Below are 288,358 nucleotides of genomic sequence, written 5' to 3'. Positions count from 1 at the left end.
GACATACAGTAAGTCACCTTTAGAGCGGTATTGATAAACAGGGAAGATGGTTTTTATGGGCAATACAGGCCTGGTAATTGCCATTGCTCCCTCTCAGGTATTTGTTCCTGAAGTCTGTTCTGTGTGGTGCCTGCATGTTCTCCTCATGTTCATACGAGTTCTCTGTTCTGTGGTAGTTTCCTTCCACTTCCCATAAGACATGTTGGCCAGGTCAACTGGTGCCGCTAAAATGTCCCTGTGTGTTTGTGTTTGAGTGTGACCTGCCAGGCGTTCCTGTCCAGGGTGCAGGCCAATCCTGCGCTTCTCAAACGGGCATTCAACAGCTCTTATTAAGCACGAGCAGATACCTGATGATGGAGTGATTGATGTAATTGATGGATGGGTATTCTCCGGCATCTGCGGTTATGAATTCCCCCAACATTAATCTGACTGAGAACAAATGAATATAAGGAACATCTTTCAGAGTTAAACAATTTCCAAACCCCACAGATTCCTTGCAAATCCCAGTCACTGGCACAGGGTGTAATCGGAAAGCCCCCTGCGCCACAGACGCAAAAAGGAAATGGTTGTCCGCTAGGACAAAGCGAGAAGGTTCTTGAATGGATCCCTGATTAAAAAAGTGAAGCGCTAATTACGCGTGGGTGCAATGAAAGCTAATCTTCTCCTTGCCTGTACCGACTGAGGGCTCTTCCTAAGAGTCATAATTTGACAATGAATTTGAATTTCATCAAAAAAAAATAAGAGTAGAGAGCTTCAATGAAGAGGCTACAGCTGTCTGTCTGAATGGAGGTCTCACCCTAGCTCAGTGTCTGGAGAGAAGGGGAATAAATAATATTCATTAAAAAAAGGTCGGATTGAAAAAGGCTCTCCCTTTGAAACACTGTGCACAACCAGGAGCAAATGATTCAAAGGGTCTGTGGTTCCAGCCTACAGCAATTACTTTTCTATCTGCTCAGCTATGTAATATGATTGTGAGAGGAGACAAAATATTGTACCAGCAGGCTGTGTGTGATCCTTGACGTGTTTGGTCTTAGGGGATCTCGTTGAAAAAGGATACTGGGCCTCACTGTCATGATTGTAGCCCCTCCCCCTTAAGGGCGCTCCGGCTCTTTCACATTTGAGTTGATTTTACGCACCTGCTCCCGGTTCCTGCCTCCCTACTTAAGCCAGACGCTCACTCTGTTCCGGGCTCTGCATTGGTTTCCAGTACCAGTGAGTGCGGGACCTGGAGCGCCAGGTCCTGTTCCCCCTTTTTCCCCCCGACCCTCCGCCGGATCCCGCTCCGGTTTTTAACTCCGTTTGTCTTCATCTTGGATGGACTACCCGGCTCTGGACATTTGCCTCATCAAGGATTTCCCTATGGACACTCTTTGGACTGTTTGCCTTGGACTCACCCCAAAAGTAGTAGAAATTAAAGTTAGAGTAGATTACACATCAAGGTGGGCCAGTGAAGTAGACTAATTTAGTATTCTTTTGATCTTTTCAGGCCTGCTATCCAGGTTACAGGTTTAGATCCAGATGAGCTGACAACTGTCATTAGCAAGCTTGTAAAAGATAAGTAGCCTAAATGTTTTTGTTCAATGGTAATGGATAAGGAAGTGTATTATTGCAGTAAATCTGCTTCTTGATACAATAGTAAAAGTATGAAACCAAAACAATTTGTAGACAAATAGACAGATACCCCAACACAGTGTGCATATAACGTTTTCATGTGTTTATATAACACAAACGAAACTATCAGTCCTCATTTGATGAAACTCTTTCTCATTCCTCCCTGGTTCAGCAATTGTGTGAGACATGATCTTTCCCTGCCTGCCACCCGGACGAGGCATAAACACAGGGCTCAGGGGCACACAAGACCTTTTAAAGGTGTTATGATGTGTATCATTATTATTATTAGCAAACTCAGTTTTGATGAAAGAAGCTCTCTAGAGCAACTTGTTTGACTTGTAGTGAGATTGTTACTTAAGGACAGTATGGCAAAAATGTTATATTATTTAGTTGTGAACCAGCCTTGAAGCATTGTAGACAGATGAAGGATAAAATGTCAGTTCAAACACTCTGGTTTTAATTTAAAGTTGGAAAGAGACGAGGACTCAGACACAATTAGGCAGAGAACTCCATAAATAAGGAGCACAGAACCTGCCTCCAGCTCTTCAATAGCCCCCCACAGAACTGTATTCAATGGCCTAAAATGATAAGAATGCAGACTGTAGCTAAAAGCTCCACTTATAATAATAATGACAATAATAATAATAATAATAATAATAATAATAATAATAATAGGTCTTTAAAAATGTAGGCAATCAGACATAGACCTTGATAAAAAGGAATGTTTTGAGCTTGGATCTGAAGAGAGTTAAAGAAGTTGTCTCTCGTAGAGTCTGAGGAAGGTCATTCCATAACTCCAAAGCAGCGACAGAGAAGGCGCCGTCACCAACAGACTGTGATTTAGTCCTGGGTACAGTGAGCAGAGGACCAGCCTCAGCTGAGCAGAGCCTACAGGAGGGAGTGGAAACATGGAGGAGATTGGAGATGTAGGATGGAGCCAGATTGTTTGGATCCTTGAAAGTCGGTAACAAGATCTTATATTGAATATGTGACTTTACAGGCAACTAGGTAAGAAAGAGCTCTGCTTTGTTAACTGGAGTAAGTATCAGTTATGGTATCTGAAGAGAACAGAAACATCATCGACTTTCCCTCCACCAACCCAATACCTACACAACTCCAGGATCAGCTCTGCCCAATTTAAACCACAAAAGACTTGCAAATCCAAAGTGGTCTTGTACGACAGCCTCCGAGCAGGCCAACAAAAAATAGGAGAAAAGCATTAAGGTGAGCTGATGTGGTGCTGGCCAGCTGGCCCTGGTTCAGCCTGTGTAGTGGCAGACTCCTGGGAGAGCCGAAGAGCAAGCTCCTGCTGCTGTTGATGGGCCACTTTCTGAAACAGCGTGGAGTGCCGCTCTATTGATTGACAATCGCTGAGGCGCTGTGTGCTGCACATCAGTACAGCTGAGAAATGATGCTGGAAAGACATCTGTCCTCCGCACCCACAGAAAATAAGAGAGGACAAGCAGGCAAAAAGAGTGGCTAGCATCGCTGCCTCACAGTGGTGATAGCCTGGGTTCAATTCCAGACCTGGGGTGCTGTCTGTGTGGAGTGTGTAAGTGGGTTTCCTCTGGGTGCTCTGGTTTCGACTTGCAGTCCAAAAAACATACTGGTAGGTTACTGGGCTTCTGGCAAAATGGACCCTGGTGTGAGTGTGTGTGTTTTTATCTGTGTCTGTCCTGCAATGGGCAGCTGACCTGTCTATGAAATATATTTTTCTTTGGCTCATTAGCTTAATGGGAACTAAATATGTTTTCATAAACTCTCATGTATAATTTCATTTGTGGCATCATGCATTAGAGCTTTCAAGGATAAAACACTAAATCTCTAAATCTAAGACTGCAGTCTTGCTTGTGGAATGTGTCTGGTATAGCCATTTTTTTAATGATGCACAACCAAGTGTTGGAACCAAGAGCATGCTGTTACAGAGCTCTCTCAAAGTGGTCTTGGATTGGCTTTCCTGGGGTTTTATTCAGTTATTTTTATTTTTCTGTGCTTTATCATGCTTGTTTGTACTCCAGTTTCTTTAAATGCTTAAATGTTTTTGGGCCTTAGTAGTTTCTATCAACTTGCTACCTGAGGATTATAGAACAAAACATAGAATATTGCTGCTTAGCCTTAAGTCCTTTCTTTAATGCTTTTTTTCCTGACTTCATCAGCAAACTTACGTTTCCAACTGTACACTGTCTGCATACTTTAGATTCTGGTCTATTTCTGTTCCCAAAACTAGGCTCCAAACTGGAAGATTATGTCTGCTGGTTTGTGGCTACAAATCTGTGTAATGATCTCCCAGAACATACAATGTTAGATCTTACAATTCTGTCATTTCTTTTAAATTCTGCTTTGGAACTATTTTATTCACCAGCTTTTAATCCCCTTTAATGTATTGCATTACATTTTGTATATCAATTAGTACCTAATGTGTTTGCTTGTTTTTAGTGTAAAGCACTTTCAGTTGCTGTCATGAAAAGCTTTTAGTAACAAAATTAATTACAGTAGATATTTTTTCCCATTTTGTTTAAATAATCTAAACATTTCTCATGTGAGAAGGATTTTATCATCAAGCCACTGAAAGCAAAATACATCTTTCGAACTTAATTTAATGCTTTTTTAACAAAATAGAATGTATGCAATCAATAAAATGAACAGAAATTTAATCTCTGAACTTCTTTTGATGCTTTATATAACATCACATCAAAATATTTTCATTAAAAAAGCATTTTATATATATTTACTATATATATGCAGATTGCATATGTGCATTAAGTGTTCAATGCACAGTGACACAGTGGTTAGTATTGCTGCCTCTGAGTGCTGGGGCTCCGGATTCAATCCCGTACCTGGGGTGGTATCTGCATGGAGTTTCCTCCAGGTGCTCTGGTTCCCTCCCACAGTCCAAAGACAGACTGGTGGGTTAATAGGCTTCAGGGAAAATTGGCCCTGGTGTGAGTGGGTCTCTATCTGCCCTACGATGGACTGCTGTTCCATCCAGGGTGTATTCAGCCTTGCGCCCATTGCTTGCCAGGATAGGCTACTCAGTGGCCCTGAACTTCAGGAAGCAGTTAGAATATGGATGGATTACTATGTATGTAGATAATTTAAGAGCTCACTACATGGAGTTTGTAGGCTCTCCCCATGTTCCTCCTGATCCTCCAGTTTCCTCCCGCTGTCCAAAGCCATGCTGGCAGGCTAATTGGCCTCTGGGAAGACTGGCCCTGGTGTGGTTGTGTCTGCCCTGCGATGGGCTATGGGCTGGAGCCCTGTCCAGGTTGGACCTTGCCTTGCACCCATTCCTTGCTGAGATAGTTCCCCTGTGACCCTGTATTGGACAAAGTGGTAAGAAAATGGATGGACAAGTCGATGAACACATTCACTACATAAAATGCCGCTTATCTTCTTTATCCTTATCTCTCCTGCACCTACAAAGAACCCTGAGTGAAGTTCTACAATCTGTAAGCCCGAAGGTAAAGCAGGGCCCACTGTAGTGCCATCTGTGCCTTTAAATTGGTATGAAGAATTGTTTTCCTCCTGTCCTCACTGTTCATTCATTGGGGCTTGTGTGTGAGGGTGAGAGGTCGGAATTTCCCAGAGGAATAAGAACAGTGAGTCATCAGAAGAAAGCAGTCAGTCGTACAGAGAGCAAATCCGAGCTTTTACGGCAGGATTCTAGATAAATAAGTTGGATGACAGTGCATTTATGAGAGGGAAATTCTAACTAACAAACGGGAAATGTTGCTTGGTTTATTTAAATAAAATGACCATAGAAGCAGGATTTCAGATTACCTAAGGCATTGTGTGTCTTCATTACCCCATAAGGATTTTCACATGATGTTCAAATCAAGAAAATTAGAAAAGCTTATTACTTTAATCACCCTTTGTGCCAAACTGTTACAAAACTGTTTTGCTGGGTTCAGGTTGCTGTCACTGCAGGATACCTGCATAACATTAATTTGCTTTACTGGTGATAATGGAACCACCACAAACATAAATCCATCCAACTGTACATGTACATTTTATGATTGTGGTGTAGTGAGAGCTGGCTTTGTGAGGGAGGCACGAATTAATTGGAAAAGCCCGCAGAATGAGGCCAAGCTGGTCTACTGGGGTTAGCACACAGAGGGAGCAAGATTCCACATGAGGGAAAGGAGCTGAAGGGATAGGGGCTACATGGAATTAGTCACGCCTCTGGGCTCATGTAGAGGCTTATAAGAACCGCCAGGAAGGAAAGGGCTTCCGTCTGTCTAGGTTTCGTCCTGGAAGGAGGGATTGCGAATGATTGTGTATGCTGGAGAACGAATGGTTTAGGCTGTACTAAAGGGTGGCACAGGTTCTGGACATGCTGTATGGGCTGTGTGATTGTTTGCAGGTTAGCCAGCTGCTCTTACCCAATCATACAGTATCTGTAACTTACTATGAAGACCTGGATGACATGGAGTTAACTGGGTTGAATACTCTGACATGGGCAATAAACACACATAGTGGGAACTATGGGAGACTAGGATGGGGAAACATAAGAGAACCACACAAGTATACTCACATAACATGTCACCCCCCCGAGTCCCAGGAGTTAACAATGTCCCTGGTGATTCCCAACTATTCCAGACAAGTATGCATTTATCCCAGCATGCTCTCCTGGGGCTGACATCACCAGCCCTGTTGCTTGTCTGCTTGGTGCCCCATCACTGCCTGATGAGGGCGCTACAATACTAGTCTAGTGCCTAGTGCATTTTAATTACGTTAATTTAGTGAATTTTAACATGGTAGGTAGTGCGTTCACTGGAGCAATCCGAATGAAATATGCTCAAACAGAATCCCACTCAGCCCATTATGTACAGGTTATACAGCATTGTTTAACAAGAGGAGCAAGAGAAGCAGCCTTTTACTGGCTGGCTGTAAAAACAGAAGTGTATCTGGGTCTACACAAGCATGCTGATGCCGACTACTGTCTGCAGTGCTGTGCACTTTCAGAAGTCTATTTGACCTTTTGTCGTCTTTATCCAATGAAATTGAGTTTTATTATATTCCTACACTATGTGGGTGTAGTGAAGTGTCTATATGGAAAAGGAAGTTCGCTTAACACTACAGAAACCAGGATAAGCTCTCTCAATGAGTTGATGTGGCTCTGGTCTGGACTTTACGTTTTTAAACATGAGTTTTAATCATAATTATGTTTTCCATCGTGAACTTCCTTCAAAAACAAATTACCTGTGTGCTTTAACCATCAATGATGGTCAATGATTTCCTACTGTTTTTTTTAACCTTTGACACCAACCTATAAAATATTAAAAATGACAGTATCATGATAAAAAGAGATGCATTGAGCACTGAGAATGGCTTTCAGAGACAGGAGAGTAATGAGAATCCACCCACACTAGGCTCGGAGTGGTGAGAAGGTGGGCAGACATTAGCTCACTGGGAGACGTCTGACACTAGTGCCATGAACTGCAGCTCCAACAGGAAGCCCGTTGACACCACAGAGGGGAGGAGGCAAGTTTCAAGAAGAGAAATGTAAACTGAGTGGCACCTGTCCTAGACCTGCAGTGGCACAATGAAACTTACTGCTTGTTGAAGCATTCACAAAAGAAGAAGTTCACAGTTTGAGGAAATAAACTCTTCTCCTGTACTTTGCCAGCTTTTGTATACATTATCATTCATCCATTTTCTAATGGCTTCATCGGGGTTGTGGGGGAGCCGGAGTCTAACCCGGCAAGCAATGGACGCAAGGCAGGGAACACTCTGGATTGGACATCACTACATCACAGGGCACACAGAGACCCAGACATCAACACAAACATGCAAACCGGGGCCGATTTCCTAGAACACCTGGAGGAAACTCCCACGAACACCTGGAGAACCTGCTCACTCCATGCAGATAGCAACCCAGGTCTGGAATTGAACTCAGGGCCCCAGCACTGTGATGTAGCCATGCAGACAACTACACCACTGTGCTGCCTGTGTATATTAGCAGTTACAGAATAATAATTTAGGATTTGGAGGTGAACCAAGCCCTGAATTTGGACTTTTTGACCCACAAAAACATCCTGAAGTTTATTAATCTAAGTTCATGTACACAAGGACAAAAAGATGGATTTTTATCACAGATGAATTTTAACACAGCTTTTCAGCAATGTCAAGTACACTCAAGCTTCATTTTATGAATGTAATTTGTTCCTTGGAAACTGTTCATAATGTGAAAATTCATACGTTGAAAATAAAAGTATCATTACTTTAAATATGAAATATTCCTGTTTCGAAACCTATTTATAGGTTTAGAAAATCACCCAGCACTTTTTGTGTTTACCCTGACAGAGTCCTGAATCTGTCAAATTAAGAACACTGTTGCTTGGTTAAGATACTAACCTTATTTACCGCTATACCGTGATGAAGATAAAATGTGTAAAAACTCTTAAAAATACAGACACATTGACCTACAGTATGTTATGGAAGGAGATGCTATGAGGATGGCATCTTCCATTTGAGTATGAAAGGTGCACCTCTGTTGTAGCACAAATCTCCTCATAACTATGAAAAGCAGGTATGAAAATGCATGTTTTGTTAGAGAGAAAAATCTGTTAACACCCCATTGACAGGGTCGATTTAAATTCCAAAATTGCCATTTGGGGCATTTTTTTAAATAAACCCATGTTTTTCTTGGGCTCCACTTGAATCATAAAATAAACAAAAAAATAAAAAAATAAAAAGTCTTCCACATTCATTTTTTTTCCTTCAAACATTGGCATTTTCCATTTCTGTTACGTCGTTTTTTCCGTTAATGGGCAATAGGTAAAGAATGTCTTGACAGTCGGCACTGATCGAGATTCTGAAAGAGCTAGTAGGATCAACAGGCAAACACATGTACTCCACTATACCACTGTATACTCTGTACTATACAGCACACTGTGCTGGAGTGACTCTATGTCTCAGACTGTGCATCCAGAGAGATGATCTCTCCTGTTTTTGCCTCCAGGTCTTCGGTTGTCAGGGATCATGACCCAGAACTCAATGACAGGCCCGCCTGCCCAAGCTGACGCACAACAGGAGGAGCGGGGTAGAGTGGCCCAGCCCCCCCACAGCTCCCCGCAGGACCCCCAGGGCCCGTGGTGGGAGAAGCTATGGAGGGCCGTGGTGACCGCTGGCTGCACCGTCTGCATTTGTGTCTTCTCCCAAATAGCGGTAGGAGCTGAACATAGTGCTCTAAGTTCTACTTGGCACAAAGCTTCATTTTGTTCCGCACGAGGGGGAAAGAAATCACAATCACACCCGAAAACTCCACTGCAGCACAGATATAAACCAGACCTTAGAAGTTCAAGTGGGGAGCTGCGTCAGCATGCTTAGGCTGCAAAGGAGCAAGTAATAGGTTTATTCCGTGCTGACAAGAGAAGAAAGAAAACACAACGTTTCAGCTGTGGAGCCTTCTTCGGGTGTGTCTAAACCAGTCTAAACCAGCCTTTATTCGCACCTTGCTCCATAAACACAGAATAAGTCTAGCCAAATCCTTCTCTCCAGCCACCCCCTCAGTGGCTGGTGTCACACTTCCCTGTGTAAATTAAACTTGTGGAAATCCTCTCAATCCATTCAGAAACAACTATATACACTAGTAAGAATTTTAATGCTTGAGGCCATTTGACTAAAGTCCCTTAGTCTTTGCAGTCCTTTCATGGGGTACAATTCCACATATATTTATTCAGTTGTTCCCCATTTTTCCTTTAATGGGGTTGTAAAAAAAGCTCAGGAGGGGGTCAAAGTGTAGTCTCATCACATCTGCCCGTCTATGTATAATCACCATGCTTCTCGCATGTTCACTCGCAAGTTTCATTTTCGCATTTGGCATTTGCTCTCGTCAGAGTCAGACCTTACCATGCTGCTCTCTTCCTCCTGTTTGAAAGAATCTAAACTGCAGTGCTTCAGGCTCCAGTTGGAGAACCAAATCCAAAAGCACTGTTTTCTCCCAGATGTCCTAGGGGTCAGTCCCACCATGCCGATATCCATCTATCCCTGCCCAACGGCGACAGTCCCCTCACAACTTTCCCAACAGTGTTGAGTGTCTTCTCCAAGTTCATCTTTTTCCATGCAAGCCTAGCCAGTCTGACCTGCTCAATGAGTCAATGGACTCAAACCTTCTTCCCCAACTCGCTGAATACCTTCTTCTATGCAGATCTTTGCCTTATCACGCACCTTTTCCCCACAGTTCACAGGAGTCAGTCTGACCACTGATGGCACATTTTCCCCATTTTTCCATTATGCCCTTTGCTCAAGTCGGAATTAGCTCTCTTACTATACAAACCACATGCATTGTGGTTGAATGCACCTCACCATCTCAACTTCATAAACACCACCATTCTCTGCTTCATAAATTCCCTGCTGCTGCCATTAGTAGACCTATTCCCTTTAATCCACCTTTCCTCTGTGCTACACAATCATTGAAATCACTTTACCTGATCAAAGCAATAGAACAAAATACATAATGCATGTTAGCCATCATCACTAATGCCTTTGTATTTATGCCTATCAATCCTAAACAACAAGCACTTCATGGGGTGTGTTGGCAAGAAAGGTATGATTTCACAGCCCAACTCAATTTCAAGTGCTGCACCAGCCCAGTCCTCTGTTGGCTCGTCCCTCATTTAGCTAGACATCTTTCTGTCTAGATTTTTTTAAGATGTCTGAGTTCCCTTCAGCACATTCTTTACCACAGAAATGATTCTCCTCCTTTGGAGCTCTAGGGATGGTGTTCAGATCTTAACCTTTCTCACATCCTTGCCACAAGCCGTGCCTGTGCTAACATGATTCTTCTCGCTTCCTTTGGCTTTTATTCAATGCAAGCACTTTTATACCTACTCAGTCACTGAAACAAAGCTGCTTGCATCTCTGTCACTTATCTTCCTGACCTTGATTCTGCTGTAAAACCTCAGCAGCACTGTGTTAACCAGGACTTCTACTGATGGTGGACTGAAGACTGAGATCCTGTCTCTGAAGCGATGGCATGCGTCACTTTTGTTTAATGACTGCTTTCTGCCACTTGAAGATCTCCAACACACCCCTGGCGCCACACTGCCCACACTTCGAGTCTTACAGTAGAAAAGAATGTGATTGTAATGTTGGGGCAGACAGGACCCACAAAAGAGATCAAATTTGTTTTGGCGGAAGTGGAATTAGCTTTGGATCTCCTCCTGAATTTGTGTTTCAAAACAACATTTATTAAGTTTCAGGACATCTTAGTTCCACAGGAGGAAGCAGTGTACTGTGAAAATAAAAATCAACAGTAGTACTTTGGGAGACATATCTGTTTGCTCTTATGTGCAGGGTGTTTGGATCTTGTACATGTGCAATGGGTATGAAGCCTTCCCTGCAGCTCACAAAGTGTTGGATCTGATGCAGTACCTGCTGTCACCACTAGGAGCATACAATTCAGTGGAGGAGGTGGGTATGATACAGACTCAATCCAGATTGCTGTATAAATTCTCTGCAACAGTTATTTTTGCCTTTGAGAAGTCTAGCAGTCTACCTTTCAATTATTATGAAAAGTCACAGGACTCAAATATAAATGAAGCATCTTCAAATTGCATTTAAAATTTATCATTAAATTGCCCCACAAGGTTTTCTCTCATTCTTCTTTAGTGATCCCTTATGCATTATTGCATTAAATGACTATGCAAATATTTCTTTTTTTCATTATTTAAAACACAGAGTAAAACAAAAGCAGCCACAGTTTTCAAAATTCCCAAAATGATCACACTCTCTCAAGACACTAATTTCGGATGCTTGCAAGGATCATAGAAATTTGAAACAGCTACAGCTTCTACCTTCAAATTCAAATCCAAGGACAGTCATTTTCTTGGGGGATTAGTTCACTAGCCTATTTTCTGAGACATTTGTTCCCCACAGGACACAGCGTAGAGGAGTCATCTCCACAACACTTCTTCACTTACTTGGAAGCCATGAATGGTTTCTCATTTATTTTGACCCTGGTGCAGCTACATTCTTTGAGCACACAATGTGACACACAAATTCTCATCTGCTTTGAAAAATATCAGAACCTAGCACAGAACCCAGCAACCCAGCAAATTTACTACAGAATATTGCCCTTAAGAACATAAGAATGGTTACAAATGTGAGGCTCTTCTGTCCATCTAGCCTGTTGGAGCGTTAGACGTTCAGGGATCTCTTCCAACCATTTCTTGAAAGAAGCCAGAGTATCATCTTTTATTGATAGTTTGAGGTCTAAACTCTAGAGCATCATGGATTCATAAAATTTGCAAACATCTGGGATTTTGCAAGTATAGGATATTGTACACACAGAGTTCTGAAGCTGCAAGCTTTGTAAAAGTACTTTAATGTGATGGAAAGATTTCAGAATAACCCCATCTGGTTAACATTATTATAACATTATCTTCCCCTAGAATAATACATCATTTATACAATGGCAGGTTTCCTCAAAAACTATTGGTAGTTTCTAATCACAACCACAGGAAAACCTGTGGTGAAAACTATAAACAGTACAGTTGAGCTTTGTTTAACATGCTAATTATGAGAGGAAAACCAGATGAAACATGAGGAAGAGCTTTTTCTGAATAACTAATTACCTCAGACTTGTTGATGCATATAACTGAAAAAGAAAAGTCATCATTTTATCAGTAGTATAAATATAATTACCACCTCAGATAGGTATAGGTATATTTTGGCTTGGTGTGTCTTAAACCCAGAAAAGGGCAGATAATCTATAGATTTAATTTAGTATAATATATGACTAGTCTTCTCAATTCGCTTTTTTACCCTCTTTTGTATAATCCTCAGACATCCCCATCCTTACAGAAAGAGCTGTGGAGAATGGAAAGCTTGTGCCCCCTGCTGGCTACAGTGTTCCTTGGCATAGTTATCCTTGGGATAGGGGTAGGTGTGGACCTTGATGCTAATCCCACTGTCATTTATCCTATCCTGCTATTTCGTCTGGCAGATGGGCTGGATTTCACATTCCAAGAAGATTCTGACCCTAAGAAACGACATATTGAGTGCTTAGTTTTGAATGAATTTCTTGCAAGAGTACAGAAAATGGAAATTTTGCTTATTCAGTATGCATGCAAAACACAACATTTATAAATCTTACTGTACTCTATTCCCTTTGCTCTCTCCAATAATTGTCATTAACATCTTAATGGGACCCAAATCCAAAGGATATTACTGAAGCACCAGCAGCTTTAGTGCTTAGTGCTTCATGTCGTACCAGAAGCCTTTTCTGGTTGCCACAGTTGCTTGCCCCCTCTCCAGATACTCTACTGTCTGAGGACGATCGCTCCCGGGATCCCTGCTTTTCCTGATGACCGCCGCCAGTCCATGAGCCGCCAGCCATCCTTCACCTACTCCGAGTGGACAGATGGCAAGCAGGAGGACTTCTTTGACCTGAACCCTGTGCCCGAGACTCCTGTGTTTGACTGCTTTATGGACATGAAGCCCGAGGCCGATCCAGCCACACTGACCGTCAAGCCTGTCGGCCTGCAGGAGAGGTCAGTTCCCTGGAGCTCATTGCCCCTAGAAACCCTTCAGTGGATGCTGGTTTTGCAATGGGATTGTATTCTCAAAGTCAGAAATGGTCCCACCAAATAGCATACAGTACTTCCTGTTAAGTTGTGAGTTAAAGGTTTTTCTTTTGCTAATGTACTTTGTCCATATGATACAATTACAGAAACATAAAACAGAGATTAAAACCTTTCTTGTTTCCCTGACATATAGTAGAGTATGTTTTTCTTACTCGGTTATGCATCCATAAATTTGGAATTGGTAACAACATCTTTGACATTTTAGGCACAGTCCTGCAGAATGCAATGCTTTTAATTGTCTTGGGAAACTGATGCAGTCAGAAATGTGCTGCTATCTTTCTTCTCTTCATCGTATTATAAAAAATATTATCATTGATACACATTAAAGAAAACAATTCAAACCTCCCAACGTTACCTGTAAACCTCACCTTCACGACCGGGAGCTGGGGTTACTTCACCCTGAAACTGTGCTTTATCTCTTGCTCTGCTGTGTTCGTTCTGTTTCTCTCTGCCTCGTGGGAAGGAGGGGGTCCAACGTGTCCCTGACCCTGGACATGTGCACCCCTGGCTCCACGGAGCCCTATGGGTGCATGCTGTCCCCTCGGGAGCAGTCGGCGCGCGAGTACCTGCAGAGAGCCACCAACGTGCTGACAGCGGCAGAGCTGCACGAGAGGGCGATGGACTCCTTCACGCTGCAGGCCGAGTTCTTCGTGAGTAGCTCTCACTCTCAAAAAATTCCTGCAACTCTTCTGCTGGCAGTCACCTCGGCCTGCTTCATCTCAAGACCCAGGAGGTCCTTTATGTGCATTGCAGATAGCTCCTGTGTAGCTTCCAGTTTTTTACAGAATGCGTAGGAATTCTAGTGTAGACAGGGCTTGACCCCACACCAGCAAGTGGAAGTGCACTGTGTCACTGAGGAGTGACGCAAGAGGTGCAAAACATGCAAAAAATTCAGGTGCAAAAAATCGCTGCTGCATCGTAATCCTACTGTCACACCTTCCCGTTATTATCAGAAAGCTGTTTTTTGCTGGGACGTGTTCATCACAGAACACACACACACACACACACACACACACACACACACACACACATATGTTTGCTGTACAGGACATCTAAATTGCTGTGTGGAAGCCTTACACAACTCAGACACCATCAGGAGTTAACACACATATTGTATATATAATAAACATCAGCAAGTAATTCAAAGCCTCCACTAGTATTTTCTATAAGGTGCAGTATAAGAACTTTGACTGTTATAAATACAGTTTCGGTAAGAGGAAACCAAGCTTGCCATTTCATAATTATTCATTTGCATTGGTCAGTATCTTCTTGATGACAAAAGCTGGACTGTACATCAGCAATATGAAATGCTGAAGGAAGTGATACATGACATTTGCCAATCAAATCTGATTAGCTCATTGTCACATTGTCTGTGTCATTGACATCATGTGTTTCCCTCTACACATCCATTAAGCAAAAAGGCTATTTTTGTACTACAAAATACAGTTTTATCAGGATTACCTCCATCCATTTTCAGTCTGCTTCTGCTAGTGAGGGTCAGAGCTCAAGATTAACTGCTGTCACAACAAAATGACCAAAGATTCAGCAGAAGCTCACCATAGGATTATGTTTCTACAAAAAAACACATCAACATTCTCTGACATGGGTAGAACACTGTAAACTGTTTGAGATTTCAGCCTAGCAGTGAATTAATCCCTTAGTTAATGCAATAAACAGTAAGCAATCATGTTAACACTTTCATGTTTCCAATATCTGGCAACTGCCAGTCAGATATCAAACAGCAGCTGCTACGGTTTAATTTATTTTCAGACTCTTGTTTTCTGTGTAAAATCCAGTATTTCCTATTTTAATATTTGTGAAAAGTATTCAATAAAACATTTTAGGAATCTAACCAATGACATAGATTGAAAAAGCTTTATATATCTTTATATATCTCTTGTCCAACGGCTTGACACCCATTTAAATAAAGCTTCGGGAATGTCTGCTTTGTGATAAATTTATTATTCAGAACCCTTTTGTGGACCTCGGTCCAAGATTTTAGAAGCTAAAAACTGTAAACTGTGAACACTGAGCTGTTCCTCGTGCTTGCAAGTGAGAAGTCAGAGCATTTTGTATCCTAATTTGGCAAGGACATGCTGTGCCACCAGACATTGCTTCTGTTTCCCATTGACTTTTCCTATGCCAGCAGTGGGGGGCACTGCCTACCCACTCAGGTGCTGGGGGATCATAAGAAAAATCCGAAATAATCCATTCTTTATATTTGTGTACATCATTACTTAATATTCATGACCTTCATTATTCAAGCACTTTCTCGTAGCTTTCCCAGGCCAGAATTCTTTAGACAGTTCTGCTTCACAAGAACTATCCCAGAAGCTGCAATAGCTAGGAAAGCAGAGAGACTTGTGAAGCGGAGGCCTACAGAGCAAAGCTGTGGAGAATATTAACCGCACACATAAGAGAAAACAGCACTGTAACAGCTTGAACAAAAACTAGAAGAAGACAACAGATTTGAAATTTCACCGGGAATAACACCACCCAGTACATTTATTGAGACATCAGACATGAGAAGCTTTGGCTTAACTCTCTGGGCAGAGGGCCAGCTGTCTGGTTAAAGGGCAAGGAAGATAGTGCTCTCACACAGAGAGAGGAGCTATCGAAAGGGATGTGGAGGGGTGGGGGTGAGGTGGAGGCTTACTGTGGTAAGTGACCTCATGGATAATTACGAGTTAAAGAATCAGAGGTGAGGAAGACCTTGGCAGTTGTCATCCCCCCCTAAGTTTCATTTAAAATGTAGTTAAAATGCAACAGCAACATGCAAAAAGAAATACAAAATATGAGTACTTCTATGCACAAAAAAGAAAAAAAAAGAAACCTGAACAGTCTTCCAGATAAGAAAAGGCATCTAGCAAACGGTAGCGTTACTTTTTTCAGTGTTACCTTTTTCAATAGGAACAGCATCTGGGAATGAATACAGCCAAATGCCTTCTGTGGATATCTAAGTATGTTTCAACAAAAATTTTTGAGGTGCAGTTAGATCTGTCAGTAAAAGCCATCATACATGAAGATTCATAGTTACTGGGGAGCTGTCATCACAAAGGAATACAAACTTTATTTTTCTTATTTTGGACAGGAGACACCTATGAACTTTGTGGACCCTAAGGAATATAACATCCCTGGTGTTGTTCGGAAGAATCGATACAAAACTATTCTTCCCAGTGAGTAGTTCCTAGTGCATTTCTGTTTTCTTTGTGTTAAGAGATGCTGAACATCATTTGTTTAAGAATGGTAAAAAAGCATATTCGCTATTTTTGTGTTTGTTCCTTTTTCTAGTGTTTTTGTTGTTGGCTTTCTATTAATTTGGATCTCCTGTCACAACTTATTAAACTGACAAAACAAAATATGTCATGACAGGCAGCTCACAACAGGGGTTTATCATGAGCATTGCTAATAGCTCTGTGTGAATGTGATCAGATTGTACAAAATCACTATCATTGAGGGCCTCCTCTAAAAAAAACAACAGTTCACAAACCTATTTTTGCATCTTTGTCTTCCTGAAGCATGAAGATCAAAAATGTTTCAGGAGTTCTTTCTATTTTCTGTCTTTATAGCTATAGTATACTTACAACACAACCCTAATGATGTTTTCTTGGCTGGAGGATAGAGTACATTTCCTTTAAATAAATATTCAATGAAGAAGACAAAGTCGTTAAGCAGACCAAGAAATAAAATGTGCTTGTTATTTAGCTGACAATTATCCACTTAGTACTTGTGATGCATTGTGGTTACACATGGAATGCACCTGGGATGCCAACGAACCCTTCCACGGATGACAACACGCAATGCATGGTGATCTATTTCAGTTTTCATGAGTATACAGTAGACTATCGAAAACCACCAACTTCTCATACAGATTATGCATTTTCAGAACATCTGCAGACAAAGATACATGGAGCCAACAATATTTCAAAAGAATTTGCTTCTCTGGTCCATCAACAGTTTTCTAACTTGGCCTGAGGCCAGCCAGTGGGTCCTGTTTTCCCTGCTGGTGGTTGTCCCTCTTACGGCCCATGTTATAGTGATGCTTAGTCTCTCTAGAGCTCTGTCTCCCTGGCTCTGGCCAAGCCGCTTCTAGAAGACAAGTGATTGAAATTGGGGCCGTGGTTCTCCTGGTGTCTCGGTCAGAGTAGTCATAACACTGTCTCTATGTCCTGTAGGACACACTGGTGCAACCATTGCTTTATTGCACACACTTTAACTCTGGCCACCCAAAACAACTCTGGTCTTTACCTATTAGAGTTGACCCCTAGTTTGGATTTGAAAGAGTAACTTTTAGGAAAAGTATGTTAATGAGCTTCCCTGTCAGCCAAGGTCTTGTACAAGATTGGGAGAAGAGCTTGGGGATTTCATAGGGCTTGATTTAATAGCCTTGCTCAGTGTAGGTACAAAACCTTGTCCAATAGGGCAAGAGCATGAGGACATTTGTTTTCAGGGACAGAGGGTAAATAACCTGGTAATTTCCTCACACACTTGAAAAAAGCAAAATCATTCTGCTCACATCTGGGCCAGAGCTACAACCGCAGATTAGTACGGTGCTCCTTCAGGAAAACAAAAATGGAGCCTGCAGGGAAGAGAATTGTTTCAGTTGTAACCAGGATTCATACATGATAACGAAGGTTAATACAATACTGTGTTTTTCAGATACTCATAGCAGAGTCTGCCTTAAAGCAACTGATGAAGATGATTTTCTTAGTACATACATCAATGCTAACTATATAAGGGTAAGATTTGGTTTATTTTTCCAGAGCTTCATTGTAAAATGTTAAACATTCTTCTCTAGTGTGTACTGTATAAGGTCACGTGAAAGCAATGGTACATTGCTTACAGTTAATGGGTTACCAAACCTGTAGTTTTATACGAACAATTCTGCGGGAAGAGGAATATGTCCCAGCCAGTGGTTGTCCAGTTGTACTTACCCTTCATCAAAGCCTTCCAGGCCCCTCTCACTGGCCACTTCACTTACAATCTCTTCGTTGTCTGCAGGGCTATGGGGGACAGGAAAAAGTCTATATTGCAACTCAGGGGCCCACAGTTAACACTGTCAGCGACTTCTGGAGAATGGTATGGCAGGAGAAGTCTCCTATCATCGTCATGATAACCAACATCGAGGAGAAAAATGAGGTGCGGCCTTGCTGTGTTTGGTTTGAAAAGAGTTACAGATGGTTATTTGAACTGCCTTTCAGCTGCTGTTCATTTCTTTATTTTATTCCACAAGTGTGCTGATTGGGCCAAATTAAAAAAAACCAAAACAAAAACTTTGTCATCTCTTTCAAACCGCTTTGTACGTTCTGTGACAGTGTGTGGTGGGAGGCGCCGCAGCCAGCACCGGTAAAAAGTCAACGCCCCAGGTGAGGGGGACGGAAACACCGGTGTGAGGTTAGCGGGCATCCAAAATAATACAAAAAGAGTGAAAAAAAAACAAAAAAGCCAAAAGGAAGTGTACCGCTGTGCCTCATGACCTCCAGGCTGGGCTTACCCTGTTTTACGGCGGCCAGCCTGGGGAAAAAGAACCGCTTGCACAGCGGCACCCAGACTGGACTGACCCTGTTTAGCAGGGTCCAGTCTGGTGAGCAGGGTGTGTAAGGCAAAAACAAAACAAGAACTAAGTGCGTCAAAAAGTGTGTGTTTGCCTGCCCCTGTGAAGGTGCATGATGGGACAGGCGAAAAGAAAAGAAAAAGAACACCTTACGTAGGAGCAACCCCCTGCGGGACTGTCGGTGTAAACTCTCCCCTTCCGGGGGTGTCCCTGCTCCTGCCAACAGGGGGTGTCCATTATAGGACCCGCCCAGCTGTGGCTCATCATCTAGAAGCCGGGACAGCCGGGACTAAAGCCCCCTGCGTAAATCCACACACTGTGCTATAGCATCCATTCAAAAGCTCTTTGGTTAGTGTGGACAGTTATCCCTCAAGGTCCAGCCTCTGCCACATTCTTCTAGTGTCAAAGGAAAATTAAGTTGTCCATAGCTGGGAGGATTATAAGAAAAGGCAGCTATAAATCAGAGGATGTAATTTGTCCCATCTGACTTGTTTGGCTGCGGGTGGCTAATTGATCCAAAGATCTCATCCAGTCATTTCTTGAATGTCTTCAGGTTCATGTTTCGCTGTCAGGTCTAAAGAGGTCCGTTGAGTTGACTTTGCCTTTCAGGATGTGTTCTCTGACCAAGCCTACATTAAAAATCCATTTCTTTTAGCCTTTGAGAGTAGGCCTTTAAGCCTGAGAATGTGTCTGGTTGCTTTTTAGTTGGGCTGATTCTCAAGCAGTAACATTGTGGAATGTGGTGAACAGAATTCTATACAATATACTAAATTAATCCATTGTACAATTCTAACACAACTTTCAGTTAGACTTGTTCTACACTTTAAGATGCTATGTATATCCAAATATTCTATTTGCCTTTTTCCCATATTTTTAAATCACAAGACTTGTCAACATTGACAGAATTGTTTTTCAGAGGAAGCATCTCCAGGCTTGGCTAATTCCATATTATATCTGTAGTTTATGTTTCTGCTACCCACACATAACACTGAGAGTCATCTTCCAGGAGTACGCCCAAACTGCTTGTGGTTTGTTTTCAAAGAAATATTTGTGTACCTTTATGACTGCACCTGCTATATATAAGTAGTAACATACTACGGAGTATTGTCAAGATTTGTGTTGTATTGGAAAGAAATTAAAATAAAAACCTTTTAACTCTTTGTAGAAATGTACTGAATACTGGCCAGAAGACAGTGTGACCTATGAAGGAATTGAAATGACTGTAAACCAGGTGATACAGGCAGATGACTATAGCCTGAGACTTATAACTCTAAAGGTGAGTAGAGGCTGACAAAAGCAAATAATCTGTCTTTTGTTATTAAACCAGGCAATGGGAGCCCCAAGGAACCCAATTTTCCCTGTGGGCAAACTGCGCAAATTGCTGATCAGATTTATTTGCTACATGGTGGACAATATACCCAGAGTTTGCCAACAGGGGAAATTTAAGGAAATTATATGTCTTATGTAGGCTGTCACACCTGCTGTGTGGACAGCTTACAAACTAGAGCGCAAGCCTATTTTCCCTTATTGTCTGTATATATATATCTTAAATACTAGCTCTCTCTTGCACTTTGGAAGTACTGTTGTCATAGCAACCAACACATAAAATGGCTACAGACATAAAGAATTTGATTTGTGAAATATTCACCAGCCTGCGTCCAGGTACAGATTATTTAATGTTCTGCGTAAGTGAGCTGAATTTCTGTTTTAATTATTTTTTCATTGGTTGTGTGTTATTGCTGAACATGGCTTTCAGTCATACTTGGAAATGGGCTTTTAAGTTAGTAATTAAACCAAAAAATAAGCCTAAATAAAGTTTAAAAGTGTAAAAGGCCACCCAGCAGTGGTTCTTTGACATATGAAGAACCCAGGAAACAAGATTTCTCTTTCACATCTCAATATTATTCCTTTCCCTTGTGACATTTCAGGCCAAAGCATGCATTCTACTATATAACCCTTTTTCTCTTACCTTTACTCTCACCGTGATACTGTAGAAATGTTTTATAGAGACCAGATCTCACACAAAACCTTGCATTCCAATACAGTTTACCTTTTAAATCATGATATACTGGTGAATAATTTGCTCACGTTCCACCTGGGGACCTATTGTAATTGTACTTCTCAGTGGGTAGCCTGCCATGAGATGTAGTGATATTAATAGTGCTAACTAGGCCATTAGTATGGAATAGTGATTAGGGGTCAGGACTTATAACTAGAAGGTTATGAGTTCATATCCCAGGTGAAACACTGCTCTTCTAACCTTGAGCAAGGTACTTCAACCAAAATTGTTCCACTAAAATATCCAGCTGTAGAAATGGGTGTAAATCTAAGCTGTTTTGGATAAAAGTGTTAGACACATATTATGGAACTGTGGTGTCTCTTCATTTTACAATTATATTTTATAGTTTTTCATGGTACAGTCATAAGTGTTTAACAACTCTACTTGAGCTGTGGGTTTGAATCGCCAATTAATTTTATTTTTCTGCCCTACCAATTTAGAACCACCAGTTGCTTAACAATTCGACTCATCACATTGATCTTTTTAGCTGTATTTTCCTTAGAAAAATTAACTCTGGCACTGGCATCTTACAAAAGAGCTAGCATTGAGTCGAAGGCTGATGTGGCTCTCAAAACCAAACTGGGAAGCTTCCTGATGTCAAGATCACAAGGCAAACCTGGCAAACACTGGGCAGGATTCTGAACTTGCATCCTTAAACGCATACTCGAGAGACCTTTCTCAGTGCACTTTGGACAATCTGTTAGGAATCCCCATGGCTGTGCAGCAGGATCTGAAATTTAAGACACCTTGGAAACCTAGGAAACTCTTTTAAACTGGTTTGCAAAGGCTGCAGTCCTGAGCTGAACCGTGTGCCCGTATCCCTCTTTGCATGTGAGACAGAGCGAGGGAGAGGAGCGGGGTCTCAGACACTACTGGTACACATCCTGGCCAGATCAGAAGACCCCTGACAAGGCCCCCCCGCTACTGGAGCTGGTCCAGGAGGTGGAGGAGGCCCAGGAGCAGGCCCCTCCGGGGAGCGGTCCGGTCATCGTCCACTGCAGGTATGTCGTCCACCACCGCACTGAGAGACATGCTGCTGTGCACCACTGTACGCTGCTGCATACTGTACTCGGTATGCATTTGGGTCAGAGAAAGATACTTTTATATTAGAGAATGGGATGTTCCGTGGGAGTGATACATGATATCTACAGTAATGAGGATGGTCAGGGATATAGTGTATCCCTAGTGATTAGCAGTATAAAGCAGTAGCAGACAAGGCACAAGTGCAGGCATATTCAAAGTTAAGAACGGGGCTTAGACCTATCCATCCATTCATTTTCTAATTGCTTTATCCAGTAAAGGTTTGCAGCTCAGTTGTAGCCTATCTTGGCATGCAAGGGCACCCTGTGAATGTGACACCAGTTCCATCACAGAGCACACAGACACAGACTCACACCAGGGCCAATTTTTCCAGAAGCCATTTAAATTACAAGTATGTCTTTGGACTGTGGGTGGAAACGGCAGCACCAGGAGGAAGCCCAAGCGAACATGGGGAGAACTTACAACCGCTATGCAGATGGTACCCCAGGTCTAGAATTGAACCCAGGGACCCAGCGCTGAGAGCCAGCAATGCAAACCACTGCGCCACTGTCCCACTGACTTAGAATTATTCAAATGAACATTGTTGTGGTGGTTCTAATCACTTAAGTTGGTATGTCAAGAATCCTGCTCATTAAAGCCCAAAAGCTCCCTACTACACACACTCTCTCTCCACAAAGATATCAGAGCTCAACAATAACAAATCAACTGGAGCCAGTTCATGAATAACTCAGCAGACCAGACTAACTTATAGCCTTAGGCCAAGAAGAAGATTTGTTGTAAGTGGAATAAATTTGAATAGATAGGCAACGTGTAGCCTGGAGCGCCACCAGTGAATCATTTCACTGTGGTACCAATGTGGTAACCCTACATGAGAAAGCTGTCAAATTGCATCTCTGCACAAGAGCCTCCACCTCTTACCCCAGAATCGTTTTCTCCCATTCTGGTTCCTGTTTGTTTCATTTGTTTTTGACATGCTGGGCTTCACTGGAGGTGCAGCACTGGGGCAGAAAGTTCACTTCTCAGCTGTCTCCTGTGGAAGCAAGATGGTACATGTTGGATCTTTCTGGTTGCCTGAGCTCAGCAAGCAGAGCTTCTTCCCCGGACAGGTTGGCCGCCCCTGAGCAGAACAATCAGATTAGTTGCCACCATGACCACTGGTTACCAAAAGCCCAGGTTACCAAAAGGTTTTATGAATGACCTCTTCAATGTGGTTTCCACCATATTTAGAGTTTGTTCCTTTCTTGGTACTTGGTATGTTGGGTCCAGCCCTTTGGTTGGGCAATAAGTAGCAGCAGCCTTATCCAAGCTGACAATTTAATGTCTCTCTGCCCATTCTGGTTGGTGCTCTCAGTGCAGGGATTGGCCGGACTGGCTGCTTTATCGCCACCACCATTGGCTGCAAACAACTGAAGAACGAGGGGGTTGTAGACATTCTGAAGACCACCTGCCAGCTGCGTCTGGACCGGTAAGGCCTTGGCACTTGACCATTACCACGGGCATTCGCAGGGGAGGAGATCTGCATGAAACGATGACCTGCCAGGGGCTCTTCTCCAGGTGGCAACATGGATGAAGAGACTCTAACCTGTGGTTCAAACAAATGTGGGCGAGATTTGGATATTATTCCAAGAAGAGCCACATAAAAGTAATTCTAGTGCTCTGATCCGCTAGAAGCTGTTGTTAATGTAGGTTAATTTTAGGCAAATGTGATCTTAATGGCCATCTTTGAGGGTTGCCTGGAATTTACTCCACTCGAGTTCTTTTCTGTCAGATGGTGAATCTGTTGCTCCTCGCTGTGGTCTGCATCACTGCACTTGCAGGGCTTTATTCCCTGATTTTATGTTCACTATAAAATATCCCATATGAAGGCTCCCCTAGAAACAGGTGTAAAGAGGACTGGCATAGATGCCGATCAATCAGTAGAGCTTGCGTTGAATGTGAACGAAAAAGTTTGAAATAATCTCAATGTCTTCCAGAGGAGGAATGATTCAGACGTCGGAACAGTACCAGTTTGTTCACCATGTCCTCAGCCTGTACGAGAAACAGCTTTCTCACCCCACAGAAGAATAACTCTCACCCTCTTGCCATCTGCCCTGAGAACCTGGGGCATCTCGGATTCCAGCATACAGCCATCTCCTGCCTATCAAGTTTGGGTAACCCTGGAGACCCTGTGAGAACCCCCCGGCCGGACCCTGCTCCACTTCTCTTCTCTGCATCGCGCACATTTCTTCACATTTACTCATTAGTACTAATGAAGTGTGGAGGCGTTTATCTGCTCCTTCGTTGCTGGAGGGCTTTTCTGTAAGGTAAGGTGTCTCAAATGAGCACAGCACTGTGGTATTCCAGCCCTCAGCCACAAGACTGGGTGAGAACATAAAACGGGATCTATTGTTGAACTGTTTTGAAGAGAGTGCACACAACCTGAAATCTCTTTCCTGTGGTCACTGAAGCATACTGGCAAGTTTCAGGTTAAGATATACGTTTTGAATGTATTCTGGCAACTATTCACTCAGCAAAGAGGACATAAAGAATTCTAGCTCAAATGCATCCACCTTAAGGTTTCTTAACTCTTTGTTGCTGTTGTTGTTCAGAAAATGGAACTGATCTAATGCATTCAGCTTCAAATTTAAATGAGCACTAAGGAAAAAAATACGCCTATATAAGCAAATGTGTTCAGATAAGATGAACTAGACCAGCTCAGCTTCTGTTCAGCAGTTTTTAACCTACATACAGAGTGACTTGATCCATCACTCTGAAGAAGAAAATCCACCATCATCATCAATTTTTCCTCGGTGCCAATGGCATGGATGGATTTCAACATCGGGATTTGTGAGATTCATTCACTGTACACCCGGACACAAACAATGAGGCCAACAAATGACTATAAAGTATAAAGCACATCCCAGTACTAAAACTCACCAAGGGAAGTCACAGACTTATACTGAATTCAACCTAACTGTATGTGTTTCAACTGCAGACAATACTTCACATGCGTGATTCTGTCTGAGGAATTGATGATGAGTTCTTTCTGTTTCCCATGTGTGCTTGAAACACTGTGCGAGCTGAAGGAGTTGCATGGGCAGGATCCCCGTATCAGCAGTCTCTCTCTCTCTCTCTCTCTCTCTCTCTGTGTTCTACATTCTAGCTGGGGGTTCTGCAATCAGCAACATTCTATCAGATGCCTGAAATCTCATGTCTCATCAGCAGTTTCTGGTTTGGTACAGTACCTTGTGTTGTTAATGGGTTGCAACTTTTCAGTCTTGAAGCTTGTACCTGGTAGGCCTCAAGAGACAGGTTAATCTAGCACATGTATTTTCTACACAATGGCCTTACTCTATGTCTGTCCGTCTCTATCCCTGTTCTATTTTAAGTGGCAGTAGCTGTCTTGAGTGTCCATGCTGCCTACAATGATTGAGGGAAACCTTTCTGCTTGTTAGCTGAAGCTCTTGAAAGCTAAAGCCTGGATATTAACAAAATTACAGCACCCCTATAGCTGACCTCCATTATATTGAGACAAGTCTAGTGATGAATTCTTGGACAAAACAGGTGCTGTAATTCTGACCTGGAGGTGAAATGTTTGTCATTCGTGTGCCACAGGAGGCTTGAATAAGCAAGATGAATTAATTTTTTAATGATCAAAATGCCGATATACTGTATTTCAAAATACCATTTTTAATAGATATCATTTCCCTGTTTCAGGTGATGACATCAATTATAGCTAGAAGAAATCACACCTGTATACCTTTAGCTCTCTTTAGATTTCTGAAAGAATCCCCATTTGTGTTGTACTAGGGAGGGATTATGTAAAAAGCTGAACTGTGATCTTGTTTTCAGATAATTTTTTTCAATAAGCAAGAAATTCTTATCAGCACTTTTTCTATTAAGCAAGTGAAATGCAGTTTTTCTTTTACATTTACTTGATAAGCATCGATATAGAGATCATTAAAGCTATAAAGCAACACTAAGCACAAGACAGAGCAGACAATAACACATCAAGCTCTGATAGCTCAGCTTTGTGCATCATGCAGGTCCTGTTTCACAGAGCAGTGTAGGGGAGTTATTAATCATACAAGTGGTGTGAGAATAGCAAACATTTCCAGTGTGGGGTTGTGGGGAAGAGGATTAGTCATGTCAGTACAGTGGAAATCTACAGTTATCTCTCGCTCCACTGTCCAGGAAATGCAGTCTGTGATCTAAAGTAGAACAGCTAGCACAGCAGGACAATTATTCAGTCATGTCTAAATCATGAAAAATCAGCTGATTTAGGACCCAGTTATCTTTCTATGTCAAGAGGTATGCTGTATATATACCCAATGTACTGTTTACACATTCAGTTGTCATGCATGGTGAAACATGATAAACTAGTTACTGCTCTGTAGCGGTAAAGGTAGAGGATATGGTTAGTCCCTTTTGTAACGTGATATAAAAAAGTGTTTTCAGAAGTTACAAAATGCAACAGTGTTGTACGGTAGAGATGGTAATAGGATGCTATGGTAACAAGATACTACTTAATGTTTCCCGTCCGTCAGGGAGCTGAGCCAGAGTGACTAACTCGTTTATAAATCCACCTTTGCCACTTGTATCCCCAGCCATTCTTTCTTCGTTGTTTCTCTGCTGTCAGTACAGGCATGTGAACTGGAACGGACCCAGAAGTGTCCATCTGCTTAATCCATCTGTGCTCTGTGCAGCCGAATAGAAATTTAGTGCTGCGGTTGCTTTGCTTTTAATTTAATTTTTTAACGCCTCTGCATAACCTTTGGATGCATCTTGGGTGCAAAACGGAGGGTCATCCAAAAAGTTGTTTTCTTCTTAAACGTCTCCAGATTAACAAGAAACTGCACAATTCTTCTTTGTTTTCACTACAGTACGTCTTCTCAGGCAGTCTGAGAAGTCTGGCAGTCTGAATGCTTTACTAGTCCCAAAGCATAGAGGAGATAGATGTAAGATGCGCAAGTCAATGGATTTCCAGATTAAACTGTAAAAACACACTGCTTAACTTGGAGATGTTGTGGCATCTGTGTGTACTTGGTCTTCAAATACCCACCCGGGATTGCTGCATAAAATGTTGAGGAATCTTAGCGACATTTGTAATGAAATTCTGGCAAAGTAGCAAGATAAAGGAAAACAATTGATACTGAATGTTAAACCCCACACAGCATTTCATATTCCAGCACATTAGCCTACCTCAGACAGAAGTAATAATGTGGAGGTCACAGAAAAAGCAAGAAACACACATAGTTTTCTTCTACAGTTCATTCTGTCATGGCTATCTTCTTCAACCAACTCCAGTGAGATCACTTGGCTTTTCACTCAAACGTTATTCTGTTTCTTTTGAAGGGTGAAATCATTGTTTCAACCATTTGAAGGGAGTGCTTGAACATGACCAGCTCCCCAAACCCTCCCCCCAAAAACAGGAGATAACTAATTTGGGCTTTAGACTTGCAGGTGCAGGTTTTATAATTGCACCTGTAAATGCAATTGAAGCATGTCTGATATGCAGTCATATCATAATAATGGGACCAACTGATAGGCATTTTGGTTAAAAGCATGAAATGAAACTGTAACATGATAAAATTTAGTGTGTGGGATTATATGGGAAGGTGTTCAGGTTTTCTCAGAGTCCTGGAACAGATCAGAAAAGGGGTACCATGCTTTGCTAAAGGACTGTGATCATGAAACAGAGCCCATGAAAAAAAAGTCTCATGTTAGAGATACAGTGTATATAATAGATTTTTATTCTGATGGAAATGTTGGACCGGCCATTATATTATCAGATCTGGAGGACATATTCTACGTACATGTGAGCTATAGTAACACTTACACAGGCAAAGAAACAAGCTTTAATTATGAAGCATATTCCAAACTGTTCTGATACAAAGCTGTTTGGTCTTAATCTTTCAAACTTCACTTTGTGACTGAAATGATTGTATTGCACTTAATTTATCCAGAACAAGGCAAGGGATCATCCATCCTGATTTTTGTATATGGACCCTCATGCTCTCTATCTTAATGATTTTAATTTTAAATTAATTCGTCTAAAGGCATTTGGCATATGTTTTTATATTGTGTCAGAAAGCAGACGCCTCACTGTTATTTTTAATCCAGAAATAGAAAATAGGTATAGATTAAATTGTTATGTGCTGTTTGTATTTACTGTTATCAACTGGTTACCCCTTTGTAATCTTTTTCTAGCAAGAGTCTTTCAACATATTGCCAAAATTGACAGGTGATTTTATCTCTTCATTGTAGAGAACACTGATCTACTGAAGAATAACAAATGTTTGTCAGCTGACTGGTTTCTAGTAGTGGCAGTACATGTGCTTGTTGAAGGGGATAATCTTCTCTTATACTGACTAGTCTGTATGGTTCAGTGACTAAGGCTGCAGCGATAATGATAAGCCTGCACTTCCTATTTCTATGGTCTGCATGATTTCTCTGTGAACTTACAAAATGCAGGAATCACAGATATTACTCAGTGAGTCTGAACACATTGGGAAACCACAGCAATAGAGGTACAATCTTGCAGCAGCACAGTGTGATGCAAATTACGTGTTGTAATCACAGAGCATGAAAACAGTGGAAAGCTTTGTAAGAACAGGTCATGGAGAATACTGGACATGCTAGAATTGAATGTGGTATAACCTGCCAGCTCATTTTTCACACTGCTAGGTCAGACATTTTGTTTTATCGTTACAGAATATCAGCAAACCAAATTACACTCCTCTCTCAATTTCACTGCACTTAGTTGTTAATATAAGTGCAGAATAATTAATGCACAAAGAAGTGACACTGTGAAATTTAAATTCATTCATCTGATGAAAAAGGAGATTTTCACAAAAAAGCTGTACATTGTTTTGTGAATAAATCTCCCAAATATCTGCATCTGTGAATGTTTTAGAATTCCAGAGATGTTATTAGGCTAAAGAAAAAATGACATAAATTAAGAGTAGTCGTTTCTACCATGTATTGATAACATTTTTAGAGGTGTACTACATACTGAATTATCTGTTGCATGTTTTTGAGCCATTTATGGTCCTTATCTTGTGCGGGGGGGATAGAGAAAGAACCATTTTGTAAATAAAAGCAAATAATTAACAAAGTGCATACTGCTGTAAATAAATTACTGTTTCCACATTTATAACAGCAGGAGGGTACTGATATTCTCAAGTATAAAGAGAGCAAGATGAAAATATACATGTGAGGAAAAAGGATTTATCAGAAAACATAATATTAATTGTTTTCCAGAACTTTTATTTATTAATTGCATTGTTATCCTAAGATGAGAAGTTGCGTTTCTTTTAGATAGAAACTTAACCAGCCTCAGTTTTGAAAACTTTTGTATTATTGTCTAGTTTGGGGATATACGTTTTAGAAAATCTAGATAAAGCTAGGAGGCGTCAGTGGCTTCTACACACAATGAAGAGGCCTGGTGTACGCAGTACACAGTACAGTATATTCTGCTATCAGCCGAAACCTGAATTCGCTGCATCAAATGGGAATGTTTTAATATTTCAGAACCTACCAAAACAATGAGATTATTTTTGTACCTTGTCGGCAGTTGAGTAAAAAAAAAAAGATTTATTGTTTTTCTGTTCTGTGAAGTGCTTGGAATATCTTTCTTTTCTCACTTTTTTCTTACTGTGTTTCAGAATGTTTTGTTGCTAGAAGTGTGTTGTGAATTCACAGCCATATTAAATTAACTGCTCTGTGCACATAGGTTGTTGTGACAGGCCCTCGATGTGGATGTTGTTCAAATTATGGCTACATTCACTTCCAGTACACCATAGTCTTGAGACTGCCTCATGCTACTCAGAATTATTGTGACTTTCACCTCACAAGTTAAAAGATATTCTTCTGCAAAAACAGCTGCACCCATTACTAGAAAGAGACAACTGATAAACGAATTCAGTTTAGGATAGTTTGGTAGTTCTATACTTGGAAACTTAGTAAGATATTAGAATACATATGTAAGAAAATAATTTTCATTGTTTAATAATGGGAACATCCAGAATTGTGGGAATTATTTTTCAGTCTTGAATTTTTATTTGGCTTGAGCTGAATACCAGTATACTTGCCTGCAGAACAATTATTAAAAATCACAACAGCCTGGGATGTTTTGATTATCCTTTGAAGACAGAACAATATCACATTTTTTTTGTTTTGTAACATTAATATTAATCAAAACAGTGTTTCCCAATGAGAAGTAAACTCCTGTTTCCATGTCCAAAGGCAGCTATGTAAACTATGAACACTGTATGGTTTAATATTTATATATTTATTAATTTTTAATGACTTTTGCATTCTTGTTTTTAAGTGTATATTTTCTATTAGTTATTTCTATAAGATATCCTAGTTCCTGATTGCTGTAGGAGGAAGTAGAATGTTAATTTAATATGGCTTTATCAATGTGTTTTGTTTATCCTAAGTAAATGATAACATTGTTACAGGTGATAATATAGAAGTGTCATGCATTTTATGATCAACCCAGCCAACGAAAACATTTACAGCAAGCATTTTTATAGATACATGCCAATGTTACTGTAAGGATGCTTTTAATGTCTTTTTTTTAATTCAATGTGAGATTACGTGTTTTGCATCATAATAAAAGCAGACTTCAGTTTGTGTTTGTTCTTAATTTTATCCTACAGAAGTGAATAGCTTGACAGTACTCGGCAGGGAGAAAGAGAAGACAGAAAGAATTTCCTATTTGTACCCCTCAACTCACCTGAGAGGAACATGGCCAGCAGGTCAACACATTATTTCAATATCTTCAACTTGTACAGACATGCCTTTCCTATTTTAACCGTCATTTTCTTCTTTTTTTTTGTTGCCAAAATGAACAAATGTGACATTTTTCCTTCTTGGACATTTTAGAGACAGCCAGCTCTTGCACTCTTTACTTTTCTCTCTTCGAAGACGGCACACGCGGTCTGCAGCGGACTGTTCGGTTAATAACCTCGAGGCTACAGTTCGAGGTGCAGGTCCGCAATAGGCACCTGAGAGAAAGGTGGGGGCTGAAACGTCTTTAAATATTAATTTACTCGCGTGTAGCTCCACAAAGTAGAATGAAAAGCTACTGACGGCTAATCTCGGTAGATTTAAGTTTGAGCACGACTAAAAACATCATCTGAACTTCTTCATAAACACTAAAAACCAAAATGACCTCTTACCCTCTATAAATCAATCCAGTAGAAGACGTAATCAAGATGAACAAAAAAAGATCCTTTATTTTCTTTAACGTGATAATAGTTATTAACTGCTGATTGTTTCTTCAGCAATTGTCAGCAGAGCTAGAAGACTGCCTTGCCTGTCGAGCAGAACTGAATCTATCCAGGCCGAATATCAACCAAAGGTATTTCAGTCACAGGAGAAGCTGAAGCTTTCCCTGCCGTGCGAGTGGAGTTTGATGCACCTCTGACGGTTCCAGTAGGTTGCAATCCATGGTCAGCTCTCTGACTGGAATGTGGAGCCTCATGGGTCTGTCCAGTAGTTTCAAAACCGGATGGCACTCCAGTATTCAGAAAGTTTTTAAAACTGAAACATGACACACCAGCTCTCAATGAGAGGTTCTCTCTATGGTCCTACAGATACATGTAAAACTGTACATAATACACATAATTACACAGGAAACAACCCAAGTTTACTTTGGAAATAATATTTTTGTACTTTAGAGCTTTCCCACATAAGCCTTTCTTGTGGTGCTTTTCTAGTGTTTTTTTTGTTTTTTCTTTAAAATAACAGTATAATAACATCATAATTAAACCACATCTTGTTGAATCAATTTAAGTAAATTATTGTACACATTACACAGCTACAGAGGAATCAAAGCACAGTCTTATGTTACCCAAACTCTAAACCACCCATCTGAACTCTCATTAATTCTTTTCAAATCTCAAGCCTGTTAGGGCTGTAGTCCCATGCATTTATTTTAAGGGTGTCCTATTTGCAGTTCCTTAGCTATACAAGATATGGGAGAGAGATTAAATAAGTGAAATAAGATGAAATAAAAAATCAGAAATATGCAATTAATTTGTAACAAAGCAACAGATAGCTTGAAAAGATGGGAAACCCTAAACAATGACTGGAGAGTAATGTCTTGTCCTTGTAAAAAGAAATAGCCAGGGAGGATTTGTACAAGCCTGAAAACTTCTGTTCTGTAATTACAGTACCTGGTTTTGACAGAGTCCAGGCGAGACAACATAGTTTGTCCAGGCAGACTGGCAGAAAAAGAAAACAAAACCTGGTAAAACAACCAACTGCAACTCTTAAGTGGGCCTAGAGTTTTGAGAAGGTCTTCAAAGCTACTGAGTTGCACTGTTTATGAAGGTATAAACAGAAAAAGGCCAGAAAGAGTCTTATTGTACCATCTACTATACATGTCATTGATCTCCCTTCCTAATGACACAATTAGCCAGATCTGGCTCTTGCATAACAAACAACAATCCTTCACAGCATGAGGTAGGTGATAATTCTTTGCCTAGGAAGATCCCAAAGACAAGTATCACAACCACAGTAAACCCGTATAGTATCCCAAGATCCTGATGTTGATATACAATACTTTTGAATATTTACATTTATGCAATAAAATATTTAACACATTAAATACCACAGCAAAGTTTTCTACTTTAACTACTACTTCTACTTGAACTAGATTAAGAAACAGATTGATAGCAATAACAAAATTAGACTTCTGATCTGTAGAATTAGCAGCAGAATAGAAGTGCACAATGCACATACAGCAGAGATCTCAAATTCAGTTCCTGGAGAGCTTGATGTCTTCTGTACTCCCTACATTCTTGGTTACATAATTGGTCTAATTATTTAATAGGCTTTATAACTGTAATAATTAAAACCATTATCCTAGATGATTAACAGGTAAAAGGCAGCCTTTAATTAAATGAATGTTGTGTGTTACTAGCTGTAGATGACCTTAAGAAAAATCTTTTGTATGTCTAATTTTGAAAATAATTACGTTATTTAATTGGCTACTCAGGTTGGAACACCAGAACACAGAAGGCCACACAGGAAGTCAGTTTGAGACCCCTGACTTAGAGAGTTTTCTGAAGGTGCAGGTACGCTGTCAATGTTTCAGTCAGGAAACATGAAAACACCTGTCCCCAGCTTGTACCTGTTTCTCACACTGCTCAGGGTCTGTCTAGCTTTTGCGGCAGGGGAGAAGGAGCTCCTGCACGGACACCAACAGAATAGACAGCACTTCAATAAAAATACACATTTCTATAGGGAACAACACAGCAAGCAAACCTCTGCAATGACAAAAAAAGATGGATAATGTTTCCATATAAACTTTTAAAAAGAGAGTTGAAACTTCCTGAACTTTCATGCATAAGGTGCTCCACACAACGGGTATGGAGCGGTCAGATGGCAGACCTTGGTGGTAAAGCATTAGTCACTGGTCATTAGAGGATGAGTCATACCCGACTAACTCATCAGATTAAAACCTGGTGACTGGAAATGGGAAAAACGACTCATTCTGACACTGTGCAGTCTTGCAGGCCCCTGGAAAGATTCTAAAAGATGCATGTGCTATGACTGGTTTTCAGTATAGAGGATCTAGGTTATTTGTGTAAATAGTTAATGACAACAGCTGTCATCAGTATTGACTCGCAATTAATTTTCAAGATTATTTCCTGATCCCCATTCAGTTTAGTGTTGACTGTGCCCATGTTTGATAATGACATGGTAATATGGAGTATTTGGCCTCAGCTGGACTTTGATTGCAATTTAATGACAATTAAATGTCTTTTAAGTGGCAAAGGATGTATGTTCATGGGCTGTTAAACATGGCCTTCAATCATTTCCCTAATCACAAAGAAGAGGACTTTAAAATTCAAGTTCAAGTTTTTATTATGCTTACTGCATGTTTTAAAATTATGCTTACTGTAGATCAAAAACCTCTTCCATTCTCACTAACAACGTGGAGTTCTGCTTACTTTGCTTTATTTGACAATTCTGTAGCAATCTGCCCAAAAGTAGGCAGTTATTACTAGCAATAGTAACTATTACTGTTAGTACTATTGAAAGTAATAACTGCCTACTATAAACCCACACTGGACACAGGGGGCCGACTTTCCAAAAGGAATAGTATACTGGTTTTAACACTGGTTCATCACCTTTCAGTTCGCCTTTTCTTGGTTGTATTTTTTCTAAATACTAATGTAAATATAAAGGTTTCAAACTAAATTATGGCTGAACCACTCAGCAATGTTTTTTTACTTAAGAAGCAAATTAGTTATTTCCTTAAGTAATAAGTAAAATAAGTAAGAATATAAGTGAGAATAATTGGGAATAAAAATAACTTTAATTTTACCTCCACTGCAAAGAAGCCCTGAGTATGTTCCTGTCAAAAAATCCCTACCAAAGAATGCAAAAAAAGAAAATAATTCAGAGATTTAAAGTAGCACATTAGGACATGCTGCAATATGTTCTATACAGAAACAAATACAAATGTGTATTTAAATGAAGGATAAAAATTGTAAACTGATCTGATCTTTGATCTATTTATTCAGACCAAAAACACTGATATGTGGTTTTGATATGCTTTAAAAGCCCAAATACAAGATTTACAGCACATTTAATTTAATCACATCAGGCTAAAAGTAAAGTGTCAAAAGTTTTGATCATCTTCATTTGTTTCACACTCATCTGCTTGCCCTACACAGAAAAACAGTGTGGAGTGTGCTTTATTGACTGTTGTATAGTACAGTTCAATTAAATCTAGCAAAGAGATAAATGCTCAAAATATCAGACTTTCATTGACTTTATAGATACATACAGAATGATTACCCTAGGTAGTGACAAAAGAAGGTAATGAAAAAAGATTTTAATGAAGGTCTAGTTTTTAGGTTATAAAATGAAAGTGAGAAAGATCTTCAACAGCAAAAATATGAAACACAGCTTTCCGTTTCTGGGTGTAAGAGGAGGAGCCCATTATGTGTGAAGGAAGACTGGGATGATGCAGTCCAGCCCTGCTTTAACTACAGCGCAGAGCCACACTGCAGCCATACCTGAGTTAAAGTGTCGGAAATGGATGTTCCTGGAGAGAAGGAAGGTCCAGCTGCAACAGCAGCTTGTGCTCTTGGTTCCTAGGGAGTCACAACAGAGACCTTCCTCTAGAAAACTGTACCACTCTTTTCGGACATAGGATACTGGTTCTGCGGTCTGTGTCACTTGCTTTAGAACTTTGAGAGCAACACAGAAACTGGTGTGCTCCATAATGCTTTGTCCATCCATGTACTTTTTAAACCACTTCTTCCAATTCAGGGTTGCGGGGAGCCGGAGCCTGTCCCGGCAAGCAAAGGGGACAAGGCAGGGTACACCCTGGACAGGACGCCAGCCCATCATAAGACACACACAGACAGGGAGGAAAGCAGAGCACCTGGAGGAAACCCACATGGACACGGGCAGAACATACAAATTCCACGCAGGTGAAAGGCTGAACCCAAGGCCTCCGTACCACCCTAATGCTTTTCTCTTTATTTCGAATTCAAGCACATACTGTAAATAATCCGAGTGGATCTATGCATTGAGATGTGCAATTGTCATGTGTCGTAGATTAATATTGGAGAAGTCCTTGAAGACCTCATTTGAACAATAACTCCTGATTGTATGACCTATCCAGGGTGAATGTTTTAAATTAAATGTCAGGATGTAAAGAGGGACTGTATAGTTGAGGTGTATGAAGTGGAGCTATCGATGTAGCACCACAGTAACATTTGTTCCTGCAGTTTGTATCAATGCATGTTCATGTTGGTTTTTCATACTACACGCCATGTAGATAGCAGTTTGAATTGGGGAAGAAAGCAGAGCTGTGTTCTCTGCGCTACAGTTCTGCCTATTGCAGGCTACTGTATACCACTCCAAGACTTGCTTGGGTGTTGGGTGGAGCTAAATCACAGTGAGGCAGCTGAGCCTAACTCAATAGCAATCGTCAACAACAGGTGGTTATTCCATACTAGTGGGGAACAAAGAGGACAGCAGAAAAATAATGTTGTTAGACATAAAACAGAGATGAGCGGATGGTACAAAATCCTACACAAACTCATACCGTTAGAGTATTGGCTTCCTGTGGGGATTCCAGCATGATTTTGCCAGTGTTGCCAGTTCCCTTAACATTCTCTCTCTTTGTCTGTCAAAACAATACCTCATTTTATTAAACAAATGGATGAAAACCGCCTGCTGCTACATTAGTGTAACTACTGTAATAACAGGCAAATTTAGAAAGAATATAAAGGTTAGAGATGCAGGACAACAGGATAAACAGAAACATTTCAGCTTCAATGGCCTTTTCCTTCACTTTTAATCATTTCACAAAGGTGTCTGCACTCTTAAGATGAAGCCTTGTTGATTTGCGTCATATTAACTGTTTTTAAGGAAAGACAAACTGCAGTCTCATCAGAATATATAAAGTTATGAGCCTGCTTGAAACAGGCTATACCTAGAAGAGTGTACAATAAAATAAGCACTCTGAGTTGAGTGTTCCTTATTTAAGTACCAGGCCAAGAAATGAGTTGCCTCAATTAGTTCAATCCATAATTGGAAAAGCATCCTGAAATATTACAGTTTAAAGTAAAGCGATGTAGATAATCACACTTCCAGAGCTGACAGATAATGTAGAAGGTTTTTAAAACACAGGCTCACAAGTACCTCAATAGCATTTCCAGCAGTGTTCAACTTAGTGTCCTTCTGCTGGTTACTCTTCTTTGCCTGAAAGATTTAAACAGGAATTTGCAAATTTTATTGCACTTGCTCATAATTAGTGTCATTACACACATTTTGAAAGAACATACCCATTCATCCATCATCAGAAAGCTGCATATATCCTGTGTGCCTATTCCTATCTGTGGTGTGCTTATTGCTACAGTATCCCTGACGTTGACATGTCGAGCCTGTAAGCACACAGAACAAGCTGGGACTACACCAACAGAACGCCAGCCCACCACAGGACACATGCAAGTACACGGGACCTATATTCAGCATGTTTTCAGGAAGTGGGAGGTGAACAAAGCACCTAAAGCAAACCCACATGAACATGAAGAGAACAAACTGCACACAGAAGAAGCTCGAACCCGGGACCCAAGTGCTCTGAAGCTGTTGTGCTAACTGCAATGCTAGTCCCACCCCATGTTGCAATGTACAGTAATTAATGCAGAGTGCTTTTAACAATAACGGAAAATACACAATCGTAATAATAAATTCTGTACTAATATTATTATAATTTCAACAACTGCAGAACTGCAAGTAGAATTTTGTGCTGAAAATATTTCATAAAATAATTTCAGACTGAAATTATTTTTAACCCTTATAATAACTTTTTATTATATTATGTGCAATATAATGGCATTCTAATCTGGATTAAATGCACTGAAATTAGAGACACTTAACAAGAACTAAATGTCTTATAGTGTAGTACTGATTGAGTTATAAATGAATTGGGAGATGTGGTTCAGATTATGTAAATAAATTGTATATATCCATTTGCAAATAACATTTTATCAGCACTAATAACCATTTAAGAACAATTAATGGTATTGACTTGTTCACTGGTTTAAGAAAATAAACGATCTTAAGAAAAGCTGTTGGTGTCTGGACTTCATGTGGAATCCCTCCTCTACAGTATGTAAAGCACTTTTGAATTCTTCGATATGAACAACTGTTATTCTAAAGACAGACAAAGAGTCAAAAGTGCAAAAATAGACATGCTTACCTCATGGGCTGCCAGCTTCTGTTTCTCAGAGATTGCAGTCTTTTGCCTGTCATCCCTTTTTGTCTGCACAGACTGAAATAAAGGGTCATTTTTTCGGAAATGATGCTGTGGCATACAGATTATACCAGCTGATAATCACACCTAACGAGCAGCCTGCTGGCGCTGTTTGTTTCCATTGAACATTCTGAGTTTGCTAAACTTTAATTTCAGCTCGGCTGCGAGTAAAGGATACGTATTACAGGAATAAACACAATAAACGGAATCTGGATTACGGGAAGAGGAAAGAGCAGGACAGGTATATGCTGAAGTCTACAAACACAGGCAGAGAACGACCGCACAGCACATACCTCAGCGCAGCCTGCTCCGGCCCCTTCACTGCTTTTGTCTACATTTCCAGTTTTAGGAACAGTGTCGTTTTTTCCATGTTTCTATCAGAAACAAATTGTTCATTACTTAACACATACAGACATCAAGTACTACTTTACTGTACAGAACTTCCATTTACCCCTGAATAAAAGGCGCTTATTATGAAACATTTAAAGTAAACAAGCCAAACCTAAGATTAAAAAAAAACTCTTAATAGTCATGGTTTACATGAAAATATTGTTATGATAGGCTTGATAAGGGAGTTTAAAATATTCAGAAAATAGAGGCAGAAATGAGAAATATTGTTGTAAGAAAATTTGGGAAAAAAAGGAACTAAAATAAGACTTCTTTTGATCATCTTTGTTTATTGTTCGAAATTACTTCCACTGTACTGCCTTGTATTTATATAACTTCACGTGAACTCAACAAAACCTGCTTCCATAGTTAGATTTATTTATTTTGGTTTCTTTTTTAAACTGTACTGGAATCACTAAGAATTGCTTTTTTGTTTACATCCAAGGAAATGATGTTATTTGTTTATTTTCAAGAAAGCGGTCTTTAAACAATGTGTACACTTTCTGGCTTCGGCATAATCAAGAGACTTCCCTTCCAGGTTGTTTGAAAGCCAAATACGCTGTTATCAGTCACCTTCAAGGGCTTTGAAATCCCCAGCTCGTTCTCCTGTCCTGTCACACAAGCCTTTTTGTTTTTGTGAAAGACATTGTTTCCCCAGAAACAAGCACCCAGATTTTGATTTATTTACAGCTTGTTCCGACTGCACCTCCATGGCCATGTTGTAGAGCAGTCATCATTTCTTTCATGAGCTTCTATGTTTCAGTTTATTATCATAACACAGCAACGCCCCATTCTTGCACTGAACAATATCAAACAGAGGGATATTGGCCTTTTGGTGTTTTGTAAGGGTGGGAGAAAGGAATGAGATCTCAGGTCAGCAATCCTGATGAGAATATATGCTGTGCATATCTAGCAGTTACTTTAGACTTATTGATGGTTTAAGCAAGAACGTTTCCTGCTGAAAGGGTGCTCTCCAAAGTCTATTACCTGCACTCCAGGTTCGAGTCTGAGGTAGGAATGATACACTGCCAGTGCCTCTCCTACAGCAGACTGGAAAATATTCACTTTGATTTAGCACATATACAATACAAATATGGTTAATCAACAAAACAACTCAAATGTTTGTTACTCTGGCATTTAGAATATACTGTACTTAAAATGTACCCACCAGGGGGTGTATTACTGTATCTGTATTACTGCTTATGTAGAACTAAGTGATAAACAATTCTATTTTTCAATTTTATAATTATATAAATATAAATATATTTTTTTTATTTAACCTGCCAAATCTAAACAGTAGATGGGAGCCTTTTTTCACAGCAGTCTAAAAACAATCTTTTAATTTTTTTTACAGCAAATTGCCACAGTTTTACATGACTATTTCATGTAATGTAACTTTTCTGAGATACTTCATGTTTAATATTTGCAAAGTTATATTATTTTCTTTTAATTCGGATGTAGGGTTGGATTTAAAAAGCATGCATATTTGGATATTTCGAACGTTAGTGCATATCCCTCATGATCTATTGACACATGTCTGTGTCATTATGACTTATTTTGCATGACATTGCAATGTTATCCTTTAAAGTATTATAAAGCAGTTTCTGCAGTAAAATAAACTATGATTCAGCCTTGAGAGAGCTGGGTATGTCCATACCAAAAGCAAACAGAATCAATACTGTTTTCATAGCATTCTTTTGTAATACAAATACTGTGAGGCTCTCAGGATGTATGTCTTGTATGTCTCCCTCACAGCTGGTGGCTGTGTGGGAGAGGACACGGTACCTTAGAGGGGGTGTCTGATCCAGTAGCGCCATGGGATATCTCAGTTCTAGTACTGGAAGAAGGTCCAGCAGACTGGGGAGACTGCTTCCACAATCAAATGCAAAGAGTTTGAAAATAGAAGTATGTCCCATGTGAAATCATTTAACTCTTTTAAGAAATCATGTGCATTTTCTGGCACATTAAAAATGACCTTTTGCTTCTTTATCCTTTTTTTTATCTGTTTGTATGACTGTTTGATTGTTTTGCCTTTATAGACAAGTATGAGGCCTGTATTTCTCCAGAAGATCATTTGGAAAATGGAGATTTGACATTACGTAAGAACATACACATTTAACACAGGCAACAATGGCATATACAGTAAAACAGACATTCTCTCAGCTTCCATAAGATAGCCTCTGGATAGCTATCCAATTTAAAAAAGTTGCTTATTCTACATAAGGATGAGGCCAGCTCCAGCCTGTCCCAGAAGGATAAGCTGAACGGAATGCCAGCCCCTTGCAGGACACTCACACAAGCAGATTTAATCTGGAGACCCCAGTTATGGCAGCAAGTCTGTGTTGAGGAAACCACAGTAGGCTGCTGTCTTCTCTGAATCTGAGGAGAAAATATAATCTCCGCACCACAAAGAAGGCACCCTAGCCTGGATTCAAACCCACAACCCAAGACCCGTGAGGCAGCCACACTAATCGCAAAACCACACTACTTACAAGACAGCCTTGTAAATCGATATGTTAACACCTGCTGCTGGTTGTGTGAAGGAGGGTAGGGTACCTTAGAAGGAGTATCTGATCCGTTAGCATCATGGGATGTCCGAGTTCTGCTGGAGGGAGGTCCAGGAGCCTGTAAGAGGAGACGCTTTTCAATAACAGTAATAGTTATTACATCATTATTATTTTTATTAACGATAATTTCAATTAGAACCACTGTGAAACTTTTGCCTCACTTATATACTGAGTGTTCACATATTTTAATTATACTTCCTCCAAAATCAATCCCAAATTTCCTGAATACATGATATGCATAGACTAGAAATAATGTGCATGTTTTGCCACTTTCTGTTTCAATTCTATAACAGCTTCAGTTCAATGTATTTTTATAAACCACCTTTCACAACAAGGTTGCCCCAGGGCGCTTAAAAGTACTGTCCTTTCAGTTGATAACAGGACGAGAAATTTATATTAAATAAAAATGTGAACAAATTAAAAAGCCCATGTAATGCAAGAAAGGTTTGTGAAACGTCAGGTTATAATTTAATCACAATTTGTAATCTGATTTTAAAGTTTAATACCGGCAGTGGTAACCTAATAAAATACCATTTTATTTACAAATGCTTTTCAACAAAGTCTAAAGAAAAACTGAAGAAAAGCATTAAGCTCCAGACAATGCTTGTTGACACTGTCGAGATGTGTTGTGGTGTACCCTTTACAAAAAGTATTTTACTGGAAATTTACCTCAGAGGAAAAGTTGAGTCCATTGCTTTTTTTTCGAGCGGTGTCTTCACATTGCACAGAGCGAAGACTGTTTTCAGAGGATAGCTCTTTCTCCTAAAAACATACCAGGAAATGGAGTTTATTAGTATAACACTATTAAAACTATACACACATACTACTAATAATATTTTTATGATTTGTGTTTGTTTGGAGGAAAAAGACACCCTTGTAAGCAGATATGTGCTACGGAAAATGAACTCTTTTACCTAAACAAAGCCCAGTTCATTACGTACTTCAAATTATATTTATAGGTTTCAGTTTTTCCTTTTACTGACTCTGCCTTCCTAAAAGAGTTAAAATAAAGTTAGCGCAGGTAGATACTTCATTGCTTCAACAAAAACTACTGAAAATTACTAAAACTAAACCCTGCAGCCTGTGTGACAGTGAAGTGATTTGAAAGCTTTAGGTTTATTCAAGACCTTTATGTTGGTTTACAAAGCTTTGAATGGCTTTGGTCCTGGTTTGAATAAATGCCTTCTTCTCTGTTTCCACTGAGTTCACATTTGCACTGACAACATGGAGAGCACCCATTCACACACCAAGGCATTCACCATAATAGCGCTTTGCGTGCTCCAGTGTACAACAGCTGTGCCTCCTCTCGGGATCTGAACCTGCAAACCCCTGGTTCAAAGCCTCTGTTCCCTACCCCATCCGGCCCAAGGTCCACGCTGCACACTGAAACTGAGGAAATGTTTTCTGCCAAGACTAGAGTGCTCCATCTTCAAAAGCCATGACTTTAGAATAATACAGGATTTAGGCTTTAAAGATATTGTGGATTTACTTCTAAATTCAGATTTTAGCAGACTGCATAGGTCGGCAAGTTCTGAAAGAAGTAGAAGGAGAGGAGTTTATGGCTATATGTAAATGTATATTGGAATTCTAAATAGCATTTTTATTTATTTGCGCCATTCTCTCAGGACGTGCACAGTAGTAATAATACTAATTGCTTACATTTATATAGTGCTTTTCTGGACACTCCACTCAAAGCGCTTTACAGGTAATGGGGACTCTCCTCCACCACCACCAATGTGCAGCTCCACCTGGATGATGCGACGGCAGCCATAGTGCGCCAGACACTCACCACACACCAGCTCTCAGTGGGGAGGAGAGCAGAGTGATGAAGCCAGTTCAGAGATGGGGTTTATTAGAAGGCCATGACTGGTAAAGGCCAATGGGAAATTTGGCCAGGAAGCTGGGGTGACACCCCTACTCTTTTCGAGAAACGCCCTGGGATTTTTAATGACCACAGAGAGTCAGGACCTCGGTTTTACGTCTCATCTGAAGGACAGTACAACAGAAGACGTGGTAGTAAAGTTTGGGTTTTTTTTTTGCAGGTCTGGGCTGTAAAACAGTGTGCTGGTCATCCTAGGCAGCAGAGCTTGTGATCCAGTGATCCAGTTCTGTGGAGAACACATCTTACCTTTTTATTCAAGGAGATCAGTGCGTCCTCCACATCCGCAACATCAAACAGGTCGTCTTCCTGAAGATCCCAGCACAAAAAAGACAACCATGAAATACAAATCTTAGTAGACAATAAATATATCGTTTGTCCAAAACAGCTTTTACTATAACAAATCAATGCAGTATTACCACATACAGTATATGATACAAACTCACAGAGCTTAAACAAATTTAGTCTTTTGCCCAGATTAAATTTGTTTTAAACTACTTTCAAATGTCTCTTTTAAAAACAATATTTTTATTTATATAGCATCTTTCCAAACCCTAGGACCCTTAATGAAGAAAAAGACAAAAAAAAGTACAATAAAAAGTAAACAAAAAAATGAAAAAGAGCATACATTTTTTTTTACAGATGTATGCAATCAGGCAATTTCCTTCCCGATACATCATCATTATTATAGCAAACTATGAAACCTGTGGAATATTTTACTGCCGTGCTCAAGCGAGACATGATCAAGGGTTACGGGGACGAGAATAACAGGACTGCAAATGAGATTTGCAAACTCCTGAATTGACATTTTCACGCAGCTAAATGTAATTCCCCATTAGACCAGCAGATGGCAATGTCTACAAAAGAGTTACAGCGGACTGTTAATGGGGAAATAAATAAAGAGCGTCATTTTCGGTCATTATCATTGCTAGCGATAAACAGTAGAAGTGGTGACAACAGCATTAACAATAATAATAATAGAAAGCATAGATATTTTCCAAGATGGTCCCCTTATTGTTTAGATTTAGCGTTCAGCTCTGAGTTACAAAATATAATCTTATACGGGCCTAGACGTTATATTGGTTATTACTACTACTACTAACAACAACAACAACAACAACTTACAAGAGGGGATGACTGTAAAAGTGATCCCACAGTCTGACCACATATAAACACGAGCCAGCCGAGGACAATCATCGTCCCTTCCAGCTCGGTGTCCTGTGATGAGGAAGCCCCCGCAGCGCCGGGGGACACTGAAGAGCGCGGCCACGTCACAGGAGGGGTCGCCCAGCGACGCGGGGGGGACAGGGCAGGTCCACTGTGACCTCCGCCACACGCGGGGCCCCGGCGGGACACACGTCGCCCGGCCGTCAGTCGCTATCTCGACGCACCCAGCTGCGCAACTTGGCGAGCGGTCGTGATTAATGCCAAAAGGCATCATTTACTTTTTAAGATATTTCACCGATTTCGGTTTTACAACTTACATCCCAGGAATACAAGCAAATGACCATTAAAAGCAATATATTTGATGACACCGGGCTAGAAGCCGGTAGCTGCCATACATATTTAGATTTGAAGAAATAAAATGAATAAACCAGGGGCGGTTTAGTATTGCTGGGGCCCTGGGTTAAAAAAACCCGGCGAGTTTGTTTTTTTTCTCCCCATGTTTGTGGGGGTTTTCTTCCACCTTCCAAAGACACACATTTAGGTTCATTACGCTTCTGGGGAAACCGGCCCTAGGTGTGAGCGTGTGTCTGTGTCTGGTGTCCCACCCGGGGTGTACCCTGCCTTTCGCCCGTTGCTTCCCGGGACGCGACCCTGAATTGGAAAAAGAGGAATTAGGAAATGGAGGACTGGCTGATGGGACGGGCTGTATTGTTCACAATTTTTAAGGATCAAGGTGTGGATTCAGCCTCAGCAGGCTGTGTTGCTGCTGATCGCGAGCCCTTGACCTGGCACTCTTCCGTTTTTAAAAAAAAAACCCTCAATGGTTCTGCTCTCTAACGCTCAAAACGCACAGAAATATCCAATTGCCAATACTCGGGCCTCCTCCCCGGTGTTGTCGCGTTGGTTTCCGGATCACATGCCGATTTTCCCAGTCCTGGGGCATCATTGGTTGAAAAATGACTCCTTAATAAAAGCTCGCTTCATCGATCAGGAGGAGGGGGCATAAAAATAACACCGTCCCGCCCGGCGACAATGTCGCCCCCTCCTGGTGTCCAGGTGACGTCATTCCTCCCCCCCCGCCCTGCTGCCTTTTCCGTGATGGGAAAACCCGGCCGCCGAGCATCACACTGTAGGCTCGTACCTATCCAGGGTTTAAAAAATCTGCGGTGAACAATTTTTATTATAGCTTTGTCCCTTTATGCACGGTAGATGTGCTGCTTGTGTGTTTTGTCTGCGCGGCGTGTCGCGGGGAGAACCGACACACACCCGTGCCGATGAATAAAGCTGAAATGACAGGCGGTGTGTAGCGGAGCTCACAGTCCCCTCTTCAGCAGGACCTAGACCTTGCTCGACTCGTGTTGGACAGGTGCGGGCTTGACTCGGGGGCTGGAGTCCAGCCCTGTTTGCACACCCGGGTGTGACTGGAATAGATCTCATGTTGTTGTGTCAGAGAAACCAGGTCACCCAAGAGGGGGAGAGGAAAGGCTGTCATACCGGCCTCAGACACCCGGTACAGGAAACCCGCTTGTCCTCGGACCCCAGACACACAACGCAGTTCACCGGCTGCTCTCTGAACTGTTAGCTCCCCATCCCGGGACAGGACCGGCCCACCAGCGGGCCGGTTCCCCCCCCCGGGCGAGCCTCTCCGCCGGTTCTCTGGGCTCGGCGCGAACACTGCAATGTACCTTTCCCGTGGGGGGGGGGGGGGGGGGTTAAAGAAAAGACTCTTTCATTCAGGTCAAACGAAGACATCGTGGAAAATACGGTTTTGAGTTCATGTGCCCGACAACCGGCACAACCACGGCGTGAATCACGGGAAATTCCTCGAAATCAGCCGCCGCCACCCGGTTCACATCGTTAATAACACCCGAAGAGGCTCCGTTGTGCCTCACGTTGTGTGAAGGCAAACAATCGGTGGAAAGGAAACAATGCAATTCAATCGTTTTCATTGTAATTGGGTTGTTGGTTTTTTTCCCCCCGAAAAAACACAAAGTTGAATTTATTGGTACCGTGAATACCCCTGTTAAGGATGAATATTACAGTACTGGGAAGTCATCACAGAACCGTGAAGCTGGCCGGGATCGTGTCGTGCGCCGCAAGCGTGGGCACGCCGTGTCCGGCCAGCATCTGCGGGGACGGGTCTCCTGAAACCCTCCACGGACACGCACGGCGCTGTTATAGCGGGGACGCCTCGTCTCCTGCCTATTGCATTACATGGCGGAAACACGGGAGTATAGTATTATCCCCATTCACATGTTTGTCTTCGACCTCTACGCTTCTGGAGAGCACAGGGGCTCCCCCCCCCCCCCCCGTCCCAGATGTTGGAGTATGATTTCCCGTGCTTAAGTTTTAATGACAGAGTTTTATGACCCTACTCTGCAATCTAAGCATTGCCGATGTGTGACGGGGGAGGGGGTAACGCGGGGCAGCGAGTACAGTTTGGTCCGCACACCGCTCTGACACACATTTCCATGTGTCCCCTTTAAATCGCAGAGCTCCCGGCAGCGGCCTCGTCTCCTTTAATCTGGAGGATCAGAAGGGTGACGTCAGCCTGCCCCTGAGCCGCCAGCTCCGATTGGCTGGAGGTGACGTCAGCCTGTGTTTTTTTTTCTCTGAAGCATGACCTCATCCTTAGTTCATTTTTAGGTTCTAAAGTGCACCTTCTGTTTTTTTTTTTCCTGAATCGCTAATACCCTGTAAATGCAGATTGCTTATCTCTCCAATCTCGACCACACTCTTGTCTCCCAAACACAGGGAACATTAATTGCTACAATTAAGCGTTTCCTTTCTGTAGTGCATGGTTACCATATCCCCAATAAGCGCAGTGCAGCCTACTGCTGTGGCCGTCGCCCCTACCCCTCTGCCCCCCTCGCTCTCGTAGCCCCGATTTGTAAACATTAATATTAACAGGCAGTGTAGCTAATGCGGAGGTGCTTTATGGTCTATGGAAATTAGAGTACCGGCAATCAAGGCTTTGTGGCGGAGGAGGTGAGTTTCTATTTTTTTTTCTAATCTGAAGATTTTAAAAAGCACTTTTTTTTTGCGGCGTGTTTAAATCTCTCTTTGCTATGTCATTTCCACCCCTTCTGCCGGTAGGTACCGGTACAAGTGTTTCACATGGGCATGGGGCAGTAGCGGGAGGTGAACCCCAACGGGTATCAATATCGTGTTCTGCGACGCATCATGCTGATGGTAATGTAAATGGTTGCGAGTCCCTTTCGTTTTGTCTCGAATTTCCCCACGGCTTGTGAAATGTGTGGTGACCAAGGTAGGTTAGTGCCCTCTCCTCCTTTTAACTTGTCAGTGTGATCGACCAGATGAGTTCGTCTTCATGGTTCTTCTGTGCACAATATTGTGCGGCAATAACACAGCTTTCGATCGTATTCTCGGCGGACCTTTGTTAAATTGATTGGTGTTTTACCAAATCGCGTTCTAGCATCCCGACGATTATGAGTTTCTCTTGTGGATCTGCGATTCCAAAATTAAACCAGTCCGATTAATGTCATTATAAAGGCGACGTATGAAATTTACGTTATTTATCTGATAGGATTCAGTAAAATTCTAAAATTCCATTAATGATAATTGTAGTAATAGCGTCACGGGCGACGGCATAATCTAAAGACAAATTCATTAAAAGGACGACCATTTCTGTTCGTATTGGGACAACTCTGTTTTGTTTTGAATTATGTTTTTGTACTGCTGCGTTTTCAACAAAATAACAGCGTTGCTTTTTGTACCACGCGGTGAAAATGGGTGGTTCGTCGTATTTCGAATTGATGTGCTTATGAACATGTCAGTTTCCTCGGACATATGATGATCTCTGTGCAAGGCAATGTGTATTTTGTGAATGTATTGTTTTACAACTTGGAGACTTGTTATTTATTTTTGGGAAACCTGTTAAACCATTCTAAGTATTGTGTACAAGTAATCTAGTAATTAATTTTAAACTGAGTAATTAATCCTGATGGTAGGTCATCTTTTCTTTATTATATAATGTTAATATTCACTAAGTACTTTACATAAGGTGATTTTTTTTTCTGAAGGCTTTTACAGTCCGGATAAGCATTAATCATTGAAGGATAATAATGTTTTCGCCTCCGCACGTATAAAGCACAATTTTCCTTTCATTGTACTGTACTCGTTTAAGAGAGAATAATGAATTTGTTTTTTTAAAAAATGTGTGAAATATGTATGCAGGTTTTATATTTCAAATAAAAGACCACTCTGTAGTTTCTTAAAAATAGGAGTTTTGTTGGAGGAGAGTTCAACATCTGAGGAGCTGGACGATGTTTCACCTGCTGGTCTAGATTTCGAGCTGTTTATCGTGTTATAGCGTATTTTGTGATATGACTGAAACAGAAGTATGGATTTAATAAATTGGTAACAGTATAGTCTGTTTTGTGCTCTGAGGTTTTCTTAGATATTTGCTTAGATACTTAAATTTAAATTCTTAAATTTGCTTAGATACTGCTTGCAAACGGTATGTACCAAGGTGTCCATTCATCCTGTTTGATAATCATAGCTATTCATTAAGAATATCCAGCTGTTCTCGCATTGTGAAGGCATGAGACAGGGGTCTGAGAGACTGGGGCTGTGTCCACAAGTCATTGCAGTGCAGGCTGAGACACTGTCCACAGTTTCTCACAGTTTGCCAGACTTCTTCCTCCTTGTCTCACTGTGTGAAAAACTGTGGCACTGCCGATAGGTTCTCAAAGAGCAGTCTGAGACAGTGTCCACGTGTTCTTGCAAACCTGGGACAGAGTGAGACAGTGTCCGCCAGGAATGTCCTGCCCTGTTCATGGAGGGCTGTTGTGCCTGCAAATTTACATTCCAGCTGGGCTCTTAACTAGCTAAACCAGCTGGTTACTGGCTTAACTAGATCAGTTGAACAGTTTCTCCAAGCTCTTCAGATGTGGCTGTCTTAAAGAGAGCTGGGAAACCTGCAGACACACTAACTGGCCTCCAGGACTGGGTGCCACTGGTGTGCACGGAATTAAAGGAATGAGCCCTGTGTGTTTTATATGTCCACATTTCCATTTCCACAAAGATGGTCCTGAGTGATAATTATAGTTTTTAATATAATTTTAAACCCCTGCTTCTTCAAACCCGAAATTAAAATGTGGGGTGTTAGAATGAAGCACAGTGGAAAACACAGTATAGCCAATGCAAGCAAGCCCTTCCAATAGGCATGTGACTGAGATCCATTTAACTGTAGCCACCTATCTTCTGGAGAATTATTCCGAATTATGAGCAGCGCTGAAGAGACAGCTTATTTGTCAAGGCTTGGGTTTTGAAGGAGGTTAGGTTTTTTGTCTCTTGGACATACTTGGTGCTCAATGGTTCAGAAAAAGCTGACAGAATGACAGCAGTTGCACAGTGTTAACACACATTTCAAATGAGCTGCATGTGCAGATAAAAGTGGTTACAGATGTGGATTTAGTGTCTTGAGACAAAGAGTGACCTTATTTTGCTGTTTTATTGTCATGTGCGTCCCTAATTGTTAACCTACACCTGGTTGTGTGGCGCTGGCATCAGGGTGACCCAGTGCTCAGCCACAAGCATGCAGAATGCTTCTGTCTTGCCTGACTTCTCTTGTCCAGTTCATCTCAGGCTCTGCTACAACGCAGCTTTATTTGCTGTTTGTTGAGGCTAAGCCCTTTTGTAATGTTTGTTTCTCCCCAATCGTTTTCTGCATATATTCCTTTACCCTCTTGGTGGTGTTATTTGGCATGGGGAATATTGATACACATGTATTCGGTGTTGTAGGTATATGGGCTCTGCGTGATTTGAGAAAAGCCCTGTTCACGGATATGAAGCTTGCACAGTTAACGGCTGTGAAAGGATGGTAAAAACAAAGGGTGCAGCTCATTGTCTTGCATATGAATCCCATTGCTCTGATGTCCTTATACTACATGTGCTACAATTTGCATGGTTCAGGACAATGTTTCCACAGAGGTGACTGTTTTATTTTCCCACCTGGCTGTGTTTACATTCCTACCTGCAACAGGTTAAATCAGTTTTCTCTGCTGTGGATTTCCGAAAGGGGTGGCTTCCTGAAAAATGTTCTTTGTTTTTAAAAAAATAACTCCTCTGTTTATAAACCCCTAGTTCAGCCCCTGCCTGGGTTTCCTTCTGTGCTTTTAACACTATTAAATATTGGAGCACATTAAACAAGATCTGCAGACTGCAGTACAAGCAGAACGGCATGCCCACTGGTGGAGTGAATAGGAGCCTGCCGATTAATGAAGTCATCTCCTTTGAAAATACCTGTAAGGCTGACCAGGCAAACCGCGCTAATCCACAGGGCATTGTTTCTCCAGGGCTCACACTACTTGGTGACTGATTGAACTCGTAAAGAAAAAATGCTGGTCTGATGGAATAGGCAATAAAATGCTACAAAATCAAAATAATAAACGAAAGGACTCTGTGCTGATGCTGCACACATTAAATAACTGCTGAGCTGAAAAAGCTCCCAAACAAACACAGTCGCAGTTACAAAGAAGTGCTGCTAAAGTTTAAAACACGAACGGTTAATGAGTAACCAGGCTGTATTACTAGAACTGGGTTTGCTTACCGCTGTTTGCTTTAATGTTTGATCTGCCTCCCTGCCTCACGGAGCGCAGATTATTCCCTCAGTGCAAAGAAAAGCAGCTTGTTCCTTGTGTGGATGAGCTGATGCTGATTTGTCAGTGGGGTGATTCTGAAGGGGTTTCCTCCATTGTCTTGGATACTGTTTCATCAGTCTGTAATCTGATGACTTCACCTTACACCAGGCAGTTCCAAAGAAAGAAGGACTCAAAAGCCACACGAAGGTCAACACCTTTGCTATACGCTTAGTTTGATGTTCTCCAGGCGTTTTAATCTGTTCTTTATTAAAGGGTAAATACAGTATCAGAAAAAAATACTTTTTTTCCAGCCCAAGACTGCAGCAGACATTTCTTCTTTAAATTATACAAATTTGCATTTTTGTAACACTTTTTGTCTCAAATGATCAGAAACACTGTACATATACAGTAAGAGATTACCGCAGTGTAAGAGATGTAGTCAGTCACCTCTGCTTCATTAAGAAGGTAGATGCTCTGCTGTCTGAATCTCTGTCCAATTTTGTCATTGCAAGTGGGAACGTATTCTCAGTTGACTCATATGGAAGAATAAAAATGACTTTGCCAGTTAAATAATGAGGAATCTTTAGGCAGGTCATATTTTTCACCTGTACTGGCCTTTTACCATGGGATCTTGAATAATCAGGTAGTCAAGGCTTCACTTTACCATCTTATTTGAGGGATGGAACCTCAGCACAGTCTCTCCAGTTAGCGTACTGGGTTGTTGGTTTAGAAATTCACAAAGGTTTTCCTCTGGAAATTTCTGGAGGAAAGATCGCCACCTACTGGTCTGTTAGTGCCATTTTAAGCCACAACCTGTTTTTCTTTGCTGGGATCCTATACTATTACTGAGCTGACCCAGCCATGCTTAGCATCTGAGATCAGCTGACAGGATCAGGCTGAAAATGTGTAGTGCTGTTGTAATATATTGTATAAGGTTCCACAGGTTTGTGTTTTTTGCTTTCCAGTTGTGTTTATCAGTCTACTTCTCTGTATTTCAGTAGGATGTTCTCAGTTGCTCCCAAATTCAGTTGCTGAATAATTCATTATCTCTGGATTTGGAAACCTTTTTTAGAAGTGATAAAAATCACTGTATAAATTCATGTCTTGACTGGGTTTTTTTTTTTCAAATTCCTTTGCACTCTAAATTTATAGAAGATTACATGGGGGTAGGGAACTTGACAAATGGGTATATATTCAATTCGGCATCAGCAGTTCATTTTTGGTGCATATATAACATGCTATACTATCATAGTTACTCCCTTGTCTGGTCAGGAGACATGGAGACACATGGCCCTGTGCCCTTGGCTTTTCTGATATGTCCACCTGCTGAGTCTTTCACCTGTCATGGTCTCTCGCTGACATCACTGCAGGCCTGCAGGCTTGTAAGGCAAGCAAGCGCCTGGGCTAGTTTCAGGAGTATGTGTTTGCCTGAAGGTCACAGACGCCCTGTCTGATGATTCCCAGTCCTTTACCAATCCCAGTATAATCCCAGTCATGGTCGACTAGGGTCATGACCCGGGCTCGATCCCGCAATGTCAACCTGTGCTTCAGGGGAATGGCTGGGAAGCCTTTCATAATTAAGTGTTTAATCTAGACTTGAATAACTCAACACAACAAAACCTATGTGAAAGGCCGATAGTGGATCTATTTTGACCATTTCTGCTAAATCTCGCAGTTTTTTAAGCATGGATTTGATATCCTTAGAAGTTGGATCCTGAACTGAAAATATAAAAGAAACTTTAACATGAGTGAGCTAGTAAACAAGATCTGGTGTGGCTTAAGAGCAAAAGAGTGAGATGGTGCTTAGTCAGTTCAGTTCTGCAGAGCCCACTGCTGACCCACACTAGATCACGAATAAGATCATGAGTGGAGAGTCACACACTGTAGTGTTGATTTACCAAGAAGGGTAAAAAACCTGAAGGGTAAAGTCTCATAATTCAGTGCCGTACTCAGAGAGTAATGATTTAATGTGCTGCTTTTGGCATTACTCTCTTGCATGCATGCATAGTTGATTTGTAACAGAATGGACAATGGCTGCTTTCAGTTTTAGTTCGAACGTGAGGAAGAAATATATTATTGTAGCTATCAGGTTGCTCTTAGTCATAGTTACTACTGACTTCATGCTATCCCAGGCAGACTCTGGTCTTTTGCCTGTTCCCACAACTGGCAGTTGCTCTGGAGATAGTCTGGCATCTTGTCTGTTAAACTGATCACCATTTACCATTGTTTGTTTTCCACTGATTTTCACATTTACCATATTTTTAAACTATACAAAATATTTGCTTCACTCCTTTAGAGCATTCTTTAAGTTATTTTAAAACCATTGCCCTTTAATCCCCCCAACACTTGGTGTATCTTAAAGAAGTATGAGACCAGGATTCAGAAAATCTTTAACTCTTCCGGACAGACACGTGGCTCAGTAAGTTCAGGTCTGTTTGATCTCATATTTTGTTGAGATACAGTATAGAGACATCGGCTAGTGTTTACCTCTTTTGAAGTGTTGCTACTAAGCCTTTGTCGGTTTCTTCTTTAATCCTCTGTTGCTATTCCTATCTGTTTGACTGCAGAGGACTAAGTCATATCATAAGGTTGATTTATTGTTTTCAGTTGAAGCTGATTGGTAAGAGATTTGGTCCTTACACTTACTGTTTGCTGAAGAGATAAAAGACTTATGTTAGAATTGCATGCAGATGATACTGTAAGTTTTATTTATGTAACACAAATGCACTGCTGCTATTCAGAGAGAATGGGTTTTTATAGGTTGTACACTTTGAAGAGAGGACAGTAGGGTAACAGAGGAGGAGGGCGTTATAAAATTGTGACGCTGCATTATTAATTAGGTTCTGCAGTTGTATTTGACGCTTAATTTAGAATGATTTTTTCACAATTGTGAAGTTCTATATGTGTTATGTTTACGGGAGAAACATAATAGAAATCATCCAACATTTGTTGTTAGAGCTGCAGATTAAAATACTCTTAATTTATTGTACTGTCCACTTCAGGTTGGGAGTTTGCCATGCAGCAATTTAGAAACAAATGTTTTATTCCCCTAATGTAAGGCTTCATTTTTCAATTATTTAAGACTGAAAATGAGAGAAGGCAAAACAAAAGCCAACATTAAACAATACCACTTCCTTGGTCATTTTTATAGTATTCTGGTTCATGCAATTCACCCGCAAAGCAAAAAAGAGATTCTCTGTGTTAAATTTTAGGACCTCTGTATTTTAATTCTCCAGGGTTTGGCATTTTAAATGAGGGGCATTACTTAAATTGAATACCGAGGCTTGTGATTCGTGAAGCACAGGATTGATAACGTTGTCATTCTACTTTAAACTATACATTGTACCCCTGTATGTTTCAGAAAAGTTGAGTTAAAAAATATACAAATACAGCTGCTTTAAATCTCCTTGAAGAGGCATAATAACTGGAACTATAACTATAATAACTGTTCTAAAACAGCATCCCCAGTTCCTAATGCTTCAGTTCTTAGGTTCCCATGCCAACCAGATCATTCCAGCCAATCGTATTCACTCAGTGCCTTTGCCTTTAGTGCCTCAGCTGGTGCTGATGGGAGAAAAACGGAAGCAGCGAAAGAAGTCAAGAGCCGGCTGTTTTGTAAAGCAGTGTAGAAAAGCTTCGGAAAGTGTGGTTGCCAGCTCCGCGTAATAGGGCTAATCTGGTTAGGACTGCAGTGACGAGAGGGAGGTAATGATCCTTGCCTTTTCCCCCATTAATGTGTGCGAAACAGTGCTCCGGGAGGCACGCTGTCACGCTGAGCTGCAGTCCTCTGCGCTCGCACTGCGTCGCTAAGTCCCGTTCCCTGACTCGGGTGCCACAAGAAACCGGCCGCACCTCTGCTGTGCTCGTCAGGGGAGCCTGTCCCCTGTCCTGTCCTGCTCGTGAGCGCTGGGCACCCTTGCCTGTCGAATGCGCGGGACAGTGCTGGAGAGCCATTGTGAGGGTAAGGCAGCCTTCTCTTTTGTAATGCCAAATCGCGCTGACTCTTGGCTTTTATTTATCCTGGAGAGCAGAGGGGGGGGGGGGGGGGGGGGTTCGTGCTGCCTTGGCACCCTCATCCTTTGTAGAAGAGGGATGAACTGAGGAGCCCGCTGAGAAAGGGGTTTAGTCGGTTTTTATTGTGGTTGCGCGTGGCTCCATTAACAAAAACCTCCACTATTATATCGCTGAACAAATTAATGGCTCAGTTAGTGTGCCATGTTTTGAGGTGGTCATTATCTTGCAGACCTGGAAAGGCAATATGACAGCTGTAAGAACACTGTAGATGGAGGAAGTGTTTTCAGTTTGTCTTTGAAAAGCCAAAAGCACTTAAAAGCCTTGATGTATATTATTTATACTATTTAATTGAATTGGATAGGTTCAGATATACAGGGTATTTGTTCATTGACAGTGATCAATTTCTATAATTGTGGAATAGTCTTAAGAATACTGTATGAAATTCAGATGAATGATCTGTTCAGTGTCTTAATCTTGTGCATTAATGATAGAGTTCATTTTTTTTTACTCCCAAGTACAGATGAGCATACTTAGGACATAAAAAGTCCTTGTGTAGAAAAATAATGTCAAGGATTTTTAGTCATCAAAAGTAATTGGAACTTAAAACAACCTTGGACTGAGATTTAGCCGGTGTGTCCTTCATCTAAAAATATTAATCAGATTCGTTTTGTTGTTTTGAAAATGTCATTCTTTCCATGATGTAGATAATATATCTTGAATTTAACAGAGTCATATACCCTGTCACGAAACACTGGCACATATATGTTATCGGGAAAGATAAAATGCAGTGCCACATGGGACAAGATCTGGCTTCGTGCACTGTGAATACAGCTAGCCCCGATCACGGTGGATCCGTCTGGAGTGGGTATAAGGCACAGATGAGAACCTGGGTATGAACGCGCTGTTCAAAACTCCTTGTGCTTCTTGCTTTCTTCACCAGAGAGCCTGCTGGGTTTCTGAGCTGCAGTTGCTAGGGCAAATTCCTCTTGGAATTACATCATCTCCCACACAGGAGCCTGGCTGCTGCCGAGCTTCCAGAGGGAACAATGTGAAAGGTCAGTGCAGGTTTGTTGGCAGAGCAGGCCGAGTTTCAAACTGCTGCTGACCTGAGCACGTTCTTCTGAAATACATGTGTTTTTGTAACCAAAGCCCCCCCCCCCCCTTCTCCCCCCATTTCTCACAGTGCCTCCAGACAGACCTCCGCCCAGCCCTGAACAACCTTCCATTCACATTGCCCTCTCGCCGCTCGAGAGCCCAGCGCCCTTATTGTTTTTCAAAGCGTTCAGACTTGTCACTGAGCACGGCGCATGCCAAAGTCAGATGACGGGTTGCTTTCAGTGGAGAAGTCACGCATCCCGTTCCTTAGCTCCTGGTTTTTACACGTATTACTTGTGGAGGTGTCAAGTCAGTAGTGTGTTTGCTTAAATCATTCCTTGAAGACAAAAGGCAAAGAGTCTGGCTCTTTCCTTTCCCAGCTGGAGCTCAGTCTCCCAAGGCCCTGCTTACAGGATGTGCACCAGTTCTGCACAAGAGGTTGCCTGGTTTTTAGGGAGTTTGTAAGCGGTGTTTTTTATGCATAGGCTCACATGTAAGACTGTTCTGTCTAGAAATGGCTTCTGTACGTGAATGATCTAAAAATATCTCACAGTTACCACTCATTAATTCTCAACAATGTAGAACACAGGTAAATCTTTCAAATTGAGCGGAGCCAAAGGACCCTCTCTGTGCTATCAGTTTGTCCAGTATTTTAAGCAGGACTTTAATGAGAATGTTCCTTGTCTTGAGACTCCTGTTTAAGTCCTTTGAGCCTAGATTGCCTCCATCATGCCCATTTCACTGGATGAGTTATAACACTATCTGCAAAATAGAGGCCGCTGGAAGACAGAAGGTCTCATCTGAGAATTCGTTTTGTGATTAGTATGAGCATTAAAATACATTATGAGCAACAATTGCCAGACTCAAAGAAAATATCAATTGTTAACAATGATCAGGTCTAGAATCCAATAAAAGTCAATAAGGAACAATAATAACAATGTTAAGCTCCCATCTCAGGCACACGTTTGCAGATGTTCGCTAATGAACTTCAAAAAGTCACTGATGTCAAACAGTTTCAGTTTACTTTTGCCCCTAAAATGAGTATGAGTACAATGATGTACATGTAGTACACCTAGTTTGAGTGTGTGGGAGTCTGTGTCTGTGTGTCTTCCCTTGATGCAGTGGTGTCCTGTCCAGGGTGTACCCCGACTGTGTCCATTGCTGCCAGCATAGCCTCCGGCTCCCCTGCGACCCTGAATTGGAAGAAACGGTTAGAAAAAGGGTGGATGAATGGATTCGATATTTTCAAACACTTTTCTCATCTGAAACTGGAAAAAAGCCTAAGACTGCATTAAAATAACCTCTCGACTAGACTTGTCTCTCCCTCATTCTGGTTGTCGGGCCAGGAGGTCCTGTAGGTCTGCTGAGGTTTGTGGGGAGAAGTCTCATTTTAAATTCACAAGCTTAATGCATGAGCAGGTTGCGAGAAAAAATGTCACCTCTTTTGATGTGGCAGGTTCTCTCTGTGGGTTTTTTTATTTGGTTCGGTTCGCCCTGTCACTGTCACCTTGGCTGTCCCTGGTAAGGTGGCTGCAGAAGTGAGTCATCATTTCATGACACAACAGTAGGTGTCTGTACCAACCAGAGCGTGTGCAGGAGAGCCCCTCGAAACCAAGCAGCAGCTGCTGTAAGCAGACGCAGAGAGAGGGGAAGTGTTTTGTGATGGATTTAACCAGAGACCGAGGTTTTATTGGGGATTATCTAAAGCCGACGTCTTAAAACACAAACGTGACAAGAAATGAATACACACCGCCTAAACAGGCAGCTTGTGAGACAGTAAAATTTCCAAGAAAATATCTTCTGAGTGAAGAGCTGCACCATTTTCTCTGGTCTGCAGCTCGAGACAAGCTTTTGTTCCGGGTCTCGAATGCTTTTCTGCTGCAAAAAAAAAACGAGAGGCAAACTTTTTTTTCTTCCTTGAAGATTCAGCCTGGGTGTGGTGTTTACAGCAATGCTGCATTTCAGAGCATGTGCACTAAATTATCTTGTGTCAGGAAAAGAGCTGCATTGCTTTGCTTTTGGTTTTGACGCAGTTGAGGGAAGGAGAGAGAGTGGGAGCATGCATTTTGCATGACCTGTGAACTAATATTTTGTTGAAAAAATACTTCTTTGTAGCCATTGAGTGTTCTGATTTCTTAATGACATTCCCAGACAGTTGGCTGTCTTCTGCGGAAGAAGAGATAAGGACAGAACATGGATAGTGTTTCCCTATTGTTTCATTCAAGGATCTATCAGCTTCTAGCCCTGCCTGTCAGGCAGCATCGTTATTGTCACTACGGGATCATCTGTCGAGTTTTGTTTTTATTTCTCTTTATTGGCGACTGTTACATAAATTAGTGACCATTGTTCGTAGCATATCTCATGCTCGGAGGGTGAAGTAGCTGTGTGAATGTGTCATCCATTACTGTCAGCGCATGTAATTAATGAGCTTGTATGGAAAATAAATGAATGACTCAACAGCAGTTGATTAGCGGTGGCTTATCTTTTAATGGGTGATATTGCTGAAAGAACACAAGGTTGTGTTAGCGTACTCATCTGCGGCTTCACTCTGGACCAACTTCCAAATTGCCAAAACTGAAATGTCATAACATGCATTATGAGGTTTCTGGGTTATGGAGTGCGAACCGAGAGGATTCAAGAGAGTTCAGTAGCAACACTGCGTAACTCGGCAACCCTTACTTCCCGTTGAAACTTGAAATTGTTGTCTGGGGGTGTTCAGACTCCCCCACGCCTCCCCTCACACAAACAGATTGTTAGAATGAGACATATGGAAATGAAATAAAAAAAAATTTGGTGCTTGTAGGAAGCAAGACAAGGTCTGTAGCATTGCTTCTGTCTGTCCTCTGCTGGCATTAGTGTTAGCTGTGCTTGAAAAATAATCCTGTACAGTACTGCAGCTGTGGAAGGAAACGCACCATAGACGGCTTCCTTCTGCAGCTTCTCTCCAGATTTATCAGCATTTAACCAGCATTTAACAGGACTGGAAGCAAGGCTGCGTTTGCATATCACTGTCACCCTGTATAAGGTTTTACATTGTGGGTTGTGGCCATTCTAGTAACGAAACGAAGAACTCATATCTCAGCATTTTACCTTCTGTATCTGCATTTTTAAGATTTTTAACTGCATATGTCATATTCGTCTGTTCAAATTCAATCATAACATGTTACAGGCATAAGATACTATCTAGCACCTGGAGCTCGCTTCCACACCAGAAGCTGCCAGTTTGAAAACAAACCTGAAATGCCACAGCCCGCTGCAAGACGTGGGTCTTATTTTCTATCCCTCGCTAACTTGAGCTGACAGAAGGGCGGGGAGCTGAGATCTCCTGGTTGAGCTGTCCAGCCGGGACAGGTAGGCATGTGTTTCATTAGGCAGCTGGCTGCACCACAAGCAGTGGGATAAGGAAAGGATCTCAGCAATTAGCAGCTACTGCAGAGATTGGCGTGTGATCACATGGGTCTCCCAAGCTTGGCCAGACCCGGCGATGTGCTCCCTGCGTTTGACACACTGTGCAGTTAGAGGGGGGCGGTCTCATGCCCCAGAGGTAACCGCCATGTATGAGATATCCATATAAATATCCTTGCATAATCCGCTGGCATCTGCTAAGGGCATATAGGGGCTGCCAAGATTCTCCAGCACCGCACGGCATGCTGATGGAAGTCTTCTGGAATTCGACAAGGAGTCCTGAGCTTCTTGACTTGGCTGAACTCCCTTGTTCTCCGAGGCCTGCTTTGGTGGGAAATTGATTAAAGCTGGAGGATAGTTTGTTTCCAGAACTGGGTCTCTGATGGGGTTGGGAAAAATCTGTCTGCAGTTATGGAGGTCTTGCAGAGTATCTCCCCACTCTTGTCCCTCGTGGGGTGCAGGTTAAGACGAGTCTGGGGGACAGACTCCCTCGTCCCAGCACACAAGCTACAAGGGTGCCAGTGTCAGTAGTGTGGAACAGACATGTCTGTGGTCTGTTCACAATTACTCTGCTGTAGCTGGCAGAAGGTCTGTGTCTTCAGTATCTCCCCTCTTTGAGAGTTTTAGGAGTTGTGCTGAAAATAACAATTGCAATGAATTTAAAACATTTTGTATTATTTAATGGACTCCTTTCATCAGAGCCTCCCAGAGGTGTCTGTCTAGTTTAAACTTAAATGAGAAGAAATTAACCTCTTATTAATAGTTCCTAGGGAGGTTCTTGGAGGAAAGTGGAAAGAAAGGATTATTCCCTAGAATCTTCTCATTGGCATTAATTAGTTCATTTTCCTGCCTCCCTTAAGTATTCTGTAATTCTTTCATATTCTGCCTTCAGGATGATTGACTTCTCAGCATAGTCTTGCAAAGTATGTGGCTCTGATAAAAAAAAAGGCCCATGACACACTGTGTATTTACAATAGAGAACCTGCAGTTTGCGCAAATTCTGGATTAATGAGCTAATGTTAGTCCTTAGCATTTTACTGGTCTGTAATATTTCTGGCAGTTTAACAATGTGATCCTTCATTTAAAGTTTAGCTGTTTAATCAGAAAGCACTCCAGCGTTTTGTGGAATTTTCCAGCCCCAGTTGTTTTTGTGTTTCACCGCTGCCTGTTGAACAGCTATTTTCACCGTCCTAAAAGTGACAAAATGAAGCATCGCATTTTCAGGTTTTTGCAGTGGGAAAAATATACCCAACGAAAAATCTGGTGAAAGGCACACATGTTGGTTTTTTTTTTAAAGTATTCAATTAATTTTCATCCACTAACGCCATAAAATAATTCAGTCAATCATAACTCATTAAGGGAAAGAAAGAGGGCCCAGGTGGCTCATTATATGGATGACAGTTCGTTGCTCTCAAACATACTTCTGGTTTTATTCAGCGGAGTCCAAGTCTGTGCTCCGTGTGATTCCAGTCTATAGATTCTGAATCCCAGTTTCAAGATGTAATAGAATGATCTTTTCATAGGTTTGTTGAGCGTACGTTCATTTCCGAAGCTGTGCGCTCATATTTCTGTGTATGATTCAGTGTGCCATGAATAACCGTGAAAAATTGAATTGAGAACATTTTTTACAACAGGATAAGGAGGTGTTGAGGCTATAGAAACAGTAAAATATTTTTAAAATTGGCTTACTGTTATGCCTGTATTGCTGTATTAAGATTACCAACTATGAACATAGTGAGTATTTGGAGATTCTATTTTATGAATTAGATAGCATGGCACTGCAGTGGTTAGCATTACAGTCTCTCAGTACTGAGGGCCTGGGTTCAATTCTGGACCTGGGAAGCCATCTGTGTGGCATTTGTATTTTTTCAACCCTTCTATTTGCCTGGATATCTTCTGGGAGTTCCGGTTTCCTCCCACAGTCCGAAGACATGCTGGTATGTTAAATGGTATCTGGGAAAATTGGCCCAGGTGGGCGTGTGGGCATGTCTGTGTGTCTGCCTTGCAATGGACTGGGTGTATCTTGCCTTAATGCCCATTGATTACTGAGATAGACTCCATGGCTCTCCCGTGACTTTGTATTGGAAGACGTGGTTAGAAAATGGATGGATTTTATGAATTCCCAAAACTTATATTGGAAATCTAGCATTACTATATAAGGTGAAGCAGGGTTCTAGAGATTGCTGTAAAAGACCATCAGAGATGGTTTTCTGTCTGTCTCCATCGGTGGCCAGATGGGTTTGCATATGCAATATGAAACCTACAAAAGTAATCATTTTTTTCTCATGTGTTACAAGCTCACAGCAAAAGCTTTAAAAACACTGAATGCATTTCTTGTCTCATCGCCATTCTTCAATAATTGTGTGCTCGAGGTGTTAGCAGTACTGCCATACAGTATGTATTGCCACAGATGGGCAGTTGGATCCAGCCCAGATGTGTTTTTATGTCATTGAACAATAGTGGGACCAGCTGGTATATTATATCAGACTAATCGACGAGCCTCATCATGAGAAGAATCTCTGTGTGAATGTGTCGTTGCTTTTATTCCTGTGGAAACTGGATAAAAAGGAAAAACTGTACAGAGCAGCTTTTGAGCAGCCCCAGATCCTATTGATTGGAAAGTTAACTAAGAAAGCATTTGCCCAGATGCAGTAAAATGCAAATGCATATTGGTGCTGTGCTGACTACACAGAACTACTAAAAGGGTCAATAGTGGCTCCATTTGGCTACACCAATGTTTTAGAAGGTGGGCTTCGAATTGCGCAAGGTGCACTGTCTGTGCAAAGACAGAAAGGTGCAGTCCATCAGAAGACTAGCCAGGCTGTCGCCTCTTCATATTGATCAAGAATCACCAGGGCTGTTTGAGATGAAGTTAGTCAGAGTGTCCTTAGATTGTCACGTGACTGCGACCCCTTGGGAGTTGCCTGTGCTGTGCAAGTTTGCAGTCATTTCTGCTAGAGTCACTTTTTTCCTCTAGTTGACCCTGACTTTTAGGTGAAGCACTGTGGGATTTGTAGTAGTAACAATTGGTGAAGGCCTGAATAAGAAAGTGTGCACAGTCCCGATCTTACCTTCACTGTGTCCCTGTGTGTTTTATTTTCCAGGGTTTGGAATCTGGGATTTTTGAAAAATGTCCAGACTATTTTCAAGAGAAATGTCTGTCATTTACTTTCACATTTCTCACAAAATGTGCTGCACTAAACTATGAATCCAATATTATTTTCTCTGCTTCTCTTCCAGAACAACAAAACTAATGGAGTTTGCACATTAAGACTGGTTTTAAATACACAGTAGTAATTTAATGGGCTAGAGTAGAGGGCTCCATCAGCCTGCAAGATGCAGTGGAACAAGTTAAAACCGGAATCCCAAAAAATCCCTCAGTGCTTGAAAATAGTTTTTGAAAGAAATATTCACTTCAAGAGCTGCTGATGTGATGAAAATGGAAACAAGTTAAAATTACTGAGGGAAAGGAAAATATTGAACTCAATAATCAATTCCAGAGAGAGGCAAATAGGGCTTAGGGAGATGTCATGGAAAAAACGATGTGATCACATGGAAAATATGGAGAGATATGGAAGATTAGATCTTTGATGTGAGAAAGATAAAGGACAGACAGGAAAGAGAAAAAACAGTAGCAATTAATGGGCAAAGACGGAGAGGTCTTGACAGAGCCAGGGGAGGATTAGAACAGATGGAAGAAGTCCATATGAAGAGTAACACAGAAAAGAAAAGCAAAGTATTGAGATGGAAGGTGAAGATCAGTTCCTAGTGTTTCAAAACCCGAAGTCAAGGAGACACCAAAGTCAAGGAGAAGCATGGGAGATTTATGTAATACTGGCTGAGCTATCTTTGAGAAGGATCTTTTGTGGGGCAAAATAAAAGGAACAAAATCATTTGGGGTGTAAAATGTGTTTTTTGAAGTTGTCAGGAGGGGTTGAGCATGAGTGTTTTTAACATTCCTTTTATCAAAGGTTTTACAAACGACATACCTTTAGGCCTAAAAAATGAAGAGTCATGAAAAATAACTCAAATTCCCCTTGAATTATACAAATGACTTTGAGCAGGTCATTTTGCAATTACCTTGTTAACGTGTTTACATGTTTCATGTATCTATATTTTCTTAGTAACTCTAGTTCAGTTACATGCAAAATGCTGAATCAGTGAACTAGGGTTTGTGACATCTCTCACTGGGTCTGAGATTTTCAGTGACCTGCTACTTCCCCTATTTTAACGTTTCCATGTCTGTTTTCTAAAAGTGTTACTGAGACGCTTTGTTAAATGAGGAATTTCAGTCTAGGGAGATTATTACAGTTTTTGGGTTAATGTCCTCGTGACCCTGAATTAGATGATGCAGATTAGAAAATGGATGAATGGGGATAATGTCAATTAATAGAGCAAAGCTCACATGTACAAATCAGTATACATGGTATACAAACTTGTTGATATGTGTGTATGCAGATTTGGACAGCCAGATGGTTGTCCTCCATGCTCTGTTGTGATGAGCTTCAGTATCAGCACAGGCAGGAACCCTGACCTGCCCAGGGAATGCTGTTATTCAGGTGCCAGGGCACAGAATGAGCCATTAGAAGGAGTTGGAGCTCAGGTGTTAGTGGTACTGCAACAGAAAATGCAGTGCATTGAATGAAAAAGGTTCTCTGCTGCTTACATGCAAAACTCAGCATAGACAGATCTCCCATACTATAGTATCCCTCCATCCATTTTCTAACAGCTTCTTTCATTTCCTCGTCCCGGGGGAGCCGGAGCCTATCCCAACAAGCAGTGGGCACAAGGCAGGGCACACCTTGGATGGGACACCATAACATGCACAAATTCACACCAGGGCTAAGCCATTTAACTTGCCAGCGTGTCTTTGGACTGTGGGAGGAAACCGGAGCACCTGGAGGAAACACAAATACAGCGAAAACTCACAAACTCCATGCGGGTAGCTCTTCAGGAATTGATCCCAGGATCCCAGTGCTGTGAGGCAATAATTCTAACCACTACGCCACCATGCCACCCCTCTTGCATAGCAGTGATCTGTATATAACACATTTAACTGAGTGAGGGGTCGTAGTTTTATTATATCCTTGCACTCATCGCACTTAATATTTAGACTCCTGCAGTGCCTCCATCTAAGTAACTCACAAATATTCCATCTGCTGTGGCATAGCTGGCCTGAGGCTGTGGAGTGGGGCTTGTTATTGAATGTCTCTCCTGCTGGAGTTGCTCGGTGCAGAGCCAAAAGTATGTCAGCCGTCCTCTCCAAGCAAATGCATCCTGTTTTCCAATTAGAGGTGTGTTTGTTTTATTTTTCTGAAATTGTCTTAGATTGATTTAAAGTATCGCGTCGGTGAAATTCCTTGTGTACACGTACGTGTTTCCACCTGATCTTGTCAGGAGGGAGAGGCTGAGCGGGGCTTGACCTGAGTTCTGAAATGCAGGATCTCAGAACAAAGCCAGGCTGCTGCTCGTGGCCCAGTAGACAAGTAGAACCCTTCCCTCTGTCCAGGAGTTCCAAGTCCAGTGCTCCAGGGTAGACACAGGAGACACTGCTGCAGGAGGGGCCATGGATTGGATGAGGTGTTAAATTGAGGTCCTGACTGCTTAGGCCATTAACGATCCAGCGGCAGGGTTCGAAAGACAAGAGCAGTTAACCCTGGTATCCTGGCTAACCTCCATTTTGATGCTGTACAATCTGGGGGAAATGCCTTAATTTCTCCCTTAATTCAGTTGGTTATTTTTGAGATCCCTGGGGATGCCAAGTGCTGTATAAATGCATTTCATTTTGATTGTTCTAAATAAAACCTATAATATTACTTAGTTTCCTGCTTACTTTTGCTCCCATTCTTGTTTGATAAAAACAGATGTTTTGTTTTTTTTACAGTCAGTGCAGAATGTACATTTTTATTTATACTGTATCTAAGGCAAATCCTGAATTAGTTAGTTGCTTTAGAACTAAGGGACCTGGTAAGTAATGAAACGTGTTTGAATGATGCTATAGTTCCAAAGAGAAGCCACATCACCTAGCTACCTTTTAAATCAAGATGCAGTAACAGTGAATATCTCCTTTTGTACCAATGTGTAGAAAAGTCTGATATCCTTGTCTCAATTGTTAAATGGCAATGCACTGATTTTATTCTTCAGCCAAAGCTTTCGACCATCTTTTGGACCCTACTGTTCACAATTTTGTAACAGCTGAAGGGGCGGATTTATCCGATATAAACTTACGAAGTGTTTGAAGTTGCATATATTTGTTTTTCCTCTGATATACAAACTGCTTTTACATTTTTTGCCGCTTGCCTTTTGTAATTTAATGGATGTTCCCTCCTGCCTGTCTCAAGCCTTCTGCATTGGCATTGTATGTGTTGAAAAGTGAACCCTGCACAATTCTGGGGTGACCCAAGCAAAGCTAGACCCCATTTTTACAGCTGGGGGGGGCTGGAACAACTGGGGTAAAGAACTCGGCTCATGGTACAGCAGCAGTTTCTCCAGCAGGAAATTGAAACCACAACGATTTTGAGATTTAAAACCGATTTAAAAATAAATACACCTATAGCATATTTACAGCACCATAGATGAGATAGATGATAGATAGATACTTTATTGATCCCGTGAGGGAAATTGCAGTGCAACAGCAGCTTAACACACACAACACAGCCACAGTGTAACGAATTATATAATAATAGTACAATACATACAATACAATACAAGAGTTACTCACAGTCCGGACGCACAAGAACAAACTAGAACAGAACAGTACACAGAAAATCGTATCACACTCATATCACACATATGAATATAAATATAGATGTAACTATAGATATAAATATAAATAAAAAAGATATAAGATTCGTAGAATCTTCTAATTCTAATCTTCTAATTCCATAGAAGATTCGTCTAGGTGCACTTTGTAACTGTACCTAACAAAAACATGTCAAACTCTCAGTCCTTTTAAAATCCACGATTGTAATAAAATACTGTGAAGCCACAATTCTTTAATGTATAAAAGATTTCTCTATGAAGAGAGCTTTTCTGATATTATGTGTAAGCTTTCATATTAAACCCATTTTTGGATTCAGATTATCTTGTGATAAACAAGGTGGGAGAGAGTGCTTAGGGTGTAATATTGTTTAATTATTTACCAATTAGCATTGAATTTTTGGGGGAATTAAATTACCTGTTGTGTACTGAGAAATGTTTTATTGTGACTGCTACCTAATGAAAGCTGCATGCTGTTAATCACTGCATGTGTACTTGTGTACAAAGCTCCTTGCAGTGTAAAAGCTCTATACTGAAGTCATCTCTTCATGTATTCTGTAAGTGTTTTACAATTCCAAATGAAAATCTGAAATGAAGTATATTTGCCTTGGGATTTCCTTTTGAGTTTCCTTTGTTGCACAAAGACCTCGTGTGAGGCCCCCCCATCAAAAGCAAAACAGATTTAGTTTTCCAAGGCTTTTTCCATTATTTTTTTACAAATATTTTCTTTAAAGGTTATGGAACTTCTTAGGAGCCATGGTACTGATAATGTTCTCTTGTGCTCTCTTCTGTGCCCAGAGATGAGGAAATGGATGGTATGAGCCCACTGCCCATGGCACTCCTGTGATCCTGCCTGCCCGGTGCCCGCTCTCCGCCTGCTCTGCTCGGATCTCCCCCTGCCTGCCAAGACTCCCTCCCGCCAGCCAGCCAGCCCGAGCCATGGCCGAGGAGAAAGTCCACCGCGACCTGATGGACACGCGGCGCCTGGCCAGCCTCCTGCAGCGCGGCGTGGAGCGCCCCCTGGTGATCGACAGCCGCACCTTCTCCGAGTACAACACCTCCCACGTCCTGAGCTCCGTCAATGTCTGCTGCTCCAAGCTGGTGAAGAGGAGGCTGCTGCAGGACAAGGTGTCCATCACTGAGCTCCTGCAGCCCAGCAGCAAGGTCAAGGTACGTACAGCTTGGATCGCCTCTGACCCCGTCTTCCTCGCTGCTGTCCCGTGGTCATTCCCAGTTTCACAAGCCGCACGCTCTTGTCCGTCCACTGACCGTATCCTTCTCCTGACCTCCTGTAAACCCCCAGTGACAGACTGTAATAAGGCCGGAACAGATACAGTCTGTTTGCTTTGTCTGATTTATTGAGAAATCGTCGACTAGAATTGAAACGTATATAGAAACAGACCACACTTTTGCTGGTGAGCTCAGGCCTTGAACGCTTGGCAGTCCTTCCCTGCTGATTGACATGCGTGGAAATTTGGAGTGTAAAGAAACCAGTTACGTGTTGGTGTTTCTATTTTTTTTTGTTCAGTGGCGCTAAATTTAAGAGGAGTATTTTGTGTTTCCCCTTCATTAATTAAATGTTAATAAAATCTTTCCTGCCTGTGTCTCAGTTACATATCAGCCTGTTCCCTCTGTGCTCCCTTTCAATGAAAAGAATAAGGGGGCAGGGAGGTCTCCTGGAGCTGTTGACCTAGAACTACACAGCATTTCGTAGCTTTATGTGAGAAAAGTAGATGCCTTCATGCAGATTGATTGAATGCCAGGAATGCAGCTAGTGAAAGAGTGTTGTTTAAATGATTACTTGTGCTTTGCTTTATCAGGTTTCTTTCTACACATAGCATGAAAGGGATATTTGTGTGTTTAGTGAGTAAGAATCTTGTGTAACTCTTGGTCAAACAATCCACCAGATAAAGCCTCCCAAAAGGCAGCTCAAAAGGGAGCCCTCCAGCTCAATGCCTTTGCTGTGCGTGAATGAAAAGGAACCTGAAGCAGGTGACCCAGCTCTAGCCTTCACCCCATCTGAATGAAGGGAGTACCAAGAAAGGTTAGGTCGGAAGGCTGTGGTCCCTTTAAGAATCCCCTGAGTCCTCTTTCACTGTGCCGGCCTCTACAGCTGGCCGCCTTTCATGATCTCCCTGTTTCCCCGTAAAGAGGATAATGCCAGCGATTAATGAAAGGCTGGATCAGGCTGGAGCTGTCCAAAGGGGGCTCTTTGTGATTGGTTCAGCATGACATCATCCCCTTTGTGTAGCCCGCTGGCAGGCTGGTGGCAGGGCACGTGCAGGGAGGCTGCTGGGAGCTGGCACAGAGTCCGCCGATGCCCTCACCCCCCACCTCGCCTGGGTGAAGGGATGCTTTCGCTCCAGGAGAGAACCCATGAATAGAGGACGTGGCTAATTTTAATGAGCCGCTCTCTGTTCATGTTAACAGTCCACACCCCAGTCAGTCATTAACTTATAGTTATAGCTAATTTAATCTGCTGTTAACAGTTACTTAATGGGTTGTAGGTCATGTATTATCTAAGATCACTTAATTGTCCACATACAATTTTTTTGTATTAGGAATTTGTCTTTTCGCATACCCCAACCTGCTCTCCATGAGACACACAGACAGGGAGAGAAGCTGGGGGTCAGAGCGCAGGGTCAGCCATTTATACGGCGCCCCTGGAGCAGCTGGAGTTAAGGGCCCTATTCCTCTGCCGACCGCAGGATACGAACCGGCAACCTTCCAGCCACAGGCGCAGATCCTGAGCCCCAGAGCCACCACTCCGCCCGTTATTTCACTGCTCTCTCAGGGTTGTGAGCCTGTGATTTATGCCTCTGTTGTTTCAAACGGGCATTAAATGGGGAAAGCCGTGATGTCAGGGCTCTGGCACTGTCACTCTAGCGGAGTGTCGTTCATCACCAGGGGGACACTCAAGTCCTGTTTCTTAACTGTGCAGGTCTCCATCACCCACTCCCTCAACCTTTCAGTTGTTTAAGATATTCCCCAAATATCTCTCACGGTCTGGTAGGATAGTTTAATATCATTGTTGTAACACCCCCCTGATGTGTAGACAACCATCTAATGCTGGGTAGAGTTTACTTTGGTACTGTATGACCCAGTGCTTGAACTGGGTCTGCTACAAACTCTTGTTGTGATTTTGATTAGAGTCGTGTCAGAAACTGGTAAAAAAGCCGAGTAAGCAGTAAGCAGTAGTGTTGTATTTGGAGATGGTACTGTATTATTTGGTTTAATAATAGTTGTCATTGTTATAGTGGCCTTATGTAACTTTTCAAATTCCGATTTACTATGCTGAAGTGAACTTTTTACAAAACACATCTCATTTGTGGTATCTCGCATTTGCAGACTTTCAAAATGCATTTCTCTGATTCCTTCTGTGATACGGCATGCAAGCAGTCGTGACATCTTCACGTGACTTTAAATAGACTTCTGTGTCAGCCTTGGGTCTCCTCTAGCAGAGAGTGGTGAAAATGATCAGATTTAGTTAATAACCTGACCATATTTAAAAATGCTCACATAAGCTCTGCTAATTACATCCATTTAGCTAGTTACCCTATTTTTTCTCCTGTTCATCCCCATATCTCTCAGATTCCCCTTCAATGAAATTGTAACTGTGAACGGTTGTGACTCTGGCAGGAGTGCCTGGGCTAATTTCATCAGGTGGTAAAGGCGAACGTGAATTTGAGTTAGCTTGCATCATCCTGGTTTGGAATTAGAGGCTATTTTTCACCAGTGCTCTGCCGGTGAGCTTATTTTCACAGCGAAGTGCTAGCCAGTCCTGGCTCTGTGCTGATCCTCAGTGCTGAATGTACTAATGAGCCAAGATGACAGATGGCATATATCGATCCACAGGGAAACGAATGCTGCCGACATTGAGAGCTGGCAGTGTAGTGCAGCACCATGGGACCCTGCCTGCTGCAGCTATCTGGTGCAGAAAAGCAGGTTTGCTTTGTTTTTAGCAGTGAAGCAGCTCAGCCTCATATCTGCAGAGGCATCGCCCAGGATTGTGAGTCCAAGCCTGCAGGTGTTCTAAGATTAAAGTTGTGAAGCTGGCTCCTACGCTAAAGGGGTTTCATGCTTTGACAGGTGCTGAGCATTAAGGGATTCCACTCCGGCCACATTCCTTTAAGCCAGGACAGAAAAGCAAAGTGAAACTCCCGAAGCTTAGTAGTTTGATCCAATTCAGTCTTGAGAACCTACTGCATGTGCAGTCTCATGTACACACTGCACTGAAAAAGAAGAGAGGAAATCTATCTGTTCAGTTCCCACAATGACTGATCTGTGGTACAAATCCTCTCAAATTATTTTTAAACTTTCAATAAATATTATAAAGAAACTGCTAATTAATCAGGCAAATCTTGAGGTCTTCGTAATCAGCATTCTGGGAATGATTCCCTGGCTGTTGCTGGGGGTTTCTCTTACTCATTTCATCAGTGCATGCCGACTCTTTGTTAGACAGACGTTTTTGCTCTCACGGTGCTTGGGGCAGGAAACTACTAAGCATTACTCTTCACAGTAAAGTTTACTCCATGAGAAGTGATAGTTCCTGGTGCTATAGACCTTGGGATTTGTAATATCATAGTTGTGTACAGAAAGACATCATTGTTTAGTCACGTCTAATCTTTTAAGTGTATAATCAGAAGCAGTTTTGTTAACATGTCCAGGCATGTCCACCATAAATTGTAGTAACACTGAGTACTGTGTACTGCCTCTCCTAATATTGGAATCATGGCTAGTTAATTTTTCTTAATCTGTGTATGTTTCCACTTTACTTGAAGTATAAGGGATAAAGTATGTAGGCAGACAATCCTGGATGCTTGAGATAAAACAACAAAACAAGCAATTCTGTTATCCAAGCTTTGACGACAAAAAGCTCTTGTAGCCTGTGCTAGTATGTATCCTTTTGTTCAGTGCTCTCTTGGAAACTTGACAAGCAGAAAAAAGTTTTTATTATTTTCATTTCCCTTACTGGCAGTGTGCAAAATTAAACCTGGAACAAGGTGACATGTGACCCTGAATGTAGTGACCTGGCTGTGAATATATCCAGCTTTGAACAGGCTGGTGCAGCCATGGTCCAGGAAGGCCTGCTGTTCAAGGTTTTGTGGGTCTCTTTAAAACTTTGACGCTTCGGACACTGGGAAAAGCTGTTTAATTGATACAGTTAGTCTAGGTATTAGGGGAATTGCACAGTTAAGAACCAGCCTTGAATCAAAATTGGCAACAAAAACATCCCCTGTGTCAAGCAATAAGCAGTACCGGAATTTGCAAAGTGGGGTCCTTCAGTCTGGAAAATGAAGCCCACAACACCTACCCCGAGACATTACTGATAGTCTGCATGCATGTCCAGTTACGTAATATAGTTACGCCATGCAAACGGAAGCATTAAAACCCTAACAGGATTAAAATCACTTGAGGCCCAGCATTGAATGAACAGTTCACTAGTCCCATCACAGACAGTGCTGCCACTGTGAGCCCCACCGCAGTGTGGAGAAAGGGAAAATGCATTAGAAAACCCCTTCTGTGATGTTTGTAACAGTGTGGATATACAGTAGTAAAGGTGTCATTCAATATCAACATGATGTCAGTTGGATAGACATCATACAAATGTGTGGGTGCTTTAATACCTTCTTAAGTATTGTGCACTTTCATAATCATTTTTGATTATTAAACATGATTTCATTACAAATAAAAAAAAAGATTATGTTGTTTATTTTCTAGAGTTGAATGTTGCACCTCTTGATGCTTAAATTGCCGCCCTGAGGATGAAAAAAGTATTTTCAATTGAGTTGAATTCAAAGGTGTAGAAAGTCACCGATCAGTCTGAACGTGGAAGAGCCTAAAATGCTTACGGCAGATGGGAGCTTCACAGAGATATAAAACATCTAAAAGGCATATCTATATATCAAAGAAGAGGTGGGGGGACATAATCATATCCTTTTGGTTAAGACCCTCCAGAAGGAATTGCATTTGAGGAAGAGCAGGTGAAGAGAAGTGTCTGCAGCAGTCCTGGAAGCCGAGAGCTGGCGCGGAGCTGGAACATGCTGCTGCTGAGCCACACTGGTTTGACAGCCATCGGTGGGCTCCGCACAAGCCCCCTCCGAGGGGACAGGGTCCCAGGTCCGACATTTCCAGAAGGCAGAGATCGTCCTCTCCTCGTCTGTGCACGGCTCACCTGCCTGCTACCCAATGGTGGCCGAGATCGTTTGTGCCCTTTCCCACCCACCGAAATGATGTCTGTCCTTGTTAACGCCGTGAAACATACAGTTCACAGCCCTGCGGCTCCCTTGGTTGGTTGGTTGCTACGGCAAACATATTGGTCAGCGCTGCAAGATGCAGTGAGGAAAGATGGGTGATTTTGCAGATGTTGAACTACGTCAATCCTGGCATTTCAGCTATTCATTTCCTTTAAAGGGAGATCAAAGTCATTTCAAGCGTTGTTGCGTGGATAAAAGTATTCTGGAAATACTGGGCTGAAATAGGAGCTTTTGGTAGAGATTTGTATGCCCAAAAGAGGCACTGTACTGCAATCCAAGTCTTGATGCAGTCAGTCCCTGTATCACCGGACTCTTAAGATGAGTGTTATGTTTAGTCCTGAAGAAGTATGTCCTCTCCAAAGAACTTTCAAGGAGCCAATATTATGATTCATACCTCATACTTATTCTAAATTTAAGCAAGGGTAGACATCCATCTGCTAGGTTCAAGGATGAAGAGTGGTTTAAAGGGATTCCTGAGTGGCTCAACGATGAGAGTGTAGAGGAGACCGTCTTGTCCATCATCCAGTTCTGACTCTGCTGTTAAAGCTGCAGAGTTTTCTCACAGCTGTGTAATAAAAGGTGTTTCATAATATATGCATGTTATCCTTGTATCATTGATTTTGGGGTAGGGTTGAAGTGACAGACCAATCTGCCACCCCCAAATTATTTATTATTGGTAGTAGTATTTGCTTAGAAGACATCTTTATCTGAGATGACTTGCAAGGTGTGCTACAATTCACCAGGCATGACAATTCCATAACGACAAGTCCAGTAGGTATGTCGGTATGCTGTGTAATGCAACTGTCACGAACAAAAAAATAAGAAATTAGACTGTCTGAGCTGAAGCAATAGAAAGCAAAAGAAATGCACCACCTATTTGAAAGCGGTTGCTGAAAGTTGAGAAAGTGATGACATGCCTTCCAATCTGGGCCACTCTCAGGGGGGTGTGGCTGCACCCCCACCAGGACTGTGACACAGCCGGCCAGTTGCTGCAGCTTGTCAATCAGGTCATCACTGTACTATGAAGTCACTCAACAAATGTACCTCCTCAAGTTGTCCAGCTTCTCTGATAGTGTGAGCCGTGTTCTCCATTACACACTCTCATTACCTCATACCATCCACATGGGATAAAACATCAGTGATTATTGTTTATTAAGCTTGAGAAAGGACACACCCTGCAAAGATGAGATGTGGACCATTTCCATTTTCTTGGCTCTTTTGAAGAAATCTTTCCTGATGAGTTGTAATTGGGGGGGGCAGTGGTTAATGCTATCTGTGTGGAGTTTGTATGCTCTTCCTGTGTTTGCATACTTCTGTGTTTCTGCCACCAGTGTTCAGAAACACGCTAGTAGATCACTTGGCTTTCGGGAAAATTGTCCCTAGGTCTGAGTGTGTGTGTGTTGTAGTGTGTGCCCTGCGATGGACTGAGCTCAAGGCTGTATCCTGCCTTGCGCCCGTTGCTTGCTGGTATAGGATCCGACTCCCCACTGCTCCTGAATTGGAAGAAGCTGTAAGAACATGGATGGATGTAATCAGGGGTCTCTTGCAGCGATGTTTCCTGTACAACAACCTTTCGTGTTCCTCAGGGTCTTGCAGAGGCTGGGATTTTGTCCTCCATGGTTATTTAGCTGGGTAAAGCTTGCTGATGAAGTGCGCAACTGGGAAGGTTGTTTCAGGTCTCACAGGTAAGAGAGTAGTTTACCTGTGTCACCTTTCAACACCCGTTTAACTGAGCGCATCCAAAAGTTAAACAGCTGTTGAAAGAGTAGCAGTGAATATTGACTTAATAATTTGTATGCTCTCTGTATGCAATAGAATGTTTGCTTTAAGGTGTTACCATATCACATGTTCTTGTTCCGTGGAATTGTGGTTGATCTGTGCGCTATCAACACCACTTCCTTATAAAAGCCAAGTGCTGTTTTCAACCCTAAACATTTTGGGCTTTGAAGGGCAAGGCCATTAAACTGACCTTAAAGCACCTCTGTAAAGCACAGGCAAATAAAGAACTTTTTTGGAAGAACTGAATGTCATCAATCAGCTTTGGGCTGTGTCTGCAACTATGAATTTGAGGCTGGCTTTCAGAAGAATGTGCAAAATACACTCATGAGTCTGCTGTGGAAGGGAGTGTCTCTGAAAAAGCAATGACCTCATTCTCTGAATATCATTGTCCTTTTTTTCTGCTGTGCCCCTCTCTAATCATCTAGTTCTGACTGATGTTGTACCCATTACACTTTTCTAACTTGTTTCGGTTGTGGCAAGAATGGAGTCATTTATTTTTTTAAAGACTTTTGCCTTTTATATGCAGTTGGGAAATGTAAACGTGTACTCAAGTCTGTTAAATAGGGGTTCTGGTTTACCACTGAAGGTAAATTAAATGCAAGCACTGCTTTTATAGTTTTAAAGTAATCCTGATTTCTGCTGACAAAAAATTCTGGAAGCTGGCATTAGGTTAGCACTCTGCTGTGTGAGTATGCACAAGATTATCTTCTGTAAAAAGAGCTTATGATTTCAAACAGCATCACACAGATTGAAGAGCTACTAAATATAAAGAATTAATACCAAAAATCTACAAACTAAATAAGCATTTATTTGAAGCTCTTCAAACCTTGATGTACTAAAGTGACAAAAGACTGCACCGTAACACATTTTTGTAATTTGTCTTTTTAAATTCCAATCTTGCTTGGCACAAACTCTATTAGCCAGTTGTGAGCACTTAGTGTATGAGGAAGGATCTGTTCCACCTTCCAGCAATGCAGCGAAAGTCAAAATCTCGCTGCAGGATCATAGCTGCTGGCATATAACTCGAAGTGTTTCGGAATGTGCATTCCGTGTTTTAGCTCCAAGCCTCCCTGTTTTGCATTCTGACAGAAAACTCGAGCTGAAAGTACAGGAGTTTCCTCAATGAAGTGCTAACACTGCGGTTGCTGGTTGGAGAGGCAGTGCGTCTGAGTGCGGGCAATCACCTCATTCAGCTGCATTTTTAACCCTTTCATTCATTCCAGTCTGAGGTTTTCCCATACTCTGAGGTGTATGCTGCTTCCTGTACTGCGCAGCTGAGGTTCAGATAATTTAGCAAAAGCTGGGGCCCTGCAACTCTTACTGCAGTTGATGTTTTTTTAACCCTGTGGTTCAAAATATTATTTTAGAAAAAACGTAATTATTAATGCACATCTTATAGAATTTGATTCAGGGAAACACCTTTTCTCTGTCTGTGCAAAGTATTGAGCTTGCAAAGCTTAAGATGAAGATGAGCTACACTCATCTGACATCTCTTATTTTGAGTTTGATAAAACCTTATTATATTGTGGTTTTGTTAATTTGTTCTCCAATAGGTGTTTTATCATACTGTTAAAAAACACGAATCTACGAAAGTGTGAAGTGTTGTTCCATTTATATCATGATCTTTGTTTTATGGTATTCCATTCCCTTTAAAGAACTGAAGTGTTTTAACTGCCTTCTTAAAATATTATTGAGTCATTTTGTAAATTGAGTGCCAACTTGTTTTTTTTCTTTTTCATCGAGATGAATTTCTGTATGTGCGTGTGTGCACCAAAGTGAAAGGGTTTCGAGTTTGTGAATGAGCACGATAGTACCTTTTTTGGACTGTGGTCCAAGCTGTTGTTTACATTCTAAATCTACAACTTGGTTTGTGAAACAGAAGACAACAGTCCCTCCAGAACTCCTCAGAAAACATGTAGATAAAACATGTAGATGTTTATCAAAGCTAAGATATCGATGTAGTGAGAAACTGTGGTTTGCGTGTTATCAAGGCAGAACAGGCAGTAATGTTAACTACCTCCCAGTTTCCTGCATATTGGTAGTCAGGGTGTGAAATATCAGAGACCCAGGAAAATTTAGCCATTTGATTAAAATGCGCTTGGCACCTCTGTTACTTGACCACACGCCAGAGTGAAGATGATCTCCCAGTGATGTCATTGCCAGGTTTAGCCCTAATCCAATTAAGGTAGAACACCTCGTGCAGTTCGTCCTCTCAGCTGGGGGCTCCTGGGAGATAATAAGGTTGGAGATTAAACTGAGGAGAGGTCTTGGGATTCTGGCAAGCCAGTATTGTGCTCACAGCTGAGCCCTTCCTGTCAGAAACTGATAAAATAAATTATCTGTCACCGTCACCAGTATGACCACTCCCACTCTCATTTTGTTTCTCAGTGCTAACCCAGATCTATCTAATTGATAGATTCAGTTCATGAATGTTGAATTTTGTGGACCATTTTTGAAAAGAATAAAAGTGTGGTATCTTTTCAACTATACCAGTACTAGCTAATCACTCACATGTCGTATCAGACTACTCGAGTTACCGTAGACACGGGGTTTCAGAATGTTTTGCCACGCTAGTCATCTTTTAGTCTGTAACCAATGGGACATTTTAAATTTGAGGGAGAGCTGAGTAATTTTTTAAAACAAGCTCTACTTTCAAATAAATGTGTTCTAAGTGCCTATTATGGATTCAGCAATAGCAATTATCAAAATATTCTGTTCCGTGTTTCGTTCCAAATAGAAGGCAGCAATACTACAGAACTAGTACTGTTGTACATTTCTGGGTGAGGTATATGTGACTCCTGCAAGATGGAATCTGAATGTCTCATTGTGCATGGCATGTCGTGCCATGACAGGGCATGTACACAAGGAAAATCTAATTCATAAAACATTAGCCAAAATGTTCAGGAAGAAAGAAAAAACAAAGATGGTAAACCCAGCAGGTTATGCCAGTTTTTGCACTGAAGTGAAAGTTGAGGTCTTGCCCTGCTCAGACCCAGAGTGCTGGTGCCTTCATGAAGATATCACCTGCTGGTGCCCTCAGGGTGATGTCACCTGCTGGCTCTTGTCCAGGCTGTGTTACATTGTCTCAAAACTTGGGGCTTGTTTTCCACTTCACCATTCTGTACATATCAAACTGTCCAAAGAGAAGGTAAAAGGGAGAGAGTAATGTGTTATTTTTCAAGTATGTGAACAATATTAGAATATAAAATAATAATATTAACATAATAAAAATAACAATTGAAAGTTGGCCTTTTACCTGAAGGCAAACAAAAGATTTTAGTGGATAGTATCATTGTTATACCAGAGGTGAATTGGGAGCACAGAAAGGTGTTTTGTAAGACAGGAAAGAAGAGAAGTGTCACCTTTGTGTGTCTCTGTCTGAAAGTGGTGAGGGGAACATGAACTGAAACTAATAGCAAAATCACTACACCTAGCACAGTTTATACTGTCCTGAAAAAGAAACTCTTTGAAAATACGGACAAAGGCCTGGATTTGCGATTGCACATGTATGTTTTGCACAAAATCAGGCAAAGTGAATCGAAAGGAAAAGGCAGAAATGTATCAGAGTTGATTAAATTGTGTTAATTGTCTTATTTTATTCATAAAATAATATTTCTTATTAATTTCCTTACTATAAAACACGGATTGTGAGCATTCTGTATTGTATATTTGGTAATCATGCCTTTTATAGTCCTGAAACGATACAATACAATTAATTAGAATGTGCAAGACATCTAACAAATGAGCACACTAGTTCGTGGGGTGAGTAATTCTTGTAAGTGCTGTTATAGTGCCTGGCCATCCACATTGTCTGAGTGGTAATTAAATCAAGATGAATGAAAGTGAGAGTCATTGAAGAAGCACAAGAGGAACCAAAGTTAAACCAAACTCTCCTGGACGTACAGTATTGCACCCTAGCGGATAAAGTAGTCTCAAGTGTTGTGTTGTTTGCTGTTGACGTCCTGGTCTCTCAGTCTGGTTCGCAGTGCATTTTATCTCCTTGTCCGTTCAGAATCGTCGGGTTTGTTCAGGAGCCTTGGCAACAGTAGCAAACAAGCATGAAATGCACTAGCTCAAAATTCAATTCAAAGTCATTCATGTCAGTTGTGAAATAACTATGAATTTGAGATAATGACATAAGCCAAAGAAGAAATTCTTGACGTTCAAAGCAAAGTATGAATCGCTTCTTCATGGCCTACGGCCCTTTCACAGAGCACAATCACCACTAGCTCCTTTTGGACACAATGTCCATTTCAGCATGTATACAAAGTTGTTTTTACTAACTGCCTTGATTGAATGAAGCACTATGGCTGGGTGGAATGGTTTGCTTTGAGCGCCTATAACAAATCTGATAGCAGGTTGGCTTGCAAAATATCGAGCTTCCTGAAGAAGGGTTTTCGAGGCCATGTTATAAATAGCATCACTGTAGTCAAAACTGGCGAGCAGATACTCGGGGACAAAGAAATGGTTTGTGATGAGAAATTTCTGTGGATAGAGTGTGCAGAATCCCTGAGGGAATGCAGCCACTGCCATACTAACCTTACATAAAAAAATGATTGTGTAACAATTCACCAAGCCAAAGACAAACATTGCACAGAGATATCAAAAGATATGACCTACAGTTTATTTTTAAATGTAAAGGTTTGGGAAATGGGTTACTGAGGAATGTGTTTTTCTCTTTTTCTCGGGCTCTTGCCAGACAAGCATGTTCAGTTCTGATACATGTTGCTTGGGCCTTTTTCTGGGGTTATCATGGCTGTGACTCACTGCTGCAGAAGTACCAGGGTGCGTCTTGTATGATCTGGGCTGCAAGCTGATGCCGTGACACAACTGATGATCGCACATCTCACACATGACTCTGGCACTGTTCTCGAGGAAATGCCTGGGTTAGATGTGTATGAGTTTGTTAAAAGTACATGATTTTCAATCTGTTGAATTAAAAACACAGGTCATCAGTGCGTTCTTGCAAATAAAAACAGGGGAGATATTTGGGCCTGAAAACCCCATTTACCTGGATATCTAGTGTGCACATATTGTATGCATTTAAGAAAGTTACGAAAGCAAAGCATTGCTCTGAAGGCAGCGTATGTCCGCTCTTACTCTTGCCTCGGCCAGGCTGTCAAAAGAGTGAGCAGAAATGAAATAAGGACAGCTAGGGTTTGTCTCCATGAGACATGCACAAAAAAAGAAGTGAGGAGCGATGAGTGAGGTTTAGTGTAGGTGCAAAAAAAGAAACGTCTCTCAAAAACTGGAGGTTGACGAAAAATTCCAGCTTCTGTAATTACCTTATTTAGAGCAAAATGATGTCACCCATTCTCTTTCTGTTATCTCCTATCTTGTTTGTCAGGTTTGCCTAGCAAAGAATTCTGCTGACAGGCTGCCTCCTCTGCAAGCTTGGTCCAGCCTGCATCAAAAAGTGCTGTCATGAAAATGAAAAAAGTTCAGGATGGTTTGGGAATTTTATCTTCCCCTGCTTCTTTGCTTTAGTTTGTCTACCACTGGAAATAAAGGAAGCACTTGAGCCCAGCTGTCTGTGGGAATTAATTTGAGTTTAAGGCCTTAAAAAATGTATTTATGATCAGTTTATCACTGTTGATAAATGTGTAACAAGTTCCCTTCTTGATGGGTATTCAAAGCGGGCATTGTCCTTCACTTTAAATGTTAAATCATTATTAATTAAATTAAATTATTTAAATCATTCCCAAATGTTTGAGTGATCTGGGACTAGAAATTAATTACAAAATTCAGCCCTAGAATTTGAGCACAGCATTATTTCTTAACAAAAGATCTGAACAGAAAAAAAGTAGTAATAGAGCAATATGAGAAAAAAAATAGTTATTGGGTAGTTTGAATGCAATAACCTATTGTTTTGTTGCACCAAATACACATACGAATGTAAGAAATGTAACGAGTGAGAGGAGGGCCTTTGTGTTCTTGGGCTCATTTGCTTGTGAGCTGCTTACAAGACCAAAGGCCTCATCCGTTCGTTTCTTGTTGGATCCTAGAAAATCAGCTTGAGAAACTTGACTGAGCAGATTGCTCTAGTCACCTTCAACACCTTCTGATTTCAGTCTCCAATCCACACCCACGAAGTTTCCACTTGTTTTCCCCTTGTTTCCCCATCAGTTCTTGCCTGTCGGGATCCTACGTCCTCGCGTCCCCTCACAGTGTCCGCGGTGAGGCGGTAGACCTGAGCTGGAGCTGTCACTGAGCCTGCGTGTTTGTCCCTCGCCCGCAGGTGGACCTCAGCAGGAAGCAGGAAGTGGTGGTGTACGACCAGAGCACGAAGGACGCCAGCCTGCTGTCCTCGGACAGCTTCGTGCGCATCCTCCTGGGCAAGCTGGAGGGCAGCTTCCAGCGTGTGTCTCTGCTCACAGGTAGGCCAGCCAGTGCTTGGCGGGTAAATAGCGCCCTCCGGTTTTCCCCCCTTTGTTGTGTGTGTGGGAGAAGGGGGTTCCTTTTGCTGCTTGCTTTATTTTCCTGTCCGTTTTTCCAAGAGCGTGGTGTCACGCCACTTGTAGCGGTGGTTCAGCGCACACTGCCAGTTTCTGTCTGCAGCAGAGCTTCTGCTAAAGGCAAACTCCCCCTTTTCCTTGATCCTTGATGAAATAAAGTATTAAAATTATGAAGGGGCTGGGGGATCTCACCATGTGTTCCAGCCATGGGTAAAGGTTTTGCATGAACAACAGTGATCTACACTATTATAACTCCTAAGCGAGTGACCATGGCTTTTGTTCTTCAGTAAAGTGGGTTTGAAAGACCTGGCAAGCATTGAGGAACACTCACAACAAAGCCGCTACTTTTGTGGGAGCATTTAGACCTGTCTGCTTCATATGCATTATATCAATGTGACACATTTATTGCTCTTCTTGTTGTACAGTGTAGCTGAATGAAATTGCTGTTGTACTCGCTGCTTAAAAAAGCTCCTGGTTTGAAAAAGGCAAATGAAAAACAATAGCTTTGTGTGGTCTTAAAGAGAAAATGAATAGTCACATGCATGCCAATGGAATGCCAAGAGGTAGTTTGGTGATGTAAGCTGTGCAGCAGGAATCAGAATCCAGCAATTATCCCATCCAGAATAGCAAAAGGCTCATACTGCAGAAATGAACAGCCGCAGACGCTGTGAGGAAGATATAAGAATAAATAAACCTTTGTGGAAGGTCTGAAGGCTCTGTTCCAAGTCCGAACATTTCACGTCTCTGACTTAACCCTGTCTGCTCTACCAGAAAGTAAACCGTTATTCTTCTGTCTTGTCTGTATTTGCAGTAGTAGAGCATAACATTGTTTTAGGTTTGTTTTGCAGTCACATTTGCTCTTTGTAGTGAATTTGCTTTATTTTCTGACATTCCTTCTGTGAGTAACTGCTAAGGTTGAAAGGAGGGACTGTAATCGCAAATGTTAGCACATTTTCCCATCAGGCCCAAAATAATAGCATAACTGTTAAAATATCAGGCAAAGCTTTTGTCAGATATTACTCCTAATAATTTTACAACCTAACCTACAACTGTAAAAGGATGAGTGGCTGAGCGCTGACACATTGTAATCATTGCTTCAGAATGTGATGATTATAGACTGTCTGTAGTAATGCCTTTATTCCTTGTATAAACAGTGTGTAATGGGGCTGCCTATACAACAGACTGCTTGAATTATGCTGTGTGTGTGCAGGAGGGTGTGTGTCTGTCAGCACAGAACAGGACCTGGAGGGGGGTCTGATAGAGCACATTGAGTAACCAAGAGCTGTGTGCTCACTGGAATGAGGATAATCAGTCATGCTGGGATGAAATCATTGAATTCCTCTGCAGAAGGGAAGAGAGGGAGCAGCACGTGAGGCCAGCAGTGTGCTGTGTGCTGCCAGACAGCACAGGTGATAGACAATGTCCTGACGGTCAGGCTGGTGAAAGTCACAAGTTATGAAGCACCCCGTCATGGCCCGGGAAAATGAGCCGCTCAGATGTGGAACCCCTGTAGTTTTCACGTTGGCAAAATATTTTTCCTTTACCTGACAATTATTTCTATTGCATTTTATGCCAACAAAAATACTTGTTGCATAATGTACATATGAAGATATATTAATATATCATTAATATATATTCAAATATGTCACAGAACATGTAAATTGTTTGTACACTGTTTAAAGTGACAGCAATTTATGAAAAGAAAAATACAAAACTTTCCCGTCCTGCAATTCCTTTACCTGTATTTTTTTTATTCCTATCATATTAGCAGCTTTGACCCCCTGAAAGGATTAGCCTCTAGCCTTTGCCAGGAAAAGTATTGCCTGCGTAGAGGCTGCAAGAACTTTAAATTCTGTCTTCGAGATGTGCTGTTCGATCTCTTCCACGAAAGTGACAAAGAGAGGAAATAACTAGAGTACAAAACATCAAAAGAGGTGTTCTGGCGTCTGTAGGTCACCTTGGGACATTACAGTTGTCAGATAATAGTGTGTTATCATTTCATGTCTCACACAATAAAAATACTGGCTTCCAAGTGTCAGTAACTAGGTGGTAAACTGGCATATTGCTGTTTACAATTAGTAGAGCTTAGAGGTGATTTCTTGACAGCGTATGGATCCTTTGCTCCTCTTTTTAGCAGACTAGTGAAACAGCGTGCAGGAAGTAAAGAAATCATGAGTCATTGTGCAGTGCAGCCAAGGACAGGACAAGGTTATCTCCCTGGTGTTTGCCCAATAGTGAACTTTGTCTGCCTCTTTCTGAATCTCTTTGCTGCTTCTGCAGTGTTTGCTGATTCTCCTGTAAAAACATAATGGCTGCAAACCCAGAGGAGCCATTCGGCCCATCAGTCTGTCGGATTGTTAGTAGTTAACTGTTCCAAGGATCTGTCCAGACATTTCTTGACGAAGGCAGGAGATCCACTTCAACGACACGGCTGGGTAGCTTTGCTCATTCTCCCCACAACCCTCTGTATGATGAAGTGCCTCTTTTTCCAGGTTTTAAAAGTCCTTCCATGTAGTTTCCACTTGTGTCCTATGGTTCAACTGCATTCTTAGAATGAATTCTTTTGACCTTGTTAGATAATGGCATGATTTAAAAGAAATGCCATTGCAGAGCCACAAAGATCATGCGGTTCTGAATTTTCCAAACAAACAAAGAATTAATTTCTCTTTAATTCTAAGGGCTTGTTCAAAAACAAATATGTGTAGTAGCAAGATAGTCCTGTTTAGTCACATCCCAAAACAGGCATGCATTTCAGCACACTCATTACAGTAGAGACAGCAATCGCTAAAAAAGGCAAGGAATGAATAATTACCCTCTAGACATTGTATATGTTCTTTCTGTGTCCTTTCATACTGTAGTTCAGCCTGTGCAACATGATTCATTTGTCTGGCAGTTATGCAGCCATCTCAGGGGACAAACACCCAGGATTCATAATGCCTACTGTACCTTAGCATGGTCCCAGAAAACTGAACACATTACACTTTCAAAAGAGAACTTCACCGGTAAATTATTTTTTTCTGGTTCGACTAAGTGCGAGGTTCCCTTGAGAGTGAATAACAGGGAGAAGGCTTCAATCCGTTTCACATTTTTCAATGAAAATAACAAATGCCCACCCTACATTAACCCTGTTAACTTAACAGCACGACAGGACATGTTTTCCCAGATAACTGAACAGAAGGAAATGTATAAACATGAACGAGTGTGCCTGGAATACTTGCCCCCCCACTCCTCAATTTCGCCCCTCTTGTTCTGTGTCTGTGTCCCCCTCACTCCACAACCAGGCCAGCGGAAGACTTGCAGCCGTTAAGCCTCCAGGACAGCAAGGTCAGTGACATGGAGACCAGCTGCTCGCCTGCCAGGCCTCGCTCTCCTCCCCATCACAGAAGAAGGGAGCTTTCTCTGGAGAGGCACGATTTGAAACCGTTGGGAAGATTTTGAAAAGGACAGCAAAATCACCCTTGCATACAAAAAGAATATTTTACGCATTTCTGTAGTTTCGCAATAAAAGTTTTGTGAGTTGTGTTTCCAGGGAGGTCAGATTAATAAAGCAATCCTTGCTACGTTCTGGGTAGTTTCATGTTTGCTTAATGGATTGGAAGCCGTTTTGTTTAAAAAATGCTGTTTTTAAGCCATAGAATTATTTTTAGAATCTTAACAGTGTTTCGAGAAACAGAGAGAGAGAGAGAATTGGGTCCTATTTTTCATTCTGGAACAGAGAGATGGAACTAACAGGTATTTTTCTCTTCAAAAGAACAACATTTCCACTTTCTTTTTTAACAGAACAGGTCTTTCATTTATTTTAGAGCTGTGACATGAAAAATCTCTTGGAAACCAGGTGAGGCTGATTATGAGCCCTTTCCTTGCAGTCTAATAACCGAAACCGGTAAAAGAGTTAGCTTAAAAAACTGCAGAAGTAACTCTGGTGCAGAGGCTGGTAGTGTACCAATTTGTACCTGTCAGCCTGAAGAGCAGTGAATGGACAGTACTCTATACTTCTGTGTTTTGGTCCGTTAGGCAGACGAAAAGAACCGACTCCTGAAATCAAATTTAAATTGAGAAGCCATCACTGATCAGCCACCCCTGTAATTAAAAAGAAAGGCTTTGTATCGTTATCTTGCTTCGGAGCTAATTGGTAGTTGAACCCCTCGGTGAAAATTAGCACACTAGACAGTTCACATTGTTCCCAGCAGAATAAGATGTTTAATCTCTGGCCTCACACATGAATCCCAGTATTTGGACTGCCAAAAGTACACATGGGTCCTGATTTCTGTGGTAATTACATCACTAATTGCTAATGGGATTGACAAACTGTTGGCATTATTAGTCAGGCATGTGCTTCCGGGGGAACTGTACAGGGTGATAGTTAACATTATTGCCACCATTGACATACAGTTTATTTCCCTGTGCCCATTATGTGCTCAAAAAGGTAAAAAGGTTCTGTTTTTAATTGGTAAGAGTCAAGCTGGGCCACTGTTATCAGCACTATTATTACCCGTAAGGCCGTAATTGAAAAACAGGGCTAAACGAAGCATAGTTCCAAGACAATATTTCCTTGTCTCGGCTGATACCCTGGCTTCTTTCAAGAAATGGCTTGGTGAGATCCTCAGATCTATTAGCTACTAATAGTTATATACAGACTGGATGGGACAAATGGCCTCCTCTCATTAGTAACCTTTCTTATGTTCCTAACACTGTTTAATCTCACAGACCACAGCACACTCTTCAACAACAAAGTGCTTTTTTAAGTGTGCTTTGCTTTCTGGCCTTTTTTTAAGCTCAGACGTTGCAGACAGTGCCCTATCTATAGTTTGGGGCTTTTACCGTTTTATTATTTGAAGTTGTTCTGCCCATATGCATTTTCCCTTAATTTGCCTGTGTCCCGGGCTGTGAACAGTGATCTTTTTCCTAGTGCTTATTTTAATAAGGCTGGCCCAGTTGGTCAAACAGCCTTGGTTCAGTAATGAAACTGGCACAGCCCTTCTCGGTTGTTCTGGTAAAACTTGGCATTAATTTCACAAACTTGTAAGACCCATCAGCTGTGTAACTCATTGTTGGATACTCTAACCTCCAGCTCAAGCCTGCACCCAAACCGACCATTTTGAGTGCCAGCTTTCGTCCACCGTGTGCTGATCGAGCCAGATTCCTAAAGTATGGAGTTTAAGAAAGACATCCTGGACCAAACCTTTTTTAATCAAACTGTTCACTTGCTCACAGTTTGGAGATCTTCAGCCATGAATCCTTTGTTATTCTTTACTGTCCCTCTATTTGAGTTTGTTCTAAGCTGAATTTGTGTATTTTCACAAAGCTGATGTGCTGGTATCTGCACATGGTAGCTGCTTACATAAAGCTGACAAGAATAACACACTTATTGATTAAATAGGTTTTTAGACTCAAAAGTGCCCTGAGTCAGATCTCTGTGTGCTTCAGCTACACCATTGTTTGACCAGAAAGGTGGTCTTGAAATTGAATGGGTTGGCAGTACGTGTGCTGATAAGTGGAGTGAAGTAAGAAGTGTTTTGGCATGTGTTGAGCTGTGATTCGTCTCACTCAACACCAGTTATAACCATTTAGACCCGGTTTGGAAAGAGTAAAACATGTCTCCACAGAATTGGTTACACATTCTGTCACCTGGTGGGAAACCACCTCCTCCAAGCATTCTTTGTCTTGTTTTGTTGAAAGAAGATAGGAAAAAACACACTTTTCCTGATAAGTAAATCCATCACTCTTCATAAGGTGATTGTTTTTTACTGCTGTATTTCACCTCTAGCGAAAAGGACTAAGAACTTGAGTGCAGATTGAGACTGAAGCTGAGAACTGTTAATGATACTGACTGTGATGTTAATGACAATGGCTGTGAAGATCCTTGTTGCACAGAAAAAGGTAAAGCTTGCGTAAACTCGTATATATGTTTTCTGATGTATGTCATTTTACTACATTACTCCTACAAGGAGCAACAGGAAAAGACAAATTTGCTAGATATGGAAACATCTGGACACTTTATTTCAGATTCATTTTGCTGTTCAGGATTGATTAGTCTTAGTTGGGATCGAAACAGTGACATTTTTATGGCTTGTGCCTTATCATTCAACAGTTTATTTTTTTCTGTGTTTTTGCAATGGAAAATGGAGCTCCAGACATGTGGCTAATTCTAGACAGGCTTTGCAGAGATTTTTTTAATGCTATTATTTTACAGCATTATGTTCAGTATGAGGCGGTAGCTCCTGCAGTGAATTGCAGTAGGCAAGCAAAATTTTATAAGCTTATATTTTAACATGATATGTTTTTTTTAATATAGCAAGTGCAATTTATTGAATTATGGGCTCCTCTGAAACCATAATAATAATAGTAATATTAAAGCAAAGACTAAACCAGAATCTACAGTATAATGGTGGGTGTAAGCTCAATAGGTCAAAACAGTACAGTTTTTCCTCTACTAATAGTCTGTATTAGCAATACTGCAATCTGGCTTAATGAAAACCCTTCCTCTTTTATATCACATCCGTAAAGTCAGTTCATTAGATTTGCTGGGGTTGGTGAGGCATTGATAATTTAAGAAGAATAAGAAGAAAGCAGTTTTTAAAATGCTCAGGCATTCACATCTGTAACAACCTTAATCTATTTAAGGAAGCATCATGCTCCAAATATGTTAAGCTCAAAATGTTTTTTTTTATCAGTGTTACAGAAATGCAGTTTCTAGGAATCTCTGATTACATTTTCCATCAGCATCCCTGGGCTTTGAAATTAAGCCTCTTAGATTTGTCACCTGTGTCACATCAACTCTGAGATAGAAGTTCCAGAGCACTGCGTCTCACTGCCCAACCACGGCACCGCTTGAGGAATTCACTGGGCTCCAAACTGCTGCTGTTACCTAGGCCCTGTGACACTTTTCATTTTCAGAAAAAGAAACTTTTATTGGTGCTTTTAGTGACTTATCAACTGTCTATATCTATCAAGTATAATTGCTTAATTAATTGCTTACACTTATATAGCGCTTTTCTGGACAGCTCCACTCAAAGCGCTTTACAGATAATGAGGACTCCCCTCCGCCACCACCAGTGTGCAGCATCCACCTGGATCACACACTAAGTATTTTTCAACACCCTTCTGAGAAGCATCAGTATTTGTGCTCATATTTCAAACTGAAAATGCACGTGTGCAGCTGTCCCATTACAGAAGTAAACACAAAGCACACACTGTCTTGAAGAGATCATATGAAAATCTGTTTTGATAGCTCTATGTCATCTCTTGTCTGGCCATTCTTGTCATGAAATTGGCTTTTGATGTTTCTTGATAACTGAAGCTTTTTTGATACTCTATGATTGTCACTGAAGTAGAATTAAACAATTCCCCAGTAGTAGTGCAGGGTGAAGAAGGGTGTCATTCGTGTAGGATACATTTCTGATATAGTCTTTCTGAGTTCAGTTATTGAGGTGAGGACGGAACTCAGAGCAGCTTGATCTTTTAAAGCTCAGTGAGGGACTGCTTTGTAATGAACCCTGCATGACGCCAATAAATGTTCCCACCTTCCCGCTCCTCCATTTTCCTTGGGCTGACACTCAGCCTTGAGAGAATACTTTTTTTTGGCTTGAATAATCACTCAACAGCAAATAGGAGCCAACGTACAAGTGGAGATCAACTAAGAACCTACATGCTGAAGGATAAGAATTGACGCAGTTTTGTCTCTTTTTAAGAACAAAATTGAGTCTTGTACAAATCTGCACTACCTCTTCATGCAGTAAACTACAGTGTACATTAGAGGGAGCCAATAGCTTACTGAGCCGAGATTATAATCAAAGGATCAGCTTTCAGCAGTGTGGTGCACTTACTCATATCATGTTGTGTAGTGACAATGACTCAGTGTTTTTTTTTTCAGTATTCACAATTTCTCAGGACTGGGGGAATGTGAAAACAAACTACCCAGTCTTGCTGTGATGCCGAGACCCTGGCAGTTTTCAGGAAACATACAGATAATCTCCCCGGCTTGATTAACTCCTAATTACCAGCGAGATGTACTGAATGGCCTCTGCTCGACAGTTATAGTTACTTTATTTTCTGTGGAGTTCATCTTGAAGGTCATTTGTATCATTTGAGGAAACCGACAAGCCCCTGTTAGCAGTCTTCCCTACAATGGACCTGTGAGCAATGGGATTGCTTTGGGATTCTTATTCCGTTTCAGTGAGCAGGCTGGAAATTAGGTCTGTTTCTAGTTTGCAGGGAGAAAAATTGAAATTAGAGACCTTTTCCTTTCTATTGTAAAAGAATATAATCAAAGGGCAAATTATTTAAATGAGTGTGCCATTCGTACATGAATGCACTTTCCAGCTTTAAGTATGTGTCCCTCTGACTTCTTTTTTTTAAATTGATTTGTGAAAAGTGGCTGACATTTCTACCTGGAACACATATCTTTTGGTGTCTGGTTTGGGGTAATGATGAAAACCATGCTGTTCGTTGCCAGGTTGCATCTGATAACTTTGACCGCAAAAATTCCCACAATAGCTAAGTAATGAGTTTAAATGAATCTAGATGCAATATACTATTATTGACAGTTGTTCTGCTTTTGACTTAACATTTTGCATGTTCAAAATATGGTCAGTTTCTTAAATTTAAAAGCCCGTTGATCATTTTTTTTCAGATCATATTACAATGATCTAGCACAGGACGTTTCAACCATTTTGGCTCAATGGGGCCTTCTTCTCCATGAGTTCTTCCACTTTCAAAGCAAAATCAATCCAACGTTTAATATGCTCAGAAATAATAGTACAGCTAAATTAAAAGCTGACCAGCAGGTCAAGAGCTCCTGTCAGGAGGATTCAAATTCAAGTCAAGGGATTAACAATTTTTTGGGTTTCCCAGAAAAGCCTCTCAGGAACTCTTAGTGTTTGTGATATACTGTAAGACCAGTTTGCTGTAGCGTTCATAAAATTTCTTTTTATGAACTGATGTGACACTGTGATCCTAAAGTACTGTGTCCAGCAGTATCCAGATCTCTGTCAGTGGCTTCAGATGCTTGTCAAGGTGCAGTAAGCCTTTTCCATCCGCGATTCTAAACTGTCATTCTCCAGTGATGAACCATGGGTAATCTGCAGCCCTCAACGCTCAACGCTGTTAACCTGGATCAACCCAGTCGGGCTGTCAGGCCGTGAAGCCCATCACTGTTTCAGAGAGCTGCTTACAGTATTTCTCCCAGCTTTTGTGGTCAACAGTAGACACCAGGCTGGCAGATGTTATCAAACGGGGGGCGGGCAGTCGCCACAGCGCCATTAACAATCCTTCATACAAAACAGCAGGAGCCAGTCACTTTGATTTATGGGCATAGGATGCCAACTATCTGACGTCGGCCTAATTAGTTCTTCTTTTGTTGTTCTTGTTTTTCTGTTTGAGTGTTAGTGTGTTGCGCAGTCAGCCTCTGCACCCAATTTCCTCATGGGATGATTCATGTTGCCTTGCAGACCACTTGGATTTCTAATTCCTATTTTAATTTTTTTTTAATCGTTTTCTTCTCCCTTCCTTCTCCAGCAAAGGGCATTTCGTTGCTGTAGGCGAGCCTTGAGAACTTTGTTGTGCAAAGCATCAGTTTTGCCCTCCAACCCTTTTCAAATCCATCCATCTGGCAAACAGCCCCTCTCTGCTGCCTGTGTGGCAGTACAACATCCTGCCCCCAGAGGTCTCTCAGACATTAATTCCAGTTGCACAGTATGTGCAGCGTGTTAAGTGTGCAGCAGAACTGCACAGCAGAACCTTCAGGCTTTCTCTTCATCTCTCTATGATGTAGGGATAAAAGTTGGAATTTATCAGAGCTTTTGAGAAATTCCACGTAGATTAATGAAACTGGAGACTATGCATTTAGGCTTGAAAGTGTGCTTTCAGGAAACTCCAGTTGTTTTGTGGCAGGGCAAATCCTTGAGAAGATATGAGATTACACTCCTCTGCTTCCTTGTCTTGAAAACAATTAGGTTCTCAGCTGGTGGGGTTTTGCTTTTGCGAATGTCCTATTACAGGACGTTGCCCCCAGGAGAAGATTGTTTTGTTACGCCTTTCATTTGAATGAAAGGCAGTTTGGAGCAGACAGGTTTCTCCCTGCCCTTTTCAGACAAACCCCAGACCAAGAGCAGATTGTGTGCCCTCCTGCTGAGAACAGAATAAGGTGACACAAATAAACAGATCAGTGTGGCAATAGCTTTATTACACAAGAGTAGAAAGATGCTTTGCTGCAAGAAATGTGTATCACAAGAGTGGCCCAGTTAGTGAGGGGAAGGTCTTAATGATCAAAGGAATGGAACATGAAGTTATAGGAAATATGTCTGGAAGGGCCAGTTTCAGAGAACTCCTGTAGGACATTCAAGCTTCTAGCTTTTAATGTTCTTAGAAGACTATTGAACTTGGCAGCTGTGTAGAGGAGTGGTTAAGGCCCTGGGCTTGTAATTAGAAGGTTGTGGGTGCAACTCCCGGGCTGATCAAGGCACTTCACTGTTCAAGGCAAAATATCCAGCTGTTTAAATGGGGACACACACAAGTCACTTTGGAAACACACAAGTCACAAGTAAAGCTAGTGGATTTTGTATGGTTAGAAGTTGGTGTAACTGTTCAAAATGGGTGAAAAAAGAAAGGATTTGTTTTCTGTGGATGTAGCAGGCTGTCACCTAGAGGCGCTGTGGGTGATGAGCCTTGGATTCTCACTTGCCAGGGGATTGCCAAATTGCCAAGGATAGCCTGCAGAGAATTCTGAAGCCTTGATTCTGTAGGCGAGTGGGCTTCTATCTGCAATTAGGAATCAGGATTTTCTTGCAAGGAAGAAAGGAGATGAAAATGGAATGTCAAGTGTAATTTTCTTTAATTTCTTAATGCCCCGGGGACTGTGGATATGCCGTGAACAAATTGTGAGTTTAACCTCAGTTGAACTGTAGCGTTTCAGTGGGAGTCATTATTACTCCGCCTTGTCTGTGCACAACAACTCACCACAGATGCACACTTGCCTGGCTCTGCGTCGTTTGCCTTGCCTCTTGCTGTTTCGAGAAGTCTGATTATCAGATTAATCATCCTCAGAACGCTAGGAACCCGTGACACAATCTACCAACTTCATATCCAACTTGATTTACGAGTTCATTAAGAGCGGCGATGACTTCATATCTGGGCTATGTTTCCATGTGGGCTTTTCCTCTTACATTTTTCCAATTAAATTAGTGCCGGCTCCTCTCTCACACGCACAGTGCAGTAAATGAAACAAAAAAGAACAGAAAAGCCATAGCAGGGCACTGACTATTAACAACGCTACAAACCGTGCATAGTTAATCACATTGTCACGATAAATAAGACAGCAGCAGCATTTTCTTACTTAACCTTTAAACTCTTTACGGCAGTCCTTTTCTGGAACACGTTTAGTAAACTTAACTTTACAGTTGTTTTTAATTTGTGTTTTTAGATTTTTCTCTTTTTTTATTCCAGCTGAATAAAGACTACAGAGCATCCTCTTCTGTTCGTTTGTACCAAACCAATAGAAAGGAGTCAGGTGAAGTCCAGCTAAGTTAAAGATGTCGGCGAACTTAACCAAGGGCCACGTTCACGTGCTGGAGTGTGGTACAGTGTTCTCATTCTTATGGACAGCAAGTGCAAAACCAAGACAGCGATGCAGATGGTTTGTGAATGTGTCCGGTTTGGGTTTGATATTTCTCTCAGGACAGGCCTGAATAGCTGGGTTAGGTTTTTATTCAGTTCTCTGCTAGAGGCCCTTATAGTCTAAACCTTGTCGTGCTCAACAATTATAGTGCACATTACACTGGCTTTGCATTTTCAATGTTTTTGTGAGAGTAAAAAATATGTGCATTTTCTTAAGCATAAATGAAAGCAGCTATACATGACCATGACCAGTGTATAAATGAACATTTCTGAGTTATAAAAGCCCAGTGATTGCAGTGGATTGCCCAAGGTGATCTTCCCAAAGCATAATGGGGTCCGCATAATGGAAGCAGTGGTAAACACAGAAGCCTTTCACTGTCTGTCCCGTTTGCAGATCAGAATGTGATAGGGGATGATGCAGTGTGTGTTCCTAGACACAGCACACTCTTTTTCACTCAGTTGCAAACAACCAGTACATTCACTCTGCAACACATAAGACAGATCGCAGAGGTGCAGCTGTGCCACTTTTTAAATCACAGCTGAAATAGACCTGGTATTAAGGAAAGAGAGGTTTATATCCTAGCTCTATAATCCATATTTTGTAAATTGTTATAGAAAATGTTGTCCCAAATGTTGAGCTCAGCAGGGATAACCTACACAGAAAATGAAAAAGATGTGTCCCCTGTGATAAGAGTGGATGATTTTCTTGGAGAGACTAGGAAGCTCCCAGACCTTATTTTTAGGTCACAGAAAAAATAAGGCCAAGACTTCACCATGTAAAGAGCTGTTTCAGGGGGACTTTCACAAACCAGTGTAATTCAACCTGACATCTGTTTCCATTCTGCAAGGTGAAAACAGATTTACTTTGCTCTGTTGGTATGGTGTGTCTCGGCAGCCAGGGTACAAACTATGATGCTGTTTGCTCAGCAGTATGAATGCCAACCTAGTTATTTTCTATTTTCTATTAATTGCGATGAAGAGCTGCAATAGTGGTTCAGCGTGTCCATATGGAATGACTTCCTATAGACAAGGAGGGACACCTTCTGCTCTGGCCAATTGATCAATCAATCATCATGTTTACATTCCCATAATTCACAGCCACTGCATGATGCTAAAAGATACCATATCCCTGAGATATCCCTGCACCTGGTATACTGTACATCTATCTGTTTGAACATCTGTGTGCACTGTATTCGTATGAATCATTGAAACGGCAAATGAGCCGCTGTACAATGTGTGGGATGTAATGTGGGTCAGTGCGGCACCTATTGACTGCATATACACATCCAGGAAAGGAAAGAGGAACAATATGATCCAGCAATGAATGGGTTGCCCAAAAGCACTTTGTATTTCCAGGAGCAGTTCTGTAGCTTGTCGTGCCATTATCATATTTATTTCTTGCTCTGCGCTATTGAAACAACTTTAATCCTTTCAGAAAATAGGCCGTGGCTGGGTAATTTCTTCTCTGTTATTTCTATCTGGGTGTCTACACGGTGATTCACTGGGAATCACTGGGAAAACAGGAACTTTCTAACCCAGTGTTTGAAAACCAGGAGGAAAGCAGGAACAGATCACTGTACATGTCCTGTCTGGCTTTATCAATGTCTCCAAGCACAGGCTGCAGGCCATCTGTTGCTGTTTTTTCCAGGATTACTGAAGCAGGCAGGCTCACTGGAGCATCCTGCGATTAAAAGGGACCGCAGTCTTCTCCCTTCCCTGCAGTGATGCCAGAATTAACGCCACAGAGCCTGTGCCACATTTTGACCCATAATCCCTAATCTCATTTCCTCTGGAACCTCTTCTGAACCCATTCTATAAGACACGTTACACTTTGTGAAGATTAATTTGGAAAACAAAACACAAAATTGAAAGTTTAATCACAGATTTGGAGCAGAGATTGAACTTTGATGAAGGGCAGGCATGGTGACAATGCAGGCTCTGGTTCTGAAACTGTTTCCTTGCTCAGGAGTGCATTCACAGAGCTTTTGCCACAGCTACTTTTTAGCCTTGGGTTTTACTCAAAAGACAGCAAAATGGATTCCATTCTGAGGAATCGTGCTTGACTGTTTCTTCTTATACAGTATCTTGTTCTTGGTATTCAAAATCATGTTGCAAGCCTAGTGTAAGGTCAACCTGAAAGATGCATGTATTGTTTTGTAATTTCTGATCAGGTTAATTCACAAAAGTATTGTACTGGCAGTGTGCATGAGTTCATAAAAGTTCACCCAATTCCTGTGCAGCTTCATTCCTCTGTGGGGTTATATAACTGGTCATGCCCAGTATGACAATATAATTACATATAATTATCTCGGATTCTGTGGGGTTGCACTATTAGGGCTGCCTTGTGGAGGTCAGGGCAATGGAACTTGGAGAAGTAGACAGTGTTATTGCTTCCATAATAATAATTTTTGTTTAGCGAATGCTTTTATTCAGAGCACCTTAAAAGTACTGATGAGCTGTGTGTATCATTGTTTATTGGCATTTGCCCTAGAACAGAAAGTAGCGTCACCGCCATGGAATCGAGATAGCAGTGAATTCTCGGGTAGCACACCTTATCTTTTGGCATGGCGGACCACACCATGATGTGGCTCCGTGGCTGCAGTGCTGGTGAGCAGCCTTGACCGAATCCTGCTGCAGCAGTCTCATCAGCCAAAGGCAGGAAACTTTTCTCCTGCCCCGAAGCTTGTCTGCAGGGAATCGTCTGATGTTCATTGCATCTGTTCTGAGAGTGTATGGTTCACTTGGAAAGCTAAAGGCTTATGACAAGCTGCTGAAGGAGACAGCATCAGTAATTAGAAGAACCCTCATTATGGGTTCTGCAGATGTCTGTAGTTTCTACCCGTGCTTCTGAGCAGAACAGTGAAATTGTGTGCAAATGGCACATAGGCATCTAAGAAGCATTAGGACAGAGTTTTGTCTCTCTCTGTTCATACTAAACATCCAAAGAGACTTCACTTATAACTGTCAAAAAAAAACTCAGTTGTGAAGAGGAAAATGACACATTGCTCTTCTGTAGCTGGTGTACTGATATTTTGTTGAATGGACATGGCATAGGAAAGTTCGTCCTGCTGATTAACACAAGGCTTTATTGTGAAATTCACAGGCTGGCAGCCTGTGTGGCCTCTTGTGGAGACAATACAAGGAGCACCTGCTTTGCACCAGGTTACAGATGCTGTCTTGTGGGAGTCCGTCCTATTCCTCTCATACCACCCACATGCTTGTTCACTGGTCTCTGAGACCTAGGTGCCTCGTGTCATCCCAGATCATCCAAGTGTTCGATGGGCTTATCTTCCAGGAACGCTGCTGTTGCATAAGTAGCATGAAAACATGCTTTTTACTGCTGAAAATGTTGTTTTGCAGGATGAGCCCACATGTGGGGCTGCAAAAGAGGTCTCAGAACTTGATCAGTGTGGTGATCTGTTGTTTCTGATGCAGCAGAAGTGACAGAGTGAAAGTGATCACAAAGAAGGAGCACGCTGATATGTCCATCTTGACCAGGTGTTGTGACTGGTGACCTTCCAGATCTTGGTCTGTCATTACTGGGCTGAGTTTGACTGTAATATCAGCTAAGAGTAATATTAATATCACAACAGTGCCCTGGTTTAGTCCAGCCTTGAACATACTGATGTCGCAAAGGCATTGCTCTTTTGTTAAGCGGGGCCATATCAGTTCTTCTCTGTTTTTCATGATGGATTTTTAAAAGATGTGATATTCAACATCCTAAACCACCTCAACAGCTGTGAATAATCACCTCTCTTTCTAATGAGGTGGTTTAATGCCTATGTCAACAGTCAAAATCACTTGAGTGTATCGTACCCTGTCATGATCAATGAAAATAATGCTAACAATCAATCTACAGTCAATGTGTAATTCTGTCACTCTAAAAACATTCATTAATAATGTGATGTTACTTCACGTAATTAGTACATGTCAGTGTCAGTACAGTTCCATAGATAATACACCCTGTATAGAGGAGTTTGATTAGGTTTCAAGGTCTCTTATAAATTATACAGCAGGAGCACAAGAAAGTAAAATGTAATGTTCTTTTGAATTTGCATATCCATCTGGGAAGATTTCTTACCATTGCATTCTGTGGTAGAAATCTTGAAATATCCAGCTTCCCATGAGATGATATCTCATCACCTCAGTTTGGAAAACCTGTAGTGGATAAAAGTGCTATGCAATGGGCAGTTGTATTTGCTATCTGGGATTAAAACAATTTGGCTAATACGTTTTCATGATCTATTCAAGAATCATTAACTCCAAAAAGCTGCAGAGAGAATATCAAGGAAATAGCTTTCAAACATGCTGTTGTAAACTAAAGCGTGCGCACAACTTTGCTTTTCTTGGCTTTCAAAAAACTAGCAACACTGCATCTTGAAACGCTGTGTGAAATAATAAGCTTGGCAAGTGCGTTTATTTTAGTGAATGAGACAAACGAAACAGTGGGCATTTAGGAGTTGTCAAAAAGAAAGAAAAAAGCATCGCGTCCAGCTTAAGTAAATGGTTTGTGGATTAGGTCAATCGTACATTCTCCGTGGTATCTGCACTATTGCTTTTTTACCTTGATATGTATTAACTCAGCAGCAGCTGGGGTCCAGCATGCAGGAGAGGTGTGGCGCTGCGGATCAGAGATGCCACATCTGAGAGACAGCACGCCTCCTGCAGCGTGGCGCTCCTTGTGACGCTGCACTGTGACATCACCGCCCGCATGACCTCAGCGGTTTTGCACACTAGGTGCCACGGTGTGAGCGGACATGGTTTTTTTACCCTGAAAGACTGATGCAATTGTAATGTGCTCAGAAAGCTGCGGTTAGACCCTCAGCCACCCCCTCATTCACCACCACCTCTCTGTCCTGAGATCCATTACGGCCAGGGAAAAACAGGAGATCAATAATCTCATTGAGAAGACGTGAGGTAACTACCCAAGAGACCCCTGCTACCATTATTGTGAATCGAGCCCTTCTGGAGGCAGAATTGATAATGGGGCTATTTATAGGCATGTTCTACAGTCCCTGGATAAACAAGCCATCTTATCTTGCTTGTAATTGCTCATCTTCTTCTTGTTTCCCATTTTGATGATGCAGAGTGAGGAGGTCAGATGTCTTGACTCATCTGTGTTGTCTGGCTAAAACATTAAAACCTGTCTTTCAGTGATCCTTAACGTGACTGGAACAGAAAGGATGATTTCTGTTTTTTTTACGTGTAATTATTACAGATGCCGCTGTAACACTATGTGATTGCTTGAGCTTAAAAACAGTTTTTTTTAAGTCAATGCTTTGAATCTCTGCTTCTCAAACATGTCTTCTGCCCAGTGATTCCACTTATTACTTTTTTTATGCACTAAAAGACCATAGTTATGTTTGCAATGATTCCTAAATTGGAACACTTAATTGTATTTTAGCTATTGAGATCTGAATCTTATTTTTGAAGAATGTAAAGAATTGAGCACCTGTATGTTTTTGTTATTTAAAAATAAAACTACTGTAGCCTTAACCTAAGGATATTCAGAATATCTATCCAATGATCTGAAACATTTTAGAATGAATTTTAGTTTTCACGGCTGTAAACAAGGCAATCCAAAATACTTTTCCCTCTAGTGGTCAGAGGTGGAATATTCATGCTTCGTGGTGCCACTCAACTGTTTCGACAGAAGATCACAGAAGCATTTCATGCCATGCTGCTGTTTTAATTCAAGCATGGAACAACAAACAAAAAGTGTCAGTCTAGAAAAGAGCTGAAAGTGTACTTTGATTTGCATGCACTTAGGTGTTTGACTTTTTGTGCAAAGGTTGCGTTCTTCCTAAAAGATGGTGCTGGTAGAATGAGGCAGACTTTTTTGTCTGGCTTTCCTGCCGCAAATATTTGTTCACTGTAGATCACTCACAATTGATCGTAGATAAACTCTGCCCTGCTACTTCATGGTACAGGCAGTGAGGGGTAGCGGTTTGGGCTCTGGACTCCTGACAAGAGCACCCTGGTGCAGTCAGAGGCCATGGGTTCAAATCTCAGAATGGAAGGTTCCTGCTGTTGCCCAGAGTTTTCCAGCAAACCCAGCTGTGTACATTGGAACCAGGATTTGTCGTTCGTAGTAATCTCTGTAAAGCACCCTGAATAAAAATTCCAGACAAGTGGTATAATCTCCTTATTAATGGTGACAATAAAAATGTGCTTTGGAATTAGTGCTTGCTCTCCTGCTCCAGTAGGTGGTCCTAAATTTCCTGAAAGCTTCCATTCGGTTAACATTAACATGAAAATGATGCACAGTGTGAACGCAAATGATTCAAGCTGTGTGTCCGGCAAAAGAGACTGGGAGAGAATAGCTTAGGTCCGTGTGCTTTACACAGCATCACTGTCAGAAAAAGTGGTCTTCCCGTCTGTCCACAGCTGAGACAACAATTCTGAAACCAGGAATACAGTCAGAGGCCTCAGCCCATTGATTCTTTTGCCCATCACTGCCAGCTGTTCCTCACTTTCTCCTTTTTTACAGGATTTGTGAAAGTTTCATGGTGCCATCAGGAAGGGGCTATTTGGAGAAATTAATAATTTTTTGCACTTACAAACAGCATGCGAAAATCAAGCTGAGGGTGGCTTTGAGTTAGAAAATGCAGTGCCAATGTAGAAGAAAATAAAATTATACATTTGACCTGAAGGAGGTTTAGGAAAAAGAGGGTATGCCGCTGTATGACAAAGGACATTTTTGCATGTGGAGTATAATTAGATAGGCTCCAGTACTGATCTCATCGGCCCAACATAACCCCCCTACAGTAAAATACATCAGCCTGTTTTTTGATCCAGCCCGTGTACTGCATGCTCCAACAGCAGTACTGTATGTATGTGTATACAGGTCCCTAATTCTAGCCATTCTTTGTAAAGGTCTTGGGACTGAGAGAGAAGATAGGATGCAGGTGAGAGTTGGAGCTTTGTCTCATCTTCTTGTGCTGATCCTTTCCATCTTTGCAGTTGGGGGGTGTTGTTCCCCAGCTGCCAAGATATCAATCTCTCATTTTTCTTTTTTTATCATCCTCTGATCTGAGAGCAAGAGAATTTACAAGCCCAAGCTGGAGTCCACTTGGACTGCTGCTGATTCAAGCTTGATACGGGACGTGTGAGCGATCTGCGAGTTGCTCTGTTCGTCCCTGCTTGTTATAAATGTGTCTCCAAGCCAGGAACACTCCAGCATCAACCCTCCTTCATACCAGGTCCCATCGCAACGCCTGCAGTTTCCATCTTCTTCTTTCTATTTTAAAGCTAGTAACCACAATTACAGTTTTATGTCATGTAGCTAAAACCTCTTCTTACCTCTTGCTTACAGTAATTCTGTGGAGAGTAAGACGGAAAGAAAGTGTCATTTCTGAGCTGTTTATTTAAGCATCTTTATCACTGAATTGGACTTGAAACGGAAACAAACCTCAGTTAGACTTAAAGTGCTCCAGTTTTCACCCCCACTGTAGTGCAAATATCTGGACCAATAGCCAAACAGCAACCAATCAATTAAGATGGAGAGAACACAAATTCTGTGAATTGAAGTTGCAGGAAAATTTTCTCTAACTTTCTAAAGCCATGTTTTTGGGTAAAAGAATGTTATACCACCAGTCAAATAAAGAACAGATTTCTAAACACATCTTCTCTCCAATACAAGAACCATGATAAACAAGAACTGAGACGAAGAACCATGAATTATAGTTACGGTATTTTAGCTTAGTTACCTGTGAACTTTAAATCATCAATGTATTGACAAAAATCATACCTTATGGTTAAGTGTATAATTGCTTGTTTGTATTAGACAGTTTAAAAACCAAATGTCCTGCGATACTATGTTAAGTAGATAAGCTGCAAGAATCCAGAGTTGCAGGGTTGAAATATTTTGAAGAATATAAAAAAATAAGAGTGAAAGAATGAGTTAATGAGAAGAATTAGATCATTGAACACCGGGGACGATTATAGATGGCAAAATTAATGACAATACCAAACTTTACTTTGTTGTGCAAACAGTGAAAGTATGACACAGTGAACTCCAGTTTCACCTTTCTGGACTTCAGGAATCAAGAAGAGGAAGACAGAGCTGACTATCTGCGCCTGGGGCACATACAGAGTTGTCATGCATGATCCCAGCAGCGGTGATGTGTCTGTCTTACAGGGTGACCTGGGTTTTGCTTCTGCCTGCCCCTGGCAGCAAAAAACACTGCAGTTCATAGGCCTGTATCTTGTTTTTAGGCCTCTCCTCATGTGTTTTTTTTTAAGGCGATGAAAATAAGCTTGTGAGGGCTGACAGTGCCAAATGACTCTGGCATGACGTTATCCTCCAGCATTCTTTCTGCTCTCTCTGGAAGAGAGCTGACTGTTCTCTAACCTCTGCTGTCTTAAAGGGGCCTCGTGGCCGAGATAAACCAGGACTGACAGCTGTGGACTGGCCAGGCATCTCGTTTGTCAGTGCTGCTGTTTTGTTCAGCCAGACAGGTTCGGGAGGCGGTTTGCTTGTAACCCACTTCCCCGCCTGCTTTCTTGCAGTCTTTGCAGCTTGTTTTAATGTTCCTTCTCTCTGCTTTCCCCCCAAGACTAAGGAGAAATCGTAAATGGTTTTTCTGCTTTGGCATGAGCATATGTACAGAAGAACTCAATTTGTTAGCAGAGCTACTTCAGTGAAGGCAGGGGGCTCGATTAACTGGCCTCTGCGCCAAACTGAACAATTAGTGAGAAAAGGTCTTTTCAGTCATTTCTTCTAATACATAGTCCACTGTAGTAGGTATTTACACAGCACATTATGTTGCATTCCACTGCTGTGCTTTGGTATGGTCAGGGCATTCCTTTGGGTTGCAGGTGTTTGGTCTCCTAGCCTGATGCGGTCAGAAGTGAAAAGACTGCCTGGGCAGGAGTGGTCAGCTGCGAGTGAGCAGGTTTGGTCTGAAGAGCCCTGGTGATGATCTTTTAATCAGCCACTTTGGAAATGGCTCTGCAGCTCATGGTGGTCCAGTGTGACTTGAGAAGGGGGCAGTCGTGCAGTGTTCTAGACATCTGATATCCTCCTTGCTGGAAAAGCAGAATTCTACCCTGGTGATATTTTAAGTACGTTTATTGTCATGATTAGTCTTTGGCTAGTGTTTGTTCTCCTAAACCATGATTACACAAGGTGATGTGCTCACATATGTGTTCATGTTTATTCATTAGGAGCTGGGAAGTGGTAGAACTTCCTAAAGTAGACTGGTGTGGTCCGAAATACCTTTGTGTTTGGTTCTATTTACAGGGTTTTTTAGCTTTAGATGAATGTGTTGCACTGACTCACTCAGACTTGTGCATTAAGCAGTCTTGAGATACAATTTTTTAAATTGAACCTTTCAGACATGTGCTATGCTAACTGCTGCAAATCAAATACCGATTAAACTAGATACTTTGAATGCTATGTTGTGCCTTCCTCAGCTCTGTAACACAAAGATTCCCTCACATGTGTTTCAGAACTCAAATAGCCTTCATAAGTGCCTGCAGGATGGCTGCCCACATTGATTTGTACTTGTCAGGACATTTCATGTTTCCTTGCGAAGAGGTTTCATGTGTGCAGTAATGTTGCACCCAAATCATAATCATGTATTATATGTTAAAAATTACAATCCATAATGCTGCCAAACCTGTCTGTTTCACCCTTTATTGTTTCCCAAGACTGTTCTTTTTCTGTGTTTTCGAGAGCACCTAGCTAAAAAAAAGTAACTTCGTTTTCTGTGAGCAGGAAGTGGCAGGTAAGATCTCGCCAAAGAAAATAAGCTAATTATAGCGACTGTGACTTCTGGGATTTCTGCTCTTCTTTAAGTTTCTGGGCTGCAAGCTGAACAGGTCCTGCATTGATGGGCTGTGTGTCTAATTGAGCTTGAAAATAAATGACTTTATCCTTGTAAACGCTTTCCTAATAAGCCTGACAGGAGAGGAAAATGAGACAGTGCATCTCATCTCAGCCATCCCTGGAGCTGGAATGACTTCAAGAGAACAAAAAAGAAAACTGTCCCGGAGCCAGAACTTGAAAGGCAATATTCTGATTTCTCGCTGCTAACTGAAATAGAACTGCGTCTCTGGGATTTAACAGTGCATGTGTGGCATTCTTGCACGATGTTGAGTGCTCCTTCTGGTCCGGTTACTGCGGTAACACAACACAATTATCATGCCATCTCAAAATGGAGCAGAGAATCTCCCTGACAGCTGCACTCTGGGAGTTAGCAACCAGAAGACCCTGATTACCATCTCTCCCTCTCCACGTTCTCCTCTTTCCCTCTAACAAGATAACAAGAATAAACAAAATTGCTGGCATGTATCATGCATGCCCTGTCTAGCACGACAGTAGCAAAATTAAGCAAAAGCATTTCTAACACCTTGGTTATTTCATGGCTTTGCTTTCATAATTTTTTTTTTGTTTTTTTCAGTTTGCATTTGACACAGATTTTGGATTTTATTTTAGTATTTTTCCTCAGTGGAAATTGCTGGCTACAGTTTGCCAGTGGCAGAGTGGTGTTATCTTTGAAAGCAGTACTGAAACACACCTTTTCCATCAGGACATGCTTTTATGCATTCAGTCCAAAAAAGTTTGTTGAATGCTGTTTTTAAAAAGTCATTAATCCCAGCCTCCTCATCAGTCTCATTTGTCTGTCTGTAATATGAAGAGCAAATCTTTTTTGCCTCACAGAGTACAGAGCACAGGGTGCAAGGTGCAACCATGCCCACAGGACACATAGGGACATTCACTAATACATGAATACCAGGAGTTCATTTAGGGACACTCATTAACCTGGACAGTATGTGTCACTATGATCAAACTACCAGATATAAAGAACCTTAGGATGTCCATCATTGCAAACACCAGTTGGCTGTTTTCTGAATTGGAGGACAGAGAGTCACACTGAAATGAACATTCCTGTGGGCAACAGTCCATTTACAGAACAGTATATTTTGTGCAGTGCTCTTTAACGGAGATGTCACCTGATTTCTAATGTCTAATTCGTAGTTTAATGTGCAAGAATGAGTATCGTAATGTAATACTGTACTCTATTGTGGGGTGAGATTTCTTTGTGCACATTCCCCATTATCATTTAAAAACATAAACAGGATATCATGGCCTTTGGACTATACCTCTGAAAAAATAACGTTATGATGGAGTTAAGCATTGGTTTGTTGGTTTTTAATGTAAGGAAAGAGCTGCCTTTTTCCAGCTCTGTGCAGCAGAATGACCAGTCTGCAGTGATGCTCAAAACCTCCCAAAGAGGTGCTAGTGCTTTGCAGGCTTTCTAGAGCAGCACTGCTGGAAGAGTTGTGCTCTCCCTCCGCAGGAATCTTCCCAGCTCTCCTCGCTGGCGTTGCCCGTGACGCAACCCAGCACTCATTTCCTGATAAAGAGCTGAAAGTTTCCATCCCGATGCTGCTAAATTTGGATTGCCAGTACAGTCCAGGGCCTGTGTAAGAATGCAGACTTTGTCACAATTTCAAATAATCAACAATTCCCGTTAGCTCATCCTCACCCCCCCACCCCCCAACACTCACATACACACTCCCCACGACCACCTCCCTTCCTGATCCACTGAGCTCTTGCATTCCTGCTGGACTTGGAGCACAGTGTATAAATAAACCTTCGAATGCTTTCCCCTAAAATTGCCTGAGTCCCCTCTCTCACAGAGCAGCGGTGTTTGTCGCCTTGTATTGTAGATGGTCATCTGAACATTTGCCCATCCTCAGTAATGAGGGAAGCAGGTATAGGGGGGGAAATGGCTCTTTCTGAGGAATACAAATACCCCTTGTTCACCTCACCTTGTATGGTTAGGTGGTTCTTTTTATCCTTCTGTAAACGATCAGGCTGAAGGAAGGTGTGGTTTCCTGAGGTGTTCAGAAAAAAAACCCTGACATCCTTGAAATTCAGGAATGCTGGACAAATGTTCAGCATTAACCATCATACTCTTTAGTGTAAAACTGAAGTTTTCTTTTTTCTTGCTTCATCTGAATCTTCTACGGCATTTGAGAACATGCGAAACAGGCATCACCACACTGTGCTCCCTCACCTCTGTGAGGAATTCTTTGATCCCACAGCCTTCGTTAGAGTCTTTATAATTTTCCAGCATGCGCACATTGGCTTTTGTGAAGGATGCTCAGCACCATTGTCTCTCTAATGGCTTGAGGGCCTGTACAGAGATTGCTCAGGGCCATTGCTAGGTCTTGACAAAAGAAAATGTTATCTTGACAGAAGCTTCAATTTAGTATCTTACATAATTGGCGACTAAATCACTTTTTAACTAGGTGTAGCCATTGTATTCCCTGCAGTTAAATCCCTCTCTTCACACATATAGATCACTGTTGGAGACAACAAAGCTATGTTATTGTTTGTTTCCTTCAAAGCTATGCTTCCAGAAAGCCTCGTTACAAACATTGTCTTGCAGAATGGCTCTCAAACAGACCTTTTTTCCCTTAAAAATACCCTACTGGTCTGACAGCATTGTCATCATGTAATTTCTGGAATTGAAAGTTCATTGCCTGAGCAAAGCAGTGGTTAAAAAAGAGAATTGATCTTTTGTGGCAGTTTTTTTCATTTTCTGAGTAAGGAGCAAATGTTTACTGAATCATTGTGCTTCCTCTTTGGCGACAGCAGTAGTGTGCTCACTGGACTGAAATGCGCACAGGATGAGCATGATTCAAGCAGAATTATAAACAACACTGGCCAGGTTCGGCAGCTATTTCCTTAGCGCAGGGACTTGACTACACCCTCACTAAAAATGGTGAAATAAGGTTTGTTAAGAATGAGAAAACTAGAAGTGGTTGGTCAAAGCTGATCACTTTCTACTAGCTTGTGCCTGATCCCCCGAACTGTGAAGAATATGGTCTCCTCACATTTTGAGATGATCACAGTCCTATTCCCCGAGGTTCTGTAATGGACTGTTTTGGGGTTTTTTGGTGACATATATCCTGTTATTCTCTGCAGGTTTTTGAGAGTTAAAACATTATCAGTGCTCTTTCAAGCGCAAGAACATACTGGCAGTTAACAGGCAGTTAGAATGAAATGTGCACGAACGCAAGTGTTTTCTTCAATCCGTCCGACACAAGTCTTTGGTTTCTCTCCCCAGATTGCTCGATGTAATGATATTTTTCAAAAAATAAAAATAAAAATTACCCCGTACAGCAACTCTTACCGGAAAGTCCAAATTCTCATACTTTTTTAGAATGCGAAAAACAAAATACCAATAGATAGGCATTGTTACAATTGTCCCAAATGAAAACATCATGCACAAATGCAGCAAATCCTCTACAGCACGTGTCTTTAATTTAAATGCTTCCTGACAATACAACAAAATGGAACTGCCTGCTGCTTGAATCTGCTGTTACATAACAGTGGGATTTTCCTCTTTTCAAGGGGAGAGTAGTATTGTGAAACCCTTGGAGTTGCCCTGCTTGAATCATACGGGAGCCTGGCATCAATTAAGAACACTGGAAAACTGGCACAGATGTTTGTTTAAAAAAATTACTGCTAAAACAATTTCAGCTCTTGCCATACTATTTTAAGGACACAGATAAGCAGTTCATTTAGAGGTTTTTCATGCAGGCGTCAAAACTGCAGAGTGAACTAATTAGTCCTCAGCCCCACAGAAGATACCTACAACCCATGTTCCTCTCACCTACCTGGGCATTCCTGCTTTCCTCGTGTCCCACCCTTAACCTACTCTTCCGTACCACAGATTCTGCGTCTGCAAGAAAGGACTAATTTAATTTTGTATATAACCTGTATTGGCAAAACATAAGAACACTCTCACCTAGTGCTCATTGAGCTGTTTCACCTGAAAGGTGGCATGGGAAGACCATCGTTCGGTCATCAGACAGCAGCTTTCCAGTGCCAATCCCAGAAGCACTGGGCTCAAGACAGGCCTTGGAGGACATTATGAGACGCCATTCCTGCTGAGGGTGTGGAGAAAGACGATTCAGCCAAGCAAGTCATTGTGTGATGGAAGGACTCCACCCACATGGTGCTTCAGCCTGGACTCGAACAGGGTCCAAGATCTTTGAAGCAGCAGAGCTGACCCTTACTCAGCTAAGCTGCCCAGCCGTGTGAAGATAAGGAATAAAAGAACTTGATCTTTCCTGAAGACCTTAGTATTCTTGCAAGTTACTATTTTATCAGCCTTGGCAAGTATCAGGCATCATCACTAAGCTGGGAAATTTGTTCTTTGAGACAGTAATTCATAGGTGAATGCGTTTTGTGATTGTGTTTGGAGAAAGTAAGTCAGTCATTTCCGTAACTCAGTTTTTTTTTATTATTTTGTATTCGTGTTTAAAAACAAAAATGATTAAATACATTTTAAATAATTATATACGATCTCTTTCTGACCTGTAGTTTTTTCTGATCCAGCAGTAGTAAAACCTGCACTGATTCTGTAAATAAACCTTTAGACTTCTGTGTTTCTTAGGGAATCAGAACTGGAACAAATTTATAAAATACATTAGATGTGTGGTCAGTATTGGCATCTTCTATTTTACTAGAGTTTGGTTCATCACTTTTTAACAAAATGTTGTTTTACACTTATAGCAAAGGGAGTAGAATGTACAGAAGTATATAAATCCAAAAACATAGAAATGAGACGGAGTGTAAATATATAAATTAATTTTTATTATTTGTTTTCCTAATGACTTTAATCCCTTCGTTCAGTGCATACTCACATATCTTGTGAATGTAGAGTCCAAAAAAGTTGAATTTTTATTAAATTTGAAGTTTGACCAAGAGAAGGTATACACGCATATATCCAAAACTGTTTTAAGTCAGCTTAAGGCCCGGTACCACGTGTCTCATTTTATCGTGTTTAACAAACAAAACCTTTACAGAAAACCTTCTATCAATCTAAAATGGACAACCGGAGCTTCACAAAACCATTTTTAGATGAGAAATACACCAAGGCAATCGTGCACAATAAAACTTTTTTTGAGGACGCACTTCAGCGTAAGTACGTCGATAAGTAATCAGTAAGCCATCAAAACATTGACCGCAAAAGCAAAAAACAGCAAAAGAAGAATATATCCCATGTTTTTACCTTATTCGGAAGTACGATATATATCCACAAAAGGCCAGACTCACCCACCTCCAGGCCTGGAGATGATTCGAATCGGAATCGAATTTTGAAGCTGACCGCCTGAAAAAAGGTGGTCTGATTGGTGAAAAACACTGTCAATCATTGTATTTTCAGCCATTCCGAGCTCTTAGGGGATGGGACTTCCTCTGGGAGCTTTTGGCTGCATTTTCCCTGCATTTTAGCTGTCAATCATTGACTCAGAAAGGGGTAATCAATCAGTTTCTTATCTGTGGTTATTGTTTCACATTTGAAGGCCACTCTGAAGTTTTTTTTCAAAGCATAATAATAATAATAATAATAATTGCTTACACTTATATAGCGCTTTACTGGACACTCCACTCAAAGCGCTTTACAGGTAATGGGGACTCCCCTCCACCACCACCAATGTGCAGCCCCACCTGGATGATGCAACGGCAGAAAAGCCTCTCTAGCAGTGCCCAGAGGCTTTTTATAGCAATTGCAATAGCTTTTTACATATTTTTCTTGGCTTTCCAATAACTTTTATACATTTTTTTGGAGATTCGAAAAATTTCATTCCAGGTCCAGTCTTCACAAAAAATTATATAGATTTTTTTCAAATTGATCAATTTGTCCTAAATTTTTATCCAAGCTACTAGACACCTAGGACAAGGCCTACAAGCATTATTAGCCCTCGGGCAGGCCTAACATTTTTTCACCTGCTGTTTTTTTTGGGGGGGTTCCACATCTTTGTCTGCTTAGTGGACACATAAAGAGATAAAAGAAATTTATTCACACTCAAAGCCAAGGGGTTTAGCTTCAATTTTAGACCTGAACCAGGCTTCTGCTGCTGCTTTTCTATGTTCTGATACAGAGATATAACAAAATATTTTGAGCGTAGAAAATTTGAGGTGGAAATTGGCTCTGAGGGCCAAAGTCACTAAGTCTTTAACCACCCTCTTAAGAAAGGTAAACAGGACAGAATTTTACACCCATTTCCTGGTTAATTAAGTTTTACTCTAGGGAAAATAAAGTTGGATTTGAAATGTTATTGGAGGTGAAAGACAACAACAGTATCTTGTGACTGATTTGAGATATTACAATTAGTTATTTAATCCAAGTAAGAACTAAGAAATACCCTGAGTGATGTAACATCGATCCGTCCTGATCAGAGGCATCTTCCACAGCAGAGTATCCTCAGTATTGGGGATATTGGCCTGGAAATTTTGATCCAGAGGGAAGACTACTGGTGTACAAAGAGAGAAGGATTAAAGAGAGACGATTTGGGGATAATGTATGTGAGTTGAGAGCAGGTGTTAGCCCTAACCCTAAAATAATTCATGTTTTTGTCCATATTATCATCTGTGGGTTTGCTGCAGAAGAAGTATGTGATCTTTGCAACTGTGTGGGACTTTACATTCCTTTTTCTTTGTCACATTCACTGCCTCAAATGTGATTGAAATCTGGGTAAAGGAGAAGTTGCTTAGAGTTTTACATCCTAAATTTAAGAGTCATTGTGAACCAAGATCAAAATTCAGATTGTCATTGCGAGAGATCACTTGACTGACTGTCCCTTGTCTTGTGCAAACTCTAATGACAAAGAAGTAAGTTCCCAGTAAGGACCTCCCGATTGCTTACAACATATGTTGATAACACATAATACAGAGGTGCTTTCCCTGCATTTCCTGGCCGTACACAAAGCTTGTATTTGTGTTTTGCTGGGATTATACCGCCAAGGCCCGTTATAATGCTGCCTTTGATACAGTGTTTCATTCCACCCTCAGAATGCTATTCACCACTGGAACAGTACCTCTGATATACTGAGCATAAAGATACCACTTGCTCTGTTAAAGAGCCCTGTGTTCAGTTGCTCGGCCTCCACTCTTTCCCTGCTGTTTTAACCCTGCTTGCGATGTGACATAACTGCATGCCTCATCCTTAAGAAAAAGGATCTTTGTTCCCGACACCAGCCCGACAGAAACAACTTTTTTATAGTAGGTTTTATTTTGGCACCAGTGCATTAAGCAACCGTTTGTTCCTTCCAGACTTCATGTACCAGGGAGAAACAGGGGGAGTGTAGTGAAGACCTCATCTGATTACAGCAGGACATGACACAACCACTGGAAGCAAAACATCTGACTTTTTATTCTACCCTTTGCGAAGAGGTGGGGAGTGGTTTGGTAGCTGTGGAGGTTTGGTTATTTGTGAGCCTCTGTCCTGTGCAGTTGCTGTCTGTGGCACAGGGGGGGTTAACCATCCCTCCATCTTGATGTGCTCTGGAGCTCAGACCCTACTGGCCTACATCACTTGCTCAATTTAGTAACAATGTTGTCACAGAGCCTGTTTTTCCCAAACCTAAAATTATAACGGACTGCTCTCAGGCCATGATTCAACCGCTGGCCAGGCTACACAGCCTTTGGACTGGGAAAGGAATTATTGCAGCGAACGGAGCAGTTAACTTTGCACGGCTAAAGCTGTGAAAAAGCAGAAAAATACTGCTTTGGGAATGATAGATTGAGGAATGATGTGGGCTGCAGCTTGGCTGTTTACAGCCAAAAGATTTATGATGGGTTTTTTTCCAACAAACAATGGTAGTGTATTTCAACCTTTCTCCCTACAGCGATGATGAGCTACAGACTGAAAACAGAAACATTCACAAAGTAGCATATGTATACATTTATTGATCATCCTTTTGTGATGCCAAAATCTCGTTTCTACTTAGTCTATGAAACTTTAGATAATGCACTTTCATCAGTTCTTTAGAGAGAACTGTGTTAAAGATATCGAGTGATTATTAATATTCCAATCAAAGAAATGGTAAGTCAGTGATTGTTTTGAAGAAGATTTGGAACGTTACCGGGATATCAGCTTCTAAAACATTGCTTTGGCAATCAGAGGATCCATTCAATTATAGGAGGGGGATCCATTCCACAGTTTTAAATTTGATTCCAGCTCTTAAAAGGCTGAATGGGATTTTTAAAATTGATTTCAACCTCGTACCAATGTCTGAATTCCTTCATTCATGTGCTTCCATTTGGCCCTTTGCAGAAAGAAACAAAGCACTGACTGTGGGAGTATTAGGTCTCTTGTCATTCCTTAGACATTGACATTGTCTGCACATCATAAATTAATCACTTACTAATGGTCAATCAATTCTAATGATTAATAGTTAAGAATAAAGATAGGCCAATGGAGGTGTGGTTGTTTGAGGTTCAGGAATGAGTACACAAGCAAGACTGAATCACTAAAAGAAAGATATTTGCAGATAGCGGGGTTTTCTAATGCCAGCGTCCCGAGCCTTTCCTGTGGATGCATGGAGCCTTCTCCCATATGGATGACACTGATGTCTTCAACAACTCAAGCACCAGACTGGCAGAGAGCTAAGAACAAAGAGTGCCAGCAGTCTTGAAGATGGACAGTAAAACATGTTGCTAACCCTGTTCTCTAAACCCTTTTATTTTGGCTATTTTTTTGCAATCAACATTACAGTACATCCCGCTGCCAGACAAAGACAAGTTGAGTGAAGGGTATGATATGAATTCATATCTGTTCACCATTGTGATCCGTCTCTTGTACACGCGTACTGTCCACACTCAGTTTTCCAAAAACACAATGGAAATGTTTTTTTTTAGCTAGCTGAATCAGCTCTACTGCAGGGAACTCACTTTAATAAAGGTTCGTAAAACAGCTGACTGCATCATCCCGACAGCAGTGCCCATCCTGTTTCTTATGAAAAATATGGAGGAGTGAGATCTGAGAATTCACTTGATAGCTTAACATCAAAGAGCATGTTTAATGTGTAATGTCTGGACATCCTTCTTGAAGCTGCCTCAGTTATGCTCCTTCTTTCAAAAACGAGATTAATACAGTGATTCAGATTTGGTAACTTTGGGGTGGTTTTCAAAAACACTGCTACAAGTATTCATTGAAGAAATGATTTGATCTAAATGTTTCTGTAATGGCATGACCTGCAATAATGGTCTGACTTTTGTTTTTTGTTCTGGTTGCCAGGAACTGAGGTCATGCCATTGTTACTCTGTCTGAAGTGTGGTAAGAATTGTATGGCACAGAGCTGCAAATTGCGAGAGAGTTCATTGTAGATTGTGGTAGATAACTCAACTGCCAGCCATTCAGAGAGGCTGATTGAGTCTTCCCCGTGTCTCTTCAAGACTGTTATTAGTGTCTTTAATAACAGACAGCCAGTATCATCCATAAAGGAGAGAATGACGTAAAGCACAGTGTTGCAGACGAATGTAAAAGGTTTGGCTTCATTCTTATTGGAGGAGGACGGTTCCGGAATCCAGTCATTTTTCTTTGCTTTGATTTTTACTTGCTTTTGGAATTTTGGTTTCTTCCCTTTTAAGTCCTCCCCCTCTCCCCTGAGGACCACCCCAGGCTACCACTGGCAGTGTGATACAGATGACACAACTGATCTAACTGACATGTGAGTCATCATGGCATGATTGTTGTTTGATCACAGGCTTTAATCTCGTTCTCAAGCCCGGGTAACTTTTCTCCTAAACCGAATACTTCATGAAAGTCCCTTTTATTGGAAAATGGGTGTGTCCAGGGGATGTATTGAAGTTCCTTGCTTGCAGATCCTGCGTATGCTGATACGACAGCTGAGACAGGTGGAGTGGTGGGCCATGTTTTGGGTCCTGGGTGTCAGATCACAATGTTCTAAAGCTCTAATCAGTAGGGTTGATATCTGGAGTACTTGAGTTCCAGATCAGTACAAGAACTCAAGAAGTCTGAAATCACTTCCCAGAAAAATATTCATCTGTGACAAACACGTCATACATGTTTTAGACAAAGGAATGAAATCTTAAAAGTGACTCAGTGATTCTTGATTTGAAGGAAAAGGATGTTTTTCTTATCTGAAATGAGTACAGCTCTGGGTCTGTTTCTGTTATCGCATTTATATGTTCATCCATCCATTTTCCAACCACTTCTTTCAGTTCAGGGTCACAGGGGAGTCAGAGTCTATTCCAGCGGCCGATGGGTGCAAGGTGGGGTACACCCTGAATGGGAACCAAGTCCACTGCAGGGCACCCAGGCACAACATGCTCAACAAGCTCAAACTGGGGCTAGTGTTCACAGACGTCCGTTAACCCACCAGTGTGTCTCTGGACTGTGGGTGGAGACCTGGGCGATGGAGGGACCCACGCAAGCACAGGGAGAAAGTAGGGACCCAGGGCTGTGCGGCAGCAACGCCAACCACTGCACCATTGTGCCACCCTTCTGTACTCACTCTTGAGCTTTTCGTGAATATGGTCGTGTCGTAGAAGATCAAGCCGCAACCAGTTTTCGGCGCGTGTGGGCCACCTCCACTCAGGAGCAGTGTGGTCTCTTTTCCTCATACCCCAGCTCTGGGGGGGGGCACAAGTGACTGGTGAGGGCACATTCTCCGCTGGTATCAGATGACACCCCTAGCAGGGCGACTGCCTCAGCCCTGAGGCATCCCAGCTGCCCGTCCTGCATGTGTTACATCACTGATGTAATTACATATTAATTGCTTGTTACTGATACCTTGACAACGAGCACTGTCAACACACCCCCCCCCCCACCCCCACCATCATCAGCAAGGGTGGGGCCCTGGCACCCCCTGCAGGTCTCAGAAGTCTGCACTGACCTGCACACATGCCTCCTGGCAGCGCTCAGCTCCTTGTCTAGCGTTCTCACTGCCCAGCCCTGTCCTCATGGATGTTTGCCTTTTCTGGGTGCTTTCTTCTTCTACCTGGTATTCCAGGTATCCAGGGTTTGTAAATACTGTATGATATACTTTTTTCCAGAGTGAACTGTGGCCACCAGAAAATGTTGGAAGCCAGATGACCTGTCACCGAATAATCAATTATTTTCTGTCAGATGTTATAGAATAATTTTGTGCAGCACTGTGGAAACAAAAATAACCCAAATAGAAACAGCAAAAAAATGAGCCAAGTGACCCCCCAGGACCAGGACTGCTCACTCCTGGACTGGGACCTGCAGGCACACTGACCTCCCAGGACCAGGACTGCTCACTCCTGGACTGGGGTCTGCAGACACACTGACCTCCCAGGACCAGGACTGCTCACTCCTGGACTGGGACCTGCAGACACACTGACCTCCCAGGACCAGGACTGCTCACTCTTGGACTGGGACCTGCAGACACACTGACCCCCCAGGACCAGGACTGCTCACTCCTGGACTGGGACCTGCAGACACACTGACCTCCCAGGACCAGGACTGCTCACTCTTGGACTGGGACCTGCAGACACACTGACCCCCCAGGACCAGGACTGCTCACTCCTGGACTGGGGTCTGCAGACACACTGACCTCCCAGGACCAGGACTGCTCACTCCTGGACTGGGACCTGCAGACACACTGACCTCCCAGGACCAGGACTGCTCACTCCTGGACTGGGACCTGCAGACACACTGACCTCCCAGGACCAGGACTGCTCACTCCTGGACTGGGACCTGCAGACACACTGACCTCCCAGGACCAGGACTGCTCACTCCTGGACCTTGACCTGCAGACACACTGACCCCCCAGGACCAGGACTGCTCACTCCTGGACTGGGACCTGCAGACACACTGACCTCCCAGGACCAGGACTGCTCACTCCTGGACTGGGACCTGCAGACACACTGACCCCCCAGGACCAGGACTGCTCACTCCTGGACTGGGACCTGCAGACACACTGACCTCCCAGGACCAGGACTGCTCACTCCTGGACTGGGACCTGCAGACACACTGACCTCCCAGGACCAGGACTGCTCACTCCTGGTCATGTCAATGACAACTGCCTGTGCAGACAAGGGTTTACATGTCACAACCCTTGGTTCTTCACTAGGGATGTCCCTTTTGGAGTGGACATGAATCTCACTAACAGGTCAGAGGAAGGGATTTGTGTCTTTCAAGAAGTGTAAATAATTTCTGCTCTGTGCTTTGCATCTCTCTCCTGCCCCTACCCATCTGTGCTGTACAGTATAGCTGTGCTCCATCTCTGTCTCAGTGGCTGCCAAGTAATGTTCTGTATAGAGGGCAGTCTGGAGAGCAAGACAAGCTGGCAGGTGGCACCGCTGCCCCCACATACTGGCAAATTAGCGTGACCACAGATACAATGTGGCCCACTGGAGTCTTATGTGTGGCTTAATGCTGGCTCTCTGTTCTTTTATTTCAGTTACTAGAAAGAGCTTTGGTTTTATATTCATTATGCACAAAATGGTTAGAGTGACATACTCTGGGTCCTCCCGTGTAAAATCATCACTCTTCATATACAGATAATGCAAGTTCAACAAAACACCAGGCAAAGCATAAAGCAGAGTGAATCACATCTGTCTCCAGTAAATGAGCCACATGGCAGGCTGATATTTTCAACTATGAGAATTGGAGAGCTGGAGAAAAGTGGACTATTCCACCAGTTTTGAAAAGAAGAGCAGTTTCTAACACAAACAGATAACAGCAGTGAAAACAGTACCATAATTATACTTGAATTTGTCTTGAAGCTGCTAGTAATAAACATTTCTGTTCATGGATTCAGCTCTTATTCTTATTTAGTTACTTAATGCTCTTAACGGCATGATTTATTTCACCTTGACACATTGGCTATAATCGCATGCACCTCAATCCATATCTCGCCTTATTGACCCGCCTGCTGAAGGGTGATGTGACAGTGCTGTTCTGTGTGTGTGTAATCAAATTCACCACAATGAATAGAGGCAGACTGGAGGTTGGGCTTCTGCACAGCTCCCTCACTTCAGCGCTATACATCAAGACCAGCTTTGCTGACAGCGCAGCTCATAGGCAAGGTCTGCTGTTTGTTTTGTTTGTCAGCTTGTTCATGCTGGACTGGTGCAGCTCATGTTTGCCTGATGAGGATTTATGACACTGGCAGTTTTAGTAACAGGTGAAAGTCGTGTTGTTGGGTGGTATGTGTCCCACTCTCGTTTGCTGTCCTCCTGTTGAATTTTCTATTTTTTCTCAGGCGAAATATTGTGTGTTCTTGTCTAAAGAGTGTTTCTTTATTAACCACACAAATGACTACAGCTAGTCTTACATTACACATCTTTGTCTGGCTGACACATAGTCTAGATTTTGTGTAGCTGTCCTGTATTTGTGAGATGATCAACCCTTTACCCAAAGGGTTGTTGGAGTGTCGGACAACCTGTCCATCAATGTTGTTGAAGCCGATTCCCTCTTTTCTTTCAGTTAACGAATTAGCTAGATTTGTCAAATGTTTTTGTGTCACTTCTTGTCAGCACAAGAGCCAGATAGTCACGCTTTTTGGAGAGCTTGATAACGATGGTCGATTTGACAGATCAGGCTGTCATTTGTTTGTATACAAGTCCCAGCTTGCTGCTACCTCTGCCCACCCCCCCACCCCCCACCAAAATAGCAGCTGACCCGTGAGTGATCCATGATTCTATTTGCAGTGTTGCCGGTGAGCCGACACCCTACACAAATCAAAACGTGAGAGGCGGTCTGTGTCAGGTGCTCCGTACAGCACCAGGCTCCTTTTTTGAGCAGCTGCCTTATGGTTTAAAGGAGAGTTTCAAGCAGACCTCTTGGTTTGCAGAAAGGCAGCAGATGACGATGAAGCTACCTTGTAAGCTTAATATCACTTCAGCGAGAGAATGGCCTCTGATAAATAGCCTGCAATTCCCAGGGTGGACAGCAGGGGGCCAGGTGTTGGACAGGGGGCTTGAATGGAGTTTTGTGTTGGTTAGAATACTGTTCGTGGCTTAAATTTGGTAGAGACGTCCGAAAGGGGTGATGTTTGAGACTTGAAATTGTTCATGTTGTTTTTTTTTCTGTGCAAGACTACGTAATGTTTTATTTTGAAATAATTTTGCATTCTACGTATGTTGTTAAGAATTTGAAGAATGCTTTTTTCATTGAACTAGCATTTCAAAGAGGTGTTTGCCAAAAAATCATAGAGTTGGGAAATCCATTTCTAGTGTTCGTTTTTTTGTTCGAAGATTCCATTATTTCATAGTTGTATTTTTATGCTTTGTTCAGTAAATGTAATTTTAATCTTACGCAGTTCAAAAGTGAGCTTGAGTATGTGTGTTATTGTTATTTCTCATGACCTCACAATCAAATATGTCATTTGAGCTAAGGATTGTTGTGAATAAGAATGACAAATATAAATATTTTTACCTTCCACTATCATACACTGCTGAGAAGACATATCTCTGTTTTATTCTGTGTTTGTGTGTATACAGAGATATGCTATCATTGGAAACGTGTTCAGTGATTGTCTATTAGTTAGGTGCTTGATTTTAAGCCATGAGTGTCAGTCATGAGAAAATAAGACACGTCACAAACAAGAACAGGCAGACTGACTCATCTCGCCTGTTTGGTTGCTCAGGACCAAGGTTCTTGTCCAGCTGTTTCTGAAAGAAGCCAGCATAAGCTTCAACAACATGTCTAGGTAGCTTGTGTTAAACTCCCACAGTCCTTTGTGTAAACAAGTGCCTCCTGCTCTCAGTTTGAAGCGGTGCACTGGTTGGTGTTTCATTGTTGATTCTGAAAGATTACATTATTGTATCTTTTTTTGTCAAAAGGTACTGTCTGCTTGAAGTCTGAACGTTCTCCCTGTGTTTGCATGGGTTTCCTCTGGGTGCTCCAGTCTCCTCCCGCTGTCCAGAGACATACTGGTGGCTTAATTGGCTGTGGGAAAATTGGCCCAGGTGTGCATCTGTGCGTCTTTGTGCCTGTGTGTGCCCCGTGCTGAACTGGCGTCCATTGCTTGCTGTGAGAGGCTCCAGCTCCTCCACGACCCTCTATTGAATAAAGCGGTTAGCGAGTTGACAGCTGGCCTACTAAAGTGGAGAGTCAGATCACCTGCCTGCCCTCCGTCCATTACTTACAGTATATACCACTAACAATGCTGCTTGATTTATCCAGTGTTCGGTACTCTGTGCTCTGTGTTTATCATTCCATAGTGAAGTGCCACCACAGTGTGACTTTTCTACTGTCCAGGATACTCACAGCAGCACTGTGAGAGTGCCTCTGCTGAAAGAGACCCTTCTGCTGTGCCTGGCTGCCTGCTCCACAGCACCGCTGCGGACAGTGTGGTCATCCTTGGCCCCGCACCCACGCAGTTGTGGGCAGGCGAAAGAATGTTGTCTGTGCAAAGACAACTACAAAGCCTTTGCTTGTGTTTTCTTTGCCATTATTTCAAAGTGGAGTTGTTCTTCAAGTTGTTGTGGATAATATACATTTCTGGTTTTAGTAGCTGGTATAACCAGGAATTTTATAACAAAGCAATTACTGGTGTTGCAATAGCATCTGTTTTTTTGCATCACTGATCTATCTTAGATTTAGTTTGCTTTGACCACAGAATTGCAGGCAACTCCAAATGAAATTAGAATTGCCAGTGGCGTATAGATGATTAGGTCCATTTCACTCTACAGCTCAATTTAGTTAAAGAGGTTCCACTTCTGCCTCATGCATCTTAGTCTCCTGTTTAATTTTGCAAAGCATTTTTTGGACCTGGAAACGCAAGAGACAGTGTGGCCAAGCCCTGTTTTCATCGGTTCATTGTTTGTAAAGGAGGTCTGGGTTTTTAGGGAAGCCGTGATCCTTTGTTTGTGGAGATGAAAGCTGAGTTACAAAGAAAAGAAATGTGTCGTTCTCTTGTATTGATTTAAAAGCTGGAATGTACAGAAGTGTTACTGTATTTTTTTGTCAAGGAACATGATGTATTATACTATAAACATGCAAGTTTTATTAGCTGTTACATTCACATTTCCATCCAAATTAACTGCAATATCCGCATTTTAGATATCAGTTATTAGTACACCTTCTGTATTCTTTTTGTTGGTGCTTGCAAATCGGAACCCAATCACCTCAGTCTCTTAGGTCCTTTTGTTGGAAAAAAAACAGCCTTCATAGGTTGTTCTACAAAAGGAATCAAGCTGACTGTCTCCAGCTCTGTGCTGTTCTTCATAAGAAAGCATGAAAAAGAAAGGAAAGGTTGAATATCAGTCCGTTCCCGATCCTCCTTAAGCAGTTGAGCGAAAGGGCCTGCCTGCAGATCTGCAAGCCTGCTGAAGGGCCCTTAAGGTGGCCACATTTTTGTGTGGTGAGTAAGGAATGTGGTTACATGCCTTACACATGAGCTATGACTGATCCCTGGCTTCGTGAGAGCAGGATCCGCGCGCACGGCAAATGAGCTCATTCAGTGGCTGAATGCTGGAGCTGAGCGGAGGGAGGGAGGGAGGAGGCTTGCAACAATAGGGAAGTGCACTTCCAGCCAGAGCAGCAGAGCGAGAGAGTCCGCGAGAGCTGCTGAGCCCCGCTGCAGCAGCTCCCGAAGCCACTTCTTGTGCGTGCTGCTTTCTTTGTCCCCGGTCGGCGCTCGCGACGCTCCTGGGGCTGATACTGTTTTATCTGATTCTTCCTCTCGGAGGAGGGAGGATTCTTCTTTTTTTTTCCTCTTTTTCTGGGGCCCCTCTTTGGGCTTTTTTGTTCCGTACCCGCGCCCCGAGATGCCTGTGGACATTGTGATAGCCCCTCCGGAGGAGAGCTTCTGGGCTGAAATGCACGAGAGTGAAATGAAGTTGAAAATCCGGGTGCGCAGGATGAAGGAGGGAAGAGAGCTGCGAGGTTGGTGCCGGGATGCGGCGTGCGCGTGTGTTGTGGGTGCGTGCATGTGTGTGTGTGTGAGGGGGTTATCCTGTGCTTTTTATGCCCTTTTTTTGTCTTTGGTGAGTTCTAATTGAGGAGCAGAGAAAACAAAATGAGAAATTGCAAGAACCTCCCCTGCTCCCTCCCGCATGCAGTCTGTCAGTGCATGACCATTGAGATGCAAAAAGCCGTGCCCTTTGTGAGCTCTGCATCCCCTTTCCCTCTTCCCAGCCCTGCGGAGTCCTGCTTTGCATCAGGTTTGTTCCTGTTGTTGTTGTTGTTGTTGTTGTTGTTGTTGTTGTTTTCAAGCCGTGCGCCCTTTGACTCGCAGTGGTCCCTTCCCCACTCTCTGTGGGGTTTCCTGTGAAAGCCACTCACTCCTCCAGCGCGCGGGCAGGAGCCGGAGAGCAGGGAAAAGGGGAATGTTTGCTGGTAGTAGCTTCTGTTTGTTCTCCTCCTGCCATTCATGAAGAAGCACAGTTTTTTTTTTTCAAATGATGTGTGCTGGGGAGCTGTCACTTCGGCTGACTTGCTGGAGTGTTGATAAGGTGCTTAAGATGACACAGAGGTTGTTGGGAGAAGAGGGAGGAACAGGGATAATTGCTACATAATAAGAAATTTAGATGGAGGAAACTGTTATAGGTCAATAAGCTGTTGCCTGCACACAGGAAACGAGGGAGGCTTTAATTCATACCACACTAAAATTATATTTTTTGAAGATGCGTAAAACTAAGGAATATTTGACCATGCAAAGTTTCTCAGAACATTTTATGTACCCCAGTTTTTGCCATCTCTAAAGCAGACCCTTTAGATTGAAAATTGTCTAAATTTAAAACTAACCATTCTTCTTGCTTTTAGAGGTGTGTGGTCTATGGTTAGGGTTTGCTCCTCCAAACGCAGCTCAGGTTGTGCTCTGGCACACAGACTTATGAATTGACACTCTTGTGCAAACAGGATACATATTGATGGCAAACTACAACAGGCATTGCAAATCTGGGACTTTTTAGGGGTTTTTTTTGCTGTCTAATTGCTATGAAACTACCAGGCTTAGGATTTATTATCAGAAGTCCTATCTTGAACTTAGGGTGTCCTCTGCAAGGCGGGTGCTGTAAGATCTGCCATGTGAAGTAACTACTTCTGACAGCAGTTTCTGGGACAATTACAATAGCCTTCCCTCCACTAGAGGTTCACAGGCTCTGTCAGCTCACCCTTGACTTGCATGTTGCAGGTCGATAGACTCCAATAAGCCAGTCAGTAACGGGGGGAATGACAAACCAAGAAGACCTGTCTGTTAGCATCCTCAGTCGAAATCCTAATTTAGCTGCTGCTTTTATTCAAAGCGACTATCATTTGCACCCATTTATGTAGAGGAGTATATTAGTGGAACAGTTCCTTCTCAACGGCACAACTGCTGTTGAACCCACGACCTTCCAATCATAAGTCCGGAATCCTGGCCACTGCTCCACACTGCTGCCTTATTCCCACTGCTGATTAGCTTGTGGCTTAGTTTGGCACTGCTGAGCGTTTCTCTTTGTTTGAAGGTGGAAAACAGGCCTTAGGAATGAAGTGCAGTGATGTTCTGCACTGGCGCAGTGTGAGAGGATTTTAATGCAGGGCCAGCTAGTCAATGTAAACGCACTGGCAGGAGTGTTTTAGAGTGAGAAAGTATGATGACCGTCATGCCTCACCCAGGTGAGTGTTTCACTTCAGCGAAATGGGTTTCCTCCTGCATGGAAAGTGCTGTATTAATGAAAGGGATTTATGGAAAAAGAGTATTCTGCCTTTTATGGTTCTCACTGCTGAGAATGTTTTTACGATCTGTCCATGCCACCATGTATCGGGCAGGTCTGTTTAATTCTGGCTGACTCTCGGGCTGTACCTACCCCCTGGCACGCAGTGTCAGTGGTTGTTACAGGAGCTGGAACTGTCTCCCCTCAGGTGCAATCAAGAAATAATAAAATTCAAAGAATAAGAATCATTTCAGGGATCAGCTGCTGATCCTTGAAACCTCCATTATCCCAAAAATGGCTGGGTGAAGGCACCCACCTTCTTTGTTGTGTGTGTACGCATGTCATGATGTAATGTCTGCACATTCGAACAGAGTCGTATGCTAATGCTATAAATTAGGAGGGGGGGATGTGGGGACAGAGACATTGGTTTGTGAAACAGATGGAAATCCCATTGACACTTTGGTCGCTTCTAGACCCTGGGGGGTATGGTATAGGAGGCGTGTGTGGGGGGTTAATTACTCAACCTAATCAATGCTGCTTGGAGGGGGGGGGAAGGGTGAGGAACTCGTCCGTGCTCCCCCCTTCTCCCAAACAGCCCCAGAGCTCCCTTATTAAAACGAAACGCCGTTTGAAGCTCATGTAAACAGCAGAGGAGGAAAGTTGCTCAGCAGGAACTTTACACAAAGGAGAGATGGGAGGAGGGGGTAGCTGCTGTAATCTTGGTACAATTTAGCCACATGATTTCCATAACAAAGCCATCAGCCTTACAATTCAGTCATTTGACTTATTGATGGCTTTATCCAAAATCTAAAAATGATCACTTGTAGCCAAAATTGACATCCAAAATATTCTTTACAATGGCTCTGGGGCCTCTGAACATAAATGAGGACATATTTAAAAATGTGTGGTATTCCTGTACGTGTTTCTGTTCTTAAAAAATGCAGCCCAAAGTTCTGAAGCCAGAGTAAAGCAATAAAAAAAATAATAAACTCGTTGTTATTGACTTGTTCCAGGAAACTATCTCATTTGTAAAGAAGAAACTGTGGTTTTATTTTTTTTTTTCAAATTCCAACCCCAGCTGTAAAGACTGGGATATCTGGCGCCAAGAAAGCAAATGTTCAAAAAGACTTCTCTTTTTCTTGGCTTTGTGTTTCTTCATTTTTTTAATCAAGAGGCTGCAGCACTTACTACACTGTTTAAAGATCCACTCTTCCATGCTGCCCTGTTCTGCTCTCGGATTTTTGTTGTTAAGAAAGATTGCTTATTTTAAATGAACATGCCTGGCACAAAAAAAACACAAACTTTTTTTTTCACCACTCCGCCAGCCTTCTGGCCGAGCTGAAGGGAAGAAGTGGGGTGATAAAGGCAGATTTTTGGGAGGTGTGTCACTACAGCGCTTCCTAAGTGCCGCTCTTGCTGTCGGCTGGGGTCTGTTCGCGAGAGTATTGATGAAGTGGCTCCCTTCCAGGCTGGCTGCAGGAAGGCTGAAAGCAGGCCAGATGATCTAATGCATTAATGAGACTTTGAGAGGCTGCTGTTGCTGAACTTTGCCGTTCATTGTGGAGGACTGTTTTTTTTGGCAGCGCAGAAGAGAATATGTGGATCAATGGGCGAGGCATCAAGAAGTTACATAAGTGCTGGAAAAAGGAAGTAAGCATGCCGACATACTGCCCCCTTTTCCAGCGGCACAGCAAGCACATCTAATCCGTCTGCTTTTCCTATTTTCACTGGCTCGTGTCAGATGCAGCTTACTTCTCAGTACAGGAGGCTAGGAGCACAGCAGGGACAAAAGCATCCCTGGGGAAGTTTACAATGCACCCTGGAGCGCAAGCCTCCCTTTTTTCACTGCCACAGGGCCTGGAGGCAGCAGAGGGAACTGGGGCTTTGTGTTGTGAATACCTAAGCCCGGACAACACGTGCTCACTCCTGCAGTATCGTCCCAGCTTCAAAATGCAGGTAGCCTGTCAAACTAAGGAAAGCCTGCTTTTTGAAAATGGATTTGCCTCTCTTATTTTTTCCAGCGGACGTACACGTTCCCCCGTGTCGCCTCCGTGTGACTTTTATGTAAAAAGCACCTTGTGACAGCCTCTAGTGTGTGTGGACATGGTTTTGAGAGAGAAGCCATGCCTTCAGCCTGTGTGAGTCCACGAGGACGCGCGGCCGAATGTGCAGGTGGGATGGAAACACTGTGCCCACAGGAGAGGAGTTGACTTGTGCTCGGAGGGAGGGCGGGTTGTCTGCCTTGAGTGCCTTTCTCACCCTTGGGTGGGCGCGTGTGTGTTTTGTGAGCTTGTTTTTAAGCATGTGCCCCTGGATGAGTGTGTGGCTCTCAGTCGGGCGTCCCCGGTTTAAGCGGTTTAAGGACCTTGTCCTTTTTTGTCTCCCTGGTAGCAATCAGAGTAGTGGTCATGGGATGTGTGATGGACTGGCAGCCGTGGTGACTGAGCCCTATCTGTGCACCCACAGTGGAGGTACTTCAAGAGTAATGAGAACAGAGAGGACAGTTAAAACCAATAAACAGTAAAAACAATCAACACTGTCACGCTGTCCCTATAGATAATCTCTCCATACTCATCCACGTTTTTATCTGTTTTTTAGTCAAATATCCCACCTGGTACGATTTTAGTCACTCTTGCTGATTTTGCGTTTCATGATTTAAAGAAGAGTGCAGTCTGACTCTGAACCGTGCTGAAAAGAGACTTCTGCTTACTTGAGTTCTTTATTTAGCCTGCACCGAACACGCCCTGGAGGAGCACAGAGCATTTATATCTGATGACTTCATTCTACAAGTACACAACGCTTCCTTTAATCCTTTTCCCTGCTTTTGCTTTTTCTTGCAAAAATTAATGCACAGCGGTCTAAAAAAATAAACCACTTGTTTTGAGCAGCTCGTCATTGGAGGTTGTGGTTAGGGAAACATGATTTTCTGTGCGGTGACACAGGAGGGTCATTCTCTAAACCCTGCTTGGGTTCATTTGCAAAGTCCAGTATTTTTTTTAGGTTTGGAAAGCATGGTACTGATAGAATAGAACGCCATTTTGGCAGTTTATTAGCACAGTCCTATTTCTTCCAAGAGCACAGCATGTAAAGTCAAATGACTACAATAAAGGATCATTTCTCAGATGCTGAAATCTCCAAGAGCTCTTTGAATGACATTAAGCGCTGTATTTTCTTGCTCTAGCCAGAAGGAGAAATGTTATCTAATTAAAGTTCTGAATATATTAATATTTAAAAGCTACAGATTTGAGTTATACTGAAAAGTGCAGTTATGGCAGCCCGTTCAATAATATTCAATTCGTAAGTTTCTGGATCGTGTAGACAATGGAGGCTGTGACGCCAACTGTCCTTTTGGTGCATTTTCTGAATATTTCTAATTCATATCCCCCACAACATAGTGAGTAAATCTGCATAAGAGCTTTGCAGGCAGCAGTGCTCATTTCAGCTTCCAGATGGGCTCTCTCAGACGCCACATTGTGAATCCTGGCGGTGTCCTGTGCATCAGGGGCTTTTTGATTTATGTTCAAAGCTGGTGGAAACCAACCTCCATATCCAGGGTGCACTGGTGCATGTAGAAGGAACAACATACACCAGACAAATGGAAAAGTACGTACAACAATATTCAGTGATATTCTCTTGATTTATTTGGAATCTTTTTGAGTTTTTGCTGCGCCTCTGAATGGGGCCACAGCGTGACTGGCTGTTGTGTGCAAAGAGCTCACAGGCCAAAATATTTCATTCATTTGGTTTCCATTGAAGTCTAAATTGAACTATTGTTTCAGTGCCATGTTGGCCAACCACAGTGCAGGTCCTGCCCGGGCGAAGGTATCGGTTTCCTCCTTGCCCCCCAGTTGCCGCTGGCTGTGTGATATCACCATTAAGGAATGGCAGGCTGCAGTAGAAATTTGCCCATGCTGGGGCTAATTGAGTCAAAGCCCCAGCAGCTCCCCATGCTGTAATTAATGCCCCTGTCGGCATGGCAACAGGCCCTCCTGAGCAATGATGTCAGTGCATGCTGCCAAATGTTGGGGTTAAACAGGGTTGGGGAGTTTGTGGGGGGCGGGGTCGAGCTACGCCTGGCGTGTCAGCTTGTGTTTGTGTGGAGATAGCAGGCCAGCTGCTGAAAGAAAGGTGCTTGTAAGGGACATTAGTGGGCGAATCGAGTTTCTCCTGAACTGACAGACAAGATACCGCCTGCCCGCTTGTCTGCCTGCCCATATGGTGAAAGATGATGTCATCTCTTTTGGCTGTTGCCATTAATAGCTAGTGAAAGACAGCTCTTCCCTCACAGCTTAAGGGGCCAGAGCCCAGGAATAGCTAGCAGTGTAAAGGCTGTGCAGAAAGTCTATTTAAAGCCCAGTAAGTATAGCTGAGACCTTGTGAACTTGCTGTGCACTCCATTTCCAGATTAATACATAGCTACAACATTTCAGTGTTTAATTTTGGTTTACTTCAGGCAGAGACCAGTCTGATAAACAAGAACACAGCTCCAAAAAACGGTTGCTAGGGCATCGATGTTGTACAAATAGCTGTGACAATGATCATCACTTGGAGTCACATTATTTGCTGTTTTTTTATCTGGCTTGGCACATTTTCTGATTATTTTCTGAAGGTCACAATTGTGTAAGTGTATTACTCACAGCACAACTGACTAACTGGCTCCAGGCTGTAACTCTTCCCCTGAATCACTGATATGCAAGACTTGTCATGAACCGAGTGCATCACCTCATGAGATGTAGTATTTTTGGTTTGCCTTCTGGTTATTTGAGCTTGTGCTGAGGTACGAAATCTTCTGCCTTCTGAAGTCATCGAAGTTGCACATTAAGGAGAAGCACGGCTGTGTACAGATGAATGAAGACGTGGGAGAAATTAATGCCATACTGAGCTGAGAACGTGTTGGGAGGGGGGATTAAGTGCTGAAACGTATAGACAAAGAACATGCTAGCATTTCTAAACAGAATTTAAATTCTAGCGGAGCTAGATCCTGGCTTGCAGAATATTTCTGCTTTGAGTGCATGAAGTGCGTTTTTTGGCTTGCGTGACTTTACAACGTCCTGCGTCTCGTCAGCGCGGCAGCTGAAGTCCTGGGCCGCCCCGGGCGGGGGGAGCAGCTGGTGGCGGCCGCGGTGTCGGCGAGCAGCAGGCAGGGAGAAGTCGAGGAGCAGATGTGGTGGTGTTGCAGGGGCAGAGAGAGCCCAGCGGCGGGCAGACTGGTGGGGGGGACTGGGGCAGACAAGGGCAAGGAAGGGGCTTTGTGAGGCCCGCTCCATCCGCTGAGGTCAAAGAGAAAAGAGCTCCCCCCCTTTCTTTTCCTTCACCTTTCCCCACATTTTTGTTTTTCCATTTCCTTCCCTTTCTTTCAGGCCAACATGTTCCCTCTTTCCCGGCCTGTTTCTCTCCCCTTTTCCCCCCACTTTCTTCATTCATTCTTTTCATTTTGTGATTTTGAATGTTTCATTCTGAATGCATCGTTCCGCTGTTCCCCACACCCCCCTCTCCTCGCGCTCTTTCTCCCTGGGGACGTGCAGGCCAAGGTTAAGCTCTAATCCAGGATGATGTCATTCCTCCGGCTCCCTGCCTTACTTGGAAACGGGGCTAATGTGTCCCAGATTTGAAAAGCTGATTTGAGATTAGGCTTTAAATGTATCTGCCCTGCTCATGTTTTCCTTGAAGTACTCCCTCACCGACTGAGGTCATTCATACTCCTCTTTCTGTCAGAAATTACACAGCCACTTTTCAGAACCTCGTGTGAGTGTGTCACAGCGTGGGATCTCCGTCTCTTTTGTTGTTTTCTTTACATGAGATGGAGAAGATCTTTAAGGAATCATGCACTGGATGACTGGAGTATTAAAATGCTGGTAGCTGCAGTCCTTAACAAGTTAATGGTATAATTGTTTAACACCAAGTTCTGATAGACTATAATTGCTGCACTATAGGGTCTGGCTGGTTAAGTGCTCATATGGAAAAAGGAAGCTGACGGTTCAAGCCCCAGCTATGTTTTTCAAATGACACGTAAATCCTGTTTTATGCTACTTAGAGATGATACTTGAGATGCATAGCTCACGCCCTAATTTCTGATACATACATACTGGGTAACATTTCTTCAAAGCTTCATTTTTCCCCCCTTCTCTTATGTAACTCTCAAGCAGTCGTTTCTGTGATTAAAGGGTTTTTGTGGATTTCTTCAGTGTTTATTTTGGGGGGGTTTTGGAAAAAGCTGCGGAAATTTTAGTTTTTTTAAAAAGGAAGCATGCTGCAGTGAGTGGTAATGAGCTGAAACAGTTGCTGTATTAGAAGTCTCAGAAATTGCGTCTCGTTGCCAGATGTGCAATAAGGTTTTATCTCGGGAGAGCTGTAGCTCCCATTTCTTTTGAACTTCAACCAGATGCCGTTATGCTTGTTGTTGTTGTTGTTGTTGTTGTGGTGGTTTTAATAAAAAGGCCCTTGCAGAAAGGGGTCTCGGTAGCACTGTAGCACCTGTGGCCAGCCTCATTCCCCAGGCCTGATGCAATGGTAAAGGAGAGGAGATGAGGTAATGCAGGAAAGGGCTCTGAAACAGGATCCGCCTAGGTTTTAAAGGTGCCGAGCTCAGATTTCTTGTGCCCCACGGAGTGTTGCTAACCCTCTGTTTTTTTTCTTTATTCAGTCAATCCCCCACTGACTGTATGACTGCCTTGAGCTAACATGTTTTCTTTCAGCAACAAGAAAACGGCTCTCATTGTCCAGAAGAAGTGCTTCCAGTTCAGATTCGTTTGCCGTCTGTCACTTTTTCTTCAATTTTTTTTTAAAAAAAAGTGACGTCGCACACGTAATAAAAGAAAAAAAACTTGGGTGGTTTTGGGTTGGAGAATTTAATACATTAAACAGCGTGAAGCACTAAAGGTTGTTTCAGTGTGGTATCCACCACGAGTAGTGTGATGTCAATCCCAGGAGTATGGTGTGTTTTCCAGGGAAGTGTTGTAAAATTGTGGTGGCAGTTTCTGACTGATTCACTTCATTAAAGATCCCACCCCAAACCAGTCTCTGTGCCCAGTACTATTATGCCTGTGCTTCACTCAGCAGTTATTGTTTTTTGGAGGACATTTTTTTTCGATAGCCTATTCCCAGGGTGTCTCAGTGCAAATCTGTTTGTGACTCATGCCACAGAACACCAACAGCTGGTGTTAACACTGAGCGATGAATCGGATAGTCTTCTCTCACCTGTTTGTGTTCAGGTGCTTTTCTTTGGCACTACACCACTAGCTTACATGTAAAAAAAAAAATAGCGCCAGCGTACATCGGCTGCCATTGTGTCTGTCACTGGGAGGAGATCACAGAGATGAAGTCATAATTCCCCCCCCCCCCCCGCCTCCTCACCACATGGCTGTGCTTTCCCTCTCAGAGTGGGCTACCTGCTGGAGGGAGTCCACGCTTGCACAGGTCACAGACAGCAGCACCGGGGTGCTGAGAGGCACGATACAAACACCACTCTTCTGGTTTTAGCAGTACCGGTTACATTCGTGAGAAGCTGTAACTCATCAGTTATCATGATGACGTTTTTTTTCTGCAAGGTGGCTTTGCCAGTTCTCAAAACAGGGTTTAGGGGGAGGAGACTTACAAGAAAATGAAACTGTTTGGCGTTTTGTACTGTTGAAGGGCAGTGCTTCAAAAGTAAATACTCTCTTTTAAAAAAAAAAACATTTAGCCTCAAAGCGGGTTTTGGATTGCACATTTCACATAGTGAAATTAATAAGAAAATATATAAAAATAACATAAAAAATAAGATATAGCCAGCAGCTATATAACCCTGCAACTCACAACTATTGACACTGAAGCTCAGCAGGTGTGAGCTTGCCAGTACCTGGAGGGGAGACCTCCTGGTATAACTATGGCTGCTGCTGGAAGAGGTGTTAGAGGGACCAGAAGGGGGCACTCCCTCTCTAGTCTGTGTGGGCCCTAATGTCCTAGTATAGTGACAGGGACACTATACTGTAAAAAAGGCACTGTCCTTCAGGCCTAAAACTCAGGTCTCTCCATGACAGACCTCCATTGTCTTTATAAATCCCAGGGCATTTCTTTAAAAGAGCAGGGGTGTTAGCTCTCTGTCCTGGCCTTTACCAATCATGGCCTCCTAACAATCCGCATCTCTGAACTGGCATCATCACTCCGCTCTCCTCCCCACTGAGAGCTGGTATGTGGGGAGAGTACTGGCGCATCATCCAGGTGGGACTGCACACGGGTGGTGGTGGAGGAGAGTCCCCATTACCTTTAAAGCGCTTTGAGTGGAGTGTCCAGAAAAGCACTATATAAGTGTAAGCAATTATTATTATTGTTGTTAAAATAATTTAAACTGTTATTACCTTATGGTTAAGGATGTACTGCTGGAAAGTGTTGGGAGCGAAATGCCTGTATTTTACCAGAGAACAGTGGGTCAGTTGTTCAGTAGGTTCCTAACAGACAGCCTGTTTTTGTTTGTTTTCTTCAGGGGGCTTTGCTGCCTTCTCCTCCTGCTTTCCTGCACTCTGTGAGGGGAAGCCAGCAGCCATCTTGCCCATGAGCATCTCCCAGCCCTGCCTGCCGGTGGCCAACGTTGGCCCGACGCGTATCCTACCCCACCTGTACCTGGGCTCCCAGAAGGACGTGCTGAACAAGGTGAGGGGAGCTGGAGGGCTGGGGGCGTGTCTTTTACTGTTCTCTGCGTGAGCTCCACCTCATCATAACATGTTCAAGTGGGGAGGGGGGAGACGAGGCAATTTAATATGTGGTTCCTTTCGTTACAACAGACACCTCTAGAGTGAGAGTTGATATCTCTAGGAACATCAGCCCGAAGCAGAGGGAGCTCGGTCACTCCCAGTGTTCTCAGGAGCTTATTCAGCCTGGTCGAGTTCTCATCTGTTGCACTTCAGCTTTCTCTTGGCTCTGAGGACATGAATGCTGTAGATGTAACAGGTGTATCAACTACATTATGGTGTATGTGCAGGGAATAAAAACACACCAGGCTGTTTTCTGGATCCTGGTGTAAAGAAATATTCAATAGACTTGATGAGGTTTCTAGGTCAAACCATACAAGCTTTTATGACTGTATGATATATACAGTACATATATGATATGATCTCTCTATTTTTGTAACAACACACTTGGACTGGAATGGGCTTTTGTGGTTTGATTAGACCATTTATGCTGCCTAACACCTGCTAAGTGCCAAACAGAATTAAATTAGCTAGTTCCTGCTCGCTTGATGGTTGCCATGGCAATTTTGCAGCTCATGCAGGTTGCTTCTTACACCTCTTTATTTAACATGAAATGAAAGTGTGAGCTCGTTTTATTAATGTTCCTTGTCCTCTGGGACTTCTGCTAGGCGTGCTGTAGCAAGAAGAAAAAAATGAAACTTTCATCATATTTGGTGTATCTATACATCTGAAAATCGTGCAACTGAAAGGATTTTGCAGGCAGATACACATAAATATATTTATTTCTATATTGATGTTACGTGAATGGGATTTCCTTACTGCAAAGCTAAGTAATACAGATACAGGATGAAATAGTTCTGCTCCTTAACAGTTTTTAAAGGTTTGATACTCCCAGTATTGCACTGATGGGATCTTAAGAAAAAGGTTAGAGATGATTGCCATGCCATTCCACTATCTGGAGTGCAAACATTACTTGAAAATGAATAGAACAAAACAATTCTGCTTACATGTAACACTTCCTTGTTCATACATGAGCACGCTAAATGCCAAAATGTCAAGGGAGGTCAGTGCTCTTTAAAGCTCTTTATCACTGCACTGTATCTCTGATTCATGCTGTGAATACCTAAGTGTTTTTCCTTTGTTGTGACAAGCAGCTCTGATGACGTTGCTATCAGCTATGTGTTAGTCACGCATTATAGGTGATCCTAATCCATTTCAGACCTTATCCTGAATGTTTGGAACCTTATGGTTAAGCTGTGTTATGAAACAGGCTGCTAAATCCATGGCTCGCTCCCTCATAGATCAGGCATAGTGATGCTTTTCATGGTTAATGGACCCCTGGCGTATGTACTGCAGGTGTTTATTCACTTCTCCTGCAGAGGAAGTGTTTTTGTGAAGCGTTGCAGAAGCTGACCTGCGTTCCAGTGTGTTGTACTGCAGCAGGGCGCCCTGGCTAACCCGAGCCATTCTCCTGGTTCTCCCACAGGACCTCATGGCACAGAATGGCATCACGTATGTCCTGAACGCCAGCAACACGTGTCCGAAGCCAGATTTCATCTGCGAGAGCCACTTCATGCGCATTCCCGTCAACGACAACTACTGTGAGAAGCTCCTGCCCTGGCTGGACAAAAGCAATGACTTCATTGGTAAGAAAAACATGCAGTACTGCCCTCTCAACCACAATTAATTCCCTTTATGAGAAGGATGATGGCGTGTCGGTTTTCTCAATGTGAGGAAGCATTTTTTCCTCTAAATGGGTCAATGACCTAAAGACACCTGGCTGACAATAGCTGACATAGTAGGTATATAGACCATGTACCATTCATTAGACTAACGAGAACACTGTCAGCTGTGACTGTAAGGCAAGACAAGGCCGTCATTTTGAAATTGACTTGGGTGTTTCAATGGTTTCATTCATTGCCGACTTGTAACTAAGGCCTGGGTTTGATTCCAGATGACGATTCAGGAGGAAATTGCTATCCTGGTCTCTCTACTCCGGAGAACATTTGTGTCACAGAAGCGACAGGAAATTTGTCCCAGCGTGGTACATGCTTGGACAAAAGATATATTTTTTTTCTCTTAATCTCCACAGATTTAGTGGCATTCATAGAGCAGCAAGACGTTTCTTTACTAAAAACAACAGATGTACCATTCGCACTCATTTGGGAGTATAATAACCATGCCACTATTTCTCAGAAAGGTTCTCCTTGCATGACAAGACACATGGTACCTTGTGCTCCACGGCGTAGTGAAGGAAGCATTACTCAGATCTTTTAAAAATACCAACTCCAGGAAAGGAGTGAAGAGACTGCTGCATTACTGTAGTCCAGTCACTGACCTTGTGTGCTTTCCCACATAGACAAAGTCAAGGTGTCCAACTGCAGAGTCATCGTCCACTGCTTGGCAGGCATTTCCCGCTCTGCCACCATCGCCATTGCCTACATCATGAAGACCATGGGCCTCTCTTCAGATGACGCCTACAGGTAACTCCTCACATCTTCTGAGGCTTCTTCTCTGTCGTCCCAGCCGGATCAGAGCAAGGCTCGTCTTCTGTCCTCACTGGGCCTTCTGGGATTCCCTCTGGCTAGAGAGCGATTTAATGAGATCCACAAAAGCCGAAGATCATGGCCCCCAGGGCCCTTCGAAGACCCTGGACCTCTCTCCTAGAGTTTCAGTTTTACAGATAACTGACTTTCTACGTGGCAGCAGAACTAAAAATGTAATTTCCTACTGTAGACAAGTCTTCAAAATACGTTTTAAATCTGAACAAAAAAATGTGTATTAAATATTTTAAATAAAATGTCTATTAAAGCCCTTTTCACAGGATGTAGCACCGAGCCTGACCGTTAGTACTGGCTTGAGCAATATCAGTAGAAAGCTGTTAACCATAAACAATAATGTACACATCAGGATGTTGTGTTTTGTTTCCCTTTTGAAGCCAAAGGAAGGCAGTGTTTACTCCAAGATGAGATTTTTGGATATGCTCAACAAAGATAGCATGTATTGTGCTCATACTAAGCAGAGAAAAACTAAACTCTGTTTTACTGTCCTTAAGGTTTGTGAAAGACCGGAGGCCCTCGATATCGCCCAATTTCAACTTCCTGGGGCAGCTGCTAGAGTTTGAGAAGGGGCTGAAGCTGCTCAAAGCCTGGTCCGCTGGCCCCAGCAAACCCCTGATGGAGAGACGCGAGGAGGAGGTGGAGCAGAAGGCCCTGGAGGCCAGCGCTGGGCGTCCTGGAGGCCTGGAGAATGGGGGCACGGCATGGGAGGCTCCGGAGGCGGAACCGCAGTCAAGAGCCTCTGAGCCTGAGCCAGAGAAAGGGGAGTCCAAACTGGCCTCACCTACGTCGCTGCAGCAGGGCCTGAATGGCCTGCACCTGTCGGCGGAGCGCATCCTGGACACCAACCGTCTCAAGCGCTCCTTCTCGCTGGACATCAAGTCGGCCTACTCCCCCAGCCAGTGCCCCAGGGCCACCCCGGTCATAGCTGTCACGCCCATGGCCTCGGAGGACGTCCCCAAGCTCTGCAAGCTGGACAGTCCCCGAGCCGCCAACGGCTTTTGCCAGTTCTCGCCGGTCCTGGACAGCCCCGGAGCAGGAGAGGCAAGCGGGGAGGCCAGGGCACGGCAGCGCAGGAAAGGGAAGCACAACGGCAGCGCTGGGAGCTCCCCAGCCCACTCCCTGAGCTTGAACTTCGGCCGGACGGGGCCCGTGCACAAGAGCCCCAGCCTGGATGAGAACCTGAAAGCATCGCTCTTGCTGACCCTGCCCAGTGGCCACCAGCCGCTGGCGAGCTCCAGCGGAGTGTGGACCAAGCACAGGGAGTCCGTACAGGCCACCAGCCCTGGCACCCCCACCGGCGAGAGCCCCTGGTACTTTGGCGCAGACTCCCCGGCCGCTGGAAGCTCGGTGCACTTCGGGAGCAGCTCAGCCTACGTATCGTTCGGATGCAGCGGGCTGGCCGGCAGCTGCGAAGCTGTGCGGCTCCGGGAGAAGCCCCAGGAGCACCGAGACTCTCGAGGGAGCTGGCACGAGGACGGCGCCCCCGGCGCAGCGGACAAGCAGTACAAACGGCGGAGCTGCCAGATGGAGTTTGAGGACGGGATCTCCGAGACTCGGGCCAGGGAGGATTTGGGGAAGATTGGCAAGCAGTCAAGCTTCTCCGGGAGCATGGAGATCATCGAGGTCTCCTGACCCGCAGGCCGAGGGAAAGGAACTGTGTAACCGGAACAGGGATTTGGGGTCGGGGATGGGAAGGGGTGGTTATTTATAATATAAATCTATTTTATTTTGTTTGCATTTACGATTCAAAGAGAATGACGTCAAAGGACAAGTCTGTGGCTCTCTGTCTCTGAGCGTGCCAGGAAAGGGGGGGGCGGAAGCAGTCAGTGGCCTCTTTAAGAAGGAAAGTGGCTTCAGAGCTCAGAGCGTAAAGAGGGGGAAGATGCCAGAAAGCGATTACCTGGAGGCGTCCTCCACACCCATTCAAGTTCAAGTGTATGTTTCAGGAAAATCTAAAATCTTCCATCCAGGCATTCCCCCTGGGAATCTTTACAATCCGTTTGTGTTTTATTTTGCTGCTTTATCATACCATGGTGTCAAAAGAACACTAATTGGGGCTGTATTTCTGTCTTGATGACGTTGCTGTGTAATAGTGTAAGGTCTGGGGGACGCCATGCCTCAGCACAAGGAGCGGCATTGGACTTCGAGGCCCTGCGGTACCTGAGCCGCGATATTCTGTGGTACTCTGTTAATATGAAGGATGACTCCTGAGGGAGAGTGGGTTTCCCCCCTGCAACTCTTGTTTAAATGAAGAACGAATCAAGCCATGCCGAGTTTTAATGCCCACCATGGTATACCCTAGTGAAAAGCGTTCGAAGGAAGTGCTCACGTGACCCCCCCCCGTCTTTCTTGCTCCCCCTCCCCTCAGACCCAGTGTTTGTTTCTGTGTTTGGGAATGACCCTGGTGTTTCAATATTTGGTGATTTACAACAGAAATTCTTTGTTGGTGTTTGAAGTCACATGTGCAGCAGGTGTTTATTATTCCCAGCAAAGCAAATTCTCTGAGACGCTGCCCACACACGCTTCCTGCTTCTCCCTGAAGTATATTCTGAGCATGCTCAGAGCAGTAGGAAACAGAGACACGAGAAGCTGTGCAGAAACAGCACTAAGCTTTATATATATTTATATATATAAAGTAAATAATTTTACTGCAATTTTAATGGACTTTTAATATTTCCTCCAGTATAGTTTTAATTTATTTTATCTGTTCATTCTGGCAATGAGAAATAATATAATGTTGGTGGATTTTTTTGTTTTCTTTTTTACTGTATGGTATTTATGAAAAAAAAACTACAACACACACACACATCTTTGAGCAATACAATTTCTCTTTCTCCGCATCGGCAAGGGACGCTGATGTCTGAAGCTTAGGGAAGCGTCTATGTTTCAGTGCTTAAAGGAAAAAATAGAGGGTCTGCAGACATCGAGAACCTGGGTTCTCAGAAGTGTAAAATCACCGCTTGCAGAAATCCCAAATTCTGAAGTTGTTGCACTTCTGCAGCGCACACCCACGGTACTTCCCTTTACCCCAGCTCTTGCAACTTTTACGACTCATTGGGGCTTTAATTAGGTTGAAGTGGAGCTTTGTGGAACACTGCGTCATCATTGTGTTTACAACAGACAAGACAAACTTAAGGGTAACAGGGAGAATATCACATTATTTTTGCCCTTTTTCATCCATTGTTTCTGCGTTGTATTTATGAATTTATTTATTTGGTAACTGTTAGCTTGTCAGGATAGCGCCGTGAGGTTTACGAAGGATGACAGACGCACTTTCATGCACAAGTTTCAAAACCAGAACCCAACCCACGCACAGTAAACTGGAGACACCAGTAGAGTTAGCTCTTTTCAATTCCCACAAAAGAAATACTTTTGATGGTGGGTGAAAGCCAACCCCTACAGTCTTCCAAGCTTTCTAGTGTGTTAGTAATAGCAGACCAAATGGCTTGCAGTGTGGTGTTGTTCATCCCAATAGGTGTTCCGATTTGAAAAGTCCATTGGCATATTCTAGAAACTAGTGTAGGTGTATAGTATGGAGAAGGCTGGCTAGTGTCAGCTTTGCTAGTTCACAACCTGAGAATCTTCAGTGCTGACACTGGTTAGCTTCTTTGTATCACCAAGTAAGTTCGAAGTTAAATTTGATGTGACCAGCTAGCATCTTTAATATTTCTTCATCTGTGCCCATTGTTTTACAGTTTTAAGTGCAGCCTTATAATGTACCAGTACAGTGAGTGCAGTTCTTTCTTCTTAAATACTTAGATCTGTATCCTTTAATACTGTCATGGAATTTTAAAATGGGAGTTACAAAAGCTATGAAAACAAGACGTGCTCCTCTTTAGTATTGGCATTTTCCTACCGAAACAGTATTGTTCCACCATCTTTGGGACTTCTTAAATTGAGAATTGACGTGAATTGAGCTGAACCTCAGGAACCTCGGTGCTGTGTTAAGTCTGTGTCCTTTAGTCCTTTAAATCTTCACAGCTGCGAGCTGCCATAGCTGACACTGAAGAGAGAGGTTTCAAACTTGGGATCTATAATGCTGCATATAGTTTCTGGGAGAAAAACATCCAAAGTTAGGTTGATTGTAAAACCATTTCACAAGGAATCTTCAAAAGTCAAAACCCCTGTCAGTGTTCAGGTTTTCTGTTAATTACATCTGTTAGAAGAATAGTACAGTTGTTATTCTTGCTTACCTGGGCTACAGTGAAAGCTGGTTCTTTAAAGCAGCCGTGACTCCGCTTAATTAAAGGAGTTGCTGTCTTGAGACCAAAGAGCATTTCCACATCAATTCTTAAAAGGTTTGCTGATCGGCTTCGTATGGTTACTCATTTTAGCTATAAACTACAGCAAGAGGCATACAATGGAGATGTGCAACCTAAGCAATTGCTCACTTTGGTTCGAGAGCATTTCTGAAAGTTGACAAATCTGAAGTGAGACCTTAGGACCTACCCAAAGAATTTACCCTGTGCTTAGGTTAATCTCCCCTGATTGCTTTCACTCTCCCATTTGGTATTTTTTCTCTGACCAGAAATAAAAATGCCGAAATATTATATCTTAGCCAGTGAACTTACCATCTTTCTCGGGATGAAGAGCATTTCCTGCTGCAAGCCATACACGACTTGCTCTTGCCCAGCATTGCCTTGCCTGGTTCCCTGGGAAACGGGCTCCCTTAAGCTGTGTCCCCTGTACAGTATACACTGGTGTTCCTCAGCCTTGGTTCTGGAGGGCCTGACTCCTGCAGGTTGCATGGGTAACCACAAGCCCCAGGAAACTGTAGGAAATAAAAGGCTGATATCCTGTGAACTGATTGACAGCTCCAGGAACATTAAGGCCCTCCAGAAAAGAGCTGAATACACCAGGCCATAAAGTATTCCCCCACCTCCCTCGCCCGTAAACACCCACTCGAGGATGCTACATCAACACTGTTGTTCTCAGGGTAATTCCCCTTAGGAAAAGCCTCGATGACAACATCAGCACAATTCAGGTTTCTCTGTCCAATAGCAGACGTAAATGTGAGGGATTTTTTTCTGTGCTTTAAGTGAATGGTAATGCTCTCCTAGAGTGCTAATGATTTTTCTTGATAGGATTTCTGTATGGCAAACTTTGACTTTGACTTTTTTGTGAGGCTGTAAGTTAACACCTGGAATGACTCATTATTTTTACTCTGTGAGAGATGTTATTTTTTCCTTTCTTTTTTAATATTATTGTTATTTAAAAACCATGTAATGAAAAGATGCAGGCTATCCTGATTATTATTATTATTATTATTGTTATTACTGTTGCTGATGTTATTGTTATCTTATTGTAAATAGCAATGTATCTAAAATGGATGAATTTAGGTAACTTTTTTGGAAAAAAAACATCCGATACCTTAGGCTGCTTGACGCAAAATACCTCAGGATCTATTGAAAGGCTTTTTTCCTCCCCTTGTACCTGTTTTGTGAAAATGAAAAATGAAATATACAAAAAAGAAAATTTCATCTCAGGTTTGTTTTTAACTTCGAAAAAATGCCAGTAAAATGAAAAAATGAAAACAAAGGTGCAATATTTTTTTAACTTTTATAAGTATTCTGGAGTAGTCAAAAAGGGGGATAAACACAAGAGTAGCAGAGAAATCTTTTCTACTTTTCCACACAGCACAAATTATCATTCTAGAGCATCACAGCCTGGACTGATGGCTTTTATTAACATAGACGGAGAGATTCAGGCAGAGATCACCACCTGTTGGCTACAGACAGTATTTCTCATTGGTAGGATCTCAGAGTAATGACTTGGTACAGAGCTACCAAAAGACTGGATGGAATGGAAAAACTCTTCACACAGTGCAGTTTGGAACGTGATTGCACCAGAAGATTGTTTCGTACAGATTTTCTTGCAGTGCAGAACCTACAGATGAACGCTCATGCACAGCCGTATCAAGACAGGAGGCTAGAGAAACCCTGAGCTCTTCTGGTGCCTCCTCAGTGTTAGATCATTGAACCTTGAACCAGTCTCCTGACCTGTCTGAGCTCCCTAATTCACATCTAACGCAAACAAGGTGCCGCTGTCACACCAGTGGATACTGTTACACACTGTTCACTCCCTAGCCTCTTCATTTAGGTCACCTTAGAGAAAGTATAAGTTGTGGTGTAATTGAGTAGAATTATACACTGGTATGTCAGCCTACACTACATTGTTAGTAAGACTGTTTTTTTTAGTCTAACATGTCCAGACATGCACATTTTCTGCTGGTTCATAACCACAGTTTCCACAGTCAAAGAGCTACTGTGTTGCAGGGTGCTTGAACAGCAGTAGAGGAAAGCTATGAAAAGAAAATGGTAACTTTCAAACTTCTTCCAGTTCCTTCAAGTAGATGGAAAACTCGACCAGCCTGCTCTTGTGCCAAAAAAACTATGATTCTGTTTCTAAATAATCACTAAATTAAACCTCCTTCCAGGTGTTTATGGTTATCAAGTTGTTGTGTCAGCTTACTCAAAACAGACAGTCCTTTCCCAGAATTCCTATGTACTGGACTCTACCTGTAGACATGGAAAATGTCTACATACACTGTATATCAGGCAAGTAGAATACCATACTTGTGAATATAAACAGCACAAGCTCAATCAGATCTAATTGTTTCCCCTGTCTCCAGATTGGCAACCAGAATGGTTGTCCCAACACTTCTCCAAGACTCTAGTAGGCAGTAGAACAGCCATAGGAAGAAATTGCACTGTTTTTTACGGCAGCTGTGAAGTCAGAGAAGGAATGGAAATACCATGTTGAACATGATTGGCATGGAAGGAAATGCATACCTTTTCATAAATTAATGGTCTCTGAAACGTATACAGATGAGTGACAGTTTCCAGCAACTGTTTCCCCCCTACCGTAGAAATCACACCTCTTCCAACTCTTGTGTGTGCAGGGTTGACAGGTGGGTTTTGAGGTTTTTCATTGAGTTAGCCTGGCACTGTGGAGTGAAAAAGTGACCTTTCCATCACTCAGGACTGCCGAAGGAAATGATTTCAATTTAAAAGTGGCGGAAGAGGATGTTGAGGGCCCTCAGAAGGGCCTCCAGTGCTTCTCTGGTGACACAGTGGCCCCACACAGTGAAGACTCCTGCCTCCCCAGAGCAAGAACAGGTGAAGCTCTGAAAGACATGACATGTCTGGGCGCAAGTCCAAAACATACGAGTACATGCAGAAAGTCCACACTATTAATACAGGCGCTGTAACATTTTGTCCACTAAATAAATCCAGTAGCTCACTATTTCTTGGTCCTGGACTAAAGGAATTTTCATTATTTATGTCCACCGACTGTTTAATGGAAAAACCCTGAAGAGCCTCTGCAGAAAGCACGATTAATCCCTTTTAAAAGAGCTGGCTTGCTCTGTAATATGGAAATATGTGGTAATACTCCCTAGAGTTTTTTCTGAGTGTTTACCTGGGTTAATATCTGGCCAAACAGGACACACAGAAAGTTTAGAAATTCCTTTCCCCTCACATAAAATGTTAATGTTACTTTTCCACCTGAAAAGTTCATACTTTTTAGGTGGGCTGGTGATGTATAAATGTTTTTTAAAAACCAACAGGAGGGGAAAGAACACATGTATGATTAACATCACTGACTGAGAAATTAGCTTGTGAATAACTCCCAATGAGTAATTTTGCCTTCTTAAAGCCATTTTACCCAGTTAGTAAATTTGGTCTGGTCCCTGCTTCCCTCAGAAGAATTTCTTTTGTTACCTCTGGCAACCTTCTGATTTCTGAGAAACAGGTATTTTTTTCAGACAATATCCTTGTGTCTTTCCATGCCTTTGTCATGGTAACACCAATGACTCAATTAGAAGACGTCCTTTGTTTGCCCTATCATAAAGATCTAAGCCTATTACGTTCTTGAGAGCCCCCTTACGCAATACTTGAGGAGGAGCCCTATTAAGGATAAAGACTTATTACTTTCTGAGCACCATTTCCAGGCCAAGGTGAAACATGTATATAGGTGTGTAGAAAATGCCCATGCTTGTGAAGCCAGGGTTGGGTTACAGCCTTTGGGGAAGAAGGAAAGAGGATATTCACCAAAACTTTGAATGTCATTCCTGTGCTTGCTCAGTTTGGGGTCCAAATTTACTTTATCTAAAGTGCTTACTTAACCTTTTCTATGTTGCTGAAGCACAGAGATTTCATTAGCTATGAGGGACGCAGCATCTGCTTTTCCTAACCCGAGGGGAATATTCCATGATCAATGGGCAGAATTGCCCTTCCTTGTTAGAGATCTTACTTCTGCTGTTTTCTTACATCACCCCTACCAGGACTCTGACTGGCAGACAGCAAGCAGTCCAGAGCTCTCGTCACGGTTGTAAATAAAGAGAAAGCACAAAACAACAATTACGGATGTCACGATGTCTAACATTCCACTTTTGATGCTTCTTACGGATAACATTTTAACCCTTTTGTTGTAATAAATGATGCAGCTAAAACTGGTTCATTTTAAAATGTCATTAATTTTACACTTTATTAATTCATAACAGGAAACGATTTAGGTAGCTACCCATTTAAAACAAACGTCCAGACCTGGACTAGGCAAGTCCTGATTCAGTACTTTTTAAAAAGTGTCAATAAACTGAGTCACCCATATCTTTAGTCCTGGAACACAAGCAAGGTATCAATTAAACTTTTTTCATTGAATACATGCTTAACCTACAACTAAAAAATGTTCCAAGTCACCAGAAATTGCTGATTTCATGTAGTGGTTACTTTTAAAAGCAATTAGATTGGGGCTTTCCAAGACCAGACCAATAGGAGTCCTCTTGTCTAGCCAGCTTCAAACTCTGATGTGACTCAAGATGGGTAATAGCTTCAGCATCATTTTTTCTCAAAAAAAGTAATATCCTTCCTCAATAAAACAGAAAATGAATTCAACTGTGAGCGGGATTTATTTAATGATGCAATGTATTTTGATGGGGATGTTTGTTTCTCTCAGAAAATAAACGATCTATGAGTGGTCTAGACAGACTAAATTCACCAGGGACTGGTGACATCTCTTTCATGATGTCACATTTTCTAATTCTAGCGTTGGTTTGTTTCCGAAGCAATTTTTATTCTTTAAGGAACGACTTGGAGAGGAAATTCAGCAGCTTAAACAGGAGTCCTTTAAAGATCCTGTGCATTTCAATACGCCAGACACTGGAAATCTCCTACCAGTAATCATTTAGCCCCATTCTGTCAAACATGTTTTTTCAAAATTGTCCCAGTTTCTTGCCAGGTTTAGCACATTGCTCCCACGCAGGCATCCAGCAGCTGTGAAGAAGTATTCAATTAAGAAGATGCTAATTAAGAAGAAGAGTAGTGCAGTACCTGTGGAGGAGACGTGAGGTGTTTGGTCTTGTGAGTGGAATCCCAGTGGAAGCACTTGTTCCTGCACTTCCTTGAAATCCAGCAGCATAGAAGGGTACATATATAAATGCCTTTGGAGCAAAGCATTACACGAATTACTCATAATATTCTCTGTATGCATGTATGCATATTTAATAACGTGTGCGCATGTACTGTAATAGATATTGCGGGGAACCGGTTCATGATTAATAATATAAATTTAGGTTGACACTGGAACAGATGTTTTGCGCTGTGAATAAACAACCCCCAGTTATCGGAGGAAGGTCAAAGGTCAAATAAAATCAGATGCTTTACAACATAATGCCATTTCCTCAGCTGTTTTTTTTTCAACAGCTCATTAAGATATTATTGTTTGTGACTGAATGGCTTTTTTAAACATCATCTGGAAAGTGCCACTTTGACACAAGACAAGTTAATATCATACAGCTAGGTTCTACACCACCAAGTTATAAAAGAACCGCATTTCTAAAGAATCTTTCAGATTCTTTCTGATCAAAAGGCACAATTAATTATAAAACTATCAAACTCTGAGGCTGAGGTTTATAAATAGAAGTGCTTGAAGACACACAGAAAGCTGTTCTGAAAGGCAATTAATGTGAATTATGATTAGAAACGTGATTTGTTAGTGAGATGTTAATTCTAACAACAATAATTGTGGGGACTGATTTATAATTGTACTGTCACTGACCGCACCCTTGTTTCAGCAGAAGAAGTATTATGGCAATAATTGTCAGTAACATCTAGCACTGGGATAAGGTGATAGTTACAAAAACAAAGAGCAGTTAACTCCAATGTAACTGGTAATGAGCAAAGCATATCAGACATAAGAATAAAGAGGTTGGTGAGGGGTCACCTTGTCGTCACAGGTGGGGCTGGTCAGTGTGTTCTTGTTGTTAATCCAGCTTTTCCTCTTTGAGATAATGCTTCTTAAAGTTCTGGCAATACAGCTGACCTATATATGCTGTGCATACTGCAACTCCTTCAGTACATCATACAGTGCTCATTGCACACAGAGCTGAAGACACCACACTGTGTCCTGTGGTGAGGCTGGGCGACATTCTCTGCCTAATTCTAAGCAAGACAACTTCCTAAATGATTTTTCATACTCTGAACATTCTTTTGCTGCCCATTTTCTACAGTACTGAGGTATTTGGAATGGATCCCCCTCACTGTTACAAAGTCAAAAAGGAACATTTAGAGTATTGTGGGGATTATTAGAAATCTGGAAGGGCAGATGGAAACATAGACTGGAGGTAAAACTTTAAGGAATGCAGATGAGGTTTCTGAGGATTAAACAGGTATTAGAAATCATACACGGATTATTAAGTGGTGAAATTTAAAGGGCTGTTAAGATCATGCTGGCCCAGTTTTAGGATATTGGTGGTAATCACTGTCAGCTCTCGATGACAGAGTAAATCTGTAAGAATTGTTGGGGCTTGATTACAAGTAGGACGTCCGTAACTCAAGTGTGCGCAGGGAGTGCAAGCATTCTCTGCGTGTTTAGCTTTTTAGATCTTTGAAAGTGAAAACATTTTTTTCCATACTATGTCACATCTGCTGCTGTGCTAATATATGTAGACGAGCTAAAAACATGTCCAACAGGAGAACAACAACTAGCAAGAGTTTACTATTTTATGTGTACTTAATTGAAAACTTAATTGAAAATTAAAAAAAAGACATCACATCACTTGGGCTTTAAGGTGCAGCCACCAACACTCTACCCAAACTCCGAATCCTGGAAGCTGGATGTAACCATTTCTCTGACACAGTCGTGCTCGTGTTCTTTATAATTTTCTTTCCAATTAAGATCTCGGTTAACTGAATAATCTTATTATTGGCTCAACCATCTATTTTTCAAGTACTTCAAGGTCGATGATTTATCAGTTTTCGAGACTTTAAAAAAGCATATTGTCACAGATATTGGACTCCAGTGGGTCATGTTTAGTCATATATATACATCATATAACAGCATATTTCCTAAAGAGTAATAGGTATGCAAGGCTCTGGAAATTATATTCCCAAAAACCTATAAAGCATTGCAAAACAATAAGCAATATTTTATACATATTTTATGTATCAAATTGTTTACCTCTTGTAAGAGGTAAGATAATCATCACAAACAGTTCTACCTTACAAAAATTTCAAAGGACATGTTTGCCACTCAGAAAGTCCACCTGAGATACAGATGGGCTCACGGCCTCAAACGTGCTGAGAATGCACTGAGAACGCAAGAGAATATGAGCTGTGCAGAATGAGATGCAACACACAAGACAGAACAGGAGAAACACAGCTAGAATGCACTTGCACATGGCCCATATGACAGCAGCTCTGTCATTGTCAGCAGATGGACTGACACCAGGATTTATGAGCATTGCGAAAGCAATGATTCTTTATCATTAGTCAATAAAGCCTCGATAAAACTCAAAACTCTTTTGTTCTGATACAACATCAAGCTTCGAACATCCACGATAAGCATGGCAGTGTGTAGTGTCTTGTTTTGTACCTGATGCTGGATCCTGTGCAGAATGCTGGTATGTTCACAATCTTCTTTGGATCAGTAGAACCTTCTTGAATTTTGGGTGGGCTAATTCTAATACAAGAGCCTTTCACGCCACGCCAAACAAACACCTGTTTCCATTCCAAATGCCAGACTGGATGCAAAGCTGGGCCAGGCAGGAAAAAGCTTCTTTAAGTGTTTCTTTACTTCCTAATGTTGGTGGGCTGTGGGAAGCCGAGTGTTACGTGTGTATGTGTGTGTGTGTGAATGTGCTCTCATGGGACTGTGGAGTGAGGCAGTAAAGAGCTGATTGTTACCAGACCTGCACATGCTATGTGTCGGCCTGGCACCTAATCCAAACCTTGTACATGGAAACTGTTAAGCCTGTTACGTCAGCATCGTGTTCCACTCTTTTCCACAAACTTGAGTGAATGACTAACTACCTCAAACTAAACAGGATTTCTTGCCTTTTTTCCATTAAGTCTCACTGTCCTTACACAACCCTGGCCATGCGCTTTAATCTCACTTCCCTGCTCTCTGGGAAATATAAATAAAAAATACTGAATGTGGCTGTTGAGTGACTGCAGATGTATGGTCATAGCATAGTACTACTCAGAAACGAATTAAGTACTACTGTTTTAATTTCTGTTACTCAATAGTTCAACTACTATTACAAGTACTACTACATTTTATATTACGATTTTACTATGAAATAAACTACTTTAGTATACTGCTGCTGCTGGCTCTGACAGAATAAACTGTAGGGGCAAGCAGCTTTGCAAACTCTTTCACTCACATTTAAGAAGAAAATACCATGAATAAAATGCTGCCATCTACTGTTAAGAAGGAGACATTGGTAGAGCAGTAATACCAATCATTAGCATGTTAACACTATCGATTCTAAAACTATACATAGCTTGCAAACGTTTCTTCTTCTGTCACCTGTGAAACTAAGGCACCCATCCAGTTCACTGTATTAATCACAATCATGAAAATTTTAAAATACTTTTTGTAATCCCATTTAAGCTGTCAAATGAGATTTTTTTAAAGGAAAAAGCATGTGAAGTTAGTATTTTAGGTTAATCATAGAAGAAAATAGTAATTTAAATATCTTTTGTCCATATTTAAAATGGTGGTCAAAAATCGAAGTGGTATCAGAAGTCCATACATGTGCTAATTTTCTGTCTTTATTTCTGCTGGGGTTAATGGAGGACAGCCTATGTGTGCTCAGTGAGGATCATGGCCAATTTATAACGGAGCAATGATGCAGTGTCTTGTTTTACTGTACGGGTGTAGATGTGTATCACAATATGCTCACTGATGTTGCATTAACTCATCTCAGATACAGAACCCACAAAGACACATGGGTAGGAGACACACATGGAACAAAGATTCAGATATCTAGGTTGTGACTATTCATGAGTCATTATATTATGTTTTTGAACAGCAGAAAATGGGACACTGTCAAGTAACATATAGGAGTATATTAGAATATAATGACTATATAACATCCAAAATTTTAGTTTTCTAATGGAAGTTATTAACTGAAATTCAGGAGGAACAACAACAGCACATCCACCTCCCACAGCTGCACCTAGTCAGCCCCATTACTTAACTGGCTCCATTAACTGACCTTAGACACCTCCCTCTGCGCTCATCTCCAGCCTCCCTCCTCTGTCCCAGTTCCACCTCACAGCTGCCCCTGGGTTCACTCACTCTGAATGGGGTTCGAGCCTCCTCGTCCTGTGACCTGAAGGCTGCACATTAACCGAGTGGGTTAAGACAAACCTTTCTCACCAGGTATCCCAAACATTCACAAAGCTTTCAATTCTTATCTGCTGTTGTCCCTAGTGAATTTAGTTAGTTCTCAAGTGATATTAACTCTTCAGTTACACTATTATCTCCTTCAGTACTTTTTTTTTATTTTCACCCATAGGATCCCGCATACACCCCGATTCCTTCGGCTTCACACATGCTGTTTTTAAGTGGTGCACAAAAGGAAAAAAAACATCAGCTGTCCTCTGCGACGGACAAGGGCAAGAGAAACATCGTACAGGGCAGAATGCTGACAACCGCAGGGGATTTGCTGATGCCTTGTCACCCAAACTCAAGAAGTGCATGACTTCAGTGAAATGCCTCCTAGCGTGTATCCAATAACCCCTACCTCTGCACTATCTGGTGCATGAGCAGCACTCCTGGAGCATGCACAGCTACATAGTGATACCCCTCAGCACCTTCTCTGCTTCTCTGATCGGTTTGCAAAGCTCCAGGTGCCTTCGTGTCCCAGCCAGCGAGAACCCCACTGGTCCTCCGGCCGAGGCCCCTGTGGAAGATTGCTGGGACTGGCAGAAACAGTGTGAAGTGGGCAAACAGAAAGACGGTCCTCATTTGTGACGCACTAATATCCTGCATTAGGACCTTCAACTGCATTTTAACTAGTCCGATACTATTGAGACTTTGTTTTGAGCACTTCATTTCAGATTTTTAATATTGGCATTGTCACTGTGTGCATACAGAAATGCCCCAGGAATAATAATTTCACTTTAACATCTTTTTCTAAAATGTTTAGTTCTCCTGGAGCAGAACCAGAGAAAATCCTCAAGTCAACACTATCCTATTATTTCGGATTAGCAGACCATGCAGAAAATGGCACACTGGGATACTGTAAGCAGCCTCAGAGTGTCAGGGATGGAGCTCAGTCTAACACTTTAGAGTTTGCAGAACAGTTTGACTATAATGTGTATATCGATTTTGGGCCTCAATTTGATATATATTTTTCCAGAAGAGTAAACAAGATTTCATGAGAGTGACTTCCACTTTTCATTCATTATTCATGCATGAGAAATGAGAGTTGTCTCCATGTTAATGTCTCTTAATGGTTTTATGAATAACAGCTGCTGCCAGCTATGAATTAATAATGTGAGTTTTGCTAAATTCAATTCCTCATTCTGACTGCCTCCTGTGCCACAGTCTCTGTGCAGCACACTATATGTGAAATTAAAAAGACACTAAAATAATGATCATTGAAGAGCCTAATTACTATAAAAACTATAATACTCACAGAGGGTGGCATAGTGGTGCAATGGTTAGCATCGCTGCCTTGCAGTGCTGGGGCCCCGCATTCAGGTCCTGGGGTCTGTCTGCATGGGGCTCGTATCTTCACTCTGTGTTTCAGTGGGTTTCTTCTGGGTGTTCGGTTTCCCCCATGCAGTCAACTGGCAGGTTAATTGGCTTCTAGGGAAACTGGCCCTGGGGTGAGTGTGTGTTTGTGTCTCTGTGTGCCCTGCGACGGACTGGTGGACAGAATGAGAGACAGGGGGCAAGAGCATGAAGCGATGGAGGACATAAAGACCGTGTGAGAAAGGGCACAGTCCGGACAGAGGCAGATCTGGGGGAGAGGTGTGCGGAGCTGCAGTTGTAAATCAGTGGAGAGCTTCTAGATAGAAGTGAACCGATCCATGCGAGAAGGGAGAAGATATGATCCCAGCTGTCTTGCTGTAAACTCTCTAAGTGGTAACAGATAGAAAGGTCAATGTATTTGTGAGTTGAACTAAAACTGGGAATTTGTGGCTATGAGAGATCATTGATCCTAAAATGTTTCCTGAAACGGTTGACATGTCTTCAGCCTGTTTCACTGATGTGAACAGCAGGGCACTTTCTGCAAGAAAGGCAATAACTGAGATTGCTGGACAAACATGGTGCCCTCTGGCAGATACTGGATGTGTATTTGCAGGTGATGCAGCAGCTTCTTTTGCAGCAGAAGGTGCCAGGTGTGGGACAGGTGTGGGACAGGTGGTCAGTGCATGAAATGACAAGTGTGTCTGGAAAAAGGGTCCAGTAGAGGGATCATCCTGTAAAATGGAAAATACTGTTATGTTATTGTACTAATGTAATAATATAGTACTATACTTTTAAAGAGAGAGCTAATAAGTGTAATATTCATACTGAATATATGATTTTTATACTTTTATTAACACTAATGTATGTGTGTATTCAATGCATACAATGCCTTTTTGTTTGTACTGTCTTGAACAAAATACATAACTCTGATGGCAAAAAAAGAGCAAATGTCCTGATGCAAAGTTTAGATGTGAAGATATTCAGTGAAACTGAGGCCACATTGAATATGCGATGAATGAGACAATTGACAAACTACTTTTCTATTGCTATGTTTTCGATAATCTTTAACTCAGTGAGTATTTATAGGGCTCGGCCATGGACAAGAGATCTACCTTGTTTTAGAGACAACCTTGTGTTTGGTCAAATTTAAAGTACAGAAAGAATGACCCATGGCTAGAGTAATTTAGCTTTCATGACCACTTTTCTGGTTTCACATTGCTGCTATATTTTGCTTAAGAATTTAGTTGTCTTTTTAATTCACATTTTACACCATTAGAAATTGCTCAATGCCTTTCTCGCCCGAATGATAATAACTAAAGAGAGAACAGATCCAATATTTGAAAGGAAACGGAGAAGTATATAGTATAAAATGACTCGGATTAGAGGACAACAAAAGCACACTGGAACTGTCTATCCAGCAGGAGCTGATAACTGCGGAGCCCATTGAGAGAGACAGGCTGTAGTTGTGAATGGGACAGGTCCCTCAGCAGTGAGCTCATCGTTTAGAACGAGCTGAGCTGCTGTAAAGTGCTGGCTCTGCGGATGTGTCCGTATTGATTGGGGGCCGTGTATCAATAACAGGAAACGACCTTGTCTGCCCTGGCAAGGGATAGGAACGGGACGGTGCTGCATGTCTCTGCGGTCATCTCGGAGGCACCAGCCCTGATGCCCGGACTGAGCTCTTGAGAGAAACCCAACACCTCAAACCGCCCCGTTAATACAACATTCGAGATGTCGTCGTTTAAAGTCAAGTAAGTATTAACTGGAAACATCAGCACTTTTTGGGGAATAAGACTTTATAAGGGCACAAGTGAAAGACACTGACAAACTAGTTTTCCATTGCTTTGTTTTTGTTCATCTTTAAATCAGTGAGTATTTACAGGGCACAGGGCACTGCCATGGACAAGAGCTCTATCTTTCAAGAGATCTACAGTATATGAATACGCTCTACCTCAGAGAAGCTCAAGCAGCTTCAGCTGTCAGTACTTTGTAAACATTCCTGACCTTATTTCCTGACAGAACAAAACTATGAATACAATATATAAGGGACTTCTCTCCCACACGTGTAGTGTATCCCTTGTCCCTTGGTCACTCCTCACTCCAGAGGGGCCCTGCTGCCTCATCCTGTGGCCAGGAGCTTGTCTCTCAGCCCCAGCAGGCTAAGCCAAATTCACTGTGACTAAAACGCTTAACTAAGAGTTCACTAGGAGTAACAACACCGAAGAATTATCAAGAGATTTATCCTTTCAAGGACTGATTCTGCTCTGCAAGCCTGAAAGATTATCACAAGTGAACTATGCAAACAATAGATTTTAAAGATGCAACAGGCCTCACCCATTTAAAATGACTTTGTCCAGCCCAGGGATGTTAATGTGTCAAATAGCAGCATGGGAGAGAGTTGGACAAAAACATCTTCCCTGATCAGGAGTCTCTAACTCTGGTCCACAGCATGGACCGTCCAACCCCAGCCCAGCAGGTTTCAGAAGTAAAACAATCTTAAAAGGCCTGGAACAATTTAACTATTAAATCATTTAATTAAGAAACAATTCATTAAACAGTTAAACATAAACAGGTGGTGTGTTCAATTAAGTCATTAATTGAGATGATTTGGAACACAAATCAGAATATTACTCAATACCAGTTCTCCATGATAAGTGATCCATTATTACAACCTTACTTAGCTAATAGATAATTTGCTTAAAAAAGTGTTCCTAACCATTCTCTCATTATAAAAGGATATTTAGGGTGACATTTGAGGGTATCTGGATTGAGGCTGTCAGGCAACAGGACTGGACACACCTGCCTAAGGGTTTGAGATTACTCCTGCACTCACAGTCCAGAAGGATTTGCAGATCTCCCAGTCACACCCTCCTTCAGATCTGGGAAAGGTCCAGTTACTGTACGTGAACAGATGGTGAATTTACGCAAAAAAAGAGCTAAGATTGGTGGCATGGTGGCACAGTGGTTGGCATTGGTGCCTTACAGTGCTGGGGACCCGGGTTCAATTACAGACGTACTGTAGGGTGCTGTCTGTCTGGAGTCTGTAAGTTCTCCCTGTGCTCGTGTGGGTTTCCTCTAGATGCGCTGGTTTCCACTACAGTCCAAAGACATACTGGCTCTGGTGTGGCTCATGGACCTGGCAGGTTAGAGGAGGTTTTTTTTATCTAAAAGGCTTTACAAAATCCCTCTAAATAGATGTATGTGTCTCTCACATTACACTCTCTCCTTTCTTTTCAATCTGATCATTAATGCGTTATTGAGAGAGATGCATAATGGTAATTGCGAACACACTGTCCACCCTGGATGTAAATTACTTTTTGGAATAACAAAAACTGTTTCCCACTGAGGACCATAGTGACGCCTAGTGGATTGGAAAGATAGGAAATATCAAATAACTTAACATGGACACAAAACTAATCGGAAAGAAGATGTATAGAAACAGTAAAGACTTGAAGTTGAAGGATGTTACTTTAAAATAGTATAACATATTTGTAAGGCCTCGTTTAGAAAATTGTTTGCACAATGTTACACAAAACATATTGCTGATGAGAAATAAGATTATTTCCTGGCAGTACTTTTGTGACAAGGCTTAAGGCAGTAAACCGTTCTAGTCTGAAAAAGAGAGCCTACACTACATGGGGCCCTGACTCCAATACTGACAATCCACAAAGATCATGGTGAAATCAACCCTCAAGACCAGCTCTACCCCTCAGCGTCTTCAGAACGAGCCATGCCTCACAAACCACAAGTGGGAACGACAGGGACGTGCATTTGAAAGTGAGAACAGGAGGGAGGCATGGTTTTGTTTACCCAAGGGCTGAAAGAGCCTGGAGCAGGCTACACAACCCTGAAGCTTATGCCCTGAAAAGGCTGGATGAGATCATCAGATCAGTTAGCTACAGGATGCCAAATGGGCCAAACAGGCTGAGCAGCCTGCTCTGGTGTGTATGCTTCTCAGGTTCCACTGTGATTCGTCCAGGTTTTAAGGTTAACATTGCTGACATTCACAGGTGCAATATCACACTGTGCAATGTGCACATCTTCACCTTCTGCCTGCATCTGCCTGCATCATTTCAGGAAATGCACTCTGTTAGCTATCCCCCTCAGCCTCAGTTGTCAATATAAAAATGTATAACCGGTGTATTACTCTTTATTTCACTGACAAGGTCACGCTACACCATTTCAACAGGGCTGAGGGTAACATATTCGCCTGGTTCCTATCCAGTGTAAACGTAGAGTTGACAACTGGCGCCTGTTCAGCTGGACACTTTCAGACGGGTGAAGTTTTTACTTTGTCTCTTAACCAAAACACGTCAGCACGCAAGCTGGGTATGGTTTGTGAAGCGGAAGTTGTTGCTTAAATATCACTGGACTCAATTAAATTAGCTAAACTAAAGGAACATCTCTGAAACTTTGTGCATTTGTATGTTTTATATTTTTTTACCCTTGTTTTAATTTACCCACGGTAGGACCTTGGTCCTGTTTATTCACACACCTTGCTCGTTCGCACAGACAAGAGGCTGTTCAGACCCTCCAGTCCGCGGACGCTTTGGCTGACAAGAAGAGAATAAACTGATGATGTAACTCTGCTTGGCGCATATGTTGTCCTGTTTTAATTTTACAACCTTAATGCTTGATAAACAAACCTTTCACCCGCAGCTGCCATTCCCGGGATGATCATGATTTGGAAATAGTATTGTGTATTTATCAATTTACCTTTTTACTGTTATTCTATTCTTTCTGCAGTCAAATAACCACAAAGCTTGATTTTTCCACTGATATACTGTAAGCGCTACAGCACGTCTGACAGAGACGCAAGTACGTTAATAGCAGGCGCATATAAAGATGTCGGTCATAAACGTTAAATCAGAAACGTGGTCGAATCGATTGCTGCGTATCCCCCAGTTCCCCAGAAGGTGGCAGGCATTCATTTCACATCGGCTGTATACGGACAGGCTGACTTCCCCGGGAACTTTTTTTGTAAAGCGAAAGGTGGCGCTGAAATTATCTCTAAATTTCACCATTTGGCCATAAATGTGGTCCAGCCCCTCGTGTCTTAAACGACAGGTAAAATCTCTCGCATGAACTATTCACACATCAGTTTGTGGCGTTTGTAACATGATTTAAATCTCGGTTAACATTTTAGCAGATTTTGTGAGTGTTTGTAGGTGGTGACTCTGGTATCCTGCTATATCGTTTTTGAAAATTATGTGAATGGACCAGCACATTGTGTTCTAGATGTGGTCAAATCAAGTCATTATTCAGGTTTAACAGACCTCTAACGAATCTAATTAAACAGCTTTCACTATACTTTGAAAGATTCTCTGCCACTCTGTGACATACTGCCGGTGTCCATCCTGAGTCAACAACAATTCCTCCTATCATTGCCACAAGAAAATAAGACTGGCCATTTGATAGTTAGTAGTTAATTGATCCAATAATCTGATCCAGCTGTTTCTTCAAAGAAACCGCAGTATCGGTTTTGTTTATGTGAACAGACACCATAGACAATCTGCGTTATCTCTCCTGGCCTTCTGCTGTTCATGTGCGTATTTCTTACCAGATGTTGCTACTTTCCATCTATAGTGGTGTTAAACCTCTTTATGTACCCTCCCTATAGCCATTTGGATCACCTTTAACCTCTATTTATAGGACATAGGGTTATCATCTTTATTATCAGATCATTATACATACAGTATATGTTTCTAATACACCTTGATGTGTCGTGGGTAAGAGCTGTTTTGGGTATTTTAGGAATCATAAAACAATGAATCATATTGTTTTAAATTCTACTTATAATGCATCATGTTATCTTTACCCGAATTCTTGCAATTTCTCTTAAAGGTATAATACAAAAAAAATAAAGAATTAATGAATGATAATACTCCTTGATGAAAAATAAAGTTCCTTAAAAAAATTAAGATTACTTTTTCATCCCTATAAATATTCACAGTGAATTTTCTATTTCTATTCTAGATGTGGTCAAATCTCGCAAGTCTCGCAACCCCGAGACTTCAACGCGTTGGAAATAAAAACTACAAGTCCCAGAAGCCTGCGCGGGACTCGGTCGCCTGTGCCGGGGACGGAAGACGTCCCGGGCAATAAGGCGAAGGAGGGGGGGGTGGATCTATGTTTACTTCCGGATTTCCTGTGATGCAGGAGCCAGAACGTTAACAGCGGTAGCGGCTGAAGATCTGGGCACAGGGTTCTTGACCGAGGACAAATCAGCGGTACCCGGGACTTGCATCTGCTGGTCCTGAGATCCGCAGAGAGGGAGCCGCGACAAGCCGGGGCTGAACGCCTACCCTTCAGAGCAGGGCAACAGGGTACAATCGGAGCACCACCGTCTTAACCTCTGAAGTCCATGCAGATCTCCCTTCGCCCGCCTCGGGTGCAGCGCCGGTTCCGCTGACACGGTTCATGCTCTTGTTGTCGGCGACCCCACACCTCGCCGTCGGGCGCTGCAGAGCGAGCTGACACTGGAGCCACACAGCCGGCACCCGGAGAAAGAAGTTGAATAACAAGCGGGACTGGGGTTGGGATACTGATAAGCAGGGGGGCGCCTCCAGCTTGCAGTGGATTTATCTCTCCAGCAGTCATGGATTGGCTTATGGGGTAAGTGACGGAACTTGCATTCGTACGTGAGCGATTGCTGGCATTTGGCGAAGGGTCAGGTACACTGCTTTGCACGTCAGCGGGCGAGCAGCCCGGCGCAGTGAGCTGGACAGGGGTTTGCACTTGCTCTCCCAAACGTCCGCCCCGCCTGTCCCCCCCACCACCACCACCACCACCTCCACCTCGTGTTTTCCACTGCCCGAGTCGCGAAGTCGTGAGGAGACCATATTCCGTGCCCTGTTGCTTTCACAGCCTGTCCTCCGGGGCCCTCCTGAAAATGCACGGTTATAGAAAAGTCGCGTAGCAGGCGGTTTATTTTTAGGACGGGCACCGCGGCGTGTGCCAACGTGTTGCTGTCCTCCCCGGCGAGCTGGGACCTGCGCAGCGCTTCTCCAGGGCGCTCCGAGCTGTCCCTCCCTTTGGAAAGCGGGCCCGGCGACCCCTTCCCCAACTCTCCTTTACCTGCCGGAAAGTAAATCATGTAATTAATACACGTACGCTGTCGTGATCAAGCGTGCGTGACCTCATTTCGAGTCTGCCAAACAGTGCAATGCGTTCAACGGTCCGAAACGTTGACGGGCTTTTATTGAAGTCGGTGCCAGTGACAGAGGGGGGACGTTTTTAGTGTCCCCACCTTATTCTTGAACTTGGCATCTTGTGGTTGTAACTGTATACTGGCTTGACATTTACAACTCTTTTTTTTTTTTACAAAGACGCTGGGCTTATTTTGGCTAGAAGGTACCTCTGATGGATATGCCGCTCGTACATGGGAAAGTGTGGAAAAAAGGTGTATACGCCTTATCTTTGTTTGGCTCACTGAGCAAGGTATACAGAGTGAACCGTGCGGAACACGGAGTGGTCCATGCAGAATTGAAGTCATCACCGTCGACTTCAGACATGAAGTTTACAAGTTTACGGACGTTTGAAACAAATTTGTATGATGGGTTTCTGTGGTAATGAACTTAGTGTCGAATTTCCCAAGCTTCTCTCAGGGTGGAGAGGTCTGGCAGAAGAACACCTTAAAAAGTCATCCATTTCACATTTAAATTGTTTTGGGAAGTGATTAATTTCCGGGGTGGGTGGGAGTTTACACACTCTGGGGTGTAGATTTATTTTTCAGGGTTATGGCGAAACAAAAGACGTATCTGTTAGTGATGGTAATAGATCTGTCTTTGAGTTTACCCAGGATTGCTACCGCTAATGGAGTAGTTTATTTAAAGTAGAAAAGGGTTGAGAGATAAGGTCAGTGTTGGGAAGTATTTGCTCAGCTGCCAGACATATAAAAGCTGTTCCATGTCAGTGAAACAGGTGAAACAGATTTTTTTGTAATAGCTGGGTGGGAGTTTGTTTAATTTGCCTGCCTTAACAGACAGGTGTGATACACAGAGATACTATTCTATACCTCTCTGCAGAAGCAGACACTCACATCAGTGCGCTGGTTATGTACTCTCTCTCTTACTGCATTGTAGTTTGATAGATTGAAGAGGTACGTAATGGTTTAATTTCTGTCTGCTTGCATTTTCCATTGCTTAATTCTTTAATTTATTTCCCTATCATTCCCAAAAAGCAGCTTACTGCCAGGCGTGTGCCAGTGTTTTCCTGTCCGAAGGCACAGAGGAACAGGGGTCTGTGCTTCCTGACCCTGCAGCAGGTCAGGGGTCCTTGGCCTGCGGGCATTGTGGCCGGCCTTCCGGCTGAGCTCGTGTAAACATTGACTGGCTTACTCGGACCTCTTTTAACTTTTTTGCTCTGAAACGGTCAGAGATTTTGGGGTGCCTAGAAAACTTGAAATCGCGCCACTTCAGTAAAGATTGATCTGAGCAGCCTGTTAGTCTGGGTGAGGCTCCGGTTAAGCGCAAGGGGACTCCTGGGACAGGTAATGTGCACTTCAATCAATCGGTTAATCAGTTATTTTTTGGTATAGCGCCCTTCACAATACTTGGCCACAATACAGTGCTTTACAGATCTGAGTTGCAGTTGACAGTATAATGACAGCTGACCATGTGGGCACAGAGGAGAGGAAAACAAAACCTCCCAGTGAAAGAAAACAGCCCTCAGGGGATCCCAGGCCTGAGAGCTGCCCCTCCCCTTCGATTTCTGCCTCTGCAGCACGGCTAACACCGTCTGTCTTCTTCACTGCTGGGTGTGCTGGAGATCAGGAGGCAGCAGCAGCGGAGGCCCACAGACTGTCCTGTCAGGACACTGCACTTTACAGGGACACACGGAACATTACCAATGTGAGCACACCATCCAGCACATCTGACCCGTTTTGGTGTTTGGTAGCTAATTGATCCCAGGATCTTACACAGACAGTTTTGATAGTAGCCAGAGTAGTGGTTTCAACAAGACGCTGGGTGGTCTGTTTCACACTCCCACCACTCTTTGCGTAAAGAAGTGCCTCCTGTTCTTAATTATATATACACTTCCACGTAGTTCCCACTTGTGCTTTCTGCTTTGTTTTCTCACCATCCATTCTGAAAAAAAGCCGCTGTCCCTATATCTAATCCCTCAACCTTAAGGTCGGAACTCTGTAGTTTGTTGCAAATCTAAAGTGCATGTTTTCCTCAGAAGAGCCTTTGGTGATGTCAACAATACACCTTCGAGAAGCTTTTTATGAAGGCAATTTTTAATACATTTTTCATTCCGCACACTGACAAGAATCTAAGCAGAAGAAATAGCAGTGGAGGGGCATCGAGGGTATGTGCCAAGAAACTGCATTAGTTGTGAGCTGGGCAGGAATTGTGGAATGAAGATTGATTTTGGGACAACTGGCAATGTACAGCGAAGTGGTCGCCAAGGTGTCTGAGTGGATAACATAGCTTTCTAAGTTGTGCATCATTGTGTGTTTTCTGAAACATTTAGGTTACATCCTGTGGGTCGTAGCTGGAAAGCTGTGCTTGTTTGTGCTTGTCCCAGTGTTGCCTTGTTGTTTCAGTGCAAAGGGTTTGCATGAGTGTTTTGAGTCACCATCTCAAAAAGTAGGCTCCTGCTGAATGCTTCCTATCTTGATAAAAGCACACATTCGTCTCCGACCTAGCAGCTGTACAGTAGCCAGCAGATGGGTGTGATTAACGCACAGCACTGCACCGACTCAATGTAAGTGTCCTGCGTGGTGAGAAGTCGAGGTGCACGCAGGAAATGAACAAGTTAACCTACATACAGCACCGTCCTTTCAGTACAGATAAAGTGTGAGATGTAAAAAGGAAGTATTGACACAATAAAAAGCTGGGATGCCAGGGATTCTCTTTGCTCTATTTTCTTCCAATCTGATCTTTATTTACTTCTGTATAAGTCTGTATTTCAATCATTTTCTTTTTCCTAATAGATGTGGCTGTGTTTGCTGAAACATGGTTCGCACTGCCTTGTGAAGCAACTGTCAGGAGAGGAGGCCCCCTGACACCTCCTGCACTGCTGGCCCACATTCCCAGACAGCTGTTTTCAGCTAAGAGCAGGGAGGATGGTGAAGCTGGAGGAGCTTTTTTGAGAAACGGAGGCTAAGTTGTTTGTGATGGAGGCCTGTGCTCCCCTTTAGCACAAAATAGAAACTGAACCTGTCAGCCCACAATACAGATGCAAACGTGTCCCATAATAAGCTTTTAAATTGAATTCAAATATCTCTTGCGCAACAGAACTCACAGAAGGACTACCATGTGTCCTCCCTGCCGGTGATGCGTGTAGCTCGCTCCCAGACTGAGGCAGTCTCGGAGTCACTCGCCTGCTCGGCCCTTCCTTGTCCTTCAAAGTGCTGTTCTGTCTGCTTGAGATTCTGAACCTAGGGGGAGGCCTGTCGTAAAATCAACACCGCCCATGAGGAACCTCTTGCGTCTGTTGGGAGAAAGAGTGAGAAGCCACTTCTCTGAAACCACTTTTTAAACTGGGCTGGAGGGTCAGGCCCATGTCTGAAGTCCAGAGATAGACCAGAGCCTTGTCTACAGTCCCCAGATTAGAAACTCGTGTGTTGCAGTTTGTGTCTTTCTGTCAAAGAAGTGTCAAATTTTGGTATTTTTAACCAGATAGGTGAATATGCAGGAAATCCAGCTGGCTGTCTTTTTTGTCATTGGTGTGTGACAGGCTTATTTATTTTAAATGAGTACAATGCATCATGAGGAGGTATAGTGTATGTTTGCAGGTAGTGTGTAGTATATAAATATTTAAGCTGCCCAGTCTGTCTGTGAAGGGCTCATGTCTGTCTGAAATGAGGGCTATAGGTCTTATAACCCACTTTTGCAGTCTGATACAAAGAAAATCCCTAATTTTTACTTTTCAGCACAAACCTCTTTATTGTCATTTCACCCCTATGTGTCATAAAGCAAGGGCATTTTAATGAGATACATTTGCTCATAAATTTGCAAAGCTTTGATTGATTCCCACAGATGCTAAAGCGATGTCTAGTTGGAGCTGCTGGAGCGGTAGCTCAGACTGGTAATTGCTCCACTGTTGAGATCATTTTCCCTTGATTGGCCTCTTTTTTTCCAGATTAAGCATGAGTCTACAAAGGGGCTTCGCGGTCTCTTGCTTAATCTCATTTGCCGAAAGATCGATTTGTTGTATCTTAAAATTGCATATCCGCCTTAAAACACAGAATCAGGCATGAATTAGGACTGGAGTCAAACTTGATCTGAATGTAAAAGCCTGGTTTGCGTTATGTGCTTTTTCTATCCAGAATGTGTGTCGTAACTTAACAATGACAATAAGGTGAATTTCAAAGCTTTTTGCTCTTAACACAAAATGTGATTCTAATTTTCTGAATGTTCAGTAGTTGCATGTTTCATGGGTTATGAAAGGCAGAGGCACCAAAGGTCTGACAACAAGGAAATATTACAGAGGAGGGTTAGCTGAATTTTGTAGGGAGGGAGAATTTTACCTGAGGCTTTAAAAATTAGCTTTCTCCTATGTTTAAGGAGTGTTAATAAGCTTCATGTTCTACATCAGACTCTTTTGTTAGAATAGTGATGGTGTCAAGCGGATTTATTCTTTGGTATCTGTCTGAGTTAGTTACTTTAGTTACTTGGAGCTGTGACACTGTCATGAACTGTGGCAAAGCCTATTCAACCCACGAACAGCACAGCCACACTGGTGTCCCACCAAAAATGAAGGCCCACTCAGGAAGGATGTATAGCAGTTTGGACCGTGCCAGAATTTCTAAGCTACACACTCCTGAATGTCTGCACGCAGGGCTCTGTGCTTCAAGGTTATCACCTAAAATTGTATATGTTGTAATAAGTTAAAACGAAATCAGCTTTTGCTAAAAAAACACATTTTATATCAGCTCATATCCTGTAGCTTGAAAACCCTGAAATGGTTCAGTCTCCTGTGCGTTGCGGATGGAGTCTTGTTTCCTTGCAGTGACTGCAGAATGCCAGTCTGCATTTACCAGAACGTCTTGTTCCGGTACTTTGGACATGAACTTCTTCATTCGCACAACATTTGGAAAATTATAGACAGAAAATGATCAAGTTTACAGCAGATGGAAGAAAAAACGTTAAAAGGCAGGAATGCAGACGAACTGGAATGTAAACAATCTGCATTCTAATATGAAAGAATGAGACGTAGAAAACAGCTTACAGCTTTGGGCTGACAGGTATGTCTCGCAGAGGCATGAAATCTGCGTGAGAACGCTGTTCACTAAGGAAAAACAGGCAAGCAGATCTTTTTTACATAGACGTTGTAAAGGCAGTGAGTGATTAGGATTATTTTTCTTGCTCACAAATATTTAAGGATACCGAAGTTGCTGTAAAAAGGAGAGCTCACTGCGAGCATGTGTGTGGCGGATTTTAACAAAAATGTTCAATTGCGTCTTCAGTTCTCTCTTGCCCGTACAAAAGACATATGGGTAAAAAAAGACACAGTTAATACTTATTTGTACTGTCTTTCCTGCTATTTTCAGAGACGCAAGAATACATTGCTAAAACCTTCTGCAGCAGCTGGGTGTTGCGCTCTTATAAAACAACCTTTCTATATTTCTGTCTAAAATAATAGTCTGTTACATGCAGGACAGTGGAGTCAGAATCGGAGGCCATTTTGAACCCATAAACTTGTCCTGGCTTAAGAAAGAAGGAATCCCTTAACAGCAACTGATACTGGTATTGGATCCCATGGAGAAAAGCACTCTTCCCATTTACTTGATCATTTTCTATGCAGCTTGTCTACTGTTTGCAAGACAACAGCGTGTTTTGAACATGTAGCTTAAAATTCTAGGTAGTGCTGACCTTTGGTAATGAAATCGCTGCATCTGATGTAGCCATTAAGAAAGCGTTGTTTCACATTGGCTTTTTAATTGTGCATATCAGAGGTATAACATCTGTGCTGCTGAAGGGGAATGATGCACACAAGAGTCTGGTATTGCACAGACTGACGCCAGACAGACAGGACTTCCCGCTGCCTCTCAGGAATCCCATCAGCACGAATGCAGTGCAGCCAGTTCATAAATGGTCTTACTCTATCAAAGTAATTCACTCCTTTTTTCTGTAGAGAAGTTTCTACTCAAAGTATTATCTGTCAATTTTTCAAAAGCATTTTCTGTGGCAGTGTAATGGGAAAGACTTCTTATGTCCTTGTCTGTGTCAGAAGAAAACAGTTCTGGGATCAATCACAGTTGTAGTTGTAGGATTTGTCATTAAAATTCATTGATGAATATAGTTGAACCTTGGCACATCTGCATATTTGGGATTTCACCAATTTCATGTAAATAGATGTATAGCGGCCATACTATGCTCTCAATGCAACAAAATATTATGTTGAACTCAAAATAAAGTAATAGCATTGAAGAAGCTGCAGAATACCTTTACGAAAGAAATCGATGAATCCCAAATTCAAGAAAGTGAAAACTCCTGAGTATGTGCTTGTCAGTCGACACTATACCAAGCTGAGTCAACATCTCTGCACTGTTCAGCATCTAGCATAATCACATTCATCACAGCCAAGAAAAAAACTGTACAGGATTTTACAAGCTTGAGGCCTAAACATCCCACCTTCACTCAACTATATCTCAAGCAGAGTGCTAGTCATCCCGGTACACAGACACACACAGGCCTGGTTTCAGTGGCTTATGTGTGTCCTCGGAAACAGCCCAAGGAAATTTGTGAAAAGCCTGAACACTTTTAGCTTGGACCTCAACCAATGTGTCATGCCCACAGCCCCGTGTCAGTTCTCACGGCAGTGTGGTGAGACATGACATTGTGATGTTGGCGTTATATATGCGTTTTTAGATTAGAAGCCACTGCGTCATGCTCGGCTTTTTTCACCCAACAAAAACAACTTTGTGACTGTAAGAGTGACTCGACCTGGCACGTGCGTGTATCTCCTCTCTTCCAAGCTGTGTCAAAAACTCGTCAGTTCAGCATTAAACACATAATTACACATAATCAGTGTTGGGCATTCCCCACATTCCGAGGCTTCAAGCAATGTCCTACACTGACAGGCTGGAGGAACTGAACCTTTTTACTTACATAGAGAAGACAACAAGGTACACAAGTGATCAAAATCCTCACTTATAAATCAATCCAGCAGATGTCTTCACAAGGAACAGTGACACACACCAGAGCACAGAAATATAAACTACAAGGAAGTGACTTTAATACCGAGAACCCAGAGGGGTTGTGGGAGTAAGGACGAGCAATCCCAGCCACGCTGCTCTAACTACTGAAGGGCCTCCTCTTTATTGCAGCCTTGTAGACCTGTTCACTGCTTCACGGGCCAGATTCTGCACTTTTTGGACCAATGTCCCTCTGGGAAACAGTCAGCAAGCATCAGTCCGAGTACAAAAATATCTGAACACACTGTAGAAGAAGCAGCCTAATGCAGAAAAGTGAAAGTCACAGGCTCCTTGCGGTTACTTCTCGAGTGACGGCTGTTTTGTACGTTGCACACTTAGGCTGTGTTGCATCTTTCCAGCTGCTGGTCAAGCCGTGACGCAGCCGTGAGCTGAAGGACAGGCTGGGCATGGCAGTGGTTGCAGTAGAGCACACTGCAATGCTCACCCTTCAACACTCTCCACAGCAGGTGCGTGGTGGAGGGCACTGGGATAGGCTCTTGAGAAGGACTGAAAGAGAGTGGCATTTCTTTGGGTCGTGCTTCTTTTCCAGGAAGCAGCAACAAGCTCTGTTCCAGCGAGTGGCTCATTGGAAGTGTGCTCCAGAGCCTCAGTGGCATGTATTTCTGGAGTGTTGCCGTTTTGTTGTTGTTGTGCTGTTGTCAAGGACAGATGTTGTCTTGTGACTGGGAGCCACTGTTAGCTCTGGGATTATTCCCACAAAAACAGCCAGACTCCTGCTTTCAGAAGAGAGGGGAGGAGAAGCCTAGTCAGAGAGGATAGCAGGGCCCGTGCCTGTGTGCACCATCAACAGGCAGCAGCCGTGCTAGGTGAAGGGCATGTTGTCTTAAACAGAAGAGGCTGAATCACGCAGCAGACAGGCAGCCTGCGTCTCCGACTTGGAAAGGAAGTGAGGCACTGCGAAACTAAATCTACTTTTTTGTTGTCTTTTTTTTTAAAAAAAAAGCTTGCTCTTTTAAAACAAGCTTATCTTGCATTTCAACCTTCAGCACATTTTTTTTTCGTGCTCGTGAAAGGAGGTGAGGTTCTGAAAACGGAAGTTCCCTCACCGCAGACCCAGAATAGGTGCAGCTGGGGTGTGACAGCTTCCCTCTGGGCTCTTCCAGTGTGCTGCTCAGAGCTGGCCCCCACTGAGCCTATCTCTCCGCCAAGCAGAGACTGGGATTTCAGCTCCTGCTCCATAATGCACATATTGCTTGTATTATTTATCCATGTCCAGGGAAAAAAAAACTTCCAGTGAATAATGGCGTATGCTATTCTCATATACTTACTATACTATACCTGTATCGGCCAAAGTCCGTAACGCTTTCAGCGGACTTCATGAATGTACAATCCAAGTAGAATGCATCCATCCATTTTCTAACCACTGGAGCCTATCCCAGCAAGCAACATGCCCAGGGCAGGGTACACCACGGACGGGATGCCTGTCTGTTGCAGGGCACACACAGACAAGCACACACTCGCAGTGTGTCTTTGCACTGCTTTGGAAGAAGCCCACACAAACGCAAGGAGAACATGAAAACACCACACAGATAGCACCCCAGGCCCAGAATTGAAGCCAGGGCCCCTGTGCTGCTCCCCTGAGTAAAATCATTTCATACAAACCGGTGACATAAAAGGGAATTGGGTGTTATTTAAGATGTACAGCACTGTTAATGCTCTTTGCCATTTCTCCGTTTATATTACCTTTAACATTGATGTCACTCTCTACATTTAATTGTGTCATGCTCTCACACCAGGGCCAGTCTTCTCAGAGGCAGGTTAACTTACCAGTGTGTCTTTGGGCGCCTGGAGGAAACCCACGTGAACATTATTATAAATAGAACCTCTCCTGGTACATTATCTTAAGGCAGTGGACAATAAAACAATCAAACACAAATGAAGACAGCACGTCCAGCTGAAAAGCCAAGCACTAACTGTCTCCATCACACCGCAAGGGAGGAGTCTTGTAACAGAGGTGCCCTATACAGGGCAGCACTGCAAGGCAGCAGTCTTAACCACTGCACCTCCGTGCTGCCCTGCAGTGGGCACCTCTGTTACAAAACTCTCCCAGCTCCAGCTGGAGATAGTTACCATAGTAATGTCCCCTGAAAGTTATTTAATTGCAATCCCTTGATGTACAAATGTTTTGAAAGCAAGTACCATATCTGAAGCTCAGGTAAGAATAGTTTGTGTTTGGCTTTTCATCTCCTGAAAATTCTTGAGTGACGTCTCTCCAGCTAGACCCCGTTCAAACAGTGGCTGAAACGTGCTGGACGTGCTGTCTTCAGTTGTGTTTGATTGTTTTGTTGTCCACTGCCTTGAGACGATGTACCAAGAAAAGTTCTATTAATAATAATGTTTTTTTTAATGATAAATTCCTTGGGAAACCGTTTTTTCCTCATGATGCAGGGTGAATGTTTCACCTCTTTAGATCATGCTTCTTTTGTTAAGTCATTGTTTCACCTTCTGTTGTGCTTTCCAAATGTAAACGTCCATACTAATTTATGATTCATGCTACTGAATGACTCTGACTGGTTGCATTCCAGTACAGTTCCAGAGAAAACACCTCCTGTCTTGCTTCCTGTCTGTAATTGACTGCAGAGGAGATTTCAGAGAAGGGCACACAGTGGTGTATCTTTCTTCTCTTTGGCTGTGTACTTGATAAGGTGGGTTAAAAACCACATCTTCTGACTGCCTTTGTTCAGGAGTGTTTTAATCCACTTAATTTAAATTGCAGTCCTCTGAAATTAACGGTTAGGGTAAGGATGATTCTGCAGGTTATATCCTTGGATACTTTTATGGGGATGTTTTCCTGGCCTGTGATACTACTAAACTGCTGTAAAGGAATTGGAATGTAGTAAGAAAGTCGGTTGTTGCCTAGGTATCCGTGTCAATTAACACAATAGATGAGAACAACAATAGAATTTTGAAATGTCCTGCTGAAAGCCTTTGTGCACTGAAACAGTAACCATGTCGAAGAAATACCTCTGGAGCTTGTGAGTTCTGCTCATCTCCCTGTTCTCACAGTACAGGGGTATAGATAGTTAGTGATGGTAATGTTAATTACATGTGGTGGGATTCAGGTTGTTTATGAAGCTTACTCGCTTTTTACCACTGTTGATGCCCCCAGAAAGTTTTTTCCCCTCAAATGGTTTTTGAGAAGGCCGAAAAACAAAAACTCCTGAACTAATAGCAGGTCTGGACCTGAGCACAAGGATTTATCCGTTTAGCAAATATCTGCACAGAAGGGTGGAATAATTTCAGAAGGTGCAGTTAAATTCCACACCTGTGGTTTTACTTTGAACAGCTTTTTGTCAACAAAAGCCTTTTCATTCTGGAACTCTACAGGGCTTAGGGGAGTATTGCAGTATTTATGAGTTTATTTAGAATCATCAGAATAAAACCTTTTTGGTGTTTTTTTTTGGCGTACGAAGCTGCATTTCTGCCCTTGGGCAGCTTTGAATCTTGAGATGTATGAAGTGAGTGCTGTGCAGTAAGTGGATTATATTATCTCAGGAATTGATAAACTCTTCGCCTACAATATTGACTTGCCGAGCAGGTGTGTGACCTGGAAGTCACGCGCTCTTTTATGAGAACTCTTTCATGGTGAAAGGTCTGGACTCTTACCAACCCAGATATTTATCTTGGTAAAGCAATGATTGCCCTTCTGCAGAGACGATTGTGGTGGGTAAGGGGGGCAGGCAGGCAGGCATGTTAAAAATAAATCAGATGAAGCACTCACATGGACTGGCCTTGTTTTTGAAGACTGATTTAGGAGGCACCTCTGTGTCCAAAATGATAAAGACCACCTTTGATAAGGATCAGTACAGTTCTGATAAGACTCCAACAGGTGATGAAATGGAGTGCGTTTCAATGTCTCTATTCACGCGATGCTCCTAGTGCCGCTATATGAGCTCATGTGTGACGGAAAAGGTCCTATGGGCAAAGCAAATTCTTAATAAAAGGACAAAAGGCTACTCAGTGCTCAGTGACTGCCACCATTCCTGGTGCAGGATGTCTCGAGCCGGAAGGCTGCAGGACACGTGTTCCCAAGTGGAATGACTTGCGGTGAGAGCAAGGACTCGTCCTCCTGCACCGCGTCGCCCGGCTGCTCCCACTTCACACCAGAGCTGCAGTGTGTCCACACCCGTGTGCGAGAGAGTGCGAGAGTGATTTCCACATTTTTCCTCCACTTTTCCAAATGAATGGGTTGCAAACCAAAAGATGAACAGGCACAGAATGGTTCTGTGAAAGTAGCTGAAAAGATTAATGCTGTACATCTAGCTGGTGATTAAATTTCAAGTCGAGTTAAGTGGTTGCTTCTGTTTTTTGTCTCTCCTGTTTTTTGTACTTGGGGTTGTCGTCGTCTCTTGTACTGGGATTTATCGGTGTTTCCCGTGACAGGGTTCATCGTTGTTGATGCCCGTGCTGAGGTTTTTCATTGTTGTCGGCTGTGTCAGGGCTTGGTGGGGGTGGCACCAGTGCCTTGTGAACAGCACGGGGAGTTCAGCTGCTTGGGTCCAGGTCAGCCCGATCCTGTGCTGTGACTCGATATGGGCATTGGCAGACTGATAGGGAGCATGCTGTTGCTGCTGGTGAGCATGGTCATAGAATAATGTTTCCTACTCCACAGCAGTGGAACACAACATATATTGGTGATATAGGTTAGACCTGGTCCTGCTGGAACAGAGACTGAAATGTGTAGCAGTCTTTATATAGTGCCTTTCTTCAACTTACTGTACAGTCAAAGACTGTGAAATGTGACCCCACAGCTAGCTCTGGATTTCTAATTATAGTTGTAAGTAGAGCTGATGACTGTAGTTTTTATCGGCATGCCCTCCAGAGTTACACACAACAGCATCTTGATTTAAGCCATTCTGGGAGTTGTCAGAGCTGTTATGGGAAGTGTATAATTTCTAACAAGCGGCCCCGTGCTCCAGGTAGCTGTTGCAGCACACTTGCTGGGGGCTGACATTGACTGAGGTGATAGGGAGTGTTACACCAACTGCAGTCACTCCCGTTTGCCTCTGTCTGAGTCATGAGAAGAGCAGGAGAGAGATCCTGATGCTTGTGTAATAAAGCTTCGGAGAGCTTTACAAAGCACTTTTATGAGGGCAGTAAAAGCAGCTATAATACGGCCTATTCCTTGTTTCTGTCTTATTTGTCTTCTGACTTTGTGTTTGGCTTCGTGTCACTAGCAATCGTTACCAACTGCTGTCTGAAGTCAGCACCTAATGATCTTTTTCTGGCTGTATGATTTGCTTTATTAATGGAGATGTTCTCATGTCTGTTCCTTCAACGGCAGAAACCTTAAGCCACTTTATTTTTTCTGTACTGTATGTATGCAGCATTTGTAGTTGGTGTGTGATGCTATCCACTTTAACCCTTAATGGATACAGGGTTTTTTATTTTGCAGTTGTATTTCAGATGAACATTTCTGGGTTTCTGGAATCAGTTCTCTTCGTGATCGCCTGGCTTTTCCCAGGTACCCCAGTTTCCTCCCATCACAGCAAATTGACTTTGCTAAAGTGCCCATTCCCTGGGGGCGGGACTGAGGGCTCCGTCCCCGTTGATCTGCCCTGTCTGCAGTGGCTTCGCTACGCTGCTAGCCCTGTCATAGTTGGCTGAAGGCTCAGGTGAAGATGCCAGATCACTGCTCTCCCTTTTGTTGAATGAATTTGAATCCGACACGTGTACTTCAAGGCATGTCTTTCCTTCCTCTTGCAAGATCTCTAGCTGTCAAGGTTTTGAGCCCTTAAGGTCAAAATGCACCAGAAGGAACGTGTGCTGTAAAACCGATCCGTTTTTCCTTCTGGTTTTGCCGTCTGCAAGGCTAGTCTGCGGCGCCCCTCGCAGTGGCCAGCTCGGCCTCGGTTCTTGTTAAAGGCTGCTGAGAGCCGTGCCGAATCCCTTTCTCCACGGTTCAAGGTAACGCCATTCTGAGCTGCTTGTGATCAGTTTATCGGGGTCAGCACACTGGGCTGTTGGGCGCACTTGCATGTATGAGGTGACAAGTCGGACTTAATATATTGTTCTAGACAGCTGCCTGTAGCCAGGGGTTACTGGAAAGTTTATCCCCTCTCGGCTGCAGTGCCGAATTGGCGTGAGGACTGGTGCTCCTGCGCACTTTTCCCCTTGCTGCTCTCAGAACAGTACTCCATGGAGGCCTGCAGAGCCTGGCCTTTCAATCCACTTCAGGTTTTACCAGCTACTCTGTTTTTCTGGGCAAATGTGCTCAATATTAAGTTAACAAGCTTGAAGAATTCGGCCACTTGGCTTGCCTCACTGTAAGAGCCTGTGGCTTTAAATACCCCAAAGTGGATTGTACTGGTGTTCATGTTATGCAAGAACAAGGCCGTCATAATTAACAAAACACTCCAATTTCAAATAAACAAGTGAAAATAGGTTATTGACCTGATTTATTGCTGGAGTGTTTTATCCTGGTATGGTGGTGTCGGCTTCATGTCTGAGTCAGCCTGGGCGCATGACGTACTCTCTAATTCTTGACTGCCCCAGGCGTGTGAGGCAGTGTAATTCTGGAGCAGTGCTCAGAATTTATAATGGAATCATGAAAATGGAATGTGCAGACTGCTTGACAAGCCCTTCAGATGGGAATCTGTACATGGTGGGGACTTGCTGTAATTGTCCCTTTCGCAGAGGACAGAGCTGGACGTGCTGGGCTGTGTTTTTAAAAAATATACTGTACATCCATTCTTCTGCCATAGAGGTAATGCATAACGCTTCAGACAGGCTTAATTGATCAAAACACGGATTCATAGAGCCCCTGTAGTGAGTTCAAGAATTTCTTTTCCACTCAGCCGTTCTCTAACCACGTCATCCAGTTCAAGGTCGCATGCAGACGAGCGTGGACCAGGCACGTGGCAGGAGGCGTCCTGGAGCAGGATGCCAGTCCTCGCTGGGCAGACACACAGACACTCCCGGGAGTTTCCCCAGAAGCCAGTTCATCTACCTGCATGTCTCTGGTCTGTGGGAGGAAACCGCAGCACCCGGAGGCATCCCACAGGAACTTGGGGAGAACATACAAGCTCCATGCGGATAGCAGCCCACGTCCGGAAGTGAACCCGGGGCTCCAGCGCAGCGAGGCAGCGAGGCAGCGAGGCAGCGAGGCAGCGAGGCAGCGAGGCTGACCGCTGCCCCACCGTGCCATCCTGCTCTTTTGAGTTTTCTGACAGGTTAAAAAAGATAAGTGCAGTTAGTATGGTGGGACTTCTTGATGGAAATCCCCCGATTTCTTGCACCTCTGGAGCACAGCGCCAGCTGGAGAAGTGCGATTTATCCCCACCTTACTTCAGCAGCCTGTTCTTTTCTCCCACCCCACAGGCCACAGTTACTGAAAATCATTTATGAACTAAAGCCAATCGTTTTCACGTTTATAAATGGACAGAAATGTATTCAATAAGTGTGAGTTGTCCAGAAAATGCAAACTGCAGCTGCTTTTTGGGTAAATGTATTCTTTCTGGTTTGGCCTTGTAACAGAATTGCCCACTGCAGGTGATCATTTTATCTCCACACAAGTAAACTCCCAAGGTCATTACTGGCTTTGTAGAGAATTGTGACTGCTAAACAAGCAGTATAAAAAAGCCACTAATTCTACATGTCGGTGCTTGAATCACCGCCTGGACCGGGCAGTCGAAGGGACATGTGGCTGAACCTGTGACAGAGGGACGAGGGAGGCAGGGAGGACGGGTCCGGGGAGACCTGTGTTGTCCAGGCCTGGTGATGGGCTAGGGTAGCGTCTGGGCCCTTGTGGGGAGCAGAATGGCTCTTTGACTGGATCACCTTGTGTTATTATCAGAGTGGTTGCAGCCTTGCCTAGGTCCTGGACACTCGGGCAGACACACATTCCAGCCATGCCTGTCGAACAAGGGGCCTATAGTCCTCTGCCGGTATGCTCCTGACGGCATGGCACAGCCCTGGCTTGGCTCCACGGCTGTTTGGCTGCATTGTCCAGCGCCCACTGCTGCTGCTCCAGCCTCCTGCAGCTCGCCGCGCCCCCAGATCAGTGTACCCCTGCCAGCTCCAGGGCAGGAGGGCTGGGCAGTGTGGACGGATTCGTGCTGGCGTGGCTTCCTGTGTGACAGGAAGGGCTTGGGGCTTGAGGAAGGTCCACCCTGCTGTCCGCTGCAGCTCTGCAGCGATCGGTGCCCTCTCTTTGGAGGGCTTGGCGTTCATTTTCATTCGCCCTGCAGAGCTGCATGAGGAAGGAGAGACTGTGCCCTGCAGCGTCCCACAGCAGCTGCACTCTCTGACTGGTTCTCCATCAGTCCTAAAAAACCCCAAAACAATTCCAGAACAAAACCGCTCTTGTCATGGAACAGTACACCGGGCTTGATATTGTCAGAAAGCTTGGTGTGTACAGTAAAATCTGTTCTGATTTATATTGACAGCTGCATATGAATGTCAGGGTCCTAGAAAATTCCTGAAACAAAACAAAAACCTTGATTGTGGGAACCTGGACTGTACATTGAATGTGAAATGCTGAAGATGATGACCGTATGAAGTTCCAGACACAGGAAGGGACTGGCTCTGACTGCATGTGAAATCGGGCTGCCCTGTTTTTTCTTGATCCTCGCCTGGAACTACACTCCAAATGTAGATGCTTTTATGTGCTGTGATGCAGCTGCCCGTCCTTAAGTAGATTAGGATAAAAGTTGAGCGTGATGTGTGCTTATCTTTTGATTTTCATTAATGCGTCCTTATTCTTTCCCATTACACACTGGCTGGGAGATTCTTTTAGCTTTGTGGGATTCGTTTGGTCTCTACCCTCTTGTTGTTATTGTTTGGAGTCCTGCGCCCAGCTCTCCTCCAGTAGACTGCTCTCTGACGCACTTGTATTTAATTAACTTAGCATCTCTTCTGGTTCAGCTCTCACTTGTTCTCTCAGGATGGGTGCCTATAGCAGCGCGTTTTAATAGCCTGCCGACCACAGCTCTGGAGCAGAATGTGAGACTTGTGGATTCAGTGGATTTGATCCTCTTTCCAATAGAGCAGGAGTATCCGATTTTTCATGATGTTGTCCATCTGATTTTAAGACTTCACCTGTTTTCTGGTGAACTCTACTAAATGCTGTGTAGCTCTGTGGTATTGTGGCAGGACATCACTGGTATTGAATAATGCATTGAAGCTTTATTTGGCTGTAAGTGCTTGCTGTATGACGTGAAGCTTGTATACATCAGCATGAAAAATTAATCACTTTCTCACTCTCTTTTGAGACAGCACAGCGTGCGTGTGATTCTTGTGATGTGTGATGACTGTGCTAGTCCAGGGTTTGATTTCTTCCAGGAAGACATGGTTATACATTCCCAAGCTGCAAGCATGCAAGGAGTTTGTTGAAGGTTAAAAACAAGTTGAATATGCATGTTCAGCTTTCCCCAGGGCTGGGAAAGGGTCCTTTTCAGATGCTCACACCATGCCCCTGCCTTAGGCTGTGGGCAGGGTACAGTCAGCTTCTAGAGCAAGTACTCTGAGGTCTGTATACATTGCAGCACTGTATGCTGCAGGGGTTAGTATTGCTGCATTGCTGCATTGCAGCCCTGGGGCTCCAAGTTCAGTTCCTGGCTGTGTGCATGGAGTTTGTATGTCCTTACTGTCTTGATGATTTCACAGGGTGCTGCAGCTTCCTCCCACAGTCCAAAGACTTCCTAGTAGGTTACACTGGCTTCTGGGAAAAGTGGCCCTGCTGTGAGTGTGTGCTTATTTGTTTCTGTGCTTGACTGTCATCCCAGTATTCAGCCCTGTATTGGATGCAGCAGTTAGAAAATTGATGGATGCCTTCATGCCTGCTCAGCCTTGTAGAACAGTGTTCCCTGAGCCAGACTGGGGGCAAAGCAGAGTGGTCTGGCTTCAGGGAAGAGCCTCTTCCTGCTACATTTGATCAGATTGTTAAGCCCTTTGCTTGGAAATGATAATAGGGCTGGCTTGTCATGTGATCGTGATCAATAGAATATCTGAACTGGGCAATAGATACAGTAAATAAACATTAAATGTCAAACTCAGTATGTCTTCTGCAGTTACTGCAGTGCGATGTGCTGTCAGCAAATAATGCCACTGTGCAAGGCTCTAGTAAAGCCAGCATGCAGAATAGTGTTGGCTCAGTGTAGTGCTGCTCTCAAGTCCACTCTAAAAAGCACTCTTCTTTTTCACCTTGTGAGAGTTGGCAGTAAAAGCATTTTTCTGCTTATTAACAGGGTTTCTGTGATACTAGATCAATCCCTCCGTTTTCTGACTGCTTAATCCAATTCAGGGTTGCAGGGAAAACCAAACCTATCCCGGCCAGCAATGGGCACAAGGCAGGAGACGCCCTGGACAGGATGCCAGACAATCCAAGCGCACACACAGACACACACACACACCAAGGCCAGTTTTTCTCGAAGCTAGGTAACCTACCAGCGTAGCACCTCAGGACTGGAACTGAACCCAGGGCCCCAGCACTGCCAGACAGCAACACTAACCACTGCACCACTGTGCCTCCCTGATACTAAACCATGAAGTGAAAAATGAGTCAGCTTGTGCAGGGGTTCTAGCTGCCTGTGTCATAGAAGGAGGCAAAAGAAGAGGCCGAAAGAGAAACCTCATTCTTTGGTTTGTATAGTTCACAGTGTGGAGAAGATATTGGGGAGTGTCGTATAGTGTGGGGAAACTGTCTGGCTTTTCTTTGCTTTCTGTATGATTTTGAAACTGCAGGAGGATTTTTTTTATACTGCCTTTCACATTTTTCACTCCAGCCTTGTGGACTCTAGTCAATTAATCAATTGATCATTAATTTCTATTAAGAAATAATAGAAAGGTTGCCACAGTGTGCTTTACAAATTAACAAATCAGCTGTGATCTTTATAACTGAATGAAAATAAATGGAAAAGATACTATCTTACAAGAAACATTTCCTAAATGTGAATGTTTTAATAGTCTTCAGACATGCCCTTCTGCATTCCTGGCGTGCTTCAGTGATGTCCTGAATTTTCTTGGAAAGAGATGGCGAGACCTGTGTTTGGGAATGTGCACCTGAAAGTAATTTGAAAGGGGCCCGTCTTATATCAGCCGCTCAGTGGCTTTCCTTCCATACTTCAGAGAATGAGAGATGTTGTTTTGCTGGTGTCTCTTTACCAAGTGACCCTTGAGGTCATTTGAATGGCTGAATTGTGGCAGTATTTCTGCATGGGGATGACTGAACTTGACCTTGTTTGTACAGTGCTGTGGCTGTGAGTCCAGCCTTTCCTTTCCCTTTTCCTCATATTCTGTAGGCGTTATGGCTGTATGGTTACTGGACAAATTATAAGGAACCCCAAAACAATTGTGGAGATGATCCCACTTGCAGATGTGGTAGGCTTGGGGTGTATGAGACGAATTTTCTGGCAGCTTTCCTTGCCCAAATAATAGCCAGATCTCAATCTTTTAGAAACCTGGAGTATCCAGTGGTAAGGTTTGATGTGATAAACCATTACCTTGATCGCCACCTTTAATGAAGGTTGCCTGACTTTCGGTGTATTGAATTGGGTTAAAGAAGAAACACTGAAGTATTTAACTTAATTGTACTGTATGCTGTTGATGTTTTGTTTTAGACAGTTTGGCAGTGTCCAGTCTCTGATTGAAAGATCCTGCAAAGAGATTTTTTTTTTCATTTCCTGTGGTTGAATTCAGAGATTTATTTATGCAGGTTTGATGAGTTTTCTTTGCAGGAGATATCTCCTGGGGCAGATATTCACGGTCATTATGAGTCTACCCAGCCAGTCAAACTGCTCTGTCTTCATAGTGAGCCGTCTGCCTCTCGGTTCTCTGTAAGTCTTAGGTTCAATAAACCCATTAGCCATAAATAGAAAAGTTTCTCAGTGAAGGTCTGTGTCTTGCATCAGTTTTTTGCAACATGCAGCAAACTGGACTGCAAGAAAGTAATTGTCAGGGCTGGAGTTTAGTTTATCGGGTTCAGGAAGAGGGTGGCGTCTGTTTTGGCTGATACTTTATATGGTAGGAGAACTGACAGGGATGTGTGATGAGTGGATTCACTGAACAAAAATATTTCTATTTCTAAACAGAACTATTTGAAGAAAAAGTGCTTGTGTGAACTTTGCTTCACGATGCACCCCTCAAAAGTGGCACACGTGCTATTGGATTCTACAGTATATAATCTGTCTTTTTAGATTTAACTTTAATGCTGGTTGAATCAACTGATGTTACTGACAGAAACCAATTTAGGCCTTTGCAGTTTATGAAACTCATCTTTAAAGTCAAATAGTATATATGTGCTTGAAAAGAGTGTGGTGGGCGGAGGGGGTGTTTCATATTGAGAGAGATCTGTAGCAGCTACCGATTTCATGTTGCTAGTTCTTCATTTCAGATAGGGAGAAGCCGTGTAGCTGAAAAAGCAGAATGCCGTGTTGATTGAGCTGTGTCAGTGAAAACAGACCTGCTTTTGGTCTCTTATCAGTTCAGCTAAAACCTGTGTACTCATCCAACGTGGCGTAGTTCCTTGAAAATGCTCCACTGAGAATGAGTTAATGATGTGCTCGGTTGGAATAAAACCAGGAGCCCCAGGTCGGCTCTGTCCTGTGACACAGAGAGAGGGCGAGCCTCAGGTCAGAGGCTGTAGAGCTGGCAGGCCACAAACAGGATCAATGGAGAGCGCGAAGGGGGGCAACCGTGCAGGACCCTGCCTGTCGAAAGACACGTCGAGCTTCAACACTGTTCCCCTTCAGGGGAACACGGCAGCTGGAGAAACCTCACAGCTGACCCCCGGAAATCTCCACTGTGGACACTTGTAATTGTGTCAATGAGGATTTGTATCCCTGATTTTTATTAATTTGCCTATTAATTTATCCTAATTAATTACTATCCCTTAATGGAATGTGAGCTAAAAATATTTGAGCTCTCCCCTAAGTGACAAATATGTGAGACAACTATAGTAATATTTAGAAACAACATTTAATATTATTAGAGGCCACAGGATGTAGCTGCAATGCCTACTAATGTCATTTAACTGATTTTTCTCTCTGATTGTTGCACTGGCTTTTTTACCACTCCAAAGCCTATTTCCTCTTCAGATAGTATCCACATGGTAAAGTTGAAGCGTGGGAATCGACCGTGTCATGTGAGAAAGACAGGCCTTTGTTAAAGAGCAGCTGTCCTTTTAGTCAGTGGTGATAGTTTAGCAAGTATACACAGGCAAGGGCTGGACGTTTTTTTTTAATATAGGGACTGAAACAATTGAAGCCATTGCTTTATCTGGTGCTGTGTTAATTAATAGTCAGAACTTCCTGTGCAGAAATCTCACTAAACCGTTGGTTTGGGCTTGTTGTGTTGTGGTTTTTTTTGCTGTTCATGTGAACATAAATAGGCTCATGTATCAGGGAGTCAGCATTTCTGGGGAGGGGAGAGATTGTGACCCTGAAGTCCAGGGTGAAGGGCGGGGTTGTTTGTATTCCTTTAGCACGGGGATACGGCCTGTTCAGACAGCCCATTGCAGCGCATGGTGTGTGACGCAGCCCCGGCACCTCAGGGAAGATGTGACCTTTTTGGTTGCGGCAGCCTCTCTGCGCTTCTCAGACAAATGTGTGGTCGAAAGGCCAGCGCCTGTGTGGAAATGAGCGTGTCTGCCTGAACCCCATTGAAAGCCAGAGGCGCCCAGGACCTGCAGCGCAGTCCATCACTCCTGCTGACCTCTGACCCCCAGTCGTGCCCCCTTTTAAGAATACAACGGCTCTCTCGCACATTGGACGGCATTGTTTGTGCTGGGAGACGATGAGCAAGGCCTAACTTGGTTTTTCAGCATTTTCTTTGTGATGGCTGCATTGTTTTTCAGCACATTCGGTCTTTATTATGTTCCTGCTCAGCGACGCCATGTCTGTGGTGTCAGAAGAGTTTGACATCAGGGTAGGAGCATTGACGTCCTACCCTTCCTTCCTTCCTTCCATTTGCTTGTGAAGAGCTGAAGAGAGCACTGTGACTCTCTGGGGTTAAAACGGCATATTTCTGCTCTTATAGCATTCAAGAGCCATAATTACCCTCCTGATCCATGCAATAACACTAGCATGAATCGAGCTTGGCGAGTCTGCCAGCTGTCACCTGGCTTTGTCAGGTGTATGTGCAGGAAAGATCAGGCCATCATAAATAATAGACACAGAGCAAGCTGGCGCTGTGTGGGAGTCAGTGGATCACTATCAAGGAGGTCTTGGCAAGAACAGAGAAGAAGTAGGCCAGGTTCTGTACTTGTCAAAGTTTCCTCTTCCTGACCCTGTACTGAGAGACAAATGTACTGTATACTCAGCAGTGTATGCAGTGCTTGTGGAAGTCTCCTAGAAAAAAGCTGGAGCAAAAAAATCAAGTAGCTTTTTTTGTTTTGTTTTGGGTGTTAGTTCAGCTAGTTTAAGGTTCCGTGTCTCTTAGGTCCAGTCAGAAGAAGACTGTTACTGGTTTGGCTGGCTTTTTAAAGAAACACTGACAAAGGAAAATGCAGGAACAGACAAATGGGTTGGGGAGGCAAGATAATAGTGAGGCACAGTTTACTAAGTGATCTGGTTTAAGTTTTAAAAAAGAAACCAAGTCGGAGCATTAAAATGGCATTCCTTTTTTAAATAACTATCTGACAAGCCCTTTCAGAAAATGTCTGCAAAGGGACTGAAATAGCCTTCATCACGAGGGCTAAAAGCTGAGAGTATTACACTCGCACGCTCAGCTCTTTCAGACTGGGTGTCAGTTATGGCAATACTAGCATCTGCAAAGGGTTATTTACAGAATGTCAGATGTTACCAATGAGAGGCTTATCTGGCCCTTTTGGTAGTTACTAGTTAATTGTTTGCAGGATCTCATCCAACTGTTTCTTGAAAGAAACCAGGGAATCGGCTTCAAGAACATGGCTGGGCAGCTTGTTCCATACTCCCACCACCCTTTGGGTAAAGAAACGCCTCTTGTTCTTGGTTTTAAATGCACTGCCATGTATTTTCCACCCACGCCCCGCAGGACGCAGGGCGCATCACTAGGTGATATGTGTATTCATAGAAGAATAAAAATAAAGATGTGTCTACATGTTGAAGCAGGAACTTGCAGTATTGCAGAACAAGCCACTCTCCTCTTGACTGTATTGTACAGCCTTTCCCACAGCAGAGCAGGCAGCCTTTTGCGTTAACAGCAAACTAAGGGCTGAAAATTGCAATCTTTTTATACCGACTACAGGACCCCTAGTAGTAAACCCTGCAGTTGGCAATTCAAAAATACGTGGAGATGGATGTGTTTTTATTATTTCTATGATAAGGCACACATCCTTTAGCATTCGTTTATTGGCAGTCACAAATGTGTTGCCGTTCATCTTCTGGATGTTCTTTAAGAAAACGAGCTAATTTACAGTTTCAGTCAGCTGCAGTTATACCTGGAAGTGTCTGAAGTCAGCCTGGTTCATGACAAAGAGCTGGAGAGCATGACTGACAACAGGCAGGCGGGTATCAGGGGCTGGCTCTCCGAGCTGGAAGGAGAAGAGCCCTCGGCTTCATACTCGTGTTCAGACACTGAAAGCGATGCGTCCCAGGTCTTATTTCTCTCTGAGGATGGGATGTGCGACTGTATTTGTCAGACGCTTTCTGTGTATTCCTATTTCCCAGTCGGCGCAGACTTGTTAAGTACCAGAGATTTCGATGAAAGAATGCTTGGCACATCTTTTTAATCCAAGTGGGCCTTTGGTTCATGTTGATATTGGTGTGCTCTTCAGGGACTAATTGAGACTTAATAGTCCTAATCTCTTGTTTGAACTCCTGTTTTTGCTTTCTGAGTTGCTTACTGATTTATCAGTTCATGCTTTCTGATTGATTACACTGAACTATTGACTATTGATTACCTTGACAGCGCTAATGAAACCACACAACTATGGCAGAGCCTCTGAAATTAGGAAGACAATGTGCCCTGTCCATTTTCTTCTGAGGTGTCAGAACATTAATTGCTTGATTTTGTTAAAACTTATGCACAAAGAGATGTGTTCTTTAAACAGTTATAGTATCTTCTAGTTTTTCCTATTATTTTGCTCCTCTGAAAGATATTGCTTAAGCTAATTAGGTCTGTAATAAAGCAGACCTTTAACTGCATTCATTTGCTGCTGTACTTTGTAAGAAATGAAATTAAAAATGTTTAAACCGAGCGTGATGATACAAGTGCTTTTCAGTATCACTTCTAAGGTGTGAATGCTTATGGTTGTCTAATAGTGGTTTGAGTGTGGAAAGAGAAGCGTTTGAGAACGTGCTGTTTTGAATGTATGCGATTCTGTGTCTGTGGTCTCTTGGTTTCTCCTCTCTCCTTCTTTTTCTGTCAACCTTTCTCATACATCACAGAAACTGATTAATGTTCCCACTTCCTGCTTGATTGCTGTAGTGTTTCTTTGCATGTCAGTCTTGTGTGTGTGTACGTGCATGTTGTATCATGCAGATGGTAAAGTGTTAAAAACTAAAGCTAAGCTCTGTTTTGTGTTTTCACACTTTGGCCTCCATTGTTACCCTGGAGAATTTCCTTCAGTGACGGTTATCCTTAGACAAGAAATGCCTTGCTTCCTGGCAGATAACAAGCCCATATCCCAGCAGCAGCTCAGCATAAATGAGAAAAAAATGTTGCACACCTTTTACAGGAATCTGTTTTTTTGTATGCTTCAGATATGCCTTAGAAATAAGATTGTTTTTGTGCTCTGTGAATTAATTTTAGCTGTTTTTTTAAATATTTATACAAGTTTGAGAAATAATTTAGAGGAAGGTGTTGTAGTCAGCAGCTGTTTTTTTCCTAGTCTGTTGAAAGATGGCAAGTGTAGATGAAGTTCAAACATTTGAAAAAGGCCACTACGTACTGAAAGCAGGTTCTCTCTTTACCATTCACAAAATTTATGAAACTCCTTGACACTTAAAAGAGTTAAAGTTTTTATCAGTGTGGACTGGTTGCAGTATCTGCCGACTAATCTTTTGGTAAATCCCCGTTTTACCGGAAATTAGAGCTTTTTTTTTCTCTAAATGTTGGTCTCTCATTACTTAGCGCAGGACTTGCAACTCAGAGTGATTTTTATTTATTCATTTAAATTTGCAGGGTCGGAAAATGCTTGTAATTGAACGGCGTATGCGTGGGCCTGCGAGTCGCCCCGCTTCTCTCTGTGCTGTGGGCGAAATGTCACGACAGTGAGGCTCGTCTGTCCCGGAGTGTCTTCGCCTCGGACTATATCCTGAGAGCTGGGAGGAGGTCGCTCTGCTCCGCACCTGAGCAGCTCCTGGCTCTCCGAGGTGACGCAGGCAGGGCTGAAACCAGATAGCCAGGCGCGGCGCGGGTCTTTTTTTAGCACGCGTCTGCAGCCACAAGGGGTTTGATAGACCCAGAATTTGACGTCGGGGGAAATGAAATGCTTGCTGCAATCCTGCTGGTCCCCTCCTCGGGTCTGAGAGTCTTCAGAAGGCTGCAGCTGGATAGAGCAGAAGGTTCCCAAGCTGGAGAGCTAGAAAGTCAGAGCGTTATGGCTGGGTGGAACTGGAGAAAATAAATGACACCACAGCTGTAGCTGTGCACAATGCAGGCTGTTTTTAGTACATCAGAATGGATTTACTTCTGGTATGGCTGTTGTTCTTTCAGAATTCAAGAAATCTCTTTTGTGTTTTTCTTCTTTTTGTGTACAAAACACTTTTAGCAGCATCCTAGAAAACCAAATTCCCCCATGAGGAATGAGCGGTTCTCTTCTTTGCTGTTACCTGTGTACCAGCACAGGAGAGTCATGCAGGGAACAAGCACATATTCCAGAAAGGTGTACCCTCGGGCCTTCAGGTCTGTTTCACACTGGCCCGTGCCCCACCTGCGCCCCAGAACAGGTGTCTTCGCTGGTGGAGCGTTTGAGGACTCCCTGCTGACAGTTCCCTGAAGCCTGTCGTTAGGAGAAGGGTTAGTGGGAGAGCTGCTCTGCACCCGTCCTCGTACTGCTCTGCCTGCTGCCTTGCACACGCATCCTGTTGGCCAGGGCAGGCAGAGGCTGAGTACTTGTCTGACACACATGCAGCACAGCTAATGACTGTCCCGCCCTGCTGGAGGCTGTTGGCATCATCCAGTGAGCCAAATGAGTGTGAAAACAGACTGGCACAAGCCCGCTGTGCTCAGTTTAACATGGAAGGAATGGGGTGTGGCCTTGGAGAGGAGGAAGAGAAGGCCTTTCTCCCCCTCGCTGCACTGAGCGGTGCTCTGGAATGAAGATCGCTGATCACCAGGGTCACACTTCTTTGCTTGAAAGCCCCCTGTCGCCTACAGTCGCTCCCTCAGTCTGAAGGCAGTATCCCTCTGTGGTGGTCAGTAGGTCCCCAGAAGCCAGTTTGCCATTTCTGTTGCAATATAAAGAGCTGTGCTGTGAGCATTGCAGGGCGTGAGACCACAAATATGCAATACGTTCACAGTATGAATATGATCTGACACATGTTAATTAAGCTCTGTCACGTGTCACGTGTACAAGGCCCCACATGCTTCAACAGTGTTTTTGTGTGCTCTGTTTCATGCTTGGTGTTGTGTGCTATATTTTTGGTGGATCAACACGGCTTATTTTGAATCAGTGCCCTGTGGAATGATTGTCCCCCAGTGAATCTCCTGTCCCACTTTAATGTTATTTTATTTTTAAGGTTTATTTATTACTTTGTTGACATCAGTGTTCTGTTTAGGAGTGTTTCGGGACAGTCTCCTCGGTCTGAGCAGAAGAGGCTGGGCTACGTTCAGCTCACATGGAAATTCTAAAAGAGGGGGAGTGCAGTGTCACCGCAGGGCCCCGTGAAATATGCAGTGATCCAGATGGATTCCCTGTTGATTGATTGTGGGGACACTTTGAGGTCTGATTGCCAAGATCTTTTGGAAGACAAATGCTGAGCTTTCAGGCCTCCTTGTGCTATTTTTATAATCTGGCAAACTGTTCGCCACTGTGACTCACCAGTCCAGGAAAACTGCAGACGCCACATATAGGCTTGCTCTGAGATGGGCCTTTTCTTTATAGTTAGAGCTAGAATGCAAACTGAGCAGCATAAATGGGCTTTAAAGTCAGCACGTATGTCACCTGGTGTGCCCCCGGCATGCTCAAACACAAGCATGCATAGTGGCAGGGACTGGCATAGACTGCCTGAGACTGGCAGGAACGTCGCTCCCTGCAGCCTGTAAGGCGAGTGCTGGGTCCGATGCTGGACAGAGGTGGACGTACTCGTCCCCGGTGTGGACGCGGTGTCTCAGGAGCTCCTCCACGGTGGACCAGGTCTGGGGTGATCAGGGGTTCTTCTTCTCACTAAGTGGAGGAAAGAGGGGTGGAGGTACACTGAATCCCATAGTGACATCAGTAAGGGCACAAGAATGGTTTGCTGTACTTTAGTAGCTCTTGAGAAGGGTAGTGCATGAAGAGCAGAAGCTGTTCTTGATTCAGACAGGCTACGTTTTACTTACTGTGGCAATAAATGATAGTGAGGGTGAAATGGTTAGGTCGTATATGCAAGACAACTGTCGACAGAGGAAGCAAGTGACTTATTCCGATGGCACGCTCCAAAAATGCCAGTGGCAGCCCTTCGTGGTGCTGCCATCTAGTGAGAGTGCGAGGAAATGCGGTTGACACCTGAGTGAGCAGCCGGGCGGGTGTCGTGTGGCACGCCGAGGCAGAAGGACATAGCCGGTCTTCCCAGCTCTGGGAGGTAAAGATGTGGACTGGGTTAGCTCAGAAAATTGTGTACTCAGGGCTTAGGAAGGAAACCTTGCGCTGCGCTGGGTGGAGGCGGTTATGTAAGTTTTGGCAGGGCCGGCCGATGCCTCATTAGTGCCGCCTGTAGTTGATGGACATGAATAGGCTGTCGCCTGAGTCTGTGCCGCGGGGCGCGTCAGGGGGCTTTCTGCCCGAGAGAGACAGAAGGGCCAGCAAGACCACCGCTCAGGAAATGCTGAGAACAAATGTCCAGCTGGAGTGGAGAAGAGCTAGGGCTGTGCCCTGCGTGTCTCTGGGACACAGGGCCACACGGTCGCCTGCTGCCATTGTAGCCGGAGTGCAGCGCTTCGGCTCCGTGCGCCTGGTTGGCTCGCTCGCACGCCGGGTACCCGGGAACGCCCCTTTCGTCTGAGGCTGAACTTTAACAGTGAAACGTGGAGTGAAACATTTAAAAAAAATCTCAACCCATACATCTTTTCTTTAATGTTCCTATGATTAAAGCGACATTACGAATGCCCCTTCGCTTAAGTGTTAAATTATTAAAACGTTAACTTCAACGTGAATGTACGTCAGACTTTAAACAGAACGAAAATCATTCGTAAACGACGTCTCTTACAGTTACGAGCGCTGTAGGAGCCATTGAGCACCTTCGCATCTTCGTGCGGCTCTGAAGATGCTGTGAATGAATATTACAAATTGTTTTGTATAATTTTTGTTTGATTTTATACTGTGCTCTCCAGAGTGCTTGGTCTGAACAGTGGTGCAGTATAAGACAGTTTTAAAAGAGAAACAGATAAAGATATGACTGTTTCTGATTTCCTGTCACACGAGGAAACCTCAGATCCCCGAGTTCAAATTCAGGTGTCCAAGTCAGTCAACTGGAGTCGCTCTTGGAACATCTCTTGGGACTCCTGTTCCTCAGGCACTTGAGTGTCTTTCAGTTGTGAGGGTGTTATAAGGAAACAACAGATTGGTTTGAGTCAAGGGTTCTCAGCTGCAGTGCAGTGATGTGACAATATTTAATTCTCATACTTGGACCAGTGCCATAAACCTGTACCTTATGACAGAACCATAAACATAAACTTATAAAAAAAATTCACAGGCATTTCCTCCACAGGGGAACTTTAAAAAAATGAAAATGCAGAACGCTCAGAAGACTCTAACCAAACATTTCGGTTTAAATTTTTGAAGAACCTGTTATACTTCTCCACCAGCGGAGACTTCATGTGCACGTCTGTATGCGCTGAGAGGTGTGTTTTGTAACCACAGACAGCTGCACCATGCAGTGACATTTGGCCACTTTATTTAATGCCCCAGTAATCCCCAGCAAACAGTGGCCTATGCTTCTCCGAGTGGAGGGCAAAGGGATCCCAGCACTGCTCGGATTAGCAAAAGAGCAGCAGTCTGCAGGGCTGGAGTGAAATGTGCAGTTTAAGGTCAGCCCTGGCAAACCTAATCCTGTAAATTTAAACCAAAGTGCACAATGTTTTTTTTTCTTTTGGTTTGAGAACCGGGTACAGTATTCAAAGCCACTGGCCACTGGAGTTGCCTTAGTCTTTTCCTGTCCTATCTGGCTGCATTTGTGTTGACTGCCTCTCTTCTTGTTTAAATGTCCTGGTATCAAAAGGGGCTCTTTCTGAGCCTTTGTGTCCTGTTGCAGAAATACGTCAACACTTTTCCCCCTCACTTACACACATTCAGTCATTTCAGTAACTGTTGTTAGCTGGTGTAGAGGGTGAACACACAGGAGTTTTGAGCAGAAAAGGCCTCAAACAGAGACCCCTGCTGGCCACATGAGCTACAGCATGTCTGTGCTGTGTGTGATGTGTAGGGCCAGCCTGAAAATTGTGAAGAACACAGTGACAGCTGCCTAGATAATAAGGTTTTGCAGAAACCATACGTATGCTTACTGTGTGCCTTTCAATTGCTGCCTTTGAGCAGAAAAAAACAATTTCATGTATATATGTTATATGTTCTGTTGTTATAGATGTTATATGTTCTATCCAGTACAGAGTTGCTGGGGAGCTGGAGCCTATCCCAGTAAGCATCATGAACAAGACAGGGTACACCCTGGACGGGGCACCAGTCCATCACAGGGCACACGCACACGCACACGCACACACCAGGGCCAGTTTCCCCAGAAGCTAGTTAACCTACCAGTACGTCTCTTGGATGTAGGAAGAATCCTACCAGTACGTCTCTGGGATGTGGAAAGAAGCCAGAGCGCCTAGAGGGAACATGCAAACACAGGGAGAACATACAAACGCCCCTTAAATTTCCCCTTTAATTCGAATGGTGATGCAAGTACTCGCTTTTCCTGATCTACAGTGTAATGGGGCCACACACTACCAAGGGGGGGGGGTCTGTGCTTCAGGGATGGATAAAGGGTGTTCCTTTTATCTGTGAAACACTTTGAGATCCTGGATGGAATATGCTATTGAGTAAAGATGCAGAAAAGTCTTCAGATTAATTTTCCTGTTAGCTGCTGTACTGAAAATCACCACAGGGTGGTACTGAAGCTTTTGTTTCACAGTTGTTTGTTTCAACTGTGCATAGTTTCACATAACTTTCAATACCACAGTCTTGAACATCAGCCTTATCTATTCTCAGGTGGTACAGAAACTTTAATGACCCTGCTTCTACAAAAACCTCAGCATTTTCGGCGCTTAAAATTCAGTCACAAAAAGTTAGGTGTCTTTTTTTTTAACAATTGAGCAGAAGTCAACATGCATCATGACTTGATGCTTCCTGATGCTGGTTAACTCCACTGTCCTGTTGAAGAACAGCAGCTAGGGCATTCTGGGGATTTGAGCTTTTCCTGGATATCGTTTTCTGTGACGTGCTCTTACGACTGTACTGAAGCAGACTGGTGTTCTCCATTAAAAACGACTGCCTAAAATGTCCAGTGTGGTCTTTCACCGCAGGAGGTGTTTTGTACAGTAGAGGCCGCCTGTCGGTGTGGATCTGCTTGCACAGGAACTCCCCACCCTAGCACCACAGTGACGTTAAAGCATTCCTGCTGCTCAGTCTCATAAAGCTCCACTCAGACTAGTTATGTGCAAAAGTCCAGGTGCCGGTGGCGTCATGACAGAACCAGCCACGGGCAGCATTGCTGAGAATTAGTTTTTGGCAGAAACAAAGAGGGTGAGAAATACCCTGTTTATAAGGTGGACAAGTGTAATATCCTCCTACAGCTTCTCTGTAACGGCTTTTGTGTTCCCTAAATGAGGATGTAAAGGACGTCTGGCTGTACCCTGTACTCTGTCACTCTGTCACTCCACTGGCATTCATTCAGGACCTCCTCCCGGCCATGAAGAGAGGCTAATGGCTACGCACCTCTGGACCCGGAGGAAATAAACACCCTCCTCTCTATCATAGTTATACCTCAAGCCTCAAGTTCAAGTTTATTGTCATTATACTCATACACAGGTATATGGTGTAACGAAATGCTATTTAGCTAGCTCTCAGATGGTAAGCAGTACAAAAAAACAACAATACAATTGTGTGAGAAAAGAAAGACAGAGACAGCAGGCAATGTGCGAAACAACAACAGTTTGTGCAAAATTATACATCAACAGAATGAAATAAAGGATAGAAAATTATGTGGAGTGAACTTCTTGACATGTGAGGTGGAAGAGAGAAGGCACTGTGAGGGTTCAGGTCGTAGGTGAGAGAGGCTGGGAGTTTAACAGTTTGATAGTGCGGGGGTGAAAACTGTGTATGTATAATATATGTGTGCGCCTGTATCCGAGCGTGAGAATTCAGGGGCGTATCCGTCGTGCTCGAGCGGAGCGTTCCCACGCCGGCTGGTCCGGGTGACAGCGGTGTGGCTCCGCTCACCGTGTTGGGCAGCCCGGCTCTGCGCAGACCTGCGTCACGCTGGCTGCCTGATAGGGCTGGAATGCACTGGGCCAGCTGGGAGGATTGATAGCACTGACAGTTATACGCTGCAGTTGCCTGGAAAGACATACCATATGATTATTCCAGAGACAGGGTTCCGATTATATTAATGTGTTTATAAATGGCTGGTATGAACTACCGAGCAAGAATAGCTGACCCCAGTTCGCTCTGGGGAGGGGGGAGTATGGAGAGACCATAGACCACAGGGCCCAACAAGTGCAACTACTGTGTAACCTTCCAGATGAGTGTGTGGAAAATCTGTAGTTGTAAAGGTAATCAATTAAAAAATGAAAGATCTTCCATGTTAATTTGGTTTCATTACAAGTATTTGCAGGGCAAAGTTTCAAGGAGACTCAGGGCTTAAAACATTCCTCTCTCTTTTCTTTTAAATGTGAGGTTTTGGTTTTTTGTGGCCACAAGACGGTCATCCTTTCTCCTTCTTTATATATATTTTTCTTTAAACGTGATGTATCTTTCAAATACAAAAGAAGGAAAATGTCAGTGTCACTTGTCGCTTGTGTGATGGCTCTCTAGGGTAGGGCTGCCTAGGGCACCGAGCATCACGGGCTTCTGATTGGAAGTAAGGAGAGTGAAGTCAGACAAAAAGAGCTACAAGTAATTGTTTAACCCATCTGATCTTGAATCCACACTTTGAGAGCAATAGCAAATAAAAAGACACAAAGACAGAATACTAAAAAGAGCCTTTGTTCTTTGGTCCTGTTGAAACAGTGAAATATTGACCAAACTCCGTTTCTAATCCTGAAGATGTACACAGCTCAACTCCGGGGGGCTGTGCAAACTGTTCTGTTTCTTCTAGCCCTCTGGAGGACATGGCTGATGTCAGCCGCGAGGTCAGTCCCGAGGCTGGGTCGCAGCGAGTCCGGCGCTAAAAATACCTCCTCTTCCGTCTCCCACCGCAACCATGGCAACTCCGGAGTGTGAGAGGAAGAGCCCGTCTTGGTAATTAGGTGTGCTCTTTTCATTGCCCGTTAGCAGGTTTTGTAACCCAAGGGCGAGCCTGGCAGCGAGCGCTTCCTGTGGGTCGGGGTCAGGCGCGCCTGGCATCGTGGGCTGTGCCCCCCACTCCCTCCCCCGACAGCTGGAGACAGGAAGTGCAGGAGACGGGGCGGGAGCAGAGCAGGCAGAGGCCCGTGGCGCCGGAGCCGGAGCCGAGATGGAACGCAGATGTGGCACCTCTCTGGAGAGCTGGCGCTGGCGGGGAGAGATGTACGGATGGCTGAGGGAAGAGCGTCGCAATTCAGGAACGGACTGGGTAGCACACCCTCCCCTTTGTGTAGCCAAAACCCACACTGTACGCAGGATGTTCCTGCGAAACGGACCTTGCCAGTTCCTCAGCTCTCCATCTTTACTCATTAACTGCCGTCGCTTGGTAGTCGCTAACTGGCCACAAAAAACAGCGAACTGTGTGACTGCATCGGCCGTCGGAGCAAACTAGCGTGCGAGTACTGTAATGTGACTTCCACATCCAGCGCTCCAGTTTCTTACCGTAACGTAGATAACCGAGACTCTCGATCAATATGGCGAGGAGGGATCAAATTAGAATGAGACTTTTTATTGATAGAAAACGGCATCCGGCTTTCCACTGTCAGGAGGCTAGCACCCCATAATGCTGCTGGGCAAAGTGGTTTCCTGTGACCGCATACGCGGCGCGCTTTCTCTCATCGCTTGCTGTGAGTCCGTAGTTTAACCTCCAGAAGTAAAGCAGCAGTTTTCCTGCTGCCAGCTCCATTTCTCCATGCTTTCCTCCTGGCTGATCCTATGGGTCTCCCATTCCACTTCCTGCTCCTGACAGCATCGGGCACCTCTCTGGTCCTTGTCTGTGGCTGTCAATCCCTATATTGAATTATTCATCCATTCAATATAACGTGAATGCTCCTGTGAATTATTCATTAACAGTAGAAAAGTTGTCGCTCGTACCCAAAGGATACAGTAAGATTTGTTTTGCTCTACACGGTCCTGTCTTCTGCCTGTGTGCTGTGAGGTGACGATGCAAGAGAGCGATTCGCTTTTCGAGCCTGAAGAGATTGTAATTAGCTGCCGCTCCTCATCTGGCTGTTGCTCACTGGAGCGGGGAGGGTCAGCGATTTTTTTCCAGGGCCTGTGGGTGACGTCAGTCCGTCCTCTGGCTCCTGGGGCTGTTTAATAAAGTCCCGAATTCAGCTGCGTAGGCGTGCAGATTTCATGGGGTGGGCTGTCTACCTCGTCTTTTCCGTCGTCATTTCTAATTTCTTATGGCCACCTTGTAAAAGAGGTCCTGCGGGGAGGTTCCAGTGATTGATTTCAGACTTCAGGCAAACCGACAAGTCGTACGCTTTTGGAGACTCCGAGATTAATCAGGAGAAAATCTAGATTATGGCAGAGATGTGTCCCGAGAAAACAAACCAGTGATACACAAAGCAAAGACAAAGTGTCAGACCTCTCCTTTGTCCCACTCCTTTTCTGAAGACAGACAAGGGGAGAGGAGGGCTGTGTAACCGTTGTGTACCAGTTAAAGGTCTTGCTGCTTATTTCAGCGAGGTCTGTAGCTGCATGTCGACACCAACTGGCTTTCCTTGCTCATTTTTTTTTTTCCTGAGGTTATTTTTACTGCCCCGGTAGGAAAGTGTGACTAATGCTCCATGCAGATCCAGCAAGAGAGAATTTCTCTCCAGAGTCCTGTTGCACCCAGTACAGCATCAGGCCCGAAGAACCGCAACGTTACCTTTTCAGTGCCTAAACAGCAGCAGTTCAGAGTAGTGTTCCCCTCGTCCTCACTCGTACTGGGGCAGAATCCCTGTCGACTGGCACTGCCCTCACCCCCCCCAGTCTGAGGGCCGGTACTGCCCTCGCCCCCCCCAGTCTGAGGGCCGGTACTGCCCTCGCCCCCCCCAGTCTGAGGGCCGGTACTGCCCTCACCCCCCCCAGTCTGAGGGCCGGTACTGCCCTCACCCCCCCAGTCTGAGGGCCGGTACTTTTTGCTTCATCACTTCTGCTGGTGTGCTCCTGATGTTTCCCATCATGCACTTGTGCAGTGGCCTCATGGCCAGGGGAAGAACTGGGGTCTGTGTGCGCTTGTGCAGTATGTATCGCATTTTATCCCTTGAATTAATAGTATTGTACAGTAAAAGCCACATGTGTGGCATCTTATTGCTTGGTTCTGGTTAGATCAGTGGGCAGGAAGAGAACCGTTTTCAATCCGTTGTCTGACAACTTTTTTGGAAACGTTTGAACAGCAGAAACTGAAACGGGGGTAAAGACAGGATTTGACAGCAGCAGTGAAAAGCTTGAGTACAGGGGGGTGGAAGCAGCAATGATTATGAACTCGAGGACCAATGACGGGAAGAAAAATAAAAAATGCATTTTTTAACAAATAACCTTATTGCGAAAAGCAGTGACCTTAAATATGGTATCATGTGGTAGTCAACTTGCATGAATATTAATGATGTGTCATTTAACGGCAAATTATTTTCAGAAATAAATTGTATTAGTTTTTGAGGTGGAAAGGCGTCAGGCATTAGTTGAGAAACGTTTGTGAAGCATTGGTATTCTCGTGTGGAGGATATGTAATAGTGCAGGGACAAAAAGCTAACCAGAAAAGTACTTAAATTGTACTTCTGCTGTAAACTGTTGGTTGTGGGGTGCCTAAATTGTGAGTGATGAGGGACACACGATACGCAGGTTTTTGGGGTTTAATTTTGTTCCCCATGACTTGAAAGTCCCAGACAGTTATTGCCCCCTTTGTCTTCTTCGTCAGTTCCTTTCCTATTATGCTGGTTTCTCTGTCTGTGAGCTGTGGTGAGTCATGACAAACGACACCTCCCTAGCTCTCTGGGATTGTTGCGCTCAGCCTGGGTTTAGTTGATAAATTAGGAGTCATTAAGCCCTCTTTAACAATTCAAGGCTCAGATGCACACAAGCCACAACACTGACTGAGTGCTGGACTCACAACATGAATTGCTATTTCCGTGCTATGGGAAAGATCCCCGTGTATCTGAAGTTAACTTCCAAAATGACCTTCTTTGAGCAAAGCAGAGGACTTTGTTTTATTTTGTTCGGTGAGCTGTGTTGTGATTATTTACTCCTTTTGACTGCCGTAGTAAGAGAGGCGTCTTTGTTACCATGAGTAGTGGTTTATGTGAAGCATGGACTTGATTGACCTTGTGCTGTTTCTTCAGCCCAGTGTTAATGAGGAAAACTGGCATATACTGCAGCTGCACATTTTACTGACGAGCACTGCAGGTGGTCAGCAGGAGAGGCAGCCGCTCCTCGGTGGGTATTATACTAGAAGCTGGTGAGCCGCAGGATGTGAAGGAAACCCAGATTTCCTGCAGCTGCATCTTCCCCTTGTATTTCTATAGACGGATCTGGCAAAATACAGTTTAGCCCCGGAAAGACTGGCTCGCTCTGCCTGGCTGACCCGCGGCTCAGATCTAGCCCTGCTGGATAAACGCAGGCAGTCAGGAGGAGGATACTCGAGTTGCCTTAACTCAGCACTTCTTGAGAGGCTGACTGAGGCTCCAGCAGCATTGGAACTCGAGCTCCTGTTTCCACTGTGGTTTTTAGAGGGATTGGAGGTGACTGGACTGGCACAGCACTGTCGGGGGACAGACGGCGCTTGTGCGAGCTTTCAGAGGACACCACACCTGACAAAATGAGATATGTAACCCCCATGAGACCAGGGATGATGTGGAGTTAAAAACAGAGCAATATTTTCATAAATGCACGTGTTTTAGAAATGAAAGAAGAGGGTAGCAATTACTGCAGGGAATGGAAATGTAGCGCGCAGAGTGAAGGAGATGAGTGGAAGCCAATTTCTACCGCACTTTCTTTCTTATTTACATTGAAGTCTGGCAGTGAGAGGATTCTGGCTGAGGGGGGGAGTGAACAGACGTCTTCAGTTCCATAGCAACCTCCCGATTCGAGGGCAATAGCATTTCTGTTATCACCCTGCAGCTCACACCTGCCAATGACTGACACACTCTGTTCTCCTCCCTGCTGATATGTGGGGAGCAGACTGGCACACTCTGGCTGCAATCGCATCCTCCAGGTAGGGCAGCACACTGGTGGTGGTGGAGGGGATCCCCATTACCTGTACAGCGCTTTGAGCGGAGTGTCCAAAAAGCGCTATACAAGTGTAAGGAATTTTCTTTTTTTTTCCCCCCTGCTGATCCTGTTAAACAATGATGGACAGCAGGACAATTTTATCAAGATGGATAATTTTATCCAGGAAACAACAGAGCCCTAATGCAGTTGCAACCACTTTTGTATACTGCTAACACACCAATACCATGTGCAAGTGTAGTTAAACAACTGTCAGCACGGCCTCAGGATGACGTTGACAAAGACACCCAAATGGACCTCTTCAGAATCCACAGTGAAATAGCAGAGCAGACAAATGGAAGCTATAGGGAGATTCATCTAAAATGGTGAAGAGGAGCTCTTTCTTATGCCAAGGATTGTGGAGTATAGAACAAGCTGCTCAGCCATGTTGAAGCTTATACCCCACCTTATTTCGAGAGACAGCTGAATGGAATCCTCCGATCAATTAGTTATTAAAACCAGATGGCCTCCTCTCATTTCTAGCCTTTCTAATGTTCAAAGAGGATCAATAGAAAGAAAGCCCTGCCTGTGGAATGGGACCTTCGCTTGCTCTTGGCTCATGACTGAATCATTATGCTCTGCTGTAGACCAGCAAATTAGACTGATGTTTCATGTACACAAAGGACAGTCACTGCTTGTGGTGACACTGGAGTCAAATCTTTATTGGACGGAGTTTCTTTGATAGCTAAGTGATTCTTGAGTAGAGGAGTCATTCATGGGGCAGGCTTTCAGCTAGAGTGTCCAATTCGAAACTGTTCTTAGTGTTTGAAAATGTCGGTTTTCAGAATCTGGTTCCGGGAAAAAAAAAAGATAAAAGCTATATAACAGATGAACCTCGCAGCCTGATTGATTGTCCTTTGTCGCAGTATGTAATGGATTCTGTGTGCAGTGTTATCTGATAGACTGGGTCCTCTTCCTATTTCTTCAGTCCGGCCAGCTGTTAAATACACATGTGGTTTTCTGTTGTGTGGGGGGTAATGGCGACTTCCTATCCCCAGTCGGTATGTGTTGCCCACATCCCCTCGACCTTTAAAGGCCCTTTGGTGTGGCCGAGCAGCATGATCTGGGAGGCAGCCATAGGAGCAAAAGGGATCGATTGAGCCACGAGATGCCAGCTTGCACTAATGAGAAGAAGAAAGCCCTGGTTATCCAGCCCACTAATCTGATTCAGACAGACCTGCCTGCGATACGTAGTTTATCATCCCAGACATCCTGGGAGCCAGAAATATTTTGAGAGTATGCACGTACGTGCCTGGAAGTCAGAGGAATCTGGTCACCAGTGCAGCAGATTGCTGGTGAGGAGTAGGCCTTGTAAGATTAGAGCATTTTCACAGTGTCACTATCAGCCAGGATTAAAGCTTCCTGGGTAACAGTGAAAAAGATGAGGTTAGAGATTTCGTTTCCCAATCACAGAGTCGCCAAAGATGTTTTTTTTTCTTTTAATCTGCTGTTCATGAAATGAGGCAAAACTTGTTTCCTAGCTGTGGAAGTTAATCGGCACTATGACTTGTGTCTGTAGTTATGGATGATGCCTTCATTTGGTTAAGGGTCACCTGTGAAATGTGGTGTTGCTGCCACAAGATTTCGACTTAACTTCCTTCAGTGTTGTGCAGGTTTGAGCCTTTGTGAAACATAAGGTAAAGAATAAACCTCTTCTGTAAAAATGTTTAAAACATCGAATGTTGCCTGTGCTACAGAATTTTTGTGTTGGTTTTGTATTATTAAAGTCTGCATATATGGTGGGCATTCTCAGTGACTTATACTCCTTCCTTGAATATTTGAGATGAATGAGAGCCCAGTGATGAAGAGGATGCCCGATTTCTGTCATATTTCATATTCCATTACAATTCAGAGCATGTCTCCCCAGTACATTGCTTTCACTAGCTATAGTAAAAGCTGGGCCTCAGCACATGCTATATAATCGATGGCTGTAGTCTTGCTTGTAACTGTTGAATGGCTTTGTAGCGGCAGGCGGGCTGAAGTTGGGAAGATGGATTAAGCCGGAAGGAGTGTGTGCGCTGGTTAAACATTTTGATAGAGTGGGGTAGCCTGGATAATTTCATTTATTGATGTGCTCGTATATAAGAAGTCTCTTATGGAAAGACTGAAGTTTAATTAATTGACTTGAATTCTTTGGCCACTGCATTAAAGTTGACTGGCACGCCTTGAGGAGGTCGGGCACAACGAGGCTCATCTCACTCAAGAGGAAAGTGTACAACCAGACAGGATGAAATCTGCACTGGTTCCTTCACCACCAGTTTCACTTTGATGATGAATTCAGATCTAAGATTCAGGTCTAGCAGCAAAAAAACATCCAGCATGTCTAATAACTGGACCACAGGAGTAGCGCACAGACCAGTCCTGCGATCAGTCTGTGGCTCTTCCTTTGCGTGGCCATCTCCTTGGCTCCGGCAGTATGTAATCACTGCTATAATTTGCTGCGTGTCTCTTTATACCCGGCCAAGATGGGCGGAGCCCCTGGCAGCCTCACGCCACCGGCCACGCCCACACCTCTGGAGAAGGGCGGTACTCTGTGCCTTCTGACTCACTGAGCAGAGAGGACAAGGGAGTGGAGTGGAGTTCTCCACCAGTGCCCAGTCAGTGCTTCACTCTCTCTGGGGCTTGGTTTACGATCTCTTAGCTCTGCTCAGCTTCTGTGTTTATTACTTCACTTCCCTTCAATTATTGAACTACTTGAAGGTCCACAATAATACAGAGTAGTTGGCTGAAATGTTTAGTTCACTAATTACAATGGCTGTACTCACTCCTATCTCTAAATAGCCCTGCATTCACATCCTTTGTGTACTTCTGTTCTCAGTGTATCTGTCGTCTGGTTAATCTGTAGTTGAGCTGTGTTTTTTTTTAAATTGCAGGAGAAAAATAGGAAACTCTGAGAATGATTTAGTGTATTTTACTATTTCCATACGAGTAAATAATTGCTTTCTGGTTTACAAGCTTCTGTTTTGCTCATCAGCACATGTTTAAATTAAGCCGCAATGACAATAACAGTGTGCATTTGCTAAATATTGGAAAACAAGGTTGGTAATAGTAAGTTAGAATTGGCTTTTCTTAAATGGTTACAGGCCTGCGTTTGGGTTCTGTCCAGGGCTTCGCAGCTAATAACATCTGGCCTAATGGGACAATGTGACCTTGGCATTGTCTTTTTTGAGAGCACAAACGTCTTTATTTTTCGTCATAGTGCCTGCATTTTGCGTAATGCTGTATTAGACCCCGACTGTGAAAAATACTGGTATCATTTTGCAGTGTTGAATAATGGGAGTATTGGAACAGCAATGAATTTTCTTGCCTCAGAACATGATGTACCCTTTGCAAAAAAATGTCATGGGTCTAGATCACAAATTCTTCCTATTCAACTATTCAAGTAGTTTCGTCAGTACAAGGCGGTGTTCTAGTTGGATTGTGGTTCTAGTACAAGTGAGTGAATTACCTCTGAAAGATGTTGCCTTGCAGGGCACTGCTATCATCGTAGTGTCGCCAGTCATGTTCTTAATCGGTTAATGGATGCCGTATGTATTTCAGTCACAACCCAGGATACTTCAAGCCATTTAGCTCCTGTTATGCTCTTTTTTCAAATGACAATTCAGCACAAGCACAGCTGTAAATTAACTTACACCCCACTCTTTAAATATGGCAAAATTTCACACATAAAAACTATGTTAATTACTATACAATCTATCGTGCCTGCTTAGGTGTTGTCCAGTACAATTAAATGCAAATAAACTGAAACCAACCTCCATGGACACCAGTTCCACTGGTTTTAAAAGAGTTTGAATTTATATCCGCATGGAATCAGTGTAACGTTTTCACCGTCAGGAAAAATGAAGATGGCACATTATCACTGTAGTCTTGAGTGTAATAAATGGAGGCACTATGCCTAGGTGATTTTACAGCACACAGGACAGGTGTACAGAAATGCAGAGCCCAGTCTCCCGTTTCCATGGCAATACCGGACTGCAGACAATAGCTCGGTCTGTCCGTCACCCGCTCCTGCGGCGCCGTGTCTCTTCACAAAAAGAAACCCACTGACGCGGGTTTCATCTGTGACCAGACCAAACCAAGAGTCTCCGTGTCGCCCCCGTCACGCCGGTGTTGCTCTGGAGGCTTTGGAGACATAAAACCGACCAAAGGTGTTACAGGAGGGGTGTCACGGAAAACTGATCTGGTTAAATTCGTGAATTGTAGAATTACGTTGCCCTTTTTAACATTTTCACATTATTAAACTCTGTTACAATTCCTAGAGTGTAACTGCTATAGAAACCTAAGAAACGCTATTTTTGTGCACCAAAGTAAGCGACAGCAAAAGGTTTTGTGCGTAACATGTGCCACCCTTTATCTTGGTAGCAAGTCTAATTGCTTTGTCGTGCTCTCTTTAAGACGCGGATGTACGTTCTGTATCCTTGCAAGGCGCCCGTTCGATTTCGTTCTGTCCCGCGATTTTTATCTTCCCTCCCCGGTGAGGGGGAGGAGCGGTATAGAACAAATAAAAATAAAAGAATTGTTAAAAAAAACACGGAAAGCTCTGGCCTCTGCCCCCAGTTTCCGGCGAGCCTGCCAGGTGAGGCCGTGTACCTGTGCCGCGCTCGCCGGGGGCTGGGTTTCGTCATGCGGGGGACTCGCTGCGCGTCAGCGGTTTCCAGCGGCGAGACGCGCCCGCACACGGGGGTCAGGTGTTTCCACGCCTAAGGCGCGCTGATGGAGATCAGCTCTGGCCCTTCGGGATACGGGGATACATTAGAAAAACAAATGCAATTACAAGGAGGCTCAAATGAGCCGCATAAATGACTGTTCTGTGAAACTGAAAAGAAACGTGTAGTACGATCACGCATATCCGCCAAATTAAGAGATTTAGAAATAAATAAGGATAAGGATAAAATATGGATTTGTTTTATTAAAAATGAAATTATTTTTAATATCTTTCTATGCACGATGCATTGGGGTTATCTGTTCACCAACTACGTGAATTACATTACATCAGTTAAAAACATCACAGTTTTCAATAATTGACCATAGATCTCCGTGATTCTGTTTTATTTCGGTGCGGGCGGCGGCTATGGAAGATCTCGACACAAATCCCTGCTTTGTCTGTTTGCGCTTTCTGATAGAGCCGGTTTCTCCGAGAGCAGTAACTGACTGGGCAGGAAAGGCAAGGGGCTGACGGGATTCACGGCTGTTATTTAAATTAAACCTGCGTTACTACTGTTAAGATCGGGAAGCCGGGGGCTTGGAGGGCAGAAAAACACACAACAAAAGTGTGAAACCTGAGAAGCCACTGCTTGGCTCGTTGATTTCCCCAAGAAGCTTTCTCCTGTCCTACAGTTAACCGAAATTTCGGTGTGTGAATCCCTAGTTTAAATTGCACCAAGGGGCAATTTTAGTTTTTTTGTTTGTTTTCATCAGGATAACCGCGGTCTCTCGGGGAAAAATCGAGGCTGTGGAAACGGAGATGTTGAGCTGCAAGCGAAAAGGGCAGCCGGGGCGCCTCAGAAAGCGACAAAGTGTTGCTATATTTTGAAGAGGGCATTTTGCCCGGGACGGGGGGGGGGAGGAAACAAAAGTTAGTCAATAACGTGCTTGAGGGGTCTGGCTCCCACCATTACCTTTCTCCTACAATCCAGATGGCGTTGACTTTTTGTGTTTCGAAATGAACTGAAGCCGTGGAAGCCCTTCCTATTATTTTCTGTGCCGACTCCCCACCCACCAAGGAAGACAGGAGAAGAGGTTGCGCCGCATCAACCCCTCCTCTGTGTGATTTCCCTGCGACGCTGGGGGTCCGTCCCAAGTTGCCGGAAAGCGGTGTTGATGCGGGGCGCCGGGGGCTGATCGTCTTGACGCGCAGGGCAGAGCCTGGCAAACCGACGGAGCGAGGAAGAGGCTGACGCGGTGGCGGGGTGGCTGCTGGAGGAGGCGTGTACCTTCCCAATCGCCAGGAGAGGGAGATTTGTTTTGACACCTCTGGGAAAGGGGAAAAAAAAACACACACCGTTATCCGGCAACCGCCGCCGCCGCCGTCCTCCTACCCGAATTAACCCTCCCAGCGGAAGCAGCTCACCAGCCGCTGCTCGGAAAGGACTTCGGAGAGAGCAGGGAGCCCGCACTCGTTTTCTTCGCGTTTTACTGCTGCTGGATTGGGGTTTTGTTTTTTGTAGACATTCGTCCTTTCTTTTTTGGTAAGAGGAGGAAAATATTCAATTCTGGATTACTTCATCCGGTTCCTATCTGCAGGCATGAGGTTGAAGAGGAACGGGTCCTATACGCTGAATAGGTATGGGTTTATCCGTCTGTCTGGTAACTTTTTTTCTGTAAACGGCGATGTAGCGGAGTCTTTTTTTCCCCCCAAACAAAGAATACAGTGTAATTAACAGCGGTATTTTCTTTTGTGTTGTTGTAACTACTGCACGATGTATAGTCACTGTCCTTGACACAATCTCTAGTGCTTGAATATTCTTGGCATTAAAACAACCAAAACCCATTTTTCTTGATCTAAGAAGCTTGTTCTTACTGGATATACTACACTGCTCTGCCTGAAGAGCTCTGGTGCCCTGCTGAAGGCGCGGCGAGCCGGTGATTAACGTGGTCAGGTCGGTTATTTTAAAACTGTTTTAGGGTTTTGTATTGTAACAGGCTAGCGAAGGCTACAAAACGTATTAAAGCAACACTTTCCCTTTCCGCTGTGTATTTATTCAGGAAAACACCATCTCTTGTGTGATTTACTCTGTCGCTTGACCTGCGTGAATTATGCGCACGCGTTAGGAATCTGAATTTAAGTGCTTGATTTGTTGATGGCAAAAACGTTCCTTCTGCGACTGTATTTGGGCACTTTCATAATTGCACTATTTGCAAGCAGTTCTTCATAGTCCAGCACGTTGTTTTTTGTTTGCTTTAAAACGTTCATAACTTGGAACAAATTTCGAATTCGTGTTGTAAGTAGAGGTGGCGTGTAGCGCAAGAGCGAGGATCACAGGGTAAAGTTTTTTTTTTTACATTTGAGTATTGCAAAGTGTCTAGGAAACAGTTATTTTATCATAAGGAAAAGGCTGTAAACGTGCGTAGAGGACATTAGTGTCCAGTACTGATTTTATTTTGAGTCCGAGAGCTTTGATTTGTAACAGACGCAGCGACTCCTCGACTCCTTAGGGAGAGACGCTTGTCTATTTTAAGTTTCTTGCAGTCTCGAGTCTTCCATAAGAAGCTGAAGGTCCAGTGAGGATCACAAACTTGTTTTAACTTGAACACGCGTCGGTAGAATGTGTGCTCCCCCACACTGATGTATTTCGCGCTCTTCGGTTGTTTTATGCCGTAACAGATGACTAACAAGGTTCAGCCTGCAAAACCTGAACTTCACCAGCTTTTGTGAAAAACCTTCCGTTTGCATCCTCTGTGTGAGCTAACGGCAATTCCCTCTTCTCTTCTCCGATCGCTTAGCAACTCCGGCTGGGCAGTATGTGTGTGTGTGTGTCCTGTTCTCTTCCTGTCTGCTGCGAGGAGCACTGAGGCCCTGAGCTTGGAATTCAATGAGCCCGGTGCTGCCGTTTCATGCAAGCGCACTGTTTGTGTGTTTGGGGGGGGGGGGGGTTCCACAGGAGGGCGAGGCTGTGCGAGTGGGGTCCCCTGTCTGCGACAGGTGCCCGTGTCGCCGCTGTCTCGGAGGGGTCGTAAATAAGGACGCCAGGCTCTCTGCTCTCATCGCCTTGAGATTGCACTCGTGTACGGATGTTCTCTGCGTGACTTCCTCTCCTCGGGAAGAAGAAATTCCAGCGTCCGCAAACGCTCAACCAAGCTCTTCCATTTGAGAAATTGCTGGATTCTGCCCCCCTCTTGAATTCAAGCAGGGAGGTAAGGCAGACGGGGCTTTAGGCTGTGTTAAAACTGCAAGTTCAAGCCCAAGATCCATTTTATTAGTGGATGTTCGAAATAAAATGTTACTGAGCTTGGTGGGGAAAAATGACAGAAAAGAAAGCAGGAATTTAAGTGCACACAGGTTTCTGTAGTTTCGGGTATAAACACGATTTGGGGACCGCTCTGGGACACAGTTCCAAACCAAGGAAAAATGTTTTTCAAATATAAAAATCAAGCAAGGCCTTATTGTGTGGTGAGAGTTCTGGCGCACTATGGCTGCCATCGCATCATCCAGGTGGGTCTGCACACTGGTGGTGGTGGAGGGGAGTCCCCATTACCTGTAAAGCGCTTTGAGTGGAGTGTCCAGAAAAGTGCTATATAAGTGTAAGCAATTATTAAACAATTATTATAATTATTATTACAGATTGTGTTATCCCCACAAATATGTTCATTTGTCAGTCACTGTACACCATATCTCATAGTATCATAGTATCCAGTATGTAAGTCTGGTGTCTCCAGATTTTTTTCCATTTCGAGACTGGTGTGAATCAAAGCACAGAATGCATTTTCATTTTACTGTTTTGCTAAAACAAGTTTTATTGTCAGTTTCAGAATTTATCCAGCGTGATTATGCAGATTTTTAGTGACTTAAGACACTTGGCTGTTGTTTGATATGGTTGAAGACTTTAATTGAACTCATATGCAATCATAAATGTACATATGAATTCAATGTAATTTTATAGTTTAATAATAGATTTGGGGGACAAATGCAAATGCATACCTTTAAATACAAACTGTACAGTTGTTTGCATTTCTGCTTGCAATTTGCATGTTCCGAACACCCAAGCATTTGCATGTATATTTAAAATAATTTTTGAAAGCTTCAAACCCTCCCAGCTGTGTTTTAAACAGTTCCATAATCTAGGAAAGTTGTATCCATCTGAAAAGTGTTCAGCAAAATGAATGTTCATGTTCAGCACTTCTCAGCCCCAGCAATGGCTCATGTGTTCATGTGAAAGCATGACAGAGTTTGGCAAACAAACTCCTAATTTCAGTCATTCAGTTACCAGTTATTGAACTATTTGTGCATTTGAATCCATCCCGATCTGTAACTGTTACTGCCTGTAAATACCCTACATCAGTGTTAGCGTTAACTAAATGCATCTGGTGAAAGACTAAAATGTGGAGTGCGCATTATGGGTTACAATTTGTATGATGTGCCTCCTGTATTGGTACATCTGGCAATTCTCACTGACCGTGATCAGTGTTTGTTTGCTATTGTACTGTACTCCTTGTGTGCCTCTTTTGCTTAAGGTCTCTGCAAAATTACTGATTTTTAATTGTATGTTTATATTAATTAATGTCTGTGCAGAGAGGTATCTGAAATACATGTATATAGGCACATGTGTGCTTTTGATTAGTTGTGGCTGTGACGGTATCACATGCAAATGTAGAATGTCAGAAACGTGCTGTCATTTACATTTGATGCAATTCAGACTTTACTATGCCTTAGGGGAAACTTGTTTTCCGACTGATTCCAACACAACAGTATAAAAATAACCATCAGCAGCAAAGAGGTCTGGACAAACAGAATTTAGGGTGGAGTAAAATAATTTGCATTTTAAATGTAGTGGTAATAGCTCAGAGGGAGTATGCTTGTTTGAAGAGGGATTTGGGCTTTTTTGGGGTCAGTGTTGAGAAATGAAGGGCTTGAGAATATTTCCTGGTTTTCCACCGGCTGGTTTTGAGTCGGTGTCTTGGGCTGTGGAGGTGCGAAGCCTGTCATTGAGTTTGTGGTCATTTCCTTCCTTGTCCAGCCCAGCTATTGTTCTTCCAGGCTGTGATCAGCGTTGCCTTTTCTCATTGCTCTTCTCAGCTAGGCTGTAGAATGCTTGTGCAAACAAAACGTCTTGACTTGCCACTCAGAGCTGCCGGTTTTCGGATTAAAAAGGAGAGGGGATGGTAGCTTATCTCTACTCTTGCTCTCTTGTGCTCCTGCAGGTGGGTTAATAAGGGAAGAGCAGAGGATGGTGAGGACGCCACCACTACAGATACATTAAAATGGCAAATTGCCATTTCTGTGTTGGCAGCAACAGAATATAGATTGTATGAATTCAACATACAGTGTCTAATTAGTGCTATTAGAACCACAGGCGTTTATTTAGGATTCCAAGCAAAAAAGTTTCAGTTGCAGGTTTCCTAGATAAGAAAAACAGCCTTCAATGCGCAGATTCCAGTGTATTTTTGTTTTTTTTATCAATGAGTCGATTCTGACATGATCACCCCCACTACGGAGATTTGAATTCCCTGTAGCTTCTGTGCGTGTTTATAGGATGGCTTTATCTGTGCAATAACACGTGTGGAAATGGGTTATTGACTACAGTGCCAGTCTATGAAACCGTCATCTGGTCATTCAGATTGATTTTCCCTTGTGCGCAGGCTTGCTCAGGCCAGGCCAGTGGTGCTTCTGCAGCAGCACTCGGTGAGTGTGTTGATGAGGATGCAGTGTTGCTTCTTGTGATCAAGTGAGAGCAGTAAACATTTCCCTCAGCACCTTGCGTTCTCCCTCTGCTTTTATTTTTCACTTCTGATGCTGCGACCCATTATTGCCCCCAGAGAAAGGCAGCGTGTCGGAAGACGATGCAAAACAATGAATGAAACAAGCACGAAATGAGATGGAATAGCGGGCTAATGTATGTTGTGGTTGTGTTCCTGCATGATGTACTCCACTCCTCAGCGAATGCAGCAGTGAACCCTCTGAAGAATTAGGCTTCCTTCTTTCCTCCCGAGAGGTGTAACCGATACAGGCTGTGCAGTTCCGGCATGTGGCATGCCCCCACTCAGGGGTCCCGTGCTCCCAGAGTGCTCAGGGTGAACGATGGCGCGACTGGCTCATACGAGTGAGGGGAGAGCAGGCAGCAGGCCGCGGGCTCACAGGCCTCCCCCAGCCTACAAGGCAAAGCCGCAGTGTCTTCCCAGCCCAGATCTCTGTCGCTGTGCTGTGGCTTTCTGTTTACTACGGCTGGCCCCTTCTGCTGGTGTTTGCGATTCCCTGACGCCTGCTTTCTGCACCGGTGGAGGTGGCAACTCTTAAACGGCACATCATAAGCTGAATGTGCTTGATCGGGACATTTTTCACCTGTGGGAAAATGCCTTAACAATTGCTTTACATTATTATCTGCGTAATTGGGCTTTTCTCCTGAGCTGTTGATATGATCAGAAGTGTGAGAAACTGCCCTCTGTTCACAGAATGATGCAGGAACTGTATGAGATTCCCCACGTACCTGTGAAACACATTGGTAACAATTTGACTTGACCACACCTCACCAGTGGGTTTCAGCTTAAGCAGAGCTGCTGTGAGTGTCACCGGCTCTCTGTAGGTAAAAGGAGGGTGCTAGCTCCATGTCTTGCAGTGTCCAAATTTCCTGAGCTAAGACGCAGGGTGCTGTGGGGTGCTCAGAAGCGCTTGCTGTGTTCGGTGCAGATTGTCATTCTCTTTCCCTGGCATTTGTTTCATTGCGCAGTGTTGTAAGGTGTGTTGTGGAGACACTGGGCTGTGAGTATGTCACGGTGAATGTCTTGTCTTGGGCTTATTAGACTTGGGCTCTGACAAAATAATATTTCGGATGACTGCTTGAAGGTGAATGTCATTTCTGCGGTCAGATCACATCCAAATGGTTGATTTTCATTAGGAATGGAAAGCCTGAGTTTGGGGACCACAGCAGTGCCGTTCTGCACGTCAGGGTTTTGTGGGTTTCGGGCGAGGGGGGAGCTGGAAATCTACAAGCTACAGAAGTAGATGAGGGCCGGGAGATCTCCGCTCTGGAAGGGAAGGCTTTCTCTCTCTGCCTTCTGCACTACCGTCAGCAGCTTATTCCTGCAAGTCCCTCTGCAGCCTAATCCTCCCGCTGTGCAAGTCCCCGCCAGCGGGGCAGCGGGAGAGCGAGAGAGCGCGGGAGCCAGAGGGAGAGAGAGACGCCGAGAGGAGGCCACTGCGTAGTCGAGCGGTGGAGAGCTGGGGGCCGTCGCCAGTCTTGGCCAGGAGCCAGGGAGCCCAGGCAGCGCGAGGGGACGGCGGGAGGGGGGGGGGGGGGTGCCTCTCCTTGGCTGTGCCGCTCCATCTCCAGAGCCGGCAGGACGGGCTTGGCAAGGGGCTCCGGAGGACGAGGCCTCCTGCATGGGCGTCCTGCTGTGCTGCGAGTGCCTCTTCTACAGGTAACGTCTCTTCCCGCAAGCCTGTGCTGGCCTGAGCTGGCGGCTGTGCTCTCTGGGGGTGTTGTGCCGGATGTCCTTTTCGTCCGCTGCCGTTGTTTGTAGCAGCGGATCTGAAGCCGGTTCTCGAGTGTGGCCCGTATGCTCGGTGAGTTGGAGCAGCCCAGTAATTTCGGGTTACCACCACTGTGCTGTGGGCTTTGCTGGCACTGCCGGTCAGAAGTGTCTGCAGATGAGTGCTGCTGCTTTGCGCTGGTTTTTAACTTAAGAGAAAGTGATGCGGAGATCCTGATGCAGGCTAACGTGAAAGAAAACAAAAGTTAGGCCACCTGTTTCCAGCCTCAGAAAGCCGAGATCGCGGGCGGTTGTGCCCAAGCCAGAGGCTGGCAGAGAGTCAGTGGCAAGTGCCGAGTTCGTGATTGAGAAGCCAGGAGCAGGAAGGTACTTAAGTGCTGCAGCTCCAGTGTACAGTAGATCTTGGCCTTAAACTGTGCAGCAGTTAGTCAGCCAGCGCTCCCAGCGGCTTTGGCTTTGACGTGGGCTTGGGGTCTACAATCGCTGCAGAAACGTCCAGGCCCGGATTGCAGGAGCTGACATGATTTTGCTTGCGCTTGCCAAACTGTAGCGCACACAGCTGCGTTGAATCAGACTTGTGGACCTTGCGCTACGGGCCTTTTCCCCCCTTAGACCTGAGAACAGTTGCCTCTTTGTCACTTGGCCGGTCTCGGGGCTTGGAAGTGAGCTTTTTCTTTTTCGCTTGTTGTTCTACAAATGTTTGGAAACAAAAAGCCGAATGTCCCAGCCGAACAAAGGCCAGTGTTGGCAGTCGCAGGCTTCCTGCAGCAGAGCAGGATATCTCATAGTCCCGTGCTTCCACTGCCCGCACCTGGGAGGAAAGTGGGGGGTGGGGGTGCTCCCAGGGTTGTGCAAGGGGGCCATGTGACTCCACTCTTCAACTTTCTCTGCCCGCTCTGCTCGGATTAGTCGCTTTCCTCCAGTGATAAATGGGCGCTTTCTGGTTTGCTGGCCAAGCTGCAGTGGGGGAGGGGGAAATTCGAAGGTAACGTATCGCCTAGACCTGGAGAAGCATGCCAGGCAGCCTTTACTGCAGCACAGGAATAGCCTGCTTATTATAAACAGGCCATATCAGTGGCGTAGACTCCTAATCCAGTGTGAGAAGAGGCGACCTGACGCCTGTCCACATGGTTCAGAGCTGCTCAGACCCGCGCACACACCCTGCTGAGAGTTCCTGGGAGAGGGGATCCTTCAATGCCGTTAGTCAGGGGCTTTGGTGTAGTGTGATGGGAGCTGTGGCTAACTGGTCTGTGGAAAGGTCTTGCTGTAGGTACAGGCAGGTTGACTTCCAGAGGAGAAATTTTGAGTAAACAGGTTTTTTGAGAGAGCTCTTGGTGTGAGACCAGACGGGCGCTTCTCAGTCTGTGGCCTGCGACAGTCTTGCTCTGGCTAGGGGGTCACAAGGTCAGGAGGTTTCAAGGATGTGCTTAATGGAGTGATAAGCACAGGAGCTCAGACGTCTGTGGCTTAGAAGGGAGAACAAGCACTCCGTGCTGTTTAAGCTGGCACTGGCTGTCAAGTGCAGGGAGGCAGAAACCTGCCGGTCTCTATTTAATCAGTGAGGCGGTGTTGATGTGAGCTGAACTCACGTTTTTGATTGTGCAGTCACCGTGCAGCATCACTGTTTAAACAGCACTGGGTCCTGACCAAGCTATTTAATCTCTCTGCTTCAGCTAGCAACTGAACTTTGATGGCATTTGTGGTCATTGTAGACCCTTCACAGACCCGAGCAAAAATCCGACAGACACGAGCTTAGTTTATTTTAGCGTCCGGTTGTGGCTCTGCAGTGAGTACCCCATAGGAAATTGATTTTTCGATAAACTCCTATGGTAAAGTTAGCTGAGCATTAGGTCTTCAGTCTTAAATTGCTACCTTTTAAAGAACAGAAGTCATAAATGGGGAACTTTCATTACATCCTTTTGTGAAATGTTATGAATTAAATTGTAATCTGCAGGAGTGTAGCCTGAGTTATCGGAATAATGTGGAGAGTATGCAGCTCCTGTAGTGTCTTCAGAAGGTGCCAGTTCAAGTTCTCCTTTCCGAGTGTCTGCCTTACAGTGTGTTCCTGTCTGCGCAGCCGGCAGAGCACAGCTGGGAGCTGCACATCACAGTTCCAGCGATGGCCTCGCTGGCACAGGTGTGGCCTTCTATTATGCCCACACTTGGAGCTCAATATGGAAGTAATGTGAAAAGTAAAATTGTTTAGTTTAAGTTGTGTTTTCCGGCTTGGTTTAGTCTTGTGTAGTTAAGAGACTGCTGTGATTTCCTGAATTGTCCGGGTAGAAAAGTGCAAACTTCTGACAGGGAGGCAGGCTGAAGCCTGGTGCGCTCCCGTCTGGTCAAGGAAAAGGGCTTTTAATAATTGGGGCGCCACCCTTCCCAGGGCTGTCTCGGGCCTTACTAGATTGGAAGGTCAGATATGAAAACAATGGAGAAGCAGAGAAGCGTTAGGGTCTGGGGGAGAATGACTAAATTGTAGCTATTGTCTGGGAATGTTGTTTCACAAGGCTGCTCTCCAGCAGTGTCAGGAAAGTTTCTCTTTTATGCTAGGACTTTGTTCCTAATTGACAGAAGAAAGAGGAGCGGACGAGCCCGAGTGCAGTGTGCAGGATGTGACTGGGGTGGGAAGAATCCCGTTTTTCCTCCTGGACGCAGTCAGTTGATGACGGGTGGATGCAGGCTGCCTATGATCTGCTGGCCTGCAATGTCTTCGTCTCCTGTTTTGCAAGCTCCAGCACAGCCAACCTGCAAGACGCTCCGGCCTGCCTTACTGTTACTGTGTTTTTACTCCGATCGTCAGCTTTTGGGAGTTGTCTTTGGTTACTGTACATTCAAGGGCCTGAATGGAATTCTATGGGTCTCCTGCCCCTATTTTTAGAACTGCTAGTAAGCATAGACACAGAAATAAAGCATTTATGCCTGTATCTCTAGCATCAGATGTTACATTTGCTGACTGGAACTACTCTGTTGGCTGAGCTTTAATTTCAGTGGGAACTGTTGGCTTTCGCACTGGAATACTGACTGCTGAAGAGGTGGAGTGTGGAATATCAGTCTGTATAAGGGTGTCCCTCCTTTCTCCAGAATGTAGTGCGATAATATTTCAGGGTATCAAAGTCTCAGAATAACTTGTGGATTGTAGCAGTTTGATGTGTGATAACATCTACTAAGAACAAACATTCTAATCCCTTTCTTAACAGGTACTGTAGTTCCTCCCATTATTTCACTGAAAATGTTACAGGAGCAGAATTCTGGCAGTAAATATAGCAAGGGCAAGCAAAGTGCAGCACAGAGACATTTCCAGCAGTGTCTCCGCGTTTAAAAAAGTCCTCCGCGTTAAACAACACTGATGTCCGGGCCTTTCGTGTTTCGGAGAAACATTTTGTTCCAGTGTGACAAACTTTCATTATTAATAATGCTGGAAGGAGGTCTGTGTGTGTTCAAGGAGTGCAGAAGCCATGGCTGTTTCTTATCAAGGGAGAACATAAACACAGGAAAGCTATGTGTGTGTAAGAAAATGAAGGAGAGGAAATGTGGGGCTCATAAAAGCCCACAGTTCAGGAATGGTTCTTGCAGGACTCTACAGAAGCAGGAAGTGGTGAAAGTGCCCTGCCAGGCTGTGTTACAGATCCAAAAATGCAGCCATTTCTCCTCAGAATGGAGGAGATGGAAGCCCAGAGTCATTTATTTACAGGCCTCTATTTCATCCCACAGGGTAAGTAGCAGTTAAGGTTCAGGATAGGGGCAGTTCAGCCCTATGTAAAGCAGGCTGGATGAAAGGAAGAACTGCAAGAAGTCAGGCATTTGCACAGATCAGACCACTTGCAGTTCAGAAACAGGAATAAGCAAACTCCTGTCAGTGCCGCAGCGATTGTTGAACACAGCTGTGAGACCGAAGAAGTGGTGTATGAATCAGACATTGAAAGCATTTCCAAAGTGTGCGTGCGTTATGAACATGAAAAACTGAATACTGTAGTATGCAAAAAACAGTGGTGTTCTGAAGGTGTATTAAGCCAATAAGGTAACTATAATGTTTCTGGTGAGCAGGTGGTCCTGCTGCAATCATAGTGTATACAATAGTATACACACTCCATATGCTCTTGATGCTCTATATTTTGAATATGTAACAAAAAAGGTTTCTTCTGTTTCTGAAGTGACCTGGGAGCTTTGTGTCTGGAAAAAAGGTTCTCCATTTAGAGTACCCTGACTCTTGTGTGAACCGTTTTGGCCAAAGCCTGAAAACAAAGGCAGTGCCTTTGGTGCTCTGACCTGGTGTTTTCATTAAAGGAGTGCAGCGTGGTGGGGTTGGCTGGCTACCCACTCTGAGGCATCAGCTGCATGTCTTGCTGCATGTATCCCAGCAGCCTCCGCTGCCGATACTGAGGGTTTATGGGTCCAGCAATATTGCCAGTGTTGTGTGATGTTGATGCAGGGGGAGTCCTAGTAGCCCAAACACTGTGAGACTACTGCCAAGCCATTCAAGGGAAGTGAGTGGGCCAGTTAATTAAAGGTCATTGAGTACCTCATGTGGGAGTTCTTTTCTATTTTTTCCATTATTTGGAAAATGTACAGGTTTAGATAGTCTTGTATCTTTCCAGACTGATTAGTTAGGTATCGTATAAACACTGTCAAATGTTTTACAAGCCCACTTCTGCAGCCGATATTTCCTTTTTTTTTTCATATGGCTCTAATAGGCCCACAAATACTTCCTGGTTTCCCAAGATGCAAAGTAGTACACAGTAGTGGACGAAACAGGAAACCCTTTTTTGTTTGACAGAAAGTAGTTATATTATTGGTTTATCAATCACCCTGAGCTACTTCTGTGTACTACTGCAACTCGTATGTGCATGCACCAGCTAAATAAATTGCACCTTTCTGCCAGGGAAATGTGGCTAATAATAAAGCCCAGAATGGTCCTGAAGGGGATATGAAGTCGGTTTTGGTGTTGGGACCTCAAAGACAGATGACGCCCAATCGCCAGAGGCTGGTTGTAGTGTGTGGGAAAGGAACATCTGAGAGACAGCGCCACCTTTAGTATGCACAAGTGTAGTGCATGACATTAGGACTGATTACAGCCATTTACAGCCAGCTGATTTACAGGCATGGAAACCATCTCAGAAGCATTGATCCACAGTCCTGTTTTATGACCTGTACTTCTAGCCTCATCCAAAGAGCATTTTTAATAAGAAGAATGAAATACAGTACTTCTGGAACGTGAACCTGACTGCTCACATGCGTTCTCACATTGCTCGTGCCAGGATCGCAGCAGGGCGAGCAGCTCACTCCGAGTTCAGTGCAGTGAGTCTGATTCAAGTGTCTCCGTCTAGAGCCAGCCATGTGAGCTTCACTTGAAAAGGAAATGAATAGAGACTGCTTTCTCTTGTTTTGAAACTTTGTTCAGCTACCAGAGCCCAATACTAACACATCTCTCGGATCCTTCTGTTTATTATACTTTTGGTCTGTCTTCCCTAAACCCATTGCTGGTTTGGCAACTACTGTACCAAACTGTCCATGTCTTGCCTTCAACCAGGCCATAATGCAAGCATTTCCTTAAAACCCTTTCTTTGTGCTACAGTTGCAACTTGCATGTCCCGAAGCCTAAAGAGGTGTTGAGATTTATTCAATTTGACAAAAATGAATTGATTTTAAATGCAGAATCTGGGGAAAAGGCAAAAGACACAGCTCCTCGTGGGCTCCCAAGGCTGGGACTGAAGCACCTCTGTTCCTAAACGCCCTTGAACTCCTCCTTGGAGACACTGCATGTGTTCTGGAGGGTAGCCGCAGGGAGAGCTGGCGTTCTTCGGCGCACAGTGGAGTTAGCAGGTTAATCGGGGCGCAGCGCTCTAATCGTCCCCTCCACTGCCCCTCCTCTGCTCTTATCAGCAGCTGCAGGTTGTTAGGAACTCAGCACGACAAAAAAAACAAGTATTGCCGGGAGGGTGTGTGGGATGGGCGGACAGCGCAGGATATGGCCTGGGTGGGCGCCTCCGGGAGCTCTGGCTGAGAGCTGTGGGCTGGAGATGGAGCTGTGGCCTGGGGATGGAGGAAGCAGACGGAGCTGCTGGAGCCCCTCGGAAGATGGACAGCCCCCCCGAGCCGCCTCGCGGTTTGCTGATGACCCTGTTCCACAGGTAAGGGGCTCGGCCTGGGCCGTTCGACCCTTCCCTCCCTGCAGGAGCCGCAGCTGGTCAGGGCTTCGGAAGGAAGTAGGACTCTGTACGTTCTTAGAAGACTGTAAGCGCACTTGTCAATTCGCTGCTAATCCATGGTTTATAAGCAGGCCTAATACAGCAGTGCAGCAGTAAAAGTCGGCGTTTGATTGAGACTCTATAATTGTCCTCGGAGAAGTTTTTTTCCATTATTGCGAATAGTTCATTTATAAAGTTTTGAGTTTGCTTTAAAAGGAAAGAAAGTTAGTCCTAGTCATGAGTGGGCAGTATCGTAAAGGAGAGATTGTCTGTTTTCTGGATGAAGTAAATATTGAATTAAAATAGCACATGATAGTTACCACGATGTCATTACAGGGGAGTTAAACCACCAGCTGACTATTTAAACCATTATTTCAATGTGTATTATTACATACACTGTTTTGGTCGTGTAATTGGTACAACCCCTGTTGTGCGATTCCTGTTACAGCAGACGGCTGGTAGCGAAACTGTTCTGTTAAGTGAATCGACTGAGAAAGATGTGCACAAGCAGCTCTGTCACTCATATCAATGTGTCTTGCTTTGTGTTGGATGTGGTGGTGATTTCAGCAATGCATGAGTGATACATACAGTATTGAGATACAAAACCGTTGTTTTCCACTATGGCACTGTATTATTGCTTTTGCAAAACCACAGCTTTGTTTAAGTGAAAGTGTCGTTTCACTCAGTGTCTTATTACTTAGCTTCTACAGGAATTTGGTATAGTTAGGCTTAGGTTTATACAGTGTTTTGGTTGCAATTCACTGACCAGCCCATGATAAGATGTCTAAAATATGAAATATCATTTAGATAAACTGAATGATAATGGAACTGGTCAAGTTTAGTTTGTTGGATTCATTTGGAACTAAAGCTTGCCAAGGAGTAGGACAGTTTGTAAAACTAGTTGCACAAAAGAAGAAAGCAAGAGTATTGGAAATGTCTAATAAGCAAGAGAAGTAGCTTTGACCAGCATGAGTCATCCAAGTGTGGCGCACTGTTTCCAGCTGATGTGTGTTTGTGAAAGGAGACGCAGGGCTGTACGTGACAGCAGGTTCTTAGTATCACCTCAGTGCAGAAGCCATCTGACGTAAAATACTTTCTGTATCTTCTGAAATGCATCTGTTTCTCTCCCACGAGTCGTTTCTTGTAATCAAGGTTTTTATGTCCGTGTTTATCTTCATATCACTTTTTCTCCTTAGTTTTATGAATGACATCTGGGAAATGGTATACATCTAAGTGCACAGATTCTCTGTAACTATTAGTACGCAGCCACAAACACCATTGTTACAGAATGATCAAATTGCTAGAGGTCAGCTGCATGATAGTGAAGAGGCACCCCCACACACACAAGCCATCTGCGCAAGTAATGAGGCTTTATTTTACAGCACTTCAGTTTTAACTTTGGAAGCATTCTTCCCCCATATTTCCCTCATTGAGGAGGTAATAATAATTGTTTTATACTTATATAGCGCTTTTCTGGACACTACACTCAAAGCGCTTTACAGCTAATGGGGACTCCCCTCCACCACCACCAATGTGCAGCCCCACCTGGATGATGTGACAGCAGCCATAGTGCGCCACAACGCTCCCCACACACCAGCTCTCAGTGGGGAGGAGAGCAGAGTGATGAAGCAGCAGCAAACCTTAGTTTTTTCCCAGGAGGTCTCCCATCCAGGTACTGACCAGGCTCACACCTGCTGAGCTTCAGTGGGCTGCCAGTTGTGAGTTGCAGGGAGGTATGGCTGCGGTACATTCAGTATCACGTGCTTAAACGCCACCCATACCGGGACCCCAATAGAAACATGGTGAAACCTCACGGGGGTGTCCCAGCTTGTGCTGAAGGAGATGAGCTGCATTGATTCCTTTAAGTTCTAAGGACAGTCATGGGATTTCTCATTCTTGCCTAGAAAATTGCATCTTAAAATATATCTCCTGATTTAGTTAGTGTTGAACCCAAGAAGGACTGACTGAAAGAGTCCTGTTACTTAAAGCCTGTGCGAAGTAGCTTTTTTACTGACTGCTCAGGGTTTTTTTTTGTTCTTTTGTCCTCACAAGTGTTGCATGTCAGTCCTGGACAGTGCTAGGCCGCTTCACCTGTTCGCTAAAGCTCAGAGGACAGTCTGATAATCCTGCGCCGGCCCAGAGATGACATCAGTGAGGAAGTGTTGAGCGTCACACATTCCACTCTGAGCACCAGGACACAATCCAGACAGGTTCATTGAGGAACGGCAGCAGCCAACAGGGCATTGAGGCTGCTGGAGAACAGGACCGGGCTTTGTGCAGGCGGTGTGGGGTGGGGCGGCCTCCTTTCTGTTTTATTAGGAGCAGTAGAGACGGACATGTCAGCTGAAACGCGGGCTGTCTTGCCTCTCTCTCTTGAGGGCGGCTGTGTCGTCAAAGCCACACCAAGTTGCTTTCTTACCTGGGCTGCCATGAAAGGCTACCTCTGTTCACTGCCTGGCTGCTGACAGAAAGCACTAGGCTCACTTCCTGTGTACATGAGGAGCTGCTGCCAGTGGCAGCCCTGCCCACGCTACACACAGTACCTCTTTCTCTGCCTGGCTGCTCTGCTGAGCACAGCTCCACCATTCGGATCCCCTGGGCTAATCTGGCTCTCCGTGCTTGCTGTATTCCCTGTGGCACGGCAGTCCGACTTGGGAAAGCAGAGCTGGAGGGGGTAGGGGTCCCTACTCTTTTAGGAGCCCACCTGTTTCCTGTTTCGATAATAGATGTGATCCCGTCTTTTTAAAAAAATACCTTGAAATAGACCCTTCAAATGGCCTGGAGTGTCACTCTTCTACTGTATATCTTGTGCGACGATCTGAGGAATCTTGGAACTGGCCTCTCCATGGCTCAGGGTGGTAAGTTCTTTAAGTCCATCCTGATCTGTGGACTAAGTTGAAAAAACCCTCACAGTGGTACCAACTGGAAAGACCCTTTGGAAACACTGGTCACTTAACTGCTAATAAATGATTAATAGAGAGCACCCTTCAATGACCAACAACTGGACTCCCCAAAAAAGCAAATTACCTTGTAATAAAAAGGTTAAGCAAATTAATTTGGACTCCAAGTTAGTTTTGTCATCACGGATGCCGTGACCAGAAGGCAGCGCTCCCGAGCACGGGGGGCTGATTATCCCCGAGATCTCATGCTTTGCCTCCTGGTGGAGCTGCTGGTCTAAGGTACACAGACTGCAGCAATAAAGACATTTCCTTTCCTTTGAACAATCCAGACTCGTCTGTTGATCTCTTAAAATGATTTATTTCTCTAAAGTAACTCTTAGGATTCCTATGAAGTTTGACCACATTGTTTTTAATTACCGTGCTGTATTCTGAAAGCTCTTCCTCCAGACTAAAGCCTTGTTCTAACAAGAAGTTGTTTTGTGTGGAGTTTCCCGGCTATGAAACAGAATCTCACTCTGGCTTGGCAGGCCCACAAATTGTCACATCTCTTTCTTTCTAAAGCTTAAGAGCAACTTTTTCTACCTGTACTGCCTGCAATGTGTAGCTGTAGAATCACTTACATTATTGATAGTTATGGGTTATTTTACATAAAATGATTATGCCTTTTTACATCGTGCTGCGATACAGACAATTCAACTTATAGATTCTTTTCTAATAAGTAGATTTAAAAAGTCTTTTATTGTATCGCTTAATGTGCCATCCCAGCTCTCTTAAAAGACACAAGCTTCGATTGCTCAAGCAAGAGAAGAGGGTCTGTTGAACAAGGAAAGGATAGACAGCTCAGTTTTTAAATTCTGAAGCACAAAATAAACTGCTCTGCTGCATAATCCAAACCATGGAGTTGTAGCCTGTCAGTCACTCTAGGGGTTCCCTTTCGAAGATGACTCTGTTGTTCTTGTTATTATGCAAAGCCAGCGTGAGCTCTGATACGCAGTCGACTCATTTGAGTGGCAAATCAGTTTTTGTACCCTGCCGGTTCTGCAGGCTGCTGCTTCCCTTCAGAAACTTGAGAAGCCCACTAGGAAAGCAAATGGTTAGAGACAGGAGCCCTGCCACCATAGGATTTTATTTCTAATGCTTGGAATGATCCCAGGCGTGGATTATTGACCATTGAGAGAACCGGCAATCGGAGAAACTCTGCTTAACCAAGTTTAAATCCAAAAACTTTTTTCAAACTTTACATCTTTCACTTAATGTCTTAAATAATTTACATAATTGGCAGAGTGTAGAATCAGTCAATTATGTTTACTTGCAGGACAAGTGTATTTGTGCTGGTGGCCCATAGTGCCTGTCTGTGCTGTACTTGTGCTGCACACCTGGTATCACGAAGGGCAGCTTGCACATCAGTCTTTTTCTGCATTATTCCACCCTTAGTATTGTATTTGGAGTCTGCCGAGGAAAACTGTATGTTCTGAACCTTGTCAGCAGTCTTAATTTTAAGAATCCTGGATTTGTTTTGGCATTGCCTAATCACAGATGTGCGTGTTGGTCAAGGAGAAGTTCCTGCTGTAAATTAATATTTCTGTTCCTTTAGTTGAAATGATCTGTCTACACAGGAGTTTGCTGTATGCAATTTTAGATGTTTCTCACCTGTTCTGGAGAGTTCTGTATTTTGCATTACCACGTGTGTCAATGTTAATATAGTGTAAACAAAATATTGACAAGCCCTTTGCCTTCGTTCACTTCATTTCTTTCCTTGAAACTCGTCTTCTCATAATTGTGAGCTACGTGTGCTCGATCAGCAGTCTTTCAGTGAACCGAAGGCCCTTAGATCAGCCACTGTCATTCAGAATTCCCAAAGACCTTACTTGGCCTGCTCCGTTTGCAAGCCAACCCGAAATAATTCCTACTGCACCGACTTCCCGGAAAAGCTCAGTTTATTGGCAGACGGACTCGGCTCACCGTCCCCATTGTCTTGAGCTCGCCCTGTCTTTGTACAGCATGCTGTTCGGCAGTTAGTCTCTCTGGGGTCCGCGAGGCCCCGCGGAGCTCGTCGCCCTCTTCCTGCTGGCTTGCCTGGCTGTGGAATGCTGGGATTGTGCGCACAGGCCTCAGGGCTCAGCCGGCGTGTCCAGACAGCTGAGCTTGTGTTCACCTCCTCCTCCTGAAGGGCCTGGAATCTAAAAGTGAACCGGATACTTTCTGTTCCACCAACTGCAGAGGTGTCTTTTGGCCTCGACATCAAACCAAGCTCCGAGTTCTTGGTGAGCTACGAAATAATGGCCTTTGGTGGGTTTTCTTTTAGTATTTTTGAACGTTTTTTCCTTAAGATGAATTTGGTCTTTAACACTTCACCCTTAACAGCCATGTTGTTTAGTTTTTATGCTATTTTAGAAGGTTTTTGTTTGCAAGCATCACACTGATATTATTACACACTGGCAATGCTGTCCATGCCATTGCAAGAATTTGATGCTATCAAAAGTTTAATTTACCTTTAAATATACTTTTAACTTTTCTGCTGCAGATCAAATTTTGTTGGTATTCTCAAAAATAAAGACTCCACTGGAACAGAGTAAAACAGTGAAGTATAGAGAATTGAGAGCTTTTCCAAGTAAATTCATAATGTTGTACGTGTAGAATGAAGCACATCTAGCAGTGTGTCAGAGAACACAGTCTGGGAGTTGTTTAATGAAAAGTACCTAGCACTAACTTGAAAGGATTGTAAATCATTTTCATTTCCAGCCTCACCCTGTGCTTTCATTCAGTTTGGGGATTTAAAAGCCATAGCAGGACTGAAGAGTAGATAGTTTGCTTCCACCGTTAACACTTCTTGTTGAACTAAGATGTCTTTTTTTTTTATTTTTTTAAAAATGGGAAGGCTGTGTGTGTGGGGAAACTGTCTCAGCTTGTATGAAGCCTTCAGCGTAATGACTGCCATCGTATCCATCGCCAGCGCACAGGAAAGGCCTCCGTTCGCTTACCGCAAATAGCAGGGTACAGCCGCAGCCCGATTGCACAGTGCTGTGGGTTTAGGGCCCCAGCAGCATGTTTTTATTCATGGTCTCTCACATGATGCCAAATCATGGTGAGGGTTTTTTGGTGCAGCGTGGCTATGAAGGGCCAAGAGCAATTAGATCAACATTTTAGATTAATTAAGGCACAGTGGTATTTTTGTTGTATTTTTAAAACCACCGGGTACTCCACCCCCAGATTTCTGTCTGCTGTCAAACATTTTCCAAATGAATATGTTGCAAGATGTTTATAAATATTTGGAATCTGCAAATATTTATTCTGTGGAAGCTTTAAATGTGTCACAGTGAATTACTAATACAGGAAATCAGGCTCTTTGTAAGGATGTGCTGTAAACATAAAGCAAGGTGCTGCTAAAGTACTTAAAACAAAGCTAAAGTTGCAGAGCATCTCTGGGGGATTTTAAATGTCAGTCTGGGACAACAGCATCTCTGGCACATGTGCAAGTTCCTCGCATTTCTTGCGCATGTTGGGGGAATTTTCCCGTTTCCTTCTCAAAAGTAGTTGCAGGCCTGATGTCTCACACCCTGACATGATTCCTGGCAACAGAACCGTGTCTTACAGACAGTATGAGTTCAGTGTTGTACGCTGTTGTTGCCTCTTTAGGTTTCAAGAGTAGAGGTGCCCCCATTTGAGCTAAGATATGGCCACGGCCTGATTGTGATGTAGTTTCCAGCCAGATCATAGTAAGCCTTAGTGCTTTAACATAAGGAAAAAATAATTCCTTACAATATGAAAGAAATGGGAGGTGGGGACTAAAAGAAACTTGCCTTTGCATTGAGGTTTGCATTGGCATTCATCTGCATTATTTCTAAACTACTTATCTGTTTTGATGATGAGGATGGGTTAGGGAAGAGATTCCCAGAAATCCAATTCGGAAGAATGAAGAGGTCCATAACTATCACGAGCAGTAGAAACATTTCTTTGATCCATTTCACATCCATGGCAAGCGTGAGAAGCCCATCACACACAGCTCCACAGCCTAGGCCTTGCACTGTAGAGTACTGTATAAGCTGGGTTGACCAGTGTGTGCTGTCAGTTGAGTACACTTGTGGCTGCCTGCGTTGTGCTTGCTTCATGCAAATATAGAAGCTTCACCTTTCCTGGGCATCGGGGGGTAATTTCTCATGAAGGAAAAAGAGGTAACATTTTTTTAACAGGAAAATGTCAGTTGCTGTGAAGTTCACAAACTTGACACAAACGCACATCTGATTGCCGACGCTGGAAAGCACCTGGGCTTGGTGCACAGGAGGGAAGTGGCCCCTCTTCCATCAGCACTGCTGTCGGCGGAGTGAGTCACTTCTCCGCTCACGATGAGCATTTCTCCTGAGTCGTGCTCTACCTGCTGGCTCATGGCTCTTCAGCGTCAACCTGTTGAGCCAGAGCCGGCGTTGTCTGTGGAAAACAAAGGCTAGGCTGTGCTTGTCCAGACGTGTTCTCAGCAGATCAAATACCGTAAATTCTGGAATATTAAAGTCGGTCACATTTCTTGATTGCGATTAGAAAAACGTACTGTTCAGAGCTGCTGTAACTCCACGGTCTCATCATTGATTACTCACCAAGCTCCTATGTTGTGAGTAATTCAGTGTTCCTTTTTAAATCCTGCTTTGTTTCCTGTTATGTTCCTGCCCACGTAAATGATTTAATTGGATATAAAGCAGTTCATGGGTTTGAATTATTGTAATGCTGGAACGTTGCAGTAAATAGCTTTAATGATTCGAGTGGTCACAAGCCATCTGCTGTTCTGTGAAAGGTTTTAATTTCTAAGAAGAGCTTCCTGGCAAGTTTGCCATTTTTTAATTGGGAGTCTTTAGTTTGAAACGCAGTTGCTTCAAGTAAACTCCCATTTCTCGGAGCTCTTTAGGACAAGTTAAGATTCCTATCTGACAGGCTGCCTGTAGATATTTGCAGCCTGGTTTTAAAATTCTTGATTTCTTGCCCTAAACTTGCAACATACTTCTTCTGCTCTTAAAAATACAGTTAAAATGTTGTTGGGTGCACAGCAGCTACCTAGGCATCACACAGTTTGTTCTGTGATTGGAAATTGTGCCTTTCTTAACTTCCACAGTGTGACTGTTCACACAAGAGCTTGCGTGGCACAAGCACTTTAACTGTAAGAGCGAACAAAGCTGTTGCATTTCTTTTAGATTCCAGACTGCTTCTCCACTTGAGACTAAAGGCCCTCTGTGTTTGAGCAGTAGAGCCCTGCGTTGTCCTGTTGTAAGTACAGTCCTGGCCAGGCACGGCAACTCCCTTTGCAAGCAACGAGAAGATGGTATATAGACAAAAAAAATCGGAGGTCTAGCTGCGAAGAGTCTATTTTATATATGTTGAGGTATTTAATGATCCTTTGCATGATGATTGTTGGTACAATTTTGCATTTCTCAGCTTCCTCTTGGCATGTAAAATAATTTCCCTTTAAAATAAAAACCTGAAGGGAAGAGAGTCTGCATTTCAGACATTGAAATGCACCAGCACGGGGAAGTCACAGAGTCTTTTCAGCTCAAGCTCAGGAGGAGCAGGTGGGGGAACTGGGCTCGTCTGACCTCTCCAGCTGTGTCCAAAGGCGAGATCAGAGGGCAGAGTGAGAGGACGACTGCACAGGGCAACCCTTCAAGACATTTCCTCTCCATATCTGTCTCGTCAGTCAGCACAAACTGCTTCCCAGAGGTTTCTGGGACCTGTCTGTGACTGAGGACTGTTTTAGGGGTGTACTGCAGATTTTCTTGGCTGATGCTGTTACATACCTTTAGTGATCACCTATGCAGGTGATAATACCAATATTTATTGATGTGTTCTAATTTACTGAAACTTATTAAACCTCTGGGTGATTTTTTTGTGCATACGAAGTTTTTAAATCGGTTGGATTGCATTCCTGCTTCTAAAGATGGCAAAACAAAACATGAAGTAACTTTTAAATTCGAATTAATCTAGATTGTAGTAGAACCTGTGCATGTTAACTTTACGAGCATCACAGAAAAGTCAGAAAAACTATTTTGGTCCACTTGAATACTAAAAACCGTTTAAACTTTTTAATTAGTGAAGTGTTCAAAAATGTTATTACATTTTTAATTTGAGAAAAATAAATCTTTCATGGCCTACCTTGATGGCATTTTGAACCTATAGTACACTGAACCAGCTCTAAACTAACTTTCAGCTTCCAGGCACCTTAAAAGATTTCTTTAGATTTCTGAGACGTACCTCCAGTGTATTAAGTTAAACCGTCCGAATTTGAAAATCTGTCCATTAAATCTCTGAATTCATCTTTCAGATCCCTGACATGCGCTACGTGTCGAGCGGAAGCATGCGAAGTGGGTTATACAACCAAATGCAATTGTGTTCAAACATAAAGCAGACCAGAGTCGGGTTTTCTGAAGTACAGCGATTCTGGGGCTTCACCTCATACATGTATTTACTGTATACTTATCGGCGAGTTTAAATCCAGGTTTCAAGTGTCCCCTCCCTGCTCATGAACTGTTTCGCCATGACTATTACATTTTTTTTTTATTTGGAAACACATCGGATTACAGATAACTGACCAAAACGCCCAGCCTTCCTCGCAGCGGATAAACTGCCGCGTCTCCAACTTCCTTGATGACGGGAAAACAATATTTTCTCGTCTGAGCTCTGATTAATTGGAATCTGACCAACACCTCGCACACCTGTTTTCTGTAGAGCTGGTAGTGAGCGGTGCAGAATTTATTGCCTTTTTTTATCCAACACAGCATTTCCCTGAAATGGAAAAACTTCCGTCAACATATCTGTGCCTGCGGGTCCCGTGTTGTGGAATTGCCGTGGAATTTACACGGAAAAATCCAGTTCTGGCTTGATAACCTATCTTGCATGACATCAGCCAGCTTCTTAAGACAATAAAGCAAAATATTTTGCACATTGAGTTTGTTTATAAGAGCATATTGTGCAGATACCTGTTGATCATAAACTTGTTTCTTATTGAATTGCTCTCGACTCCCTGACACAGTAGGAAAATAAATGTTTTCTAGGTTTGAATTGCCCAACCCTTTGAATTGAGAATGAACCTGTAATTCGTTTTCAAAGATTGGGGACCATGCCCACAGCCCGATTTTCGTGTGGTGCTTGTTGGCGGAGCTGGGCTTTAAAAACTCAGCAAGCCCATGTGAACGCGGCCAGTGTCCCACCGCAGGAAATACAGCCGAACTTGTAGTGAATAGCTCTTTGAACTTTCATGATCAAAGTAGTAATCCGTGATGAATTACTGCGATTAATTATTTTTTATCATCTTTACCTTAATGTAGATATTCCATATGAGACAGAATTACAGGGATTTAAACTGCTATTTTTATTGCAGCTCATTTCATTCATGAAATTATTTTTTTGTTTCCAACCTGTCAAAGTTGTTGTTGTTTTTTTCCCCTGCTTGTTGAGCAATATTTTTAAGGAACTGAACAGCGTTCTGTTAGCTCCAGACAAACACTATTCTGTTTCAATTCCAGCCACTCGGTAAATGTCCCGTCTCAGGGGGTGAAATGTCAGTGCGGTACACTTACCATTCCTAATGAACCGACTGAGGTGTAGGGCGCTGAAAATGTCACGTTTGTAGCTTGATGGTCCAGAACAGGAAGAATATAGCGAGTGTTTGTGGGCGTCGTGTGGCATACAGTGACAATGCAATGACAGTTACTGTAAGTGAATGGATTACGTTCCCTGTGGCAGCTATTTCACAGAGACAAAGCCTTCAGGACTGTAGCCGGGACAGGTTTCACAGCGAGCAGGAACCTTTTCCTTCTCGCCCTCATGGTCCCTCATAGCTCCGCCCGCCCTCTCTGGTGATAGGCGGTCCGACCCGAGGAGGCCGGCCCAGACGGAACCGCAGAAATGAATCTGGCTCTCGTACTTAGCAAAGAAAGGGGCAATTTGGTGTTCAAGCCAGTCGGAGAGGCCGAGCGGCTGGGGAGGTATCCTTTTCAGCGCCGCTTGCGTTACCATGGTCGGTGATCACTGTACTCATTCGGGAGACAGTACGGCAAAGCACTCGCAGAGGACTCCCAAAAGCGGATTAAGTTGCAAAATGGTACTTCAGGCGGTTGGCAAGGTTTTGAGGTAAAGACCGAACTGTTGTTGTCATAAACGGGTATTGTTTTCTGTTGTATGTTGAGCAGTTGTGAAGCTGTTGTTGTAGCCAGCGGCGGCGTGTGGATCGAAGTCTCTGTTTCTGATTACGGGTATAAAAGCGAGGACAACGCGACCCTTTCCCGATCTTGTTTGGGATGTTAACTTGACCCTTTCCTTCTCTCTTTTTTTTGTGTGCCTTCGGTGGAGCAAGTTGTTAACATGACGTTTTTCGATTCCCGTGCGACTTGTTGAGATGATCGCTGCATAAAAACGTTGAGCTGCCAGGCGCTTATTTTAAAACGACTGGGCTCGGATGTCTTGGCAGTCAAAGCTCTTTGGGTTGTTGTTTTTTTTTCTGCCCGTGCTATTTTATATGGAAATAGTAGTATGCGCGGATATTTTTCCATGTTTGGGTTCGAGTTGCGCTGTACATCATAGCGAAAGCAGCTCGGTAGCTGTTGTTGCCCTTTGATTTGTACAGTGAACCAAAGTCTTTCCCCCTGGAGTTGTGGTGGCTCTTTAAGCAACACCTCCTTATTTGAAATGTTTCGTCGCGATTGTCACTTTTTTTTTTTTTTAAATCCACAACACTCCCCGATTCGTTCTTCTGTCGTTGACTGTCGTTAGAAACTTGGTGTGGACACGGAAAGGAAATACCCTCACGCGTTCACAACAGCACAGGTAGCCGCGCCGGGGCCGGTTTGCGGGTGTTTTTATCGCCCCAAGCCTCTGGCTTCAGGTGGTTTCGGCTTCAGGTGGGGCAGTCCGGTCTCTGGGCAGTTCGTACTGGAAAAGTGCGCTTACCTCTGAGAACGCACGCCTTGCTCCAGACAGACCTGCATAGTTTCATCTGAAAGGACGGATGTTTGTTGGAAACTAAAGTCGACAGACGTACTGCAGCTTTAAAAACCAAGCGAGCAGCTGGAATAGCCTTCATTTTTTCCCCAATTTAAAATGTTTGTGTTATCTTTTTTCTTATTCTAAGATAGGTCAGTGGTCCTCTGCAAACCAATGTAATTTGAGCCAATTGGTCTTACACTTCTTTAGGCATTATTTCTTTACAGTGTTAAGACACTCTTGTGTCTTTTTCTTTTTACAGAAGTAATTTTTACAGTTGTTACAGAGTTGTGAAGTCAGCCAGTTGTACAATTCGGATACTAAGCAACAAGTAGAGGTTTATTCCCTGCTGAAAAGAGAAGAAAAGCCTTCTTCAGGTGTCCCTTCTTCAGGATACTGTCTCTGCAATGTGCAGTTGTCTGTTCTGTCCTCATTAAGGTTAGCAGGGCTGTATCCGTATTCATATTTAAGTTTCAGCTGCTATAATGTTCTTTGTAGTTTCTGGTGTGGGAACCTAAAATGTGCTAGAATATTTAGATTTCTTGTGAAAGTTTGGTACTTGCTGTGAAAGGGTGTCCTGTGGTATTCATGCTGCTGGTTCCTTGAATTGCGTGCCCAGGGTTTTAAGGATTTAAGGCTCAGATCCCCCGAACACATCCAGGATGTGCTCTAACCATCTCAAATTAAAACTAATCTGTTTGCTCTACCTAGGGATTGCTTTTCTATGTTTTTAAATCCCTGAAAAACTCAGATTTTCCACGGGAGGAGTTGAGTTCTTTTATTCAGAATAGAGTGCTGATTTTCTTTTTAGACCTGCTGCCAAGTTAGCATTTAGAGACAGATGAGTTGGTCTCCTTGACTTGCCCTTTTACTTAAGTCAGGTTGGTTGCCTTTCAGCGATTATGGCTTGGGAGTGTAGACTCTGCGGCAGTGCGTCTCCTCGGGCCCCTTATCTGGAAGCCATTCCAGTCAGTCTGGTGTGAGCGTGTCGGCTCGAGTGGTGGATTCTGAGCAGTGCTTAGTGAGGAGCAGGTCAGGGCTCCGGTTTGCACCACTGCTGAAGAAATGCAAGTCTTGCACCTTGGAGTTGGAATGAATGCTTTATGGTGGAATCTGAGCATTGTAGGAAAGAGGAAACCTTGCTTTATATGAGTGAATGGGGAGCATCTCATGCTTCCCACATTCAAGTCAACCTGCTGCACTGCAAGACCGGAGACATTTTGATTAGTGGAAAGTTCAGGGATGCCCTCAGCCTGCTGTGTGTCACCATGAGCAGGTTGCTGTGGGCTTTGTCCTCCGCATGGGAGCTGCGAAGCCAGGTTCTTCCGCAAGTGAATGTGGCTGCTGTCGATGCGCTGTCCACCCCCTGGTGTCCCCTTGCCTGAAAGACCTGCTAAGTGGCAAGTCGCTTGTTATCATCATAAAGGCTCGATGGGGATATACAGGAAGGAGTGGAGTGCCGGTGAGAGGAGTCAAGGAGATCAAAACGTGGCAAACAGGGCTGAGAACAGCTGGAGCGCGCTGTGTGGGGTGGGCCTGGCTTTGTGAATGCTGCCCCAGGCCTCTCTCGCTAGCCCGGAAGGTATTCAGATGTTGATCGCGCCCCGGTCTTTACCCCAGGAGTCCTTAACAATGTGTGCTTCCGGGTACAATTTACCAGGAGAGGGAATATGGCACATACTCGCTAGCTTCTGGAGTTGTGCTTGAGCCAGAACAGAAAGTGGCTGCTTGTCGGTTTCTCTGCATTGATCTTCCCCGGAGTCCAGTGCAGATGAATTATCCCTGAAGGTGGGTAATGGGAATGCTCCACAGCCCTAATACAAGCAGGCTGTGGGCAGCCACCTCCTACTGATCTTACAGCTGGGAGGCATAAGCAAACTGAATCACTCCTGTGTCAGTGTTGAGGTTCCCAGCTGAGACCTCAAGCAGAAATGTGTGCCTTCCCAGGTGTAGCAACCAGAAGCCTAGAATCCTCATTATATAACCACTGGCCTATACCAGTGAGCAATATACTGGATGAGGCAGAATTCAGTTCTGACAAGCTTGTTGGTTTGTTGGTGAGGAATGTGTTGTGAATCCTGGAAGAGTGTGTTAATAACGAAATGCTGTGCATAGTGAGGCTAAGGAGAGCCCTGGCCTCCATGCTGTTTCTCTGACAAGAGGTTATTTGAGAAAATGCATCACGGGGAGCCTGTTGTATAATGAAAGAGAATGAGAGTCTTCCGTCCCATTCACTTCCCTACAAGAACCTTTGGACATCATCCACCCCGTTTTTAGCAGCATAATAGTAACCTTGGATTAACTGGGGCTGGTGTTTGGCAGTTTGTGGCTTTTGGGGGAAAGTCTTATTCGGAGTGTTTCTATAACGGGCACGTAGATGACAATTACTGAGGCCCAGAGCACAGGGTTGGGAAGAGCCAAACTCTTGGCAAGCGCTGACCCAAGTACTGTCCCTGTTGCGGATTCCTGAAGGGCTGTGAAGTGCGGCTGTTCAAAACTAACCAGTGTTACCCTGCACTCCTCTCGGCAAGTCACAAGCTTATAACATGAGTTTGTTTGCAATGTGGTTGTACTGATAAAACAATCATCTGGGGAATGGGCAAATTTAAGAATTGTTAAAAAATTATGGCAGTGAATTCACATTGTTATGAGCAATCGAACAAATGTTGAAAAAAGTGACACTAATTTAACTGGATCTGTGGTTATTAAAGTGTTGTCAGTTCCAAAAGCAATTATGTCTCATTCGTTTTCAGCTGGTGTTTAGATTGTGCCTTTGTATCCTGCCCTGATTTCTGTGTGTACATTTTAGACACTGTGACAGTGCCTCAGAGTTCTTACAATATTGGGACACTACTGACCAGAAACAGTTTGACGCACAGGACAGTACTGTTGAACTCAATACAGCTGTGCTCACCGTCCCATTCATCAGCCTTATAGACCAGAATTTAGAGGCACTCCCTGTTTAAAATAATAATTCAAATAGGTTTTGTGACATTTCCAGGGTTATATTACATAGAGCTGTTGGCTATACTTGAGTCATGAACAGAAAGCCCTAATTTAAGGCAGAAGAAAACAGCATATTGGCAGCACTGATCTGTCTCTTCACATGCCAGGCTGTAATGTATACATGCATTATTTAATAACAGAACAAAAAGAGCTGCAACACTTCATGATGGCTCCAAAACATGTCCTGTCAGACCTTACAGTAGCAAATGCCCTGGAAGAAAGCAGGGCTCATTGTGAGCTCCAGACAGTGTTGAAGTGAGTCCCCTTGACGCTGAGTTATTGGACGTGATCCTTTGAGCCTCAGACTGAATTAATTATGGCCATATGCTCACGGTCAAGTTCTCTCTCAGTCTACTTTCTGCTTCAGGTCAGGTTTTGCAATCTGCAGGGTTGGTGGACGCCACAGGCAGAAAATAATGGCCAGTTGCTACAGATTGCATGACATAGTAATAAACCGAGGAATCTGGGTTATTGTGCTTTCTCATACATTTTAGGCAGTGAAGCATATTTTCAGTGTGCGATTTTGCTCAACTAATTCCACGTAGAACTGGCACGCATGTACTGCAGGCTGGTGCTCTTCTTGACAGTCGGTGCCTCGCTCTGCGACGCCGACTGGGTCCCCCAGTGGGAACTGGTCAGAGGCGCTGTTAGTGGACTCGCAGCAGAGAGAGAAGCGCTGACGTGCTTGCTTTCAGTCACTGGACAACAGACCGCAAAGGGGCATCTTGCGCTGAAAGTGATTGTTAGAGGTGACTGTTGAGCTAGCCCTGCTTTGGAAACAAAGCTTAGTTTTCCTCTCCAGTGTTTTGATAACAGGAGGCGGTCGCCCTGAGTCCAGCAGCTGTGCAGACAGGTTTGAAGTAGGGTAATTCAGCCCCCCCTTGTTATTTCTGTGAATAATGCAAGGTATTTATTATGCCCTGAAAAAGCACTGCTTGTCTTAACTTTTAGCAATAGTTCTTCTACGTAGTTCCAACATGAAGTAGCACACGTGTTTTAAAACAATTAAAATGCCATTTTCATCCAAGCCTTTGAAAGCTGGTTGTCTTCAAACCGTTTGACATGAGGTCTCTAGAGGTAGGTAGAGATTAGAGCTAAATTCCAGTCATTTTGTACGGCAATGCAGGTCTCTTATAGTGTTATTAAATAGTACAGTGTGTTAAACCCATAAAGGCATCGCGGGCAGGTTTGCACTGCACCTCCATGTGATTGCTGGTTTTGAGACCTTATTTTAAGCCAACATTCTCGGCATGATGTTAAAATAGCTCATTTATTCAAACCAGAGCCAAGCCAAGCCTGCATAACGTTTCTCCCCGGTGCTTTTTGTTCGCTTCGTTGGCGAGAGGGTTTAGAAGGGAAGGACCTGGTTTCTGTGCCTAGACTTTGTGAGGTTAGCAGGAGATCTGGTTGCCTCTGTGCGTCTGCCAGCCCCGCCGGGAGCGGCCGCAAGCAGGTTTCGGTGCGGCCGGGCAGGGGCCGCAAGCACACAGGGTCCCTGGGCGCGTACCAGCAAGCCCCCTGCACGCAGGAGCCTGCAGACATCTTCTCGCTAGCCAGGGTTGTGGTCTATATTAGGAGGTTGTCTGCTTATCATTTGTACTTTTACTTTAGACGCTTAAATTATTGTGGCATTGCCAAGTTTCCTTTCCAGGGTCAGGGCGCTTTGGCTTATTTGCGTTCCCATCTGTGTTCGTACCGCTGGCCCTTCCGGGGTATAGCTGCGGGCGGGCCCTTCAGGCGTCGGGTTCGAGCAGCTCGATTACAGGGAGGAGGCTGCGTCATGTTGGTGGTCATTCCCCCCCCCACGCCGGGGGCGCTCACCTGTGTGGGGGTGATGAGTGTGAATGTGGCAGGTCTGGGCGCACCTGCAGTCTGCCCGCGGGAGGGCTGAGCCACGGCCACCAGGCTGACACGCAGTGTCTAGGAGCTGGGGGCTTTGTGTTGTTACTGAGAGGGGTTACATTACTCTGTAATGAGCTGGTGAAGGATGATAACCTGCAGGGCTGTGTTGCAATAAATCGGCCTTATCACTCCGTTAGTAACTTGTGTTCTACTTCAGAGGCTTGTTATTCAGGATCCCTTAGGTGGATCTTTATAGCAAAAATTGAAGATAACCCACAGGTGGATGTGAGTTTCTTGGAAATTGCTGTTCCCTGCGTTTCATGAATTATTACAGAACCATAAAAAGGGAAAATCCTTTCTTCTTTAAGCATCTTGTTTCCATAAATATTTTCTACATAGACATTTTCTTCACCTGCATATGGTTCTAGTCCTGAACAAATGATTTATTGAAGGGCACCTACAAAAAATGCCCATTTACGCAAAAGGACTTAAAATAGCAACTTCTTTGAAAACCTCAACTGTTTTTTTTATAAAGTCTGGCTGTGCACCAGAGAACCTTAAATTAGTCATTTTCCACTTCTCCCCTTGTTTTGGAGCACCAACCCCTTCGCTAGTGCATGATATAAAGCAAATTCCTTTGCTATTAGTTTATTTTAAGAAAAAGAAAACTTGCACGCTGCCAGCAGTCCCACAGCTCCCCCCACACACACACACACACACACACTGCCCGCTCTTGGTAAATTCTCTCACGGAGAGATCTTTGCCATAAAAGGCATTGTATGCCTCCAGACCAGAACACAGGCCAGAGCCATCGCAACAGTGGGAGTGGTTTTGGAAGGTTGAGGAAGCCAGGCTGTACGGCAGGGTGCTGGGCTAGGAATGGAAAATTCAGGCAGGACGATCCCGAAGAGGGATCCAGTGCCAGTGCCAGTGAGCCAGTGGTCTCCTGTGCCACACTCGGTTAAAATACGTGAGCTGAGCTACGCGTGTTGACTGGTGTTGGTTTGGGTCGCAGTTTAAGATGACGTGATGAGAGCACAGTTGGTCTCCTTCTGTTACATGCAGTTTGCATCGAGCAATGATGTTGGAACTGGAGCCTTTGAGACAGAAAGGGAATAAAGAGTTGAAAGCAAGTTGCCTAGGAGTACGCTGCCCAGGCTTTTGAATGTTCCACTTTCTCAGCTGAAGGTTTGCCCTTCACCTTTAAGTTTGCCCTGGTCCAGTCTGTTGCACCTCCCTGGCATGAGTTGGCAGGTTTTCCAGCGGTTTAAGGAGCATTTGTAGGGCAAGTCATGACTTGCAGCACATAAGTGGCAAATTTAGGAAAGCTGAAGAGGATAAACGTCTTGTTCTCTGACTTTGAAGAAGTGCACAAGCAAATTATGCTATATATATATAAATTATGCTGGACTATAACGTTTTGTTAAGACATCTGTGACTTCAAACACTGAAAGATTTGTGTATTGCAATGTCAGTTTTTGCCAGTGATCTCTGTGAAGGCAGGCCTCACAACTTTCTTTGCTTAGAAGTTTCCATTGGGATCCCAACTACAAAAGGGATCCTGCAGAGGTATGACTAAAAATATAGATGGTGGTTATATGCATCCAAAGAGATGCTTACCATAGTCTCCATCCAAAGCTCCAGACGTACGTGCTGGGAGGCGCGATGCCTTTGCAGTGCTGTGCGCCTGGTTTCCTAGCCCTGCAGTACACGAAGGGGTGGAAGTTATAGGCTGAATTCCAGAGCTCTTGGCGCATGAAATAGACAGGATGGAGCACGCAGGGAAAGCTGCCCTAATCCCAATGGAATGTGTACAGCTTATGCCTGTGTGTGTGTGTTAATGTGTGTTCCCTTAGGAGTAGCATCTGCTCTGCAGAGGTGCAAGCTGTGTTTTTTTGTTATGATATACACTAGAAGAGGTCCTGGCGACCATGAAAGTGTACTTGTAATAAAGATATTCCAATGCAGTACAATGGTACATGTTGAAAACAGTCTAGCATGTGTTCCAAGTTTGAACAACTAGAACTTGAGGCATGGTTAAACCTGACTAAACTTTCCCACCTGTGTATATTGAACAGAGCATACAACAAAAATAAGTTTTAGATTTTAGCTTGTGATGCTTCAAAACCAGTTGGTAGGTGGTGGTGTTACTGAGGTGTAAGGGTTCGGAGAGATCTCAAAGCCATTGATAGTGTTCCCAGTGTATAGAATTGCAGATTTCCCCAGTCATTAGAGGTTCGGTGTGAATGTTTCGTTAAAGTGCTACAGCCTTCTTTCAGGCAGCAGCATACCAGTCTCATCTTGATACGGATCTGGACTTATTCCAGTCTCCTGGCAGAAGTGTGAGTGACCCCTTTGTCAGTCGAAATGTAATCAGTAGGTCTTGGTTTTCACGATCCTAAAAAACTTAATCCTCATCATTTAGACACGTTCCAGTTTGCCTGTGTTTAGGTCTCAGTACTTGAATCTGAATAGCAGATCACGTTGACGTTCCTGGTTTATCTCATGCAGTGTATGGAAAGCACAGTCAAGTATCTATGCAGCCTTTGTGTCCTGAATCCATTTTCTCTTTTTCCCCTGTACCATAAATCAAGTTTCTGTCCTTCCTGGAGTCCAGCCCACTTAGTGTCTCTGGTTTTGTAGTGTTTGTAGGACTCGAGATATAAAGTGTTGCTTACTAGCAAAGCATGAAGACAAGGACGCTGGGAGGAATTTACAGATATCCTGGGATATCACACAAGCCTTATTGCAATATGGAGTAAGCCTGATCCTTAGAGTATTTTCACACCCAGAGTGAAGTCTAGGGCCAGTAAGAAATGTAGTACAATGAAACATTGTTGAGGTCAGTATTCTGGGATCTGTCAAGCTATAAATAAATCAACGTGAAGGAAAACCACTGCTTTCCTGTGCTGAGTTTGGTCTTTTCCCCAATAAACAAAGTTCTTATTTCTTGTGTGGAAGTGATGCATTTCTAGAGCTCTTGACACCTGTCAGGGCTATGACTTCTAATGGGGGTGTAGTCTCGGTGCACTGAAGGTTTTAGGGCGTAAGGTTACTGGCAGGCCTCAGCTGTGGTCCTCAATCAGGGTTAACCCACTCCTGGTTAATGACTGTGGGAGCCGCTTGCAGACTGTTTCTCCGCAGCTGAGCTGCTCAGGGCTACTGTTTCCAGCTGGCACCAGCAATTCCTGATAGTCTGATAGCTCTACCAGCTGGATGCAGCAGCTGTCCAGGTATCTTTAGTGCTTGGAGTGGAAGGGTGTTTTGAAAGACATCATATCCAGCATATCAAAGTTCTACAGTTTACAATGAGAGCTTTCAACCAAGCATGTGAGATTTGTGCCACAGAGAGCAGAACGTCCCTGTTATTATGGTGGGAGAGGTTGGTTTGTTGCCATGAACATAACTGGAATTCAACATTCCATTTCCCATGAGAGCTCAAGGTTTCCAGGACTGGTGCAAGCTGCATAGCAGAGGTTCCATGCCCAATAACAAGGCATACCTTGCCAAATACAGTCGTTCCCTCACTTTTAATCCATATCTGTTTTAAATCCCTCCGCGTGCCATGCGGTCCTGCAGGCTCTGCATTGACCTGACTTGTTGACAAAGCCTCCCCCGGCTCTCTTCCTCTTTTGAGCTTTTCAGGCCCTGGCAAGCACATAGGGATAATTCTATCAGCTCCAGAAAAGAATCCCGTGTTTACTGAATCAGTAAGACCAAAGAGTGTTTTATGTGAATAAGCAGGGAAGGAAAAGGCCCAGAACACAGCAGGGGAATTAATCTGTTTTGATAGAGGGTGTGGAAACAGAGGCCGGAAATCAGGGTTAACAAAGCACTATAAAAGTACTCTGAGAGGGGAAGTATCCTCAAACAACCCCTGCAGTTGGGAAGAGAATGGGGCTGTTCCAATTCAAAACGAAACTGGCAGTTGGACTCTGTGATCTTCATGTTGCTTTGTAACACAGCAGTAAAAGCAGTAAAGTGGAATCCAGTGTGGTGTATGGTGGCTGTTTTCAAGCTGTAGCTGTTTTGTTGCCTTTCATTGGTGTTTTGGCCACAGCAGAAAGCAGGTTGTGATCTAGTTAACCATGTAGCACCTTTGCACAATTCAGTACATTGTTCTTTTAAAAACCTAAGCACATAATATGATAAAGGTGCACGGACACTTTTACAGGAATACCTGCGAGTTGGGTAAAGCTAAGAAAACAAAAGTTAAATGTATCCCCTGATCAGGTACAATAGATGTTAAATTAGATTGCTATGAATATAAACTAAATGCAAAGGTTTTTATTCACTTACATCTCTCGTAATAAAGAAAACAGTTTATATTTTAGAAATAGAAGTGGTTGTATTTAGTCAGAATTGATCTTGAAGGAAAATGTGTTTATCCTTAAAGCAAAGAGAAACGTTTAAGAAAAGCATTACCTGCTCACAACCTGTTGAACTGGTTGGATTAGTCAAAGGTAAAACCTGCAGCACCTTTTTTGTGTGGTAGCCATAGAAATTTAGTCTTGGAACACCTGCAGCTAGCCTGCATAGTGCAGAAACCCTCCCTGAGTGGGTGCATTGTGGGAACAGTTAAGAGGGTTGAGCTCCTGTGCTCTTAATTACCCTTATGTCTACCTTGGATCTGCACCTTCAGGGGAGAAGAAACATTGCCCGGCTTTAGTTGAGAGAAAGTAGCTCTCATGCCGAGAGTCCTGCTCAGAAATGGTCGATGCAGCATCAGCCACGCTTACATCTGGCGCTGTTGAATTCTCAAGTGTTGTAGACTCCGTTCGAGTTGGGGCAATGACCTGTCCTCTGCCGATAGCAGCTGTTTGTTCTTGCTCCTCCGACGTGCTTCCGTGAGTTTGTTCCTCCAGCAGCTGTACACTCTGTCGTCGGTCCAGAGCCCCGATGCCTTTTTAGCTCATGCCTTTCAGTTGTAGTTAGGGGTGTCTGACTTATCAAAGGCCAGGCCACCGTAGACAAGGCCCTTTGGAAGGCCTCTGTGATCCATTGGGCATGCATCTCCAAGCCTTTATACACTTTGATGTGTAATATAGCGTATTATTGCACAGTAATATACAATATTACACATCAAATAGTACAAAGGGAATGTGAGCACAATCAGGGACCTTTGCACTGGGGTCTCTGTCCATTAATATTTTCCCAGAAAGCTGTGCGACTTGACTCCAGAGGAATCAAGACGATTTTCACGCATGTATCAAGTTGGAAAATGTTAGCATTCAGAGTATCCAGGGGGAAAGTTGGTACCAGACGCTGTACCCCCAGCTACTGGCTGCCGTTCGTGGAGCTTTCAGATTGAACCAATATAATGTAAGAGGCAAGTATGATCAAAGATTGGGGAAAAAATGATCCAGAGAAATGGAACATGTATGGTGGGTCAAACATTATTCAGAACTGTTCTCCCAGGAAACTGTGGTCTGGACACAACCCTTGATGTGATTGAAAGCTGCCTTTGTTGTACAGTCTTGGCACTGTATCAAAGAGAAACTTGGTAAGACCTTAGCCTGAAAAATGGAAAATGTTCTGGAACAGATGGTATACCATCAGAAGTCTCGGGGATGTGGGAAAACCATCCTACTTCAACATTTTTGAGCTCCAGTGTCTACACTGGAGAGTATCGCGTCCCAAATGATATGAGAGACTCTCTACCCCCACACACACACCAGCCTGTGCACAAGCACTGCACTACAAGTCTAGCCTCTAAACCCCAGTGGAGTCCACTGCACACAGCGAAATGCTAATGCTCTTTAGCTTTCTTATTAAACATGTGTCGAAAACAGAATAGCTCCTAAACTTGCAGTAGAAGATTATAGATTATTCCTTTATGGAGATTCACATTCTCCATTAACCCTGCGGTACACAACAGCAGAAGTTCTTGGCGGTTGTCTTATTCTGACTGACAACTGCTGTCGGTCAAACTACAGAAGCACATTGTAATTGCTTTTAAATTATGTGCTTTGAAGAATGGACTGGTGAAATGCTTTGATTTATTGCCTACTGAGGAACCATCAAGCACTCAGAATGGGATTTTCTTCTCTTTCTTCTCCAATATCTGAAGTGATGTGTGTTGTACAGAGACCCCTGTCCAAGCCCTTGTTTCCATTGTTTCTCTTGTACTGTATATATTCATCTTAGGGTCCTGGGTGTGTGCTCAAACTGTCAGCAGCTGTTCAAATGTTAAGTCTTTAAAGGCTAATTCAGCCTTAACCAGGAGAGAACAAAGCAAGCAGGATTGTGGTCAGACAACATCAGTCATGAGCAAACGCGAGTACAGACAAGTTCTGCTAGTCCAGGAAGAGCTGGCAGACTGTTTACTGTAATTATCCTGTGACACAAGCTAGCTTTTAGATCTTTTAATAAAACTTCGTTTCAAATAGAAATGATAAAGGGTGATAAATAATATTTTTCAGCAAACCAGTAAAACGTGCCTCGAGTGTAGCTCGGGGGCGGTAATGGATCTGGAAGTGTGTGTGCAGTGCTCTGGTTGGCTGCTGTGGAGGGTGGGGGCAGCGTGTGCCTGTCTGGAGAGGCTGGGCCCAGGGCCCAGGCGGTGTGTACACAGCAGCAGCCTGCACAGCACAAGGGCCCACTCTGTGTGGAAAGGGCAGGCTGTGGCTCGGCCCTGCCGCTAGAATAACACGAGCCAGCTGTTTAAAGGCCAGGGGCAGCCTCTCTGTCTGCCAGGCCCACAGACTCTGCTTTATACCGGCTGAGGCTTTGCTGAGGCAGCAGAACGCTACTTTGTTTTTGTTGGGCCCGAGATGTTGCCAGATCCCAGCCTGTCCAAACTACCGCACACATGAAGTGGTGGTTTGTCCCAACAGAGGGAGGCATTGATACCTGCTGATGCGCATGGTTATTCGTCAGCATTCGCTGCACCTCGGGAGACAGTGGTTCCTAAGACTCGGAGCGATGGCACCCAGCCTTTACAGAACCAACATGACCAGAGCTGACCTCGAGGCGCAGAGCAGGGGCCCAGTCTTTCAAATCAGTGGAGGCCAGTGAGAGAGCATTACTGTGAAGTGTGCAGAAGCAGAAGTTGCTTTACTGAAATGTTTCCATTTTGTTTCTCCAACGTGCGTAAGAGCTGAGAACAAACTTCATCTTATCAAGTCCATGAAGGGTTTGATTGTGTATCTTGGAGCTGGGCTGGCACAGACCCCAGCAGGTGTGTGGGGCACCGGGGCCAGGACTGAGAACCCCTTGTCTGGGTGCTAAAAGTTGCCATGAGCATAAAAGCAGCAGCAGCAGCAGTAGCAGGTTGGTAAATGTGCTGCTAGAAGCAGCGCAAGGCTCAGCACACAGGCCCCTTCACAGCCACAGGCTTGCTCCTGAGTGGACACCGCTGCAGGGGAGGCACATGGTGTCCATGTGCAGGGCCAGGCGCAGCCCCTGAGTGACCACACAGGAACACGCAGGCTACAGCTGACCAGCACCGAGCCTGCCTCCCGTGTTCAAGAACACTGGGACTCGGTGGGCTGTGGTGTGCCGACCTGTTTATTTTTAAGAGTGGGATCTCATAGAAACCAATTCAGAGCTTTACTCTATAGTTTCCAAGTGTTGGCAGGGCTCGGTGTTCTGTCTTCTAGGAGCTTCAAGTGAGGGTCAGACTGCAGTGAAGCATCAAATGTTTGAGGCTTAAATGCGCTTGTCTGATGGCGTCACATGACATCATGTCTTGGAGGTCCTCCAGCAAGCATCGCTCATTCTAAAGAAACTGAACGGCTTGTTATTAGTCTGCAGTGTCATCCTTGGGGAGTTCATGAGTGGTCATTGAAATGCTTTTGCTTTCCGAGATGGCTGTTCGTCCTGTAGTCCAGGCTCCTTTTGATGCAGACGTGTACTCTTTGTACTCGTTTGAACTCTTTGTGGAATAAGTATGGGCCGGGGGAGGGAGCACCAGACTGCTGGTCTCAGAGGAAGATGTGCCTCCGCTTGATAAACCCAGCCGTCTGTGAGGATGAAAAAGGCGGATGAAAAAGGTTTTGATTTCCATCTTGTTCCCTTGCCTTGAGGCACAGAAGTGTGGTCTCCATTGCGTTGCAGTTCGAGACGATGTGCTGAATGGGAGGCTGAGGTGCGGTTCTGACGCGTTCAGGGCTTCGTGACTTCACCCCCTGATTCTGACTCTACTTCACTGGCTCCCATTGCCCAGACGTTCAGCTCAAACACACCAGGTCCCCGCTCATTAGCCCCTGTGTAGCGCTCTGCTCAGGCACATCTTGGGGTAGCACCTTCTTAGAGGTGAGGCGTCTTGGATTGAGGACTTAGTCACCCTGCTCTGAGAAGTGCAAACTGTTTTCTAGTTTTGAAATCTAGACTCAAGACATATCCGTTTACTCTGGCTCTTATTCAGAGCTGGCCTTTTTGACCTTTTCCATGTTTTCTATCACAAATACAGTGTATGTTTGTATTGTATGTTTGTTTCTTTATTTCAGTTTTATGGTATTTTGCTTTGATTTTTCTCTTTTTTGGGGGGTGTTTTTGTTTTTTACCCTGTGAAGTGCTGTATGGTTGTTGCTGTGGTGCCATAGCCTTCCATAATCTGTTTGCGTTCTCCTGAAGTCCCATGGCAGGGGGGTCAACAGGCCAGAGGTTCTATTATAAGAGGTTGAAATGATATTGCAGCATGTCCCCTGCTGGGATCCTCCATCTTCCGGGCAGTGCAGTAGGTCTGTCGGTGCTCGTGGGCTGTGCTGATGTTCGCTCTCCCTTGTTCTCTGCAGGAAGTCCAAGACGAAGCCCAATGGTAAGAAGCCGCCCACCGAGGAGAAGAAGCAGTACTTGGAAGTGGAGTATACAAAAGTCCGGGTCGTCGACTTCGACCTCAAGGAGCTGGTGGTGTTACCGCGAGAGATCGATCTCAACGAATGGCTAGCCAGCAACAGTAAGACCCTCGCACAACCGCTAGGTTTCCCAACCCAGAGCTCACACAATCCTTGTTGCTAGATCAATAAATATATTGATAGTTGAACAGTTGAAGCATCAGCATTTGTATCATTTTAGCTACTGAATGTTGTAGGCAGCTTCAATTTTGGGATCTGAAATACTTTTAGAAATATGCAGCATAGCTTATTATACAATGATTCTGCTGACGGCTCAGTTCACAAGAGGACTGGAGGCTTCAGTGTCTACAGACCTGGGATTGGGTCATAGAAACAAATCTCTCACGGACAGAATGAAATGGCACCCGAGTCTAAACTGCTGGTGCAGAGCTTAGTGATGCTTGCTTGGAATTTCATTTTCCCACAGGCCAAGGCTTTGGAAATGAATACCGGTTTTCTGTTGTATCTTTCTTGAAAGTCTTTCAGCAGACATTGTCTAGTTAAAGACAGCATGTGCCCTGTTTATTGAGACATGTTTATGTAACTGTTTGCCCAGCTTAGTACAGCATTAAAAATCATGTTCCCTTTCTTTGAGTAGTAGGCTTTGGATGTAGCCTGTCTGTTAATTATGCATCTTTCTATGAGATGGACATTTTTAGGTGCAAAAGCTTGATTTATAGCTTACGAAAAGGAATTCAATTAGAATTCAGTCTACCAGAATCTCAATGTATGCAAGCTGTCTTGATTTTGTAATACCTGTGCGAATGTTGTCTTGCTTCCTCTGTCTCTGTGTGGTTGATACTTCCGCTGGCTTGTTAGTATCGTGACCCCCCGGCTACGTGCCTCGCCTGTCTGGCTCTCTGTTTTGGAAACTCCTCCTTATTCTGTACCTCTTACTCTCCCCGTTTATCTCCACCATTGCCTCGGCTTGCTGTGCACTAGCCTGCACCCGGATTTTAGCCTCTGCCTAGAAATGTCTGGACTCTTCCTGAGTACGGTGTGATAACAGATTTTAGATCTAAAGTTCTGTGCAGTTCTGATAGAGGTGTTTCCTGCAGGCTGGGACGCTAACACAAGTGCTTGTATGACCTGAGTCCATTTCCAGCTTATTCAGAAACTCCCAGTGATACTGCGTACTGGGCGCTGTTCGGAACGAAGCCAGCCATGGCAAGCTTGGCTGGATTAGCTGGCGTGTGTTATAAATGAGGAGCTTTGCACAGCTGTCTTAATCGGCCTTTTCTGTCTTTTCTCTTTTTGCAGCAACAACCTTCTTCAATCTCATCAACCTCCAGTATAGCACAATCTCCGAGTTCTGCACCGGGGAGACCTGTCAGGCTATGACAGCCTGCAATACGTAAGTACACCTGCTTGTCCCAGGGGGGAGTGGTGCATTTGGAGTGTTTTTTAGACATCTAAAGAGCCAAAGTAACAATCCTTCCATTCTTGCTCACTCTTTGATCCTCACAAATGGTCAACATGACGAAAGCAGAGAGAATTTGGCCTCTTTCGTTTACAATGCGTGCCCTGTCTCAGCCTGCCAGATCTCCCAGGGTCAGAACTGGATGAGATTGGTTACCTCCAGTGTCTCATAACGCTGCTACTCATATCCAGAAGACCAGGCTGTATCCAATTGTATTAAACAGAAAGAAGCTAATCAGTATCATGTCTGCTTGACTTCTTCAGGCTTTTATCTTCATATCGCTGAAGGTGGACAAGTTGAAACATTTCTTAAGAAAATATTTTCTTTTAGTGTTGTACAGATTTGAGGTTTGAGTGCATGAAGCTATGAGCAAGCTGTCAGTCACAGCCCAGGGACTTCACACTGAGAGGCACGATCAAACAGCTCCAGAGCCTGTTGTTACAATTAAAGACGCCAACTGTAAACCACAGCAGTGCTTTTTGTTGTAGTGCCAGATACATACTCCGCTTTGTTCAGCTGCCGAGGTCGGTGTAGCCAAAACGGTCTTAACAGCTACCTTTCAAGTTAACAATGTGCCCTCTCACAACCGTCTTCTGGGCCTTGGACAGGTGTTTTAAGGAAATCCAGACAAGATTCTTTGCTAGTTGGCATCAAAGGGAAAAGAAAATCTTTCTAAATGCTCAACTTCCTTTCTCTAAAGGGCCTCCACGTGGGTGTAACTTATTCCACACTGCCTTAGCCAGTAAAGAGACTTGAGTAGAGCGCGGGCCGAGCTCTCTGGTGCCCAGATGTTGCTGGTTCGTGTCGCTGACTGTAACTGGGACGCCACAAGCCAGTGAGAGTGCAGCCGGGATGTCTGTGCCACTGCAGGCTTGGCAGTGATGTCAGCGGTGAACGGGCCACTCCTCCAGTCCGATCTAGCTCTCCTTATGGCGCAGTGGAGCCCCACAGCAGAACCATTGATCTTTTGAAAGTGGGCTTGTTGGAAGAGCACGTCTGCTTCTCCTTAGTGTGATGGCCATGCATGAAAGCCGTCTTAAATGCTTTTGTTCCAGATCGGGTTGTTATGTAATGGGAAAATAATTGACTTCCAATTTTTAAACGTAACTTCCAATGGAAAAAACGTATTCCATTGTGACTGACTTCTTCAATATCCACTCAACCATTTAACCAGTGTAAGGAGAAGGGATGTAGTGAACCAAGTGAATCCTTGGTTTCTGAACACTGCTGTTGTAGACAGACCTCTCTAGTAGCAAATACTTTAAAATAAAGCACAGATTACAGATTACCTTTTTTTCCTTCATCGCTTAGTTGAAAATTAGATTGCGGGCTTGTTGCTTCCTGCATGGCATGCTCACATAGTGATCTCTCTGCCATTCATAACATTTCATTTCAGTTCCTCGGCCACAGGCAGAGATGTATTTATAGACAGAAAGAGTCTTTTTGGAACTGAGTTAATCAAATCGGGAAGGCCATATGAGAATAGCCGTGAAAGCTACTTTTGTCTGATTTGTAGCTCAACGTTAAAGACAGCTATATAATATCCTCGTATCACTTGTTCACTAGCCACCACATTTCTTCTCAGTTCTAACCTTTTTTTTTACATTCTTAATGAGGTCATCCGCGTACATTTCCCGTCACAATTGTTTTCCAGAAGTTCCACTGACAGCCGCAGAAAAAAAATATTTACTCAAACTATTTACATAGCTGGTTTGCCCTGTCAGAGTGGATAAACAGCCTGGTCTCTAAAAGCTCTCTTTTTTATCTAGCTCTCTTTAGTTTGTCAGTGGAGGGTGTCCTTGAAAAAAAAACTGGATAGTCCACAAATTCAGCCCCTGCTTCCTGCACATCGTCTTCAGCAAACAAAACAAGCTGAGGAGTGCTGTGAGGCAGAGCGTTTTTCTAGAACATGTCTTGCTAGGTGTATAAGATTGCAGATAAAATTGTTCCGAGGTGAGAAATTCCTTATTTGAATGAGCAGTGCAACATGCTAAGGTTTCTGTAACTTTCCGCTCCCTCTTGATTGCAGATGTCACCTTTTAAAGTATTTCCTTTTTATGTGCGACAGAAACAAAGTCCTGAACAATTTTTAGAAGACCTACATTTTGGTCTTTGATAATCATTTTATTATGCACTTGGTTTGTGTCCTGGTTTCTGTTTTTTTTTTAAATACATCTCTAAAGTAGTGTTCAGTCATTAAGAGCACACTAGGAGACGATCCTAAGAAGCCAAACACTGCATGAGCTGTGGCACATGACAGCCATGAAAGTGGAGCAGTCAACTGGTTTGCTCCCTCTCTTATGTGCACCAGCATTATTTCCAGAAAGGGTTCCTAACGGGCATTTTCATGCAAACTTGTCTGGGAATGTGATCTGTCTGGGAATGCAGCGGCCACTATGTACAGTCCCCGTGGAAATGTCCTTTCTTTCATGGCTGGGATTATCCGACGATCCGCCGAGATCCCTATCTCTTCCAGCAGGCTGCCATGCAGCCCCCCGGTGACAAAGGCAAACCTTTGCAGTTTTGTGAAAAGGGCATAAAAAAATGTAAGCCACCCTTATGTATGCCGTCTTTTATATAGAAGTGGTCTGTGCTTGTCGTGCATGCCGCGGGCTGGGAGAGGAATGCAGACCGCCTGGGTGGTGGTTCAGAAACCCCCAAATTAAAAGAGCTGCTGCTCTGGGTGTCTTATCTCCAGCCCGCACTCCACGAAAGCATGATATGGCACATTAAGAGCGCGCACAGAGTTTTGCTTGTTTCAGGGGAATAAAAAAAGCTCTTGCTGTATTGCAGAACAAACTGGTAACTTGTAGTATCATCTGTGTGGCCGCATTCCATAGCAAAACCTTTCCACCTTCTCTGCCCGATTTTACGCGTTAATATCTGCAAGTCTTTCTTACAGATCCATGGGAACACCATGGCACGGTGTCCTTTTTCGTCCTGTTGAATCCCCCCATTTAAAAGTGGTTAAAATCTGAAATTGAGTTATATTCTAGAAATCGGATAGATTGCAATGGACATGCCATGTGATCCATTTTGCTCATTTGGTAATGACAGCTTATTGATCGAAAAACCTCAGCGGATAGTTTCTTTACTGATTTCACCAAAGCAGCTTCCATATCAGATACCCTGAGCAGAAACACTAAGACATCTAATGTTATCGGATACGCTGAACAGAAAGTGCGGTAGTTTTCTAATGAAGTTGCTTTATTAGATTAGTACCAGACCGGCATGATTCTGTTTAAACTTGGAATATGATTCAATCGGAAGTGTAATGTGTACCACCAGCGTGAACTTGCATGGCTTCTGGCCAAGGAGAGATGAGGTTTATGCATCTCATCCTAAGAAATGGACAGCTTCTGCCATAGATCTAGGCAATTCTGCAAAAGGCAGTGCAAGTAGGAGCACCAGAGCAGAAGTTCTAACTATAACAGTTTCCGTATGTGAAGTATGGAATTCTACACTACCAGAGAGGTAATGAGCAATGTCTTCATCAAGTAATTGCAGGCGTTAACTTTTAGCTATCGTTTCCAGGACCTGCTCTGCTTGACTGCTCGTCAGCGGTGTTAGTGTGGAGAGCATGTTTGCCAATTATGAACAATGGATTGGCTGCATTAGATCAGTCACTTTGCATACTTCTCTTGCAACTCGGCACTGCTTCCCCTGTATTCCCTGCGTGTGTGCTGGGCTCAGATGAAAGGAGTCCAGATCCCACATGAAGTGGGGAGTCCGTTGTGAGCTTTACAGTAATGTATCTAAATCAGAAACATTTTTTCCTACTGTAGATTTGTTCTTCAACATGCAGTTAATTACCCACCATTTTATGTTTTACATTCCTTATTAGATAATTTAAACAATACACCATAAAGCAGAGATCATGTGGCTGTAACAATGCCTGGTATTGAAACCATTGACTATGCAGGGGTGTTCCCACTGGGTGGCTGATAGATGGTAGGTGGCTGGTTTCTTCAGTGCTGAAAACACAATCCCGCATTTGTGTTGCCATAACTAAACTCCCTACACAAGAGCTTCTGGCTGGCGGTCTGGTACGGGCTGTGGACTCGCTCTAGGGTGCTGTGCACATCAGACACTGCGACTCCACATGTGACCACAGTGTGATTAAATGAACGTTTTGCAGCTCAACAGCTAGAAAAGCACATGACCCTCTCGGCATGCAGTTGGCTGTTTTAATGGAACAGATCTGTTCTAGCCACCACTGGAGTCAGCTTGATCCAGTCAGTGATCTGCCTATGCACAGAACCATTCTTCTGGCTGGGAAGCACAGGATCTTTGTAAATGTCATAATGGCTACAAACAAGAGGAAGCTGTACATAAGAGGACTCCATTTGGCCCATATAGACCATTTGGTGGCAAGTAGTTATTTGATTCATGTACCTTATGCAGACGTTTTTTGAAAGAAAACAGGGTTTAAAATCAGGTTGTTAAAGTCTTAATCTAAACTGATGCATCTCTCATCAGTAGCATATTAATTAGTTGTAATAATTAATAAAATCAGTGCATACAGTACAGCATTGGTACAGTTCTTTATCCAAATGCATACAATTTACATTGTCAGGGAGAATCTTTCTTTTATGCTTCCATCCATAGTTTTTATTATTCTTTGACAGTCTTAAATATCTCCCTGTAACAAAGAGCTCTGTTCTTTAGGGTAACATGTTCTGTCTCTGTCTGTACCGTCCATTTCTTTCAATAACATCCAGGGCTTTAGTAAAGGCAACAGCTTCACTGACCTTCACCAGCAGAGCTCTCACTGCTCAGTGCCTAAGGCTTCTACTGAAAATCATGCAGGAAATTAGTCAGCCATCACCTAAACTTTTAAGTATGCAGGAAAACCAAATGCCTTGGGTACTGTAGTCATTCGGGAGGTCAGATTCCAAGAACTGTGCTTATTGTATGGAAGGGGAAACAGTATCTGATTCAAAAGGTTGATTTTCACACTTACAGTAGTTCTATTGGTGCGTATCTGAGAAGGTTAATGATCACCACGGAAAAAACTTTGGAAAGGGTCATTGGAATTTTTATCCGTCTAGATTGTCCGTCCGTTTGTATTGTAAGCATCAACCTCGCCATTGTCGCATAAGGAAAGAAGAGTCGGCAATGCAGGTGGACATTTGTGTGCTTTGTGTGCGGGGACATTTTGGTTAAGAAGCGTAGGTCTGTTTGTACTTTCCTGTCTTGTAGCTTTTGCTTAATGAGAGGCAACAATGAGCAGGCATATCACCAAACAGAAAAGGCCGAGGCTACATGTGTACAGTTTGATACTCCACTGACTGTAGTTTTATCCCAGCAATAAATGTCGCGGACGTGAGCACTTGATCTGGGACTGTTGGGACTCAGGAGTGAAAGCCTGGACTCACCCCTCCTCTGCCCCCACAGACAATACTACTGGTATGACGAGCGGGGGAAGAAGACGAAGTGCACAGGCCCGCAGTACGTGGACTTTGTCATGAGTCTGGTCCAGAAGCTGGTGACGGACGAAGACATCTTCCCGACGAAGTACGGTGAGTGAGCGACTTCCAGCAGGGACACACAGCAGGTGTTGGGCGACGCCGTCAAGAAAATGAATGACAACTTGCTTCAAGATTTATCAACACCAGCCTTAAACGCAAGTCAAAAGCTGTATTCAGTTGTATTGTTTTTTCAAATCGTTGTTCTGCTTTTGGCAGAGGACCTTAGGTAAGTTCCAGTCTTGCAGGACAAACAGGTTAACGTAGGTGACGGGACTATTTCTAAATGAATGAGGAGGTAATGGTGACGACATTTTTCTTTTCTGAATGCAACTGGAAAGTTGACCAAAATCATGACTAAATGGTGAGAGTGCCCCCTAATGTCTAAATGCAGAGCTGCTTTGTTTCTGTGTTGAGTTTATGAATCAGATCATTTAGAAATAGACATGTTAAATGTGAGATTCTTTCTTAGGTTCAACACTATCATAGCCATACCTCTTTAAAACACTCACAATGCAACCAAATGAATTCTATATTTAATGTATTATTTGTTTTCTCATATACATCTTTGAAAATAGAATTAAGTTATTTACAAGTAAATAAATCTAACCTGTTTTTTTGTTGTGAAAGTAAGGACAGAGGAAGAGTCTAGCATATTCATTTTATCCTTGATGAAAGTCCAGGAGTTGTCCAAAATGTGAAGAAGCTTCAATTTACCAGACAACGACAATGGAAGTTTCTCATGTCCGATCCCAAAAGGACCTTCAATCGGAATTCTGCATAGCTGTGCTTTGGATTTTCTCTTTGGATCTTGAATAGATACTGGTTCTGTATGATCTGCTGCCATTTTAAAAGACGTCTTCTGTCTTCTTTACCTCCCCTTTGCAGGCAAGGAATTTCCCAACTCCTTCGAGTCTCTAGTAAAGAAGATCTGCAAGTACCTCTTCCACGTGCTGGCTCATATCTACTGGGCCCACTTTAAGGAGACTGTGGCGCTGGACCTGCAGGGACACTTGAACACTCTCTACACACATTTCGTCGTGTTTATAAGGGAATTCAACTTGGTGGACCCCAAGGAGACCTCCATCATGGACGACCTCACGGAGGTCCTCTGTACGCCAGTGGCCGCGGCACAGAACCACGTCAAGGAGAGATGAGCCCGCCTTCGCCGCCGCCGCCGCGCTGGTGGGGGGACAACGGACCGCGAGGGCAGAGCGAGGAGGGGAAAGCAGGACACTAGAGCTTCGAAATCAAGAACATAGCGAAACAAACATAAAGACTGAGCGAGCAGCAGATCTCCACTCCTGCAGGAACTGGTGTGGGTTTCCCTGAGGCAGTCCTGCCTGCCTACTCTGCCCTGTAACTAGGAACGAACCACGTCTTTTGTTTTATTTGATCTTTTTTTTTCCACGTTTTTATTGTTTTTTTTCGGGAGTGTTTCCATTCCCTCCTTTTCAACCCTCTCTCCTCATACGCATATTAGGTTGGTGGTGTCACCACTTTTAATGTATTCTGTAACAATCTAAAAACAATAGTGGGGAGAAAAAACAAGAAAAAGGAAGAGTGACTTTTTAATTATAATAGCTTTTTTTTTTTTGCATAATCCCAGTTCTGGGAGGGGGTGGGCGGGATGGTTACTGTCCTGTCTCCAGTGAGGCTTCTGCCCTTGTGTGATTTCTTCTTAATAAAGCAAACGCTAGTTAGAGGTCATCCCATTCAGAACCTGAGAGAGAGCAAGAGTCCGGCTAGCCAGAGACATGACTTTGAAAGCCGTCAGTTTTACGTTATTGGCATTATGACTCTTGTAAAGTTGTGTAAAGAAGCGACCTGGTCACCCCTGTTAAGGCAGATGGTTGAGCCGTCGTCTCAGTGTGGGAGGGTCAGCCGCTGAAGGGCCAGTCCACTTGTTCAGGCAGTGGGGGTGGCGGGGAGATGAGAATTCCATCAGATCATCCAAGGGTAGGAGATTCGTGGGATGAGAAATCGCTTCAACTACAGAAGGGAGAAGGGACGGAAAGAGTCGGGAGGCTCGTAGACGGGACTCTCCCCGCCAGGTTCGCTGTTACGTTGACGCTGCCTCACCTGTGACTTGTGACGGGAGCTCCTGTTGAGCGCGGACGCAGGCGCCGGACAAGGACATGGCACTGTCTGCTCACTCATACACCTTCTCCCCTGGTGCTGGGAGCTGCACCACCGGCACGCCCGCAGGGGGCCTCTGTGGCAGCAGGGAAGCAGGAGAGGGCAAGACGGCAAGAAAGGAGGGGGCTGGGAAGCCCACGGAATCATTAAGACGTGCAGTTTTGTTTCTCAAGGACACTTCTCCCTCTGAAAGTCTCATTCCTTTATCTTAGGGGGCTTTATTTTAAATCGGGGGCAAAAAAGGCACAGATGCTTGTATAATAATGAAAAGAATATATCAATTTGATTATGGTATTTCAGATGAATACTTGACCAGTTAACAGCAAAAAGTGTGCGTGGGTTTTGCCGGTTTGTCCCGGTCAATGTTGAATTACTGTACTGAGAGGATATGAAAATGGGAGCTGTTGGGATCGCCTCTGTTTCATGGAGGGTGAAATTATTGTTTTTCCTATTTTTATTTTTTTGACATTTGCAGGGTTCTTCAGTTCTGGCTTTCATTTTTATGTATTTTAATTATTATATAAGTTAAAAGCAATTTAATATTTTACGCTCTGCGAATTATAACCTAATAAAAGACAAAAATATAGCCTCCTGTCTCTGTTTCAGTCTCTTTCTGGCACTTTCTGAACTGGGATTAGAAAAGTCATTTATGGGTTTTTTTTGTCAGCTACCCAAACTTTAAAAAGTTTGGTTTCATAGAGGAAATATATTTTAAAATGTCACACTCACTGCCATATAATAAAGCTGTTTTCAGGTGTTTATTTTTTGTTTAGAACTTATTTTGACTATTTCTATGTGTTTTGGGATGTAACTTTGAATAAAGCAGAGTCACACACTTCTGTTTGTTGTACATTTCATCAGAGCCGGGACACCTCCTAGATTATTGATTAGTCAAGCTCCAATATTTAATGTGCTGTTCTTTGTTCTTGAAGTGGCACAAGTTCAAAGTTTTGAAAACGTCTGTAGTCAACTGTTGTTCTTCTGGCTGGATCACCTTTGGTTGTTTGTGTTCTGGGTTAGAGTATGTGGGTTTGGAATGAATGATCTGCCACTTTTTCAACAGGACATAGAACTGCGGCCAGGTAAGATGATACCAAGTAACTTTGTCACATGTTCTTCATGCCATTCTGGGAGTCTGATTGACTGGGATTCCTAGTATGCTAACTGTAGAGAAGCATCAGTACACTGATCAGAAAGGGGTCAAGGGATGGTTTGATCAAGACAGATAACGCCATGTTTCTCCAGAGAAAAAACAGCAGTATGGGACAGTTTTGAAGATATGAAAAGCCGATGTTTTCCAGAGATATCCAAAAGCTCCTTCTAGAAACCCGTTTAGCAGAGAATGGCTATTTCAACTGCTGGTGAGAGATGGGTTTCGTCATTGTAATCAAAAACACAGAGCCACACCAAAAGGATCTATCTGCTCTTTAATTCATCTTATGATGGAGTGCATTACTAAGATTAAAACAAAAGATTGTGAAAGAAAATGTATCGCCTCCAAACTTGTCAAATAAAGTCACAAAAGGTTTGCCCATTTAAACAAGTATTATGTTAAGAGGATATGGTTGTAGGTCAGTATGGTTTTCAAGTAGCTGTGAGCTTTCAGTATGATAATGAGAGTAGCATAATGAGAAGCAGCAGACGCACCAGTACCAGTGCTTAATACCCATACACTTCGCCTGTCCAGGATGATATTCACTCTCTTCAGGATACTATCTAACCCGTCGTTTACTTGCTTGTGTTGAAATAATTCGGTGCAGTCTTCACCTTTTTCTTCTGCCTTTGGTCCTAATTCTTGCCAAAGTCTTCAAGCCCTCAAAAGCCGGACACTGCCTTGCAAAATTACGTGCAAACCACACTAGACAAGGGGTGGTGTTCAGAGCTTTGATAGTCATTCCACATAGCCACTACAGCGAAACAGTCCTTTCTTTTACAGTTTTTTTCTACATGGTGCCGAAATGAAGAAAAGCAAACATTTCAACTGAAGTTTCTTTCCAATCTTTCTAAAACTAGGAAAGGAATGTAGAAAATTTGAATGTGACCTTTTCAGGATGAATCGTTTATGAAGTAGAGCTCTACATGACCCAATTCCTCAGTCTGCTCTTTACCAGCATCCTGATCGTCCTGCCAGAGGCTTTGGAAGATGATATTTTGTATTCGTGATCTGCAAAACTGCACAGTAAATGCTTGTGTTGCACAGCATACAGGAAAGTTTCAGTGCCAAAACTGAGACCTAGCTAATTTTATTTGCTCAAGGCTGAGAGTTACTCATAAGATGAGATACATAGGAATATTGCATTTTGCACATGGATGATGCTGTTCCTGCTTTACAGCATTCGAAATTCTTTTAACAGAGAAAAAAAATGACATCTTGCATGCCTGACAGAGCTTAAAGTAATTTGGCATCAGCTAGGAGCCTTTGCACCAATGGAGAATGAAGGTCAGCGAATTTCTGAGGCTTTAACAAATACTAAGATTTCTTTCAAAAGGTGCGCAACCCATATTCTTCAGATATGGATATGGAACATGTCAGTGTTTATTGCAATGAACTGCTTGATTGCTCAGAGTTGCAGGCTGTATGAATTGTGTGTGCTAGAGCTCGGGCCCTCTCGGAAAAGGCCCTAAAAGTTTTCCGCTCCCTGCAAAACCCAAGTCTGCAATGTGTGTGTTTCTACAGAATTTTTTAAACATCCATGGCAGAGAGTGAACATAAGCCCACTGAGTCTCCGAAGGTTGAAGTCACTCCTTCAGTGTGACACAGGTAGGATTTCATTTCACTCTTTGCAGCTCATTATGGGGATATAGTGTTTTCTGGAAGCTGGGAAAGTTTAGAAGCCACTGTGCCTGGTAGGAGAAACTCAAGAATTATCCACTTTATGTATTCGTGGTCAGGCATTATAGCAGTACGTAACCAGAGGTTTTTGTATGTGAACGTCTATTGAAGACGTCCTGACTCTGGTCATTTAAGATCCCCGGGCATTTCTCAAGAAGAGGGGGGGAGTTATCCTGGTGTCTGGGTCCAATTTCCCCCCTCTGCCTTTACTGGGGCCTCCAAATTGTCCCCATGTATAACCGGCTTGCACTGGCCCTGCGATGGACTGGCGCCCCCTCCAGGGTGTACCCTGCCTTGCACTCGATGCTTGCCGGGTAGGCTCATTGACGTTTTGTACTTTTTTTAAATTTATTTTTATATTTATTTTGTATTGCTGTGCGTATTTTAATTTTTAGTCTATTCTGATATCTGTTTTTTTTTTGCTTGTCTTGGACTGGACTGCTGTAACACATCAATTTCCCTTCGGGATCAATAAAGTCTTATCTATCACCACTTGGTGGTGGTGGAGGGGAGTTCCCATTACCTGTAAAGCGCTTTGAGTGGAGTGTCCAGAAAAGCACAATATAAGTGTAAGCAATTATTATTATTATTATTATTATTACTATGATATGACTATTGAAGGCCAACACTAGAGGTCACTGTTTACCCCATCTACACAAAGTCAACCTGGGTAAACCAAATTGCTAGTGTGGGAATTCCTCAAGGCCAACACTAGAGGTCAGTGTTGACTCCACATAAACACACACAGCCAGGGGAACGTCACTGGTCCCATGCTGACTGACCTTCTTGTTCAGATCTATTGGAATGTGCCCGGGAAAAAGAATTGTTGACCTGAACAGACACAAGCAAATTATGGCTTTTCATTGCCCAGTGAGAGCCTTTCACAACTTTGTTTGTCCATGGCCTGGCACCCTGAGTCTGGTTTAGTGTTGTGAGAGTCTGAGAGAGCTGCAGTTACCCCAATTCTCCTAGTTTAGATTCTTTATTTTGAGGCAATGAGAAGCAGCACCTGTGGAGTTCTAATATAGCATCGATCCACACACCCCTTCGTCTCTGCTTCACCAGTACAACTTCGACGAGATCAAGAAGCTCATCAGAGCTCACAGAGGGAAGTGTGCGATTCCTCTGTGTGTTCTTGTCCTTGTCCTGGAAGCACTGGAAGGATAAAGAGGATTAAGTGGAGAAGTCTGCCTTGTTGTTGTTGTTGTTGTTGTTGTTGTTAAAATACTACTGACCATGGCGTGAATTCCATACCGTTCTCTCTCTTTCTGCACTTACACCAAGACTGTAAGTGGATTAATTGTAAATCATAAAACGCATTAGTCTTAGAAATTGGTGCTACTGTTGTTACACACAGAATTGTGGGAGAGTGTGAAACAGCCTCTGACACCAAACAGTATGGCTGACTCTCACTCCTTACCCAAATCTTTAAAAAGCTTTGCTAAAACAATTAATAAATTCTGATATGCCATATACAATCAACAGACCAAGGATTTGTCTATTAAAATAAGATACTTTTAAAAAAATCCTTGACTGTTCCAGGGCATCTACGTATCAACTGTGATATCTTGTGGGTCACTAATTAATATCACCGGTTATCAAATACCTGCCTCTCTCTCATATCCACTGGCTTCCTTACTCTCATCAATTTTTTCAATTCAAGGTGCTTTATTAGATGACCGATGGGTACAATCAGTGTTGCAAAAGCAAATAAAAATAATAAAATTAACATGAGACAAAACAAAAAATAAAAGTTACGTAAAATCTACAGACATTTGCAACAAAGACAAAATATTTACATATACATATGCTCTCTTACTCTTCTTAAAAATTCTGAATGCACCTGCAACGTTTTTGTAAACTAAATAGTAAACTCCACAAAACATCACAGCGTTGAATATCTTTGTAAAACTTTGTGTGGCTTTTAATCTGCTTACTAGGGCAGTCGGAATGTTGCGTGTTTTGTTTCAGAGTTTCATGTGCGGTCGGGCAAAAAAGTTCCACAACATTTTACGCTTAGTTTCAGCCACTAGGTGGAGCCCTCTCCCTGTATTTGATCACTTATCCTTACTGAATTACACTTGCATACCAAATACTAGAGGGTGAAATAATAATAATAATCCTTACATACACACTGCATACTGGACACTCCACTCAAAGCGCTTTACAGGTAATGGGGACTCCCCTCCGCCACCAGTGTGCAGCCCCACCTGGATGATGCGATGGCAGCCAGAGCGTGCCTGTCCTCTCACCTCACATCAGCTCTCAGTGGGGAATAGAGCATAGGCTGTCTGTAGCCATGCAACATATAGTAGAACTACTAATATTTGCAGTCTTTGTGCAGATTCACAGTCAGTATATATTTTTTGACTGCACTTTAAGGAAGTTCGCTGCAACGACGCATGTCTGCACACATCCTCAGGGGCCTCATTTATTCATTTTCCCTCGTGCAGTTAGGTTGGATCATGCACTTTTTGTAGAGTTTACAACAGTATCATCATTATTTTCACTGATTTTAGCATTACCATTAGATTGGTTTTGCTCATCAACCACCCTGTATGCACTATGTTGTTTAGTAACACCAAAAAACAGTAAAATAAGGAAGCTATTTTGCATTTTAATAATTAGCCATGCAGTTTGTTTTGAAATAGCCAGTACTATTCAATGATATAAAAATGCGTTGTGAATGTGCCCTAAAGCAAATGCTTGTTTGGTCTTTCTCAAGACACGGAAACTGCAAAATCCCTGACTGATTTTAATAAAACTAAGTCTTTGAGCCATGCGAACATAACTTTACTGGATCCCTGGTTGTTAATTATGACCAATCCCACAATCACTTAATTAGAATTCAGGAGCAATTAATGGTGGGATGATCCCTAAACCCCCAGACCTGTATTTTGCATTGCACTGCAATAGCGTAGTGGCTAGCGGATCTGTCTCTCCCTGCCTAAATGAAAATGAGTGATTGCTCCCAGCTCGGCACCCCTTCTTCAACAGTGTTGGCTTCAGATTTATTATCCACGCGGCTCCGATATTAAGCCACTGATAACATCTTCACAAGGAGCTTACTCAGGGCTTGTCAGCCTCAGCAGTCAAATGTAAATGGTGTAACATAGACGTGGGAGAGTATTATTACATCACAAAATATTCATTAAAAGCAAATGTGTTTCCTTACTGCCTGTAATTTATAATCCTTTATCAAGACGACCTGAGGACCTGACATCTGCTTGGAAAGAAAAGCTAATCTCTTTGAAAGCGAACGGAACTATGATTGCTCAGATAATGCTCAGCCTGCAATGCCAGGGAGCTGAATCTTTGTGTTTTAGCCAGGATATGAGAGTGGTGGTATAGGGGACTATATGCTATATATAGTACACAGTTGCAGTGCATCTTAAACCTGTTCCTTATCAATTGGTTCTTCAAATACCAAGGTTAAGGCAGCGATTGTCTCTTCTATGATGTTGATGTTGTGGCATAGTGGTTATGTACGTGCCTCGTACCTCAGAGGATATGGGTTCAATTCCAGCCTTCATTTCTCCTGTTGCATCTTTCAGCAATGTTCTCTGACTTGTTTCTAACTGTCTAAAATGCTCTCTGCAATGCTTGGGACTGTCATTGTAGATCAGGTTTTACTCTCAATTGACTTACCTGGTTAAGCAGAAAATTGTGTTTTCAAACAACTAGTTATATGGTTCTCAAATTATTTGCAATAATTTCTTGTTAAAGTTGATTATTTTGCCATGTGAAAAGTGGAATATACAAATTCCTCACATACTCTCTGGTCTAAGACAAAATATTTATTTTCCCAAAAATGCATTTAGCATTAAGATAAAGCTAAAATTTAGACATATTAGACACGATTAGGATACGACGTATACGTTGATGATCAACAAGATACTCAAAGCCTCCACTAGTTTTTCTAGAATTCCAACAACTGACTGAGTGGGTAGAAACCAAGTTTTTCATTTGGTAATCTTTATTTCACTTTGATCAGAATCTATTAAAATTACAGTAAGTCTTGGTGAACTATACATGAGCAGGTGATGTGAAATGTTGTAGTAGCTCATCCATCACATTTACCAATCAAATCTAATTAGCTCATTGTCGGGTGTTTTTTATTTGCCATTTGCTCCTCTCTGCACTTAATTCACTGTTATCGTAAAACAAAATGGCTATGATTTCAGTAGAAGATAGCTACAGAATTGTGCTTCTGCATAAAAGAACATTCAGTGAGAAGTACAGAAGAAAGCAAGGAGTCTAGCAGTGTACTTCAGGTCGATTAATCAGACTGTGAATTACCATCTTCACCATGCCTTGTGTGATATATGAGCCTAAGTTACCAAACACTGCAGTGATTGGGACTGCTCTTTTTAGTGCTTGACATTGCATCTCAGAAGTACTACCCAATTCAGATCTACAGAACATTAAATTATATCACAGCCCTCTTTTTTTCTGGGCAAATGAGAGTTTTATACCACCTATTATGATGGGCAAATTCTGAAGAACAAATCAAAAAGTGTCTCATTAATTGAACTGTTCAGCCAGCATGCTAACACACGCGTTGGGAAGGCATTGGGCTCGCTCTGCCCCTCTGGTGAGCTGGAGATAGGGCTGCCATTTCACATGTAAATCGTGTCCCTGGAGGCAGCGCCATTGTGAGCTGTTTAGTGAACTTTGCGAAGCTTCTTATCAGATAATGTCCAGGGCTGAAAATCAGAATGTGTCACTCAGCACTGGGGGCTTGTGGGAAGGTGGGGGGGGAGCAGCTGCCCCTGTCACGCGTGGGGGGCCGTATTGTTACTGCACAGTGGTTGGACACGCAGAATAGACAGCTCAGGCGCTGCCCGCTGTCACAGCCCTGGGTGAAGCGCTCGCGACTGAGAAACATGTCAGCAAGTATTAAGTTTCCGTTATTATTATCATTATCATTATTATTAAGGAGCTTTCGTTAATGACCAATCTTACTAACAATGCCAGCCACATTTAGACTGAAGATAACATTTCAGGAGAAAAGATCGGATCAAAAAAGTCACAAACTCTAATCTAAGCCGCATCTTGGCTCTAAAAAAAATAATGAGGACAAAAAATGAAGGTCTTTTTTTTTTGGAAGTTTTTTTCCCCTCCATGAATTATGGAAAATGAAAGTGTCAGAAATCTTATCTTAATCACGCTGGGTTTTAGCTGTATTTGTACCGCTTTGTGATGTAAAATGGATATTGTTTTTCCTTTCATCGCAAGGAAGGCTGGAGCCAGGGTTAGTGTGAAGACTCGCAGATTAAGTCAAAGATAGATGTCAATCTTTTCTGCCTGTGCTAGTGTCTGTCCTTCCCCTGCTATTGTCCGGCCTGTGTTTACCCGGAGAGGACACCATCTGCTGAGCGTCGAGCCGTCAGCCTGACGAGCTCCGCTCACTGGCCTGGTGATGGTGGAGGCTCTGAGCTGGGGCTGCTGCTGAGGAATGGTTGGACACCTGTCAGCTGAGAGCCGAAGGAATGCGCTGCTGTCTGTGTCCCAGCGGGACGGGCCCACCTCCAGCCTGCACTGAGGAATGCTCTGGCCAGGCTGGGCACACTTACCTCTGCAGGGTCCCTGCGTTCTCACAGACCCTCTTGTAACGGCAGCTCCTAAACCAATTGACATCCGTTACCTTTCATATTTGGAAAAACTACATGCCAATCTTCATTCCGTCAGAACACCTCATTGTCCCGACTGTCCTGGTGTGTCACAGCTGCCCTGCATCGTACCATCTTCAAGAGGAAAAGACCGAGACAACTGCTAGTTCATTAAAAACAGGCCCAGACTCTGATTTCTCTGCGGTGTGGTCTTGATGTTTTAGCGTGTTCAAGTTTTTATGACCATTGTGTTTCTTTCTTTACCTTTTGTACTGTCAATTAAACATAGAATTTAGGAGAATGCAGCTCACCATGTGCAACATAAAAATTCTTTCAAACAGTGAATAACGTGTTCCGAACCCTAGTCCAGATATATCGGCATCACTGCTGCAGGAAAGGTCAATGAACATTGGAATGCCTCGTGGCTAGTCAGTGAAAAGTATTTTTTTTTCAAATTAAATATAATAAAAATGCCTCCCAGTGATAGCGATGTAGGAAATACTTCAACGGCAGGTGTTTGACTTACTGTAAGTGGGTTTTCATCCCCTAAACCCTATATTTGTTACTCACACATGTTTTGTAGACAAAAACTGTTTTTAGATGACTCACCCTTTATATTTTTTTGGAAGCAGTTCAAATGCAGACGGTTCTTCTTTCATGATTGTGCACCTCTAGGCAGTGTAGTATTTTTTTCTTTTTTTAAATTTTGGTTAAAAAATTGGAGGTCAAATACTGTCGGTGTGAGAATGTATTTTGAAACCAGGATAGACCCACAGGATTCTTTGATAGAGACCCCCTGGGCTCCTGGAGCACGTTTCTGAGGTTCGGATGAGGTGCAGAGTTGTGTAGATCATGTGGAAGGAAGTGTTTTTTGTACTACACACCCCCTGTGTTTTTGTTATGCACAATCCAAATGGAAGCAGGTGTGGAGAAGGTGGACCCACTGAAAACACTCCTCTTTTCCTTCTCTTGATGTGAAGAAGTGTTACAGACACTTGGGATGGGTTCAGCATGTTAAGACAGAGGAACCAAGTTGCAATAAGTTCGTCTGGCTTGTCTCTGCAGTGCCATAGAAGGGTTTCCCAAAAACGCAAAACAAACTCCACGCTTCTAACCACAAAACAGGTTGGAGCCGTGGTACTTTTACATCAGCTTCCCTTCTCTATGAATACTGGTATCACAAACACAGCATTAAGCTATAGCAAAAGCTACATTTTTGTATGTGGTGAGCGGAAGAGGAGGAGGAAGACTTGCACAGAAAATCAGGACCTCGGTTCTACTTCTCACTTGGAGGACGGGGCCAACGTCACAGTATAGTGTCCCCATCACTATACTGGGACATTAGGACCCGCTCAGACCACAGGGTGAGCGCCCCCTACTGGCCCCACTCCTCTTCACTAACACCTCTTCCAGCAGCAACCAAGTTTTTCCCAGGAGGTCTCCCAACCAGGTACTGACCAGGCTCACACCTGCTTAGCTTCATCGCACTTTCTTTAGTGAAGCAAGTTCTTATAAACTAAAAAGATTATACTGTGCATGTTTAGTTTAATGAAAAACGTATTTTTAAAATATTTTCCTCCATAAGGATTAATGGGTCTTGAATTTGATATTTGATTGCTTTGAAAGCCTCAAATCCTGCCTTTGCTCCTTGAATTCATTGGAAGCTCTATTCTTCCACCCTGATGCTTGATACGTACAACAGGGTAACTGTCGCACCCCAGGGTAGGGCAGGACAACAATGGGTCATGCAGATTTGATTGACCTTTGTGAATAAGAAGATTGACACCTGCTCTTTACAATAACAAAAAGCGATTTGTGTCCGTTGATTTTAAGAAATGTTCATTACAAAAGAAAAAAAGGAGTCCTATATTCCAAAAATATAATGCATAGGCTAGAAAAGCTCTATGAAGACATAAATTACTTATTAAAAAATAACTAATTCTATTTGTGATCTGCTATTCCTTATTCCCTGTGGAAGACTGTTACAATGATACAATGACGTGTTCTGACAGGAAGAAGATTGGCATGTAGTTTTTCCGAATATGAAAGGTAACGGATGTAAATTGGTTTAGAAGCTGCCGTTGCAAAAGGGTCTGTGAGAACGCAGGGACCCTGCAGAGGTAAGTGTGCCAGGCCTGGCCAGAGCATTCCTCAGTGCAGGCTGGAGGTGGGCCCGTCCCGCTGGGACACGGAGACAGCAGCGCATTCCTTCGGCTCTCGCCTGACAGCAGCACCTCGACAGGTACCCTGCGGTGTCTCTCTCTCTTGCACGGTGGCAGCCCCAGCTCAGAGGCTCATCCCAGCCAGGAAGAGCCCAGCCGCTGCTCGTTCAGCGGAGCTCGTCAGGCTGACAGCTCGACACTCAGCAGATGGTGTCCTCTCTGGGTAAACACAGGCAGGACAATAGGAGGGGAGGCACTGTTTATAGCCTTGTCACTGAATCCCTTCAGATACAAGGGAAACCAGGGTGTCTGTGATGCCTCTGCCAGGCCAGTGATGAATGAAAAGGGTTCTGTCTTTATTAAGGAAATGTTTCATCACAGCCTGCTGAGCTATGTACAGTAGCAGAGGAATGCAAAGATATTCACAGAAACACGGGTACACATGAGTGTGTAATGAAAGACTGATATAAATTATTTAAAGGTCTGCTGAGCACTATGCAATAAAACGTTAGATATTAACACTTTGCTTGGAGGTGAAGCATCAAGTTCAGTGGGCCCTGTCCAAAGGTATCGAGGTGCTAGAGATCTTTCTGTTTGTTGATCAAGAAAAACTGGTACTCCAGAACATGCTAAAACACACAAGCGACAAAGGGTTTTCCTTTGAAAGAGCAAATTGGTTGGTTATGTTAATGTCACAGGCAAGTAAGCCTTTATGACACATTCCAGGCAACACAGAAGCGAGATGTTTCATTGGGTGGGGACCCTTTCTACCAGATATTAGTGATTAGTCTGTCCTTTATGTTCCTAGATAATGGACTTTCAGAACCTGTGGTAATTCGTACTGTTTCCCTAAACCCACCAGCTCAGGTTCATGAGGAATAGCGACATCCAAGAATAAGGCGCTCCGTGAATGTTGGAGTATTTCAGTATAATAGGTTTTGGTTGAACCCGCCTGGTGAAGAGATAGCTTCCTGGCCCTTCCTGGATGAGGGAGGAGAGAATCAAGGGGCAGTTGCAAAGGTGGAGATATGGTGGAGCTGGGATGAATGAAGACCAGCGAGAAGAGGCATGTGCAGGAGGTATACTGTACATATAGAGAAAGTCAGAGAATATTGTGATTAAAAACAGCTGGATAAGACTAGCTTGTCTCTGTCCTGAACTTGCAATTGTTAGAATACATATGGTATACCAGCCTTGCAATAACATCTGATGCTTCAGTGCCCAGACTGGGCTTTAAGTTGCCCTCGCTCTTTTCTGAGAGAATTCCTCCTGCTCATTCCTCACAGTGATCTCTCACCCCATTCTCAGGCCCAGGCGCTCTTGGCATGTTATCAGAAGGTCCTTGCTTTTAGAGCGGGAGACCATCATTAAAATCCCCATCCCAAACTTCAGAAATGAGTCCAATTCATCACACTGAGCAGGGCCTAGTCAGCACATCCGCGGAGCCTGCGGGATTGTCCCACATTGTGTAGCGCCGGCTTGGCCCTTATTTCTTCCTTTCACGAGGCAAAGGGTGAGAAGTGCAAGCTGGGAAAGCCTTGTTTTCGGGTCAGGCGTCTTTGGTGAATAAAGTCTTTTGATTTAATGGAAAATGATGGTTCAAAGTCAATCAGCGTAATGTGACAATCATTATAAAAAGGGTACATCAAATTTTGGCTATTTTATCAGACTAATATTAGTGATAAAGAAAGCAATGAAGTAGCTGCGGCCTTAGGCAGTTTATGATCAGAGGAACCTATATGCCCGTAGATTCAGAGATCACAATATCTGCAGTTCAGCCATATCACACGTGGAAACAGAGCTCTGCGTGCCTGTTTTAGTTTGGTTCCTAGATAGAATACATTTAGCTGGAAATGAACATTTCATTTTTAGAAAGGTTTATCATTTTCATGGTTTTTCAGTGGTTCGGTCAAGTCCTAATTAAGCCAGTGTGATTCTATTGATAGGCTTTATTGGGGTAACTTGCCTGGCTGCAGTGGGGGCCAAGGCAGGCAGGTAGAACTGGGCAAGATGAGGTTCTGACCTCCTGCTGAATTCTTATTGTTGTTTAAAACTGTGAAAACAGTGGGCCTACAGAAACATTGGGGGTGCATTTTTTAGATGAAAGCCTCTGGAGAAAAAACCCAAATAAAAATATAAAAATAAATTAAAATACACGATTCTGTTTGATGGACAACCACAATGCCAAATATGTTTGAGAAAATAAGTGCATTCTTGACATATGTATATAACTGCATTGAATTACGCTGAGGTTCTAACAAGTGAGAAAGTCCTGCTTCACCGAGTATCAGTAAGTAGTATAAATCACACTCTTTTGGGATAGAAAGTGCAGGTTTCTTCTTGTGAACGCTCTATGTCAAGGTATCCAGTGGAGGTCTACAAGTTCTGCCCGTGCCGACAAGTGTCAAAGGTCACATGAGCCGAAAACAGACGTGTGGATTTCTACTGGAGGACCAGCTGGAAGCAAGAAATGGAAAAAGGGAAGTGGGTAACTAGGGGCTCTGATAGGGAATGAATGTCGAATAAACAAGCCAGTAAGGGCCTGGCAGCACTATGGAAAGTGATATTTTCACAGACTAATTCCGATTGGATGAAGACAGGCTTTTGCACGATGGCTGCTTGTGGAGCTTGAGACCTACAAGACCAAGGGCTGACTCTCTTGTCCTTCGGTCCGAGACAACTAATTGCTGGGATGAATCGAGTTAGCGAGGAGAGGAAGGAAAGGCACAGGGAAGCAGATGGGGTAAGGGTCAGCTCTCGGCAGATGTTGAAGTGTTTATTTAAGAGCCTGGGGAGCTCGGGCTCTAGCTGGGCCCAGGCTAGGAGAGGTCAGACCCATTGTCTGCGCTGCCTGAGCGAAGGCCCCGCTATCTCTCTCTTCCCCTGCCTGGATAGACGCTCTGCAAGTGGGCCGAGTGTCTCCCCCCTGCCGCCCCGGAGAGAGGGAGAGAGAAGGAGCCCTGTCGTTGAGGAAACATGCCTGCTGCCACAATAGCCACTGTGCCCATCCGTCATTCTGACACACAGTAGCACAAAAACACCCTCAGCCCCAGCAACGAGCGGCGAGGCAGTATGCTTTTGTCCTACTTTTTTTTTGTACTTTTCTTCGTGTGTTTTTTTTCTTGTGTCCTCTGTACCTCCCTCCCCTCCTTCCAAAACCCTCCCCACGTTACAAAAAGAGTGACTGGTCCTTTCTCTGGGCCCTTTCATGGGGAGGTGTGGCCTCTTCCATGGGCCCAGTCACCCCCTGCCTCTCCAGCACCAGCAAGCTCCTCCGTGTTCACCTGCTGCAGGCGGCACACATCTGCCCTGGAGGGCAGCTTTCTCTTCTCCCTCTCCCGGGCCCTTCCACAACATTCCCGACAGAAGGGGAAAACAGATTCCTTGCATTTTCTGGTGTGCATTATTTTCATCTTCATTAAGAGCGGTTTGTTTTTCCTCCAGATATTTCTGAAATAAAATCGCTGCGATCCTAGAGAAAGAAGAAAACTGCTGATTTAGCTCTAGAGAACAGGGTGCATGCAGATATCCTGAATTTGGGCCTCTCAGTGATTACTGAAAGCAGCTCTTATTAATGGGTATTACATACAGAAATGTTTTATATTTAGCACTGCAGACATACAAACACTGTGGTCTACAAACTTGGAAAGATTAGAAAATTAAGAACGTTGCTCAGGCAAGGATAGATTGATACCCTTACCTGTTGCACAGTTAAAGGAACCTTATGAAGACTGAAAGAAACCAAATGAATCAGTACCTAACAAATATTATAGTGATTAGTTTCCTTCCACCACCTTCTGTTACTCCTGAATAACATTATATTCAAGTGCACAAAGTACTTTTTCTAATATTCAATTCACGAGTGGCAAAGACAATATTTCTTCAGTATATGTGTGTCAGTGTCTACTGTAGCAATGTTCCTGGCTCTTTTGTTATGACTTAATACTCTGTATGCTCTACAAAATATTGTCCTGAATATCTGGTATCTTTTCCACACTTTCTAGAAGCAAAAAGCTTAATTCTTTTGCAATCATACATTATATCAAATTTCACACTCATTTGGCAGAAGAGACGTTCTCGGGATTCTTTGGTCCCGAGGTAGACTTTAAGCAGTCCACTGTGACTAAATGAATAAAGAATATTTTCTACTCTCCATGCCTAAGTCAAGAACGATAGCTTTCAACAGGTAGCTCCTTGGAGCATACTGTGGGTTCAGAAAATATTCTGAATGATCTCACATCTAATTCTAATATATTCAGAATCCTCAAGGGCACTGGCAAAGCTGAACTGTTAAACTTCTTTAGAATCCACACACAGGAACCGGAGAGCACCAGTGGGTTCAATGAGGAAGCATGTTTAAAATGAGAGAAAGTAAAAACACCTTTTTCACACAAAGGTACTCAGCCATGCAGTTGACACTCAAACCCTGGCTCCTTTCAGGAAACGATGTGGTCCTCATGTCAGTTAGCTTCTAGCCACCAAACAAGCTTGACAAACTGAATCTCACCTCGTTTTTCTTCTAAAAAAGATAGCTGCTAATCCCAGGCTTATTGATGCTACAGGGCCAGTCGGTGAGTTGAGATATCAATGCTCAGGAGAAACCTCTGTTCACAAGTCTGCAGTTGCATCTCTGTTGCTCCTCACCTGCCATTCTCCCTGTCCCTGTAGAGTCCCTAGCATTTCATTCATAGCTGCAGCGATCAAAGCTGAACTCAGCCCCTGCTATGCTGTATAATCACAGCCCCTACAATGCTTGAATAGCAGACTTTTTTTGTGGTGGCCTTTTAGGGAAAATGCTTTTCAGAAAATGCATGCTTTTCCTAAGCAAACGAACACCCTTCTGTACACACAACTCTTCACTGTGTCTGTTGCCGTTAAACACCAGAGCACTATGGCTTTGTCTCGATGATGCGCCCCCCCCCCCCCGGCTGCACTGCTGAAACAGAGTGGGCACCTCAATACGCATCGTGCTGGCCTTGCTCCAGGCCAATCAAACCTGTGCCACAAGTAGAAAAAGATCTGACCTCGAATGATGTTTTTTTTCTTATCTAGAAAGCCCTAAGGGTAGCACTCATTGCCCAAATAAGCCAGCTACAATGGGGATGAAAGAAGAAAAGTACCCTTACACATTAGCCATAACAATGGTTGAATTTTTTGGGCCTGTCTGATTGGCTGCCGGAGAAATCCCATTTGGGCTTTTTCACAGACGGCCTTGGTCCGCTCTCCAGCACTGATGATTAAGCTTTCTTCAGGATTTTCATGGTTGTCTTTTCCAGCTGCAGCTGTCCTCTGGGTAAATGATACAGCCCCTTCCAGATTAAAAACCAGCATTTATGAGGCTTGGGTTGGGGTTAGTAGGGGGGTTGGGAGGGGGCAGTAATCGGATTCCTGCATTATTCATCACAACCAAGCATGACGCCAGTGATTTACTAACATTATTAGAAGGAGGTTATCTGTTTTATTCCTTTATTCTCTCTCTCTCATTCTTTCTGGTCTTTGTTTTCTCTCCTTCCTCTTCGATGTTTGTTCTACGGCTTGGGCCCCGCATTAAAAAGCAGGTTTTAAGAGTGAGAGGTCAGTGGCTTGAGTAAAATCTCCTCCCACTGGCACTATCAGTATTAGTGTTCCTTCTTTGCACACGAGCACGCGGTCCTGCCAACACAAACACGGGGTAGCTTCCAGGCTTTTTCAAAACTTGCTTGCGAGAGAAGAAAAACATCCAGGGGCTTTCTCCCAGGTTGTGGATTTCCCATGTGAAAATGTTCTGGAGTGATCTTGGGATTGTGCGTGCAATTGAAAACTGAAAAAAAAGTTGCATATTTTAAACAGGAGAGGAAACCAACTGCACTCAAATGCACATAAGGATTTAACTTATTAACATATTAACTAAACATGTATTTGAGATTTTTTCTGTGAGTTTCTGCATAACATCATTGACATTGCAGAGTCGGTGAGAGATCTGAAAAAGTTCCAATTCAATTTCATTTTCTATTACAGGGACGTTTACACAAGCTGTTAAACACCTGACATTGTGGAATCCCTTTTCTGAAAACATGCGGGAATTTGATCAGTCAAAAATGACCAAAATTTCTTTGAAGAAAAACATTATAGCTATGAGCACTCAAGCAAAGTGCAGAGATCAAGTCAAGCTCCTGGGATATCTGTTAATCCGTGAAGAGACGCAGATTTCACTGCCCCTGTAGATGCTTCAGTCTTCAGATTTAAGACTGGTGTTCCACCAGCAAATATCACCATGAGACCATTGAAAGAATGTGTCAGACCTGCTGCAGAGGATCTAGAGGACCACCTTGCTTAAAGACTCATCTACTGTGTACTGTGCACTTCACACACAGTCTCCTGCGACGTGCTGGCTTCAGCCAATGTATTAGAATGAATTAAGTGCCCTATGTAAACAACCATTAATGGTGATCACTAGCTTTGGTTGGTAGCAGCTGACTTGTTAACACTTGACATCTAAACTGGGAGTCAATCATTGCACATGAAGATACATTTAAAGTGCATGGTCATAATCCTATTTAATTGAGCTGCAAGTTCCAATTAGCAAGCAGCAGCCCTCTCTAGCACCAGACTGCTTTCAGCAACCTGGCAAGCCACAGGAGACTGCCCGATTTTGCCAGTTATCTAACAAGCCAGACAAACCCAGTTGCACAGTTGTGTGCCGCTGCATGGACAGTTCCAGTCTGCTTATTACATTTCTCGGTTTCAACACAGTGATCTCAGAGCTACTGCATGCCGAGGGGCATTGAACTGCTGAGCCACTGGGTCTCTTCGGCAGCGTACGCTAAACAGCGTCCCCTTGTGGCCACCTGCCAGGAAAGGGTACATTGTTGTATAAAGTCTGGAGGCCTTCACTAATTTTTTCTCAGTGGAACGCAGCCTTCAAAACAGACCAAAGAGCAAGTATTGACTCTAAGTAACAAATAAATAGAACAGTCATACTGACAGACTGTTCCAAGCAATTGTATACAGAGAAGAATGGAGCAACAGTCATTTCTAAAGAGTGATGTACCTTTCAAACATGAATATGATCATGTTGGACACATGGTGCTAGGTATCAAACAATTCAGGATATATTTTGGATTCTTGTTTTAGAAGATAAAAATTCTGCTAAAAAGCAACAGAATATTTACATTATAAATCACACTTCATGGTCAATTTAGCTGAGCGTAAGAGACCCTGCAGAGTTTTGAAACAGGCCTCCGCTTTTCATGATGCTATTTCATTGGACCACATAACTTGAGCAGACCCGCGCTGAAGTCATGAATGGAATAAATAAAAAAAATGCAAAAAAATATTGTTAACCCTTCTCCTCTGTGTGCTGGTTTCTCCCCCACCCCCTCACCACCACGCGGTACATTCAGTGGAAAAAGGAACCCAGTCCATCATTGAAAATGTATTTTGTCAGGGTCAGAAGCAGCACAGGTGTTCACTGAACTGGAATGCCACATTGGAAGCTGGTTGCTAGGCAAACCTCAGAGGCTGTAACAGGCACAGTTGGAGATGCTGACTACAATGGATTAAGGCCCATTGGTCTGATGATAATAAATGACCACCACAGTAAGAGGCAAGGCAGGGCCATCTGTGACCCTGATGGGCCTGGGAGCCCTACTTGAACTCCGAACGATTGGTTTGCAACACTTCCAGGCCCTCTCAGTTAAGTTCCATGTGCTCCAGCTCTCCGGTGGTGTTCTGTGCTTGAGTCAGCGAGAAAGAGTTGGATTGGGGAAACCGCCTGGACCAGCCTAGCTGAGAAGCTGCTGAAGTCAGACTTCTCTTGCTAAAGTCCACATTCTTTCAATTTCCTTAGCTTTCCATAGCACTTTAAATGACTACCTGCCATTGCTCTTCAACTTAATAGAAACATAATTTCTGAAGCAAAAAAAAAACTGCAGTTTTTTTTTATATGAGACGAAATTGGATCCCAAAATGCTAATGTAATGTATAAAGTAATACATAAGCCTACTTGTTATTGAACTTGTTATAAAACTCTGTGCTTTTTAATTTGAATTGTCTATTTAAACAGCTACATACAGTAGTTCTCCCAAATAAATTAAAAAGGAACATTTAGAGGTTGTAAAACTCTCCATACTCCTATAACTTAAATCCATAAACATCTACTTTCTAAAGGCAACCACAAGCAACAAATGGATCATCAAGAGCAAAAAAAAAATGTTGACTCCAACAGCCTCCATAACGTCACATCCCTATTCTGAAATACATGTGTATAATGCTGATAATTAATTATTTCTCCCTGTTTATGTTTCTGCATACAGGTTTAGTACTTTTTTATTCCTGGCTCTGCCATATAGATGATCAGTAAGCAAGTTCACTAAAGACCAGTACATCATGGGAAAGATCACATGCCCATACAGTAGGACAGATCTGAGACTTTATGCTGGCTATCAACTATAAGACCCTGACACGAACACTGAGCCTCAACATGAAGTGAGGAGTATTATCTAGAACAGCCCTTGGCAGACACTATTACATTAAACGTCTTTTCACTGGCTGCCCTTCATTCAACTGGTTCGCCAAAGGAAATGTCCACAGTAGAGCTGGGTAGGAGTGAGGAGTTCTTTATGACATGAAGGGAAACAGCAGTGACAGGATCTGGCCACATGGAGGGGGGCGTGTGTGCGTGAGGGGGAGGGGAGGGGGCTGTGGCTCAGAGGCGGAGAGGGAGGAGGTGAAAGTTTAAGATCCGGAGCAGTCTGGGCCTCCTCAGCTGAGCCACACCGCTGTGGCTTGGACAGGTTTGGGAATCCCACCAGACAAATCAGACTGCTCTGCTGTCTCTGGCAATCACAATCATGCTCTGGACATCTGTGGGAGGACTTATTTGGAGAACAGGAGAAAGCCTGTTGGTAACAGGTGTTTTTAATATGGCATTTTGTTTTTACCGACAACACAGTATACAGTATACCGACTCTACAGCTCACTGAGTATTGTCTCAATCTACCTTCTCCCATGACACCTGTCTTTACTGCCCGCTTTCTACCTGTGATATCTACCTCACCTCCTGTTTGAGATCCTGGTGGGCACCTATCTCTCCCTTTCATCGCTCTGCTCCTTAAGACCTCCAGGCCTCTCATCCTCTCTGCTCATTTTCCACACCTTGACATGATTCTTGTCTGTCCAGCTGATGTTGCTGCTCATTCTGCTCCCTGTGGTGGAACCAGATATTCAGAAACACCAGGACTGCTCTGACTCAGACTGCCTTCCAAAGTCTCATCAAGACCAGCTCAGGGTGTAACTTCAGGGCTCAGAAATCATCCCTGAATTTGCTGACACTTTATACCACTGCACTCTGCAAGTCTATCCATCCATCCATTTGCCAACTGTTTCATCCAAATCAAAGCAGGGTTGCAACAGGCTCAAGGCAGGGTACACCCTGGATGAGACGCCAATCCATCACAAGGCAGGAAGACACAAACAGAGACACGCAGACACTCACGCCAGGACCAATTGTCCCTGAAGCCAGTTATCCTACCAGTATGTCTTTGGGCTGTGGGAGGAAACTGGAGCATCTGGAGAAAACCAGCGCAAACACAGGGAGAGCACACAAACTCCATACAGATAGCGACCCAGGGCCCCACTGCAGCAAGGCAGCAATGCTAATCACTAAGCCACCTCACCACCACTATATAGGTTTTGCGTTATTAATATTCTAGACAAGCATTTCACACCTTCCACATTGCAGCACATTAATTAATTAGTAGTTAATTAAAGAATAAAGCTTTTGAAAGTGTACAGCAAAGCAAGTCAGCAGTTCTAAGCATTTTAAATAAAACACACTGTAAATGTAGTCTAAGCATCTCAACCCCAGATACTGTATTTTACTATATACCAGTCCTTCTCCCCTTTTTGACTGTGGCCCTAATTTACAAGCTTTTATTTTGTAATAAAGAATGAAACAGCAAAGAAAAATTAAACCGTTATCTGTAATATAGAGCTCTGAGTTTTTTTATGCAAAAAAGTTTTTTTTGCCAACATTTTATATTGTGCTGAGAATGCAAGACAATATAAAAAGGTTTTTTTTTTGGAAAGGGGAGGCATTCTATATATAAAAACTGTGTTTCAAACTCCCATGGCATTCTTCTGCTGAATCAGGTGTACCCTGGGTGTTTGAAATAGTACCATGGCTGATTTATATGTGGGTCACCAATATCTTTACAAAAAAGAAACTGGATATATTTGCTTGGTTCCTCTAAGCAAGAAAAACGTGAAGAGACACCTAAGAACTGGATAAATGTAGTTCAATCTGGGCTGAATAGACCTGATCAAACAGACATGTTCAAACTTGGCATTTGAGTATTTCAGTTTGTTTTGTGTTTTCACAATCAGTAAACAGGAGCCAGTCATTTTCTCTTCTGTTTTGTATTGGGTGCAAACGTGCAGGTTTAAAGCGATGTTTATCTCTTCCTTAACAGTTTCATCTATCTGGGACACAAAACAATGGTACATATAAAACTCTTGGAGGCCTGAATATGTTTTTTTTAAATAGCTAATATTACTTTAACTCTTTGTCTGTTCAACCAGGTGGCAAGGACTTGTGTACCACAGGGTTCTGTTGTTCTTTATGAGAAAACACAAATTCCTTTTTTCACTTTTGTTCAGTGAAGTGTCAGCTGAAGAAGTCTGCAGTTATTTCTGAATTATGTTGCACTGAGTGACAGTATAGGGTTTAAAGTTAAGTGTGAAAACCTTGTGAGGTAGTTTATGTACAGATGGAAGGACCATATTGTTCACTGGGACTCTTTGATACGAGAGTGGATTTTTCTCATTACCACGAATGGAAAGGACTTTTCAGTGTTACATCCTTGGCAAATTGAAAGCTTCTGCTCAATTTTCCAATAGAGAAATAATAAGCAGAATGTCTATAAGGCTTGGTTTTATCTAAATATTTCTGATTATTATTCATGTCTTTGAAGGTAGTTTTATAACTAAAATGATGAAGTGGCATTTTATCGCTTGTTGTAATAATAAATTAATCAATGAACCAGAGCAGGCAGGATGATTAGTGTACTTTCCTCCCAGGCACAACGTGCAGTATTGGAGCCCTCAGCCAGTTTTCTCACACTGTGAGTCACATGGCTCCCTAACCACAGTTTGTACCGATCGGTGTTGAAGGTCAGTGGATCCAGGAGTACCTGCTGAGTGGCTGGCAGAGGATGTCCTGGTGCACTCAGACAGCTGCTCTGAGCCTGATACAGTCAGTTCATGACACAACCTGCAGCTCCAGCTACACCAGAATGAGAATCTTTACTTTAATTCCCTCAAATGAACAGTGCTATTCCATCCATTGTTTAGCTCCTTTATCCAATTCAGGGTAGCGGGGGAGCCAGAGCTTGTCCCATCAAGCAATGGGTGCAGGGCAGGATACACCCTGGACAGGACACCAGTTCATCTTAGGGCACACTCAGACACAGACATGAACGCACTCACACGAGGGCCAGTTTTCCCAGAAACCTATTAAACTGCTGGTATGTCTTTGGTCTGTGGGAGGACACCCACATGAACATGGGCAGAACATATAAAATCCCCTCAGATCGCACCACTCGTCTGGAATTAAACCCAGGGCCCCAGCACTGCGAGGCAGCAATGATAACCACTGTGCCACCCAAATACTATACTTTCTGTGTGTCCTTTCTGGAACATCTGTTAATCGTGTCTGGCGCTGACTGGGTCCTTTTCTGTGTTTTATCAGAACACCCCCTCCCACTGCGAATGTGCCACCATTTGCTTCTGCACAAACCCAGGTGTTTACGTGTTGCTGTGTGTAAACAAAACTAGACTGCTTTTATCGGAAAATTAAAATATAAAAAGCACTGGCAGCCTCTCTGAAGTGTGCTGCAGTGTGTCTGGCCCCTCCTTGAAAGACCCCGCAGAAGGCCGATTCAGATAAGGCCACTAGTTTGAACTAATAAATACCTTTAAAGCAAGGCAGTAATGGTTTTGTATTAACATGAATTAGCTGGTAAAACAATGGCTTCCCTGTATTTCATGCCAAAAACATATTTATTAAAAGAAAAGCTTGAATGACCTTTGTATGAAGCCTACCATTTCCTGGTTAGAAGTTATTGTAGCTGTTTTTTTTATTTCCAACCTGTTCCTTTATAGCTGTGGAGGCATTGTCTTTATATGACAAATGTTCTCATTTTGCCCCTCATATCCTCCAGCAGTGGCCTTTTCTGAATAAAACAATGCTGCCCATCATGGATTCCCTGTTGTTCTCTGTGACCCACACACGATTCAAAGGAGAAACACACCAGGTTTCTGATTCTCAGGGAACCAGTACTGTCAAGCAACTTTCCACCCCCAGAACAAGCAGACATAAGGAAACACATTGGTCCTGTAACTCTGTAGCCCCAGAGAAGCTGCTGGGGTCAGGCTGTGAACTCTCGACCTTTTAGACAGTCAGAGGTGGTCATTAAGATATCAGTATAATTATCTCCACCAAACAAAACACTTCTGGAGAAGCACTGAAGCACAACCAGATGACCCCTCAGACTCTAGCAGATCAAATCCCACTCTCCTCCTGGCTTTAAGATGTTTAATAATATGTGCCCCTCTTCTGTCCCACCTCCGAGATAGACCACCAGCTCTTTTTTGGAAAACAGCCTTTTGCTCACAACAAAAGGGTCTCTCTGACCAAAGACAAGGGGGCAAGGAAGAACAGTAGGCTCATCCTCCAAATCTCAGTGGTACAGGCTAGAGAAAGTAAATCCTCAATTTAGGGCCTTAAACCACAACCTCTTTAGCAGATTAGCAAGTCCAGTTTAGTTATCTCAGTACGCTTGACCATAGATCCCCACTCACATAAATCAGAGCTTCCACAGGCTTCCCAAACCTGTTTTCATAGTAACCAACAGAAGATGCAATACGCTAGCCAAAGAGAGCCTCTTCCAGCAGAATTGATCAGTTTTCTACAGCAGCCAACAAACCAACCTCACCAATCTCACACGACACACACGTGTCAAAACAGTTTCAGCACACGGCTGTTTTATTAAGAAATATGGTCAAAGAGAAAACGAAGCAACAATAGACACGGGAAAGAAGAAACATCATCTCATTTATGCCCCATTTATCAGATATATTGCATAAAGGAATTTTGATACACTACTTTATGAGACATAGGTTATTTTATCTCCAGTCTCCAAACAGAAACGTTTTAGAAATGTATGGTAAAAAGGGTGTAGCAAATCAAGTATAAGGTATAGAATATTTTTCCATTTTTCAATTGTAAAATACAGTAATAAGTGGAAACAGATGCAGTAATAATATTAATAAAAAGAGTATAAAATGAAAAATCTGTCTGACAAAAGATATGCAGTTACTTAATATTCACATCATTTATAATTGTGTAGAACATACATGCTGTTTACTGATAACTTTTATACACAAAACTATAACAACTCTTCATAGAGAGCATGGTAGCTTGGACCCAGACAATCTTTATCTTTCTGAAGCTGAATAAACTCATTCTAATTTCTTCAAGATGACAAGGAGACTTCTGAAGATAATGCCAAACTGCTCATAACTATATCTTTTATGTTCTGTTTGCCTTGGGTGTAACTTTGACAGTGATAATAAACCATTGTCAGTACACAGGACTCACGAGTGGTGAAGCAATCTCTTTTGCAATTAGATTGAGAAATGACAGAAGTGCAGCCAACTGGTTTTAACCAGGAAAGTCAAGATTCATAACATGATAACCTGAACTGTTTTGTGGTGGGTTAATTTTTAATATCAATCAAGAAAGACATTTTGTTTTGTCTTCAGCACTCTGAGTCGAATGGGGAAGTGGAAGGAGGTGAGCAAACATAAAAAGAAGCATTAAAAAGCAGAAGTTTCATAAAAAATAAATAGTGGTATATATACGCCTTGCTTGGATTTGTACAACTATTGTGTTTGAAATAGAAATAAACAAAAACATCTGCTGAGAAACCTGTTATGCAGTTCAAAATAAAATAAAAATATGTGCCTAAGTCTGTCTTTGATCTAAGAAGGTACTATACCTCTGGCTGAACAAGATGAAATCAAATTAACTTTAAAGTTACTAACTAGTAGCAGCACAGTCTTAGGCTTTCAGTAATCTTAGACTAAAAAAACAAATCTAAAACTCAGGCTCTGTGAAACTGCTTTACTTGGACTGAGTCTTCAAGCTCAGAAATTGGATTTTTCCTCAATGCAGATTTGCCGTTACCAGAGCTCTCGCTCAAACAAATCCCACATTTGGATGCTCACTTCAAAAAGCTGAAGCAAGAAGGAGACACTCAACCAGCCACATTGGCTTGATAAATCATGAATTCTGCACTCAACAAGGAGGTTAAAGTCTTGGGGCTGTGATGTCAAGGATGTCAGACCACTCCAATAGCTATCCACCCATCTTCTAACAACTTTGTCAGAAAGCAATGGGCACAAGACAGGATACACCTTGGACAGGACACCAGTCCATTGCAGGGCACACACAGACACACACAAATAAACACTCACACCAGGCCAGTTTTCCCAGAAGCCAGAAGCCATAACTTACCAGCATGTCTTTAGACTGTGGGAGGAAACGAGAGCACCCAGAGGAAACCCATGCAAATACAGGGAAAACGTATAAACCCCAAGCAGATAGCAGCCCAGGAATTGAACCCAGGGCCCCAGCGTTACAAGGCAGCAATGCTTACCACTGCCCCATCATGCTGCCCACTCTAATAACAACCAAATTAAAAAATGACTATAGATGATTCATAACTAAGCGTCTCTGATTGTCTTGTGACATTCAACATCCTGTGCCCAGTCTCTGATAAACTTACACCTGTCTCGTTTAAAAAATAAAGCATCACTTCTACTCAATCATAAGTCATTATCCCAGGTACCAAAAAGAAGGAAGGAAAATGGGTCTGACTGAAATTTTGCTTTGGACTTGGAGATGAGATGGCTTTTCATGTTTTAAAGCAGTCTCTGCTTAGACTAATACTCCTTCAAAAATGCTTCATTTTTTAAAATTAAATAAAAGAGAAAAGCAAAAATCAATAAATCACAAAATGCCAGCAGAGGGAAATGAAATTATATAAAATGTCAATAAGAACTTTAATTATCGACAGGTTATCCTACTAGGCTATTTTGTTGTTTTTAAAACATTATTGCAACTTGTTTTTCTATGGTCTGTAATGCTTGGGTATTTTAATTTGTTCAAGGTTTTTGATCTTTACTGTAATGAAAAGAGCCTTGTCCTCTCTGCCTCAATATTCCATTTCAAATAAATACTTGAATGTTGATAAGAGCAAAGCACCACTGCTTATTCTGTATGTGCTGCAGTTGAAAATTTTTACAGGAAAACGACAATTGTCATTATCTAGACAACATGAATAGCAGATGAAAAAAGCGTATATATTGGCAAAAAGGTAGAACGCAAATCAAGATACATGTTAAAACTATACAAATCACTACAAAGATCTCATTTATAATGCTGGTCTGTTTTGGTCAAAGCCTTGCACAACGAATACTACACTGAAAACAGATAAAAAAATATTCAGGCAAAGCTGTAATCTCATAAGAATAAACATTTATGTTTTTTTATGTAAACATGAAGAAAAAAACATTTATTCAAGATCAATAATAAAGCACAGACATGGAGTTCAGTAATTTAAAGCTCAGACTGGGTGCAATTAAAACAGACAATAGGAGGAGCTTAATACACAAAAAGTGATGGGAGTCTGGATCACACTGCCTGGCCAATCAAACTGTAGATTTCCCCATCAATTAGTTCCTAGAATTATCTACAGTAGGTAATCTGGGTGATTTTACTGTAACCAGTACAGACGTGATTTGCAATGGGCAGCAAGAATTAGCTACTACATTTCTAATCAATTAGTCAGTCCTTGAAATAAAATAATGGTTGAGCACAGAAAGCAACAATCAAGAAATTGATTTGTTGATATGTAGAATTACCTAAAATGCTGCCTGAAGTATCTGTTATTCTGTCCATACAAGCAGCACGAGAGGTTATAAGCAAGGCCACAGTGATTGAAGGACCGGGCTGCAGTGTCCAAAGCCAGCGACAACTTATTTGCAGTGGTTCATGTATCAAGACACAAGCAACTATGTCAACACCTCGGTTTTGATAAACCCTCTTTTACCTGTTAGTTCAATCACATAAATCAAATTTCACACAGGTGTTCAGACCTGGGTTTCAGCAGCCTGATTCACAGATCCTGCCAGCATTAAACCACACACCTGTGCCAGGAGTGACTCACCTCAGAATGTGGCTCCTGATTCAAACCAGGTTAAGAGAGGTAAAGTCCTGGGTGCCAATAGGTAGTGCACATGACCGAAAGCCATGCCATGTTGCAGGTTTAATTTTCTCTAAGACCTGGCATTCCACTGTCTTAGACGTAAGACACAGTACTGCATGGATGTCATGGTGGCATGCAGAACCATCTGATCTCACTAACATTAGAGCCAAGGATTAACTCTACAGCAGTTTGAATGAAATCTGCACCAAACATGTCTTAGAAAAGGAAGCTCCCGCCTCCTCCCCTCTCCCAACCTTTGTTCTCCTATGCTATTTAGTCTTTGCTGTCTGCCCTGTCTTTCTCACACCTGAAGAAGGCTCCACAGCCGAAACTTTGTGCTTTCTTTCTTCTCTTTTCAGCACGGAATAAACCTATTACTTGTTCCTTTGCAGCCTACGCATTCTGACGCAACTACCGACCTGAACTATGTCCTAGAGACTGGCCAAACAGTAGTCATGTGAGCACTTCTTCTACCAGGTTGTTTTACCTGCAAGCTGCACACTTGCTTCTTCAAACAGAAAAATTAAAATTCTATGAAAGCACTGGGCTGTGAACAAGGTACTGGTATGAACCAGGTGGAGCAGGGTGGTGTAAAAAGGACTTTGAAAGTCTGAGCTAGGTAATGCTTAAGATCTCTTATCTAATAACATAAGAAAAGTTACACACAAGAGGAGTCCATTAGCCCTTCGAACTCTTTTGGTTACAAGTAGCTAATTATCCAACAACTACATCCAGCCTTTTCTTGAGAGAGGTCATCATTGTCAACATAGCTTGTTCCCAACTCCCAGAACCCAAAGTGTCAAAAAAGTGCTAAATTTTCAATGAACCATACTTTACAACCATGGCTTCTGGTGTTTCACTGATTCTGAGGAACCTCACTGGGTTGACTTTGTTGTTGCCTTTGAGGAGCTTGAATGTTTGGATCAGGAACCCAGTTCTCTGTTCGTGGTTTAAAAGATCGAGCTGAATTAATCTGTCTGGGCAGGACATTCCCCTGAGTGCAGGAATGTTGTTGTTCTTCTCTTTATTGATTCCAGAGCTGCAATATTTTCTTATTTGATGACCATACTTGCACTCAATATACTAAATTAGGTGTTACTGATTTAAATTTTGCATTCTTATGGATGTGCTACACTTTTTAGGGCACTATATGTTTAAACATTATGTGCCTTTGAAATTGAAAGTGATGTTTCAACATTAGACATGTAAGTCATACTCTAAGTAGCCTTTTGAAGCTCAGTATTTCACATCTTGCTACCTACCTGTAATTCTCTTCTTTTGTCTACATTAAATGCCATCTGCAGTTTGCCCAATCTTGTATTTTCTCGAAGTCTTTCTGAATTTTCTTTTCTGGTTCTACAGTTTTCCTTAATCTTCCTATTTTAATATTAAATGCAAATGTGACTGGTTTACTTAATATAGCAAAATTTAAGTCTTTTATATACATTTCGCAGAGCAGTAGTCATAATGCAGAATTGTGTGGTACTACACAAAATTCAGTATATCTTCCTTTTTGAGCTTTCATCTCATCTATACTCTGTGTTCATCTAGTTACTATAGTAGTTCTCAAAATTACAAAAACACATTGTCTTAAATTCCTATCATCTGTAATTTTAGAATTACATTTTTATCAAACATTTTCTTAAAGTACAGATATACAACATCATATGCTCTAATTGCACCCATTACAGCTGTTGCTCTATCAAAAAGTCTCTCAATATTGGATATTGGATTTCCACTAAAATCCTATTGGCATACAGATTGTCCTCTAGGTTAGTTCTAATCACCATTTCCATAATCTTACATGTAATAGAAACAAGCCTGACTAGTCTATAACAGTTCAGTTTTGTCACGCCTCTTATGTATGTGTACTATTTTAGCAGTTGTACAGTCAGTGGTCACAACCTTGACTTCAGTGACTGTTAAAAGAAGTTTGATCATTTGGATAATTGAGAGTAATAAGAGAATAGGATTTTTTGCTATCTTAAGATCTAGTAGAATTCCAAAAGACTTGTTTATCTATAGCGCTCCTAATTCCTGTAACACTACTGCATCTTTTATGTTAATATTTTAAATATTGTCTTTCCTCAGCCTGAGGCACACTGTTGATTTTTTCCTTGGTAAATACTTGAATGACATCTAAATCTATCTAAATGTTTTCCATTGATATCTGCATTCATTAGCCAATTCAAACCTCAAACTTAGCGTCATAATCTCTTAATTAAATTCTGCTTTAGCACAACTGAAACCACCAGGACCAGAAGATTAAGGAGAATGGCATGTGTGAAAGTGCCACTTCTTTATACCATCATTGTTTATCTAACTTCAGTATAGTTCTGCAGTTTCCCTCCACATTTTAATGTTATTTGGCTTCCAATGTGTTTTCTTATCCTTTTCCTGTGCAATAATTAATTGTACACTACCACAGCAAACTGTGATAATACTGTCTTTAGGAATATCAACTCTGGCTGGTCAGGCTTTAATCATAGTTCAGAGAAAAGAACACTACAAAAACATGAAGAACTCCATGTATAATGCCCTAACGCTATAAAGAAACTAATTTGTTCTCACTGCAAGAGTGTCTTGATGTCCACATACGTCATTTATTCAATCTCATTGAACTTCTTTTTTAGGAACACGTTTTTAGGTAGGGGGTCTAAAATGACAGGCATTGGCAAAACCGGACAGCTGACCACCAACACTTGAAACAGTGGTCCTGCGTGTGTGTGCACTCACTTGTGTGAGCGTGTTGCTGTTTGGGAGCCCGTGTGAGTGTGTCTCTAATGAGTGGGAGACCACCACTCCACTCACTCCTCCCCTGCTGCGGTACCTAAGCCAAGCTGTTTTCAGATGCTAATGAGACGCTTTGTCAGATGGGCCTAATCCAGCACGGGCTTTTGTTTCTACCCCAACTGCGAGCTCCACAAGGTCAGCCCCGCTGCAGAACTGAGGCTAAGCCTTCTCCCCTCACAGATCCAAACACAGCAGCTCCACAGACATTTCCTTACCCTGATTCCTCCACACGGATTGGGAGGAAAGTTTTGTGGGAAAGTGAAGTGAAAACACTTTTTTTTACAGTTTTGAAGTAAGTATTGGTGAACACACTACTGATGAGAGCTCTTGCAACTCTTCTCATCAAACATTCAAATCCCAAATCAAAATATTCTTTAATATTCCTGCTTTATGCTTTGACCATAAAAGATATTATATAGCAAAAAGATCAAGTGATGTATTGCACTCTGGTGTTTGATGCACAAGAACACAAAACACAAGGTGGAAGTGCTCTCTTGTGACAAAAATTCATAGATGTTAAGAGGTTTGACTTTCGGCCTTTGTTATGATTTACTGATAAAAATAAAATGAACAAATGAAAATTGCAGTTTTCAATGTCTTTTGAACAAGTAGTTTACAACAGCAACAGTCTTGGGTGTTTCTCAAAGTGCTTTTCCAGTTTTTCCAGTCCACTTTGTGTGTTATTTTGATTAGTTTCAAAAAAGGTTTTGACAAAGGGTTAAAACACGATTGTTGATCCTACAAAACTACAAACTCCAAGAAACTGAACAGGTAATTGATTCACCTTGGTCCTTAGTTCCATTTTGCACATAACAGTCAAGACAGCACTGGACCTTAGCTGAATTTACTCACACTGTAGTCTCACCTGCTGTAACCATGCCATGTTGTGCAGGTGTTAGCTTCAGTGTCAGCAGGGTCACAGGCAGTTTGAAAATCATGCATTTAAACACAATGGTGCTGTGCTGCCCCACTGCTGAGGTCTGTCCGTTATGCTCAGATGCATTTGGCCATTGTGATAAAATTAAAGTATTTTCTTTCAGTTTACCACCCATAAGGAAATCAAAGTCCTTTTCTGATCAAATCTAAAAGAACATTCACATCAACAATTAGGAATTCTAAAACTGCATCTGGAACGTAGGTGTGGCAGTCTCCACGTGCCTTGATTTTTTTTCAAGGCATTGGCCTGTGGAAACCTGGTGGTAACATTTCTGCAAACACTGTGCCCAAGGCAGAGGACTGGATCCATGCAGCTGTAGGCAGCAGGGGTAGGACAGATGAACTCTCAGTTTTTTCAGTTAATGTGGATCTTGCGTGAAGCAGCAGGACAGAATACCTGTCCCCACTGCACAATTCATCTGCCAGAATCAAACGAGAAAAGTGTTCACAGTAGGGACAAAGCAGGTTTCTGACAACATTTCCATAACCAAATAATAAATGCCAGCTTTGCAGATAAAAATCAATATCAGGCTAGCTTTGTCTGCTCTCCTTTGTGCTTGGTGTTATGTGGAAAACATCCATCCATCTTCTTCTGTTTCATCCAATTCAGGGTTGTTGGGGAGCCAGAGCCTATCCTGGCAAGCAATGAGCACAAGATGGGGTACACCCTGGACACAGCAGAGCACACACAGGCACAAACACAGACACCTACACACTCGCACCAGGGCCAATTTTTCCAGAAGCCAATTAACCTACCATATGCTATCAACTGGTGTGGTAGATGTTTTATACGTATATCCTGGATTTTGAGTTTAATACAGTAGGCCTCTGTGCCTTTGCATGGACCGTCAGGATTGTTAATTTGAGTTAGTTTAATTCATTTTTTAGATCGGCTTTTGCTTTTCATTTCTCTGCAGTGGGGACTCCACCATAAAGCTTGTGAGGTTTGAGACAAAGCTGCCCCAATTTAAGACAATGCCACTTTAAAAGATAGAAAGCGAACTCTCTCCTCTGGAATCAAAATACTTGCATCTGAAAGTTCATATATGGTGGCCTCTCCCATCAGCATACTACAGTGAGTTGCATTTTTAAGTAATAAATTGTAGCAGGCAACATAGATTTAATTTTGTAGTTACTTGTTAGTACTATTTTTAGAATCTGTTGATGTGTTTTGCATCACCTTTTGGAGTTTGTTGCTGAAGATGCAAAAGTCCAGGAAAAGCACTGAACTGAGACTCCTCACAAGAAATGGATGATGCGATCAGCCACCAGGCGCTCCGTTTAAGAAACTTTTCACTGAAGTTGCATATGAAGCAGAATAATGAGTTTTGTTCTCATTTATGTATTTTCTGCCGTGGTGCATTCAGAGAGATCTCCACCATTTCTGAACTGAACCTGGAAAATAAATACTCGATTGAGACATTTTCACAGCTTCCTCAGGCTTTTTTTGGGGAAAAAAACTCATTTTGTATTCTAATTGGGTACAGAGACTTAGAACAGTGAGTTGATAGACAGAGAGAGTGAGAGTGAAGGAAAATGAGACAAAAGCGCTTCCTTTTTCTCCTTCATTGGTGGACTGCACAAAACCTTTCTTTCCTGCTACTAATTGGCCACCCAGGCATTGATTCTGGTAACAGTCCTTTTCCTGTCAGGATATATTCACAGTGCTTTGTGTCTGTGCCTCGTGACCATTCACCTCATGTTATGAACTTCTTAAGGCAAATAAAAGTCATTGTTGCCGTGGAGTTCAGTAGCAACCTGGAATTTGGGCGATGCTACAGGAATGGGCTTCAACACCGGTGTGGTGAATGGGCTTTGAGTGATGTGGCCCATTCTGGAGGTAACGTAGGGTTGAATGGCTTGTGTACCTCAAAGCAGCCCTTCAAATGGGACACACAAAGAGCATGCTGCTTAAACACATCTAGCAGTCTCTGCAGGAAAAAAACTTCCTGTCAAAATTAAAACATTTATAGGTCAGCACTATCATACAACTTCTTTAGTACAAGTTATATAGTATAACTGAAACGCTGTGTACTTTTTGGAGCTGAATTCATTTTTACTTGTTCCTTTGCAGCCAGCACATGCTGACACAGCTCCCCACTCAATTATTTTGAAACAAGTTTTATAGCAAATATAAACACTCAAACACTCAAGTTTTACGAACCGCACGTTGGAAAAAAAGCAGAATTGTCTTGCAGGATTCTAAACAACAGCTGTGAAATGCCTTCACTTTGTCTAGTTGGGTATTAATGAAAAGCTGAATTTAACAGAAGTCGTTAACAGGAGGGGCAAGAAAATCCAAGCTTCCCGACGTCATTTCTCAAAGCTACAGTATATACAGTATATCATACACCAATCCCTTCTCTTCTAATCCTCTCACACATCCCTCCTCCACCCCCTCTCCAGCCCTGCTGCTCCCTCATACTTCACTCCTCACTCTGCCCTGGGGTCCCAGCCTCTTCATCCTCTGGCCAGGTGAGCTGAGCCACATCCCACTATGCCTATACACTCAGTAAACAGCCTCCAACTTGTCGGATTCTTAAGCATCGTTATTGCGTGTGAAACTGAACTTGACCTGGAAGGCCAACTGAAAACGATCCCTCCTTTCGCTCGGATGCTCTGGAATAATACATCAGCAGGTGTGAGGCCTGTGTGCCGACTGCTACAGGCTGAAGAATCAATCTATATGAGGGCTTTAGCTGCACTTACACTGCAGTGCTAATACACCTACAGCCTGTACAGTATATATGGTAGTATACACTGTAGCTTGCAGGTTTTGAGTGACGGGAGTGACTACTGAAACACCTAACCATGCATTATTATGCTGCCTCAGCAGTAGTGAATGCAGGCTAGAACAATTAGAACACCATCCCAGTTTTAAAGTCTAGCTAGAAAATTGCAAGCAGTTTAGACAACTTTCATGAAAAGTTTTATTGTTCTGAAATGCTAGAACAAAACAATGTGGCAGTAAATTTGTTATCGAGTAGATATTAGAGGGACAGTAGAATATTTAATACTTAGGAACAAGTTAAAGGTTTATTCCATGCAGAAAAGAGAAGAAAGGAAACACAACGTTTCGGCTGTGGAGCCTTCTTCAGTGTTCCTTTCTTCTTTATTCAGCAGGAATAAACCTTTAACTTTTTCCTTTGTAACCTACGCATGCTGACGCAGCTCCCTACTTGAACTATTTAATACTTATCTTCAATAAAATGAAAACTATGATACACCAACACAAATGCAGCAATAAAGCAATACTACAGGTAATTTATGTCATGTGTCAGCTAGCAAGTACACAATGATGAAGCAGGTCATTTTTTATGGAGTCTTCTCAGAAGCTGTGAAGATGACTCTGCTGCTTGATCAGCTTCAATGCCACCTTGTCAGTACACAGGATCACAAGTGTTGGAAAATTTGCATCCTGTTGTGTCAGGGATGGTATCTTCAGAATGTGGAGTTAAGTGCTTAAACCCCTTTGAAAAGAATTTTGAAGCTTAAAATCTGATTGCTTTGTCACTAGAACAGGTGGAACCTAGCTGGCTTGGAGCTCCTTTCTCCCACATGAATCGGTTTGGAAATCTTTGTTCCTTCCTTCTCTTCCACCACACCAGCTGAACCCCCTCTGTGTCCTCCTGTACCCCCCTGCGAGAGCCCACTCACTCCTCAGTGCTGGAATGAACTACTGCACCACCGAACTTCTGACCTTTTGAAAAGAAGTCTGCTCGTGTTCGGCCAGCATGTGTGATCTCTCTCTTACAGTATCTGTCTTTATCAGTGTGGTAGTGCAAGTCACCTGCAGATCGTATTACCTGGGAACATGAAAGGCTCTGGGTTCTGGTTGAAAAATAAAAATAATAATGCAAGCTCAAAGACTTTACTTTGTTTGGGGACTTTCCTCTCATTTCTTATCCAAGGAGAGGTAAGAAACCTAATCATTTATTCTTGGAGCAGGTGTATTCATATTTCTGATGCACCAAACCGCATGACCTTTTTGTTTTGATGTGGTTTTAAATATTGTATTTCCTAATAAAATGCATGAGCAAGAGTAATTAGAGCTATTAGTGTATTGTCTTGGGCATACATAGAAATGGGATATGCTGCATAGTTAGGTGCTTGTAATTGTGATGTATGACCAATGAAAATCTATGACGCAACAGCATTTCAATGTGTTAATATAAACTGGAGGGGATGATAAAACAGATGTTTTAAAGTGATAAGCTGTTTCGATACACAACCCTCAACATTTAGGAGGCAACTATAATTTTCACAGATTTTCTCATGAGTTGTCAAGATGTCATCTGCTTATATTGATTCATTATTATATTCTATTGATTCTAAAAGAGAAATATAAGTCTGCTTGCTTTCATCTTTGATTTGATTAAGTGGGTGGTAATTTTTCTTTTTTACATAAAAGTTAGGTTCCCAGACTTGGCAACATTGTGAAACAATTACATTTATAATCTTGGTAAGAACTTTTCTGCATACATATAACTGGAGTCTAGGCTGTATTGATTGGCACCCCCAAGATGGAAAACAGTGTGAAAGGAATTCCTCAGACATCTTTGACAGATGAGTAAAAGATGATCCCATTATTTAATTTTTTAATTACCACCTATGGAATGTGGCCTCGGTCCCGCCTTTCCTACCCTTTCAAAGGCAGAAGTCACAGCCCCGGGTTGACTTCTTCAAAAAGTTAATTCAATTGGCACTCTGTCCCATATGGTACCAGCTCTGTCCAGTTCACCCGAGCTCTACTGTTACCAGGCTGTGGCCTTTTAAAATCACAGTTGCAAAGCATCCCAAAACAAACACACAGAATCTGGTTAGGAGATAATAGGAGGCAAACAATGAGGGGAAACCAAGTGACCCGCAGCAAACTTTGTCAAATAATACAGCTCTACAACACACACAAAGACCTACCATGTCTTTTCTGGTCCTTGATGCTGGCTAGCTTAGATAAGAAAGCCTAAAAGCACCCTTTTCAGAATTCTCTTAATTCTTCAGTGTGAGAGAAAGCAGAACTCACTGGTCAAGATCGCCCTTTTCAGTGCCTTCACTGCTCTTGAAAATGCAGAACTTATCAACCAAAACCTCAAGCGTGAAACACTAGAAAGGGCTGAATATCTCAAGTCAGACTCACTTTGAGTGGGAGCTTTTACCAGTCTTTCAGCTGGTACAATTCTGAATCATACAAATGAAGTGTCATCTTTACACTTCTAACGTTTTTCAAGTAGAAAGAAAAACAATGTTTTGGTTCTGGAGTCTTCTTCAGCCTTCCTAGACTCAATAGCTGAAATATTCTGTTTTTCTTTCTACTTTTCAACACAAAATGAACCTCTACTTGTTCTTTTAAAGCTCGCTACAACTCCCCACTCTAATCAAGTTTTAAATGTTCTGTATTGCAGTATTATATTGGACGTATCACCTTGTGTCTGTAATATTGTTTGCACCTACTGCTCAGTTTATTTCTCTAATACATAGAAGATACAGAAGATCTGTGTTCCACTATTATTAGAAAAAATATTTAGTAGCACAAATACTAAGAGAGTTTTAGGCACTGTAATTCAGTGAAGAGAAGAGACAGAATGCAAATGTTATAAGACAGCGGGATTCAGAGAAAGATCCACACTTCTGGAAATAAAATGTTAACAACCATCATTTTAAGTTTAAACTTGAATCTACATTTTACTGAAGGGGATCCTCTGATTTAACCCTAATATTATAAACCATAAAAATAAACCTCAATATCTGTTATTATGAGACTATTCTGTCTTTCTCCCACCTCCTTTACGTTTTTATACGAATTTGCCAAAATCTAAAATCCCAAGCTTCCATTCCACAGTATGATGCTATTTTTAACACAAATATTGTAGTTTTTAATGGCTGATTTTTTAAAGGTTCGACATTTTAACGTTCCTTGAACATTCCTTATCTCTGTTCCTGGTATGCCTCAAAACAAAAGTAAAGTATGCCTTTACAACAAAAGTAAAAAGTAGAGTATTTGACTGATTAGAGAAATATTCTTATATGAAATATAAAAATATGAAAAAACATTAGACACTATAAGTAATGAATTATGTGTACACTATGAAAATACTAATATTGTTACTATCTGTAAAATATAACTGTATAGGAAAGTCCTACTGGAATACCTACAGTACAGGAACAATTGATTTGTGCTCAGGCCAGCAAATTATTTGCTTAGTGCAGAGGTAGTCACAGACCCGCAGTATTTGTACTATTTCCAAGTAAGTGGAAATTAAGCCAATCATACTCACTCCCCCAACTACCTCCCAATCTCCACCCAAATTAGGGTTTCTTTTGCCAGTTGTGAAAAACTAACGACTACCAGTTTGCCCATGAATGAGTCTCTGTTTGTGTTGTAGATAACACCGATTGGGTTGTTCCAGTTCGGAAGACAATATTGGCTGTACTTGGGTTTGGCTGAGTGAGCAGGCTCTTCCTATCAAAGGAAGGAGAGCCAGGCAAATCATCAGATAGTGAAGTGCAAACACTGATTAGGGCTCTCCACCTGTCTGGCCCTCTGTATCAAAGCCTGTTTTTTTTAAAGTCCATTGCCATTGTTTCCAAATTGCCTGTTTCTAACTCTGCTCAAACTATGTATGCAACATGTTCAAGTACTGAATATAGTGGAGTGCCATTTCCTTTTATTTATAAATGGAACACAAGGGCAGAACAGTGGCACAGTGGTTAGAATTGCTGTCTTGCAATGCTGGGGCCCTGGGTTCAATTCTGGACCCGGGCTGTTATCTGCATGGAGTTTGGATGTTCTCCCTGTGTTTGCATAGGTTTCCTCCAGGTGCCCCAGTTTCTTCCCACAGTCCAAAGACTGGGAATCTGGCTCTGGTATGAGTGTGTGTCTGTGTCTGTTTGCCCTTCGATGTCCTGGCGTCCTGTCCAGTCGGAATCCCTCCTTGTGCTTGATGCTTGCCAGCATAGGCTCCAGCTCCCCCAGCAACCCGAATTGGAAGAAGAGTTTAGAAAACGGATGGACGGAAATAAAACATTAAGAGTTTTAGCCATTCCAATTCAGTGAAGAAACAAACTTCAGAGTTCAGGAATTCTTGGAGGTCAAGAAATGAATAGTTAATCCATAGAAATTGCTACCTAGCTTTGGAAAACATAAAATAAAGTTGGAGAAGCCACAGAGTGTTCGCTCATTAGTGTGTTATTGAACCAGGGATTGTGCAATTCAACACTGGCATGTGCGAGGCGTGAGGCGGATATTTCAAAATAGATAAAAATGTCAGATTTTATTACTTCTCAGAAGGAGGTGTTAATCTATATCTGAAATGGAAACCGGCCAGTAAAGCAGAGTCAATTAAGTTGGAAAGAAACCTGCTCCCTGTTAGGAAACCACACCATTTTATGTTTTCCTTGTTTTCCAAACAAGGTCAAATATATATATATATGTGTCTGCTTTTCTGTTTAAGACACCATCACGTTTGCTACAACAATAAATGTGTAATTTTGTTACCATGGAGGTGTCAATGGCAAAGAGGATATTCAACGTATAGGTATTCATTTTTAATTTGCGCTTCTGTATGTGACCCAAACACCATGTCAAACACAGAGAGAAGACAGGCCATGACATCTCGCTAAGCAAAGATATCAAATGACTGAACCGCTCTCAAAGCGACCTGAGGAACTCTTGTTGGATATAGTACTTTTACAGCATATTTAAAAAGGAATACAATAGGTTTATTTGCAGTAATGAGAGGTGACTCGGTGACAGAGCCATCGGTTCATTGGAAATACCTGCAAAATCAGACACAGCTGGTCTGACTGAGTAATTAGCACACAAAGAGAGTGAAATTCCACATGAGGGAAAGAGGCTGGTGTGATAGATCCTATGTGGAACTATTCACTCCTCTGACCTAATTAAGAGGTTTATAAGAACAGCAATGTGGAAATTGGCATGTGTCTGTGTCTGGCTCCAGTCTGGAAGGTGGGAGTGCTTATTGGCAATAGATTAGTTTACTGGCTCCTTAGACTCAATGACGAAGAGAGGATTGAGAAAGTGCAGCTTAAGCTACACTGAGGGACATCACAGGTGCTGGGCAGGTGGGCTGCATGGTAGTTTGCTGGGCTCAATGGAAATTAATTGTGCTGCTAAGCACCAGGCATGACCAGGTGTGGTCGCCTGGAGGAATGGAGCATCACTTGCCAGGTTACGTGCATACCCTCTCCCCTCAGCTGAGAGGAGTCCAGATGGCACAGGTGGAGCCCCAAGTACTTTCTGGGCCTTAAAGGCAGTAGAGAGACTGGAGAGAGAACTAATTGCTGCTGTATCAAAGGTACAGGTGCTGGTTACAGAGGTGTCTCTGGGCAAACAGGATCAGCTGATGACATTAGTGAAGAGGAGTTAATAGTTGTTGGTGATCTGGTTCTTGGTGAAAAGTAAAAGCAAAGATCTGAGCTGGTAAGAACTTCCAAGTAAAGAGCAACCAAGAGGTAGAGGCATAAAGGCAGAGGACTTTGCAGTCTTCCCTAAGAAGAACCCTGTGAAAGAATAAGGATCCGGGAGGAGAGTCAGAAAAGATGGGCTAATTACTTAAAATGTGAAAATAAGATGACATCCTGGCAGTGATGGCCTGTGTTTATGCTGGCAGTCCTCAGTCTGACAAAACTGAAAATAAGATCTTCAAGCCAGCCATTGTGAAATATGTAAAGGGTACAAATCTGACTTGGTAGCTAAATGATCCATGGATCCTTTCCAGCAGTTTATTGAAAGAAGCCACGGTATCTGTTTCAACTACATGGCTGGGTAGTTTATCTCGCACCTCTTTGGGTAAAGAAGTGCTTCCTTCTGTGTTCTAAAATGCTTCTCTGTAGTCTCTGGGTGCATCCCCTCGCTCATATATGATAAAATTAAGAGTTAATTACAAGCACTTTCTAACAATAAGTGTTAAGTATTTGTTAAAAAAATCTTAAACAAAACTACTATAAAAACTACTATTAATTAGTTTGACTTTTTTATATTCTGTGTTAGATCTTTCCCCATACACATACAGTGAATTGAGGACATCCTTTTGGTGCATGTCTTTGACCACTAATGTTCCTAATTATAAAATTGTTATATAAATTGTTATGTTTTATAAGAGATCATTTTTATTCCAGTGCAAATGGTCTGGAAGTAGGAATCTTAATTTAATCAGTTCCTTGGTGGAACTGTGGTAAAAATACCGTCATATCAGAAGTGGTGCTCTGGAGTCTTTGAAGTGAGAAGTTTGGCTGTGATCTGCTCTAGGTTTTTGTCTTGGATCAAAGCTTCTTCCTTGTGCAAGCACTGAAGAGGGGTTATTTTTAGTTTGTTTTGTTTTGGTTCTGACTGGAATGGATGTCAGGTGTTCCCATGATTTTTATGGGAGAACCTGATGTACTAATTTCCCAGCCAGGACTGTAAACCTGTCAGCCTGTTCTCAGGTCAGCATATAGAGCCTGAAGGGAATACCTGATAGAAAGTGCTTACTCTTCGCATGGTACATGTAATAAGCAACATCATTTTACAATATAATAAAATCACACAGGGGCTGGCAGGCAAGAATAGTATTTGCATTAATTTGCAAATGTACTTAACCTTTAAAGCGACTACATAATTAAAGAAGCTGAATTTTCAAAATTTGAGTACATTTCAAAACGTAGAATTTGTTTGACCATATCCTCCATCAGGGGAAATTTCTCTACAACATTCAGCCTTATTTGCTGTGGTCAACTATTCTGTGTCATGCACTCCATTTTGCCTTTTCATTGGGAGATCACCCATCTGGGGTTAGATCTATGCTGCTTACTTACAGTCACCTGTGATTTTATAACATCTTGTAAAATATAATGGAATCTGTAACTTGCAATGGCAGATAGGTGTCAGCCAAACTAATTGTAATAATACTAATATTAATTTGTATTAGTACATGCAATTGCACTTAGGGAACAGGAGGCACTTCATTAGGCAAAGGACTGTGGGAGTATGGAGGAAGATACTCAGTCATGCTATTGGCGCTGATCCTCAGGATTTGTAAAGAAATGTCTGGATGAGATCCTTAAATCAATTAGCTGCTCATGCGAAATGAGACATGTAGGCAGAATGTCTTCTCTCATATGCAACCATCCTGTGATCTTCATAAGAATTTTGGTGGAACTGGAGAATACCATGTTTCAATACACCTTTCAAAGGGCCAAATCCTCCACCACATATTTTGTACCACATTATAATCTTTCTAGCAGAGTTGCTGAAATTATGGGGCCAATAAGCCATCCTGTCTCCCTCTGGACCTCTGCCTTCAATTCCTGCAGCATTGACTGGTGGTAGTGTCAGAAGTAAAGGGTGCAGTCCTGGCACAGCCTTTCTTGTTGTGTGTGAGATATGACAGTAAACAAAGTGTACAGGACCTCAGGCACAGAATGGGTGGCTAAAGAACACAGACCCCTTTCTTACTCCATAATCTTTTGAATCGGTGCTTCCAAGGTGACCATTTTATACAGAACTGGCACGAATTCAAGGCAAACATCAGGGCCATTAAGCTACACAATACACCAGATCAGCTCTGTGGTTTATTATGGTCGTGGTGGTGGTGAGGGGGTGGGTATATAGAAAAGCCGCAAGGGGAATGTTTAATTAAATTCTGGAAAGGGTTCAAGGTGCGTGTGTGTTAAATGACCCTCCAGTTCAAAAGACGGATTAAGAGAGCGCGGTTAAACTTGTGGCAAGATCCGTTTGATTAGTAGATGAGTAAAGCTGGAGAGAGATGGGTGAAATAGCTCCACGCCATCAAAAAGGCCGTCTTGAATCTCCTACCTGAGCCCACATTCTATATCATAATGCTAGAATGTTCTTCTTGACAGGTTTCATACTTGAGGTTAATTATATAAAAAAGCAAAGCCACTCTACATGTATAGAAGCCATTTATACCAATTGTTTGAAGTGTAGGAAGAGAAGAAAAGAAGATCCAATTTGCTTTCATTAAGAGACTTTGAAATTCACTTTCTTTGAATCCTGGCAGATGGCAAACAGCTTGCTTGTTTGCTTAAACAATTTTGATGGCACCGAGTGGTGGTTTATTGGAGTGTTACCCCCTGTCAACACTGGGTGCCTTTACAGTCATTGTCAGTGGGGTGTAACAGTGGTTCTTCTTTTAGAACACAAGGAGGCTGTGAGCATGAGGTCTCGTCAGGCCCTGGCCTTCAGGCTGTGTGGAGGCTGGACCCAGTGTGTTTCCCTGTGCTCCAGCTAAAACCAGCCCCAAGCAAAAGGGGAGCTCATAAAATCCATCTCCTGACAATGGTGAAGTTCCACCTATTCCATTAGGAGGGGTGATCCAATAACATTAGCACAAGCTTTCCTGGGTAGGCTTTTTCCACCCCTTGAATAAAACTGGTGTCATAAAATGTCACATTACTCGGTTCTGACCGTTGCCTAATGGCGGTATATTAAGTCCACAAGCAAGCAACCTGGCACCCAGGATCCATGCTGGGTTAAGAGGAGTTAAACATTGTTTTTTTATAACAAAATGAAAAGGTAAGAACCAGGAAAAAATCATTTCAGAGACATCAGGAACTCCTCTTGGACTTGTGGTTAATTTTTAATTGTTATAGACCTCCTGTTATCTTTACCTTCTCTTGACTGGTCACAATTTAAGACAGAACCTCTTAAGAATACTATAACTAAACATCTTGTTACACTCTGCGCCCTAGAGTCCCATACCTACCTACCAATCAGTGTTTTACATCTGTTACAGTTTCTATTCCAGAGCGGACACAGAGGTTTAACATTATAGCAGTGTGTAGCACTTGACAAAATATAGCTTAATTTACAGGCTGCACACCTGAGGCAACAAAAACATCTATTTATTACCTACAGGTACATTAATTTAATTCTATTTAGGTATTCAGAAAGCTGAAAATGAGTGTTAAAATATGGAGTTATGTCACCTTCAGATTTTAAAGAAAAGGATCCAATGAGCATATAGTAACTGATAAAAAAAACATTAAACTAAATATGATGTTTAGGTTTGTCATACATCCTAGGGATGTTGTTGTTGAATCATTGCCCTGTACTAACAATCCCAGGAGTACAATATTCTGAGCAGAATCAACTTATCTTCGACCTTCTTGCAGTCCAGTAATGAACTGATTGATGTAGCTACAGTAAATCAATAAAAATATTTGCTGTTCAGTTGCTCTGATAGGACACACAAAATGACAGAAAAACTTCAAAAACAATTAATAAAAGTGGTGCACCAGGTGCATTAAGTTTTTTGATTTACTGGAATACAAACCTATCATATTAATCAAATAAATATGAGTTACGAAAACACATATAAGGCCAATATCTGGCCCTGGTGTGAGTGTGAGTGTGCGCGTGTCTGTGTGCCTCACCTGCAATGGACTGACATCCCGTCCAGGGTGTAACCCCCCTTGCTCCAGTCGCATACCAGAACAGACCAGCTCCCCCATGACCCTGAAGTGGAGAAAGTGGCAATAAAATGGATGGATGAATAAAACTGTGCAATTGTTTGACAGCAGCATTACCACTCTGTGGCCTGATCTTGTCAGGAACTTAAGCAAGGCTGGGCCTGGTCCGTTCTGGGATGCGAGACTCTAAGGAAACCCAGGCTGCCACTGTAACTGGTGTTGGTGGATCAGGAGGTGGCGCTCTTTCCTCTGGTCCCAAACCTCCCAACCTGTGCGTTTCTGTGCACTAGGAGGTGTGTTGACAACGTGGTCAATAAAGATCACAGGTGTTAACCACTATGTCAACCATAGTGTCCTGGCCAAATTCAAATCTGAACTAGCACTTAGTGGTGTATCCCCAAAACAGGTTCCCGTTAATTCTATTGGTGAAGTCTGGCCTGCTGTAATGGCACTGCTGGTGTATCTGCTGTCCAACTCTGGAGAGAATTTAGAAATGGGTGAGATATGTAAAGCATATCATTACTTTCATTTGCTTTGGCAACACTGATTGTACCCATCGGTCATGCTAATAAAGCACCTTGAATTGAATTGAATTGAATTGTAAAGCCCCCTGTGGGATGAAAAGCAACATATCACTTTTTTAGAATGTGCATTTGTCAAGCACTATACAACATGCAGCCATACTCATAAGAAGGTTAATGTTAAACTGCAGCTAAGAGAAAAAAAAAGAAAGGATCTTAAATGTTACTTGAACAAAAACACTCACTTTTTTGTGAGTTTCAATCAACTTCCTTCCCAGTCAGGTTCCACCTGCTGTCTTTGGCTTAGACAGATACGCTGCCCATTACCAAAGGCCTGGACAGGGCTTAGCTAAGCATAGTGTCAGCCTGTAAATAGGATGGAATCAGTACTTAAAAGATGAAGCTCCAGGCCACCAATGTTACATTTGCTCAATAAAGATCCTAAACGCACCTGACTGAAAACTTGTATTTTTAAAACAAAAGTGCAATTATAAAAGAGAAGACAAATTATTCAAACCCAAGGAAAAGGCAATTGCTAATTATTTGTGGTCACAAAATGAACAAATAGTTGTTTTATAACCCCAGTGATAACCTGCAAACACAATTTCCCTTTCAGTCATTTGCTAGAGAACCATTTCTCAAGCACTGCTCAGGTCTGCAATGATGACAAGAAGCTCAGGAGAGTCAAATCTTCAGCGAATCTGGTTTACAACTATAATCTTGCTTAGTACGAACAACACATTTGACGCAGTGTCCTAGGCAGCTAAAGGTGTTTGACATCCTTACATTTGAGCATAGATCCACACAGTTCGTTCATTTATACTCTCGCTTTGAAGGGAGCTCTGAAGGGCAACAGCTGCATTCTTCAAAACAAGCAAAAACGTAGCAAGAAAATATCCATTAGTTAGCAATAAATATGAAAACCCATCATGTGAGGTTCTTGAGTATTCCTTCCTATGATACACTGACACAGAATGATTTCTGCCACAGGTGATGCCTCATTCTATCTGCAAATGCAGTGCTCCTTTCTTTGGAGTCTGTGATATTATTTCGGTTTTAAATGTTATATTGTAGAGCCCCATCCATACATAACCTCAATTAGAAATTCAAAAAGAAGGTGTGACTTCAACAAAGCAAAGTTATTTTCTAAGGGCACAGATGCGCCAATACATATTAAAGTTAACAATTAAATTATATCTCAAGAAATTGAAGCTTTACAGCTCTATATCAGTGCTGTAGACTGACATTATTGCTACTTTTGTGAAATGGATCTCTATAGGACTAATACATTTGTTCACAGGGAAATATAAAGAAACTATGAGTTTTGGTTTTATATTTCATAGGCACCAGTTCCTCATTAGCTTACTGCTGAGAAGCACATGTGTATAAGGATTGTGAATATCACTCCCTATCTGGCCAGCTGTTTATGTATCTTGTATGAGTGTTGCTGTGGAGCTGTCGGTGTGCCTCACTCAGATTGGCTGGCTATTAATGAATTACAGCCTTGGCCCCCAGCACTTCCAAGTCCTGTTCAGAGAGGAGGATGGACTGCTTCGCTTGGAGTGGGAGACAATGTGGTGGGCTGCTTTTGTCCTGCCCTGTTTTGACGTCCCACGGAGGCTCAATATGGCCAGTCAAGGATCAATGGGATTGCACAATAGATATTACCCAGAGGGTGCTCGGGGCTTTAGAACTGAGAGAGAGTGGACAGCTTCCAGACTGCATGGTGTCTGGGCCACACTGGGTGAAAGAAATGCAAAGCAGGCCTCTTTCAGAGGGAGCATTTGTCTTGGAGCTGAACTTGGTTGCCTGATCACATGGAATGCACTCATGTAAACACTGAACAGGTCCTCGAACATATTGCAGGGCTTGTCTGAGGGAGATACTTCCCTCTTCCCCTCCCCCTCCCCGCTCCTCCCTGTGCCCTTCAAAACTTGAGAACAGTAGCTTACGCGCAGGGGACTTTAAAAGGGACATCATGACCACACCTCATACTCACTGTGAGAAACAATGTCTGCAGCAAACTGCCTTCCTTTTTGACAAATGTGAGCCATAAGCTGTTGAATAAAAGGGGACCCTGGATTCGTGCTTTTAATTAAATGCATATCAGGATGTCAGATGCTCTGTTGTTTCCCATTCTACGAAGAGGGAATCTCGTTAGATGAGGATTGTAATACGGTAATTTAGTACATTGGTAAATTAACTACTGTCTAGGCACCGGTGACTAATAGCAGAATAGCTGCATTACAGCTTTTTTTAAAAAAAATAAACATGAGCCATAGGAGATTTATGAATGGTTAACTGAAGGTAAACATTATTCACTTTTTTACAATTTTTTTTCTCATGGTATGCAGATTTGTCGCGACACAAAAATGTCATTAATTTTCTATTTTACATTTTGGCTGTCAAGATGAAAAATGACCATTCTAAATGAGTGTTTAAGAATGGCAAAATAGATAATTACATAATGTGGAAGCAAATCTCTGTCCAGCGGCAGTTTAAAGTTTCCATAATTTCTCTTTCCTTTATTTTATTCAGCTGTTTTGATGATATACTTGCAGTAAAAGCAACCTGTTAACGTAACCAGAAGTCCAGATTACCCTGTAGGGAATTAACATTATATTGTTCTTTCACCTAATGTTTGCATTAGTACTTTCTGAGTTCAAAGAATTTGAAAAAAAACAAATAATTTTAGAAAAGTTGTAATTTTCTCTAGCCCTAAAAGTTAAGAAAAAGTCTCAGATTCATGCAAATATTTAATTTCTGAATCATTAGGAACAAAAGAAAAAAAAATATATTGACAAAGAGCTGAAAGCTATCAGTGAATGTTTGA

At 43.1% G+C, this 288,358-nt stretch overlaps 3 protein-coding genes across 8 annotated transcripts; all 3 read left to right on the top strand.

Annotated features, from left to right (window-relative positions):
- The first annotated feature begins 7,401 nt into the window (after positions 1-7,401).
- On the top strand, positions 7,402-23,923 carry ptpn5 (protein tyrosine phosphatase non-receptor type 5). Its single transcript, XM_088935186.1, has 13 exons — positions 7,402-7,492; positions 8,576-8,781; positions 10,912-11,028; positions 12,403-12,498; positions 12,874-13,109; positions 13,666-13,852; positions 16,294-16,378; positions 17,862-17,941; positions 18,204-18,341; positions 19,922-20,032; positions 21,656-21,816; positions 23,208-23,321; positions 23,830-23,923. The coding sequence occupies exons 1-13, from the start codon at positions 7,402-7,404 to the stop codon at positions 23,921-23,923; spliced, it is 1,716 nt and encodes a 571-aa protein (XP_088791312.1).
- A 22,366-nt stretch (positions 23,924-46,289) lies between these two features.
- dusp8a (dual specificity phosphatase 8a) lies at positions 46,290-136,699 on the top strand. Of its 3 annotated transcripts, none has more exons than XM_088934670.1 (7): positions 46,290-46,619; positions 66,308-66,679; positions 79,784-79,922; positions 128,459-128,625; positions 130,150-130,309; positions 131,023-131,146; positions 131,719-136,699. In XM_088934670.1, exons 2-7 carry the CDS (start codon positions 66,449-66,451, stop codon positions 132,854-132,856), a joined length of 1,959 nt encoding a protein of 652 aa, XP_088790796.1. In that variant the 5' UTR covers positions 46,290-46,619; positions 66,308-66,448; the 3' UTR covers positions 132,857-136,699. The 3 variants fall into 3 exon arrangements, with proteins under 3 accessions (XP_088790796.1, XP_088790797.1, XP_088790798.1); XM_088934671.1 differs by lacking the exon at positions 46,290-46,619 and adding an exon at positions 46,829-46,899; XM_088934672.1 differs by lacking the exons at positions 46,290-46,619; positions 66,308-66,679; positions 79,784-79,922 and adding an exon at positions 117,910-118,246.
- Positions 136,700-152,337: 15,638 nt separating this feature from the next.
- Positions 152,338-242,515, top strand: mob2a (MOB kinase activator 2a). Of its 4 annotated transcripts, XM_088934666.1 has the most exons (6): positions 152,730-152,824; positions 195,224-195,313; positions 232,804-232,964; positions 234,163-234,256; positions 239,720-239,844; positions 240,679-242,515. In XM_088934666.1, the coding sequence occupies exons 1-6, from the start codon at positions 152,808-152,810 to the stop codon at positions 240,945-240,947; spliced, it is 756 nt and encodes a 251-aa protein (XP_088790792.1). In that variant the 5' UTR covers positions 152,730-152,807; the 3' UTR covers positions 240,948-242,515. The 4 variants fall into 4 exon arrangements, with proteins under 4 accessions (XP_088790794.1, XP_088790792.1, XP_088790793.1 ...); XM_088934668.1 differs by lacking the exon at positions 195,224-195,313 and having other exon boundaries at positions 152,338-152,824; XM_088934667.1 differs by lacking the exons at positions 152,730-152,824; positions 195,224-195,313 and adding an exon at positions 207,105-207,302.
- Positions 242,516-288,358: the final 45,843 nt, after the last annotated feature.

Source organism: Atractosteus spatula, chromosome 16, assembly GCF_055471065.1.
Source record: "Atractosteus spatula isolate fAtrSpa1 chromosome 16, fAtrSpa1.hap1, whole genome shotgun sequence".
In the NCBI taxonomy this organism is placed as follows: domain Eukaryota; kingdom Metazoa; phylum Chordata; class Actinopteri; order Semionotiformes; family Lepisosteidae; genus Atractosteus; species Atractosteus spatula.
The sequence above is the reverse complement of the archived record's forward strand: the minus strand, read 5'-3'. Positions and strand labels throughout refer to the sequence as shown.

Excerpts from the sequence above, each read along its gene's own strand:
- dusp8a (XM_088934670.1), top strand. The coding sequence starts at position 66,449 with ATGGCCGAGGAGAAAGTCCACCGCGACCTGATGGACACGCGGCGCCTG. Across the intron at positions 79,923-128,458 it reads GCGTGTGTCTCTGCTCACAG|GGGGCTTTGCTGCCTTCTCC; the intron begins GTAGGCCAGCCA and ends TGTTTTCTTCAG. Across the intron at positions 128,626-130,149 it reads AGAAGGACGTGCTGAACAAG|GACCTCATGGCACAGAATGG; the intron begins GTGAGGGGAGCT and ends GTTCTCCCACAG.
- mob2a (XM_088934669.1), top strand. The coding sequence starts at position 218,253 with ATGGTCGGTGATCACTGTACTCATTCGGGAGACAGTACGGCAAAGCAC. Across the intron at positions 218,369-232,803 it reads GCGGTTGGCAAGGTTTTGAG|GAAGTCCAAGACGAAGCCCA; the intron begins GTAAAGACCGAA and ends TGTTCTCTGCAG. Across the intron at positions 232,965-234,162 it reads CGAATGGCTAGCCAGCAACA|CAACAACCTTCTTCAATCTC; the intron begins GTAAGACCCTCG and ends CTCTTTTTGCAG.
- ptpn5 (XM_088935186.1), top strand. The coding sequence starts at position 7,402 with ATGCAAACCGGGGCCGATTTCCTAGAACACCTGGAGGAAACTCCCACG. Across the intron at positions 8,782-10,911 it reads GTGTCTTCTCCCAAATAGCG|GGTGTTTGGATCTTGTACAT; the intron begins GTAGGAGCTGAA and ends TCTTATGTGCAG. Across the intron at positions 18,342-19,921 it reads ACATCGAGGAGAAAAATGAG|AAATGTACTGAATACTGGCC; the intron begins GTGCGGCCTTGC and ends AACTCTTTGTAG.